Raw genomic sequence first — 230,118 nt, forward strand, 5'->3', positions numbered from 1 at the left:
CAGGTTCTGAGATTAAAGGACTATGATCTTGACAGAAAAGGGGATTCCCTGATGCTGATTGTTCATATCAATTTCCAGTTCCTCTGTAGTGTAAAGACACGATCAAAAGAAGTCAGAAATCCTCTGGAGTCCAGCATCTTGCCCGAAGCCATAACAAAACCAGAGTGTTGATATCCACTATTTGCTGAAGGCTTTGTTTTGTGGCTGATTGTGTTAGGTCAGCTGGGAAGAAATATCTGTATCAGTTAGGATGCTGTGGTCTGCAATCCACAGAAAAACCGCCTTAACAAGGTGTCCCAAAGGAAGCAATTCCAAAGCCCAGCTGTGTCAACAAAGACTCAGGCCTTTGTTCACACCTGTCAACTCTGTTTGTAATATCTACCCTCAAGGCCAGAAGAAGGCCAAAGCCAGTCCAAGTATCGGGCCCTCACACAAGTCCAAAAGCAAGGAGAAAGGGCAGCATGACAGGACCCTCTCCCTTCCTCATAGATCCTCAGCACTTCACAATAGCCCAATCCCTGGCAAAGAGGAAAGGGATGGCCCCTACGAGGGTTCTCCATTGACAGTGGTGGCATGGTTACGGAAGAGCTGTACAAAATTGAGGTTCCATGAGCATGGACAGAGAAGACATAAGTTGTAGGTAGACAACAAACATGTTCACCATAGCATGGCCGCAGTAGCAGTCCTTGGCAATTATCCAGGCCAATCCAAACCCAACTAAATAAATTACCTTTTAACTTTACATAATCAATTGCCACAGTAAAATTGGATCATAGGCGACCAGGCAACCAAGGGCTCTGTGTAAAAAACTGGCTTCTGGGACCAGGCACAGTGGTTCACATCTGAAATCTCAGCACTTTAGGAGGCTGAGGTGCGCAGATCACCTGAGGTTGGGAGTCAGAGATCAGCCGGGCTAACATGGTGAAACCCCGCCTCTACTAAAAATACAAAATTAGCCTGGCATGGTGACAGGCACCTGTAATCCCAGCTACTCAGGAGGCTGAGGCAGGAGAATCGCTTAAACCCAGGAGATAGAGGTTGCAGTGAGCCAGGATCGCACCACTGCACTCCAGCCTGGGCAACAGAGTGAGATTCCGTCTCCAAAAACAAATAAACAAACAAACAAACAAATAACTGGCTTCTGAAGGCCTTCGGCGACAATGTGGGCCTTCTTGCTCTGTTTGCCACAGATTCTCTGCAGCAAATGCAGAGACTTGGTAAATGTGCTTGGCCTCTTCCTGGGTAAAGGGCATGGCTTTAGGAGAAAGCAGTTCATTGTGCGGCCTTGCAGAACAGTCATCGTTTGTTCCTTCCTAGTGAAACTTTGCAGTCTGGGAAGAGAATCGACTACCCTTCAACTTCCCTTGCTAGCTCCACCTCGAGAGCACACCCACGTAAGCCTGGATAAATTGCACTGTGAGGAGTAGTGTGGGGGTGGGCAATGACCCTGGAAGGACCAGAGGTGATGGCAAAGGGTGATTTCCCAGGAAGTACCAAAAATGTCACCTAAGAGGTTCATATATTAACAATCGGTCTTTTATTTCCATCCTTTCTTTGTAGTTATAGAGGCAAGACCAAGGCTACCCCTGAATGCCATGACAGAGAGAGGGAGAGCGAAAGCATGATCAGGGTCTAAGTCTGAGTGTGGGGAAGTGGGCAAGGCCAGAGAGTGAATTATACCTGTAGTGATTAACCTACCCCTAGGGATTGCCCTGGGCCCACAGGGTGCCAGTCATTCCCCTCCCTCTCATGGTTGGGAGGAGCTCATGGGACCAATTGGTAAAAAAGAGATGTGTTTGGGATCATCATTGCTGTCATGTGCTCTCCTGGCCTCTTTTCCACCATCTTCCTTGTTCTGCTTCTACTTCCATCCTTTCTCTATGACTCCATTGGCTGCAGCAGCGGGAGCCATTTCCCCTAAGACCCCTAAGACCAGCGTATGTGTACCACAAGAGGCGCCCGAGATCACTGCAGTGGCACATAGACTTTTTATAATTTAATAGATATGCACTTATTTTACTTCTCCTTACCAAAAATTGCAAGTTGTGTGGTAGCTGCATATACTAGTCTGGTCTCATGCTGCTATAAAGAACTGCCCAATCTTAAAGGAAAGAGTTTTAATTGATTCACAGTTCCACAGGGCTGGAAAGGCCTCAGGAAACTTACAATTATGGTGAAAGGGGAAGCAAACATGGTCTTGTTCACATGGCAGCAGGAAGGAGGAGTGCAGAGCCAAGTGGGGGAAAAGCCCCTTATAAAACCATCAGATCTCGTGAGAACTCACTCACTATCGTGAGAACAGCATGGGGATAACCACCCCCATGATTCAATTACCTCCCACCAAGTCCCTCTCACAGCATGTGAGGATTATGGGAACTACAATTCAAGATGAGATTTGGGTGGGGACACAGAGCCAAACCATATCACCATAAGAATTCCACTGATTCTTGAGTTCTTCCTCCAGGAGGAGAATGCTGAACTCCCCATAAAGGCTGAGGAAAGCAAGACCCAGATGGAGGGGACTTGCCTGGCATTATGGAACATAAAAACAGTAATTTCAGGATTAAAAATCACATTTGGGGTTCCAGTACTTTTCTCTCCACACCACTCATCTGTTAAATACGTCTCTTTCATCTGATGCACTTTCTATTTTTACATTAACAAATTTTTTTCTTGTAAATTAATAGAAATGGCTGCTTTCTAGAGGACAATATAGGGAACTGGTAATTTCTGGATTCTAACGTGATTTCTAATGCCACTTTCATCTACAGTTTTAGCAACTCTCTAAATATCTTTCTCTTTCCTCATCCAGGAAATTACAGGACATTTCTGACATTTCAATGAGTTTTTAGTTAGGGACTTTAAAAGTAATGAGTATCTATTGCCTGGTTTCAAAGGAAGTGTAATCAAAATTAAAGTCTAATACACCAAATAAAAAGCTACATCACAGATAAGATTACACAGCTTACATTTCCGTGTCAATCTGTTTTGTAAATGCCTGCATTTCTCACTGCAGACTCAATGTAACTGAGACATCTAGTGTTCAGTCCTAAGAAAAACAAATTTCCATGAATCTAGGTTTAAATAATTCACAGAATCCCTTTTATGTTCCCTCTGAGTAAAACTGAAATCTTCCTCCACCCCCAATCCTGGGAAACCTTTTTATGGTTCTTCTTGGGCTTAGCCCTTTCCCAGATGAAAAATTCTTTCATATCACAGACGCTCATGGAACGTTTCCCACATTTAGTGTTCTTGTCATAACTGTGTTGTGAATCATGTGGATAAAACCCATCCCCCAAGTCCAACCTCACCCTCCTCCAACTTCTTTTAAAGCAATTGTCTCACATAGAAAATGCCTTTCCTGGGGAGGCTGAGGCAGGAGAATTGCTTGAACCTGGGAGACGGAGGTTGTGGTGAACCAAGATCACGCCATTGCACTCCAGCCTGGGTAACAAGAGTGAAACTCCGTCTCGAAAATTTAAAAAATTTAAAAAATTTTTAAAAAAGAAAGTGCCTTTCTTCTTCAATGGGGCAGCATGTAGGCCACACCTTGTTTTCTGGATTTCTAATAATTAAGAATGTAAACATAAATCCAAAGTATTTAATTTATTATGTGAATAACTGCATGAATGAATATGTAAATAACATATTCATTTCTATCACATAATGAATAATATTTGCATATCTGGATAACTTTTTAAAGTGAATTATATATTAAATATGACAGCAAAGCACAAGCAATAAAAAAAAACAGATGAACTGGACAGCATCGAAATGTAAAACTTTATGCTTCAAAGGGCACTATCAAGAACATGAAGACAATCCACAGAATAATAGAAAACATTCAAAAATCATGTATCTGATGAAAGACATATTTAAAATATGCAAAGTACCATTACAACTCAAAAAGACAACCCAATCTATAAAGGGGCAAGGAATCTAAACAGACATATCTGTCCAAATTTTCAGTTTGGGGTAATGAGTACACTAGAAGCCCACCCACAATAATGCAACATACTCATGTAGCAAACAGGCACATTTACATATCTTTTCGGGTATACAAATGGCTAATAAACACATGACGCTCAACATAATAAGCACAAGATGTCCAACATCATTAGCCATTAGGGAAATGCAAATCAAAACCACAATGAGGGCAGGCATGGTGGCTCACGCTTGTAATCCCAGCACTCAGGTGAGTGGATTCACCTGAGGTCAGGAGTTCGAGATCAGCCTGAGCAACATGGTGAAACCCTGTCTCTACAAAAAAATAATAATAATAATAATTAGCAGGGTGTGATGGCAGGCGCCTGTAGTCCCAGCTACTTGGAAGACTGAGACGGGAGAATTGCTTGAACTTGGGAGGTGGAGGTTGCAGTGAACCGAGATCCCACCAATACACTCCAGCCTGAGCAATGGAGCGAGACTCCATCTCAACACACACACACACACACACACACACACACACATACACACAATGAAATGCCACCTCACACCAACTAGAGTGGCTGTAATAAAAAAAGATAAAAGCAAGTGTCAGGGAAAATGTAGAGAAATTGGAACCCACATGCATTGCTGGTGGAAATGTAAAATGGTGCAGCTGCCTTAGAAACAATTTGGCAGTTCCTCAAAAGATTAAACAGAGTTACCACATGACCCAGCAATTTCACTCCTGACTGAAGTGAAATTCACTGAAAACAAATGAAAGCACTATACACACACTTGAAGACAAGCCTCCTTCATAATAGCCAAAAAGTGTAAACAACCCAAATGTCCATCAGCTGATGAAAGGTTAGAAAAAATGTGGCATATCCGCATAGTGAAATATCATTCAGCCATAAGAATAGGCAAATCTACAGAGACAGATAATTATCGGTTGCTTAGGGGTAGGGTGGGGATGGAGTGGGAGGGAGAATGAGTTGAAGGGAAATGGAAAGTGATTCCTAATGGGTATAGGGTTTCTTTGGCAGGGGTGAGGAAAATATAAAATTGATTGTGATGGTGGTTGTACAACTCTGTGAATATACTAAAAACATTTAAGGCCAGGTGTGGTGGCTCACACCTGTAATCCCAGCACTTTGGGAGGCCGAGGCAGGTGGATCACCTGAGGTCAGGATTTTGAGCCCAGCTGGCCAACATGATGAAACCCCATCTCTACTAAAAATACTAAAAATTAGCTGGGTGTGGGGGCAGGCACCTGTTATCCCAGGTATTTGGGAGACTGAGGCAGAAGAATGGCTCAAACTCAGGAGGTGAAGGTTGCAGTGAGCCGAGATCACACCACTGCACTCCAACCTGGGCAACAAGAGTGAAATGCCATCTCAAAAAAAAGTTTTTTAATAAAAATAAATTAAAAACATTTAATTATATACTTTAAATGGGTGAATTGTATGGTAGGTAAATTATATCTCAATAAAGCTGTTGTTTAAAAGTGGGTTATAAGTAGTAACGTTTTTCCATTAAAATTTCCATTTACATTTACATTGAACTGTAAATTAATATAAAAGAGTTAATTTCTTACTTAGTGGTTAGAAGTTCATGAGGTTTTCTTTTTTAAATTAATTTTTAAAATTTTAGATTCATAGGGCACATGCGCATGTTTGTGACATGGGCATATTGCATAATGGTGGGGTTTGGGCCTCTAGTGTACTAGTCACCCCAAATTGAACATTGTATCCAATAGGTAATCTTTCAACAGTCACACCTTCCTCCCTCCCGCTTTTTGGAGTCCTCATTGTCTGTTATTTCCATCTTTATGTCCATGGGTCTCCACTGTTTAGCCCCCACTTGTAAGTGAGAATAGGCAATAATTGATTTTCTGTTTCATTTGGGATAATGGCCTCCAGCTCCATTCATGTTGCTGCATAAAAGGAAATGATTTCATTTTTTATGGTTCCATAGTATTCGGGAAGCTTCTACTCAGCCTCCCAAGTAGCTGAGATTACAAGCACATGCCACCACGCCCAGCTAATTTTTGTATTTTTAGTAGAGATGGGGTTTCACCATGTTGGCCAGGCTGGTCTCAAACTTCTGACCTCAGGTTATCTGCCCGCCTCAGCCTCCCAAAGTGAAATTGTCCGTAGATAATTCCACATTTTCTGTATCCAATCAACCATTGATGGACACTATGTTGGTTCCATGACTTTGCTATCATAAATAATAGTGCTGCAATAAGCACACAAGTGCTGGTGGTTTTTTTCTTTTATATTATTTCTTTAGTTTGGGGTAGATTCCCTTAGTGGGATTGGTCTCTTTTTAGTTCCTTGAGATTTTTCCATAAAGGTTGAACCAATCTACATTTTCACCAATGGTGTACAAGAGTTCTCTTTTTTCACATCCATGCCTACGTTTGTTGTTTTTGATTTTTTATTAGTAGTTCTTCTGACTGGTGTAAGATGGTGTCTCAGTGTGGTTTTTAATTTACGTTTCCTTAATGACTGAGTGATGTTGAGCGTCTTTCATGTGTTTGTTGGCTGCTTATATTTCTTATTTTAAGAAATGTCTGTTCATGTTCTTTGCCCAGTTTTTAATTAAGTTATTTGTTTTTTTCTTATTCAATTGTTTGAGTTCCTTGTAGATTCTGGATATTAGTCCTTTGGTGGAGGAATAATTTGCCAATATTTTCTACCATTCTACAGGTTGTCTGTTTACTCTGTTGATTATTTCAGAAGCATTTTAGTTTAATTAAATCCCATTTGTCTGTTTTTGTTTTTATTGCATTTGCTTTTGAGGTTTTTGTCATAAATTATTTACCAAGGCTGATATTCAGAAGAGTTTTTCCTAGATTTTCTCCTAGGATTTTAACAGTTTCAGGCTTTATATTTACACTGTCATCAGTGACCTTTAATCCATCTTGAATTAATTTTTGTGTATGATGAGAGAAAGGGTTCCAGTTTCCTTCTTCTGCATGTGGCTAGCCAATTTTCCCAGAACCATTTATTGAATAAGGGTGTCCTTTCTTCATTGTTTATTTTTGTCAACTTTGTCAAAAATCAGTTGGTTGTAGGTATGTGGCTTTATTTCTGGGTCCTCTATTCTGAACTATTGATCAATGTGTCTATTGTGCCAGTACCATGCTGTTTTAGTTATAGCCATGTAATATAATTTGACATCAGGCAATGTGCCTCCAGCTTTATTCTTTTTGTTTAGGATTGCTTTGGATATTTGGGCTTTTATTTAAGTTCCATAAAAACTTTAAGATAGCTTTTTAAGATAGTAAGTAGTAACTTCCAAATTGATACATAATAATTGTACATATTTATGGAGTACATATGACACTTTGATACATGCATATAATGTGCAATGATCAAATCATGGTGAGTAGAATACCCATTACCTCAAACATTTATAATTTCTTTGCATTGGGAATATTTCAAATTTTCTCTTCTAGTTATTTTGAACTATATGATAAATTATTGTTAACTATAGTCATTCTCCTGTTCCATGAAACACTAGAATATATTCCTTCTATCTAACTGTATTTTTGCACTCATTAACCAACCTCTCTTCATCCCCCCACTTTCTCAGCCTCTGGCAACCATCTTTCTACTCTCTGCCTCCATGATATCAACTTTTTAAGCTCCCACGTGTGAGTGAGAGCATGCGGTATTTGTCTTCTTTAACTTTTCTCACTTGGTTATTTCACTTAACATAGCAAGTTTTCATCCATGTTGCCGCAAGTGACAGGATTTCATTCATTTTTATGGTTGGGTCGTATTTCATTGTGTATATGTATTGTATTTTCTTTATCCATGCATCCATTAATGGACACTTAGGTTGATCCCATATCTTAGCTACTGTAAAAAATGCTGCAATAAACATAGGCATGCTGATATCACTTCAATATACTGATTTCCTTTCCTTTGAATACACCTAGCAGTGGGATTGCTGGATACTATGATAGATCTATTTTTAGGTCTCAGTGTTTTGAGGCGTCTCCACGCTGTTTTCCATAGTGACTGTACTGATTTATATTTCCATCTGCAGTATACAAGCGTTCCCCTTTCTCCACATCCTCACCAGCATCTGTAAATTTTTGTTTTGATAATAGCCATTCTAACTGGGATGAGATGAGACCTCATTGTGGTTTGGATTTTCATTTTCCCAATAATTAGTAATCTTGAGTATTTTTATATGCCTGTTGGCCATTTGTATGTCTTCTTTTGAGAAATGTCTATTCAGATCATTTGCCCACTTTTAAATTCTATTATTTGTTTTTTTTCTATTGAGTTAAGTTGCCTATATATTCTGGCTATTAATCCCTTGTTGAATGGATAGTTTGAAAATATTTCTTCCCAATCTATAGGTTATCTCTTCACTTTGTCGACTGCTTCTTTTGCTGTGCAGAAGCTTTTTAGCGTTACATAATCTCCTTTGCCTATTCTTACTTCAGTTGTCTGTCCTTTTGAGGTTTTCCCCCCGGAAAATCTTTGCCCAGACCAATGTCATAAAGTACTTTCCCGATGTTTTCTTCTAGTAATTTTATAGTTTCAAGTCTTACGTTTAGGTTTAAATCCATTTTGATTTGATTTTTATGCATGGTGAGAGACAGGGGTTTCTTTTTTTTTTTTCCTCTGAACTTTTTATTGGCCTCCTGCTCCCCAAAGGGTACCGTAATTCTGCTGGCTTAATGACTTCGAACTTTGATGTCGTTGGTCTCACAAATCACTTTGCCATCCACTGTCCGACGAGTGGTAGTCTTTTGGATGGTTTGTGTGGAGTTGCTCCTGTACAAGGTATCACCAAGATTGAAGTCCTCGCCATCTTCCAGCAGGCTGCAGTAGGTGGCGCTCTCAGCCTCCAGCTCGACCTTGATGTTCAGCAGGACCTCATACTCCTGGGCTTGGTGCTGTCCCTCTGCCCAGGTCTGTGCCAGCCCCTACTCAAGGTGCAGCAGGATCCCAGTGAGCTGCTCCATCTGCAGGGCATAACGGGCCTCTACCTCCCTCAGGCTGTTCTCCAAGCTGGCCTTCAGATTTCTCATGGAGTCCAGGTCAATCTCCAAGGACTGGATTGTACATCGCAGCTCCGTGAGCATCATCTCAGCAACTCCAACCTCAGCGGACTGCGTTGGTAACCACTGTGGTGCTCTCCTCAGCCTGCTGAGACCACTACTTGTCTAGCTCCTCTCGGTTCTTCCAAGCCAGCTCCTCGTATTGACCCTGATGTCTGCCATGATCTTGGCAAGGTCCTGAGATTTAGGGGCGTCTGCCCACGTGGTCAACCCAGAGCTGACAATTGGGGTTGTAGGCCTTTTACTTCCTCTTAGTGGTTCTTCTTCCTAAAGATCAGCTCCTCCTTGAGAGCCTCGATCTCTGTCTCCAACTGCAGCTGAGTGACATTGGTGTCATCAGTGACCTTGCGGAGCTCATGGATGTCACTCTTCACAGATCGGCGCATGGCCAGCTGTCTCAAACTTGACTCTGAAGTCATCAGCAGCAAGACAGGCATTGTTGATCTGCAGAACAATGTGAGCACCATTCACAGAATTTGCCAAGATCTGAGCCCTCAGGTCCTCGATGGTTTTAAAGTAATGGCCCCAGTCTCTGACCTGGGGTCCCTTCTTCTCCAGGTGTGCCCAGATTTTGCTCTCCAGCTTCCGGTTTCTCTGTCTCAGTGCCTGCAGAGACGCTGGCCACGCTGCTGACAGGCCAGGTGCCATAGCTGGGTGCCTGGACAGAGCCCAGGGACCAGCAGCTGTGGAGAAGGTGGAGCAAGTGGTGAAGCTCATGCTGTTCTGGGAGGAAAGCGAGAGGACAGGACTCAGGCTTTGCTGATGATCAAGAAGATCATTCATCTTCTTGGTTAAATTTACTCCTACATTTTTTATAGCTGTTGTAAATGAGACTGATTTCTTGATTTCTTTTTCCACTAGTCTGTTGTTGGTGTATAGAAATACAACTTATTTTTGTACTCAACTTTATTGAATTTGCCTATCAGTTCTAAGAGTTTCTTGGTGGAACGCTTAGGGTTTTCTACATATAAAATCATGTCATCTGCAAATAGGGCAGTGTGACTTCCTCCTTTCTAATTTGAATGCCCTTTCTTTCTTTCTTTTGCTTAATTACTCTGGCTAGGAATTCCAGTACCATGCTGAATAAGAGTGGTAAGAGTGGTCATCCTTGTCTTGTTCCAGTTCTTGGAGAAGAAACTTTCAGCTTTTCCCCATTCAGTATAATATTAGCTGTGAGTTTGTCATATATGGCCTTTATTGTATTGAGGTACATTTTCTCTATACCTAATTTGTGGAGGGTTTTTTATCTTGAAGGGAAGTTGAATTTTATAAAATGCTTTCTCTGCATCTATCGAGATGATTTTTTGCACTTCATTCTTTTGATATGATGCATCACATTTATAGATTTGCATATGCTAAACCATCCTTGCATCCCTGGAATAAATCACACTAGATCATGATGAATGATCTTTTTAATGTGCTGTTGGACTCAGTTTACTAGTATTGTGTTGAGGATTTTTGCATCTATGTTCTTTCAGGACATTTACCTATGTTTTCTTATATTGTTGTTGTGTTCTTGACTGGTTTTGGTATCCAGATGAGCTGGCCTCAAAGATGCATTTGGAAGAATTCTCTCTTTTTCAACTTTCTGGAAAAGTTTAAAAATAATTGGTATAGTTCTTATTTAAATGTTTGGTAGAATTCAGCAGTGAAACCATCAGGTCCTGGACTTTTCTTTGATGAGAGACTTTTAATACTGATTCGATCATGTTGCTCATAATTGCTCTATTCAGGCTTTCTGTTTCTTCTTGGTTCAATCTTGGTAGGTTGCACATGCCTAGGGATTTATCCATTTCCATTACATTTCTCATTTCTTTGGTGTACGATTGTTCATAGTAGTCTCTAACAATCTTTTGCACTTCTGTAGTATCAGTGTAATGTCTCCTTTTTTTATTTCCGATTTTATTTATTTGGGTGTATTTTCTTTTTGTCTTGATTAATCTACCTAATGCTTTGGCAATTTTGTTATCTTTTCAGAAAACCACCTTCTTATTTCTTTTGTATTTTTTTGTCTCAATTCTGTTTATTTCTGCTCTTACCTTTGTTATTTCTTTTCTCCTACTAATTTTGGGGTTTGTTTGTTCTTGACTTTCTAGTTTCTTGAGATGCATCGTTAGGTTGTTTATTTGAAATATTTCTACTTTTCTATGTAGGCATTTATTGCTATAAACTTCTCTCTTAATACTGCTTTTGCTGTATGCCATAGGTTTGGGTATGGTGTTTCTTCTCAATGAATGTGTTGTTGCCATACCATCACTATAGAATGTACTTCTATCATGAATATCTGTGTCTTCCAGTGATCTATGCATGGCACATGAGGTACTTTATTAATGCAATATTTCCATTCCCTGACTACATTTGTGTATCAGAAATTTTACTAACAGTTTACTACATAAGACTTCTTTATCTGAAATGTGGAAAATGGGGTGAAATAAACCTACTATTTAATAGAGAAAGAGTGAGAAAACAGTAAGTTTAGCTGAGGAAATGAAGCCAAGTGTAAAAATTTGTTAATGTCAGAGGAGATGCCACAAAATTCAGATGGGACTACATGTTTCTTTGTAAAGGGAAAATGTGATTGTGCGAAAAGCCAAATTTTTTGTTTTATCCAACAGGGGGCACTACACTAGCACCATGCCTCGGCTGCCAAGAACCACCAAGACACTTCACATAACAGCAACTGTAGGATCCATTGTTTGTTTGTGTTTGATTGTGGCCTTTAAGAAGCTTACTTTGTTAAAACAAACAAACAAACATACCTCACACAGACACTCAGTAAAGTGTACTTGATGAGGAGATTCCATTAATCTTCCTAGCGGTACATTCATGTATTCATTCATTCATTGAGTGCCTTTTTTTATATGTAGGGCACATACTTGCTGCTGGATATACAATCATGAGTGAAATAAAGAGCCCTGTTCTTATGGACCTCATGGTTTAGTGGAGGAAACAGATAGTACTGAGATGCTCATGTTAATGAAATAATCCCAGCTGTGGTAAGTGAGCCAAAGGAAAAGGCAAGCCATATGATGATACTGACACCAAGGCGGAAAGCCTATGCAAATGTGGACTCATTTCTGTACAGAAGAGGCAGGAATTTTCTAAAATGTTCAAATCTGCCTTGCTCATATCTATTGTTTTTTTTTGAGAGTGTCTGTGGCTCTCTTAAAAATCACCCGGTCCCCCATGGCAACCAACAGACACAGTAACTGACACACACAGAAAAAGTGCCCCATTCATGTTGCACTAGACGTTACACTTCAGCCAAAGTCTGGGATGGGTTCCATGCTTTCTCTCCTAAATGGCCTTCCTTCCTCTCACCTCTCTCCCAAAAAATGCAGTAAATTCCACCAGAAGCCACACATAACCTACAACTTAAATTTCCTAAATATGATTTTCTCTGAGTCAATTCTCTCCCATGAAACAGCCAGAAGCTCTGACTTTCTCAAAGCTGACATTCTAGTCCTGACCGTTACTCCAGGATCTCCAGGACATCCTCCGGTGCCCTTTCAGTCCCACCTCCCACAGGCCCCCATGCAAATCCTGTGGGCAAAGAAGTATACCTACCAACCTTGGAATAGACCTTGTTTATCTCCCTTCTCTGCCTCTGTTCCATGCCTTTGCTCCATGCCATCCAGGCATCCGAAGTGGCTTTCTGGCTTGTCAGCAAATGACGCCTTCCTTAAAACAAAATCATCAACTTTTCAGGTATTAAAGGAAATACTGACAATACAAATAATGCTTTCACTTTTTTTTTTTTGACATGGAGTCTCACTCTGTCACCAGGCTGGAGTGCAGTGGCGCCGTCTCAGGTCACTGCAACGTCTGCCTCCAGGTTCAAGCGATTCTCCTGCCTCAGTCTCACAAGTAGCTGGGACTCTAGGAATGTGCCACCACGCCCAGCTAATTTTTATATTTTTAGTGGAGACAGGTTTTCACCATGTTGGCCAGGCTGGTCTCAAACTCCTGACCTCATGATCCGCCCACCTTGGCCTCCCAAAGTGCTGGGATTACAGGAGTGAGCCACCGCGCCCGGCCTGCTTTTACTTTTTTTTAAAAGAAGCATCGACAAAACAAATAATGCTTTGTTTTAAACATTCGTGCTTAGCAAAATAAAAAGTGATACTCATATGTTAGTCCTCTTACTAAAAAAAATTTATTTCGCTGATCTTTTGAACTGTAGATTCAGGAAAGCACAGCACTACAAAGAAGTCTCCCTTTGAAGACCCTAGCCTGACTCCATTTGGGAGAGATAATCGGCCCACATGTGGGAGGACTGTTCTGAGGCACCCGTGAGGCCAACCCAAGAAACCTTGAGATGGCCAAGAATGCTTTCTCCTGTCTGCTAACATTGCCCTCAGAGTTCTGGTTTCCTGTCTGAGGACCTACATCTTCTTTCGGCCATTGACTGAACAGATGTGGTCTTCCCACAGGGCTGTGGTCTCAGCCTTGCAGGCCTCTATGGAACAACCACATTAGAACATGATATGCGTAGGAAAAATTATCAGTGTATATAATGGTGATAATATCATTTTGAAATCCCTCAACACGCTGCCTTCTTTTACATTTTCTTATACTTACCTTCCCCCTAATCTTTAGTGCTTTCCAGTTGCCTCGGGGAGGTTTAGGATTGTTACAGAGGGAATCCAAAAAAAATAAAAGGAAGAAGAAAAGAAGAAGAAACAGTTAATTATCAACTTCTAAACAGAATTTGAGGACTTTTTGGCCAGGTAGTAGCTTAAAAGCTAGGCTTTGTAAGAGAGAGAAAAGATGTTCTAGATACCTTGATCTTGGAGTTTTTTGTTGTTGTTTTGTTTTGTTTTTGAAATGGAGTTTCACTCTTGTTGCCCAGGGTGGAGTGCAGTGGCGTGATCTCGCCTCACTGCAACCTCTGCCTCCTGGCTTCAAGCAATTCTCCTGCCTCAGCCTCCCGAGTAGCTGAGACTATAGGCACATGTCACCAAGCCCAGCTAATTTTTGTATTTTCAGTAAAGAATGGGTTTCACCATGTTAGCCAGGCTGGTCTCGAACTCCTGACCTCAGGTGATCTGCCTCTCAAAGTGCTGGGATTACAGGCGTGAGCCACTGTGCCCGGCTGATCTTGGAGTTGTACACAAGGAAAGACAAGAAGAGAAAGAGGAAACCCCCTCCTCGCTATTCATCCCAGGGGACTACCTATGAGAAAAGGAAGAGAGAGGTAAGGGAGGTCAAATTAATCTCCCTTTTCCTGATCCTGCCCAAAATGAAGAGGTTTGTCAAGCAGGTAGAGGAAAGGCTGAGGGCTTCTAAATATCGCATCTTTGGGGCCCTGGGAGGAGTTCACCTGATTGGTTGCCTGACACCACCATGGGAGTGTCTATATCAAAGTTGAACTCAATAGCACAGCATACTTTGCAGGGAAAGGGGTGGAATATAATTTCCTGAGCTGCCCCCAAGACCAGTATGGAATAGACTGGATCAAGGAGTTGCCACATACTGCAGAGAAGAGGCCTGGGAAGTCACTGAGCTGGTAGCCACCAGGCTTCCTGGCACTGGCCATCACAAGGGAAAGGTGAATCAGCATCGAGGCTGGAGAGAAGCATTCCAGTGCAGAGTCAGATGGAGGATGTAGGGTCTGAGAGGCAGCCAGAGTGTTGTCTGAGTCATCAGGGAAAATGAGCAGGCCCTGCCAAGCCAGGAGGACCCAAACCTCAGGTACTATAGATACAGCCTCAATAGCAGGCACTCACACAACTCCCAGGATTGAGCCCGTCTCACCCTCAAAAGAAGTATCCAGGAAATATCCAGACTACCCACCCACAGCAGAAATCTGCAAAGATGCAGAAGCTACTGCATGGATACCAGGACCCCACCTCCTCTCTGTCTCTATGGGGTCACTTAGCCACAACTCCATCAGAAACCCAGACACCATCTCAAAAAGACAGAAAAAGGAACACAGATATCTAAGTCACTAAGCATTATTTACCTAAAGGGATGGACCGTTTACATAACGTGTCTATTTAGGTCTCTGACACCTGTAATTCCAGTACTTTGGGAGGTCGAGGCAGAAGAATTTCTTGAGCCCAGGATTTTGAGACCAGCTTAGGCCACAAAGCAAGACCCGCATCTCAACAACAACAACAACAAAAATAGTGGCTTGCACCTATGGTCCCAGCTACTCAGGAGGCTGAAATGGGAGGATCCCTTGAGGCCAGGAATTCGAGGTTGCAGTGAGCTATGATCATCCACGGCACTCCAGCCTGTGTGACAGAGTGAGACCCTGTCTCTAAATAAATAAATAAGTGAGTAAGTAAATGGGTGCACCAGAGTATTTTCCCCTCTATTCAGTGATTGGAGGCTCATAAGGAAGAGAAGAGCAATTCTAGAGAAATGAAGATGCTACCTCTTCTGTGCACATCTGTGAGTAGGGTGAAAAAAATCTGCAACCCTTCACACATACTGGTGTTGCCAGTTTTTCCCGTCCTCTCCCATCCTCCTCCCCCCTGCTAAATTTGGTGCTGCTTGGGCTGCTCAGTTCCTCCTATCCACCCACACCCAACTGTGGAGAAGAGCGTGGAGGGTCCAGACCGGATCTCTGGGACTTTCGATGCAAAATTTTAAAAAATAAGAGAGGAATAGAAATGACATAAGCCACACGGGTACACTCTAGGGAGAAAAGAATAAAAGGAAGCTTTTCTTGCAAGAGGCAACTGAGAGTGGGGGCCACTGATGTGTTCAGAGGTGTCAAGTGGGTGGGAGAGCATGATACTCTGGGGAAAGAGAGCGAGGGATCTTGGTTTTGTTGGATGTTGGAGAAGATAAGAGGAAAAACATTTTGATAAGAACTGCTGCAGCCTGATGCTGTGACACACACCGATGGTCCCTTCGACTTTGGAGGCTGAAGCAAGAGAATCCCTTAAGCAGCAGTTTGAGACCCAACTAAGCAACATGGCAAAACCCCATCTAAAAAAAAGAACTGCTCTAGATTATATATATGGATCTCATTTTTTTCTTTTTTTTTTTTTTTTTTTGAGACGGAGTCTCACTTTATAGCCCAGGCTGGAGTGCAGTGGCGTGATCTCGGCTCACTGCAACCTCCGCCTCCTGGGTCCCAGTTCAAGCAATTCTCCTGCTTCAGCCTCCCAAGTAGCTGAGATTACAGGCATGCGCCACCATGCCCAGCTAATTTTTGTATTTTTAGCAGAGATGGGTTTTCACCATGTTGGCCAGGCTGGTCTTGAACTCCTGACCTTGTGATCCACCTGCTTTGGCCTCCCAAAGTGCTGAGATTACAGGCATAAGCCACTGCACCCGGCTGTTGGATCTCATTTTTTAACACTAGAATTCTTATCAGGACTTTGCTTCTTTGAGCTCTACCCACTCAGGCACTGAACAACACAGACCTCAGTGTTGACAGGTTTACAAACACAATGATCCTGTTAATACAAGAGATGTATTAACATATAGCAGAGATTCTAGGGAGGTGATTTGTCTCCCAGAGGATATGGCAGTGTCTGTAGACATTTTTGATAGTTACAACTGGAAGATGCTGGTGGCACCTAGTGGATAGAGTCTAGCGTGCTATCAAATGCCCTATGATGCACAGGGCAGCCCCCAACAAGAAAGACTCACCCATCCTAGCCAAAATGTTAATAGCGCCCCAGTCAGGAAACCCTGAAATAGAGAAATGGAGGAAGAGCAGTTGTTTCCTTACAGCTTCCTTTTCCAACGACAAAAGACAGCTTTTGAAACGGGTTTTCAAGTGTGTGATATTAATTCTTAATCAGCACTACATACTTATAATAATCTCAGCCAAACCATAGAAACCAATTTCCTAAAACCCTTTAAGGTAGAATAATTCCTATTGAAGAATTCCAGATCCTATGGAAAAAACAGAGTTGAAAAAAGAAGGTGCAAAAAATTTTGGAAAATCTCTATAAATATGTGTATTTTCAATATGAAAATATAATCAAACTAGCACACCAAAAATAGCTATCATATGTAAGACATGCTTATTATGGGTAATCAGGTTACTCTCCATCCTTTGCTCACGGCTAGAGAATCCTTAGCCTCTAGCTCTTCTCCCATCATGCCCCTCGAGACACTTTAGCTGAGGTGCTAATATGTTTGTTTTGCCTTATTACAGATAAGATATTCACTAAGAAAGATTATTTGGGGTAAGGGTGTCGGGGACAATGGTATATTTGGCCCTCCATCCAGACGCTCTGTAATGCCTCTGGATTTTTATTCCAATCTCCCTGGCCCCTGTCTCCAACAGCCCTTTCCAGTTCTGTCTCTGCACAGACAGCCCCAGAGTTCATTCCTAACGACCCACCTTACATGGCTTAAAGCAACAATATGCAAACTAGATGTTTTGCATTCTGATGGCCATTTCAAGTCAATTATTTGATAGGCCACCAGCTTTCTTTGTGGCTGTATAATCCAAGCCAGTTCTCCAAAATGCAGTTCAATGCTTATAAAATAAGTACCAATGTCTTTAGAACTAGATAAAATGCAATGTATTGAAGCATTTTATCTTTATACATGTGATAAGGAGTGAGGGGTTCACTCCCTCATTCCATCGCTGATTTCGCCCTCTTAGATGAAAGGCAGGAGGCAGCTGCCTAGGAGAGGGCAACCAATAGCACAGGCCTCGGCAGGTCAATGCAGGCCTCTCTCCTTCCCTTGGACCCTCAACTGTGAGGGCCAGGATTCCAGGCCGCGCTGTTCCTATAGACTCTGAGCCCAAGCAGTGCAGCTTTGGGCCTAGAAATGGGGAGGTAACCTGTCTTGCCAGCTTTGCTGAAAACGTGGAAGCCCTGTGGGTTCTGAAGGATGATCCTCTTGGCTTGGGCCTTGACACTCTCATAGCAGGCATCATAAAGTGGTGAAAGTCCCTCTTCATGACAGTGGCAGGGAAGGCGAGAGCAGGAGAGGAAGAATATAACAAATCCAGCAACCCAGTGGTAACCCCTTGGGCACTTCTGAAAATCAGTAATCGGGAAGGGGTTTAATTATTTGGGCAGGTGGAAAGTAGAGACAAGGTAGAGAACTGTGGATTATTTACGTTAACAGGATTTCATTTGAAGCCACAGACCGATATACTACCTGGATATTTGATCATAGTAACAAGTATGAAAACATCTTGCAACTTTGAAATCAGTTTTCCCAGCTTCTAAAACTACCCACAAAGAATGGAAGACATTTGTATCTAGCCTACATCTAGACACAGATTGTGATTGATCAGCTTCTGTTCTCTTTGGCTGTCTCTGTCAAAAATGAGCTGCTTGTGACAGACACAGCCCCAGCTCAGGGTGAGGATGGGAAACCTCAGGCCCTGACTCTTTCCCTTTCTCCTTCCTCATCTGACTCCTGAGCTATTGCCTTTTCTCTGCACCTAAGCTTTCAGCAAAGCCCAGACCCAGCCAGCTGGTTATGTGGTCTGCTCTGGTTTCCCTGGTAGATTTTAAATTCAGAATTCTGGGCTCATTTGTTAGCAGCTTTTCTGAACATATCATCTCATTTATTTGCTCATTCATTCATTTCTCAAACATTCAGTAAGTGCCTTCTATATTCTTCTATATTTTCTATGTGCTAGGGAGGCAAAGACAAATAAAATATTGTCTAGTCTTTGAGACTGTTTCAGACAGGTAAACAAATGGGAATAGAAAATGTGTTATGAGCACTACAATGATTATATGTATTCATATATACAGGGTACCATAATGACCTAAAGGAAAAAGAGGCCAGTTCCGTGGGACAAAGTCCAGAGGTGAAGGTTGGGCGTTAAATGTATTGAAACATTTTCAGTTGAATTTAGGCACTATTATTGGAAGATAGGTATGTTGATACGATGAACAGAATTGGCTGCCTACTCTGTGTCATACTGTCCCCCTTTCTTTGTCACAAGAGAACATTGGTTTGGTTCAGACTTCAGGTCTCAAGTAGCAATGTATTTTGGGATGGAAGGTTCATCCCCATACCAGGGGTATCAATGTTCCTTAGACTAAGAAAATTATACGTTACCTGTGCTGGTGAGTGAGCCTTAAGAAGATACCTCATGGTGGTGACTTACAGGAAAGCTATCTGGAAAAGCTTTCCTCCCTAATATTAGGTTGGTGCAAAAGTAATTGCAATCTTGCCATTGAAAGTAATGAAAAAGACATTTTAGGAAAAAAAAAACACCTCTGTGCCATTGGATGTTGAGATGTTTGGAGCTACAGCAGCTATCTTATGACCATGAGGCAAAAGCCAAAGGAACTACAAAGAAGCTAACCCAAAAAAGTCCTGTTTATGAATAAAATGGCTATTGTGAGAGTCGATGGCTCCTCCTCCAGGTCAGGTCTCTGCCCCTCTAGTCAGTTCTCCTCTTTCTGGAGTCCTACTTGGTCTCCAGGTGCAGCCTGTGCCCTTCTCTGCTCAAATAAGGTTCTCCCATATTTCTTTTATGGAGCTAGCTTTCTGCTTTTTGGGGCTACACCTAACCATCATTTTCATCCCCAAAACACCATGGAAGGTGCTCAGAAGTTGCCCTGTTAGGAGTGATCACTTCCCAGAACTGGGATCTCCCAAACCCTCACCACTGGAAAAACTGCTCAATGGGAGATGCATCCTCCTAAGATGGCAATGGAGTGGCGTGATTAGGAATGTGCAGCTGCGGCCAAAGCAGCTCTGTTTGGTCCTGCGTTCTTGAATCTCAATTCTCATTGATGTTTTCCCACCCTGAGCTTTGTTGCAATAGCGGGCTTTGAGCCAGCTCTTTTCTAGTTCCACCTGAGTCTCCTTGCTCCTTTCTGAGAGTTTGGAAGAACTCAAGGGCATCATCTACCCAACCACCACTCCATTATTCTCTGAGGGCACTGGGGAAGGAACAAGAAGGTGACATATTGATCTCCAACCCACCATGAGCACAGCCAGGTGAATCTCCCGCTCCGTACTCCTTTTCTGACCACAGGAATTGCAAACTTAAGTGTGTGCCAGCCAGGCTGAGTAACAGGGTTCTTGGCCTCAGGAGGTCTTAGCTGTGTCTTCAGAGAATGGAAATCAGCTGGGCCATGGCCTGAGGTCCTCTGGACTGGTTATTGCCAGCTGAATGGAGCATGTATCTAGGGCTCATGGCGAATGGACAGATCTGACCTAACAAAGAAACTTCCTGAGTACAGAGTAGAAGATGAAACAAGTGAATGGCTGCACAACATTTCCAGTTTTCTTTTTACACTCATTATTTTGTATGTTTTCATTTGGTTGGTTTTGAGTTTTGGTTTTGTTTTTTTATGGATTTGGGGTCTCACTATGTTGCCCAGGCTGGTCTTGAACTGCTGGGCTCAAGTGATCCACCCAACACAGCCTCCCACAGTTCTGGGGTTATAGGCATGAGCTACCGCGCCCAGCCTACACCCACTGTTTTGTTTTATCACTCTAAAAGAGCAAGAGTGCACTGGAGATGGGATGGATATGGCATAATAGTTCAAAAGGAGGGGGACTGAGAAATAAACTGAAGTCACACTGACTTTAGGGCATCAACTGTATCGTGTTCAGATAGTCAGGCCTTTAAAGTTCTCTTGCAAGAGCTGATCAAATTTGAAAAAAAAAAAAAAATTCTTTTTTTTAGAGACAAGTTCTCTGTCACCCAGGCTGGAGTGCACTGGCATGATCATAGCTCAATGCAGCCTCAAATTCCTGAGCTCAAACAATCCTCCCACCTCAGTCTCCCAATTAGCTAGGAGTATAGGCAGGCACATGCCACCATGCCCAGCAATTTATTTATTTATATTTGTAGAGACAGAGAATCATAGTGTTGCCCAGGCTGGTCTTAAACTTCTAGCCTCCGGTAATCCTCCTGTCTCAGTTAGTATTACAACCTAGTGTTGGGATTACAGGCGTGTGCCATCACATCTGGCCTTGAAAATATTGGTACTGAAGGAGCTGGAGGTTTTAGGATAAAAATTTGGACACAGCCTTGTCAATGGCCTTATTTGATCTTGAGATAAAATGTTGAAAGCAAGTTTTCTAACATTTAAAGTCTCTCCTCACCTTCCACCACTCCAGTTTTATTTTTAAAATTTTATTTTCATAAACGCCAGTTGGATTTAGAGATTTTTTATAATGTAACTCAGTGCATAATGCTTAACATACAAATGGTATGAGATAAATGGGGAAACCAAGTCATCAATGATCAAAGGAACTTGCTTTCCCACCACGCCACCAGAAACAGTTCTGCCTAATGAGTGTCCAGCCCTGTGAAAATTTGCTACATTTAGGCTGGGCACGATGACTCATGTCTGAAATCCCAGCACTTTGGGAGCCTGAGGCAGGCAGATCACCTGAGGTCAGGAGTTCGAGAGCAGCCTGACCAACATGGAGAAACCTCGTCTCTACTAAAAATACAGAAATTAGCCACCATTAGCGAGGCATGGTGGCACATGCCTGTAATCCCAGCTAGTCAGAAGGCTGAGGCAGGAGAATCACTTGAACCCGGGAGGCAGAGGTTGCGGTGAGCCGAGATTGCGCCATTGCACTCCAGCCTAAGCAACAAGAGCAAAACTCTGTCTCAAAAAAAAAAAAAAAGAAAAGAAAGAAAGGAAATGATCTACACTTAAATATTAAAAAGCAAGCACATTTCTCTTCCCCTGACTCACTAGAAAAAAATTGTAATAAATAACTCAAGGCCAAGAGATAACCCCTTATAATGCCATGTTATAGGTTCGTGGGTGCTGATTCAAAAATATGCCGTAACAGACAAGTTAAGGAATTAGTTTTTGGCTGCAGATTATAGTCTTCTTATTAAAAAACAACATAGTTTTCCTACGTCATCCACCATAAAGCAAGCCAATGTATGGGCTAAAATGACTGAATGCATTTAAAACTGGTGAAGAAATAGGAAAAGACACAGTAGTAAATGGTTGCTCATCAGAACAGAGAGTGGTAGGGATAGGAGTGATGTCCTTTAAACACATTCATTAATAATTTGAGGAAGGAAGTGAAGTTCAAGTTTGTGATGGTGCAATATTGTTCCAGTTACTAAACATCATGAAGAAAAGAGAGGAACTCTAGATGAATTAAAAACACAATGCAAGGGCAATACGGGGAGTAAGATGTAACAGAATCCTTGTAATTATACTGTAAGTCTTGTTAGTCTTTAGAAAATTTTATTTTCCAAATATTTTATATTAAGAAAACATTGACATTACTAAAGATCTCTTCAAGGTAGGCCAGTATCAGTAAAAACAGAGTAATTAGAAGTGGCTTCGGATGAAAAAGCATGAAGTTTGGGGATTTTAGTGAAACAGTATGTAAGTCTGAAATCTGCAACAGGAATACTGTCTGGAAGAACAAAAAAAGTGGAATGTCACTTTATGTAAAATTATTTTCCTGCCTTTAGTGACCATTTAGTAATAGAGTTATGTACTTGGGGTTCAGCTAGTGACAAAGAAGGGAAATTAGAAGACTTTGGCACAGATATTGATACTTTATCCATTTAGACAGGCATGATAATGAATAAGAAATACAAATCGGAATTTTCAAAAAAATGAAAATTTCAAGTCTGCAGAGTGAAGGCAGGAAGCTAGTATGATTCCACACATTCATTTGATTTGAGGGGAGTTCAAAAAGTGAATCTAGGATTATATGAACATGTCCAGGTATTATATGTAAAAGTGATCAAGGCTTCACAAAGGTTCAAATAATTTCTCTGTCTATTGGAGAAAGAAACAGATCGATGAGGCAGCACTTGACCAGGCAGGAGGAAGGCCAGAGAGTCAGGCTGATGAGAAAAGTGGTTCTGTGTGGCTGGAGATCAGAGGAGTCAGGTAGGCTGGGTCCAGTCCCCACCCTGAACACTTGGCTGAGGAATTTGAACTTTAGTCATTTCTAGCATTGTTTGTGACATGTAGTGGCTCTTGCTAACTGGCTGAAGGGATGAATGAAGCCATTGATGTTTTCTTGAGCAGGCAACTGACAAGCTCCAACTTTTTTTGTTAGGAAGGTTAATTTAAGTGGTATGTAGGAGGAATGAGAGGGATGGGGGACTTATTACAAGAGTTTCAGTCAAAAGCACGAGGTCAGTTACTGAGAATCCTAGTACGTGCTTAGTATTCCACTAGATGCTTCACATACCTGCTCCCAATAATTATTTCACCCTAATAACAACCCGTCAAAGAAGACAGTTTATCATTTCCACTTTACTGTTAAAGAAACAGGTTTATATGTCCTAAGTGCAAGCAAAAAAAAAAAAAAAAGAAAGAAAAAGAAAAAGAAAAAAAAGAAACAGGTTTAACCGGGTACAGTGCCTTACACCCAGCACTTTGGGAGGCTGATGCAGATGGATCACTTGAGCCCAGGAGTTCAAGACCAGCCTGGGCAACGTGGCGAAACCCCATCTCTACCCAAAATACAAAAATTAGCTGGACATTATGGTGCACACCTGTGGTCCCAGCTACTCAGGAGGTTGATGCGGGAGGATTGCTTGAGCCCAGGAAGTTGAGGCTGCAGTGAACCAAGATCGTGCCACTGCACTCCAGCCTGGGCAACAGAGCAAGACTGTCAAAAAAAAAAAAAGGAAAAAAGAAAAAGAAGAAAAGAAACAGGTTTAGAAAGGTTGAGTAACTTGCCCAAATGTAAAATCAGACAAAAAGCCTGATTCTAAAAAGGCACACCTTTAAAAATAGGGGGGGAAAAAGGCTCTATAACACGTTGATACTCTTTAAACGAGAATAATTTTAACCAGGGCAATGGCAGAGAATGGAAAGGAAGGAAGAGATTTCCGCAGAGTCGGAGGATGTGGCAACTGAAAACAGTATGGGGACAACGGATAAGAAAAAGTCAAAGTTTCTAGCCCGAATAACAGTATACAGGGGGACAACAGATAAGAAAAAGTCAAAGTTTCTAGCCCGAGTAACAGTATACAGGTGTGAACTCGGATTTGGAAAGGAAGACAAGAAATTAAGTTTTCAACTTATTGTATGAAATGACAGCAGAACAGTCGTATAAGAGGAGGTGGTTTACTTTATCCAACAGATGTAAAGATCATATGGGGGAATAGGGGTTACCCACAACACAGGCAGAGCTGGAAGCTTTGCTGGCCAGGCACATGTTAATCTCTGGCCATTCTCTGGGGCTGTCCAGCCTTGGCAAAGGCAGCGTATTTGTTTTCAGTTTTTAGGTTTCCCCATCCTGTTTCTTTTCTTTCTTTCTTTCTTTTTTTTTTTTTTTTTTTTGAGACAGAGTCTCGCTCTGTCTCCTAGACTGGAGGGCAGTGGCCCAATCTCGGCTCACTGCAACCTCTGCCTCCCGGATTCAAGCAATTCTCCTGCCTCAGCCTCGTGAGTAGCTGGGACTACAGGAGCCCGCCATCACGCCCGGCTAATTTTTGTCTTTTTAGTAGAGACGGGGTTTCACTATGTTGTCCAGGCTAGTCTCGAACTCCTAACCTCTTTCTTCATCCGCTTACCTCGGCCTCCCGGTGTGCTGGGATTACAGGCGTGACCCACCGCATCCGGCCACCCCACTCTATTTCTCATCTTCCAGTGCCTCTGCCCTTTTCTGTATCTCCCTCCAGACTGAGCTGGAGCTCTCTTCATCTTGACGTTGTGTATATCTCTGAATCTGAGGCCATCACTATGTCTGACCCTCAAAAAATATTTGTTGACTGACTGGCTTATTCCTGTTGTTGCCCTGGAAAAGAATTACCCTGCCCTATTAAGTCACAGTTTCTTCCTTCTTAGGGCAGCGTAGTTAATAACCTCAACACCAGGAAATTGTCTTTCTCATCACATACCAGGGTATTATTCATGCAGTTTACTCACTGTAAAGAGTTCCCTTGAAATAAAGCTAACAATTAGTCAAAGATTTACACATTTTCCAGGGTCAGTCAACTTTTTAACAAAGCCCACTTTTATAAGTGGGCTTTTAAAAGTGGTGGTGGGAACCCTTCTTTGCTTTTTCTGTTCCCGAAATACAAAAGTGATGGTAAATGCTTCAGAATTCCTCTGAGAGGGTCTCAGGCGTTGCACTCACGCTGGAGTTGGGGGGCTATGGTCCTTTTCTTGAACCAGCTTTTGCAGAGAATTGGTCTTAGTAAGAGTATTTGTGTGAGAGGAGTTTGGCTTGCCAGCGGGGAGTGTTTGGATAATACTGGAAGAGTCTCTCGAATGCATCTCTTGCCTCCTTTTGAATAAGATACTTTTGAGGTCCACCCACCTGCCAAATTCCACTCTATTTTCTTCCCACAGGGAGTTCCCCCGATTGGAAAGGGCCGTTATTTCCCCCTAGCGTTAGGGGATTGCTGGTCGTTGAGGGGAGCCCAATTCGCGGGAGGATTTAGGGATCACCAGAAGGCCGGAGCTTTCTCCCAGTGGGGATTTTAAGGCCGCTCAGAGCCACTACCCGGAGACACACTTAGCCAGCGCCCCAAGTCGGGAAGGCGGTTTCGCCTGGGCCCGGCTCACGGGAGGCGGGGGCGGCGAATGGAGACCCGGGTGGGGCGGGGGCGGGGCCCGGGCCGCGGCCGCGGCCGCGGCGGGAGGGGCGGGGCGAATCAGGCCGCGGCCCGGGGGCGGGGCCAGGCGCGCGGCTCGCCTGGACCTAGGCAGCTGCTGGGCTCCGCCTCGCCGGGCTACGCAGGCGGCGGGGCTGCGGCACGGGCCGGGCGGCACCATGGCGGCGGCGGCGCCTGCTGCTGCGGCGGCTTCTTCCGATGCGCCGGCGGCGAGTGCAACGGCAGAGCCCGAGGCCGGGGACGAGGACAGTCGCGAGGTTCGAGTGTTGCAGAGCCTGCGGGGCAAGATCTGTAAGCGGGGGCTGGGCTGAAGGGACGCCCCGGTGGCGCCGGGCGCGGGGCTGAGGGGGCGGTGGGCGTGCGGTGGTGGCGGCGCCGAGCCGCGCTGGGATCGCGGGCCCGGGAGGGGGCCTGGGCTGGGCGCGGGTGAGGCTGGAAGGGGGTGTGTTGGGGGCGGCGTCGCCTCGAAGGGGCGGCGTGGGCCGTGGCTGCTTCTCTAGGGAGGCAGTGGGAGCAGGGGATTGGCCTGGGGTTGGGGAGTCCCGGCTGCGCCGGCGTGAGGGGCCTCGGCTCGCGGGAGCGAGCGGTCGTCCGGAGCGGCCTGGACACTGGGACGCCAGAGCCCGGGGCGCGGCCGGGGGCGCGGTCCGGGGGCGTAAGGAGCTTCCGGCCGCCCTCAGACACAGGCCTCCGCGCGGCTGCGGGTGCTGGGGAGCGGCCTGGCGGTGCGAGACGAGTGGTAATTACGCGGAGGCGCGGCCAGAGGAGGAGTCGGGCGGGGAAGTGGGGCTGGCCCAAGGGGAGGGGGCTGCTCGTTTCCTGGGCTCGCGAGCCTGGGAGAGGTTGAAAAACGCGCCCTGAGCTGCAGGAAACAGGCCGCCCTGGGGCCGGAGTGGCTGTCGCGCGGGCTGTTCGCGGGTGAGCGCGCTGGGAGGGGCTCGGCCGGACACCTGTACTCGCCACACCTCGCTGCGGCGGGACTTGAATCGAGGGACGGCGTGACGGACGGGACTTCAGCCAGGATGTAGTGGCTTCCTGTGAGCAGGTCTCAAAACACAGTCACTTAACCCGCACTCAGCCCGCTTAATTCCCTTCCTTCTCATGCGTAAAATTGCTACTTTAGTGAGCGAGCCGTACCAGTTGACTAAATAGAAAATATTGCTCAGAGTTCTCCGAGCCTTACTGTGTGGACAGATCATTTGAGTTCTGTCATTTAAATATTTTATTTTTAAAAACTACCCTTTAGTGTCAGGTTGTTCTTTTCACAGTAGTTATTTAGATACATCGCTTTTTTTTTTTCTGTTTGTAAGAGATACCACTAAAACTTTTGCATTTGTCGAAAATTAACATTATTTTCCTTATGCAGTATTCTCAGATTGGAAACATGCTTCATGTTTCTTGTAAATAACCCTCAATTATGAGGGCGTACTTTAAAACTTTGAAGAAAATTGACTTGCATTGAAGTGGCTAACAATTCTTTCTTGGGCAGGATGTAAAATTTTCCTCTCCTAGAATAGCCATGTTATTAGTTGAGCTCACATTCTCCCACTTTTCCTCTTTTCAGGTTGTTCCCCCTTTCAGGTATTTGGGATTTTATGAAACCTCAGAAGCGAACATGTTACATTTTCTTATCTTTTACCTGAAGTAGTCCTAGGGCTCTTAAGAAGCTACAGTTTTTAACCCTAGAAAATGAAATAGATCTTAGTTCCCAAAATTAAAATTACTTTCTAGGCCATACAACCTTTTCGGAATTCAGAATAAATTTTTTTGTTTGTTTTTTCTGTATCCTCATATTTGAGGGGAAAGTTTTATTTTCAATTTTTGCATATATCTAATGTAATATTTGGGAAAACTGTAAATAGGCCAAAGTTTCTCTTTTTATATGATTTTCCAGACTTTTACCACTTTCTGTTTTCGTGCCACTTGATGCTAGGCATTGTCTTTTGGAGCCTCACTGATATATAACTGCAGGTTGTACCGTGGAACTGCATATACACACGTCTTGGAATTGAGGGTTAGGGTTTCCAGAAGGACTTAGTTGTCCTGTGCTTTTGTCTGCCCCATGACAAAGACCACTAAGAACAGTTCTGTAAGTGAAACTTGGGTCTACAAATTAAAAAAACAAAACGAAACAAAAAAACCGCTTCGTTTCTATGGTTTAAAGCAACCCAAGCTTAGAGATTGATCATCTAGTTGCTGAGGATAATAATTACTGTTCTAGCCATAGTTGAAGTATTATATCTGTTATCCTAGTCAGTTTCTTGCTTTTTAGGGTACTTACCTTGTAGCTCAGGTTATGGAGTGTCTGCTTTGTAGGGAAAAAAAAAAAGTATTTGTTTACTTGTATACAGAAGCTCCCTTCCCATTTCTTTGTCCTCCTTTTAACTGATGTAATCCACAGTTGGTTAACATTCAGAACCTTGTCAAGAGATGCTGTTTTCTGTTTCCCTGAAACTAACATGTGGGTTTTGTAGGGTGGGGGCTGAGGGGTTGGAAGAGTTATTAGCAGGTGCCAAGGTCACAGAAACGAGACGATGATAATTCTGACAAAATATTAAGCAACTTGGGGAGGGTGTAACCATGTCAGCTTTTCTCTTCACAACAGTGGGAAACCTTGGAAGAAAGCCTGATAGTGCCCACTAGGAGATTGCTGGCAGATTTTATACTACTGATTGGGAGCCTCTTTTCTAGAGAGCTAGAGATCTGTAGGGGCTGAAAATTAGCCTGAAAGGAAATTTTCTTATTTCTGGACTTGGATAGGACCTTTCAACTGCAGATCTCCCCAGTGAAAAGTGAGGATGGATTGGTTTATGTATTGTTTTTATTAATTCCCTTCCTTCTCATGCGTATAATTGTTACCTTAGTGAGCGAGCCATACCAGTTGACTAAATAGGAAATTTTGTCTGGGTCTGGGGGCATGAGTTTCACTCTTGTTGCACAGGCTGGAGTGCAATGGAATGCTCTTGCTCACCACAATCTCAGCTTCCACGGTTCAAGTGATTCTCCTGCCTCAGCCTCCTGAGTAGCTGGGTTTAAAAGCATGTTTCACAATGCCTGGCTAATTTTGTATTTTTAGTAGAGATGGGGTTTCTCCATGTTGGTTAGGCTGGTCTTGAACTCCCGACCTCAGGTGATCCTCCTGCCTCGGCCTCCCAAAGTGCTGGGATTATGGGCGTGAACCACTGTACCTGGCCAGATTGGTTTATGTATCTTGAACATAATAGTCCACAACCTTCTTTAGGGATTTCATTCCTGTAATTATTTCCCCATATGCTTCACAAGGTGAAATATCTGTCAGTTGGACAGATATTTGTCTATTGGACAAGAGGAAACTTAACAAAAACTGGTAACCAAAAAGGTGGAGGTCACAAAATAACAACGTGAAACCTGAATATATATAAAGGAGGAAGCCCCAATACCCCTTTTTTGCTTGAGTGTGTGGGGTTTTGTTGTTGTTTATTTTATTTTTTTTTTTTTGCGGGGGCCTGGTTTGGGGGAAGAAGGAGCATGCAAATGTGTTTCAGGTGTGCTAAAATGAACCCAGGGAATTCGGGATCCGCCTATGAGAGAAAATATTGTCAGCAACACTGGATTTGTTGCCGTTTGCTCTAGGAAATCATGACAGCTCTGAATTGTCTGCTTCCTTAAACTTATTCCAGGGGTGAGTCTGGTTACTTGATATCCTAAGGTTGTTATATGAACCCTTGTTAAAGGAAATCAGGGTGTACCCTACTCCATTCTTTGGTCTGAACTCCTGTGTGGTGAATAGCAGCTATGCTAGCACACCTGAAACACATTTGTATGCTTCCTTCCTCCCCTCGAAAAAACCCACACTCAAGCAAAAAAGAGGGATTGGGGCTTCCTCCTTTATATATCTCCAGGCTTCATGCTGTTATTTTGTGATTTCCTTTTTGATTAGCACTTGTTAAATTTCCTCTTGTCCAATTAAATTAGATTGTAAAAATGTTGCAGAAAGCACCCATGCCACCTTATGTGTGGGCTTTTCTACTCAAGGAATACCAGATTAATAAGAGAGCCAAATGTGAAATTTTGTGAGAATTTTCAGATGTGTGGTACAGTGCGAGATCTGTGGGACCATGTGTTCCAAAACCCACTTGGTTTTCTTTCTCTGATGTCTTCAGACCAAGAATGGCCTAGGGTTGTTTGGCAGAATAGGGAGGCTCTATAGGGTATGGTTAAGTGCTTGAGCTTAGAAGCCTGGTGAAGTTAGTCACCTGGGTTTGAATCTTCCCTTAATTTCCAACTTTTGTTAATGTCTTTGGCCCTCCATATTCTCATATATAAAATGGGAATAGTAAAAACACCTATCTCACAGGATTGCCAGGGGGTTTAAATAAGCCTCCCTCCCCACTCTGCCTCTCCTTATCTCTGCCCACTCTTTCTCACTCCCCAGGATCTGGGTCATGCACGGACCATCTCTTAGGAAGGAATAAATAGGAGATAAAAACTAATCTTTATCTGATGTTCTTGTCCAACGTGTACTGGCATTTCCAGGTATACAAAGCTGATTAAAATCTGAAGACCTATATTCTTTATACGTTGTTAAATTAATCTTCATGTGGCGTTAGGCAGCTCACTTACCTTGGAGCTTACCTTCCTCATCTTTTAAATGGGAATAGTGCTTTCCCACTATCCGCTGTATACTTGTTGTTCCCTCTGCCTGGGATTGTCTTTCTTCTTTACCCCACCCCATATTAATGTCAGGAAGCTCCTGCTTATCCTTCAAAAGCCTGCTCTATGTGATCTCCTTCCCAAAACCTAAGACACTTCCAGCCCCATCTCTGACCAGAGGGTGTTAGGCCTTTCTGCTGCTAGGGAATCACAATTCCTTGTTTATTTCCTTATTTATTATAGCGCATTTCATAGAAATCATTTGTTCATTTCTCTGTTAGATTGTGACCTCTTTCAAGATAAAATTCATTCTTGTTCATTTTTAAAAAATCATCCCAGTGTAAGTACAGTGCCTAGAACAGAATAGGCCTTTAGGAAATGTCCTACTTCACAATGTTATCCTGCAGATAATTACTAGATATGAAAATATTTTATAAATTATATACCTAAAAAAACTAGAAGATGTTAGTATTAAGAGAAACTGCATGGGTCTGTATCAGGAAGTTCATCCCTTTCAAAATCACAGTGCCCACTAAGCTTAGATTTGAATTGATGCCAAAGTTGCCTCATTAGGAAAAAGATTACATTTTTCTTAATGCTCTGATTGCTTATTATTAGGGCATTTCAATATCGTTACTAATTGGTCTTGGAGCTTGGAAAAGAAAATCTCGTAATCTCACTTTACACATTAAGTGTTTTAATTTGACATGACATGTTTGAATAAAACCATCTATTTAATTCTGTGAAGTATGAATCAAAACATTTTATTGACTATCCAGTAGAGTTGAGTGGAAGAGATTAAAAAGGGTGTATTCATGCTAAGAGTTCATTTTTATCAGATATTTGAAATGAGATGATGAGTTATTTAGGATGAAGGAAGAATCCATCTTTCAGATGGATAGAAACGGAGGAGAAAAGGTTCTTTGTAAAAGTTCACAGAGCAGTCTGCTAATCATTTGCTCTGCAGAAGACAGGAGGTAAACCTCAATGGGTTCATAGAGTTGTTTTTTTTAAACTTAGAACTCTGAATAGACCCTTAAGTGACTAATAGAGTCAGAATAAAACCATCGTTTTATCCTTTAATCGTAGCTGCTAATCCTATTTCCTTGTTAATGTGCTTTATGAAATTATTTGACAATAATATCAGATTACATGTTTTTGCTACTAGTAAAGTTCTATTCTCTTTTGAGAACTGCAAACAAAATTTTGTTGTGTAGTTACATATTCATGTAAGTTAAGCTTTTTATGTGTATTAAGACATTTTTATGGCATCTCTTTAGCTTCATGTGTCATTTTCGTCATCAAAAATCCCTCTCTAAAGTGATAAACATTAAAATGTTGTATCAATACACATACAGAGAACTATAAATGACAAATTTGTTTTTCTGTCATTAATGACAGAATGACTTTGGGCAAGTTCTTTCACCTTGCTAAGCCCCTGTTTCCTTACTTGTAAAATGAGATGTTTGGATGTGGTCTTTAACACCCCTTCTACTATTTTGATTATTGCTTTTTAACTTGAACCATTTGCTTTAAGACAGTACATCAGACTCTTTACTTTAATGTTTAAATGTATTTAGTACACTTGTTTTACATGATTCACTATTTTTAAAAAATTTTAAGATTTATTAGATAAGAATGTTTGCATTCTAAATTTTTTTTCTGTGACCATTAATTCATCAGTACATAATACATATCTGAGGGTCTGTTAAGAGACACTAACCCACTGGACTGAAATGGGCCTAAACTGTGAATTGGATGAAAAGATCCTATTTTTTCCTAAAATCTATACTAAGCAATAGTTGTTTTTAGACGTCTGGATTCTTAGACAATTATAGAAATGTAAAGCTGGAAGGTAGAGAACATGAAGGTAGAAAAAATAAAGGTTCCTTCTCTTCGTATTACAAATGAAGAATCTAGCATTCAGAGATACCGAGTGTTTCAGTTTATGGCCTGTTGGGCACTAGTCCACTCTTGTCAAAGTTCTTTCTAGAATGCTATATGATATTAACTTATTACTATGAATGTTGCAAGTGTACTACATTTAATACACAGAGATTATACTACCTATTTGGTCATATATTGAGAGGTGATAATAAGATTTTCACTGTGCCATCTACACACTCTTACCTGTTCCTTCTTAAGAACTTTGTGAAGTGGATAGGATTAGTGATGAAGCTATGGTTATGACCTAGGTGGAGGTTGAAGTTGAACCTGGATATTTACTTACTTATGCCATGGTCTACCTCAGCTATTTCCAGTCCTGACTCGCTGTCACCATCACCTGTGAACTAAAAAAATCCTGATGCCTAGGCTCTACCCCAGACCTAATTTCCGGATTTCAAAAGTTCCATAAGGGGTGATATTGGGCAGCTAGGATGGTGAATTTCTGCTTTTGTCACAAATAGATTAGCCACAAATCCTACCTAAATGATGTGCTACCATTTAAAAGGTACCGGTAGAAAGTTTTGTGTAGTTATAGTTAGGTTTTAGTCTGTTTGCATACACACACACACACACACACACACACACACACACGTTGTATTCTATTTGATTAGATAATACAGACACCTGGTACAAAATTCAAAAGGGTACAAAACAGCATATACATTGAAAAGTATTCCTTCCTTTCATTATCTTTTAGCTGTTGCCTCCCCAGAAGCAAGCATTACCAATTTGTTATATCCTTTTTGTTGTGTGTTCTTTGAGAAATTAAGCATTTATAAACATATGTGCACTACTACATTACTTCCACCAACATAAAAATTGTAGCAAAATACATACATTTTTCTGTATCTTGCTTTTTTATACTTAACAACATAGCTTGAAGATTTTTCACATTCAGATATAGAGAGAGCTGCCTTATTTTTTAAACTGCATAATATTTCATCATCTGACTGTACCACAGTTTGTTTAGCCAGTCCCCTATTAGTTGACACTTAGGTTTTTAACAGTCATTGCTATTGCAAACATTACTGCAGTGACTAACATTGTGAGCATGTCATTTTTAATATGAATGTCTATCTGTATGATACATTTCTCGATGTTAAATTGATGAATTGAAGGGTATGTGCATTTTTATTTTGGAAAGATAGTGCTAAACTAGCAATTTAAGCTCTCACCAGCAATGTATGAATGCCTATTTCTTTATACCCACATAGGGTGTATTTTAAAACTTCTTGATCTTTACTGGCCTGTGAAATAAAAAGGAACATCTAATTTGTAGTTTTAATTTGTACTTTTTTTTTTTGAGATGGTGTCTTGCTCCATCGTCCACACTGGAGGCTGGAGTGCAATGGCACGATCTCAGCTTACTGCAACCTCCACCTCCCAGGTTCAAGCAATTCTCCTGTCTCAGCCTCCTGAGTAGCTGGGATGACAGGCACCTTTTACCACGCCTGGCTAATTTTTGTATTTTTAATACAGACAGGGTTTCACCTTGTTGGTCGGGCTGGTCTTGAACTCCTGACCTTAGGTGATCCACCTGCCTCGGCCTCCCAAAGTGCTGGGATTATAGGTGTGAGCCACTGTACCTGGCCAATTTGCACTTTTAAATGAGAATGAGGATCTCTTTTTTTTAGAAGGAGTCTCGCTCTGTCACCAGGCAGGAGTGCAGTGGCACAATCTTGGCTCACTGTAGCGTCCTACTCCCTGGTTCAGGTGATTCTCCTGCTTCAGCCTCCCAAATAGCTGGGATTACAGGCACATGCCACCACACCCAGCTAATTTTTGTATTTTTAGTAGAGATGGGGTTTCACCATTTGGGCCAGGATGGTCTCAATCTCCTGACTTTGTGATCCTCTTGCCTTGGCCTCCCAAAGTGCTGGGATTACAGGTGTGAGCCACCATACCCGGCCTTAATTTTTAAATTTTAAATTTTTGTTAGGCTTGAAATCAAGCTGTAGGATCTCTTCATATTTTTAAGAGCCGGTTTTTTCCCATTGTTTTGGTGTGTTATGTGAACTTGTCTATTTCTTTTGTCCTTTTTTTCTGGTGAGTTATCAGTCTTGTTGGTTTGTAGGCATGCTTTATGCTGTAAGGAAGTAAGCTATCATTTTAAAATCTGTGCAAAGATTTAAAAAATCTATACACTTTGGCTGATGCCTGAAATTATTCTTAAGTTGATTGTGAGATCCAGTCAGGTCAGTCAGTTATTAGTTTCATCTACTTATAGAATGTCTGATGGTCGAGAAATTGAGAAAGAACTGCTTGAGGAAAGGTAAGCGAAGACTTACAAACAAAAGTTAAAAGACGGTAGTTTGGGAGAAAATATTTGCAGTGTATCCTTCAGACAAAGAAAACGTGTATAACACTTAATTCTTTGCCAGGCACTGTTTTAAAGCACTTTATGTATATTAACTAATTTAATCCTTACAGTAACTCTAAAAATACCATTATTATCCTCATTTTACACATGATGAGGAAACAGATACACAATAGCTAAGCTAAGTAAATTGATCAAGGTTAAATGGCTAGTGAATGGTGGAGCTGCCAATCAGACTGGGCAAATTGGCTCTAGAGTTCATCCTGTTAACTCTTAACCTACTATGCTATTATACCTCTCTATTTATTGTGTCCAGATTATGTAAATAATTCATACAGACTTAAAAGGCCATTAGAAAAATAGAGGATATGAACAGGCATTTCACAGGAAAGGAAATACAAATGTCCAGTAGCTATGAAAATATTGGTTAAGTAAAAATCAGAGAAATAAAATTTTAAAACATCAATTTACCAAAAAAAAAGAGGAAAGTTTATCTCAGTCTTTGGTGAGGGTTTAGGGAAATAAATATTTTTCTCACTGTTGCTGTGAGTTTAAATTGGTAAAGCAATGTTGGAGAGCATTTTGGCTATATCTATTAAAAATGTAAATGTCTATACTCCATGCATTTTTACTTCTATTTGCCCTACATCAACACTTACATATTTACAGAAGAGGTATATGCAAAGATGTTTGATGTTGCCTTGTTGGTAAAACAATAATTGGAGATGACTTAGATGTACATCAGTAGGAAAATAGATAATATGTTCATACACATACTCTGTAGCAACTAAAAAGAATGAGGTATATCTGTGTTATGAAAGGAAATAACTCCAGAATGTCTTGTTGGGTAAAAACAGCAAGTTGTTAGAGTAATATGTGTAGTATCATATGTGTTTTTTTTAATGGCAAAATATTTTACCTTTTCTGTATGTAGATGGATAAATGCATAAAAAGAGGTCTAAAGAGTTGTACAGACAACAGTGATTGCCTCAGTGGTGGATAAAGGGAGTTAGCCTTACCTGTAATGGTTTAATTTCCTGTAGGGAGTATATTACATTATCGAAAGTCTGTAAGTGAACTTGATACAGTATTAATCTTAAGCTTTGCCAGTCTCTCTTGTTCTACTTTGGAAGACTGTCCTTTCTGCAAAAACAAGAGCAACCAAATGTTAGGTTTTGTAACATTTTGAGTGCACATAAAAAGTCAACTTTTCTGTTAAGTTTTATTTTGTAACTTTTGATATAATTCAAACTTAAAAGTTGTAAGAATAGGCCGAGGTGGGTGGATCGCTTGAGCTCAGGAGTTTGCGACCAGCCTGTGCAACATGGCAAAACGCTGTTTCTTAAAAAAAAAAAAAAAAGAAGTAGCCAGGCATGGTGGTATGTGTCTTTAGCCCTAGCTATTAATATTTGGAATGCTCAGGCCAGAGGATCACTTGAGCCCAGGAGGGTGAGGCTGCAGTTAGCCAAGATCGCACCACTGCACTCTAGCCTGGGCAACAAAATGAGACCCTGTCTCAAAAATAGAAAAAAGAAAAAAAGAAGAAGAATACAGCAAATTCTTATATACTTTGCCTGTTTGAGTAATCGTTTATGTTAGAAAAACTTTTTAAAATTTTAATACATTGTTTCAGAGAAATGTAACAAAAAGGTTCTGAACAATTTTGATCCTTTAAAATATGACATTTACATGAGTGAGGCAGAACATTTTAGTTTTGAATTTGTACAGTTTTGTATAAAATATTCTTGGTAGATAGGGTGAACTAGTGTTTATTGAGTATTTACTGGTTTCCAGGTGCTGTGTTAAAATACCTAGCAAAGTATTTCATGTAATCCAATTTCATGAAGAAGATTGTTATTTCTATTTTAGAGAAGTGGCAGCAAACAGAGGTTATTTGCTCAGGACTGTAAGGGAGCAGAGCCAAGTTTTCATAAAGTCTTTATGTTACCAAAGCCCACATCCCTTTCTCTACCAAGCTGCCTGTCAGATGATATATTGGAAGGAGTTGATGAGTACATTTATATTGTCAAGAAGTTGATAATTATTCCTAAATTGGCTATGGTCTAATGCAGTACATATCCAATAAAATTATAATGTTTGAATGTTATAAGAATTTATCTTCGGGCTTGTTTTGGGGGTTCATGAATAAAATTCTTTCAGCTCTCTAACTGCTAATGTGGGTTTGTATGTACTTTTGAGTGGTTCTTGAATATGTGTACACACACCACACACACACAGGTATACACAACTTTATATGCTCATGCATGCAACTTCTTTATGTGTCTAGGTGCCTTTTTTTTTTTTTTTTTTTTTGTAGTGCAAGATTGATACGAGTCCCATTTTGGCTCCCTGGATGCTGTTACCAGAAATAACAGCCATATCCCATGTATAGCCTGTCCATGTAGCCCTGAGTTCTGCCAGCTCCTGGCTTTGTGCCTTCCTTTTGTTTGCCATACCAGGCTCTCTTGGTCACCTTAGTAGCCTTGCTAAGCTTCATGTAGCTATAGGTACCATTGGCTTAGCCCAGAAGAGATTCCTACAGTTTGGTTTGCCACTTGAGGAAGGGGGCTGTAGGGAGTTTAGAGATCAGCACACATTTCAAACTGAAACCGGAAGTGGGGAAGGCAAACCACAGGAAGATCCTGCCCGCAACTTGGTGACGTATCTATATAACCCATAGACGCTTCCTGGCAATACCTTGTGAAACTTGCCTTTTCATGTACAGTTGTTTCCTAACTTCTTGTTCTAGACTAAGCCTCAGTCAGAAGTGATTAATATGATAGCAGTATAGATAACTGTATGATAGTTATTGTGCATAGGACTTTTACGCAGCAACTGGCCCCTGATTATGTTCTGTAGTAGACTTTACCACTGAGGAGGTGCAGTGGAATTTATGCCTTTATTTTGACTTTGTCATGCCACTAGCCATTGTCTTATTTATGTGTAATTGTACTTATATATAGTTCAGGTTTTATAGCCACAAAACAAAACAAAAGCAGTTCTTTGCTTCACTGAGTCTAGGATAGCCACCCAAACTGTGTCAGATTCTTAGAGTCCTGTGCTCACTGAAGTGCTTGCTCACTGGTACTGCCTCATTTTATCATAGTGCCTTGTTCTTAGGCAGAACCAGATTTCTGGTAGGAATTATTTAATGTGTTGATTTTTCAAAGATTAACAAAGCAAGACCCTATCTCAACAACAAAAATCAAAAAAGATAAGAAAATAAATATTAGCAAAAGTTCTAATATTGTGTTCTTGAGCCCAGTGGATTGTAATACAACCCCCTAAGATGGATTCACCTTTTGTAGGTTCAGTGGGCCAAAGTGGCCAAACTAGTTTCGATCAAAAATGTCTAATATAAATTGTTTGCATTTCTGGTATAGGAAATGTCCCTGTATTCTCAGTATCTTCATTAAATCTCTCATATATACAAAAAAAAAAAAAAAAAGATTACCAATTGAGTGAGATTATACAATCTTGGATTATTTTACAGGTACAAATTATTTACCAGGAGTGAGGAAAATTGCTTGACAACTGAGTTATCTCACCATGTTAATTTATGCACTGGAAAACTCTACTGGTAGATATTCCAGCAGTCACTGTATGCCTATTGGTATCATTTCTTATTCTCTGTCTGAATAATATCACAAATGTATAATTTTCCAGTGGCGTTCTCAAGATGACAACTAAGGAGCCACTAAGGAGGGAAATAACAGCTACAAAACTCTCTTCTTTTCAGTAGTTCTTGACATTTCCCCCTCCTTTTTTATTTTTGTTTCTTCATACACCTGCAGCAATCTGATGTACACTGAAGGGGGGTAAATTTGAGATTCTTTGGAAGGTTATGTGTGATAAACTGTTAAAGATATATCAATGGGAGTGTTTTTTTCTTGCATAAGATTTATTATATACAAGATATTTTTTATTATAAGTGTATGAAAACTGATTGAATGATGACAGCTAAGGTAGCATGTTTAAAGCATAGTTTTTTGCTACTTTTCTAGTAATTACTTAACCTCGCTGAGCCTCAGCTTCCTTGTCTACAAATTGGGAATAGTAGTTTACTAATCACATAGCGTGGTTGTGAAAAGGTTGAATGACTTACGCCAAGTCATTTACTGCCTGGCACAATACTGACTGGCATATTGTGCTCAGTTAAGTGTTGGCTCTAACATAAGCAGTAGTGATACTCATAAAGTATCTTTTCATAGTTTTCTTAGATAATTTATATGATAGAAATCTACTGGAGTATTCTTACATGTATATCCAGTTCTTGTAATGTTCATTAGGTTAAACTGGCAATAAGTAGTAATATCTGCAAACATTAGAAATCAGTGTTACTCTGTGCTTTTTCAATTTCAAGTTTTGCCTCTCACATTTTAGAGCTATGGAGAACCTAGAAGATTAACTGGTTAAGGAGTTGCAAACTTGAATATATGCAGACCAAGTATAATGTAGTAAAGCCAGGCAGAGATTGTTATGATTTAGTAAGATACACCTGTCTGCAGTTTCCACTCAAAACAATTTTGCCAGATTTTGATTTTTAAAGTGAAACCAGAAATATAAATTTTTTTATTGTTTGCTCTCAGTTTCTAGATGGTCACAGATTATTTTTTAAATACAGTGCAGGCCAAGCAAATCTCTGGCTAGCCAACCCCAGATTTGTGTCCTCATTTTAGGCATGTGGAGCCTGAGATACAAAGGTCGGACATGTTTCCATGTATGTCCTATAATAGAAATGTATTAATTTTGTATTAAAGGACTCATATTTAAAAATGACCTCCTCTGTTATATCCAGTTGTTATATTATAGATTATCTTTGGTCAGTACCTAATGGCTTGGATGAAGGGAATTGTATATAGATGCTAATTTTTAAGACTCTCTAGCCAAGAAAGGCCACTAATAGTTACTGTCCATTGAATATTTACTCTGTCTTAGGCATCGTGTTGAGTGCTTTACCTTACCTAATGCTCACAACAATCTTGAAGCATTATAGTTACCTCTTTTTACGGAGGACGTTGAGAGTAAGAACATACAGATAGTTAAATGCAAAGCTCATGTTGAAATGCAGATGTCTTCCTCTGTAATGTATTCATTTAACTAACTATACTATACCAGTACTGTATATGTTTTTATAATTATGTGTACCTTTTATCATATTGCAAAAATTGAAATTAAACTTTAGGAGAAAATTTCAAAGACCTTATATTACTGTTCTATAGGATTGTCTTATTTATGTGTAATTAGATGGCAGAGCAGCATTTTAATTTTACTCTAGTCAGTACCAGAGACTATATCATATTTTTAAATGTACATTAGATTCATTGTTTCTCACTCTGTTTCTTTTTTGTTGTGAATGCAAATGACAAAATATGCATATTTTTTATCTTATCATCATCTAAAGTTCTACTCTTCTGTTTAGTTTGGTATTTCTGTTACTGGTTGAGCATTCCAAATCTGAAAGTCCAAAATCCCAAATGCTCCAGGATGCAAAACTGAGCACTAACATGATTCTCAAAGGAAATATTCATTGGAGCATTTCAGATTTTCAGATTTGGGATGTATAACTGGTAAGTATGTATAATGCAAAATTTCAAAATGTAAAAACATTTGAAATCTGAAATACTTCTGATCCTAAGGATTTCGGATAAGGGATATTCAATCTGTATTAGAACATAATATCCTGAGTCACTCAAGCCAGTTAACTCCAAATTCTGTGGATTCTGTCTCTATAGTATCTCTTTCATTTTTCCTTTCGTCCTATTGCCCTTTGTTACCTTAATGTAGGTTCTTACTTTTCCTGAAGTATAAACCACACAGAAATTTTTGGCGACCCTTATTGCCTACTGAATAAAGTAAAACCTTAGCTTGGAATTTTAGGATCTCAGTTTGATACTAGCCTTCTTTTATAATCTTTTTCCTTCTCATTCCCCTTCTCAGCTGATACTATTCACTGCCTCCTTGAAGGGCTCTTCTTGTTGCCCTCCTCCAGAACTTGTTCATGTTATGCCTTCCTCCTGGAATGTTTTCCTCTGATCCCCAATTCCTATATTTTGAAAATATATATCATTCAGAAGAGTTATTGTGAAGATTAAGTAAAGTAATATATATGAAGTCAATGAAAAATCTGTGTGTAGTACATGTATTAATTTATTCAGTAAGTGGTAGCTATTATTATGATTTGGCTTTCTTTCACCCCAAGTAATCCTTAACTTTGGATCATCTTGTCCAGGACCCTGGCCCTTTGCAGTTTCTTGAGGGGGTTAATCCCACTGGGACCCATGTTGGCTCCTACCCTTGTATTTAAGGTAACCTTTGAAGTAAACCTGGACCTACCACATCTCTTTCAGATGGGAATAGTATTCAGAAAGACCTTAAGAGTTGAATGGAAAGACTCCAGGCTTTGGAGTTTGATTTATGTCAGATAACCTTATTAGCTATGTAACTGAAATTTTTTTTCTTAATTTATCAAAGGAAGTAGTAATGCTCACCGCACAGGGTTGTTGTAATGATCAAATGAAACATTTGAGAAAATATTTAACACAGTCTTGGAACGTCTAGCTGCTTAATAAATCTTTATCTTCTTTTCTGTCTTATTCCAGTAGTGTCCTCCCCTAAGACATACAGAAACATACATGCAAACCTACAGGTATAAATGCATGCACATAATCCTCAAACATGCACATAGGCACATATGTACATAATCACATACATGTACAGAAGCATATACACCAGAATCTCTACCTTTGATAGTCATCTGATTTTGGAATTTTAGTCCTAGATATCATTTATATGATAGAATTTTGATTTACTGTCTGATGACCATTGCATAGAATCATTGATCTTGTACATAGAGAGTTGGCTGTTTTTTCATTTCTGTTAATCTTATCAGTTTTGATTTGATGGTGTTTATCTTCGTGCTTTAAGCTATTTACTTTTTAACAATGTCTAAAAGCTGCTGTTTTCTATAGTTACATGTCTCTCCTCTTTTTTCAGGTGTTTATGCAGACATTACTTTCTCAACGAAGCTTTACTTGAGTTACCTCACTTCTTGTGGTGCCTCTTACTGCTTAATACTTAGTAGTATTAGGCCATATATGTTTACTTATTTATCTTACTTGTTTTCGCTCTCTCCATATGTGTTAGCCTAATAAGGACACAGACTTTTATCTATTTTGTGCAGTTTAGTGGGCTCAAAATACTTGAATGTGTGAACTTCAGCACTGGTTTGTTTATTTTCAAAACATCTCTGTATTAATACTATAGAGATCCTTTAAGTGCTTTTGGTAACTGTATATAGGAGACTTTTTAAAAAAACCTTTGGAATAGTTGACATAGATCAACTTACATGAAATGGAAAAAAGAAGCTTACATACAATTTTATGATTTGTGATGTGGTATTGGAATCTCTTTTTTGCCCATGCCAAAGTTATATACACACACACTGATACTTATTCAGCAGCTGTTTCATTGTGTATTATATGCTAAGAATGGTGCTAAGAATTGGTCCCTTCCCTAAGGGAAGCTAAGAAGTTCAGTGAAGAGACAACCAAACTGCCTTTGCTTGATTGTGTCTCATCTTTACCACCTCAAAACATTAGAGAGCCCTGAGGCTCAGTCTTCAAATTTCTTTTCTATATTCACTTCCATTGTGATTTTGTATTGTCTCATGGTTTTGTAAATTTTATGTACTTACTGATGATTCCCAAATTTTATCTCTATCCAGGACCCTTTGTCCTTGGACAAATTTTCTGCACTTGGATGTATAAGGCATCTCAGATTTAATATTCAATACAGTCTCTTGAACTTGCTCCCCAACAAGAGGCTCTGTCTCTAGAAATAGCATCTCTATTCATCTAGCTGCTCAGACTAAAACTCTTAGAAGTCATTCTTGAGTCCTCTATTTCTCACATCCTACATGCAAAATATGAATAAATCCTGTTGGCTTCATCTTCAAAATACATGTCCAAATGACCCAGTCTCTCCAGACCCATGTCTGCTCTGCCCCTCCCCCAATCTGCAGGTTTTTGCTAATTGAGATTACTACAGTAGCCTCCTATCTAGTCACCTGCTTCTACCCTTTCCCTTCTGCACTGATTCTAAAACAAAAGTTAGATTATGCCATTTTTATGCTCAAAATCCTTCAAAAGCTTACCATCTCACACAAAAAAAGCGTAAGACTTTCCAGTGCATATAAGACCGTATTTAGCCTGCCTCCTCCCATACCCTTACTCTGTCTCTTACTATCTCCTTTCTCTCCCCACTTTGCTTATTGCTTGGTTGCCATACTGCCCTCCTTGCTATTCCTCCAGTGTGCCAAACTATCCTGTCTCAGGGCCTTTGCACATTTTATTCTTTCTGCCTGTCCATCTCCTTCCCCAGATACCTGTATGGCTTATACCCTCAATGACGTCCTTCAGGTATCTGCTTAAATATTTTACTTGAAAGGCCTTCCCTGCTTCCCTATATAAAATAACATTGATCTCCTCCCTGTCTCTACCCTCTGAGCCTCCCATTCCCTAACTCTCCTACCCTGCTTTGTTTTCTGGAATAGCAATAAATATTTCTTCCATGGCAGTAAATACTATGTGCTTATTTAAGAGTTTGTGGTATTTGTCATCCCTGTATAGATTGTACAACAGTTTCGTATGGGTAGAGACCTGTTTTTATTCACTCTTATATCCCCAGCACTTAGAACAGTGCCTCGTGTGTTTAGGCACTTGGCAAATATTTGTTGAATGAAATGCAACAAGTACAAAACAATATGATCACTGTAGTAGAAATACATACAAGGTACTATAGGAACCCATGGGAAAGAGTGACATGACTACCTAGAAATTGAGGGAAGACTTTACAAAGATGCCCTTAAGCAGAGCTCTTTGGAGAGAAAAACAGGTAGGGCATTTCATACAAAGAAAATAGTGCTGCAGATATACAGAGGCATGAGAGAACAGTGTGTTTAAGGAACCAAAAGTATAGTACTGCTACAGCGTAATTTGTGAGGGTAAAGATTAACTAGGTGAGGCTGAACACGTAGTAGCTAGCACCTGATCATGGAGGGATGGGAGGGTCTTTGTACCAGACTAAGGAATTTTAGATTTTGTCCTGCAAAGTGGGCAGTGGTAGATAGTGTGAGCCATTGAAGACTTCTGAGCAAGGGATGTTTTATTTATATTTGTTTATACATAGATATGTGTGTGTATGTGTGTGTGATGTTTATTAGGTAACTAGCAACAATGTGAAGGTTGAGTATCAAAGCTAAACATAGCATTTTATTTAAGATATGTGTGATATTATAGGATATGTATGATGTAGAAAAACAATTACTATCACCTGTGGGCAAGAGGATATTTCATTTTATGGTTGGACAAAATCATTGATGTTTAGTGTGAAGATGTTCTTGGCATACTTGCAGTACATTTGTGAAAGAGAAGAAATGCCCAGTAGAAGATTATTCTGTTTGTCTTTGAAAATCCACCCTTTAGGAAAAAAGACTTTGAAAAATTAGTTAACAGTCATGTTGTAAATCATAATTTATGCTAGAAAAGTGCTTAAGGAGTACTAGTTATGAATTCAACAAGAACAGATATTGTTACAGAATAAAATAAATTGTGCTTGAATGTCAACTTCCTTTCTTCATAGAGGAACAGTTGGTTGTCATTGATATACCTCCTGATCTTGATTCATTGTTGAAGGAAATAGTGACAGTAGTACATACAATCAAATCTATACTGTTTGCTGTAGGAACAATGTATCTGCCTTTGTAGAACGAATGTCTCCTTTTGCATATTGTAGTATCCTGCATGCACAGAATTTTTGAAATGAGGGATGAACTATAATAACGTTTCTTCCTCTCATCCAAGTGCAAGTAAAAACCATTTTTATTGTTTCACCAGACTTGCTTGTGTCATATCTTAGCAATATATTGAATGTCTTGAACACTTTATTCTTACTGATTTAAGGTCAAACTATAATTTGAGAATTTAAGGATAAAGTGGAGGCACCCAAAATAGTGCACATGATTTGAATGTTAAGAATTTGGCACTCCCAGCTGGGCATGGTAGCTCATGCCTATAATCCCAGCTCTTTGGAAGGCCAAGGCAGACAGATCTCTTGAACCCAGGAGTTCAAGACCAGCCTAGACAACATGGCAAAACCCTGTCTCTACATAAAATACAAAGCAAATTAGTCAGATGTGGTGTTTTGCATCTGTGGTCCCAGCTACTCGGGAGGCTGAGGTGAGAGAATCACGTGAGTCCGGGAAGGCGAGGCTGCAGTGAGCCATGATTGTGCCACTGCACTCCAGCCCGGGCGACAAAGCAAGTTTCTATTTCAAAAAGAAAAGAAAAGAATTTGGCACTCCAAATTCATGAAAACATGATACTGTATTATTGAATGTAATTTAAAAATTATATCCAAATGCTGTAGTAGAAGATGAAATATTTTGTGAAGGTAGATGCAACTATACATAGAGTTAAGATCCACTTCCCAAGGTAAAGGATTCCCCCTTTTAAGTGTACTGTTATCCAACTCACTATCTGATGGAACAATGAAAATAATTTTCAGTGAAAAATTGCTTCATAATTTCCGAGTTCATGTTTGATCCAGATAGCTACATGTAGCTAGCAGATTTACTCAATTCTGATGACCAGTAACTTGAGGTGGGATTTTCTAATTTGTTGGAAGCAAAGGTTAGAAAAGGAACTGAGATTAGGTTGTGGAATCAACTCTAGTTTAAGCAGAAAGATATTTAATAAAAGATTTTAAGTGGCTTATAAAATTGTTGGCAAGACTGAAGAAACAAACTCTAGATCTGTAAAAAGCCACGTTACACCTGGGCCACCAAGAGAGTTACTGCCTCTTTTAGGATCAGAAAGGCTTTTTCAGAATTGTGAAACTATAACTTTTAGATGCTGTTTTAGAACATTGCCATCTCTGCTATGATCAGGAGTCTACTCCTGTTAGGAAATAGCCGTTAGTAAGCAGCCATCTTCATCAGTAAGCTGTTGTCATTATTTCTGGCCCTAGAGCCAAGCCCTGCCTACCACAGCGTTTACTGCAGAATGGATGCCTTATGCCTTTCTTGATATTCTTGAAACCTGTAACTGAATACTAGGACTTCTGCAAATACTACTGTGAAACATGAACATCTCCATGACAGTGTTTGCTAGTAGAAGCAACCCAAATTCAACCTCCCTTTTCTTTTGTCCTTAAAATTTAGTGAGTGCATCTGATTGGTGGAACTTAAATCACATTTACAACTCTAGCTGCAAGAGAGGCTGGGAAATGTATTTTTTAGCTTACTCTTCTCTGCAGTACAGGAAGACATACACTAAAGGAGGTTGAAATGGATGTTGAACAGTAACCTACCATATTTACTGCAGGTTCAGAACCTGATTCTCCGTAAGGTTGGCTGTCATTAAATTGGCTATAGATAAGTTGAGAAAGTTTGCAAATAATGCCATCAAACAATGTTGAGAAACTCATTTGTTTCTTAGTATGTTTTTATTGTTTTATAATGACAACATTAAAAAAAAAAACGCTAGAATTTGTCCTTCATCTCTATGATGAATTAAGTGGTCTGTGGATACCAAAAGTTTCCTCACGTTTAAGATGTGGTTAGTGGCTAAAAAGCCTAAAATAGGGAGTATAAGAAAAACTGTCATAAAGGGTTACCTGAATTGAGGAAAGGTTAGTGTTGTCAAATAATGAAGAGGGATCAAATAAGGTGGGACTGGAAAGCAGTGGTATGATTTGGGTGCTTAATATTATTAGTGTTCTTTTTTTTTTTCTATTGAGACAGGGTCTTGCTCTTTTGCCTAGGCTGGTGTGCAGTGGCACAGTCTCAGCTTACTGCAACCTTTGCCCCCAGGTTCAAGCAATCCTCACACCTCAGCCTCCCAAGTAGCTGAAACCGCAGACATGCACCACCACACCTGGCTAATTTTTTGTATTTTTAGTAGAGATGGGGTTTCACCATGTTGCCAACGCTGGTTTTGAACTCCTGAGCTCAAGCAGTTTGCCCACCTTGGACAAACACTTGGCTTCCCAAAGTGTTGGGATTATAGGCGTGAGCTACTGCACCCAGCCTATTAGTGTTTTTCAAGGTTTTAAACAAAAAGTAGAAAAGTAGGATGAGAAGGCCAGTTGCAGGTTTAGGCTGTGAATTGAAGGGGACACTTGAAAGCAGAGATTATAGAATGAGTTTTCAAGAAACTTGGCAATAGATTTTTTTTTTTTTTTTTTTGGTCCAAGGCATGTGCTCAATTGTATACCAGAACTGGCCAGAGTTCATGAGCCCCTGAGGCCCTGAACAAATATCACACACCAGCAAGTACAATCTTCCAGACTTCTTCACTTTCGTCTTTTTGTGTAGCTTGTTACAAAGTGTGGCTCTTAACATATTCTCTTTGTGCTTAGAGATATAATACGTACAACATTATTCTTACTATATCTGTAACCGTTACTTCATTTTTTATTATGTTGTTTATAAAGGGCCAATTAATTACTATTATAGTTTGGAGTTACAGTAGCTGACTTAACGTATTTGTACAATTGATTATTGAGCTTGGCATTGATTAGGTGAATTACCTTTCATCAAAGTTTATTTGAATTTCAGTCTGTGGTATTTAAGAAATATGGATTATGATAACTGCTTTTATAGGAAATGATGCTCAGTACATTTATTCATATTACGTAGAACCTAACTTTTCTTTATTCTAAATAAATATCTGATAATGTCAGGTTCGTTGGATTCTTCAGATAAAATAACCTCATTGTCTTAAGAGGGAGAGGAAAGTAGAATATGTTTAAATTTATATGATTTTGTTTTCGCAAACTGCATTTATGCGAATGAAACAGAAACATGTTCAAGGGCAGTTATTTAGTGTTTCAAGTTCTCCCATTAGATATAGAGCATATTTATTGTGGAGCATATTTATTAAGTAGAGAAGTATGATGATCTAATTCCAAGTTTTTTATATTTGAGGTCCTATATGGTAACCTTTTGGTTAAAAAAAAAAAAAAAGTCTAAATTTATGCAGAAGGGAGATGTCAAAGAAAAAGGAGTGGCTGAAGGACAAGAAGCTTGAAAGTAATGAAAATACAATTTCTAGACAGTGTTCTGGAGGGAGTAAGAGGGAATGAAGTAGGGAGAGCGCAGTTAAGTGGATGAGCTTTGGATGAGGAGAGGAACAACTAGTCTTTGGAGGAGGAGGAAAGTGGATGAATACAGGTTCAGATTCATTTTTATTATTAGGAACTTGGTTTATTTGTAAGGACCAACCCGTTTTAGGCAATTTGGGAATCATTTAAAAGGTTAGATTCCTCAATTCTGACTTGAGATGAACATAAATTTGTTAATTCTGTTTAAGTGGTAACTTTATTTTTTAAAAACTCTTTCAGTGACAGATTTAATAAGTATCTTACCGGTACTATTCCATTGGTTTTCTTATTTTAATTTTTATAAATTATTTGTTTACTGAACTTTTTATAGGTGCTTCTTAGGTTTCTGATAGACTTCTCTAAAATATATTGGTTTAAATGGCCTTTGAAGTTGATAAGCAGAAAAAGACTTGAGTATCTAGTCCAGACTTTCATCAGGAAAGCTGTGATTCAGTGATTTGTCTGAAGTCATATAGCCACTTAGTAGCAGAATAAGACAGGAATATTGGTTTTATGGTTCTTGGGGTAATGCTCTTTCCCACATGCCAACTGATTGCATAAGGGAACTGGTGTACTGATTTCAGCACCCGTAATTGTGTATGTCCTTTGAGCTCTGAGTGTCAAAGAACTTCAAAACTAGACTTTTTGGGTTATTTAATATTCCTTCAACAAATATTTCTCAGCTGTCTACTGTATGACAGTCACTGTATAAGATCTTGAAGACCAATAAGTTCTCAGGCCTCAAGAATGGGGGAACCAAAAAATAAACACAGACGTAACAATGAACAGAAGTTTAGATAATTATCAATGCTGTCAAAGAAACAAAATGGAGAAATAGAATATGGTAGCAGAACTATGTGCTTTAGGTAGAATAGTCAAGGAAGATTTCTCTAAGTTAGTGATATTTAGGCTGAGCCTGAATGATAAGGCACTAGCCCTATCTGTCTCTAGGAACGTAGCATTCCAGACAGAAGCCCTAAACTTAAACATGATGTGGCAAAATTGATGCATGAAAAGAAGTAAACACTGTCCAGGGTTAGGGGAATGGAAGGAGAAGAGATCAGAGAGACCATTGAGTAGGGCTGTTTAGACTGTGGTTTGGAAAGATAATTTTATTCTAAGTGAAATGGTGTGATATTGAAGGAGGGGAGTGAGTGAGTAACCTAAAGAATATGTTTCAAATATCACACTGCCTGATGGAGAATGGATTGTAGGAGGGTCAAAAGTGGAAGCAGGGGAACCAGTTAGGCAACTCTCATGTTTGTCTAAATAAAAGATTATGGTGGCTTAGAATGGGTGATTCTAGTCAAGGCAAGAAGTGGTTGGATTTGAGATTTATTTTGGAGGTCTGCTGGATTTACTGAAGGACTGGATATGGGAGTTTGGAGGAAGTAGTGGAAGGGTGGTGAGAGTAAGAGGAAAATGGTAGACTGGGGAAAGGGCATGTTTTAGGGAAGGAAATCAAATGTTTTTTCTGGGACTTGTTAAATTTGAAATGCATACTGGATATCCAAGGAGACACTTGAATAGTCACATCTAGTGTTTGTTGAGGAGAGGTTAGACCTGGAGTTGCAGATCTGAGAGGCGTCAGTATTAACACCATATATGGCACAGTTGGCAAAGAGACGGAAGAGAGGGTGGTCTGGAATTGAGGCATTGTATGTTTAGAGGTGAGGAGGGGGAGAAGTCAGCAGAGAGCCAGTGATGTAGGAGAAAAGTCAGAAATACTGTGTTGTGGAAGCCAAAAGAAGAGAGCATTGTGAAGAGGAATATTAATGTTCACTTGTGTTAAATTTTTCTGCCTGCTCGGATATGATGAGAACAGAGAAGTGACCATTGGATTTGGCAATGTGGAAGGCATTAGTGTCCTCAGCTAGAGCAGTTTCAGTCTCATGGTGGGGTCAGAAACTGATTGGAGAAGGTTGAAGAATGAATGGAAGGTAAGAAAGAAGAGACAATGACTAGAGGTGATGCTTTTAAGTTTTTTTTTTTCTTTTTGTGTGCTTTTTTTAAGTTGAGAAATTCCCATCATTATTTGTATGCTGATGGGAATTATTCACTAGAGAGGAAAATTAATGCCAATTCAGTAAAGAAAGATTAATTGTGGAGTAAAGTCCTTGAGTAAGTATTGGTAGGTGGGATAGAGAGCACAGATAGATGGATTACCCTTACATAAGAGTGGGGATGCAATTACCTAATTAAAAAAGGGAACTCACAAGTCACTTTACACACAGCCCCTCCCTTCAGTCTTATGAGTTTCCTTTAGACCAACTTGACCTTTCTCTAATCACTAGTGTTTTTTTTTTTTTCTGTGCCACATTAATATGTTCTTTCAGATTGAAGTCATCCTACTTAGGCTTAGTATGAGGCAGTTGATGATATTTAATACCAATTTCAAATTTTGTGCCAACAGGTGAAGCAAAAAATTTATTGCCCTATCTTGGACCCCACAAAATGAGAGATTGTTTCTGTACTATAAATTTGGACCAGGAAGAAGTTTATCGTACCCAAGTTGTGGAAAAATCTTTAAGGTTGGTAAATAAATTGGTAAATTATCATTTTTATATTTTTACTACATATATTGATTGATAAATATTATGCATTTTTCAGATTATAATCATCAGGAAGACAAGATAGACACAGTGCCTGCTTTCTTGTGGCTTTTCACTGCTTCAAAATGTATCTTCCTCTTAATTGTTCCTAATTTTATCCCTTGGTTTTCTGGAGAAAAGTTTTTTTCACATGACAGGCTAAATATTGCCTATTTGTTTGAACTTTCCTCAAAGTACATCTTTATTTTATTTATCTAAAGAATAAGTTACTTAAAGTTCATACAAGTTGCTTAATTTAATAGTGCATTACCAGGGAATGCTCAGGTAAGTATCTCATCTTTGAAAATGTAATTGCCCTTTGAGAGTGTCATAGTAAATCCTAATTCATAAAATTGGAACATACCACCTCTGCACTGTACCAATGTGAACATAGTTCTGGTGCAAAGCAGTGCCAAGAATCTTGTTCAGAGAGAAAAGTCAAAACAAGGTATGGGGAACTATTGGAATGAGCATGTAGTGAAATATTGACTGCCATACCTTATCTGAATCATATTTTAGGTCAGTTGTATTTTAGGGATCTGTTTTTGATGCCTTTTTTTAATATCTTTTTTTTAATATTTATCTTTAAAGTTTCCCTTTGTGTCTTTATTTTCATTTTTATAATTTTAAATATCTATTGAGTTCTTCATAGGAAAGGTATGACATAGAACTGAAAATACTTTAGTAGCCCAAAAACATTTCAAGTGGTAAACTTGAAATCTTTAGTCGTAATTCTTACGTTGTTCTTATTTGGCTTTAGAAGGTACTTTCAACATAATATTTGAATGTAGATGTGATACATAAAGGAAATTCTGCATTTATAATTGTTTATAAAATAATGCAAAGAGGTAAATACCTGCACATATCTTTCATGTCGTATCTTTGACTACTAGTTCTTTTTGTGTTGATTTTTATGTTGAAGTTAATTAGAAGGCTCTAGTTACTTTGTGAGACCAACTTTTAAAAGTTTACTTTTATTACATTTGAAGGGAAAAATATAGTGACAAAAGTTTAGGCATTTTAAAAACTAAAAAGCTGAACCAACTGTTTTCTAGACAAGATCAGATATGACTTCTGTAAGAGTGTTTTACTTTATATTTCAGCTTCTCATTTAGTTATGACATCTTAAAGATACCACATTTCATAGTGACGTTTCTAGAGAATCTTTTTGTTCTTTAAACTTTCTCAGGAAAGAGGTATACTTGACAATAGAAACTATCATTTGAGAGATTCACGTCTTCATAGAAGAATTTAAATATATCAAATGGCATTCTTAAAATGAACTAATAAAAATAAGTTTTGCAACATGAGGATAGACAAAGAGTTCTTACTTTGAATGCAAGAAGCACTACTAATCATAAAAGGTGAAAATTGGTAAATTAGATTTTATCAAACTTAGAGGCTCCTTTTCTTTAAAAGACACTGTCAAGAAAATTAAATGGCAAGCCACACCTGGGAGAAAGTATTCTGACAGAAGACTTGTATCCAGAATTTATTTAAAAACAAAAACCCTAGTAACTGGGTTATCTGTTAAGTATCCTCCCCCTATTTTAAGTTTTGGATATCCTCCCCCTATTTTAAGTTACTAGGGTAACTTCAAAAGAAGACAGGCGGCCATTTAAAATAGGGGGAGGATTCTTAAACAGGTATTTCAGAAAAGATTCATGAATGGCCAAGAGCACATGAAAAGGTATTCAGCATTGTTAGTCATCAGGGAAATGCAATTTAAAACCTTTTCTGTCACTATAGATTCTAGAACATAATCAGCAGTGATAGAAATCATATCACTGGTTGCCTGTAAGATTATAGTAGGCGTGATTGTAGAGTCACAAGGGAACTGTCTAGGGAGATAAAAATGTTTTATATCTTGATTAAGGTAGAGATTACATAGGTGTGTAAATTTATTATGTTACAGTCACCAGAATAGCTAAAGTTAAAGACTGTCAGTACCAAGATGTGGAACAACAGGAGCATTGCTGTCAGGAGTGTAAAACAGTACAACTACTTTGAAAAACAGATTGACAGTTTCTTGTAAATTACACATTCACCTACCTTTTAACTCAGCAGTTGCACCGTCAGTAATCGAAAGCATGTGTCTAGAAAACGTTTTGTATAAGAATGTTCATAACAGCGTTACTTTTGATAGCCTAACTCAAATAACATCAATAGGAGAATGGATTTGGAATGCAGTGAAGTAACATGCAGCAATTAAAACAGTTAAACTATTATATACACAAAAACATCAAAAAAGTCTCACAGACATTAAGCTGAATGAACAAAGCTGGACATGAGTGCACACTATATTATTCTATTTATGTAGATTTTAGGATCTTTAGTAATAGAAAGCACATCACTGGTTGGGGCAGGTATGGTGGGGTAACTGAAGAGGGGTGTTAGGAGAACTTTCTGGGGAGATAGAAATGTCCTGTATTTTAATTGAGGTAGAAGCTACACAGTGTATACATTTATCAGAAGTCATCAACCTCTATACTTTAAATGGATTTTTATTGTTTGTAACTTATACTTCAATAAAATTGATTTTCAAATAGCTTATTTTAATTTAAAAAAAATATTTTGAAGTAACCCTTCACATAACATTAGCTGTTTTAGGTATTATATATTGTGAATAATACAGCTTTGCATATTTCTAAGACAAGGAAGGTATGAATGACACTATCCTCAGCTCTCATTTAGGTCCACGTTAGGTGAGCATGACCCCAGGCAATTACTGTATCTTCTATCCACAGGACTCCTGAAAAGCTATTTGTTCAGAACTCATCCTGGCAACTTAGATCTCCTCAGAGTTCAGCTTGGTTTGTCTAGAACTTAGTTGTAATTTAGCATTGAGAATTATTTTGGGGCTTTTCAAGTTAATTTCAATGGCATTTTAGTCTATAATTTCATTAACTTTATTGAAAGTGATATTAATTATTATTTAGTTATTCTATATTATTTGAAGTAATGAGCTTTCCTTCCTTTCTAGTCCATTTTTCAGTGAAGAATTTTACTTTGAGATTCCAAGAACTTTCCAGTATTTGTCTTTTTATGTTTATGATAAGAATGTTTTACAAAGAGATCTTCGTATAGGTACGTACTATTCATAATTATCTTTAATCACAATGTTAATGTTTATATTCATTCTTTCTCTTAGTATAAAGTGTTGAAAACTGCAGAATAACATATGCTCAACATCTCTAATCTTTTTCTCTAGACTGCGTGTTCATTTGTGAAATTTCATTTTTGATTTGTATGTTCAGCTTATATGACACTTTCTCAGGGAGGCCTTTGCAGTTCCCCTAGTAAACATGCCGTAATGTTTTTATACTGCATGATGATTCCCTTTCCATGATACTCATTATGCTTGTTTGTTAGTTGGTTGTTTCTTATCTAGATTCTCTAGTTAAATGTGATATTTAAAATGGCAGGGATTCTTTTTTTTTTTGAGAGAATCTCTCTCTGTCACCAGGCTGGAGTGCAGTGGTGCAATCTCGATTTACTGAAACCTCCGCCTTCTGGGTTCAGGTGATTCTCCTGTCTCACCCTCCTGAGTAGATGGGATTACAGGTGCATGCCACCATGCCCAGCTAATTTTTGTATTTTTAGTTGTGATGGGGTTTCACCGTGTTGGCCAGGCTTATCTTAAACTCCTGACCTCAGGTGATCTACCCGCCTTGGCCTCCCAAAGTGCTGGGATTACAGGCATGAGCCACCATGCCCCATCTGGCAGGGACTTTTTCTTACAGAGTACCTTACATTTAGTAAATGTTGGGTACTTGTTTAGTGGTTCAAATCTTGTTTTTATAAAAATACTGCAGTATTGATCCTTCCAAAGAACATCTGTTTTTGAGTTTTTTCTAATAGAAGTAATAATTCACTTTATTTATACATTATCTTCCTGTCTGTATTAGTGACTGCATTAGTCTGTTCTTACACTGCTATAAAGACATACCTGAGACTGGGTAATTTATAAAGAAAATAGGTTTAATTGGCTCACAATTGTTCAGGCTGTACAGGCTTCTGCTTCTGGGAGGCAAAGGTGGTAGAAGGTAAAGGGAAAGCAAGCACATCAGCACATGGTTAGCAGGAGAGAGGAGAGTGGGGAAGTGCTACGTACTTTTACAATAACCAGATCTCATGAGAACTCACTGTCATGAGAACAACAAGGGGGATGTCCGCCCACGTGATTCAGTCACCTTCCGCCAGGCCCCTCCTCCAACAGTGAGATTACAGTTTGACATGAGATTTGAGTGGGGACACAGTCAAACCATATGAGTGAACAGTAAATATATTTTTAAAATAATTGTCAGATTGGAGTGTGATCTGTGGGCATGAACTAGAACAAAGCTTACTGGCCACATATGTGTCACATTCCTGATCTTTGCACCACTATCTTTGTATTTTAATCACAGGCAGAGGTCTAATTTACATTCATTATCATCTCTCTTTTTGGAGTCCTAAATTTCATCATCTCCATTTCCTTTTTTACTTGAAACATGGTCAAGTCTCCTACAGCTTAAAAAATTAAGCGTTATTTGTCTTTGTCCTGTTAAATAACTCCTGATGTTTCTCTGCCTTTGATATTGAACTCTGTAACAAATGGTCTGTATCAGTCCTGTGCTTGCTACTTATTTCTTTTAAAGTCTCTGTAATCTGGCTTCTATGTTTTCTTTAATAAACCTTTTTCTGAAATTCGGCAACATCATTTTAATCAAACATCCTTTAAAACAGTATATTTTTCTTAATTATAAAACTATTATATGTTCTTAATGTCTTGAAGTGATTCTGTGCAGAAGTAACTACAGTTAATAATTCGGTGTATTTCTATTTCTTCCTTTCTTTATTTCATACATTTGTATTACTACATTGTATTATTCGGGTTTTTTTCTTTTTTGGTTAATATCACAATGATCCTTGCATCACATCATTAATATTTTTCAAAATATTTGTTATATAATATCCTTTGTAGAAAAGTGTTTTATTTTAACCACTTCCTTGTTGGTGAGCATTTACATTTCCAAATTTTTGACATCCTCAATCGTGTTGCTATGAACAAATGTCCTTTGGCATAAATTTTTGCGTGTCTCTTTTTCCCCCAGGATAAATTCTTACAAGTAAAAATACTGGGTTAAGGGGTATGAACGTTTTTATGATTTTTCTCTACATATTTCTATCCCCTCCCCCCCACCACCCCACACAGTATCATACTGATGTGGACTACAGAAATATTGTACTAATTTATATTTCCCCAAGGATGTCATGGGCATAACCATTTTACTACCCCTTGGCCATTCTTGCATATTATCATTGAAAAAAAATTTTCCAAAATGATTACATTACATGTAATCATAAATAATAATAATGTAATCATAATGTAAAATAATAATTACATTATTATTTTAATGTGTGTTTCTGATTGTGAAGGAATTTAAGGAATTTTTCATATGTTTATTGGTCTTTATAGTTTTCTTCTGTGAATTAATTGTTCATTTCTTTGCCTATTTTTCTTTTGGTTTGAGTTCTAATTTTTATTTATTCTTAAGCATTCTTATTTTTAGTTATGTTAACTTTTGTCAACTATATATACCAACTACTCTTTCACAAAAGGCATTTTCTTAGTTTTTATTCTTATCTGCCTCTGTGTCACATTTCCCTCTCGGTTGCTTATTCAGTTTGTTGAAAGTGAAAGAAAAGACATGTTCATGGTGATGTATTTTTTTTTAGGTATGTTTCTCCCTCCTGAGGCTTCTTATATACAGACTCTTCTGTTTCTAGCAAACTGTTAATTGTAGATCACCCTTGAAGCTGCATCCTCAATTCAGTTAAACATTTACAAACACCTCTCTGTGGCACACAAAGGATGGGACTTTTAAGATGAATAAGACTCAAGTTGCCCCCATGCTATCAGAGAGGCAGACTTTTAGTCTAATACTGGTATATTAGGGTCTGTGCTGGAGATATGAGCAGAGTACTTGGAGAGAATAATAGGGAGAACAGCTCATTTTATTTGGTAGGAGGTTAACAGAGACTACATAGGTAGAAAAAAAAGAACAGTTTCTTTTTTTTTTTTGAGACGGCGTCTTACTGTGTCACCAGGCTGGAATACAGTGGCGCGATCTCGGCTCGCTGCAACCTCCGCCTCCTGGGTTCAAGGGATTCTCTTGCCTCAGCCTCCCGGGTAGCTGGGATTACAGGCACACACCACCACACCCAGCTCATTCTTGTATTTTTAGTGGAGATGGGGTTTCACCATGTTGACCAGGCTGGTCTTGAACTCCTGACCTCATGATCCACCCGCCTTGGCCTCCCAAAGTACTGGGATTACAGGCATGAGCTACTGGACCCAGCCAGGAAGAACAGTTTCAAGGTGACAGGGATTGGCAGAAGCATAGGGGGAAAAATGAATTATGTTTGTGATGTATCTGCTGGTAGAAGGTGAAGCTGAGGATATAAATTGGGACCAAGCCGTGGTGAACCCTAGAAACCATTCTTAATTCCAAAAGCTAAAGAATTTGGACTTTATTCTGCAAACAGTGGTTTTGAACCTTTTGAGAATATGTAACTATATATAACTGGTGTGTGTGTGTGTTGTGTGTGTGTGTGTATTATATGCATTTGTGTTGCTAAAAACAAGAGTCTGCATACTGTATAATATACACACACAGTTATATATAGTTATATATGCACATGTATTTATATACATACAGTTATATATACACAGATATATGTACACATATACACAGTTACATATGCACACACATATTATATGCTCTACTTTAAATATGTAATCTATATACATTGAGTTTGCAGTTTGGAAGTTACTGTTGTAGGCTGTAAGAAGTTGTTGATTTAGAATAGGGAGAGATTCGAGGCAGGAAGTCTAACAAGTGTGCTATTATCAAATGAAATGAGTTAGATAGAACCGTTGCAGTGGAAATGCAGATGAGGGAATATACCTCAGGGGTTTCAAATAGAACTTAGGGACCAAGATGATAAAAGAAATGTAAAAGGAGAAGAGTTAAAAATGGTCTTGTTTGTATGGCTGTTATTAACTGAGATAAGGAACACAGCAAGAACATTCATTTTTGAATGAGAAGGGGAGAGGATGACTGGTTTAAACAAGTTAAACTTGTATTACCTGGGTTACGTCTTAGTGGACATTTTGGTTGACAGTTGGAAATATAGATCTGAAGCTTAGAGAAAAGATTTAGAGATGTGGATTTGAGAGTTATTAGCATTAAGTGATAGGTGAAGCCTGTGATGGAATAAATGAAATTACCTGGGAGTGGATAAGGAGGGTGTCATTTAGAGAAGAGACTTGAAGATATATAAAGGCATATCAGGAAGTAGAAAGAGAGATAGGAGAGATTAATATCACAGAAGATAAGGAAATCTTTTAATGTCAACAACTAGAGAAAGGTAGAGTCAGATAAGGATTGATAGAGGCAATTGATAATTATTAATAACCTTTGAAAGAATGTATAACTTTGATTGACCATCATGATATCTTGGGAAAACGTTTAATTTTCATCGTCCCTTTACATATGTTATTATCTTAATGTAATATTTCTTGAAAAGGCCTTTAAGGGCTTTTAAATAGCAACATAAAGTTGAGGTTTATGATTTTCAGAAGTTGCCTTTGTTTTTTGTTTATTTTTAAAGTAAAAATCAATTTTAAGTAAAATAATTTCTAGTAAAAATCTCTTCTTTAGGGAGTGGTGTCAGAAAGCCATAACTTGGTATGAGAACTTTTTCTTAAATGTTTATTCTTTCTAAGGGATATAATTTTTACATTTAACAGAAAATTCTTTTTTCCTTTCACATATAGAATTGTTATTAAAATAAAGACAGTACATACTCTTTAAGGTTGGAAGTGGTTGATGGTTTTACTAACAAATTTTTAACATTTTTGTAATTTAATAACATTTTCTTTTGTCATTAACACATAAAGTTGTTTTTTCTTTTAATTTTGAGCTATTGGAAGTAGAATTTTCTTAATTTATAATTTGGAGTCGCTCAATTGTAGATTAAACAATGCCATAGCATTTTCTGGAAGTGAAACAAGCTAGAATTGAGAGAATCATCTCTTAAACTTAAGATTTGAGATTCTGTACAAATTGGTTATAGATAGATAGCTTTTCGGGACTTTTTATTTTTAATTACGTGAGTAATGTATTTTTGTTGTTGTTGTTGTTACTCATTTATTTCACATTTATTCTCATTCCACCTGGTGAGGAGAGGAAGGAATCGTGCCCTAACACACACAGATTGTGCTATTTTTCATTCTTTCTGATAGAATTAGGATCCAGATTCTAATTGTCTTCAAGATCTGGATCAGTCAATAGAGATGGACCACTGCAGTGGAGGGCCTGGGGCTGCTGAGAGAAAGGCAGGATACATCTGTGGAACTGACCATGGTGGGTTCATGTTCCAGGGCTCTCATCCAGGTACCTGAGCATTTTCCTCATAGATCACAGGTGTTGGGGCCCACATTGACTCCTGAAAGGCTATGGAAACGCCATAGGCCTGAGGTTGGTGCTTGGGAGGTGCAAGGTCAGCCACATCTGCACAGGGAGGACCTGAGAAGATGCTGATACTCCATCTGTGTCCCAGAATCCTGTGCAGGGCCTCTCCATAAGGACATGGCAACGATTGATACCTTGGCCTCTGTTTGGCCTCATGAATAGTGAACTTTAAGTCCAGCAAGCTTATCAGCATTTGGAGACATTCCTGCTAGCTCTTCTTCATACCCCTCTGCTTCAGACTCTGGGCAATTGTTTTTAATACTATGTGATACTTCTTACCCTGTACACTTCACGCTTAAGAAATTCCCATTCTTGCAGAAAACTCAGGATTTCCTGGTCACTCCATGGTTTAATTAACTGGACTGAGGGCTTTCCTGGTCCTTGGGCTGCTTTTTTCTGCTTCGTTTTCTGGATGTTTCTGGTAGCTTCAGTCTGAAGTGTCACTTTCTCCATTTTTATTTCTGCATTTTCTCCTGGGATTCTTCTTACTGTGTCTGCAGAGCCTGTTCCTGAGTTGATGGAACACTGGCATGCACTCTGTTCTAATGGAACCTAGGAGAGTCAGGAGGAGACTGAGTGTGGAAATGTGTTTGCTTCTCTCTCCTTCTCATGTATGGATATTTTTGTTTTTGTGAAAAAAAATTAAAATTATGGCATAGATAATACTAAATTATTATTATTTTTTTGAGATGAAGACTTGTTCTGTTTCCCAGGCTGGAGTACAGTGGCACCATCTCAGCTCACTGCAACCTCTGCCTCTTGGGTTCAAGTAATTCTGCCTCAGCCTCCTGAGTAGCTGGGATTACAGGCACCTGCTGCCATGCCTGGCTAATTTTTATATTTTTAGTAGAGGTGAGGTTTCACCATTTGGCCAGGCTGGTCTCGAACTCTTGATCCACCTGCCTTGGCCTCCCAAAGTGCTGGGATTACAGATGTGAGCCACTGCACGTGGCTTAAATTACTTTTGACCACTGCCCCCTCCCAGTCTTCTTCCCAGAGGTAATAATTGTTATTAATTTGGGGCATAATTGCTTATATTAGGCAACTTTATATGCCAGGAACAGTTAGTACAAAAACTGAATTAAAAAACTTGAGAGCTAGATCCATGCTAAAAAAAAGATAGGAAATTGTAAAGTTAATGTTACTGTGTGATGTATTCTCCTAATGTATAGTTTCTTCTTAAAATGAGAGAAAAAGATAAAAACTTTAAGCATATATTTTTATTTCCAGTGAGGATTCTAATGATACTGAAACTAAAACATAAATGTTTTACCTCCTAATATGTATTTTTTAATTATTTTATTTTTCAAGAGCTCAAATAAGTAAACTATGACTATTTTTCTAGAGCTCAAACAAGTAAACTATGACTATCTTGCTAGATTCTGGCAGTTCCCTCCCACCCCTCACCATGCCATCTTGGTTCAGAACCACAGAGAGATGAAAGGATTTTACTAGAATGTCAGAGACCTGAATACTAACCATGACTATGTCACTGTCTATCTATGTGATCTTTATTGAGTCATTTTCTTAGGCTTGGTTCATCTGTAAAATAAGATTGTGTTTAAAATAGTTAAGGTATTTTCCAACACTTTGAATTGTAATTTCTGCTGACATTTAGCTTTTAAGCAGAATTTACTGTTTATAAATTGCCTGTGGCTACATTTTGGTGTCTGTTTGCACAGGGACTATATCAGTTATCTACTGCTATGTAACTACTCCAATACCTAGTGGCTTAATACAGCTACATACATTTACTCATGATCCTATTGTTTGTCAATTTGAGCTGATCCCAGCTAGGTGGTTCTATGGCTTGTCTTGCCTGGGGCTGATGTGCAGTTATTTGCGAGATTGACTGAGGCTGACTGGTCTGATTCATATGTCTGATGGTTGGTGCTATTAGCTGGACCTTCCTCACCACATGGTCTCATGGTTGGTTCTAAGAAGGCAAGCCCTAATGCACATGTGTGTCACATTTGCTGATGTCCCATTGGTAAAAGCAAGTCACATATCTAATCCCAGAGTCAGTGCTATAGGGGACCGCACAATGATGTAGATACTGGAAAGTATGGAGGCCATTAATATACCAGTCTACTACAAAGACCAAAATGTATCTATTGAAACCTCATACACTAAGGCTTCAAAGTGCTGCCATTGTCTCTAAATTGCTGCTGTTGACTGTCTGCCAGAATTTGTTCAGTCTTCTGGTCCTGTTTCATTTTTACATAGGCAGTAACACTTGTCACTGTTTTTAATCTCCTCTTTTAGCCATTTCTACTTGTGCTCAAGTAGGAACAGGACCATCAGGATTTTGCCAATTGGTTAACTGTGTCAGACTGAAATTTCTAATAATGTATCTGAAAGTGGGTCCCATGGGTAACACGGTATTTACCAATGACAAGAAAATGCTGCTGCAAAATATTAGAAAGCTTAAAATGCTTTTTTTACTTAAAGATCAACAAAGATGGTTTCTGTGCCCACAGTTCCTTCATTTCCTTTTTTATTTCCTTTGTCTGATTTTAAGGAACTAATACAGCATCTGGTGAGTATATGTTTGGTTTTAAGATCTTTCTGTGAGTTTGTCAAGACAGTGAGGAGATTAAGTACTGATTTTAAATGATTTATTGGGAAGTTTGTTTGTTTCTTTTTTTTTTTTTAAGAGACAGGTCTCTCACTGTGTTGCCCAGGCTGGACTTGAACTCCTGGGATCAAGCAATCCTCCTGCCTCAGCCTCCCAAGTACCTGGAACTGCAGGCATGCACCACTGCACCCAGCTGTGTTTGATATATTTTTTTTTTTTTGACGTTGGTAATTTCATAGCTAGTGAAATTATGAATTAACTTTGTTTAAAATAGTAATCACCGGCTTGGCACAGTGGCTCATATCTGTAATCCCAGCACTTTGGGAGGCCAAGGCAGGTGGACTGCTTAAGCTCAAAAGTTGAAGACCAGCCTGGGCAACATGGTGAAAACCCATCTCTACAAAAACTATAAAAATTAGCCAACTGGGACCAACTATAAAAATTAGTTCCAGCTACTTGGGAGGCCGAAGTAGGAGAATCACCTGAGCCCAGGAGGTCGAGGCTGCAGTGAGTTGTAATCATGCCACTGCACTCCATCCTGGGAAACAAAGCAAGACCCTGTCTGGGGAAAAAAAAATGATAAAAAATAACATAAACAAAAGGAAACAGTAAACAGTAAACTGAAACAATCTTTGGAAACATTAGAGGCACAAAAAAGGTTTTTAAGATCATTAAGCTAAAGTCGTTCTAATTCAGAGGAGGCACATTAGATGTAGAGTTTCTAATAAGTAATTTATTAGAGAATTTGACACTAGATTATGGAATTAGTGTTTGTGTTGGAAGGAACACAAACAGGCATACCTTGGTTTTGAAACCTGGCTTCTGCACCTGTTAGAGGCAAGTTTAAAAATATTGTTCACCTTTCCTCATCTGTAAGATGGAGATTATACCCTCTGTCTCCAAGATTGTTATGAAAATTAGACGAGAAAATATATAAGAATGTCTCCTACCTGGTAGACACTCAGTAAATTCTGGCTTTTCTTTCAGTTCAGTGCTCTTTCCACTATATCAGGCTGCTGACCTTTTACTGTTAATGTCTGCTCAGTGATAAAACAACAAAACAGAATCATGAGGCTTTTTTTTTTATTCTATTCATATTTCAGAAACTTGTTTCTTCCTTCCCCATCCCTTTTGTCTCCCTCTCCTATACTTCCTTCTCATTTATTCTCCCACCTTTTTTTCTCCTTCATTCTTTGTCTCTCTTTCCCTCTCCCACTTCTGTTTTATTCCCTTGAGCTGATGATGTGTATTTCTTTTTATATGTTATATTGCCTAATAAAGTGCTAGACACGCTGTAGGTATCCTGCTACCTAATGACTTCAAATATTTTTCTTATTTTCCTGTGCCATTCTTATATATCAGTTTCTCTAACTTTGTGGGATCATGTACTCTTTCTTCCCTGCTTCTTCAGGCCAGCTAACCTCATGCAACTAGATCTTTATATATCAGAAACTGACATCTTAAAAAGGAGCTTAATAAGAGGTGGCAATAAAATTGCACATTACTCCCAACTCTCAAATGGCTTATTTATGCAGCTAGTCAGAGAAGGGTTTCCCTCTCATAGGACAAGAAACATTCAACTCTTCAGTGACAGTGAATGTCATGATACTCAAGATGCGGAATAGGAGGAAGAGGCTCTCTTCCAGAATACATTACCTGTGAGACTAAGAGAAAATTCTCTTTTGGAAAGGCACCTGTGACAGTGGAGATGTATTTCCAGTGATCTGAGATTAGTGAGTCATAAGTGGGACAGGTAGAGTTCTACTTTAGTTTTTAGCAGCATTGTTACTTAAATAGAGTTTGGATAAATGGGAAGCCTACAAATCAAATCAGCATTTACAACACAGTGCCATTGTGATCGTTGAATGAGGGAATGAATTTGTCAAACCAATAAATTCCTAAATAAACTTTGTAAAAAACCCTCTTTTTGAGTTTGGGGCTTGTTTTAGTGATGTTTATATGTATTATATGTGTGTACATATGTACATCTACATACATATTCATAAATTGTGTATAAAACTAAAAATTATGGAAATTGTAAAGTAGAAATTTCACCAGAAGTCCACTGATTCATTTCTGGATGGTAAGTAAACGCTCTTAAAATTATGTGCCAGATATTATCTGTGCCTTTTTCGGGGGAGAGGACATGAAAGATACACAGTTACAAATACTCTTAAAGGGAGGGGAATGGTTCTCAAAAGGAAAGCGCTTCAGCTATAGGATGTATAGATTCGTTTCTGCATGTACATATATATATATATTTGAGTATCAAATGTTATGCATTGCCTTAACATTTTATTTACATCTGGTGTGGAATCAGTGGTAATTAAGACTACTTGATAGAATTATGACAATCATTTGTGGCATACAATATTGAATACTTTGTCATAACTTTATATCCTAAGCCATAACTAGTATATGGATTTGCCAGGAATTTGATACAGATAAGACATTCCAGAGATTTGTATGATTTGTCTCTTATCCTAAACTCTTCCTGTAGTTTAAGGAATATTTGAGTATTCCAGTTACCAGTGCCTCAATTTTATATTTGGCTTTATTTAGTACTATAAGAATTTCTGTTTTGCCATCATTTTTATCTTAAATTTAACCAAAAAAGAACTGAAATACATTATTTCCCTAGTGCCATTTTCTAAGTGATTTGAATGAACTATAAATGCTATATATTCATATAAAGATTTTGATCTTCAACTTACATTTTATCCAAAGTATTTGAGAGAAAGTTGGGAAGATACATATTTGTTATCAAGACCAATTTATTTTATGTATTTTAACTTCATGTATTAATAGACATACAAAGGTGAATTTTCAATAGGCCTCCTTTGATTTTTTTTTAATACACTTACCACTTTATAATAAAATATAGCTGTGTACTGTAGTGTTTTCTTTAAAATTAGATGTATCGGTTGTCTTCATAGTTTGAATTCCAAGACATGAATGAGAGAAGCTTATCAAAAACTGTAATGTGGTTACATTCTAAAAATAACAGTTTTATTGAGATGTGATTCATATACCATCAAATTAACTCTTTTAAAGTATACATCATATTTGCAACTTGTTTTTCAGTGATTCAGAAAAAGAATCATTATATACATTAGAGGAAGAGAAACATGATAAAAGTTAACAAAAGAGGAATCTGAGTAGAGAATATGGAGGTTTTTGGTGTATAGTTCTTGCAACTTTGTTTGAAATTATTTCAAAATATATCTTTTTTTCTTTTTCCCAGCACTGATGGCTTGGGTGAATTAGAGTATTTTTTAAATTACAAAAAGTGTATGGCATGGTGGGGGCCTTAATATATTCACAGAGTTGTGTAACCATCACCACTATCTAATTCCAGAATAAAATTTTAAGCATAGTTTTTGTTTGTTTTCCTGTTCTTTCCTTTTTCTTGATATACAAAAGTTAACATACCTTGACAGAAAAATTTCTGTACAATGTTCTTACAGTTTTAAAATGTTGAACTAAAAGACCAAGGTATGTCATAAGTACAAGGAAATAAAGTAGAATTAGGGCACATAAAATGAAAATTCTTATTTGTCAAAGAATTTGTTGAAACTTTTGTGTAGAACCCTGGAATAAATTGTCAGTCTTTTGCAAAACTGTGTCTACTTCTTAAAACTTGAATTGAGGAAGGAAATGCTTTGTACCAAGATGGCATCTACTTTATTATAAGACCATTTCTGTTTCTTCCTCTCATACTACTTTGTTCATTGTACTGTATCTTCCTCTGAGAGGGTTTAAACTGTAGAGAACTGCCTTAATTTTTGTATTCGTTGGAGCAACATAATCAGTGTTTGCAATGTTTTGATAAAAGTACATTTTTAATAAAATTGTTATAAACTCCCATAATTTTCAAGTCAGTTTTCACTTTTGTTAATGATGTATGATATTGTTCTTCCTTTTCTCTTAATTGGAATTTATAAACTCTTACTAAATGCAGATACATCTGCTCTAGAACATATCTTTTGTTCATAGTGTCAAAAAATTGGGAAGATTAGTTTGCGCTACCATTGTACCTTGCTTTTTATAATGAGTATACTCTGGGTAAAAACATGAATCTGAATAAGCACTAGAAAATGCAGTTGCATGTAAATACAATTGAGGTTCTATCTAATCCCCTGATTCAAAATGACCCAGACAGAGGTCTGCCAAAGGACAAGGAGAAATAAGACATTTTTTCATTCTTTAGAATATAGAAAAAGGCTTTATAAAAATGGATTTTTATGTCAATAGGTACAAATTATTTTAAAGTATTTTCTATAAAATATTATATAAAACAGTGCTAATGAGTCTTAGGATTATACAAAGCATGTTTTCTTATATTGTTTTACTTATTTTCTGTAGGAAAAGTAGCCATCAAAAAAGAAGACCTGTGTAATCACAGTGGCAAAGAAACCTGGTTTTCATTACAGCCTGTTGACTCCAATTCAGAGGTTCAGGTAAATATTAAGGCTTATATAATACAAGAGATTGTCACAGGAAATGAGTGAAAAATGAACTAATTAAACTAGTTCATGAAAATAGAGCATATTATACCTTATTTTAAATTCTGACATCAAATATTATAACCTTTGAGTAATATAGAACAGGAAGGTAATGGCTTTGTCACATTGTTTGAAGAATAATGTTCATGTGTATGTATATGTGTAGATTTGGGGAGATTAGGGCATTTCTTTCTTACCTTAGTTCTTCTGTTTGAGTCACAATAGCAAATTGTTTTTTTTCTTTAAGGGGAAAAGTTTTAGGGGAAAAGATGTATTTTATCAACTCTGATTTTGGGAAGAATCCCTGGAAGTCTGATTTCATCTGTCCTGATCAGGATTCTCTGTTTTCTCTCTTGTAAACTGAACTTGGGGAAATGTTATTCATTTAAACCCTGCCTAAGCCCACTGTGCACAGCCTTCACTCCCACACCCGCCCTTCCTGTTGTTCACCTCGCTTTTTATTTGAAAGGGTATCATTACTGTTTAATTTCTTTTTTCTTTTTACCAAAATAAGAGACCTTTTTCAGATTCTGTATGCGAGTAAAGATGTGTGTTTAGCCATGTAGCTGAAGTTTCTATTTGTTTTTAGAAAATCTGAGTTGCTCTGTCTTAGAAATTATTATTTCTGTCTAAAGGGAATCTTTCTGTTGTAACTTTATTTATTTATAAAATATGGTAAGGATTGTGAAACCATTTCCCGAGGGCATAATTGCAAGCAGGATTCTTCCTCTCTAAAAGAAGTTATAATTTGCCACTGTGACTCAAACAGAAGGTTAAGACAAGAAAAAAGTGCTACACCCACACCACAGATAATTTGCAACTAAATGCCTATGTCTCCATTTCATCATAATCTCTTAGACATTCTCTTTGATTATTAAATTCTCAAAAGATTATTTATGCACTAAAACCCCTTCTTAACTACAAAATATAACATACTTTTCCTATTTAACCTACTTTGCCATGTTTTAATGTTCTTGTCTTTCCATATGTCCATAACTATTACTCAGATCCCAGTTGTACAGTATTGTAAATGATCCATGTTAGAGGCAATGTGAAGAAGTGGAAAGGGTTTAAATTAAAAGGCAGAAAACTTAGGTCCTAGTTTTCATATGTAGTTACTTAAATGACATTGAATTTCATTTCTATAAAGTGAGAATAAAAGTTGCCATATTTAATTCATATGGTTGTGAGAATTAAGTGAAATATTGTAAGAATAGTTTAAAAGCTGTTAATGCTATATGAATGTAAAATATTACCAGCAGTCAGTCTGGTGGCTATTTTCCTAATATTCCTTTACCAAAAGGCAGATATGAAAGTTTTAAAGTACCAGTTTTTCTTCTAATAGTTTTCACAAAAGGCAATATAGGAAAAGGCTTTCAAAATTTAGTATAAACTGAAATTTTATGAATCATTAAATTTCATAAAACTCATAAATGTTACGAGGTTTATGTAAATTTGCTAAATGATTTAAGAGTTCCAGCTCTCAAAAGGTAGAAATCTATGTAGAATACTCTTCATAGAGTTTTTGGAGATGGTACTAGAGATTAGTACAGGGACACAAACCTTTAATGGTGTGTGTGTGTATATATGTATGTATGTATATATACATGCGTTACATATGCATGTGTATGCTTATTTATAGATATATATATGTATATGTGCATGTATATATATATATACACATTTGAGATATATATATCTCATCTATGAAATGAAAATTTGTGGAAGCAGCAGTTACCTATTAGATATAGTTATCTTAAAATCTGTGCAAGTTATTTTCATGAGTATGAATTATTAAACTTTACAACTCTTTTGTCTTAAATGACAATTAATAAGATTTACCCACTATTTAAAATAGATTTTAGAAGGAAAAGTACTTTAGGGGGTGGGAGAGATATATAACACTTTGGGGTTAATATGGTACCATTGAAAATGTTGTCTGGCCCCGGTACTGATATGGGAGTACTAAATTACCTTTGTGAATCTAGAAAAGATAGAAAATCATTCCATGGTTCATACAGTCTTACTTCATTAATAAATTTGTTCACTTCCATAAACTTTATAAAATTTTACAAAAATAGGAAACATAAGAGCAATGGGAAATAAGTGAAAGCTATTAAACAGATTGAGTTCAACAGGAACTTAGTCTGATAATTGCTATTAGTAATTATACCAGTATATTCTAAGCACAGTACTAAGTACTTAATGTCATTTAATTTTCAGAATAGATTATGAGGTAAATAGTATTACCTCCATTTTACAAATAAGGCAAATGAAATTCACAGAGGTTAAATGTGTTCTCCAAAGTTACAGAACTACTAAGTAGTGGAACCTTGATTCCAAAAGAGATCTGTCTGATTCTAATACTCCTAACCACAGTGCCTTTACTATCTTTCACTATTCTGTACTATTAGTCATAAAAGAAAATCAACAGATTAGGAGTATCACTTAAGTAACATCTGAGTGTAAGGAACAGAAGTCTGCTCAGATTTGCTCAATGGAAATGGGAGAGGGCATTAGAAAGCTCCCAAGAGTTTCTTGGAATGTCATTATGGGAACTTTACATGGCCAGTGTGAGCTAGAAAGTTGTCAGGCATTTGCAGAAGAGCTGCACCTTAAGCGGAGGTTAGATTCTTAGAACAACAGACATTAAAATTTACATAAGTTCATCTGTAAACTGAGTATATAAAATAAAAAGTTTTAAAAATTCGCATAAGTTACACTTATTTTTTAAAAGACTTTAGTTTCTTATAAAATACCTTAAGGTGTTGGGTGGTTTGTTTGTTTTTGGTTGACAATTACATAAAATAATTGGCTTTCATTCCGGACCATGGTAAATGAAAACTATATACTGTGTCTTTAAACTTAAAACCCCCGCACCCAGTACTGCAGGTGGCATATGGAAACAGATCCACCAATCATTTCTTCCTATTCATATATATATTCACTGTGCTCATTGAGTGTAAGTGCTCACTGTTTAAATATTGTTTTTTTCTCCCTTTCATGAAGTGAATAATGTTTTATTTCAGTCTTTTCCTCTCATTTTAATAACTATTCACTTTGCAAAATATAAAGGAAAGAAAAAACACCATTTAATTTTGAGATTCCATGGTATTCTTTTTGTATATCTGATAAGACATGTCTCTTCCCCTGCTTCTCTCTGTAAATCTACTCCCTTTCTTGTTGATATCTAAAAGAGGCCACACCAGTTTTTGAGTCTATGTTACCATACACCTTCCTAACCTCTAACATCTCACTTAGTTTTCTGCCACAATTTAGAGGGAAAATTTGGCTAGACTTGGGTCAGATGTCCACTGCAATCTTAATTTGATATGGTTGGAGGAAAAATCGCTGTAAGGCAGTCCATTTTGGGGCATTGAGTAGGCATGTTCCCAAAGGAAAGGGGTTTGGGTAGAGAAAATGATTGCATTGCTACCTCAGTGTGAGAGATACTTGTTTCCTGGTTCTACCACTAATTAACGTTTGTGCCCCAAATAATTGCTAGCCTATTGTTACCTGAGGATCTTATCTATGAAATGATAAAGTCAGCATAAAGGGTTCCCTTGGTTGTGAGGTTCTAGGGAAATAACGTGCAGAAATGTAATTTAGTTTTCAAGTGAAAAGATCCTAATAGTAGTAAGATTGGCTTTATGCCAAAACAGTTGAAAAATTGTTAGGAACTATAACCTCTTACCTTGAATTGTCTCCCAGAGCTAATTTTTTATTATTGCTGATACTGTTATACTTGTCAATAATGTTAATAATTTTTTTCAGTTTCATTTTCAGTAGTTCAAAATATTAATATTTCATGAGTGTATTTTTCTACCTTTTTTTTTCTTTTTTAAATTTAGGTTTTGGCTTGATTCTACCTTTTGTAATTTTTCCTTCTGGGCTGAACCATTTTTTTCCTCAACCAATTGTAATCTGCTTTCAGACTCTGCGGTGGGTCAGAGGGAGAACAAAAATGGTTCTTTTTACCAATGACATTGTATGAATAAGTCTAGTGGACATTTTTCAGTCCTCATCTTACTTGATCTTTGAGCAGCTTTTGATATGGTGACCACTCCCTTCATTTTGAAGCATTCTCTTCCTTAGTTTATGGTCCTAGTTATTATCTACTTCATTTGGTATTCTTTCTCGATATTCTTTGCCACGTATGTGAAGTTAATATGGGTTGTGCTGGTGCTTTCTATAAATCCTATTTTGGCTTCAGTGAACTGTAGCCGTGCTATTAGTTATTGGGTCCTGGAATGCACCAGAAAAATTTAAGTACTTATCCTTTCTTTATTTCTTAGGCACTATGATAAAAAGCATACTTTATATACGGTTGATTAAAACAGGCCAGGTGCTGTGGCTCCCGCCTGGAGTCCCAGCACTTTGGGAGGCTGAGGCAGACGGATTGCTTGAGCCTAGTAGTTCAAGACCAGCTTGGGCAGCATAGTGAGACCCCATCTCTATAGCAAAACAATAGAGTGATTAAACCAAATCTCCCATGTGGAGAATTTGCTGCTCTCATTAATTAAGGAGTTTGTCTCACACAACTTGCCCAAGCAGTAAATCCAGATGTGCTATCAACCATGTCCTATATGATGCAATTGCTTAATAGGTCTTTACCAACAAGCACATCTTGAATTTCTGGATCATGCCATGAATTATTGATTGTTTTATAGATTTTTTTTTTTTTAAAGGCCTCTGCCTTACCTGTTTAAAAAGACATTTAAAAAAATGCAATGATTATAGCTAATAATATATATACCAGATTTTTTAAAACATGCCCTATTTAAGACATAATAAATATAAAAACATAATTCATTATTGCAGGTTGATTTTTTTAAACTTCATTTTAAATTTTTATATGTGAATTAACAAAGGAATGAACCATTCTAGATTATATTAAATGCTTCTTTAAGGAGAAAACAACACCTTCATAAAGAACTGCCATTAATGTAAGAGATACTAAATAAAACTTGTATTTTACTTTTTCATTTGATGGGCAGTTGTGTCCAATATTATTTATAAAGGTAATTTCTATGTACTAAAACGTCCATTAGAAATCCAGAAGTTGGGATATTTTTCACCTCATGTTCTTCTTTCATTGTACTTCACTGTATTGTGCTTTACAGATACTGCATTTTTGACAAATTGCAGATTTGTGACAACCATGGATTCAAGTGAATCTGTCTGCCTCATTTTTCCAACATCATATGCTCGCTTCATGTCTCTATGACAGCATTTTTTAGCAATAACATATTTTAAAATCAAGATACGTATATTGGTATTTAAGACATATTGTACTCTTAGTAGACTGCAATATAGTGTAAATGTAACTTATATGCACTAGAAAACCAAAAAAATTTTGTCACCTTGTATTTAGATATTTTCTTTATTGAAGTAGCCTGGACCCTTAGACAGTATTTCCAAGGTATGCCTGTAAAAAATTTTTTTGCCAGTTGAAACATAATTGAGTTCTTTTATGTGAAAATTGTTGTTGAAATTTAGTATTTTGTTATAAAAACAAAATAAAGTTTAGACTTGAGAGGATTTTAAGTGCATATATTGTATTTTGCTCAGATACCTCTGTATTCGTCTATTTTTGTGTTGCTATAAAGGAACCTCTAAAGCTGAGTAATTTATAAAGGAAAGAGGTTTATTTTGACTTACAGTTCTTCTACAGGCTATACAGGAAGTATGGTGCTGCCATCTGCTTCTGGTGAGCACTTCAGGAAGCTTACAATCATGGTGGAAGGTGAAGGGGGAGCAGGCATATCACATGATGAGAGAGGGAGCGAGAGACAGAAGGCGGAGGTCCCAGACTCTTAAACAACTAGATCTCACATGAACTAACTAAGCAAGACTCACTTACCACCAAGGTGATGGCACTAAGCCATTCATGAGGGATCTGCCCCCATAATCTAATACCTCCCACTAGAGGCCCCACCTCCAACATTGGGGGGTCACATTTCAACCTGAGATTTGGAGGGACAAACATTCAAACCATATTCACCTCCATTCATCTTATTTTCCCAAACTATATGCAGAAATTTAAATGGTATCTTCTATATGGTACCAAGAATATATGTAATATACAATTGAAATAATCACAGATATTTTCATGTGAAATTTTTGTAAAATTAATTGAAATAAAGTTAGTATATAAAATACTAAATCTTCAGATAGTATCCGTATTACCCTGTTTTCACACTGCTGATAAAGATATGCCTGAGACTGGAAAGAAAAAGAGGTTTAATTGGACTTAGAGTTCCACATGGCGCGGAGGCCTCAGAATCATGACAGGAGATGAAACACACTTCTTACACGGTGACGGCAAGAGAAAATGACAGAGAAGCAAAAGCGGAAACCTCTGATAAACCCATCAGATCTTGTGAGACTTATTCACTATTACGAGACTAGCACAGGAAAGACTGGCCCCCATGATTCAATTACCTCCCTCTGGGTTCCTCCTACAACACATGGGAATTCTGGGAGATACAGTTCAAGTTGACACTTAGTGGGGACACAGCCAAACCATATCAATATCAGGGTAACATAAGTTCCTCAGAATGCTCCTTAATACAAGATAATCTCATGTTATAATTGCATATATCAGCCTAACATAATTAATGCTATGGAAGTCATATATAGCAATTCCAAGAATTTGGTTTATTTTTTGTTAAAGGTATATAATACAGTACTAGGTATCTGATCTTCCAACATTTTCTGCTATACATGAAAAGTATACTGTCTTTGAGCTTCCTTTAAGAAATTGAATAATAAGAATGCAGTTGTAGACCAAATCACATTACATGTTTATTATCAAACATAGTTCCTTGTTGGATTTTTTTTTTGAGACAGAGTTTTGCTCTTGTTGCCCAGGCTGGAGTGCAACCTCTGCCTCCTGAGTTCAAGTGATTTTCCTGCCTCAGCTTCCCAAGTAGCTGGGATTAACAGGCATGCACCATCATGCCCAGCTAATTTTGTATCTTTAGTAGAGATGGGGATTTTCCATGTTGGTCAGACTGGTCTCCGACTCCTGACCTCAGGTGATCCTCCCCCCTTGGCTTCCCAAAGTGATAGGATTACAGGCATGAGCTGATGCACCCAGCCTCCTTGTTGGATTCTTAATGTTGCTTCTTTGTAGGTACTGTCTCTGTTTTCTGTAGTTGCTTTTAGGATTTTCTTTTTATCTTCTGTTTTCAGCAGTTTTACTATCCTGTGCCTAGGTATGGTTTTCTTTATATTTATTTTTCTTATTTGTCCCTAGGAGTTCTTGAATCTGTGGCTTGTCTTCTATCAGGAAAATTCCAGGCAATTATCTCATCTCCTTTTTAATCTACCCTGTTCTTTTTTTCTCTTCTCTGCTGTGACTCCAGTTACATGGATAATAGGGCATTTCACTATGTCTCGTATGTCTTCTATGCTTTTTCCCTCTCTGTGCTTCATTGTGAATATTTTCTACTGACCTATCTCTCATTTCACCAATCCTCTTATCAGCTGCAGCTGCTCTACTACTAAATACATCTTCATTTTGGTTTATTACTTAGTTTTAACTTTTTTATTTCATTCATTTTATAGTTTCTAGGTAGCTGCTGGATTTTTGATATTGTTTTCCATCTTTTAAGAAAAAATAGCTATTTTAGGCTAGATGCAGTGACTCACACCTGTAATCCCAGCACTTTGGGAGGCTGAGGTGGGAAGATTACTTGAGCCTGGCCAACATGATGAAACCCTGTCTCTACCAAAAATACAAAAATTAGCCAGGTGTGGTGGCGCATGCCTGTATTCCCAGGTACTCGGGAGGCTGAGGCTGGTGAATTGCTTGGACCCAGGAGGCAGAGGTTGCAGTGAGACGAAATCACGCCACTGTACTGTGGCATGGGTGACAGAGCAAGACTCTGTCTCAAAAAAAAAAAAAAAGCTATTTTAAATTCTATCAGTTCCAATGTCTGCATCTCTTGTAAATCCATGCTTTTCTCATTTTTTTCCTCTTGATTTTTGATCTTCTGGCATATTCTGTAATTTTTGATGGAATGCTGGAGATTGAAATATAAAATATATTGGAGATAATTTGAGGGTCTGAATGATATTTTTCCCCCAGAGAAGATATATGATTCTCTACCAGCAACTTCTGTTTCTATCTTGTTGGACAGAACTATGTCATATGGCTATCTGTGGTCTCAAGGGAGGCTAGAAAATGTCAGTTTACTGGGCTTATAACTGCTCCATCAAAAAAACAAAACACACACACACATACACATACACACACACAGACAAATTTGTTTTGCTACAATCCAAATCTATAAAATGATTACAGATATAAGTAAAACTGCACTTTTGTGCAAAAAGAGACTAAAAAATGTTTCAAAATGTTCACAGATTTGAGTTTCTAAAACTGAAAAGCAATTTTAAATAAATTAAAACTTTGTTCATTTTTCTTTACTAAAAGCAACAAAGTAGTAGTAAAAACTTTGAAAATTAAATTGGTAATATAAACTCTTAAAATCTAGAGCAAAAAAGCAAAGAAAATCTGAAATTTCACCAACCAGAGGTAACTTCTATCAACATTTCAGTAGATGGTCTTGTAATTTTATACATATTAACATTATAGTATGCACCCTATTTTGTGACTTATTTCTTTCGCTAAGTATCATATACATATTTCCATGTTAAAGTATATGATGAGTTAGTGTTTTACAGTTTAGAAATTATAATTTCCTTAATTTAACTCATAATGCCTTTTGATCTAGTATTCCACTGTAGCAGTATGTATTTTGTGTCTGCCTGTTCTGTCCTCACACTTTTCTTGACCAGGTTAATATATAATTATGTTGTTGTTGATTAATAGCTAAGGAATGTTTTATTTACTGGTCAGTGGGAGTAATGAACATATTAGGTAGGCTCTGACTCAGTAATAATGATTCCTGGTAGAATCTCATTAAAATCCTTTTTGACTTGATATAGTACTATGATTTTAGTTGTAAACAAAATGATTATTTTTCTACTCTATTTTAATAGTTTTTATTATCTTAAAACTAGAATAGATCCTAGACATTTCCTGAGAGAGAGTTGTGTTAGCATAAGATTTCTGCCATAAAATGTATACATATTAGAATAGTAAAACTGCTTTGAGATGCAAATTTTTATAGTTGGCTTGCCTCCCTTGCTAGCCAAGTAATACATACATAACACACAACAGAAAATATGATTTCAAAATTCTGATTGAGTAATATTACAAATTACAGAACATGGACCTTCAAGGTCACCGTTGAAGAGTAGAGATTATAAATATTAAATGCAGGAATAATGAAAAATCTAGTTTATAAATTATATATGATTTTATAAATATTTATTCGTGCCTACATTTTTAGTGGAAGATTTCCTTAATTTAGTGCCAGCTCCACATAATTGCTATTAATTTTGCTACCACAGATGTGTTTGCTGCTTTAGACTTTAGCTTTCTTAGGCAGACTTTTGTTTTAAGATCCATTAGTATGTATTGCTCATCACTTACTGTTCATCTCACCTTAAGCTTTGTAGCTGGTGGACCTCAGATTCATTCTTGTATAAGTCCCCTTAAAATAGTGAGGGTGTTCCAGGTTAGGTTTCTGTGGAGGAATGTCTGAAGGGGATTGTTCTAAAGAAGAACAGTGACTACTAGATAATGAACTTTCCTACCTCTAATGAAATCACTCACATCTTCAGTCCCTAGACATCACTCCCCGAAATCTCCACATGGCAGTGTGGGAATTTGTCTTGTCAGCTGGGTAGAGGTAATCCAGTACTGATTCTTAACTAGCTTAGAATTGCTCATGATTAGTGCAGAATTGCTCATCACCAGTGGCAATGTAGAAATATCAAGCTCTGGATTATATTGTTCCTAAGCCTTTGTTTCTTGAGAAATTGATAGTTTGAATTCTTTTAAGCTTATACTACTTAATTTTTAAAAATTCATCTATTAATGTCTCTTAAGAAAATACTCCTTTGTTTTTAGTGTCTCATCTTTCCATCAAGACTTTTGGCCATATGTTATCTTTTGTTTATTGTCTTCCCAACTAGATTGTACGCTGCTTGTAAGCAGTGACTTACATCTTTGACATCTGTGGATTCCTACCCACTCCCACAGTGCCTTCTGAAACATAGTAGACATTCCATAAATCTTTATTGTTTGATCAAAGTAAGTAGAGACAAACTGAGTTTTATTGTATATAACTTAGTTTTTAGTTATTTTAGAATTATATGATTTCTCTGTCTTTTAATGATACTGCTTCTGTCCTTAATGCTGGTTCATCTTTCCTGGAAAAAGCATCCTACATTTTGTAATTTGGTTTTATCTCAGAATTTCCTTAAATTTAGGTATTATCTTTCTTTTTAGTCTATGATAATTAGACACATAAATATTTTTTGAACTGGGCATAAAATTCTTAAATTTGAATACCATGTTAGACATAGCATTTGTTTCATGTCTTTCAGAACTTTGATCTATCATTTTGGTTATTAGTCATTTAACAAACAGTATAGGCAAAGCCATGTGCTAGTGGTCAGTGGATAATTCATTATTATGACTATTTTAAAAGGCATATACCTGTAATATTTTGTCAGTAAAATAGACTACTCAGTTTGTAATTTTTTTTGTCATTATAGGGTAAAGTTCACCTTGAATTAAAACTGAATGAACTGATAACGGAGAATGGAACTGTATGCCAGCAGCTTGTTGTACAGTAAGCATATTTCTTTTACCAGAATCAACTAGAAATAATTCTCCATTTTGTAGTCTTTTGATCTTAAATCAACTCCTTATTTTAAGTTCAGACACTTTTTTCAGAAATGAAATTCTGCTATGTCATTTATTTTGTGAAGTTGATTTTCAATTCAATTTTCTCATATTTAGTCTCAGGTTATGATGAGTCATTAATTTATTCAACTAATATTTATTGAATATGGGTTAAATGATATATATGGGCATTAAGGATAAGAGTGTCTAACTCTTTGGCAGTGGAGAGTTGAGAAGGCTTCCCCGAGAAGGTCCACTAGAAATTGTCATACCACAGAGCAGAGCTTTAGAGACCTTGGAGCTAAAATACCCACCCAGAGAATACCACTATTGATTTCCACCTACTTTGAACTCCTTTTTACCTCTTCTACCCTCAAGTCATTTTTTACCACCCAGACTCTAATCTCCTGACTGTTCTGGAAATCTGTTCTAGCACAATTCCCTACTCTTTTCCTCCCCTCCAAGCCCTTACTTCTTGTTATCAACAGACTGCCAGATATTCTTCACTTCTTATGGGTATTTTCTCTGTTTTTGCATTAGTTGACATCTGAATATCCCATGAAGTACTGCAGTTCTGTCACAGCCTTCTCAGTCAGAGGCTTTGTTTTTCTGTCATGTCCACATATCGTAAGGCCAGGGAGTAGAGTAGCTGTTACTCTCTTGTTGCTGCTCCAGACTGTAACTTGTTCTAGTCAGTTGTGAACCCCAGCCCCTTTGAAGTATTCTATTTACTACTATATATAATATTTTGTTAATTTTTTTCTGACCTCTTTGAAAGAAGATTGCATACTTATGACTCTTTATCTCTTAATATATCAGTATGTATTTTCTAAGAATAATGATATTGTCTTAAATAACTCCAGTAGTTACCAAATTCAGGAATCTTAACATTGTTACAATACTTTTTAAAAATCTCTAGTTGTCTTCTAATATTTTAATCTGCAGTTATTACATTCCACTTTTGTTAACTGTCCCAGTGATGTCTGGTAAGGCGTTTTTTTTCCTCTAAGAAAGGATCCGCTCTAAGATTGTTTTATGTTTAGTTGACATGTCTCTTTAATCTCCTTTACCATAGAATGATTTTTCACTTTTCTTTGATTGTGTTAACATTTTAAAAGAATATAAGCCAGTTATTTTTTTTAATGTTTCTCAATTTGGGTTTACCTCCTAAAAACAGTTCAAGATCTGTTTACAACTTTTTCCCCACAGACTGACTCTGTAGACCACCTGAGAGCATATGGTGAAAGTGTCTGGATTAGGTCTTCCACTACTCCCTCCCCTGCTTCAGTTTAATTATAATAGTCATTTGAAATACAGTTAGTTGGGTTGGTTCGGTTTGTTTGCATTCACTGTAAGGGTTTTTTTGGTGCCCTTTCCCCCAAATTTAAGTTTTTTCCCCCTTTCCTTGTAGGCTTAATTTTAATTTTGAAGAGAATATTTGCATGATTACAAAAGGCATTACTCAGAGATGTAGTTCAGTTCCCTCTCCGCACACCAAGCTCCAAGTAACCGTGATCTGATTTCTTTCCCTATGGTTTTTGCCTTTTCCAAAGTGTTATTTGAACAAAAGTAAATGATATGTCTTTTTTGTGTCTCCCGTCTTTTCACTTAGCATAATGCTTTTGAGATTCATCCACATTTTACATATATAATTTCCTTTTTGGTGTATTATTTTGTTTCTTGTCATAATTTGGTAGATACTGTTATCCTCATTTTGCAGATGACAAAACTGATACCCAGACTGGTTAAATAAGCCTAAGTTCACACAAGAAGTGGTGGAGCCTGAATTTGAACTCTGGCAGTTTGATTTTTTTCCCCCCAACTTTTAAATTTGGAAAAAATTACAGATTTACAGAAAGTTGTAAGGATAGTACAGAGAGGTCCTGTGTACCCTTCACTCTTTTTCCCTCAGTGGGTACATCTTGCGTGACCATAGCATAATACCAAAACCAGGAAATTTCCATTGGCAGAATGTATGTATATAGTTATATATCATTTTTTCATGTGTGTAGATTTGTGTAACTACCGCCACCAAGATACGAAACTCTTCTGTCACCATAAAGATATCCTTCATATTATTGCTTTATAGTCATAACCACTCCTCTCTTCTAACCCTTGGCAACCTCTAATCTGTCTTTATAATTTTGTCATTTCAAGAATGTTATATGAATGGAATCTTATTATGTGACCGTTTGAGATTGGCTTTTTTTTTTTTTTTTTACTCAGATCTATCTGAATGACTGTAGTTTTCTGTAGATGGAATATAGTTGAATCACTTTTTTAAAAAAATTATTTTTGCCAATCTCTGTCTTGTCTTTGGTGAGTTTTTTCCATTTATTTTTAATGTAATTATTGATATATTAGGCTTAAATCTGCTGTTTTTTGTTTGTTTCCTGTTTTCTATTTTCTTTTTCCTTTGGGTTACTTGAACACTTTTTAGAATTCCATTTTGATTTATTTAAAATTGTGTTTTTAGAAAATCTGTGGTCTGTCTCCTTGTATAGTTTTTTTTAGTGGTTGCTCTAGGTATTACATTATACATGCAGAGCTATCATAATGTACTAACATCAACGTTTTAACAGAATAAAGTGTATATACTTTTACTTTCCTTTAAATCCCTTTACCCTCCCCATTTGTAATATATTTTATCTTAAATATTTCATCTACATATATTTAGAACCACATCAAATATTGTTATAATTTTTGCTTCAACCATCTAACACAATTGAAAAGAGTTAAGAGGAGAAGGAAAGTGTAAGTCTGTTGTCTTTACCCACATTTTTGCCCTTTCCAAGTTTTTTTTTTCCCCTTTCTGATGTTTCAAGATTCCTTCTGTGATCGTTTAGAGGGTTTTCTCTTAGCATTCTTTTAGAGAAAGTCTCTTGGTGATACATTCTCTTGGTTTTTCTGCATCTCAGAAGGTCTTGATTTCCTCTTCATTCATAAAAGATAATTATACTAGATACAGAATTCTGAGTGGACAGTTCTTTTCTTTCCACACTTGAAAAATGTACCACTTCTTTGTGTCCTTCATGGTTTCTGAGTGGCTGCTTTTAAGGTTGTTCCTTTGCCTTTAGATTTCTTTACTTTCTTTTTTTTTGAGATGGAGTCTACCTCTGTCGCTGAGGGGCTGGAGTGCAGTGGTATGATCTCAGCTTACTACAACCTCCGCCTCCTGGGTTCAAGTGATTATCATGCCTCAGCCTCCTAAGTAGCTGGAATTACAGGCATGCGCCACCACGCCTGGGTATTTTTTATATTTTTAGTAGAGACAAGGTTTCACCATATTGGCCAGTCTGTTCTCGAACTCCTGGCCTGAAATGATCCTCCTGCCTTGGCCTCCCAAAGTCCTGGGATTATAGGTATGAGCCGCTGTGCCCAGCCTGCTTTTAGATTACTATGTGTTTTAGTTTGACTATGATGTATCCTGGAATAGATTTCTTTTGGTTTATCTGGTTTGGGGTTTGCTCAGCTTCTTGACTATGTACATTTATATATTTTGCCAGATTTGGGGCGTTTTTCAGCCATTATTTCTTCTATTAATTCTTTATCACTTCTGCTATCTTTTTCTTCTCCTTTTGGAACTCCAGTGGCACAAATATTAGATCTTTTTTTTTTTTTTACAGTCTCACAGGTCCCCGTGAGGCTCTGTCCTTTGCTTTTCCTCACAGTCTATTTTCCCTCTGTTGTTCAGATTGGGTGATTTCTATTGTTACTACTTCAGGTTCACTGATTCATTCCCCTCTACATGTCCACGTGTTCTCATCATTTAGCTCCCACTGTAAGTGAGCACATGCAGTATTTGGTTTGGTTTTCTGTTCCTGCAATAGTCTGCTAAGGATAATGGCCTCCAGCTCCACCTATGTTCCTGCAAAGGATATGATCTCATTCTTTTGTATGGCTGCATAGTATTCCATGGCATATATATATACTGCATTTTCTTATCCAGTCTGCCATTGATGGTCATTTAAGTTGATTCCATGTCTTTGCTATTTTGAATAATGCAATGAGCAATTATAAGTATGTTAGAAACAAAACAACAAACAAGAAAGTCTTGGCAAAAATAAAGCCTCACCAAAGGAAAAAAGTTATAAAGAAGAATCAAATATAAATTTTAGAATTAAAAAATGGAAAAACAAACAAACTCAACAGATAGGCTAAACAGAAGAATGAAGAAGACGGAGGAACGAATCAGTGAACTTGAAGAAGTAACAATAGAAGTAGACACTGGGACCTACCGGAGGGTGGAGGGTACGAGGAGGGAGAGGATCAGGAAAAATAACTAATGGGTATTAGGCTTAATACCTTAGTGATGAAATAATCTGTACAAGAAACCCTTGTGACACAAGTTTACCTATATAACAGACCTGCACATGTACCCCTGAACTTTAAAAAAAAAAAAATAAATTGCTTAAGGAATTATTTTTGTGATGGCTACTTTCAGATCCATGTCACATAATCACAACAATTATGTCAACATGGTGTTCGTGTCTTGTATTAGTTCATTCTCACATTGCTATAAAGAAATACCTGAGACTAGGGAACTTGTAAAGAAAAGAGGTTTAATTTGTTCACGGTTCTGCAGGCTGTACAGGAAGCATGGCAGCATCTGCTTCTGGGGAGGCCTCAGGAAGCTTCCAATCATAGCAAAGGCAAAGGGGGAACAGGCGCCCTACATGGCAGAAGCAGGAACAGGAGAGAGAGTGGGGAAGTGCTACACACTTTTAAACAACCAGATCTCATGAGAACTCACTCACTGTCAGGAGGACAGTACAAGCGGTATGGTGCTAAACAATTCATGAGAAACCTACTCCTGTGATAAATTACCTCCCACCAGGCCCTCCTTCCAACATTGAGGATTACAGTTTGACATGAGATTGGTACAGAGACATATATTCAAACTATATAACATCTGTTGATTATCTTTTCTCATTTAGATTGGGGTTTTTCTGGTTCTTGGTATTACGAGTGATTTTTCAATTATATCCTGGACATTTTGGGTATTTTGTTATGAGACTCTGGATCTTATTTAAATCTTCTGTTGCAACCACCCTCCTCTTACTTGTGCTGGTGGGAGAAGGGAAATGCATGTTCATTTGTTGTCAGGTGTGGGTAGAAGTTTACTTCCCTGACTCAGCCTCTCTTGAAAAGGATTCCTTTTCACTCACTGCTGATTGGGAGTTTAGTGTCCCAGCTGATCTACTGAGACCACTCTAGCTGGGATGGGGAGGGGCACCTCATTACTGCCTCCTAAGTGGCCTCCACTGAATCGTGGTTGGGAAGGGTTAGTCACCCCTGCAAAGTGGTAAAATTCTTGGCAGTAGGACTGCCTCGTTGTTGCTGGGGGTCGGAGGGTGGTAGAAACTCAGCCTCCCCAGCCTCCCCTTGGCCTTTTTTGATGGGGTTGGGGGTAGAGCCATAGGTTTATTCATGATGTTTTTTTTGGAGTAGGTGGATACTGTTGAAAAAAGGTTTCTGTTTTGCTAGGCTGCCTATTTTCTGGTTCTTTTGTTAAATAGAACTGGCTTTTCTTAGGGCATTCTTTGTCTATGCTCACTGGTGATTCCAGGTTGTTGACTTTACTAACATCCAGTCTGCAATATGTGAAGTACAAAAGAAAACCCAGGCAATTCCCTGCCATGTTTTTTCTTGGATCCCTAGGTCTTGAATTGGTTCTCTGCCCTCTATTCACCTTTGGGTTTTCCTTTGTTTATTTTCTGTATAACGTCCAGGGTTTTTTTAGCTGTTATCTACTCAAAGGAATAAGGAGGCATGCATCTATTTCATCTTGTCCTAAAACTGGAAACCAATCTTTTCATTTATGTGTAGTGTTTTATAGTATAGAATTTGTTCATCCATTTATAAGTTGATAGATACTGGAATTGTTTTCATTTTGGGGCATTATAAAGAAAGTAACTGTAAATGTTCATGAACAGGTCTTTATATGAACACATACTGGGCTATATATTCTTCTTTCTCTTATAAGTGTTAATTTTTGTGGGTACAAAAAGATGTATATATTTACGAGATATGTGAGATCTTTTAATACAGGCAAACAGTGCATAATAATCATATCAGGATAAACATTGAATCACTTCAAGTATTTATCCTTTCTCTGTGTTAACAGTCCAGTTATACTCTTTTAGTTACTTTTTATTTTATTTTATTCTATTTTTTGAGATAGAGTCTCGCTCTGTCACCCAGGCTAGAGTGCATTGGCACAGTCGCGGCTCCCTGCAACCTCCACCTCCCAGATTCAAGTGATTCTCCTGCCTCAGCCTCCCAAGTAGCTGGGATTACAGGTGCCTGCCATCACGCCCAGCTGATTTTTGTATTTTTAGTAGAGACAGTATTCACAGGTTGGCCAGGCTGGTCTTGAACTCCTGACCTCAGATGATCCACCCACCTCAGCCTCCCAAAGTGCTGGGATTACAGGCATGAGCCACCATGCCGGGCCTTCTTTTAGTTATGTTTAAATGTGTAATAAAGTATTGTTGACTGTAGTCACCTTCTTATGCTTGTAAAATATGAGATCTAATCCATTCTATCTGACTATATTTTTGTACCCCCACTCCCCATCCCGGCCTCTGGAAAACACTGTTCTACTCTCTTGTATCATGAGTTCAGTTTTTTGAATTTTTAACTCCCACAAGTGAGACCATACAAAGTTTGTTTTTCTGTGCCTGGCTTATTTCACTTTACATAATGATCTCCAGTTCCATCCATCTTATTGCAAATGACAGGATTCTTTTTTATGACTGAAAAGTACTCCATTGTGTATGTATACTACATTTTCTTTGTCAATTTGTCTGTTGATGGGCACTTAGATTGCTTCCAATTCTTGACTATTGTGAATAGTGCTGCAGTAAACAGAGTGCAGATATCTCTTCAGTATACTGATTCCCTTTCTTTTGAGTATATATCTAGCAGTAGGATTGTTGGATCATATGGTAGCTCTATTTTTAGTTTTTTGAGGAACCTCTAAACGTTCTCCATAGTGGTTTTATTAATTTACATTCCCACCAACAATGTACAGGGTTCCTTTTTCTCCATATTCTCACCAATATTTGTTATGTATGTCTTTTGGATAAAAGCCATTTTAACTGGAGAAAAATCGTAATTTTATTGTAGTTTTGATTTACACTTCTCTGATGATCAATGATGTTGAGCACCTTTTCATAAACTTGTTTGCTGTTTGTATGTCTTCTTTTGAGAAATATCTATTTAGATCTTTTGCTAATTTTTTTAACCAGATAACTAGATTTTTTTCCTGTGGAGTTTTTTGAGCTCCTTAACATATTCTGATTATTAATCCCTTTTCAGGTGGATAGTTAGCAAATATTTTCTCCGATTCAGTGGGTTGTTTCTTCACTTTGTTGATTGTTTCCTTTGCTGTGCAGAAGCTTTTTAACTTGGTGTGATCCCATTTGTCTGTTTTTGCCTTGGTTGCCTGTGCTTATGTGCTTGTGGCAACCATTATGCAAGAAATCTTTGTGTAGTCCAATGTTCTGGAGAGTTTCCCAATGTTTTCTTATAGTAATTTAATAGTTTTCGGTCTTAGATTTAAGTCTTTAATCCATTTTATTTGATTTTTTTTATATGGCAAGAGATATGAGTCTAGTTTTATTCTTCTGCATATGGATATCTATTTTTCCTAGCACCATTTATTGAAGAAACTGTTCTTTTCCCAATGTGTGTTCTTGGCACCTTTATTAAAAATGAGTTCACTGTAGATGTATGGATTTGTTTCTAGGTTGTCTATAATGTTCCAGTGGTCTATGTGTCTTTTTTTATGCTGGTACAAAACATATTTTGGTTACTATAGCTCTGTAGTATAATTTGAAATTGGATAATGTGATTCCTCCAGTTTTGTTATTTTCGCTCAGAATAGCTTTGGTTGTTCTGGGTCTTTTGTGGTTTCATATGAATTTGGGGATTTTTTTTTCTATTTCTGTGAAGAATGTCATTGGTATTTTGATAGGGATCACATTGAATCTGTAGATTGCTTTAGGTAGTGTGGACATTTTAATAACATTGCTTCTTTCAGTCCATGAACTTGGAATATATCTTTCCGTTTTTGGGTGTCCTCTTCAATTTCCTGCATCAGTGTTTTACAGGTTTCATTGTCGATAACTTTCACTTCTTTGGTTAATTCTTAGCTGTTTTGTTTTCTTTGTAACCATTGCATAAGCAGTATTACTTTCTTGATTTCTTTTTCAAATTGTTCACTGTTGGCATATAGAAATCCTACTGATTTTTTGTTGTGTTAATTTTGTATCCTGCAACCTTACTAGATTTGTTGATCAGTTCTAATAGTTTTTTAGTGGAGTCTTTAGGTTTTTCCAAATATAAGATTATATCATCTGCAAATAAGGATAATTTTACTTCTTTCTCTCCAGTTTGGATGCCCTTATTTCTATCTCTTGTCTAATTACTCTAACTAGGACTTGAATAACAATGGTGAAAGTGGGCATCTTTGTCATGTTCCAGATCTTAGAGAAAAGACTTTCAGTATTTTGCCGTTCAGTATGATACTAGCTCTGGATCTGTAGTATACGGCTTTTATTGTGTTGAGGTATGATCTTTCTGTATCTGTTTTTTGAGTTTTTGTTTTTTGTGTGGAGGACTGTTGAATTTTATCATTTTTTAGCATCAGTTGAGATGATCACATGGTTTTTGTTCTTCATTCTGTTGATATGATGTGTCCCATTGATTAATTTGCATATGTTGAACCATCCTTGCATCCCTGAGACAAATTCCACTTGGTCATGATGAATGATCTTCTTAATGTGTTGTTGAATTGGATTTGCTAATATTTTGAGGATTTTTGTATCAGTGTTCATCAGGGATATTGACCCATAGTTTTCTTTTTTTGGTGTGTCTTTCTCTGATTTGGTATCAGGGTAATACTGACCTCATAGGATGAATTTGGAAGTATTCCCTTCTCTACTTTTCAGACTAGCTGCTTAGATTGGTATTAGTTATTCTTGAAATGTTTGGTAGAATTCAGCATTGAAGCTATCGGCTTTTGTTTGCTGGAGAACTTTTTATTGTGGCTTCAATCTCATTACTTGTTATTGGTCTGTTCAGGTTTTTAATTTTTTCGTGGTTTAATCTTGATAAGTTATGTGTGTCTAGGAATTTATCCATTTCTTTTAGGTTTTCCCATTTCTTCTTTTTTTTTTCTTTTCTTTTTTTTTTTTAAGAAAAAGGAAGAAAGAAAGAAAGAAAAAAGAAAAAAAAAGAATGAAGAAGAGGAAGAAAAAGGAAGAGAAAGAGGGAGAGAGAACGGGAATATTGCTTTATTGCCCAGGCTAGAATGCAGTCTAAAAATGGGAATTGAGAGGGGGAGGGAGGCAGCAAATCATACTGCCAGGTGTGCACCTGTGCAACAACCTTGCATGTTATTCACATGTACCCCAAAACCTAAAATGCAATAAAAAAAAAAATAAATAAAAAAAAATAAAAATGGGAATTGAAAACCTCTTTTATGCCAATAATTGTGCTTAACAATGGAGACAGGAAGGAATAAGGGAAGAAAATAACAAACAAGCAGCCAACCAATATTTCATTTAAACCTATGAAATGCTATGCAATTATTGAGGAGTGATTTACTTGCAATTATGTAGTCACTTTTGGAATAGGTGTGATATGGTACTGATAAGAATGTATGTTTTGTGTATTTGAAGTGGAGAGTTCTATAAATGTTTATTAAGTTTACTTGTTCCGGGTCTGAATTCAAGTCCTGGATATCCTTGTTAATTTTCTATCTCGTTGATCAGTCTAATATTGACAATGCGATGTTACAGTCTCCCACTATTATTGTGTGGGAGGCTAAGTCTCTTTATAAGTCATTAAGAACTTGTCTTATGTATCTGGGTGCTCCTGTATTGGGTGCGTGTATATATAGGATCGTTAGCTCTTCTTGTTGCATTGATCCTTTTACCATTATGTAATGTCCTTCTTTGCCTCCTTTGATCTTTGTTGCTTTAAGGTCTATTTTATCAGAGGTGAGTATTGCAACTCCTGCTTTTTATTTATTTATTTATGTTTGCTCTCCATTTGGTTGGTAAATCTTCCTCTGTCCCATTGAGTCTTTGTGTATCGTTGCTTGTGAGATGGGTCTGGATACAGCGTACCGATGGGTTTTGGCTTTTTATCCAGTTAATAATATATATGAGTTTAATACTGCCATTTGATGCTAGCTGGATATATTTTTGGAAAGGCTGATACTGGTTGTTCGTTTATATGTGTAGTGCTTCTTTCAGAAGCTTCTGCAAAGCAGGCCTGGTGATGGTAAAATCTCTAAGTACTTGCTTGTTTGCAAAAGATTTTATTTTTCCTTCGCTTTTGAAACTGAGTTTGGCTGGATATGAAATTCTGGGTTGAAAGTTCTTTTCTTTAAGGATGTTGAATATTGGCCCCCACTCTTTTCTGGCTTGTAGGGTTTCTGCTGAGAGATCTGCTGTAAGTCTGATAGGCTTCCCTTTGTGGGTAACCTGACCTTTCTCTCTAGCTGCTCTTAGTATTTTCTCCTTCATTTCAACCCTAGTGAATCTGACGATTATGTGCCTTGGGGTTGGTCTTCTTGAGGAATATCTTTGTGGTGTTCTCTGTATTACCTGGAGTTGAATATTGTCCTGTCTTACTAGGTTGGGAAAGTTTTCCTGAATAATCTCCTGAAGAGTATTTTCCAACTTGGATTCATTCTCTTTGTCACATTCAGGTACACTTATCAAACGTAGATTAGGTCTTTTCACATAGTCCCGTATTTCTTGGAGACTTTGCTCATTCTTTTTTATCCTTTTTTCTCTAATCTTGACTTCTCGTTTTATTTTGTTAAGTTGGTCTTCGAACTCTGATATCCTTTTTTCTGCTTGATCAATTTGACTGTTAAAACTTGTGCATTCTTCGCGAAGTTCTCGTGTTGTGTTTTTCAGCTCCATTAATTCACCTATATTCCTCTCCAAATTGTCTATTCTCGTTAGCATTTCGTCAAACCTTTTTTCAAAGTTCTTAGTTTCTTTGCATTGGGTTAGAACAAGTTCTTTTAATTCACAGAAGTTTCTTATCATCCACCTTCTGAAGCCTACTTCTGTTAATGGAATGCACTCGTTCTCCATCAGGGCTTGTTCCGTTGCTGATGAGGAACTGTGATCACCTGTAGAGGGAGAGGCATTCTGATTTTGGGTAGTTACTGTTGTCTTCCAGACCTAGAAAGTCCCCACTGCAACATTTTTTCAAATGTTAGTGAGACCCCTATCCATTGATCTTCACTGTGTTACTGTTTTCACTTCTTTCTACATCTTTTTCCATGATCTATCACTGTAGTCATATTTTTGCAGGTTCCGTAAACTCCCTCGTTCTCATCATTCTTATTTGTCTGGAAAAACTCTACCATGATTGAACATGACTTCTTCCTCTGTGTTCAGTCTGCATGTGAATATTGCAGGAGAAAATCACCTAGGCTGATTTCACTTTAAATTCATCATCACAGGCCTCACGTGGGCACTTATATCTGCCGTGGAACTTACTGTGCTTCTCTAATACAGCTATAAGATGCACTGTCACCACAGCCTGGAAATTGATTACATCTTCCTGAATCCAAATCTGCAAACCTAATTTGCATCCATAATTTTGTCCTTATAGAAGAGGAGGTACTCCTTTTCTTGACATTGAATTCTTCTATCTGAGCTCTGGATTCTATTTATTTCCTCCACGTAAGAGGTTTGCTCCCTCAGTTATGCCTTCTTTTTCTTGTTTTGTCAGCTTAACTTCTCCCCTAGATGGTTCTCACCACACATAAATATGTTCAAGTATCTCTCATCCTGAAAGGCATGCTTCCCCAGTCCTCATCTCTGCCCACCCATACCCCAGTCTTTTTATCATTCCCATCTCTCTGCTCTCCTTTGAAGGCAGGCTTCTCTAGGGAAAAATAATGGTAGGAGTGTGTATGAGTGTGTGTGTGTGAGTGAGTGTGTGTGTGCAATTCTCCAATCAGCACTCTTTCTGTGATATGGAAAATGCTTTGTATCTTCACTGTTCAGTAGCCACTAGCCATGTGTGGATATTGAAAACTTGAAATACAGCTAATGTAAAGAGCTGAAGTTTTAATTTTGTATTACATGTAAATAACCACATGTGGCTAATGACTACAGCATTAGTACAACTTCAGTAAAAGAACCTGGACTCCTTTTTAGCAGTAGCTTATTTTAGGATTTGGGCAGGAAAAATAGGAGTCTGGAGTATCAAGTGGGCTCAAGTAAGAAAGTGCTCAAAAATAATGGGAATATGTAAAAAGGACATTGAAGCCAACATAAAGGGACTTCAGATGACCAAATCTGGAAAAATTTGAGTTTCAGAATAAATAATAATAGTGGGTTAAAACTTGTAGAATAAAATAAATATTCACATGCCAATACTGATACAAATAAACAATCAAAAACTGAAATACTTGGTAGGGAGAAAGGACTGCTTTTTTCTAAAGTAGAATTCTAATTAATCAATGTAGGAGGAATAATGGAAATGAAAATCAACATTGGCAAAATCACTGTAATAAGTGGGTGAGAGCACAATTCAACAAATCATCTATGGATGCTAAGTAAGTGAACATAAGTATGATGACAAACAGCATTTTTACATAGTCTCAAAGAATCTCCCCACAAGATATCTGATAGATGGCAACTTAATTGAGTGATCGAAGTTAATATCAACAATAATGAGACATCCAGTACCTCCCGATAGGATGCACTGAGGAGGACACTAAGATACATAACCTCAACCTAATCATGACTAAACATCATACAAACTCAGATTAAGAAGTACACTGTAAAATAACTGGCCAGTACTGGCAAGATCATGGGGCAAAGAAGGAAAACTTAATGAAACGTCTCAGGATGGAGAGGAATAAGAAGGCATGACAACTGAGTACAGTATGGGATCCCATATTGTGTCCTAGATCAAGAAAGGTCATTGGTGAAATTTGAGTAAGGGCTACAGATTTCAGTAATTCTGCTATGGTAATACAAAACGTTAACACTGGGTGATGAGTATACCGAAACTCTATTTTAACAGCTTTTTTTAAATACCTGAAATTATTTCAAAATAACAGTTTTTTTTTAATTGCCTATACCTTGTGCATTCAACCCAGGTCTGTTTTCTGAGTTTCAAATTAATATGTCTATTTTAATGTATCACATTGCAAACTTAACACATTTAAAACTGAAGTATTGATTCTCATTTGATTCTCATGTCTATCCAACTTCTCCCCCAAAGTCTTAGCAAATGTTTAATTCCACTCAGTATGTTTTTCATTTCTAGACTTTTCCATTTTTATTGTCTTCTGTGTCTGTATGGAACATAGGGACTTTTAAATGTCTTTGTCTACTAATTCTATCTATTTGGTCATTTGTGATTCTGTTTCTATTGATTTTTCTTTTCATTATAGATCATAATTTCTTGGTTCCTTGCACTCCTGGTTATTTTTTGTTGCATGCCAGACATTGTGAAGTTGCTGGATATTTTTTATATTTCTATGAATATACTTGAGCTTTGTTCAGGACTTGGTTAAGTTACTTACAGTTTGATCCTTTCGTGGTTTGCTTTTAACTTTTGTTAAACAGACAAGCACAGCCTTTACTGGAGGGTTTATATTTTCCTACTATTAAGGCGATACCCATGAATTACCAGGATTTCTACTGTGACTGATGGTACCTCTTGCTAGCCATGTGTGGACTTTAGGAACTATTCCCTCTATTCTTTTCAAATGGTTCTTTCCCTAGCCTCAGATAATTTCCTCATATATATCCATATACACACACACACACACGCGCACACACACACACACACACACACACACACATACACGTATCAGTACTCAGCTGAAAACTCGGTGGGGATTCTTGTAGCTCTCTGGAGGTTTTTCTTTGTCTGTGCAACTTTCTTCCCTTCAGTACTCTGCCCTGGGAACTCTAGTCACTTTGACCTCCCCCTGCTGACAGCTTTGTCTCCTTGGAGACAACGTTTAGCTGTACGCTGCGGCAGTTTGGAGGGCTCACCTGTTCTTCACTGCTGATTTTGTCCAATTTTTTAGTCATTTTGGGTGGAGAGTAAATCTAGTTCCTGTTACTCCATCTTACCTGAATGTAGATTTTCTTTTAGTTTTAAAATTTTAGTTTAAAAAAAAAAAATCCAAGGAAAATAATCAGATCAGTCTTATTATAAACTATTTATATTTATTTACCTTTGTAATTTTTAGATACTGTATTAATATATGTGCTTTAAATGTCACATATAAATAAAATATAAAATTATGTATATTGAGGTTATTTTCAACATTTGTTTTCTGCCCATCCATGATTTATGATATGAAATTGCTTGACTTAGAGATTAGAAGAACAGTGCTATCCTAGGTAATTAGAAAAATAATATTTCCAAATATAGTGATGAATAAAATAACCTATATTTATTAATATTAAGTTTGGCAGAAAACCCAATTTTTAACTGTTTTATACTTAAAAATTAAGAGTGCTGATGATTTCTGTAGGGTGACACTTTTGGTTCATGGGCATCCTTGTTTTGGTTTGTGGGTATTCTAATCCTTTCATAAATTTTTATATACTTACAGGTCAGTACTGTATTTTTTTTGTTTTTTAATACCTCATAAAATAGAAAATTGGATTTCTGTAATTAAGGTTTTTCATAATTGGTGTTTATATGAGACAAATGTGGTATTACAAGAAGAGTAATATTGTATTTGGGGGCACAGTGGAAAGTAGAAGGGCACTGGACTTTAGTAACGGAATGAAAAGGTAGGAGTTGAGTCTTGGCCAGCTTCTTACAAGTTGTACTACTCTTTGAGCCTTACATTGTAACTTTATCACATAACCTCCTTGATCCTTACTTACTTCTTTTAAAGGACATTAATATTCTTCTCAAAGGCAGTTGTGAGAATTAGGTGCATTTTGTGAAAGTGCATAGTAAATTGCAAATCCTTTATAAAAATCAGATAACATTTTGAGGTTTAGCCTGAGAAGTATAAGTTTTAAACAGTATTCTACAATGGGAACATCTGACTATATCTGAGCCCTATATTAAAAACCAGAATTATTATCTTGGCTTGTATTTTCTTTGGTTAGTTTCAAAAATTTTTTAATTTATTTTTTCATGCCCAGCTTAGTAGAAGTGAGTCATATTATCATTTCTGTCTTTACTCGGCAGTATACCAACAGCACTTCACCCACATATGTGACCTGTGGGTTGTGGAGAGAAATAAGGATGTTACTCAATAGCTTGCATCTTTCAACAAAAAATACTTTTCAACAACACTCATGAGTTTCTCTTAGTCATTAGACAATGCAGACCCTTAAACATTAAGCTAAACTCATAAACTCAGTAATATTTAGTGAGAAAATTGGAGGAGCAAATTGTTAAAGTTAAATTCTGTGTTCTCCGTAAATACCAACAACTGTGAGCCATGGAGTACATTAGATGACCTTGGTTTTTATGGTCTAAAACATTTTCTACAGAATGGTGGAGAAGCTGGTACTGGAATTGGAATAAAAGGCTACAGAATTGTGTGAGGCTTGCCGTATATTTATGAATCAGATTTTTAAAAGTGGAAGCCACAGTTGTTTCCTTGTTTGTCATTCATACTTTAGCAGAGGATATGATGCCATAGAGCTGGCTTGGTTTGTAGCTTCTCATTTAGGGTTTGCACCGCTTTCTTTTCCTTTTTAGAGGCCACAGCAGTTTTGATGTCTTATCAAACCACAAAATGTACTTTGTTGGGTGTTTAGCAGAGGAAATGTGTTGACTGTTACACATCCCTTATCTACAATGCTTGAGACTAGAAATGTTTTGAAGTTCCTACTTTTCTTTTTTGCTGGTCTGGATTTTGAAATATTTGATTTTGCATTATGTATACTTGCCCATTAAGCATCCCAAATCCCAAAACCCCAAATTTGAAATGCTCTAGTGAGCATTTTCTTTGAGCATCATGTTGGTACTCAGAAAGTTTTGAATTTTGGAGGAGTTTGGATTTTTGAATTTGGAATGCTCAGCGTGTATTTGATAGTTTGAGTAATGATTGTGACATTCCTGTTTAGTTCAATTTTGAAAATATAGTGTAAATTTTAAAATGCATACCTACATATGTATGGGGTAGCCAATATATAGACATGCAACTGCAGACACGTGGAAAACAGTTCTTAACCCTTTGAATTTATTAGTTTGTGTTTAAAGATAATGTTTTATCTTGTTTAACTAGAATCTAATATGTTAAATCTCTTTTATTCTACTTTAGCATCAAGGCATGCCATGGGTTGCCTCTCATAAATGGCCAAAGCTGTGACCCTTATGCAACAGTTTCTCTGGTGGGCCCTTCTAGGTAATGTTTATTGAATTATTATTAGGTTTTCAAGTTTTAAAGTTTGATTTAAAATTTTAAAAAGTAAGATTCTATGAGCAAATGATAGCTCTTTATAACACAAAGAAATAAATACTTTTAAAGAAAAATTTTTAGTGAGTTCTGTTATACACTAATCAATAACAAAGGCTTCTTTTTACAGACAAAAATTGGTACTGTTTCAAATCTGCCATACTCTTAAACTATAGGGAACAACCTTAGTTTTATACTATTACAGTGTAGTACTTTAAAACATAAACTTGACTTTTCATGCATCAGCATCCCTACTTTTAAGTCTCCTGAATTTTATGATGTAAAATCCCATTTTAATGAATGCCAGTTCACATTAACAAGACAGTTTCTATATTTTTATCTGGAAGGCAGCTCCAGATTGCCTTTTCTACTCATGAGATCTGTCCTCTACAGAGAGAATTCCAACTGTAGAAAAACTGCTGAAGTGCTAGAGCATGATAAAGTATACCATATCATTGATTTAAATGATTTATGATAATTTGTGAAAAAACCTTTAGCATTTTGTAATTCTGTGTGTTCCTTCATTATGGTTTCTTTAAGGAACAGACAAATCTGAAATATGTCTACAACTTGAAGGTTTAGAATCAGGAAACAAGAGGCACAGTATTCCCTCTATACGCACATACATGCATACAGATGCACCCTTTTCCCCATCTCCAGAATCTCTAGTTATTCTTAATTTGTACAAAATCACTACTAAATCACTTTGAAAAATGTATTTATGTATGTATGTAAAGTACCTAGTACCATGCCTGGTATTTATTAGGTGCTCAAACAATGGTATGCTGTTTAGCAGATATTCAATCTTATGACATTAAGTGCTATTAGAGAGATTTATTTTTGCATGTTAAACATGTTCAATCTAGTAGAGCTATTTTTTGTTTTTTGTTTTTTTAATAATCTGTACCTGACAAATTCTTTAGTTTGTTTGGTAACATACAGTTAGAAACAATTTGGCATATGAATTTATGTTTTAAAAAGTTATTGTTGGTTTTGCTATTGTACTGTAGTTGTGTAAGATGCTAACACTGGGGGAGGCTGGGTAAAGACACAAGATTTCCTTGTACATTTTTTATAATCTCTGAATCTAAAATTAAAATTAAAAGGTTTTTTAAAAAGTCTCTATTATACCTGAAGCCCAAGAAGTAAGCTGAGTTAAGAATATTTTTCAAGTTCCTCAGGTATTTTTCAACATAGATGAAGGTACTCTAAATCTTATTGTTTTCCTTCTATTTATTCTGAGTTGCTTACAGAATAGAATGTGTTTTTAAAACTCCTCAAAAAGGTTGGCAATCTTGAATGTCCGTAAGATGCATAAAGCTTATATATTCTTTGATTTGAGTTTATAAGGACACTTAATTTTTTCCAAGTAATATTTAGAACTGAATCTTCCCTGAGTCACTTTAACTTTTAAATGGAGGTCAGACTCCCTGGTTGGAAATAGCATGTTTTATAATTGTGTACTGTTAAGTTCTACAAGGTAAAACTCTACCACATTGGAACAGGAATGACCAAAAGAAGACAAAAGTAAAGAAGAAAACAAGCAATCCACAGTTTAATGAAATCTTTTATTTTGAGGTAATTTTTTGTTTTATGTAAATATTAACATTAAATATGTAATATTTAATGCTAGTTGATTTCTTTTTTCAAACTCTGGTCATAGTAATCATTTTCTCAATTAACACAGATAAGCATTTCTCTCCTGAAAGCAGTAGAACCATGGTGTGATGCAGTGGAGGCCCAATATATAAAATGAATAAAGGCAAAGCTCTAATTTGGGACAGGAAGGACCAGGGCCATACCCACTCCCCAGTCATCCTCACTATCATGCTGTCCTTTGCACTCTCCCTTACCCTATCCAGTCCCCTCCCTGACACATAGTGGCCACAGGACTCTTCTGCAGGGTACCCTTTGAAAATCACTAGTGATGTAAGTATAATTATTACTCAATAAATCTCAGTTCCAGTCCAGTTGACACTGAAAGAATCACTAAATGTGACTCAAGTTTCTTATCTTTAAAAGAATAATTGGAAGGGAAAGCAGCAGCACTACCTAACTCATAGCGTTCTTGTAAGACCCAAAGCACATGAGAATCCTTTGAGACTATAAAATACTAGATGAGTAAAGCCTTATTATTACTTTTTTTTTTTTTTTAGCCTAATTCATTCTATGGACACCTGCTTATCTTCAGAAAGCTTCAGCTGCTTTGAAATTGCCCTGTATACAGTGCTTTGGAGTGCTTTGCTTTGGAGCATTTGTTAAATCCTTGTTCATATTATTTGCAAACTATAGAAAAAAATGAAAGTCTCTAAAAGATCATATTCTAATAAAGCGTGTTGCAGTTTATATCATTGTGTAGGGAAGGTTTGAAAAAAGGAGTTACGTTTTGTGCTTTTTCTTCTGTATGTGTATTTTCCTTGGTGTTTCAAAGTGGAGAGAGTGAGGGTACCTCTAGTCATGCCTGATTACTGTACTTTATTAAAGGAACACAGACTGAAGAAAATGCCAACAGTGAAGTAGGAAGAATTGTGGAGGTGGAAGCAAGGGAGAAAAATAAAGAAAAAATACCAATGTGAGACTTTTCCATTTCCTGGCTAAGGACTTGGTGCAGTTGTTCTACATTTATTAATGGTGGTTGCATCTAACCTGGAGAAAACAAATAAGGCAGCAACGTAAAGGGCTGCTGACTAAAGGCACTCACACTCCACACTCCACATTAGCCCATATATTTTAAACCTCAGCTGGGTGGAATCTACTCTGTTTCATGGATCCTTACAGTCAGCTGATGGCCCTTTGAAAGTAAAAGGCCTGACCTGCCTCCTGTAGCAGGAGTACTTGTTAGGCCTTGTAGCATTGGTTATAAAAATAGATAAGTTTCTATTTTGTTTTCTTGGTTATAAAAATAGATATGTTTCCATCTCCTTTATCTAAAGCAAGAAACACAAAGCAGACACGTGTATGCATATACACGACAGTAAAATGGAGTAGATATTGGGGAGGTCAGATGTACTCTGCTCCATTAAAGGCTTGAAGGAAGATTGGATTTTCTAAGTTTGAGGAAAGAGTATTAGAGATGATGAGCATTTTGAGCAGAGGCACAGAGACAGAAAAGCAGAAAATTATGTCCAGAGTACAATGAGTACTGATTTTATTGGGCTTGTGTAAGGAAATAATGGAAACTAAGATTAGAAAGGTAGAGCAGAACCAGCTGATGAAAGGCCTTGAGTGCCTAGCTGTGGTGCTGAAGTGAATGATTTTGAGCCTAGAAGTTACAAGAAAGAACAAAGATGGGGGAGACTGTTGTACTTTAGGTGTAAGAAAAAAGGGAAGGGGGATAGGGTGTTTTTCAAAAGAGCACTGTGGAAATAGAGAGCAAGGGGCAGATGAAAAAGATAGTGCAAAGGGCAAGAAAACAAGTTGATTACAGAAAAAAAGAGGAAGGAGTTGAATGCTGCCCCCAAGGTCCCAAATCTGGAAAAATAGAAAAGTTAAGAGGGAAGAAAAATAAAAGTGGTTTAGTTTGGGGCATAATTAGCTTGAGGGCTGACATTTTAAATCCTCCAGTTGGGAGTTCATGACTGAAACTTCAGATGAGTGATAAGTTACTGACCAACACTCAAGGTTTGTTTATAAACAGTCAAGAAAGCTGAGAGAATAGAGATACACAATAAAGGAGAAAAGTGAAGAAACTAATTTCTGCTACTTAAGTATTCAACTTTGAGCATGTCATTTAATTTCTGTACTTCAGCTTCCTCATTTTGAAGATGAGGATAATAAATCTAGCCCTGCCTGCCTCTCAGCAGCGTTCTGATGAACAAAGGAGATAATGGATGTGAAAGCACTTTGTAGACTACAGCACTATGCAGCTCCAACTTGTTTTTAGAGTAAAATAAAACATAAAATTTGAAGAATAGTGTATTTGTAGATTCTGAGAAAGAAACAGAGCAGCAGAAGGTTGCCAAGGTAGTGCTCAGGTAAACTCTAAAGTGTGTTTCTTGGAAAAGACATACAGTTGTATGATCACTGAATTAAATGGAAGATCAAGGGAGGTGAGAACTAAGAATTTATCATCAGATTTGATAATGAAGAGAGCGATTTTAGGAGAGTGATCTGTGAGGAAGCCAAGATTATAAGGAGTTACTATAGTGGTGGGTGGTGAGGAAGTACAAGCTGTAAGGGTGGATTACAGTTTTCAGATATTTGTCTGAGAAAGGAAAGAGATAGGAAGACCATAATTTAAGGGGAGAATTTTTCTTAGACTTGAGTGAGATGAACAAGCTGGTATAGAAAGCCGTAATTAAAATAGATCAAATAATGCTTACTGAATGCTTATTGCATACTCTGTGTGGGTGTCTAGTCTTAGAGGAAAATCAACTCATTCTCTTGTTGAGAAGAGGATGAGAAAAACTCCTCAAGTAGAGAACTCTGTGGGAGTAGACAAGTTCAGGTGAACGGTCACTGGGGAAGTTCCTGCCAATGGCCTTGATACTTTCAGCAAAAATGTGAGAAGGAAGTGCAAGGTAGGATTGGTGTCTTGAGAAATGTGGGAAAGTCTTTAAAAACTCCTAAGTCACCAGCGGACTACCTATGAGCCAGAGAATATAATGTTGCATTGATATATTGGTTTTATTTTATTGTATTGTTGTTAAAATAGAGAGTCTCACTTTGTTGCCTAAGCTGGTCTTGAACTCCTGGCTTAAAGCAGTCCTCCTCTTTGGGAGGCCTTGGCCTCCCAAAGTGCTGGGATTACAGGCATGAGCCACTGTACCCAGCCATTGCCATATATTGAGTTGATAGGAATGGCATGGAGACAAAGATTCTTGATTTTTTTTACACCACCTTATTCTTACTTTTCTGCTACTTCCATAGTTGCTTTTATATTCAGCTACTGAGTCAAATATTACTTGGGCATTTTCCTCTGCTTTTATTCACAATTGAATATTTTGGAGCTTATCATTTTTAAGTTGTAGGAAAAATGTATTTAAAAATTTTTTTTTTACTAAAATACTTTGTTTATAGGTAACCAGGTCCAGTAGTTACACCAGAAAGTCCCAGTTCCAGGTAGAAGAGGAGGACATTGAAAAGCTAGAAATCAGGTATGTGCCTTGGGGTTTTACAGAATTGCTTTTTTGTGTACCAAAAGAAAATCCTAAATTCAACTGAAAAAGGTAAACCAGCTTTAATAGGATTCTCTATACCAAGTTGGTTGATGAAACTTACAGGAATGTGCATCTAATTTAAATCCAGATTATCTTTCCAAAATCTGATTTGTTTGCAGAAATATTCAAGTTGTGTTTATTTTATAAACAAAGATGATCTAATTTTCATCTGTTTCATTGTATTTTTAATTTTTCCCAAAATTTAATTGTTCCTTAAATTTCTGGATTACAGTGTAATGGATGGAAAGGAAGTTATATCTCAGCCAATTTAGAAATAATTTTTTATTCTTCTTAACGTATCTGCTGTCTAACAGAAATTTCAGTGAGGTAAGAAGGTTATTCAACAGGTGCATGTGTTTGAAGTTTGTGCTATTTCGTAGGTCTTAAATATGCCCTTTGGGAAGGAAAAATCTTATAAATGCATGTGTAGGTGTGATGTTAACAGTGTGTTCATCTAGATGATATATTAATCATGTGTTTGGAGTGATCAGGTAATGTATTTTTCTGATTTTTCTCTCTATATATAAATTGGTTGTAATCTAGAGAGAAACCGTAGTCTTGGATTGGTTTCTTTTCTCAAATTCAACGAAGTAGCTCTGTAGTCCTTTTGCTATAGGTTAAAATAAAGCCTCAACTTTCAAACTAAGACACTTTTAAGCCCTTCTTTTAGACTATCCAAAATTACTTTTTGTGCTTTTTAAATAAAAGCTACTGTAGTATTTTGCTTCTCTAGTCTGGATAGTAAAGTATGTCTATGGTGTTGCTAACATCTTTTACTTTTAAGCATGTAAAATTAATGCTGTAATACAAATCAAAGTAATTTGAAGCTGTTTTGTGGTGTGCACTCTCTTAAACATTGTTTGCAAAACATAAAGTCACTTTTCAATTTTTAGGATCGACTTGTGGAACAATGGAAACCTGGTCCAAGATGTTTTCCTAGGTGAGATCAAGGTTCCTGTGAATGTATTAAGAACTGATTCCTCTCATCAAGCCTGGTAAGAGTTGAGCATTTTAGTGAACTCCATAGTTTAATTCTCTTTAATATATTGTATATGCAAATAAATGCTTACTCTGAACATGCTTTAAATTAGCTATGGAATAGCCAAATGTCATTAATATTGATAGGTTCATTAATTCATTGTTGAAGAAATATAAGTATATTGTAAGTTGTATGACTTGGCCTGTGGTACTAAGATAAAAGAACTGAGTCATCTAGGAATATTTTTCTGCTTAAAAAGTGAAGACTTAACTCTTAAGGAGAAAATGGGAAATGTTTAAAACATTACATAAGAGTTGTTCATGTAAGAAAATGCTTTGTCACAAATCAGTATCTGCATTTCAGAAGTTTTATTAGTGGTCATTAGAACTGTGGATGTTTGAAAGCAAAGGATATTATTTAGAGGACTCAAGTTATTTATGGGAACTAACCACTGTTTTTCCTTCACCACACCCCATTGAAATGCACTGTAGATGGCCCTGATGTTACTTTTTGAATGTCTAAGGTCTAATTTTGTTGAGCTGGCACTTTTTATGGCTCTTGGTGTTCAGTAATGACTACGATATTATTTTACTCTTTAATGACTAATAAAACATTAAACTGATGGTAAATTAGTGTTCAGACATTAAATTGAGCTAGTCTCCTTAGCAGAATCACTGTGAAACTATTGTTTTTTTCTGTCTATAGTGCCTAAAAGTGTGTGTATCCTTTCAGTAGGTTGTCCAGTATCTCTGTTGGTAGATTTGGGTTTCAACTGGATATAAATGAACATGCCTTTCTCATTTGCCTTTTAAGGAGCACTTTCTGGAACTCAGTTTCTGCTGCCTGAAGAGGAGTGTTTAGGTGTTTCTTACGGGTATCAGTTTCATTCATCCCTAAAAGAGCCTGCCTCTTCTGATTGGCCATCAGACATCTTCATTTTGGAGTCTTGTCCTGGAGCAGTTATCACTTGTAGACTGATTTGGAGACTTAATATTTATTTTATTTTTGCCTCTCCCTAAGGCAGATCTAAGATTTATGGTCTTTATGTTGGTATTTTGTATATTATAGTTTGTAAAATGCATCCACAGAGGGGGGAAAAAAATCAAACATAGTCACTATGAACCATTGGCGAAAATTTGGGACCTGTCATCCTTCCCCTACACCATATCTTCCACCTTCTGTAAAATAGCCTACATTTTAAAATCAAAATTTCTGAGCTCAGTTTTTCAAGTTTTTAAAATTATGTGCCAGACCACTCAGAACAGAAAAGAAAAATGAGTTGTTGTGCCTCCAGGCCCCTCAAAATGATCTTGAAATGTGCCACATAATCTGTTTTTTAAATAAGACTGTCTCCAAAGCATTTTAAGAAATGCTTTCCAAATTTGGCAAAACTTCATGTAGCTTCCTTGGCAGTATGTAAGAACGTTAACAAACTAATTGTATTTCTATAGATATTTTTGGCCCATGATATTTTAAAGTAACCTGCCAGAAGTATAAGTGCTAAAATTTATATAGCATGAACTAGAAACATCTGGTAATTCATATATACTTCCATAGTTGTAAGGAAACATAAAAATGTGAATGCCATTTCTTTTAAGCTGGAAATAAAACGCTTAACCTCCTCCATCAATTGTAGAACCATAGCATCCCCTTGTGGGATTGTTGGCAACTGCATGAAAACTCAAGATTTATTTACCCTCAGGATTTCAGGCAAATTCTTTCTGATCTTGATGTTAAAGAAAGAGTTAGAGTAATCATCAGTAGTTTAATTCTGTTGTTTAAAAAGTCTCAAAATAGATATAAATGTCTTTTCAGTTGTAATTTTTACATTTGAAGGTAAGATTCAAATAATAGATAAAATTACTGGGTTTTCTTTTTTATACATGATTTTAAACTAGATTAATATTTGATATGATTTGACTTTCTAGTTTGTTAATTTTGACACCTTTTGTTATCAAACTTTTTTTTGGTCTTATGTTTTTAACGTATCTTCTTAATTTTTGAATTTAGAAAGTATGACAAGTCTCCTATCTTCAGAAAAAAAATCCATTGATAATGGTTTTCTTGGTGGAACCAGAAAAACATTCAAATATTAATAGAACTGCCTCTTTAGTCTCTCGCTTATGTAGCATTATGTACAAATAATTGTGCTTCGGGTTTGTCTACCTCAGTTTTAATTACACTGACCTTATCGTTAGCATTTTTTAAATGCTGATTTTTTTCTGTTAAGGGACTGTCAAAAGAGCTTACTCTTGAGAGCATAAGGATTGCTTTTATGCCTAACTGTGAATGAAAAATTCATGTGTAGAGCAACTGAGTGCTACTTTCCATTAATAATTTCCATTTATATCCTGTTTCTTATTCTTTCAAACTGAAATATTTCATTCCAAAACTGACAGACATATATATATATATTTGAGTTTTTGGTCTTGTTTTTGCTTAGAAATGCCAAATGTTCCTGAACTATTTAACAAATCTTGAGCCTTTTCTCTTTAGCTCTAATTCATACAGGATTATTTAATTCACAAGGATCCTTCAGGTAGTTTATTAAATTGAGCCTTTCTAATAATACTTTAATCACATTTATATAGTTATGCAAATAACTATCGATAGTTATTATGCATATATTTAAGTGGTAATAGTTATATACCATATATATAAATGTTACATGTGTGACATTTACATGGCGTTTACTGTGTGCCAGGCACTATTCTAAGTGCTTTACTTACAAAACCTCTTTAGGGTTGTTATAGCGTTTTAATATGCTAAGATACTATTAATACTCCTTATTTGACAAATGAGGGAACAAGCGCAGAGAAATTGAGCAACTTGTCCAAGATCAGACAGCTGAGATTTGAACCAAACTGTCTGACCCCAAAGTTTGTGCTCTTAACCAATGTACTATAAGTTTGAACTTCAGCATATTTTTTTATATATTTAAAACTCAAAAACATTCTCTGTTTTAAGCCATTAGCAAAGGTTTGAATGCCCCTTGCTTATACAATATTATTTAAAAGAGAATCGGAGAGGTCCCTCCTCATTTAAAAAATGATCTTTTCAGGGGATGGGCAAAACAACATGTTGTGAAATTTTGTATTTTTTTTTTTTTTCAAGTAGATTTAGATGAGATACTTTGTCTGTGGGGATTTCTTATCCTGCAAAGAAAATCCAAGGAAACAAGTTTAAAAAGTATGGCAGGAGTGAACCCTTCTGGAGTTCTTAAGCATCCAAAAACAATGTATGCATAAAAATGAGTAATTGGCAATAGCACTGCCCTAATTCCTCTACATAGAACAATGCTATGTTAAGACTGTAGGCCCAGTATTTTTTAGTTTTATGAGAGAGTAAAGAGGGATGTTATATCCCTTCCCCAGTTATTTGGAACTAAAGGAAATAAAAATTATGCCCTAAGAAAAATTTCTATAGAACAAACCAAAACAGAGTTTGTTTTGACTGTGAAGTATGGAGACCTGTTTAAGATGGATAGAGATGGTCCCAGAGAGGCAGAACCAGTTGTAACTGAATAAGCAGTAACACAAGTAATGTTACTCTACTGTGCATGGAAAACACTAGTTCAATAGAAGGAAAAGATTCATCTAGAGTAATAAAAAAGGATTCCAAAGAGATAGGCATGGTACTGCCTATTAAAGCACAATTGAGGGGGAAGGGGATCCTGGTCTAGAAGAATTACTATTTCCTTGGCAAAACTATTGTCTTAGCTAAGAGATTCTTAAGGCTGCATAAAACTGCTTGTCATGCCTCTGTACTCGCCACAACACATTTTGATAATTTACCTTTCCAAATAATCTACCACCAGGTGAAAAAATACAGCAAAAGATATAGATTAAAACATGATGGTAAATGGTGATAATTGTTGTAACCAAGTGATGAGCACATGGGAGTGGTAGTAAGAAAGGGTGTTCATTATTATTATTATCACTCTTCTCCCTACTTTTGTAAGTGAGCATTTCCATAATAAAATGCATTGGTCACTTAAAACTGCAGATACTTATACCACTTGACTATATTTCTTTTCATAAATTTAATAATTAGCCTGCTTTTCAGTATATCAGACTCTGCACTCAGTCATTGCATTCAGGTGCACCTTATTTTTTTGGGTCACCCAAGCTGGAGTGCAGTGGCGCTATCTTGGCTCAGTGCAACCTCCACCTCCTGGGTTCAGGCAGTTCTCCTGCCTCAGCCTCCCTTGTACTGGGATTACAGGTACCCGTCATTGTGACCGGCTAGTTGTTGTATTTTTGTAGAGACAGGGTTTCACCCTGTTGGCCAGGCTGTCTCGAACTCCTGACCTCAGGTGATCCGCCGGCCTTGACCTCCCAAAATGCTGGGATTACAGGTATGAGTTACTGCACTTGACCTTCAGGTTCACTTTAGATGTGCTGATAAAATGTAGTCTCTGAATTTGCAAGGTTACAGAACATGCCCTGGATTGTGAAAAATTGACCAAAGTATCAATTGTCAGGATGCTTAGTCATCAACAAGCTAAACTTCCTGATATGGTTTGGCTGTGTCCCCACACAAATCTCATCTTGAATTGCAATCATCCCCAGGTGTCAAGGGCAGGGCCAGGTGAAGACAAGTGAATCATGGGGTGGTTTCAAACCCCAATACTTTCCCTGTGGTAGTGAATAAGTCTCACAAGATCTGATGGTTTTATAAATGGGTGTTCCCTTGCATGAGCTCTCTTGCCTGCAGCATGTAAGATGTCCCTTTGCTCTTCTTTGTCTTCTGCCATGATTGCGAGGCCTCCCCAGCCGTATGGAACTATGAGTCAATTAAACCTCTTTCCTTTATAAATTATCCAGCCTTGGGTATGTCTTTATTAGCAGAATGAGAACAGAGTGGTACACTTCCCTTAGAGGTACTTCTGAGTCACCTTTGCTAACAGACTTTTATCTAGTTATTTCATTGGCCTTATCTTTACATCACTGTTTCTTAAATCAGACAGTGGATATTCTGAAGGTTGAGCTTCCAAGACAGGAATTCGTTTTTTGTGGGGTAGTGATGTAATTTCTTCTTACATTAACCATCCCTTCATCCTTTAAGTTTGACTTGGTTAATTCACTGGTTGTCTTTTCTGTCTTTATCTTATCTTTCTCAGAGCTAATAAATATTCCATTAACGCCTTCTTCCTTCTATTTTTAAATAAATTAAGTCTGTTAGAGGAGGTCATAGCTGATAAATACATAAATTAAGTATTAAAACTACTGTTTCTTTTATAAAAATTATCTCAGCATTCCAGCTAACTGAAAGAGGAGTGATATAATTATAAAATTATCATTTTGATGATTAATGACTCTAAGCTGTGATCATCAGTGGCTGCTAATATTGTAAAAGGAGAAGCAGTCAAACATTTGTGCCTCTTGGTAGAACTACACAACATTATCAATGAAATGTCCTTGCCAGAACGTCAAATCTGAAAACTAACCAAGCCTCTAGATCTAACTACCAAGATACAGGAAATACCGAGAGGACAAAGGAACATGATAAATGACATTACGGAGGTAGAGAGAAGAGTTAACACAATTCCCAAGGTGGAAAACTATAGGACCAACAGTGAGGAACCTATAAATTAAAAGAGACTTAAGAATGCTGTTAAGCAGTTCTAATCTATGGACCTTATTTGGATTTGAGCAAACTATAGGAAACCATTTATGATAAGTTTGGGGAAATTTGAATAAGTGAATAGTGATGACTTTTTAAAAATATATATGAAATTATACCTGGAAATTGCTTTAAAATAATAATGCAGGAACAGGACGGGAGAGTAAGTGAAGGTATGACTGAAACAAGAATAGTCTTTTTTAAAAAATTCAGTGTATATATTTTTTAATTTTGTTTGTCATTGCCTTTAGATAGAGAATAGAGAAGATGGCAGCTTTTTTCACATGTTAATTAGAAACTTCTTTCTAATTGCTTTTAAAAAAGCGACCCAAGGCTTCAAAACCCAAAGCATTTATTCACTCACTCCTTAGTCAACATCCATGGAATGTCTACTACTATGCCCGTATGCCCTATGCTGATCTAACTACTGAAAATAAAATTGTGGGTTTAAACAGCAATGCTTAAAATGATTTAAACTGCTTGAAAATATTGCACCTGTGAATCCCTTTTAGTATTTTTAGGGAATTTCTTTACTACTGGGCTTTGAAATTTCAAACTTTAGAAAGGCCCCAGCTCAGGATTTATAAAACTTGAAAACTATGAGTATAGATAAATAATTCCAGGCTGAGCATGGTGGCTCATGCCTATAATCTCAGCGCTTTGGGAGGCCGAGTCAGGTGGATCACGAGGTAAGGGGTTTGAAACCAGCCTGGCCAACATAGTGAAACCCTGTCTCTACTGAAAATATGAAAATTAGCCAGGTATGGTGGCATGCGCCTGTAGTCTCAACTACTCGGGAGGCTGAGGCGGGAGAACCACTTGAACCCAGGAGGCCAAGGTTGTAGTGAGCCAAGACCATGCCATTGCACTCCAGCCTGAGTGACAGAGTGAAACTCCATCTCAAAAAAATAAACAGTCCTAAGAGTCTACATTCCTAGATAAAATATATAACATTTCTCAAACAGTATGGGAGAAAAGTTGACAGTATTTAAAATGCATTTTAATGTATTTTAAAACTTTTTAAATGTATTTTTCAAACTAAAATGCATTCTTAATATATTTTATGTGTATTCACAAAATAGAAGAAAATGAAATTTGTGTCACAATTGTGACATGATACCAAAGGAGAGAGTCTCTCCCTTTACTGTAGCAAGTATATACCATATAGGCAGGGAGTAAGAGAGAAACAGAATAGAGCAGTAGCAAGATGAAAATGGAAAGACAAACTCTTCTTCAGTATAAGTAACCAGTGCTATAAAATTTGCTGTTTGTAGTACAAATGTTGAACAATTGTATAAACAGTAGTTGAGGATTTTCTACAAATCATTAAAGAAGTATCAGTGCAGATTATTCTGAGAGAAGAATGACAAAGAAAATCTACAAAAGCATTTTAGCAGAACTTGGGTAACAGAGGACTGAGAGAGAGAATTTCCTAGAAGCAAATAAATAATTTTCCCCAGTCTCTTAGTAAGGAGTGTTAAAATTAAATTCAAAATTTTAATGTTTGTTGTTTATCGTTTTCTGAACACAATTATTTTTAAGTTACTTAAGGCCTATTAAGCCACTTCACAAAACAGTACAATTATGTAGTCTCAAAGAGTGAACTAGAAAGTGCTTGCAGGTGGGCCGGGCACGGTGGCTCACGCCTGTAATCTCATCACTTTGGGAGGCAGATCACAATGTCAGGAATTCAAGACCAGCCTGACCAATATGGTGAAACCTCATCTCTACTAAAAATACAAAAAAAAGTTAGCCGGGCATGGTGGCGCATGCTTGTAATCCCAGCTACTCGAGAGGCTGAGGCAGGAGAATTGCTTGAACTCAGAAAGTGGAGGTTGCAGTGAGCCAAGATCACGCCACTGCACTCCAGCTCGGGTGACAGAGTAAGATTCTGTCTCAAAAAAAAAAAATGCTTAAGTGCTTACAGGTAAAAAAAAGAAGATGCAGGAAAGTAGAATATAACATTTTTGTAAACTGACTAATAGGCTCAGAACTCATTTATAAATGTGTATATATGCACACATTTATAAAAATCTGTATAAAATTATATAAGCCTGAAGAAAATAGAGAAGGGTCCATAGTAGGTAGTTAACAGGTTCCTAAGAGAAGCGGAGGTGCAGAATGATAATGTTTTGAAGATAAGAAAAAAGATAAGAGAAAACCAAAGTTAAAAATGAAGAAAACTAAAAAGTTCCTTAAAAAAACAAAAGCACTGATTTGATGACATGTTTATATATGTATGCATTATTACCTATTTGTCTATATGTAACAAGAATTTTAAAATTTTAAATAAAGAAGATACTGGTTCAAAGAGTAATGAAAATAATAAGTGGTAGTCTACACAGGTTCTTTCTTGGTTCTTGAAGTTTGAGCTTTGCTACAAAAATAATCTCCATTTAGTTGCTTTTGTCTACCCTACAGTGTTTGTTAATGGCAAGTCCAATTTTGTAAATTTAATTTGGGGTTATTTCTGAAAATACATTTGGTGGGCAATATGATGATACGCCACAGGAAAAAAATATATGCAGGTAAATATTTATAAATAAATTACCTTAATATATTCTAATTGTGATAGTTTCTGCAGCGTAATTTAAAATTATGCTACTTTCAGTGTCCAAATAAGGATGTTATCAGTATTACTATTGAGTATCTGGCTGCACATAGTAACTTTTCAAATAATTTTGTTTTAGAATGTACTCATAAAAGACATATATAGTAGTTTTTCTGCAGTTTAGTTTCTGGTTATAGTTAAGTGAAGCAAAGATTCACTATTTTATATACAGTGCAAGAACATACCTTTTTAAAACAATGAATTATTGAAGAATAAGAATACAGTTAGGTTTTTTCCTAGAGGTTTTTAGATATTTTGCTTTAATGGAATAAAGGGGATGAATTATTTGTAATTGGCATATTATTTTAGAGAAATAATTTTTTAAGAGTTTAAACAATATTTTAAATCCTGTAACTCCCATGATATCTTGAATGAGTAGCAAACTTTTTTTTTCCAGTCCTAGAAAGATATATTTTGGCTAAGGCGCAGCAATTCTGAATTTTTAATGTCCAAATTAATTGAGTTCAATTGTGTTTGCAAACTTAGGCTACTATAAGAGTAAAAATTGCCTTTCTCTAAACCTGATAGAGTCTAGAAAAAAAAAGATATTTACACTAACAACAAATCGTAAATTTCAAATTTAGGCAAGCATACTGCTGAGTACCCTCCAAAAAAAGGAAATAAGAATTCTTGATTGTCATTGGTACTTAACAATTTTTATCAGCCTTCATCCAGTTTTGTTTTGTTTTTTAATTTTAGATTCAGGGGTACATGTGCAGGTTTGTTACATGGGTATATTGTATAATGCTGAGGTTTAGGCTTATAATCGTTTCACCCAAGTAGTGAACAAAGTATCCGATAATTTTTCAACTCCATTCTCCTGTCTCCCTCCCCACGTTTGGAACCCCCAGTGTCTATTGTTCCCATCTTTGTGTTCATGCATACCCAGTGTTTCGCTCTCACTTACAAGTGAGAACATATAGTATTTAGTTTTCTTTTTCTGCATTAATTCACATAGGGTAATAGCCTCCAGCTGCATCCATGTTGGCACAAAGGACACGATTTTGTTTTTTTATTTTATTTTTTTGAGACTGAGTCTTGCTCTGTCACCAGGCAAGAGCACAGTAGTGCAATCTCGGCTTACTGTAACCTCTGCCTCCCAGGTTCAAGCGATTGATTCTCTTGCCTCAGCCTCCCGAGTAGCTGGGACTGCAGGTGCATGCCACCATGCACAGCTAATTTTTGTATTTTTAGTAGAGACAGGGTTTCACCATGTTGGCCATCATGGTCTCAATCTCTTGTCCTCGTGATCCGCCCACCTCGGCCTCCCAAAGTGCTGGGATTATAGGCGTGAGCCACCACGCCCAGCTGATTTTGTTCTTTTTGTGACTGTGAACAAGATTAGTCTTCAGTTGATAATTGTTTACGCTAGATAATGGGTATGTGAGAGCTCAATATTCTCTTCTCTTTTGTTTGTGTTTTTAAATTCCCATGATAAAAAGGTTTTTTTTTGTTTGTTTGTTTTTTTAACTCTTAGATTTCTGGTTTTGGTCCTGCAAACTTCTCTTAAGTTTAAATTTTTGGATAAAGAATTTACTTTAAAACAAGATTACTTATGCATTTTGAGAGATCTTACCTTTTTTTTTTTTTTTTTTTTTTTTAATTCTTTTTGAGACAGTCTCACTCTGTCACACAGACTGGCCCAGATTGGAGTACAGTGGCAGGATCTCGGCTCACCACAACCTCTGCCTCCTGGATTCAAGTGATTCTCCTGCCTCAGCCTCCCAAGTAGCTGGTTTACAGGCACCTGTCACCATGCCTGGCTAATTTTTGTTTTTTTGGTAGAGACAGGGTTTCACCATGTTGGCCAGGCTGGTCTCAAACTCCTGACCCCAAGTGATCAGCCTGCCTCAGCCTCCTAAAGTGCTGAGATTACAGGCATGAGCCACTGAATCTGGACTGTCTTTTCTATTTTCAACTAAATGCTTCTTTCTTAAATTTAGTTGGTAAAAATGTATTTTTGATAATACATTGGATTTTAAATGTTTTACCTTTTATTATCATTTTTTTCTAAACCTGCAAGCTAATGAAACTCTTACTCAAATTTGAGATTTTAATTTCTGCATTATGTATGCTTTTTGTTTCCTGGATAAAAATGTACTGATAGCTTTCTAATCCAATATATAACCAATATGAGGCCTCTGAAGATTAGTAGCCTGCTACTTACGAAATTTCCTAACCGTAAATACTAAATTGACTTTTTTTGTTTAGTTTTTTTTATAGCTTAACTCAACTTGCCTCATTGGCTTGAATGTATTTCCATCACATGGAATCACTTATATTTTTACTTCAGGTACTTGCTACAACCAAGAGACAATGGAAACAAGTCATCCAAAACTGATGACCTGGGGTCTCTTCGATTAAATATATGTTATACAGAAGACTGCGTGCTTCCTTCAGAGTACTATGGTCCTTTGAAAACTTTGCTGCTAAAATCACCAGATGTTCAAGTATGTTAAGAATCTTAAGGATATGATTTAACACAAAATGGCTAAAATAATTCAATAAATGATAAGGAAAAGATTTCAGAATATCAAGTTTTATTAAAACAGTAAAAATTATATGTATACATATATATACACACACACACACACACATACACACGCACATTTCTATTTATCTGAACCAGAGTACTGTGATTCCAACGTATGCTCCAACAGTCATCTCTGATAAAAAATTTAGAAAATTACCCTGTACAACAGCTTTAGTCTCATTATTTCAGATATTTTTACAGGCTAGTGATTGAATAGTTAATAATGTTTCTTTGATTTTTGTACTTGTTTTCTGCCTTCCTATATTTAGCCAATATCTGCCTCAGCTGCTTACATTTTGAGTGAAATATGTCGAGATAAAAATGATGCTGTTTTGCCCCTTGTACGACTGCTGCTGCACCATGATAAACTTGTTCCTTTTGCCACTGCTGTGGCTGAATTAGACTTGAAGGATACACAGTAAGAGTTATATTTTATTAAATGTTAATTACATGTTCTTGAAATTGGACCTTAGTTTGACAGATTGTTTTGGTAGTCTGAGTTTTTTTGTATTGATCAGCCTTACTGTAGAGTAAGCTGAAAAGAAGTACTTAGCAAATAAAAGGCAGTTAAGCTATTAAACGATACTCACCTACCTAAGGACAATTAATGAAGGATGTTTTTCTTTAACTCGGGAGGAAATTTTATATGTTACTAATCTGCTTCTTAGTGTAATGATTCTTGTGTCACAAGTAAAAACACCAGAGCAGAAGTGTTTTTTTTCTTTATTCGTTATGTATCACCCTTATATGCATATATATGACATTCTAAAAAGCGATCAGGTGACTTCTTGTTCATATCAGAGTCTAACGTGGTTGTTTTTTTTACACACACAGACATACATGTACTCCACATTTTTGGTTCACAAATATGATTTACCTTTTTTTAAAAATACCTGTGTGTGTGTGTGTGTGCGTGCGTGTGTGTGTGTTGGGTTTTTTGTTTGTTTTTAAGATGGAGTCTCGCTCTTTCGCCCAGGCTGGAGTACAGTAGTGTGATCTTGGCTCACTTCAGCCTCTGCCTCCTGGGTTCAAGAGATTCTCCTGCCTCAGCCTCCTGAGTGGTTGGGATTACAGGCACTCGCCACCACGCCCAGCTCATTTTTGTATTTTTAGTAGAGATGGGGTTTTAGCGTGTTGGCCAGGCTAGTCTCAAACTCCTGACTTCCCCAAGTGATCCACTTGATTCACACCCCCAAAGTGCTGGATTACAGGCATGAGCCAGCACACCTGACCATTATTTTAATATATTTTTGTTAACTTTGAAAAACCTAATGGCAGCAAGCTTTTAGATAAATGGTAAAAATTATTAAAATTATGCCTTCTAGTATGTCTTACCTGTTTCAACTAAATGCTTCTTTCTTAAATTGGTCAAGTATGTTATATTATTGGTTTCACAACCTTTGTTTACTACACTTGGTTTCATCTCTTTCTATTTCAGAGATGCAAACACAATTTTTAGAGGAAATTCCTTGGCTACCCGATGTCTGGATGAGATGATGAAAATAGTGGGAGGGCACTACCTGAAAGTAACATTAAAACCTATTCTAGATGAGGTACAGAATTTATTTCCAACAATGACTTTGTGGCTTATGATAGTGGCTGTTTTATCAAGTGATGTATTCATGCGAAGGATTCATTCATTCATGTGTTACTGAAAAAAATAAGACTGAACACTTTAGAAGCACATTATTTACTTCTCTGTCAATGGATTTTTACCTAAAGGGTACAGTATAGTGTAAAAACATTATTTCTTTGTTATGGGATTTCTATTTTAGCTAGAGTTTCAAATATATGACAAATACTTTTTGATATAGCATTTTAGAAAATTGTATATGTTATCCCTGGATGGGGGTTTTACACTTTGTTACAACTTAAATTTCTGTAATTAACTTTTATTATCAGAAAAATAATAGTTCTTTTCATTTTGTCAGATTACTTAGAAAAGAGAATTAACTGAAAAAATTATTTTTCAGATATGTGACTCCTCAAAATCCTGTGAAATCGATCCTATTAAATTGAAAGAGGGAGATAATGTAGAAAATAATAAGGTGAGTCCTTGCTATGTTCATATTTATATTGCATTAAAATTGGTCTTAATGGTGTACACTTCTCCCACTTATGTTAAAATAAAGCCGTATGGGGGGAAGCAATGCTGTTTATTCTTTACATAAGCCTTTACTATTAGCAGCATTTCCTAGGATTAGTTTTTAGAATGTTATTTCCTCAGTAGTTTCACTTTATTTTTGTTCTTGTCTCTTTAGTAACAATAGTGAATGGAAGCTATAGCTACAGTTGCAGCCCCTATTCTGGCCATTCCTTTGGGCTCAAACTGATCAGCCTAAGTGACACAGTGACTTGATCAGTCAGTAGTTTCAGTGGCCTCTGAAAAAACAGTGACTATGTTAGGGTCACAGATTTTTATTGCAGTGGATAATAGTGTCAACAGTGTCCTTGTGCTTGTGTATCTGAGGTTTTTTGTTTTTTTTTTTTTTCCTTTTGGATCATTTTATTCCCTGTTGCTTCTTGTGAGGTTTATTCATAGATTCACCTCTTATGCCTAGCAAATCTAAATTTAATTTATTAAGTCAGTATACACGTTTGTTCTTTAACTGAATGAGTTTGGAAAAGGGAAACAATGCTTTAAAAAGTATTAGGTAGTAACTATCTAATAAATCTCATCTTCATTACATTTTTCTTTCATGAAGGCTATTAAAGATGTGTGAACATCAAAATCTTAATGTTTACCTTTTTAAATCCTGCAGGAAAATCTGCGCTACTACGTAGACAAGTTATTCAATACAATTGTAAAATCAAGTATGAGCTGCCCCACTCTAATGTGTGATATCTTTTATTCTCTGAGGCAGATGGCTACTCAGAGATTTCCTAGTAAGTGCCTTGTTTTACTAAAACATGCCATTTCTTTTTCTTTGACTTTTGTTTAGATATTAATTACATATTTGGTTTGTGTGAGATATTTCAGGTTTTTAAGTACAATCTTCAGTTTTTCAAAATGGTTCTAGCTTTCTCATAAGAAATCGGATTTATTTTTCTTGAAATCTCAAAAATACATATTTCATTTTATTTCAGTATAATACAACTTTATACAAAGAGCAAATCAAAATCACCATTAGATTTAAGAAAGACAAAAATTTAGAACTGTGACATTATATAAATAAGCATTTATATCCGATGCTTATGAGAGTTAAAAATAAAAATACCTTTAGTATTTATGGCAACTGTCTTTTCCAGCTGCATGCATTCAGATAGTGAGACTATTTTGATCCATAAAATTAACTAGATTTGACAGTTTGAGAATGCTAATAAGGTTTTGGTGGTGAGAGATTTTTACAGAAATGATCTTAGATATTAGAAACCTTTCTGTTGCAACATATGTAGCGTTTTGAGGTACCATTTATTAGTAACTGGCATTTTTAATTTTGAAAAAGTAGCTATGTCAAGATTTTGCTTAGAAACATTTCATAAAATTAAGAGTTACTGTCCCTGTTAATACTTAGAATTATTCACATTTTAATGTATCTCGGAAAAGTAAATAAACTTGCTATAGCTAGCTTTCCAGATCTATCTATAATGGGGGAGGTAGTGGGTAGGAGGGTAAGATTAGGCAGGTACTTAAATTATTAGTTTTAACCAGCTGTGCAAAACTGTGAGTTTATTTCTGTAACCATCTGAAGAGATTTTGTAGCTTTATCATGTTCTTTTAAGCTTGTGCTCACCCTGTGCACGCATATGTACAGTTAACTGCCTTTTTGCTAAATTGACCCATTACCAAATTAGTGGAGCTATCTGACTAACATCTAGATAAATTCAAATCTAAATGTCTTTGCTAATTATAGTTTCAAATAAGAAGACTATATCTAATCTTCATAACAAAAATAAGGGGAACTAGAGACACACAGAAAGGTGAAATCCTCATTGAAATTATATTTTTGAATAGTTAGGTCATGATAACCATATTGACTACTTAGTAACACACACAGTATTAGCCTGCATTATCTCCTATTCTCATTTTCACAAAACCACATGAGATAGGTACTACTTCCACTAGGTGTGAAACTAAGGTTTAGAGAAGCTGAGTAACTTTACCAAGGTCTATGACATGGTCACAGGCAAGCAGGGCCTCAAACCTGGGCCTGGTCTACTCCAAAGCACATGCTGCCATTCACTGTACTCTACACTAACTGGTGATCTTGGCCTTAAATCTGCTTTAGCTGTTTAATTCTTGTTTGTATAAATGATCTTAAACACTTTATGTTATTAGATACATGCAGATGTATCTCCTTAGTTATGTTTTTGTGAACTTAACATGGTCTTCATATCCTCACTAGACTATAGTAGTGACAGTTTTGTTGCCATAAGTGTTTCATATTCTCTTGTTTTTGTCGTTCTTACTACCCTAGAAGACTGGGGAATGGAGGGGTGGGAGGGCAGGGCAGACAGCACGTAGAAAACAGATATTATTAAACAATGACAAATTAAACAACTTGTTGATGGTCATCTACTGAATGAATTAGAAGAGTTAAAACTCGAAACAAACCCAAAGATTCCCTCACCACCTGCTTCACCACCATCTGTCTGATTGTTGGGTAAAGTTGACTCCAGTCCAAAACGAAAATTGTAGGTGAATGATCAAAGCCACAAGTAGTCTTCAGTTCATCTGCATTTTTATTTATGGACTATTGATAGCTTTTTTAAAGTAAATATTTCTGCCTAATTATTTTTGTTGCATAACCTTTGAAATTAAGATTTAGGGGGGAGGAGGTGGGAATTGAAACAAGAACCTAAGACTGAAAGCAGCCTTGTATCCTACTCTTAAGGGATGATTCATTGTTACCACTAGGTAGTGCTAGATACTACTTTTATTTTTGTTGTAATTTCAGCAGTGTCTTCTTGCAGATAAGGAAAGAGGTATTTTTCAAATTAAATTATTTCTGAAAAACTAGCAGCTTTGCCTTTTTTCATATTATTCCTTATTTCTTTTGGATTTTTTTAATCATAGTATTTTTTCTTTTAATTTAGTCATAAACATCACGATCATTTCATCACCTCAGTACTTACTAGACAAATTATGTTGCTCTGCTAGTTTGCACGTCTTTTCTATATTTTTTTATCATCTTTGTTTTTTAATTAAGTGTTTTTGTGCATGACATTTCACCATTTTTTTCCTGCAGATGACCCTCATGTTCAGTATTCTGCAGTGAGCAGCTTTGTATTTCTTCGTTTCTTTGCTGTAGCCGTAGTATCACCTCATACTTTTCATTTGCGACCTCATCATCCAGTAAGTGTTTGTTCTTCTGAAAGCTTTATTCCATTTTTTAAATTTTTGTTAAAATGAAGAAAAGATAAAATAAACCAATTTCACTGGGCTGTATTTTCTTATAACTGATACTTAAATTTACTCAGCATTTTTCTTGGCCATTTCAGTCTTTCAAGAGAGGCTAATCTATTTTTTGTTGTTAAAAGATGTTATACAAGAGTGATAAAAGGTTAATTACTGAAGCTTTGATGAGTACAAAGGGGATTTATTATATTTTTCCATCTGTGACTGTGTGTGTTTGTAAATTTCCATAAGATTTTTTTTTTCATTAGTTACAGGTTTCATTTTGATAGGTTTTTTATTCAAATAAAATCTGCTTTCCTGATTTATTAAAATAGTTTAATTTTGCAGATATTTTTAAATTTCACAGAAATTTGAAGAGGCTCTTTTCTCTGAGAAAGACATCTACAAGAGAAATTTCATTTAATTTAGAAACAGCATCTAAGATAGAATAGTGGCAATGAAACTGACAGCGTATAACTAGAAAAATATTAAATGGCAGGTGCACTGGATAAGCATTAACAGTAAAAACAGAAAAAGAAACCAAGAATGCAGTATAGTGAAAGGTGTAGGAACTTTTATTGGAACATAACTTGTTAAATATATTGGTATTTTTACTTTTTATTCACCCGAGGTAATACTGTAAACATAGGAGATTTAAAACTTTTTTAAGCATATAATCTTTGTTCTGCAGTCCTATTTAATTATTAAAAATGTAAATCTCCACTGCATAGATTTACATGTTTACTTCTTTTTAAAATTCTTTATTATTTTTGCTATACTTCTGATTCCTTCTTATATGGTTTATTTTGGCTTATATGATTCTTTAAGCTTTTATGTTCCAAATACTTTATAATCATATCTAATTGCTCTTAGTTGCTGATTGGTAAAATAAATAATAATAATAGCCCACATTTATTTAGTGCTTTGTATTAGGCTTTGTTCTAACTACTTTATGTTTTAACTTATTTGGTCTCCTAGCAATCCTATGAGGTAAATTCTGTTATCATCCACATTTGCAGATAAGGAAATCACAATACAGTAACTTTTCCAAGCTCACACAATGGACAAATTATGATTTGATCTTACTCAGTTTGAGCTGGATTAAACTGGAATTCAAATTCAGTCAGTCTTTATCAGCTGTGAGCTTAATCCTATCCCTTCCAACCTCTTAGGCCAACATATGTTCAAGTACCTATAATGTATCATCTCATGCTCAGTACTGGAGATGCAGTGATGAATAAGATACTCTTTTCCCTTAGGAAACTCACAGTCAAGAGGAATTGTTCATTAAATAGTGTAGGGAAAACACATGAGTTTTAGAGTTAAACCAGGTTCTGAGTACCCATTTCTCCTCTCAATGACTACATGACATTGATGCTCACTTAACTTTGTGAGAACTGAATAGAACCATATTGCAGGGGCAGCACCACGCCCTTTCTTGCCAAAGAATAAATGGCCTGTGAGTAGCCCCAGCAGAGAGTGGGCCAGTGTCCTTTTGTTCACAGGGCCGTCCATTCTGTGGCTTTGTTACTAAAGCTGCATAGAACTCTGAGGCAATGAAAGTGTGGTAGCAACATTCTGGACATAAACAGAACTCCTACTTCTGAACTTGTGAGTCTGCCTTGTATTCATACTTGAATATGTATATTCCTGTAACAGATGTTGGTGGATACTTAGGTTGGTTCCATGGCTTTGTTATTTTAAATAATGCTGCAAGAAACATGAGTGCAGGTGCCAGGACATCTTTAAGAATATTATTTTCTTCAAAGGCAGAGAATTGTAGGGACCTTTTATAGATATAATGAAATCCCAGATGTTACAGCTAAGATATTTTCTGAATAACCTTAATTGAGGTGTGTATCTGTTTCATAAGTATATCATAATGATCATATCCCAAACATCCCTTCTTTTCCAGATTGCCTTATATTCTGGTCATCTCTTCCCCTTCACATTCATTGCCTGTTTTCAATGGAGGGGGCGAGATACTAAAATATTAAGGAATGTGAGCCAAAAATTAAACTAAAGCTTTTCTGAATCTAAATTTTTCTGGATATATCTTTAGAAGCAAGATATTGTTTACTTGAATCCTTAAAACATAAAAATGGACTGTGTTTTGATAGAAACTTCACACAAATGTATGGATTGGTGAAAATTCAGCAGGGTATTTAAGCATTTAAGATATGTTCATTTTGTCTATGTAAATTATATCTCAATTTAAAAAAAAATGGAACAAAGATTACTGAGGGAACACCATTTAGTCAATTTTATATGCTCCTATATATTACTTCTTTCAGATAGATAGGCCTGAAAAACATCTTGGATAATAGACCCAAATAGTCACCCTCTGGTAAGATCCAAAACGAACTAGGTGACTTCACATTTCCTAAGCTGAATTTAGGTCTTTGTGTCCCTGGTGAAAAGAGTTAATTGCAGAAGCCATTTAAAGTATTGAATATGTTAAGTGGTGAGCTGAGCACAGAAAATTTGGAACACCTAAAACTGCCATTTTAAGTTATAAGGTAGTAAAGTAGATGCCTTTGACATTCCAGAAGTGAATATAATTTGTCAGGTAATTTAAGGTGCATACTGTACAAAACAACTTATATATAATATTGATAAAATTATGGGTTTTGGCCAGGTGCAGTAGCTCGTGTCTGTAATCTCAGCACTTTGGGAGGCTGAGGCGGGCTGATCACCTGAAGTCAGGAGTTCAAGACCAGCCTGGCCAACATGGCAAAACCCTGTCTCTACTAAAAATACCAAAATTAGCCAGGCGTGGTGGCAGGCACTTATAATCCCAGCTACTCAGGGGGCTGAGACAGGAGAATTGCTTGAATCCAGGACATGGAGGTTGCAGTGAGCCGAGATCACACCACTGCCCTCCAGCCTGGGCAACAAAGCGAGACTCTGTCTCACAAAAGAAACAAAAAAATTATGGCTTTTAAAAGCACTACATCTTCATTAATTACTTTGGGAAGAATTGTCTAGTATATGTGGCTTCTTTAGTCTCTTAATTCCTTAGTCCAGTGAGTTGTACCCAGCCTTAGCTAGATTTTAACTGTGTGTGGTTTGAATGTTTTTGAGTCATTGTTTTACAGCAATGTAGTCCATTTATTCTACTTTTTTATAGAAATTATTTTCTTGAAAACTTAGTAGTTTTGGTCTTTTTTTACATTCTTTAGGATGCACAGACAATTAGAACATTAACTCTCATTTCAAAAACTATTCAAACTTTGGGAACCTGGGGGAGTCTATCCAAAAGCAAGGTAAGTCTTTACATCTTTTATTTTTTCACATTTCTAAATGTTGTTACATCCTGTGATCCTTTCTCCTTGACTTACCTTCTTCCAAATTAAAAACAAAGCAAAACAAAATAAATACGCACACACACACATACAGACACAATAGCTGTCTTTGAAGTAGATGCTCTTTTAGTCACCTGTTAAAGAGGACAGTTTCAGAGGCTGGGCATGGTGACTTGTGTCTTTAATCCCAAGAAGCTGAAGCAGGAAGATCACTTGAGGCCAGGAGTTCAAGGCTGTAGTGCATGATGATGGCACCTGAGAATAGCCACTGCACTCTAGTCCCAGCAACATAGCAAGACTCTATCTCTAGAAAATTTTTAAAAAATCGGTTTAATGAGAACATTAAAAAAAAAGAAAAACCGGATAGTTACATGTAAACTGCTAAATCTGAGGTAGGGAGAGCCTAGTGAGGAGGTGCAGGATGATCTGTCTGCCTGCCTGTGCCATAATCGCATGACAGCTTTGAAAGAAGTCTTCCACTCCAAGCCCTGTATTTCTCTGGAAATATATAATTGAGTCCTTTTAGGCCTTAATCCTCAGCTTAAAAATGCAGTTCATTCTTTTCTTAATTCTCTATTTAACACATGTAAACCCTGTGTTTGTTTTTTCTTAGTCAAGTTTCAAAGAGACATTCATGTGTGAATTTTTCAAAATGTTTCAAGAAGAAGGATATATTATAGCAGTTAAAAAGGTATGATTGTTTTATTCTGGAATTGTTAATATTTCTTTCATATAGCATAGGGGAAATAATATTTTATATATATTATTCTTATGACTCAATCCCCAGTTTAAATAATACTGTTTAAACTGTTTGTCAAAAAGACTTCCTTTTTCTTTTTCCTTCTTATACAAAGCTGTGTTTTTCAGCTTTGAAAATACCAGACTTGTATAAAAAGAAGTTTTAAAAACAGCTACTTTTGCCAGTACCTTAGAAACACAAGTTACAGAAGTCTACGGTTTGGATTTCTCAAAGTGACGTTATAGGCTTTGGGGGCCAGATAGTTGTTGATTGTGAGGGGCTGGCTTATGCGTTACAGGATATTTAGCAGCATCCCTGGCCTCTACCCCTTAGATCTAAGAAGTATGCATCCTGCTTTGACAGCCAAACATGCCTCCAGGTATTGCCAAATGTTCTTTGAGGGACAGAATTGCCTCTGGTTGAGAACCACTGGTCTCTAGGGGTAAAGGTTTTGTGTGGTGTCTGATGTATAGTGGACACTTAATTGCCATAGTAAAAAAATACATATATTATTGAACATTTAATAAACAATACAAATTTATGGTAGTAACCTGAGGAAAGTTACTATAAATTTACAAAAGCCTGTAGTATATGATATCCTAACACGAGGCCTGCAGCATACAAAAATCACTGTACTTAGAAGTTGAGAATGTTTTGAAAGGATCTTTAATTCCTTGGGTCTTTAGTCCTGAATCATCTAAACAAAATATAGCATTATTGTAAAACCCCGAAAACTTAAAAAGAAAAGTTACCTTTGAAGTACTCTACCCTATATAGTCTAGAAGGTAAGAATTTTTTTTTAAAAAAAGGAAAGAGATGAATTATATCTAAACTGGGCCTGAAGAAGGTACTATCACAATCTTAACTTAATGAATCCAAATTAACAAAGCCAAATGTTAAATACTTCATTCAATTTCTGTACTATGATTAGCAGTTGGTCGCTATAGTATTTTGTTGAGGTATATGCTTGGGTCTTTTTTTATACTTAGGATTCTTACAGAGACTTAGTAAGTGAAAATGTTGATTTAAAAAAATAAAATCCATTGGAATATTTTTCATCTAGAATAGTGCCTGTTTAACCAGAATTTTTTTTAAGCAGCCATTAAAGGCTTTTGAGGAGAAAGTCTTTCAAAAGAATAGGCAAAGAAAAAGCTGCCCTTTTATTTTTAGGACATTGTTGAAACACTTGTGGGATACTGTAGGCAGACTTTTATTGGCAAGATTATGATGTACTGTCTTTTGTTTGGGGGTTGTTTTTCCATGTTTTGTGACCTAGACTATGGTAGCATCTGATTTTTTTCCCCGATATAATCAGAATGTGTAGAGTTGATAATGTCAGTGGAGAAAGTATTTAAGGGTTCCAGGAGTTTAATCTGTTCCAGATCTGCCCTGAGTCACCCACTCACATTCTAATTGACTGTCGCCATAGGATGCCTCTCAGACTTGGTTCTAGGTTCCTAAGCTGGCATAGGATATTTTGCCTTAATATCCTAGTTTCCTTTATTATTTAGTAGTTGCAACTGGATATGTGCAGTGCTATAAATTGCAAAAGCTTGTGAAGCTCAATTTATCATTTTATATTGGCCCTCTGACCAGTGACATTTACTATTGATGCAGAAGAAAACAGAGTAGAACTCTGAATTTTACCCTATTTCCTGCAGATTTTAGAAAGGATAACCTGGATAGTTTTATAAACAAGGTGACCATATAATTTGATGTCTAAATCAGAACACTTCTAAGAGTGAAAAATACTATTAGTGATTATTCTGGGATAAGAAGAAGAGTCCTGTTAGGGATGATCCTGAGCAAACTATAGGTTACCTTGCCTATAGTCCATCTTAATTACTGGGTTTTTTTTTTTTTTTCCACTTTATATCTCTGTATTTACCCCATGGATTTTTAAGAATTATTATAAATAAATTAATGGCTGGACAAAGTGGCTCATGCCTTTAATCCCAGAACTTTGGGAGGCTGAGGTGGGCGAATCACCTACTGATGTTGTGGTAGGGTATTTCTTCAGTTGGACACTTGTACCTGCATCACCCACATATAATGCAAAAGGAACTCTGTTCTTATTCTTTCACTTACCAGTATTTCCTCCCAGCAAACTAGAAATAAACATTCTATTTGAAAACCTCTAACTCTGGGCTCTGGCGGGCAATTATCAGCCAGTCTTAGGAGAAAATGGCTGTGCCTACAAATTGCACTTCAGAATAAGCACTGGAGCCTCAATATCATCCTTATAGGAATGTGTTTTGTTTTTGTTTAAGTCCTAAGTAGAACAACGTACGAAAGTATAAAGGAAAAAGCAAAGAAATTCAGACTGTCTCTGAGTTTCTGAGTTTGTAATATCCACCTAATGAACTAAACCAATGGATAGCTCATTTAGGGGGCAAAATAGGATAGTATTTAAGAACAAGAATTTTTCCTCAAGATCAAGGTAATGGTAGATAAAAAAAAAGAAAGAAAATAATTGTTTCTTGAACTGCTAATTTCCCTTTCCCATGAAGAGACAGCCAAATACTAAAAAGTCCTTGGCCAAAGTAGCATATTTATGAAGCTAAATGTCCTTCACTGGCTGACTTGTCATTGCTAAAGATGGATACTGCAAATTTCCTTGAGTCACCACATTTCCACATTCTCCATGGAAAGTTTATAAATGGTGATTAGATTTCCAGGTTATCCCAGAGAATCTCTTTACACTTCAGTCATGACTGTGAAATACCATCTCTCAGAGCTAAAGTCACTTATATGTAATAGAAGTTGGCAAACTCTTTTCTGTAAATGGATAGTGAGAAATTATTTTAGGCTTTGCTGATCACATAAGGTCTCTGCCATATAGTCTTTGATTTCACAACCCTTTAAAAATGTAACAGTTAGAGGTTGAATATCCTTTATCAAAAATGCTTGAGACCAGAATTGTTTTGGATTTTGGATTTTTTCAAATTTTGGAATACTTTCTGTCTCTCTCTCTCTCTCTCTCCCCCCTCTTATTTTTTTTAACTGGTTGAGCATGCCTAATCTGGAAATCCAAAATTTGAAATCCAGAATGCTCCAGCAAGCATTTCCTTTAAATATCCTGTTGGCACTCAAAAGTTTTGAGTTTTGGAGCATTTGGGATTTTCAGATTAGAGATGTTCAACCTGTATTCTTTTGGGCCTTACCAAAAACAGACTACAGGTCAAACTTGGCCCTCTGGGCCATACTTTGGTGATCCTTAACCTATAATAAAAGTTCACAATCTTATATGTAAAATCATTGGGACCAAAAGTATTTCAGAATTCAGTTTTTCAGAGTTTCAAAAGGGAATCAGTATATACTATACGTAACACTCCCCAGCAGAGCCTAGGGTAGCACACCGCAATCAAATACCTTAATTCTTATAGCACAATGCATGAATACTTACAGTAAGATAAGTACAGACTATAAATAGCCTTATACTAGTTCAGGTTAAGTTATACCCCTAAATGAGGACTTAAAATCAAAGACAAGATTTAAAAACTTTGTATTAGAGCTTTATATGTTTCAGTATTTCAGTTAAGGAATTGTGGATTGAATTATTTCTACAAGAAAATATGTTCTTGGTTTTAAGTAACTTAAGAACAAAGTTTTAGGCCGGGCACAGTGGCTCACACCTGTAATCCCAGCACTTTGGGAAGCTGAGGCAGGTAGATCACTTGAGGCCAGGATTTCGAGACTAGCCTGGCCAACATGGTGTAATCCTGTCTCTACTAAAAATACAAAAAATTAGATGGACGTGGTGACACACACCTATAATCCCAGCTACTTGGGAAGCTGAGGCATGAGAATCACTTGAACCTGGAAGGGAGAGGTTGCAGTGAGCCAAGATTGTGCCACTGCACCTCCAGCCTGGGCAACAGAATGAGACTCTGTCCCAAAAATAATTAATTAATTAATTAATTAAAACTTTTATAATACTTGTCATTTATAAATTAGGGATTTCCTTTGTAATTAAATATGTGTTTTGTTTTCTAAATTATTGTTATGTATATTCCTTAACAATGAAGAATTTCCTGTTATAATCAATGACATGGAAGATAAACTGAATGTTTTGTAATGTATGTTATCACACAGTGTAATATTTGCCCATTTCCCCATTTAGTTCTTGGATGAAATTTCATCTACTGAAACTAAAGAGTCCAGTGGTACGAGCGAGCCTGTGCATCTGAAAGAAGGGTAATTTAATGAAATTAGAATGAAAATCATTTATCAGTATATATATTAAGTAAGTACAAAGAATATGGGTCTAAGAGTGAGGAGATCTGCGTTCGTGTTCTGTGTTAGAACTGCCAAAATTATCAGTCAGGTAAGTCACCCTTACTGTCTTACAAACTTGATGGCAGAGAAGTATGATTTCCTGTGTATACAGTCCTAGAGTTGTTTTGCGATTATAGTGAGATGATAGGTATTTGGAGTACTTTAAAAAAGTAATAGCACTATTCAGTCTTAATGTAAAGTGTTTATTATTAGAAGTTAATGGGGGGCAGGGATCACTCATTTGGCCCTTTTTTATTCTGTATAGCACAGTTAAAAATATTAAATTAAAACAAAAAAAGAAAAATATTAAATTAATTAAAGACTTTATTCCTTTAGTATGGCCAAAATAAATACAACAGTCATGGATGGCAAAAACATTTTTACATTTTTAATATAACTTTACACAACTGTTCATGTCATTTAAAATTAAAGGATACTTCTTTGTTTTGGATTAACTTTTAATTTTTATAGCTAAATGTTTACATCTGTTATTTTGGCAGTGAGATGTATAAAAGAGCTCAGGGAAGAACTCGAATTGGAAAAAAGAATTTTAAGAAACGATGGTTCTGCTTAACAAGTAGAGAGCTCACCTACCACAAACAGCCAGGTAGTTGTGTTTATGCTTTATTGTGGGGTTTTTCCTGGTTCTTGGTGAAGGTTTCTTTGTTGCTTAATGTGACTCTAGTGAATCCTTTCAGTAATATTACTATAATTTATGATGTCTTACACTGATACATACATACTAAGAATGAAAAACATATTTGACAGTAACCCCACGTTTATTATGTTTTTCTCACATTAAATTTCTTGAGTTTCTGAAAATGGTGTTCCTTCAGTGTGCTTTGTATTCTAAAAATCCATAGTTATCTGTACTGTTATTTATCAAAGAGCAACAGCCAAACCTTTTAGAACATGGAAGTTTATTTAACTCTCAGAGGCAAAATTAGCAAGTTTCAATAGCTAATAAATGAGAATTTTTCTATGGTTTGCTGGAAAATATCAGCCGAAAATTCCCACAGTTATACCATAGATTGTGATCCATATACAGTTGTCAAATTCATCCTAGGGTCTTAGCCAGGCTAACCCCAAGGTGGAAGACTTTAATAATTTGCCTCCTGAGAAGACTCTGTTACCTTTAAAAGTGTGCTATTTGTGTCAAGGAAGCCATCTTCCTACAGTGTGATTTGAAAGCTCCAGAAAGGCAAAGCTTATCCCTCCGTAGACTGACACAGCGCTTAAAATAAACTACTTTTACATTTATTCCTTTGGGGTAATTTTCCACAGAAGGCCAGGTGTGGTGGCTCACGCCTGTAATCCCAGCACTTTGGGAGAACAAGGCAGGCCGATCATTTGAGGTCAGGAGTTTGAGACCAACCTGGCCAACATGGTGAAACCCTGTCTCTACTAAAAATACAAAAAAATTTCAGGCATGGTGGCTCACACCTGTAATTCTAGCACTTTGGGAGGCTGAGGCAGGCAGATCATCTGAGGCTGGAAGAACACCCATCTCTACTAAAAATACAAAATTAGCCAGGCCTAGTGGTGCATGCCTATAATCCCAGCTACTTGGGAGGCTGAGGCAGGAGAATCGCTTGAACCCAGTAGGCAGAGGTTGTGGTGAGCCAAGATCATGCCATTGCACTCCACCCTGGGCAACAGGAGTGAAACTCGATCTCAAAAAAAAAAAAAAATTAGCCAGGCATAGTGGCACATGCCTGTAGTCCCAGCTACTCAGGAGGCTGAGGCAGGAGAATCACTTCAACCCAGGAGGCAGAGGCTGCAGTAAGCCAAGATCGTGCCACTGCACTCTAGCCTGGGCAACAGAGCAAGACTCCATCTCAAAAAGAAAAAGAAAAAAATGAATTATCCATAGAAGGCCATTAGTTTCTGATATTAAGAAGAATTCAGTATCTACATTACAGATCACATAAAATAGAAGCCCTTCTGTTCAAAGTGATCAAGATTCAGAGATGTTCACTTAACCAAACCAAAAGGTTAAAGCAAGAATCATTTAAAAATAAGCAAAAAGATGCATACAGATCTTAAATATTTATGTATTTGCTTACCAGTATTTTGGAGGAGAACCAAGATTATTTCTTTGGCTATGGACCTATAGATCAGATTTCCCGTCTTTCTTATGTAAATATACCCATAATGTGTCAGTTTTCAGGTTGATTTCTCCAAAGTAAATCTAGAACTTAGATACTTGAAAAGTAATCCACGTACAAAGTCCTCTTAGATTTTCAGGATAGTTACCCTAGTCTTTTACAACTGTCTTACCCCCACATAAATTAGTTTCATTTGTGGGGGTATGCATCTTGTTTTTAGAGGCTTTTCAAAGCATTTACCTGATTTTCAAATAAGTAATAAACCTCTTGGTAGTAGGCACTTATTTTGTCTCTTTACATAAAGTAAATTATAAGTACAACATAGAAAACCAGCATAAGTAGGGTTAGCAACAATCCCAAAGGACTTGGTAAGCAAAACAGTCTAATCAGTGGAAGTAGAAGGGTGCAGGCTTAATTGAATAGCTAAGCACCACAAGCATTTAGCATCCCATGAGCGACATTCAGTATGTTTTATAGAGGAAATGGAGAGTCTGTTAATCCATTAAATCTGTTAGGAAAGGATCTGTTAAGAGAGCTTCTGCTGTAAATTCTGGAATAATACATCATCCATAGGGTGCTTTAAAGAGAATATAAACACAGTTAAGTAGAGTACTTCAATGGAGCTTCTTGAATAGTAGAGCAATAAGAAAAAAGTTTTATTTCATAATTCTTCCTTAGGAATGGCTTAGTCAGAATGACTGTATGTGTCCCAATGTATTAGAAAGATATAGGAAACCAAATGCATTATACCTTTAGGTGTATTACCCAGATAATTTGTTATAACATTTACACATTCAAATAAGCAAAAGTCAATAGGTTACATACATGCCCTTCCAGATAGCATTTTTTAAGTTAGCATATTTTGAATGTTTTAGAAATTAATAACTTACTGAATACTATATAAATGTTCTCACTTATGCATAGCACTGATGCTAATTATGTTTACATTAATAGTACATTTAAATAAAATATAAGGTAAATTAGTCATTCTCTATGAATAAATGAGTTCTTTTTTCCTCATTTAAAGCATTTTCTAGTCTAAACCAATATTCTGAAGTATTTTTTTGGTTTATAATCTTCTTTAAGAATTAGATAGCTATGGACCCCTTTCTCTAGAAAACTATACATGCAAATATAGACACAAAATTTTGCATATAACTTCAGGGAGTTTATAGACACAAAGTTCATCTGTGACTCTCTAGTTAAGAACCTCTGTTCTAGCCGGACGCAGAGGCTCATGCCTGTAATCCCAGCATTTTGGGAGGCCGAGGTGGGCTGATCCACAAGGTTAGGAGGTCAAGACCATCCTGGCCAACATGGTGAAACCCCATCTCTACTAAAAATACAAAAATTAGCTGGGCATGGCAGCATGTACCTGTAGTCCCAGCTACTCAGGAGACTGAGGCAGAAGAATTGCTTGAACCCAGGAGGCAGAGGCTGCAGTAAGCCGAGATCACACCACTGCACTCTAGCCTGGGTGACAGAGTGAAACTCCACCTCAAAAAACAAAAGAACCTCTGTTCCCCTGTTCTGTCCACTGATTTTAAGAGGATAGAATTCCTTAGAATGATTAGGATACTAGAGGTATAAAAAAGACACATTAGAAACTATGTTGTTTCTAAGCCTTAAGAAATTTAAAATGTTGGCATGACATTGGAGGAATGAGATATGAAGTTTCAAGCTTACTTACCAAAGCCTACATTTTAAGCTTCAATGCTTTTTGTTTTAACTATTTTGATGGATTTTTCCAAAATATATTACATGCTTCCCTGCCTTCTAAAAAAGAGTTCATTGAACGTAAGTTAACATTTTCTAGATGACTTGGGGATACCGTTGATAATATTAATTGTTATATGGATTCTGATTTAGTGATATTTTCAGGGCTGCTTAAGGGTGTGTGCAGCTGTTTACTCCAGCTAAATGCATTTACTCCCCAGCTAAATGCCTTGGACTGCTGTGCTTTCTGTGTCCTATGTTTGCTTTATACAGTTTTTCTCTATCCTTTGTGGTAAGGCTGTGACCTTAAATTTCTTCTGATGTCTGTGAACCATATAACATCTTACTCCCATCCCATCACCCACCTCTATTTTTTACAGCAATGTACTATGAGTGAGGATGCAGGTACTGTGTTTATTTAAATTATGCCTAAGATTAAAAGACTTTGAATGAAAATGTCAGGACTTTCTCCTGTGAATAAAATAGCTGGACTTTGTGTTCTCTGTTTGGTTCTTGAGCAAATGTTTTGCTTACTTCCAATTTCCTGCTGTTTTCTAGATAGCGAAGACTGCTAGTTAAGTAGTCTTTTGCTACACTTACTATGTGACTTTGGTGTGAGAAAGATTGCCTCCCAGATGTTCTGTAACATAGACCTAAATTATTGAGTCTTTCACTCTGTCTTCCTATTATACAGTAGTATTCTGAATCAAGGTACTTCTACTATTTAGTATCAAATAATATGATCCATTCCCAATTTACTGGAAAATGAGTTAGTAGCATTTTCTCTGTTTTAAGCCTTTTTCTTCAATAAGTTGTTAAATTTTTGTGGCCCACTTAGGTATGTGCTAACAGGCAATAGTAAGCAACTAATCAGTAGAGTTAAATTAATATGTAGCAAATGAATATTATCATTCAGCCATCAGTCATGATTACCTTGAGAGATTTTTATGGACTTGTGTACTTATGATTACAATTTTATATTGCTATACTGTAACTTAGTCATCTTCTACAAGTAAAAGTTCTCTTAGTTATGTGCGGAGATCAAACTAGTTATTGATATTCCAGCCTCATTATGTCTCATTCAGCATCATCTTTTGCAATATCCATATGTAGTTTCACCAGACTACTTTACACAGTTCCTTACATCTTTTATATGCTCCTTTACATTCATGCTTTTGCATGTGTACCTAAAAATAGCTACCTAAAAATTCCTTTCTTTTCTTCTTTACCTGTGTAATCTGTTGTCCTTTAAATCTTAGATCAAGTGTCACTCTTTATGGAAGCCATTGTAGACCTCTGGCCACTTGAATGTAGCTATTCCTTTACTGTGTATCTTTAGCCACCTGACATACTGTGTGGTCATTACTTTTGTCCATCCCTTCCCCTAGTCTTTAAGATCCTCAGTGGTAAGGACCATATTATTACTAGTGGCATAAAGGCATTTAGTAAGTATTCTTCAAAGAACACCATGTCTTCTATATATGCTGTCATCTGAATTACATTAAGAACCATTTATCTTTCTAAAATTTCTGCCAGGCATACTAATTCATCTTTGAAATTCTATACTATAGAATTTGATTAGATATTGCCCACTTTGGGGATGTCTATTAAACACATATACATACACACAATTTTCATGTGACATTAAATGCCCTAGCTTATATAACCAGCCCAACCCTAGCTCACATAGCCAATATGCATTGTTAAAGAAATGTCCATGATGTTTTAAACATAAATCCTCAGTATACTGAGGTTGACATGGTTTCCACCTACCTATATTTTCACATAGAGGGCTCTGCAGCTTTTTTTTGTCCTAATAGCTAAAGAACAAAATACATCATTGATTCAATCAGGCATTTATTTAACAGCTATTTTATTGAGTGCCTACTATGTACTAGACACTGTTCAAGGCTCTGGAAAGAAAAGTAGTGAACAAAACGTACCCAAATCCCTGCCCTTATAGATCTTTGCTAAGAGACAATAAACAATAAAAAAGAAAATTGTATGTTCGATTATTATAAATGAGATTAACAAAACGAAGCAAGGGCAAGGAACAGAAAATGATGGGTTCAGTGAGGTGAGTTAAAATATTAAAAGGTCTAGCCAGAGAAGTGCCTACTATGTACCAGACACTGTTCAAGGCTCTGGAAAGAAAAGTAGTGACAAAACGTACGTACCCAAATCCCTGCCCTTATAGATCTTTGCTAAGAGACAATAAACAATAAAAAAGAAAATTATATGTTGGATTATTATAAATGAGATTAACAAAACGAAGCAAGGGCAAGAACAGAAAATGATGGGTTCAGTGAGGTGAGTTAAAATATTAAAAGGTCTAGCCAGGGAAGGCTTCACTGAGAAAGTGACATTTGAGCAAAGACCTAAACCTAAAGGTGGTCGGGGAGTGAACCATGTGGATATTTAGGATAAAAGTGTCACAGAAATAGCTAGCAGCACCCAGAACAAAGGCCTTGAAATAGAAGCATGCCAAGAGTGTTAAAGAGATAAGAGAAAGCTCTTGTGGCTGGAAAAAAATGAAGAAGAAGATATGTCATAGGAACTAAAATCAAAAAGATCATAGAAATGCTAGATATTATAGGACCTTGTGGGCTTTTACTTTGAGTAAAATGGAAAGACATTGTTTAACTTATGTCTTAATAGGATAACTTAGGTCTATGGAGTGTTATAGAATGAAGGATGGGGGCAAGGAGACCAATTAAGAGACTATTAAAATATTCTAGAGGAAAGAAGAGAATGGCTTGGTCTGTTGGTAGCAGTAGAAATGATAAAAGTGGATCACATTCTGGATCTATTTTAAAGATAGTACTCAGAGGATTAGACACTGGGAGTGAGAGAAAAAGGCAAGTTAAGGATAATTCCAAGGATTTGAGCTTGAAGTTGCCCTTTTAAAAATAGATACAGAACTTTGAAAAATAAAAAAAAAAGCAGCAGCAACAAAGAAGGGGAATAAAAAATAATGGGGTCAATATAAAACTGAACTCTTAAAGAGACTCTTGGTAATGGTGGAGAAGCTTGTATTAGACTAAATCTCATAGATGGCAATTATAAACTTTGGGCAGAATATATAAAACAGTTTTCTAAAGAATTTGACCCTTGAAAGAAAGGAAACATGCTGGCCAAGATTTATTTATTTTTGTTTGTCTTTTTTAGAGACAGAGTTTTGCTCTTGTTGCCCAGGCTGGAGTGCAATGGTGCAATCTCTGCTCACCACAGCCTCCACCTCCTGGGTTCAAGCAATTCTCCTGCCTCAGCCTCCTGAGTAGCTGGGATTACAGGCATGTGCCACTATGCCCACCCAGCTAATTTTGTATTTTTAGTAGAGACAGGGTTTCTCTATGTTGGTCAGGCTGGTCTCAAACTCCCAACCTCAGGTGATCCCCCGCCTCGGCCTCCACGTGCTGGAATTACAGGCATGAGCCACTGCACCTGGTGTGTTTCAGAATTTTTATGGTTAGATTTACTTTTATACAGCTTTTCCTCTCGAAAGCACTCCCAGTCTAGTCAGTATGAGGTGTCACTAAAATGCAAGCAGAAACTTACAGCTTTATTGACTTGAGATATCAAAGGATGGAGTTTAGGGCTACCAGAGAGGCTGGAGTTTAGGGCTACCAGAGAGGCTGGAAATTGAGGCATAAAGAGTAGTCCTTCAGTCTGCATGTGAACTCCTCTGAAATCTTTAGCTGACTCTTAAATACTCATGTAAGAGAGACCTCCAGAGGGGCTAGTGAAAAGTAATAACTGAAAACATTAGAAAGATGAGCAGAGACTTCAGTTTCTGTCTCCCTCAAAGGAGACAGAATTTGGAATTTTACTTAGACGGCTTAGCAAATACTTCAGAATTTTCATCAAAATCTCAAAAGGGTGTTGGCTCAGGAGTAAAGACTGTGTTCTGGGATTAAGAATAAAGTATAAACAAATCGCTATAGTTTTTGTTTATAGCGATTTTTTTCACTGTTTAGGTATAGGTATAGTATAAAACCAGTCCTCATGATAATCAGCTAATGATGTAACTTCAAGAGAAGATAACTGAATCCATAGTTTCTACAATGTTTTATTTATAATGCCCAGTATGTAATGGAACATTAACTCAAGAAGAAATAAAGAACTGTAATGCATAATCTGGAGAAAAAGCAATCAGTAGAAGTAGGCCTTAGATGATCTACATGTTGGAATTAGCAGACATGAACTTTAGTCCTTCTATTATAAATATTTCAAGGACTTAGTGGTAAAGTGATCATCATGAGTAAAGAAATGGGGAATCTCGGCCAAAAAAGAAAAAGAAACTCTAGAAAGGAATCTAGAGTTGGATCCAACTCTAGAAATGGAAATTCTAGAATTGAAAGCACAATACCTGAAATGAAAAATCTGATGGGCTTAACAACAGATTGGTTCACTGAACTTGAAGATAGATCAGTAAAAATGAACCAATCTAGAACACAGAAAAGACTGGGAGGAAATGAACAAAACCTCAGTGACCTTTAGTACAATATCAGGTAGTCTAACATATGCATGGTTGGTGTCCTGGAAGGACAGTAGAGAAAGAATTGGACAAAAAATATATATATTTGAAGAAATAATGGCCTTAAATTCTCCAAATTTGATGAAATAGTATCTTATAGATCTGAGCAGCTCAGTGAACTGCAAGAATGATAAATGCAAAGGAAACCACACTTAGACATACAGTAGTCAAACCAGAGATAAACTCTTGCAAGCAGAGAAACAGAAGACAAGATACTTACAGGGGAGCAAAAGTACAGTTGACAGCCAACTCCTCATAAAAAGCAACTAAAACCAAGGACAGTGGAAAGACCTCTTTAAAATGCTGAAGGAACAAAAGTCTCAACCTAAGATTCTAGAGAAAATTTCCTTCAAAAATGAAAATATCTTTTGAGTAAATGAAAGCTGAGAGAGACTCCATCGTGAGCAAGTCTGCACTATAGGAAATGCTAAAGGAAATTCTTCAGGCTGAAAGGAAATAATACCAGATGGAAACTTATATCTACGAAAGGAATAAAGAGCACTGGAAATGGTAAATGTGTGGGTAAACATAAGAATCTGTTTTTTTCTTTTCGTCGTTTCTTTAAAAAGCAACTGTTTGATGCAAAATTTATAATATTTAATTCTAGGAATTATAACATATCTGGATGTGAAATATATGACAGTAACAGCACAAAGGAAGGGGGTGGAGTAAATTATTCCAAGTGTCTTATATTTTATATGAAGTGATGCAAGAATAATTTTAAGTAGACTGTGATGAGTTAAGGCTGTATATTACAATATCTAGGCCAAAAATTTAGGAAAAACAATATAACTAATCCATCCCCTTTCCTCCCAAACAATAAATAAAATATGAGGAAAGGAAGAACAGAGAAGCAAAAATCAGATGAGACAAATAGAAGATGAATAGCAAAATGATAGTTTAAACCCAGCCATCTTCGAAACCATGATATACTAGGATTTCTTGAAGAGACTGTTAAAAGCACTGAACATTTTTCTCAAATAAATGAACTGAACTTCATTGAAAAGAAAGATGTATTTTCTCATTCCCCATTGTCATTCCTTTTTCTTTTGTTAATATCATGGGCATAAAATGTATTACTTGGTGGTTGAAATTTTTCAAGAGCTTATTGGAGTTCGTTGACTTTTTTGAACCATAAGCTAATGTTTTTCACCAAATTTGGGACTTTTTTTACTTCTTCAAATTTTTCCACCCCTTTTCTAGGACTTCTCCAATTTATGCTGATAAATTGTCTCATAGACAGTTCATTTTTCTTCTTTTATTCTCTTTGGTCTTCAAATTAGATCATTTTTACTTAAGTTTGCAGTATTTTATCATCTCTAATCTGCTCTTTAGCCTATGTGAATTTTTTTTTTTTTTGAGACTGAGTTTCGCTCTTGTTGCCCAGGCTGGAGTGCAATGGCGCGATCTCGGCTCACCGCAACCTCTGCCTCCTGGGTTCAGGCAATTCTCCTGCCTCAGCCTCCTGAGTAGCTGGGATTACAGGCACGCGCCACCGTGCCCAGCTAATTTTTTGTATTTTTAGTAGAGACGGGGTTTCACCATGTTGACCAGGATGGTCTCGATCTCTTGACCTCGTGATCCACCCACCTCGGCCTCCCAAAGTGCTGGGATTACAGGCGTGAGCCACCGCGCCCGGCCTGAATTTTTCATTCATCTACTCTACTTTTCAGCTCCAGAATTTCCATTTAGTTCTCTTTGTACATTCCATTTTTCTTTTGAGAGCCTATATATGTTCAGTTGTTATGTTTTTATTGCATTATTTTGACATACTTAGGGTAACTACTTTGAAGTCTTTGCCTGCCAAATTCAGTATCTGGACCCATTCAGAATCAGTTTCATTTGGCTGCTTTCTTTCCTGTGTTTCTTTTATGTGTTATACTTTGCTGTTTTTTATATGTCTTATTTTCTTATTAAAAACTAGACATTTTTAAGATTAGTAGTCCCAGCCTTTAGGGTTCGGTTTCATGGAAGACAATTTTTCCACAGACTGGTTGGGGAGTGGTTTTGGGATAAAACTGTTTTACCTCAGATCATCAGGCATTAATTTCTCATAAGGAGTACATAACCTAGATCCCTTGCATGTGCAGTTCACAATAGAGTTTACACTCTTGAGAGAATCTCTTGCCACCGCTGATCTGACAGGAGGCGGAACTCAGGTGGTAATGCTTGTTTGCTCACCCACTGCTCCTCCTGCTGGGTGGCCCAGTTCATAACAGGCCACTGACCAGTACCAGTCTGTGGTCCAGGATTTGAGGATCCCTGTTGTAGATTATACATTGTAGTGTGTCTGCTTTGGTTTGTTCTGAGTGCTTGCCTAGTCTAAAACTTCAGTCTCTCTCTCTCTCAGTTACAGTGTGTAACTACTGTTCTCTCTGTTCAGATGTTTCCCTCTAACCCTACCTAGCCAATTGATGTCTCCCCAGGCTTTCAGTTTTTGTCAGACTCTGGGATATTCCACATACATGCCTACTTTAGCAGTCAGGCAGGGATCTGGCAAGTTTATTACCAGGCTTTCATAGCCCTCTTTCTTCCAGATTTCATCCTTAACCAGAATCTGTAACCTCCAGCCAGTAAACTCTTGCATTTTTACTGCCTAAGTTGGGGATAATGGAAACCCCCCAAGTAGGAAGACCATAAACCCACAATTCTTATCCTACGCAGTTTTTTATGAGTGAACTTATCACCACCGTTGTTTTCCAGTGCCGTGAAGTGGTTGTTTTTAATAATTTGCCAAGTTTTATACACCCATCTTTCTTAACACTATTATCAAAAATACAGTCATGATACATTATTTTAGCTGTGTCCCTTGGAGCCAGTATGTAGCTGGACATTCATTTTTATTGTGGTGGTAGTGGTGTTTTTTTTAAATTTAGAATGGGTGCAGTGGCTCAGGCCTGTAATCCCAGCACTTTGAGAGGCTGAGGCAGGCAGATCACCTGAGGTCAAGAGTTCGAGACCAGCCTGGCCAACATGATGAAACCCAGTCTCTACTAAAAATACAAAAATTATCTAGGCATGGTATGGATGCCTGTAATCCCTGCTACTCAGGAGGCTGAGGCAGGAGAATTGCTTGAACCCGGGAGGCAGAGGTTGCAGTGAGCACTCCAGCTTGGGTGACAAAAGCTAAACTCCTTCTCAAAAAATAAAAATGAAATAAAACAATAAAATTTAGGTATAATTCACATACCATAAAATTCACCCTTTTAAGGTATACAATTACTGGTTTTCAGGATATTCATAGTGTTGCGCAATCACCACTAATTCCAAAGCATTTTCACCACCCAAATAATTATCTGGGCATGGTGGCGTGTGCCTGTAATCCCAGCTACTCAGGAGGCTGAGGCAGGAGAATTGCCTGAACCCAGGAGGCGGAGGTTGCGGTGAGCCGAGATCGCGCCATTGCACTCCAGCCTGAGTAACAAAGAGCGAAACTCCGTCTCAAAAAAAAAAAAAAGAAACCCTAGGCCCATTAACAGTCATTCCCCATTCCTTCCTTCTCCCAGCCTCTGAAAACCACTAATATACTTTCTGTCTGTACAGATTTGCCTATTCTAGACATTTCATATACATGGAATCATACAGTATGTAGCCTTTTGTGACTAACATCTTTCACTCAGCATAATGTTTTGGAGGTTCATTCATGTTGTAGCATGAATCAGTACTTTATTCTTTTCGTACTGAATCATACTGTGTTTTACAGATAATACCACATTTTGTTTATTCATTCATCAGTTGATGGACATTTAGGTTTCTTTTGGTTTTTGACTGTTATGAACAACGCAGTTGTGAACATTCATTTACAATGTATGTTTTTGTGTAGATGTATGTCAACAGTTCTCATGGGTATATACATAGGAGTGGAATCAGTTAATAGGAGTTAATAGGATATTTCTGTTTTCTGTCTATCTCATGGGTATATACATAGGAGTGGAATCAGTACATAGGAGTTAATAGGATATTTCTGTTTAATTAGGAGGTAATGACAACTTTAAAACCTGATTGCAGCCATTTAATAGGAAATTTAATGTACTCACATTTATTGTGATTATGATTACTACTTTGTTTTGTGTTTTCTGTTTACTAGGCTTTTCTTTTTCTTGGGTTTATTTCTCCCTTCCTTTTTATTGGAGTAGTTGAGTATCTGTATGTGCCTGCACTCTGTCTTTCTGTCTGTCTCTATTTAGTGAGGAAACTTGACTATCCTATTTTCACTTTTTAAATCCTTAACAAATTTAAACTTAAATGTTTATATTAATGTCTACAGTTGATCCAAGTCTCCATTCAAGCTGGGAAAGAACATTATCACACTTTCAATCATTCTTTTCCTAGCATCTCCCTAAAGAAGTCATCTGGAATTTTAATACTTGTTTATCTTGTTTCTTTTACCTTTTTACATTATGCTTTATTGATTTTACATCCTTGCCTATCAATTTTCTTGATTTCTTTGGCTCAGCACTATCTTTTATATAACACATCTGTTAGAATACTCCATTGTTTACTAGCTTCCATTGCACTGATGAGAATTTTGATATCACTCTGATTCTCAATCTTCTTCTGATTCTTCTATCTAGAAACTCCTAGGACTCTGTAGCCTTCAAGTTCTAATGTTTTTCTGCTTAGTATTTAGGTAGTTGTCTTTTTTCTTCTATCCTGCTTAGTACTTGGTGAATAACTTTGCATTTTTGAAGATTTCTGACTTTATCTCCGGGACGTTTTTATCTGTAATTTTCTCCTGAATACTTTTATTTATCAGATGTTGAAACTTCTAAATCCATCCACCATGGTACTTAACTCTTCTATTTTTGTTTCTTTTTACTGTATTTTTGGAGAGTCCTCAGTAAAATCTTCCATTTTTACTAAGTCACATTGCAGTTTATTCAACGCTGTTAACTGTGAAATTAACCCTAATGATATCATGACAGTATATGTGCCTTGGAGCAATGCCATTTCTCTACATATGCTGTGTTATAATTTGCCCATAAATAAATAAATATAGCAATTTTAGGGTATGTGCATTCTTTGTGTATTCAACAAATCTAAAGCTAGAAACTCCTTGCAAAATTTAAAAATTCTCTGACTGTCATGCTCCCTGTAGATTAGTACCCAAAGACATAGGTCTCTGTCCCCAATTTCTTAAACTCCTGATTTCCTCAGATGTTATCCTACTTTGCTGCATGTATGTCTCGCCTTCAGAGTGCTGGTTTTCCTTAACTGTTTGGTGATTTTTTTTTTTTTTGATGTTTTACTCATCTGTGTGTTTTGCAATCCATTTACCTACTTGAGTGTTGAGTAGCTTACTGCCGATGATTATGAGGGAGAGACAGGACAAGCTGCTGAGGGGCAGGACTGCTGTTGCTTGTCTTCTGGTGTGGGTACTCTCCCCTTCTGAGAGTCAGCAGCTACCTGTGACTTTGCACTGCTCGGCAGCCCATTATGCATCCTTGCTGCTTTAGCCTGTGAATATATGCCTATGTTGACTGCTGCTTAGCACAAACCAGGGAATGGGAAAGGCCTGATGGACCCAGCTGTTCCAGATGCAACTCACTGATTAATCATCCTGATGTATGTCCCCCCAGCCTTCAGCTGTCTATGTTCACTGGCTCTGGCTTGAAAGTCTTCCTTAACCACTCCTGTTTTTGCAGATGTCTTATCATACATCTGGCTTAGACTTCCTTCAGTTATGCCTCCCTGCCCTACCATTCAACCTTCCACCCTCATAAATATAATCTCATCTGACTGTAGGAGATTACTGATACTTTCCTTATTATCTCATGCATTCATGATTTATATTTGTTAACTGTAAATGTCATTTCCTCAGAAAGTTTTTTTCTAACCATCCAGTTTAAAGTAACTTCTCACTTTCTATCACATCACCCCAGTTTATTTTCATTGTAACATTCATCTCCATTTAATATTTATGGTCTTTTGTCTTTCCAGACCTAAATGCATGCTCCTTTAGGAGCCTTATATGGTCTATTTACAGCTATATCATAAGTGGTTAGAACAGTGCCTGGTATATAGTTGATATTCAGTATATGATAGTTGAATTAAGTGACTTTATCTTTAAAAAAAATTATGTATCACATTTGCTTGAATTACTGAATTTTAGATTTTATACCAGAAACCAGGCTTTTCAAATATTCTATCTTAACATCTCTGTTCAAGACAAAAAAAAAAAAAAACACCTTTATTAACCAAATAGTTTTCTTTTAAAAAAAAAAAGCTGTACAATTAATTGGTTAAATAATACAAAATGCAAAGTTTCTTAAGCTCCAGCACTTCAATCTATATGTCATTTAAGCAAAGCTTGGGGGTAAAATAAAAGCAAAGCTTTGATTTTTCTAAGAACAACATTAAAAAATGACGAGAAATCAGAAGTACGTTTGCTTATAGTTTCTATGACTATATGAGATATAATTTATTCTCAGGTAAATCGTAAGTTGAAATGCATCATATTCTTATGCCATATTATTATGGAGCTCCTTTAGCAAACTCAAATTTCCTTAATGTGAAATTTCCAAAGTCTTAGGTTAAGGATTCACTCTGCCAGATAAGATTTTTACTTTTGTTCTCTGCATCTCTTAAGTTGTGTAGCTTCAGGTGGCTGATCAACTGATATGGGATAATAATGAACAGTTTTTCAGTTTAGAGGGTTAATCCCTTAACTAAATATAGGTCAGAAAAATATAAAAATTCACATAGGTGGTCATAGTTACTGCTTGCATAGAAACTCCATGAAAGAAACGTTCATGTCTTGGCAAGTTTTGAGTAGGCTTCTTTTGCTGAGTTTGTTATTTTTTCAGTCCCCATATAATTAATATTACAAAATTTTGTAACATTCTTTCTACACAGAGATCAAATTTAGTCCCACATTTTTCCTTGAAAATGTTTCAATATTATATGGCAAAGTAAAGCAGTAGTCACCTTATAGAAGACAATCAAAATTCATCTGTCCCAGGAAACAAATATATTATATACCATTTGTAAGTCTTCTGTAGGTTATTTATACTCCTGCCATCAAAAAGATGAGCTTAAACCCTACAGAATTAACCTCTCATCTTTATAATTCTGATGGAAATTACTCTAATTTTTTTCTACTTTTTTAATTATTTAGGCAAAGATGCAATCTATACAATTCCAGTAAAAAACATTCTTGCTGTGGAAAAACTGGAAGAGAGCTCTTTCAACAAGAAAAATGTAAGTTATATAAATACTTAAAGCTTTCTGAACTGCATATATTACTTAAGTATTTGTATTTCAGGGTATTTGGTAATACCTTGTAATTCTGTCACCTATTACTTAGGTATTTGTATTCAAATTTTCAAGAGGTTGTTTATTGGATTAATAGTTCATAAATAGCTAGCTCAAAGTCTGTCTTAAAATTGTCCTTTATTGTTGATGCCTCATATAGCTTGCCTAGTTTGTTAAGTTACTTGTCTCAAGACTTCCCTGTTATACTGCTCTACATGATATTGAAGTGTCTAAGTAATACAGTCCCAAGCTATCTGTACAGCTTTGTCTTCTGTTCCCACTCAGTACATACCATACACTCAAGCTAACCAGGTTGATTTCTTTGTTCCTAAATATTTTTCTACTGCTTTTTCTTTATACTTTTTCTTCTACTGACAGTTCCCCTCCCTTTATTCATATCTATATGATAGTCTATTCCTTTGGATATGTGTGGCTTCTAAAACTTAAATTCTTTTGTCCTGCTTAGTACCATGTGACTCAGATTATGCTTGGGACTAACTTGCTTGAAACATAATAATTTCTAAGACATCTTAGCAGCAGTTATCTAGCCAAGCAAACCAGATTGCTATTAGGTACTTTCTTCTGTTTTGTACTGTGTGTTGGTTTTGGAATTCTTGTCACTAACTTTTTATCTTAATTGCCTATGAAGATGTTCCAAGTAATACATACGGAGAAACCACTCTATGTCCAGGCAAATAATTGTGTAGAAGCTAATGAATGGATAGACGTACTCTGCAGGGTGAGCCGATGCAATCAAAACAGGCTCAGTTTTTATCATCCCTCTGCATATATAAACGGAAACTGGCTCTGCTGTCAGGAGACCAGTGAAAACACTCTCGGCTGCAAGCCATGTACTGCGTAAGTTTCTTTCTGATTATAAAAGCAATGTTTCAAAATTTGATATTCCATACAATGTTAATATTATTTGTCCATGAAAAGGAATGAGGTATTGATCCATGCAAAACAAGGATGGGACCTTGAAAAATTATGCTAAGTGAAAGAAGTCAAACATAAAGGCCACATATTATCTGATAACATTTATGTAAAGTGTTCAGAATAGGTAAATTCATAGAGACACAAAGTAGATTAGTGGTTACAAGTGGTTACAAGGGACAAGAGGGAAGGAGGAATGGGGAGTGCTAATGGATGCAGAGATTCTTTTAGGAGTGAAGAAGATGTTCTAAAATTAATAGTGGTTGCACAAGTTAAAAAAAATTTTAAGGCAGTGTTTAAATACAACATGAGCTTGAACCAAGATATCAAGGAAGAAGGGCCCTTAGCGTTCTCTTTCTTATTTATGGAACAACCACGGTAGTCCTATAGACTTAAGTAATAATGTATTGCTTTTGTGATGAAGCATAGGTTGTGGAAATGATTTTACTCTAAAATTACCAAACCTCTCCTTGGCCCCACTTTATTTAACCGTCATGAAACTAAATTTCCAGACTTCCTTCTGCAAAAGTCTGTGCTTCTGTTTTTAGTCTCAAACCATCAGAAGTCTTTGGCATCTTAAAGTAAAATTTGTCCAATATCTTTATTTTTTATTTTTACCATAGTGGTGTCCCTGCAGACATCCAAATAGATATTGATGAAGACAGAGAAACAGAAAGAATTTATTCCCTTTTTACCCTCAGTTTACTTAAGCTGCAGAAGATGGAAGGTAAATACACAATCTATTTTTATATAACTATAATCTTTCTTTACCAATTCCTAAAACATTGCTTTTAGCATTATAGAAAAGTTGAAAATACTCATAGATTTACCAAAATATTATTTATTTGAATGTTGACAAACCCACAGAGGGGCATTTTTCATTGACATTCATGAAGTAAAAATACTGTTTTTGCATGAATATGATGATCCTACTAAACAAAATGTATATATTTTAGTTATCTCTGCTATACCAAAGGAAATCCCCTCAGCATAAGACATTTGAAAAATTCTTATTTGTACTACAGATTGCATTTATAGAATATGGTTGTCTGATCAGAGATTTATTTTCCTGCTCCTTGTAGAGGCTTGTGGAACTATAGCAGTCTATCAAGGACCACAGAAGGAGCCGGATGATTATTCTAACTTTGTAATCGAGGATTCTGTAACAACCTTTAAGACAATTCAGCAAATAAAAAGCATAATTGAGAAGCTGGATGAACCTCATGAAAAATATAGGAAGAAAAGATCCAGTAGTGCAAAATATGGGAGCAAGTGAGTAATTTTTAGGCTATTGTAAACATATTTTTAAGCAGAGTTTGAGATTGCCTCTCCTGCCCTGTCCTCACACCTCTTGCAAGACCCAGCTCAGGGCCTTTCTCTGGTGCAAGCTTCCCTGGCCACTCAACAACTTTGTGTTCAGTTTAGCTATCATTGTTTCATTGTGTTGGTGCTATACTTTATTGACTTAATTTTTTTTTTTTTTTCTTTGAGACGGAGTCTGACTCTGTCGCCCAGGCTGGAGTGCAGTGTCACGATCTCAGCTCACTGCAACCTCCACCTCCCGGGTTCAAGCAATTCTCCTGCCTCAGCCTCCCGAGTAGCTGGGACTACAGGCGCATGCATGCTGCCAAGCCTAGCTAATTTTTTGTATTTTAGTAGAGATGGGGTTTCACTGTGTTGCCCAGGATGGTCGCAAACTCCTGAACTCAGGCAGTCTGCCTACCTCTGCCTCGCAAAGTGCTGGGATTACAGACGTGAGCCACTGTGTCTGGCCTTAATTTTGGCTCATGTGTATATATATATAGAGAGAGAGAGAAAGAGAGAAAGAGCCAAAGTGTGTGTGTGTGTGTGTGATTGTGTGTGTGTGTGTGTGTTAGTTTTTGTAGAGACAGAGTCTCATCCTGTTGCACAGGCTGGAGTGCAGTGCTGTGATGATAACTCAGTGTAACCTCCAACTCCTGGGCTCAGGTGATCCTCCCACCTCAGTGTCTGGAGTAACTAGGGCTACAAGAATGCACCACCATGCCCAGCTATTTGTTTTATATTTTGTAGAGACAGGGTCTCGCTGTGTTGCCCAGGCTGGTTTCAAATTCCTGACCTCTAGCAATCCTCCTGCCTCAGCCTCCCAAAGCGCTGGGGTTACAGACATGAGCCACCACTTTCAGCCTGTCACCACTTTTACTGTTAGGTGCAATTGTAATTCATGTCTTGAATACTTAGTAGCTCTTTGTTTTGTTTTTGTTTTTACTGATCCTCCTTCTACAGTACATAATAAGTCCTCAAAAATAATGAGCTATGAAAGTGCTAGAAGTATTTTATAGTTGACTTTTTCTGACCACCTCAGGTGTAGATGCATACTACAATGGATAACAACTGCAACAACTCCCATTTGTTGGGCGCTTACTCTACCGAGGGGCACTGTGCTTAGTACTTTACAGTTTATTTAGATTGCTTTTGGCAGCAAGTTTTAAAGTCCCAATTGAAGTGGCTTAAAGAATAAAACATTTTACTCTTGCAAATTAAGTAGTTAACTTCTACAGTTGGTTGATTCAGCAACTCAGCACTGTCATCAAGAAACACCTGCCACTCAGCCAACCTCAACAAGGTGATTTCTATCTTCCTTAGGCTTGTTCCCTCATGGTCACATATGAGCTGCAGTAGTTCAGAGCCCCACATTTTTATATAATAGTATCCTGAGGCAGAAAAGGCTGTTTTTTCCCTACTTGGAGAAAGGAACCTTCTCTAGAGTTACCCCCAGACTTTGAAACACAAGGCTGCCCAATGTTAGAGCAGAATCAGGATCTGTTTACAAAGAAGTGGCTAGGGAAGGGGTGGTTCTTAGGCCAGCAAATAACAGTGTTTGCCACAGTAAACACTCATTGATCCTCAGATCAGCCCAACTTGGTTTTATCCTCATTTTACAGCTAGAGAAATGGAGGCTTAGTGAAGTTAAATGTCTTGCCCAAGGTCACACAGCTGACCTAGTGATGGGGCTTTGAATCCTGGCCCCACCACCTTAAATATTCTTTGAAAAGTGTGTGTATTAATAATTATATTTTTTATTGATGTATAATAGATGTCAATTTGACAGGTATAAATATTTATGTTCTTCCTAGATAGATGCCTCAATTGGAAAGGTTTTTATAAGCATCCTAATCCTGTCTTTTCTATATTAATGTAATTGATTCTCTTCCAACAGTAATAATCTAGTTTCCTTGGAGCCCTGGGAAGTTTCCATATGAGATCCCAGACAATCTTAAATAATACTGCTGATGGGTTTTGGGGTGTAGGAGAGCACTCAGTTTGCCTCCTGGTAGGCTCCAGGCTCTGGGTCTCTCACTCTCTCAAGAACGGGAGAGGGGACCATGGCGGGTGTGCTCGTAAAGTAAATACCAGACCCAAAAAGTTTTTGTAGAAAAGTGATTTATTTAGGTAGAGAAAGAGAAAAAGGAGAAGAAGAGAGAAAGCTTTCACCAAGAGTGTGTGGAAGGGGACCCAAGTATGGAATCCAAAGGGGTGTGGAAGAAAGGGACTTATAGCCTGGGAGAAATTCCCACCTTCTCCAAGCCCCATGGCCAGTGAAAAGAATTTCTTTAAACTTCCACTGGAGTGATTGACTTTTGACCCTTTCCCGCGCCTGCCAAAATTAAAACAGAAATCGTCAAATCTCCCAGATGTAGAGGCATGGGAGGAAGGCATGGCGCTGGGAAGTTTTTGCCCTTAAAACTACATCCCCTTGTGGACCTGGAAAGAGAACACATTCCACTAATACCCATACACACCATACCACTTCCCGCTTTATTTTTCTCTATTAAAAAATATCCACCTCTACTGTACTAAGTATCTTATTGATTTTATTTACCCTATACCAGAGTGTAAGTTCCATGATGGCAAGGATTTTCTTTATCTGTTTTGTTTACTACTTTATCCTTAACTTCTACACTAGTGTCTAAGATTTAATAGATGGTCAGTAAGTATTCATTGAATTAATGAAACGAGATTTGGCATGAGAGATTATCAAGGGAAAATACTAAATACTTAATGGATTTGTATTTATATAATATATATTTGTCACCCTTTAAATTTTTATATTTTTTAAATTTTGAAAAGCGACTTTTTTCTTTTCTAGGGAAAATCCAATTGTTGGGAAAGCATCTTAGAGTTTAACAGATTGGTTCAGAAGAACTGGAAAATACTATTTTTCTTGGAGCTTTTCAAGTCATCATATATTTCGTTCATAGTATTTAAGAATGAAAATTCACTTCAATGTCATCTGCCTCCACATCGTATTTATATTTAATAATTGAAATTAATTGTTTGGGAATCCTGGTAGTGATGTATAACTAGAGAATTTAAAGCCCAAGATTCCCTTCATACCTGTGTGACCCAATCCATGTTTCTGCAACTTATTTTTAATCAAAAGAATCTTCCTAGAAAAGCTTTTTAACAAAGGGAGAACTCCTCCGTAGCAAGAAACCATCTCTTTTTGTAACACTCTGTTCTGTGGACTTGTTTTCACTACCATCAGTGCCTGCTCTATACTGCCAACATTGTGTTTTACTAGAAGATTTCAATTCATGACAGTTCAGAGCTTTTCATTTAGTTCATGTTTTTTTTTTCTTTAAAAAAGAAAAAAAAGAAATGTTTCTCCTTTGGTCCATCAGTCATTACAGGTTCCAATCAAGGCAGTGATAGAAACTTTAGAAAACTGGCAGAGCATCCTTGAAAGCTGGTAGATCCTTTTGCCTATTTAAAGATGTAAACAAAACTCAAGATGGGAGGAATCAGGGAATATGTGCTATTGTGTGCATCTTGTTTACATTTGGGATCAATGATGGCAAATGAAGTAATGAGACCACTAAAATTGTTTTTATTGTTTTGAATACCAGGTACTCATTTTCTTGATTTAAAAGTTTAACCTGACTTCTAAGGACATCTCTTCTGAAAAAGAAAGTAAACAGGGAACGAAAGTGGTGGGAAAATCACTTGACTTCACCTGCTATTTCATGTTGTAATAAGGGCCGCCATAAGGATGCCCTCCTCATAGTGTTAGGTTCTGATCTTTCTCGAGAACAGTCACTCAGCGCACTTTAATAATCTGGACTGCTCCAGATTATACTTTAGATACTCCATGGTGTCTAATCTTTATGATCAGTTGAATGATCAGTGTTTAAGTCTAGAAATAATGCTTTCCTGAAAAATGTTTATATTTCATTGCTGTTTCCTTATTGCCTGCTAGCCAAATGGAATTTGGCCATGCAACTGTTTGAAGACTTTTTTCCCCTAGAAATGTACTTTTGTCCTAAAAACCCTAACTGTAAATAAACAGTCGAAGCAAGTTTCCACCTTGAAGTTGAAGGATACACTTTGCTTCATCAGTATTAAAAACCATGGTACTCTTTATTTTTGTCTTTTTTAATTCAAAATATTTTCTAAATGTGGTACTTTGAACCTTGGAGTATTTACATGTTTCTGTTCAAAACTGTGACTTATTATTGTAAGTCTACTAGTAGTGCTTTTTTTAGTTTCCCTGAGCATAAGCTATATTTCAAAATACACTTTGCCAATTATCTTATTGGTGGGTAATCGTTTTTAAATTATATTGTTATTAGGTAATTATTTTTAAAGACTACTGGAGTACAATCAAAGTCGTTCCATAAAATAATATAACTGAGCAATGTATTTCTCTAAATGACTTGTAAAAATCAATGAGTTATGTTTAAGTCTGCATTATGGTAGATTATTACTCCTGGCTCCTTTTAAAGACAAGTTTGAAAGAGTCCTTTAAATTTTATAAACTTGTAGATTCCATAAACTATACTGATTTATAAATGTGAAAGATTTTAGCCATTTAATAAATTTCTCATTCTCAAATAACATTTAGATTAAAATTCCTTTTACGAGTCTCTGAAATGTCTACCTGTGAAGAACATGTAAACATTGCCAGGTACCAATCATTATTCTTTAGTGGCTTTTTAGTCCTCTGCTACTTTTTTTAAGGCAAAAGAAATATTCATCTAACATTTCTAATATCAAATTCCCAATTGTGATTGTTTTTAAAGATCATGGCGTGATCAGAGAGACCAAGGCTGTGTGCATACATAACTCTGGCTTTGAAAGGGGTAGAGTTCAGTCATCTAGTTCTTTTCTTCACATGACATTTTTAAACAGCCAGTTTAACTGGAATTAACTTGGCACAGCCTAAAAAGAAGTAATGTGAAATTAAATTAATTTTCTTTGAAAGTCTTTTGAAATAAGAGGCCATGTCAGTAGGACCCTAAGATAACCAAGAAATTTGCTTCCGGAGCCCTTATTCCTCTGCCGTTACTTAGAAATTTTTTTAATTTTTACTACCTGATATGCTTTCTCTACCTTTTCCACATTTGAAAACTTACAAGGCAGCTCACTTCATCCTAAAAACCTAAAAACTCCAGGAAGGAAAGAAAAGGATGATATGGGGAAACTTGCCATAAATGCTGGTTCTGGTTCTTAGTATAGCCATTTCCATCAGTTGAAATTGTGGTGTGATCTGTTGCTTGTTTTGTTGTTTTATTTTTGTTTAGCTTTGTTTTTTAATATTCATTTAATAAGATGATGGGCAATAGCAAAGGTTTTTACTCCCAGGAATATAATTTATCAAACTGAACTATTTTATTTGCCAAAGAAACTTGTTTTTAATAGCACGGGTAATGGTTAAGTGTCAAAACTAGACTTTTTTTATTAAACAAAAAAAGGTGACGAATGATATGGCTTTTATTTCTGTTTCTGAAGCCTGATTTCATTCATGCCAGGTTTTGAAAAACAGATCTTTTTATTAGTGAAAGCACCTTTAATTTGCTCTAACGGTACATCCTGTAAAGACAGAATTCTGCATAGCCTTTTAGGTGTCCTTACAGTATGTGAAAAATACAAGACTCATTCTAGAGTTTAATTACCCATCTTGGTTGATATTATCTGCTTCCATTTTTATTAATTTGGAAATTAATATGTTGCTAGTAAATATCAGTTTTTACAGTGTCCAGTTTGAAAATGTAAGTTATCAAAACTTAATGTAGTGAATTTGTGTAACCATGTTGTACTGTTGAGAATGTATTTTTATTTAAATTTTATTTTCTTATCAAGAGTATTATAAAAATTAACTTTTGTAACTGTCGCTTGGAAATAACTGAAATAAATTACAGGAAGCCTGTCTGTTCTTTGTGAGACTGTATTTTCTTACTGATTTAGTATTTTCTTCTTGTTTAAAATTATTATACCTTGCCTATGAGTAGGGGAACAGTGGAAGTGAGAAGACTCCTGTAAGAATGATGCAATCTGAAAAGCGTTCAGTATTCTTTTCTTGCACTTAAACTAGGCTGATTTTTAATGGGCTGTGTTCTTATATGTACATTCATTCAACAGACTTGTTTTTAGGGCCCACGGTGTTCAAAGCACCTTGCAGGCCCCTGTCATTCCCTAGAGCCATGTATATCTGTGGTGGAGAAATATATTCCACTTGTGTCTACATAAAGTTTTGAGTTTTCCAGACTATGTTTGACTTTTTTCAAGAAGAGTAGAAAGAAGAATTCTTTCAGAGCCTCTTGTTCCTCAGGCCCTGCACTGACCCCTGAAGATGAACCTACCCTATAGATTGACCTTCAGTGTGTTAGAATTTGACTGTGTTGTGCCATTTTGGTGAGATACCTGGAGAATATAAAGTGACAGCACCAGAGACCAGGTTAGTGGATGTAACTTGTGCCCTCAACAAGAGAAGCCAGGATCCTCCCTGATTCTTGCCTGAACCCTTTTATAATAGCATCCCTAAAAAATCCTTCTATAAAACATAGCCAGAGCTCCAGAGGAATTAAAGTTTAATAAAGAGGAAAGGATAGGGTTTGAATCTCTATATTTACTGAAACATTAGAATTCCTCTCATACTAGCCCCTAGGCATTTAAGAGAGAGGGGACTGTATTTCCTTTTCAAATTGTATGATTCCAAAATGAGAGAAACCCAGGGCCAAGCAGAGGCCCTTTATATTACACAAGAGTAAGATACAAAACATACTTTGGCACTCCTGATACACATTTTTCTACTCCAGTGGCAAGTACTGAACTCCTCTGGAAACATTTCAGAGAATAACCTTTCTTGAGTACGGACCATATTCAGAGAACTTTGGTCTTAATTCCTCATACATATCTTCACCTGAGGTTAGCTCTTTTGTGGCTAAAAAGTTCATTCCTTGGCTTATCATTTTGCCATTTGACTTCATAGTTTGGGGACACCATTTGCATCATATTTTGAGCTTATGCCTTTATTTTATATTGACAGCAGAGAAAGTATGACTTGTTTAATTAAAGTACTATTAAGATGATCAGTTTTCTGCCTTATATTCCAAATCCTTTTTGTTTCATACTATCAAGCAAAGCCTTTGTGCTTTTTATTGATCTGCGTTTTGAGATGGAGTTCAGTCTTAGATATGTAAGTTTTACTCATTGAAAAAGAATTCTGTTGTCTGGAGCAGATAACATTGTTTTCCAAACATTTTTCTCAACTCCATCCAGAACCAAAAAAACCACACTGCCTGCAGAGTTAAAGGAGCAACCATTATTTTAATGGTTCCCAATGCACAATGGGGTAAATGATCCCTAAAGAGACACCTCAGAATCCACATGAGAATGTAGATGTGTTTTGTTTTGTTTTTGGTTCTTGAGACAGAGTCTCACTCTGTCACCCAGGCTGGAGTGCAGTGGCACGATCTCAGCACACTGCAACCTCTACCTCCCAGGTTCAAGCAATTCTTCCACCTCAGCCTCCCAAATAGCTGGGATTACAGGCGCCTGACACCACAGCTGGCTAATTTTTGTATTTTTAGTAGAGACAGGTTTCACCATGTTGGCCATGCTGGTCTTGAACTCCTGACCTCAGGTGATCCTCTCACCTTGGCCTCCCAAAGTGCTGAGATTACAGGTGTGAGCCACTGCACCGAGCCAGAATGTAGTTTGAAAAGGCACTGTCAATATTATTTTACGTTTGGAAATGCAAAATGTCATCTATTTTTATAATACTACCAAAAATAAAGGTCGACAAAATCGTCACTGAGAGAGAGTCATAGATGAGGCCATAATTCTCACCTGAGACTTTTGGAACTTGAGATTTTGGTGTTAATTTGGTACACATTTGTTTTTAAAGCTTGGGAAACAGGAATATAGGCTAAAGTAAACTCCAAATCTTGACCTAAAGTCAGTACTAAACTGCCATCAAAATTATGTGTCAGGAGTAAGAATACAGCAAAAATCACTGGTCTCTTAGAGCTTATACTCTGGGAGATTGAAGAAAAGTAAAATATATCAGATGGTGGCATTATGGATCAAAGTAATGTGCAGGAAGGAGACAGGGAGTGCCAGATAGGATGGGGGGTCAAGGAAGGAGATACTTTTCAACAAATACCTGAAGAAGGTGAGGAAGGGAGTGATGTGGATATGTAGGGGAAGATCCTCGCAGGAAGAGGAAATAAAATGCACGTTGTGCTCAAGAACAGCAGGGGGATTGGTGTGGCTGAAGCAGAATGAGTGAGAGGGAATAGGAGACAGGAGACCTGGGTGATGGAGGGGTCAAGTGGCTCAGTAACGTGATTCACTTACCTTTTTTGGATTGCTCTGCTGTGTTGAGAAGAGTCTCAAGGAGACTATAGGAGGAAGAGGGGACGGGGTAGGCCAGTACACCCATCAGGTGAGGGGTGATAGTGCCATTGGTGGTTGGGGTGGTCAGGTGTTGGTTATGTTTGATTGTAGAGCCAACAGGATTTATTGACAGGCAGAATGTGGGAGAAAGGAGTCTGGGAGGATCTGGTAGCAACTGGAAGAAAGGGGGTCATCCAGTGAGATGGGAAAGACCGTAGGAGGAGCAGGATGTTATATGTTTTATCTATGTCCATCTTAATGATTCCTGGAAGCCAGGTCCACTTGAATCACTTAGTAACAGCACATATTTTATCCAGTTGTAGACGTTTATCATAACTTCCTCACCAGATTGTAAATGACTCCAAGGATAGGGAAGGACTTTGATTATACCCTACAGCCCTTGCTGTTAGTGGTGAAAAGGCTTAATAAACATTCCGTGAAGGAGTAACTTAACTGCGGCTAATGGTGGGACAGCAAGGGATGGGCTGACAGTCATGACTCAACCCCACCCATCCCTTGCTGTCCCACCATTAGCTGCGTAAGTGGAGTCATAAGAAACTCCACTTATGATCTTGGTTAAATAACCTCTTTGGGTTTGTGTGTCTTTACATATGCAAGACTTTAAAGATCATATTGTCGAGAAAAAGTATTGGGCCCCTGCTAAGCACGCCACACTCTGCTAACCCAGGGGCTCTAAGATGCTGCCCTCAAGATGCTCAGGGTCAAGCTACGGACTGGACCAGAGGGCCCTGAGGATTTTTCATAAGTTCAATGCCCAGACAACCCCTAAGGCCCGTTTCATCCCCCAATTATTTGTGTAGATCATTCGATTCCTCCAGTGGACTCTTCCTGAGAGGATGTTCCCAGCCTTCCCCAAAAACTCCATGACAGTGGACCAGTTTAGCAGCATCTTAGACCCTGTAGAATGTATTGTCAGGCTTCCCCTATCTTCCTGTGAGGGATTCATAGAAGAGTCTTGGTCATTTCTGAGATTTTTGGCTTAATCAATGAAAGAGCCTGGTATGGGAAATGAGCCCAGCACCCATTCTGTCAAGGTGCATGGACAAAAAGCAGCCTTTACTGGGTGATGAGGTGTAATCCCAGCATTTTGGGAGGCCAAGGCAGGTGGATCACTTGAGGTCAGAAGTTCGAGACCATCCTGGCCAACATGGTAAAACCCCATCGGTACCAAAAGATACAAAAATTAGCTGAGTGTGGTGGTGCGCACCTATAGTCCCAGCTACTCAGGAGGCTGAGGCGGGAGGATCGCTTGAACCCAGGTGGTGGAGGCTACAGTGAGCCGAGATTTTGCCGCTGCACTCCAGCCTGAGTGACAGAATGAGACCTTGTCTCCAAAAAACAGAAAGCTCCTTAAGGAGCGGAAGGGACTGACAGTTGCATTCTGTTGGTGCAGAACACATCTTGGATGATAATGGGCCCTTCCAGTGTAAGGCGTAGATCGGGCATTCTCTCCTCCAGCTGGCCAGCCACTTGACCACCCTTCCCACTGTTTATAGGGAACATGGAAGAAATTAAAACTTGTGGCCAATAAGAATGTAACCATCATTTGGGGACTCAACTGGGCCTGTGTGTGTGTGAGAGAGATGGTGGTGGTGGTGGTGGTTTAAAAGAAAACAAAAATGCTACATTTCAAAAACATTTGCAGCAAAAAATGAAGTAGATCATCTTACGCTAATTTTTATAAGTAAATGCCCTATTTGCTTGTATCTTGGAAAGTTTCAATGCATTTTATTTTATTGAAATGCTTAAGGGAATGTAGAGATTTGCCCAGTTATAAGATTGAAATACTTAATCACTCTATTTGAAACATTTTGTCCACATATTGAGAAATATATGAAAACCTTTACCAACAGACCACCAAAACATAGTAAAGAAGCCACTCGTATCACCTGCAGGCCCTAAATTCCTAAAGTCTATAGAGCAGTCAGTGAAAGTGCCAACATTTAGTGAACCATTGTTTTTCAGCCATCCTAACAAGGGGGTGGGGGAAGGGAGCGGGGGCAGGGAGGGGAATGGGATTCAAGTTTCCAGTCATAGTTCAAGAGGTGTTTTTTCAAACCAGACCCAGTTTTCCTACAATTTCCTGCAATTCCAGTACAACCAGCCCCCCAGGGTGGGCGGTGGGAGGAAGAGCTTGTCCTTTGGCCTCCTCTCCACTGGAACCCTTCACTTGTCATCTTAAGAAGACAAAATGGCCTGGAGGTGGCAGCTGGGGGGTCCATGGGGGCCCTGAGGCACCAGGAGCCACTTACAGATTCCGGGAAGGCCTGGGCTGCACCAGCCTTAGACCCCACAACCCTCCCTCAGGGCCTCCAGGGCCCCTCTCAGGGCCACATAGGTAGGCTTAGAGGGTCAGTGCTATCATGCCCTCTGCTGAACTAGTGCACATAATAAATTCTGAATAAATGTTATTCTTAAGAGGTCTGAGATAGACGCCCAATCTCAGATGCCCAAAACACTTAGCCCTCCTTCAAACCTTTGATGCTAACTCAACCTGTGGGGGTTTTGACTGGGGACCACACTTTGAGAGCCATTGGCTGCTCCATCTCTTCATAAGACTGCCTCTACTTGTGACAAAGCAATACCGGGACCACCTTAGAACAGTGATTCTCAACGAGGGATGATTTTTGGCCCCAAGGAACATTTGGCAATGTCTCAAAAAAGTTTTTTTTAATTTTGAGACAGAGTCTCGCTCTGCTGCCCAGTCTGGAATGCAGTGGCACAATCTCAGCTCATTGCAACCTCCGCCTACCAGGTTCCAGTGATTCTCATGCCTCAGCCTCCCAAGTAGCTGCAACCACAGGCATGCGCCACCATGCCTGGCTAATTTTGTGTGTGTGTGCTAATTTTAGTAGAGATGGGATTTCACTGTGTTGGCCAGGTTGGTCTTGACTTCCTGACCCCATATGATCCTCCCATCTTGGCCTCCCAAAGTACTGGGATTACAGGCATGAGCCACCATGCCTGGCCTCAAAATAATTGTGTTGGTCACAACTAGGAAATTGCTGTTGATATCTAGTGGGTAGAGGCCAGAGATGCTGCTAAGCATCCTGCAAGGTACAGAACAGACCCCCACCACGGAAAAGTGTCAGATCCGAAATGTCTTTAGTGCCAAGTGTATCCAACAGTTAAGAGCACAGGCCTAAGGGGCAGACCTGGTGCCACTGGCCAACCGAGCAGCTTTGGCCACGTTCCCTAAGCTCTGCAAACCCCAGTCTCCAAGCATCAAATGGGAATGATAACGATATCTGACCTCAGAGTTTTGTGTGGAACAGAAACAGAGTCACACAGCTCGGGTCCTCCAGCATACAAGCAGGTGTCCAGTTAGTTCCAGGCTTTATTTTCGGGTAATCCAAAGCTCTCTGCAAGGGGAACACCACTTTGTTCTGTCTGAGCTATGGAGACCTTGTTTTCACAGATCAGGGTATCATGACCCCAGGTTCTCCATTTGGCCATGCCCCTGACTTCTCCTCTCTAGTACCTTTGGTCAGTGCTAGGGATGCTAATACAAGGGCACAGGTGGAAGCTGATCGGGGGAAGGAAGCACATGCAGAAATCTGCACCCTGCTGAGCAAAGCAGCTTTATCACCAGGTGAGAGCTCCAGAGAAACCTCTTTTCTAAGAGCTGCTGGCTCAGTGGAGCAAAGGTGACTTTGTGGGACTCTGTACGGGTTGGACCAACCCTAACTGGGATATTAGGAGCTGTGCTGGTCCCTTAGTAGGAGGGCCAAGTAGGTCCCATGCAGTACTAAAGACATTTCGGATCTGACACTTTTCCGTGGTGGGGGTCTGTTCTGTACCTTGCAGGATGCTTAGCAGCATCTCTGGCCTCTACCCACTAGATATCAACAGCAATTTCCTAGTTGTGACCAACACAATTATTTTGAGGCCAGAATAACTGGCCACAGTGTGGCCTCCACACCTCACCTGAGAGGAGGGAGCTGGGGGAGCTGCTGGGCCTAGGGGATGGACAACTAAAGGGGTCCCTGAAGAAGTGGGATCAGAGCCCTGCTGAAAGCCCTGACGGCTAGAAGGGCACAGAATGGGAGGCACACCATGATGGTGGCCCCATGCCAGGAGGAAATTTTTTTTTTTTTGAGATCGAGTCTTGTTCTGTCACCCAGGCTGGAGTGCAGTGGCACAATCTCGGCTCACTGCAACCTCTACCTCCCAGGTTCAAACAATTCTCCTGCCTCAGCTGAGTAGCTGGGATTACAGGCATGCACCACCATTCCAGGCTAATTTTTGTATTTTTAATAGAGACAGGATCTCACTGATACAGATAGGAGACAGGGAAATACTGGGTAGAAGAGGGTAGTTCCCTGGCAAAGGCCCCACCCTCAAGCCTGGAAACACGCAGCCCTAAATGAGGACAGGCATTCCTGTTTTTGCATCCAAAAGTTGCCTTTTGACCCACCATGGTCCCCTATCCTGTACCCATATAAACCCCAAACCCTAGACTCCACAAGCAGATGAGGAGATGAACAGAAGAGCAGAAGAATGGCAGAACAGCCTGGCAGAGGGAGGAGAAGCAGCATCTGAACACCGAGAGGACTTTGGCAGGGAACACTTAGAGAGGAGATTGGCCACTGGATGGCCAAACTCCAGAAGAAGATCATCTTCCCGCTCCATCCCCCTTCCAGCTCCCCATCCATCCCACTGAGAGCCACCTCCACCACTCAACAAAACCCCTGCATTCACCATCCTTTAAGTCCATGTGTGACCTGATTCTTCCTGGATGCTGAACAAGGACCTGGATACCAAGAGGGCAATGAAGTCTGATAACACTTGAGCCGTCCATGGACAGCAAGGCTAAAAGAGTGCACTGTAACATGCACCCACTTGGACTTTGGGGTCGCACACACCCACCCCTGGATGCTGCCCTGGGGCCAGAGCCCAGGGGTGTTCACCCCAGCTCCTGCACCTGCCCCTCTGTGTGTTCCCCCTCCTGTAGGGGGTTTGAGTGCTCACGGCAGACAAACAGACGAGCCACACCCCTGTTGAATGTCCTGCGTGTAGGGTCAGGGAACTCTCCCGTTTTCATCACCACATTGCCCAGGCTGGTGTCAAACTACTGGGCTCAAGCAATCTATCCACCTCGCTGGGCTCAAGCAATCCACCCACCCAAAGCGCTAGGATTACAGGCATGAGCCACTGGCCTTGGCCTCCAGGAGGAAATTTTTTACTGTGCTGAACCTAAAACTGCCTGCTGCGGGCCCTGTCCTTTCCCCAGCCCTCTGCCCCTGGAGCCTGCCTCTTTAAGTCAGTCCCACCCAGTTCTGGAACAGTTCTGGGGGCAGAAAGGGCTTCAGAAGCTCCCACCGCAGCAGCACGTGGGTTTTACCTGGGCTAAGGGTAATAGATTTAGGAAATAAAATATAGGAGCCAAGATTGCACCACTGCACTCCAGCCAGGGCGACAGAGTGAGACTCCATCTCACAAAAACAAAACAAACAAACACACAAAAATATAGGACACTCAGTTAAGTTTGAATTTCAGGGAAACAACAAATAATTTATTAGTCCAAGTAGGTCCCATGCAGTACTTAGGTATTTCACCTGGCAGCTCTCCTTCCTCCACACACACAGAACAATCCCTCAGGAAGAGGCGCACTGGGAGAGGTGCTCTGCCCTCAGCCCTGCCCGTGGCTGCTGGTTCTGAGGGGCAGAAGGTGCCTGCAGGGGGTGCGCCCCTGAGCTGTAAGCAGCATGCAGTCAGCTTATGAAGGACCATCTCCAAGTCTCCAGAAAGTCCTAAGTTCAAGGAAGGGACAAAACTCCAAGCAGACCCAAGGTAGGCCCAACCTCCCTTTCCCGGCCCTCCCCTGTCCTATGGGCCCCTCCTTCCTCTCTTCAGCAGGGCCCCCTCCCCCAGCCTCAGTGACGACTTGGTCCCAAGAGGCTTCTCTCAGGAGACTCACTCAGCACCAGCCTTTGCTCCACCAGTGGAATCGCGCGTCTCAGAGGCTGGAAGCTGGAGTCAGGGCCCTGGGCTCCTTTCCTCGCCGTCATGTTCCCTTAGGCGAGTCCCTTGCTCACCTCAGTCTCATTCCTTTCTCTGTAGAGTGGAGACAGAGGCCCCTGCCTCCCTCAGGCAGTGTGTGGTCAGTGGTAAAGGAGGACACTGCGTTCGGGGCAGTCATTATTCTCTGGGGCCCTAAATCTAAGTCCGTGCAAGGGGTCAACACTCTTGCCATCAGCTCTTTCCCTTCTGAAAACGTAATGGAGTGAAAAGTGGCTTCGGGACAGGCCCCGGGGACACTTTAAACTCTTCTAATAGGAAAGATGCTCTGCCCGGGTAGCAGGATTAGTCGCACCTCAGAGTAGAAGAGCCCTGCCATTCCTTGCAGTTCAAAAACCCTCAGTTTGATTCAGTTTTTTCACATTCCAAGAATCATATTTGCGAAGCATCTTTGACTCTTTTTCAAATGCCCACATCATCTAAACTCTCATGACCTGGGGGAGAGAGCCGAGTCCACTCTTCTAGCCCCACCCGGCTCTGCCTCAGTGCACAAATTCTGCCATCACACAGCCCATGGTCCAGATCACCAGCTGCAGGCAAGGTTCCGGGACAGACACTGGGGTCAAAGTGGACCAGAGTTCTAGAAGCAGAGGTGTGGGCTAATGCAGTGGGCATTAATCTGTATTTCATGAGCACTCGCTTACATAATCCTCACAACAGTTCTGACACCGAGGGAGATTCTGCTGCCCAGAGAAGGTAAGTGGCTGTCCCAACGCGGAAGGTATGGCCCAGAACAGTCCAACTCCTCCGGCCAGCAGGTGGAAGCCTGAGTCCAAGGCTTAGAAAACTTAAAGCAGATCAGCGCACGCCTCAGTGCCTCTGTGGGAGGCTCAGCTACTACTGAGGAGCAAGGGCAGAGTCACAGGATGTGACAGGGCCACTGACCAGCCTCCGAATGCAGGGGCCCAAAAGGGAACCTGGAGGACGAGGAATGGGGGCGGCTGGATGAGGAAACGGGAAGTGTCGCGGCCAGCCTCTGCAACGTCTGACCTGCAGCCCACCTCAAAGATGCCACTTCTGACACTAGACAGCCCAGGAGTGCGCCCCTCTCAGGTTTGGATGGGCCCAGCAGGAGGTGTAGAGGACAGTCACGTGAGATGTCAGTGGGAGCCCAGCCAGAGCCCAGCGGGACAAGTGCATCACTGGCCCTGGAGCCCTGAGGTCCACCCTGCACATGCCCTGATGAAATGCACCGGTTCTAAGCTGGGCCCAGCCACTGGGCACTGTGCCAGGATGGGCCCTGCGTCACCCCTGCCCACCCAAGCTCGGAAGCCATCTCCACCCTCATTTCCCCACACTCTGCTCTGCTCCTTCCTCAGTGTAGACTCCTGACGAGCCCACTGTCCCTGCACCTCCAGGCCCAGGCCTCAGGCTCACTGGACACTTGTTTCTAACCCTCGTTCACTGACAGTTTTCTGCCCAGTCTTGTGGATCTGCCCACCCTGGACAAGCTAGGGGCCAAGATCAGGCCTCAGACTCTCTCCTCTCTGTGGCTCAGTCCCAAAAACTGACTGGGGCTCAGATACTTACAACTTTAAGGACTTTCTCCCAATATCCTGGATGCTCTGTCCCAAGTTCAGACAGTCACAGAGAATCCAGGATAATCCTCTCCCAGCACAGTCATCCCAGGGAGAGACCACATCTGAGCACCTTCCAGGAAATTGTCAGGTACCAGGCAGATTCTTGACCCTTGAAACAACCCCCTTCACCCAGAGCCTGGGAACCAGCCAGGGGGGCCTTTCTCACCCACCCGCCTTAAACTCCCTATTTCAGTGCAGTCCCTGGGAAATGGAGGGTCTCTTCTCAGGCTTCTGCAAATCAGTTTCCCATCTGAGAGTTAACATTTTAGGGAGCTTTGGAAAGAAAGAGAAACATCAGACCAGTGGTTCTCCAAGTGTGGTCCCAAGACCAGCAGCATCAGCATTACCTGGGCACCTGCTAGAAATGCATCTTTCCGGGCCCCAGCACAGATTACTGAATCAGCCACTGTGGGGGGTTGGGGGCGGCTGGGCCATCTGTTTCACAAGCCCTCCAGGTGATTCTGATGGTGACTCCGGTGGGAGGACTCCTGCTTTTAGCTCCCTCCGAGCTCATCTGGAAAGGTGCTATAGACCTCCCTGACACCTGCTGCCAAAGGGAAACCAACCTCCAGCCTCTAGGGGGCACAGAAAATTCCTGGAAGCACCGGGTCGTCCTCCAAGCCTCCTCTGACTTACTGTAGGTGTTAACACTGGGGGGGCGCCCCGAGCTGAATCCAAGTGGCATGGAGCCACCCAAGATAAAAAATTAAAGTTCCCAAAATATTATTGTTGGGAGTACTTGGGAAGGCTCTAGTGTGGTGTCTTTTGCACAAATATTGTGAATCACAATAACGGTGTTTATCTTCTTTTTCCTTCAGCAAATAAGGAAACATCTGTGGGGGTGCTGATATTTATTTATTTTTGAATGAGCATCGTAATAGTGGAAATATTTTGTATGTGATTATAGAACCCTGGGGCTAAAGCACTGCCCCTGAGGAGGAGCGAGGAGTTAATTGGTAAATAATGTAGACATTCCCTTCTAATTAAGAAGACTTCAATGACAAATCCTTGTTTTTTAGGTGACATCGCTTGGGCATCTCTATAAAATGCAAGGTCAGCCCAGTGGGGAGTGAAACAGTCCTAGTAGAGGGTGCCTGGCCTGACAATCTCAAATTCTACTGCCTTTTCTGGGCCTCAGGTTTCCCTTGTTTCTCTGCCTCCTGGAGGAGCTGAGAAACCAGGTGTGTCTCTCTGAACTCAAGCCTCTGATCTTGTCTGGAGCCAGCCCCTCGGGAAGAATCCATCAGTGTGGATCCCCACCGTGGTCACCGTAAACCTCCTGCCTAAGAGTCACATTGACCTACGTGACTCATGCACTCAGTGCAAGAGAAAAGAAGGTGCTCTGTGTCCTGGGGTGAGAGGGCAGAAAAGAAGAACAGCTCGTTAAACACCCACTTAAGAGCTTGATCCTGAGGCTGATGTGTGTCTCGACTCTGCAAGATAAAGAAATGCGTAACAGGTACATGTAACAGGAGGGGTGAATCTCAGCACCGTTATTCTGAGCAAAATAAGCTGGACAAAAGAGTACCTGCTGTGTGACTTACTTGTATAAAATTCTATAAAGTGAAGACTATAGTGACCGATAGCAGTGATTGTCTTGGGGGAGAGATTACAAAGCGTGCAAGAAATTTAGGAGGGGAAGGAGAAGCTCACTGTTTTAACTGTGGTGATGGTTTTCAGGACAAACTACTCCCAAAATACGGCACTGGAACCACCCAGCAGGCTCCCCTTGCCCACTGCCTAGACGGAGCCAATTTATCAAAACAGGGGAATTGCAATACAGAAAGAGTAACTCAGGCAGAGCCAGCTGTGCGAGAGGCCAGAGTTTTATTATTACTCAAATCAGTCTCCCCGAGCATTTGGGGATAGGAGTTTTTAAGGATTACTTGGTGGGTAGGGGGCAGCCAGTGAGTCAGGAGTGCTGATTGGTCGGTTCAGACAGAAAATCACTGGGAATCTAAGCTGTCTTCTTGTGCTGGGTCAGTTCCTGGGTGTGGGCTACAAGATTAGATGAGCCAGTTTATCGGTCTGAGTGGTGCCAGCTGATCCATCAAGTGCAGAGACTGCAAAATACCTTAAACACTGATCTTAGGTTTTACAATAATGATGTTATCTCCAGGTGCAATTTGGGAAGGCTCAAAATCTCGTAGCATCCAGCTGCATGACTCCTAAACATAATTTCTAATCTTTTGGCTAATCTGTTAGTCCTAAAAAAAATCAGTCTAGTCTGCAGGCCCTCTTATTATCTTTGTTTTAAACTATAAGGTAAGTTCCTCCCAAAGTTAGTTCAGCCTACGCCCAGGAAGGAACAAGACACGTTGGAGGTTAGAAACGAGATGGAGTTGGTTAGGCCAGATCTCTTTCACTGCCTCAGTTACTATTTTGCAATGGCAGTTTCAGCACATGGGCATATTGAATTATTTTGAGATTTAAGAATTTCAGAAAACAGTCCTGTTCCCCTTTCTCCACTCTTCTCCTCTGAAGCAGGTCATAAAACCTAGGAGGGATTTTCTGACCTTCTACCAAAGCAGGTCACAAGAAGCTCACTTGAGAGGTGCCCTCCTATACATGGAGGAAAGGAACATCCTTATCTCTGAAATCATGGGGTCACAGAGAAGAATCTGAGCGGACAGGCCTTGCTAAGTACCTCCCCCAAGTTCATCACCAGTAGATCGCACGTTTGTTCTATTATATTCCTCCATGACTGTCCACTCTTTATCAAAGTTAGCAAACTGTTTCTTCCAGTCTTCATTTCTTTATGAAGACTCTTGTGTCGTGTAAAACTTAAGTGAAATAAGTTGAAGGCCAGGTGCAGTGGCTCATGCCTGTAATTCCAGCACTTCAGGAGGCCCAGGCATGAATTACTCTTTCTCTATTGCAATTCCCTGTCTTGATAAATTGGGTCTGACTAGGCAGTGGGCAAGGGGAATCTGTTGGGCAGTTATAGTGCCATATTTTGGGAGTAGTTTGTCCTGAATCCCATCACCTGAGGTCAGGAGTTCGAGACCAGCCTAGCCAACATGGTGAAACCCTGTCTCTACTAAAAATATAAAAATTAGCTGGGCATGGTGGTGTGTTCCTGTAATCCCAGCTACTCGGGAGGCTGAGGCAGGAGAAACGCTTGAACCCAGGAGGTGGAGGTTGCAGTGAGCCGAGATCGCACTACTGCACTCCAGCCTGGACAACAATAGCGAAACTCCGTCTCAAAAAAAACCAAAAAATAAATTGATACACTTTTTTCTAGTCCGTCTTTTATTATTGGGCCTCTGCTGTCAACCTAGAATGGGTAAAGAAAAGATACTTTGCCTCCCTTACATTTTCATGAGTGGTCCCTATGTCAAAACTTATCGAATTGTACACTTAAATATGAACAGTTTATTATATGTCAATAGTGCCTTAACAAAGTTTAACAATATATGGGTTGGCAATTCTGTTTCTTTGAGAAACTGGTCATATATCTGCTAGGGTTCCTCTTCTTCTTCACTGAGTTTGAATCATACGGATTTTTGTGGTGAGCTGTTAACATCAAAAGAGAGATAAAGTATATTCCGGGATGAATGGTGCAGGTGTTTGTACGAGCGGGAGAGAATTGATGTATCTTCTCTGTGTCAGCATTAATATTAGTAATCAACAATTGAAGCATTTGTTATCTGCCAGGCTGAGCATTTTACAAACATCATATTATTTAGGGCTCACACAACCTCTTGAGTAGATATTACTGGACCCATTTTCCAGAGGAGGAACCTTAGTCTCAGGGACACTAAGTAACTTTCTAAGGGGCAGCAGGCAGGCCCAGGGCTTGAACCAGATTCACAGATCTGTGTACTCTAAGATGTTAAACGGTGGCCATTTCTGGATAGCATGATTACAAGTAAAATATTTTTTATATTTTTCATTTTTATGTATTGCTAAAACTTTCTACAATGAACATGTACTATTATTATTATTATTTTTGAGACAGAGTTTCAATCTTGTTGCCCAGGCTGGAGTTCAATGGTGCGATCTCAGCTCACTGCAACCTCTGCCTCCCAGGTTCAAGCAATTCTCCTGTCTCAACCTCCCGAGTAGCTGGGCTTACCGACACATGCCACCACACCCACCTAATTTTTGTATTTTTAGTAGAGGCAGGGTTTCATCATATTGGTCAGGCTAGTCTTGAACTTCTGACCTCAGGTTATCTGCCTGCCCTGGCCTCCCAAAGTGCTGGGATTACAGACATGAGCCACCGCGCCTGGCCTAACATGTACTACTATTAACAGAAGTGTTTTTAAGCCTTTAAGTTATTATAACTACTTTGTAACAATACTTAAAAATTCTTCTCCAGTAAAGATAATCCATACCGCTTACTGAGCCTAGTAAATGCCACACGCTTAATCTGTCGTTTTAATCTACAAAGTAAGAATGGGAAGCTGAGGCTCTGAGTAGATGAGTTGTGTTCCCAAAATGACAAGCGTGGGAGGCAGGGTTTGAACTCAGAGCACTCTGGCCCTGGAACCACTTATCCTTGGCCTGGCACGGAATCCCACCACATATGACCAAACGCTCCACAGCCATTTTAACTTCTCTGAAGTCCCTTCCCAGTGTTGGTCATGTGTGCACATGTTTAGCATAGCTGAAGTCACTGTATCCATCTGTCATTGTTCTAGTTTTCCCCACATCAGACCATTTGAGAAATATTTTCCACGTTACTTTTGAACTTTTTCCACTTCTCATTGGTTTTTAGAGGGCCATGCAATACTTCATGCTGTCAATGTATTATAATCACTGCTCAGCTGTTCTTAAAGAGTGATCTGCTATGAGCTTTCCAAGGAGCCAGAAAACTACCTAGTAACTTACATTCCTCTTCAAAAGGAATGGAGAGAGAAGAAGGGGCAAAAATTCCCTTATGATTAGAGGCAGGTCAGTCACATTCCAAAACAGGGAATAACTCAGAGAAATTAACTCTTTCATCCTCAAGAAGGAAGGTTTAGGGGAAAACTCAAAATATTTCTCCATGTTGATGCTTGTGGAATGTCAGTCAAAGTATTTCTACTTTTCCATACAATAACACATTTTTCTATGAAACAGATTATCCACCCAGCCTCTTCCTTGGGGACTACATGGACTCATTATCTCACCACACGCCAACCCTGGAGCTTCCCATGACCATGGGTCAACTTGGCCTGACACTTGGAAGCCACAGACTAACACTCCAATGGCCACACAGCTATGAAATCTGGCCAATCTATGTGCCTCCTCCCTGCCCTCCTGGGCCATCAGCTGCTCACTCAATGAAGACAGCTGTCATCTCATCTTGGCCATGCCCGGCACCTTATCTTGGTCTCCCTGACACACAGGCTGTGGTCCAGCATGCCCTTGTTCCTTCCACAATGCTCACACCTCCATCACCTCCAGTCTCAGGTGAATCACTCACATCAGGATCTGAGATCTGCTTCCGCAGTGGCTGTGCCAAGAGCCAGGTCTGGAACTGCAGGTGCAGAGGGCTTGAAATTGACCAATTGACCAATGAGAGATAGGAGGCAGGAGGGAGCTGGCAGATAAATTATTTTCTCTTCGTCCTGACTATTCTGAGGTACAGTGGTTGCATTTAGCTTGGCCATAAACCCAGCTCTGACTGTGATCAGACCAGGAGCGCACCACTTTCCCTTTCTGAGCCTTTTCCCTCACACTGGCTGCCCCGGGCTTGTAGTTCCGACTTGCTTTTAAGGAACACAAGCTATGACACCCATCAAGTCCATTGTTTGAGATAGTAATTTCCCCAATGATTCACAAACTTTTCCTGTTACACAGCCTCAAAAGCATGGCTCTATGCATAAGAAACAAGTATTTTATGAAATACCCCGGAATGGTGGCTATAACTCTTGCTTCGTTTTGGTTTTCCTACAAGGTATCACATCATTCACTTCATAGGTAAAAACAACAAACATATGGCACATGTTAATATTTGATGACAATCACTATAGCAAAAATTATTTTTAAATATTAATTTAGTGCATTCGCTACAATGTCTAAAACATTTAAATTGATTTAGACACATTTTGGGAGTAGCTGGTATATGTCAAGGCTTTTGCCAATTACTCATGGTATAAATATCCTATCTCTAATATATAATGAACTTCTAGAAATCAGTATGAAAACCAAATAGAAAAAAAAGTAAAGAAAAATAAGCAAAGAATATGCACAGTAGGTTTAGAGAAAGGAAACTATGGCTTCTTTACATATGGGGAAATGTTTGATTTCACATATAATTTTTAAAATACAAATTAAAACTACAAAATATCATTTTTCACCTGTTAGTTTTACAAAAATAAAAAGTCTTACACAGCGTGAGCTAGGGTGTGAAGGAATAGTTACTTTTAGGTTTTATGTTAGAAATGTTTGCCTCCATGATGAGATCTTGTCACATGAAAAAATAAAAAATATTTGCTTACAGAGGGCAATGGAGCCATATTGACCAAATTATAAATGTACACCTCTACTGACTATGCAGTTCCATTTAGACACTTATCCTGTGGATATCCAGATAGGTGTGTACAAAAAATGATCAGTATAAAGTTATTCTCTGCAGCCTTATTGGACATGGCAGAAGATTGTAAACATCCTAAATCTCCAATAGGATTGATTAAAGAAATGTTGTTACATCTTTTACAAGTATAAAAGAATGAGTATACAAGAATGAGAGACTTTTATGTACTAATAACAAACAAACTCTGAGATTTAATGTTAAGTTAAAAACCCAGAAAACTGAAGAACAGCGGGTTGAATGTGCTATCATTTGTGTGATCCTGTGTGTATTCCCAGCTACTCCGGAGGCTAAGGCAGGAGATTCACTTGAACCTGGGAGGTGGAGGTTGCAGTGAACCAAGATCGCACCACTGCACTTCAGCCTGGGCAACAGAGCAAGACTCTGTCTTAAAAAAAAAAAAAATCTCTTTAATCTTTTATTTTAAAAAATTATCTTCCATTATTGTTAGAAAGTCATATAACTATCATCCAAATTCTCCAAACACTGCTTTTTTTTGATCAGGCTTTTTCATATACCCTGAGTTTGGTTGAGGGGCTTAGGTGCTTTGATAACATTATTACAATTGACCCAGTAAAGCAGGCAGAAACCATGGAAACTTAAACTGGCTTTAACTTTCAGCTGTTCTGGTCTCGCAGCAGGAATCGGGCAAAGAATCTCAGAAGAGTCTGCTAACCTCTCAAAAGTGACGGCTGGGATAAGAATGTTAGAAACCCCTCAACTACCCTGGTTCTCAGAGAATGGGATATTGTGGTACATTGACTGCTTTTTATTAAGTAATCTACATCTTGGAAGGCTTTCTGTTGCTTTTTCTTCTATGGTGCTTAGTGATTTTGTTAAATCCAAAGAAGTAGTAGCAATTAAGAATGTGGGTTTGGAGTCTGACCAACCTGGTTGGAAGCCAGAGTCTATCCCTTTTAGTTTTAGTAGTTTCCCTATCCAAATAAATGGACTATAATTTCTTTTTTCTTTCTTACTTTTTTTTCTAGAGACAGAGTTTCGCTATGTTGCCCAGGCTGGACTCGAACTCCTGGGTTCAAATGATCCTCCCACCACAGCCTTAAATGTACCATAATTTCTTAACCACACAGTGTCTATTTCTTTTTATTTATGAATAACACTATATCAAATATCTTTGTATGAAAATGTTGGTTCCCTGTGGCAGGCACCATTGGCCACTTACCCAGAAGCAATTTAGCCTCCTTCCTTTGGAATGCTACCCCACCGGTGTTCAGGCAGCCATGTGCCTGCTGGGCCTTGGATGGCCGAGCCCACCACGGAGCTCTCACTCCCCTTTGTTAATAATTCACATCCAGAAGGTGAAGGGAAGTGTTTAGAAGCTTCTGGGAGAGGTGTTTTTGGAGAAGACCTTTTGCCCCACTCTCTTCTTTTGTATTTGGCCCTTGTCATATGAGGACAGGATGCTGTGAGTGCCACCGTGAGGGGAGACAATATGTCCCTTCAACTCTGGATGGCAGAGTGGGAAAAAAAAGACCCCAGGTTCTTCGTTATACCAAGGGGACACAAAACCACTCCAGGATTTCTTACTACCAAACTTATTTTTATTTATTTATTTTGGAGATGAAGTCTCACTGTGTCACCGGCTGGAGTGCAGTGGCACAATCTCGGCTCACTGCAACCTCCACCTCCCGGGTTCAAGCAATTCTCCTGCCTTAGACTCCTGAGTAGCTGGGACAACAGGTGGGTGCCACCACATCCAGCTAATTTTTTTATATGTTTATAGTAGAGACGGGGTTTCACCATGTTAGCCAGGATGGTCTTGATCTCTTGACCTCATGATCTACCCGCCTCGGCCTCCCAAAGTGCTGGTATTACAGGCGTGAGCCACCACACCCAGCCCTCTTACTACCAAACTTATATGAGCGAGAAAGGTCTGAATGCTGCAGTCACATTTGTTGAGTTTTCTATCACTGACATCTGAAGGCATTTGAGCTCTTACACCTAAATTTAATTTATTTCCTAGAGTAGGATCTCACTTGTGGAACTTCTAGACCTCATCTATACAGACAAATCTCACTTGAGAAAAGCCTCCATTTATCCCCCCATCAGCATATAGGAGACTTCCTTCTCACCACAGTCTCTTCAATATTGAGTCACTGACTATTACAGATTATCATTCTTTAAAAGACACTGCTAATTTGGTAGGCAAATTTTACTATTTCAAAATCAGTGTTTGCTCATCTGGAGTTGGTGGAGCACAGTGTGATTGGACTTGGCCTAAAAGAGCCTCCTGGCAGCCCGCCCAGGCACTGCAGCGAGAGGTGCGGTCGGTCTCAGGTTTCCAGAAGCAGTGACAGTGATGGACAAGGGTCAACAGTGAACTCACGTGGGAAGGATCAAGAGCTCTTCCAGGTGGGGCCAGAAATGTGAAGGCAAGGTGTAAAGCTGGCCTGAGCCAGGAGGAGGTGACCGTGGATCACAGGCAAGGGCAGGCCCCAGGCAGGAGTGGCCCTCTGGAATGCCCTTCTTAGCCAGACTGTGTGCCTCTGCTCTGTGTGTTCCACCCAGAGATGATCTTAAAGATGCTCTTTAACCCCTGAGGGTCTTTCTTTCTCTCTCTCTCTCTCTTTTTTTTTTGAGACAGGGTCTCACTCTGTTGTCCAGGCTGGAGTGCAATGGCACAATTTCGGCTCACTGCAACCTCAACCCCCCAGGCTCAAACCATCCTCCCACCTCAGCCTCTCGAGTAGCTGGGACTGCAGGTGCACACTACCATACCCGGCTAATTCGTGTATTTTTTCTGTAGAGACAAGGTGTCACTATATTGCCCAGGCTGGTCTTGAACTCCTGAGCTCAAGCCATACACCCACCTGGGCCTCTCCAAGTACTGGGATTACAGGCGTGAGCCAACACAGCCAGCCAGAATCTTTCTTGATAAAACTCAACAGTGGCTGGGCATAGTGGCTCACACCTATAATCCCAGCACTTGAGGAGGCCCAGGCAGGCAGATAACCTGTGGTCAAGAGTTCGAGACCAGCCTGACCAACATGGTAAAACCCTGTCTCCACTAAAAATACAAAAAACTAGCCAGGTTTGGTGGCTGGTGCCTGTAATCCCAGCTACTCGGGAGGCTGAAGCAGGAGAATTGCTTGAACCTGGGAGGTGGAGGTTGCAGTGAGCTGAGATCTCACCACTGCACTCCAGCCTGGTGACATAGTGAGACTCTGTCCCAAACGAACAAAACAAAACCCATTTGCCTGTTTGTAGTCATGTCTTCTCCAACTGGATATAAAATTGAGTGAAAGCATTACTGACTCATAGACGTTTTGTCTGGGAAGGCAGCTCATTAAGTTAACCAAGGAAAGATAAAACGATCTGGGGGAATGCAAAGCATTAACAACTACAGAATCTGAAAGTTGCAAAAAGTTCACTCATTTCCAAATATGTGAACTCATATAATAGGAAATGCCTTCTGATGCTTGCAACCACAAGACTAATGAATGAATCTGTTCAAACATAAATTGTACGTAACTAGCTGCTCTTCTATGTCAAGAAATTATATATTGTATTTGAGAATATACCCATTTTCAGCATATAGCACTTAACTATTTGTGGAAATGACTATGTTTTAAAAATAAAACAATTTCATGAATTAACAATACCATAAAGAATTATGTAGAGTGAGGACTGAATGACACAAAGAGAGCTCAGAATGAGAATGTCAGCTGGGGGAGGTGGCGGCTCACGCCTATAATCCCAGCACTTTAGGAGGCCAAGGCGAGTGGATCACCTGAGGTCAGGAGTTCTAGACTAGACTGGCCAACATGGTGAAACCCCATCTCTACTAATAATACAAAAAAATTAGCTGGGCGCAGTGGTGCACACCTGTAATCTCAGCTACTCGGGAGGCTGAGGCAGGAGAATCACTTGAATCCGGGAGGTGGAGGTTGCAGTGAGCTGAGATTGTGCCATTGCACTCCAGCCTGGGCAACAAGAGTGAAACCCCATCTCAAAAAAAAATAAGAATGAGAATGTCATATTTTCCATTGTGGTGTCTTAGGCTTGTGAGAAAGAAAGCTGTGGGAGTTAAATAAAATGTCTAAAACTGACTTTTTAATTCAGTAATTTTTGTCTGGATCCTAACCTGAATTTTGACTCAGCAAAAGCAGGAGCTATTTGTCTCTGCCGTCCCACACAAAGCCCACAAGGAACATGCCTTTCTTCTTAGGCTTAGCAAATCTTCTTGTGCACTTAGATTTCTGAGTCTGCAGCGCTTTGCGTGGCTGCCACAAAGATACTTGCAACATGAGAACCTCAGTGTACAAAAATGGTGATTGCATATCTACAGTGAAATTCTATTCTTGAATTCCACAAGAATAAAAAAGTGTTTTCTCCTTTTCTGTACCCAGGAAAGGGAACCTAGGAGGACCCAGGAAAGGGAGCGAGGACAATTATGGAACCATGCAACTGGACTTCCAAATTCCACGAACTGCAGGCCTGCAAGCTTTCTCCACGGTGTGTGTCTCACCTTCACCTCACAGGATAGGGAGAGATAAAACACTCTGGCTTTCTTAACGCAATGTTGGTGTTTAACAAAGTATAGCCTAGACCTTTATCACAAGCCAAAGTCAAGGCACCCAAAGTCCAAACACTTCTTTACTTCATGGGGACATCCAATCTTTCAGCCTAGAGTCCACAGTGGTTTGGGAGTGGCTCCTCTCTGTCTTGAACTCATCCCACCTATATTTTCCAAGCACACGGTCTTCATAGGGAGGCCCCTGGGGCTCCACACTGTGCTAAGAGCTCTCCAGTTCCTTGGCCCTTTCTCCCCTCCTTGCCCAGGGTCCTCTTTGCCGCTTCTCCTCTATGTGGACAGTCATTCAATTTTCTTCCTGATGGTGTGGGAGGAGGGCTGTAGTCCTTGATATGAGGCATCTACAAGGCAAGTGGGCCTTCATGTTGTAAAAAATGGCCCCCTCTTAGCATTTACTTGTGTGTTAAGATTAAAATATGTTATTATACTGAAAAAGGGAGGGGGGTGCTGAGTTGCATTCCCAAGGCCCTATCTGTTAACTCAACTTCATTATGGAGCAGGAGAGCAAAATTGCTGGAAGTTGGGGGTGATGAAGGAAAGTAAAAAGTTCTGTCCTATGGCCAAATATAAAACTGAATACTCAAATTAATTTGAATAAAATTTCATTGAGTTAATTAATTTGAATAAGAAAAAAGCTGTCAACTTTAGCAATAAGACTTCGACATCATATTTTTTTCCCTGTTCATCAACAGCTACAAAAAGAGGTGCCTGATATTTTGCAGCAGATAGAAAAATACAGTAAGATCTTACCTGAAGAAAAGGCAACCAATTTTATTCTGCCTGGCTCTTCTGGTATGCTACTCCTGCTCTGTGATCTTTTAAGGTGACCAATTTATTAGGTTTCTGGATATTATTTCCTTGCAAATACTTGACACAGAGAACTTGGCCATGAGAACAGAAAAGATGGGGAGATAATATTTTAAAAGAAGGCACATTGGATTTGAGGAGCAAAAAGGATCTCCAAATCAGTTAGTGTGCTTGGCCAACAGGATGTGTGTATAGATAGATGTATCATAAGGAATTGGCTTACATGATTGTGGAGGCTTGGCCAAGTTCAAAGTCTGATGGGGCAGGCTGGAGACTCAGAGAGGACTGGGAATTTGAATCCAATGGCAGTCTGCTGGGAGAATTCCTTCTTTCTGCGAGGAGGTCAGTCTTTGTTCTACTAAGGGCTTTAACTGATGGGAGGAGGTCCTCCCATATCATGGAAGGCAATCCGCTTTACTCAGAATCTACTGACTTAAATGTCGATCTCATCTAAAAACATCCACAGAGAAACATCTCATGTTTGACCAACTATCTGGCCACCATGGTCCAGCCAGATTGACACATAAAATTAACCATCATGCTAGGGAAGTAGTGATAGGTCCAAGTTCCCAGAAGGAATGGCTCCCCATGGAACAAAATCCTGGACAATTCTGGGAAGGCACGCAGTAGTGGCCCCCAGGATCACCTCTGGTGCTGATAGAGTTTCAGTTGGAGTACTGAGGAAGAGCAATGGTTTCTGCAGCAATCAGAAAGACCAGGTACCAGAGAATCTCAGAACCAGAAGAGATTTTGGAATTTACAGGGCAGAGGTCCTCAGACTTGAGCATGCTTCTGAATCACCTAGAAACTTTGTTATAACAGATGGCTAGATCTTGTCATACTCAGAGTATCAGAGTAACAGTCCAAAATTTTACATTTCTAACAATTTGCCAGGTGTAAGGACAATGGCTGCACTGCAGTCAAATACAGGCTGAGTACGAATTGGCACAGCATGACACAGCGGGATTGGAGTGCAGGTGCACAATCCCATGTATTATATCATCACAGCTATGTAGCCATAACATGGGAGGGCTCAACACTTGGCTCTGAGCCACTATTGTCTGTGAGGTGCATAAATGCAGCACCAACTCTGCCAAATAAAGCCATGTGAGAGACCACCTACCTGTGGCCTCTCAAGTATTCTTTCAGCTGCCCACCCCTCACCCACCAGCTCCCCTTGGTCTTCAGCATGGGCTGGAACCTGACACCAGGTGATGCTGAGGCTGCTAGTCTGGGGATCACATTTTGAGAACCATGGACCTAGGACCTTGCTATTCCAATTACAGCCCATAGACCAGCAGCATCAGCAGTTTCCATGAGCTTCTTAGAAATGCAGTTCTCAGGCCCCACTCTTGATCTGCTATACCAGACTCTCATGTTGACAAGATCCCTGTGCAACTTGTGTGCACATTAAAATGTCAGAAACACTGATATTGCAAATGAGAACAATTAGAGTGGTAGAGTACCTCGCTTGACAAAGGAGAGGGCTGATTGCTGATTCATGGTCTCAGCATTCTTTCACACCCCTGTGCCTTCCCATGGCTGCATGTTAGAACCACCTGAGAACAAATACTGTTGCCCCACCCCAAAGATGATGACATATTGATCTGGGGTAGGGTCTCAGGCATGGACATTACTTTAAAACTCCCGGCTGGTTATAATGTAGCACTGGGGCCAAGAAGCACCGATATAGGCCCACATTTAAAACTTAGTTTTGTATCATTACCCCATTCACCTTGTTAAAAAAAAATTTGAGATTTGTTTTCAATTGTCTTTCTCCATTGAGTTTTTTATTGGAAAACATTCCTGGCCTTTTAGTTAAGATGTTTATTTGAGGTATTTTTTTCTGGTGGATCACGTTTCAGAAACACCTACAAATGGTTTGCAAGGCCAGTCCTCACCGAGCCCACAGCACTTACTGCCTATGACTTTCAGATATACCCAACTCCAGGAAAACCTCTTCCTTCTAAGCACACCCTAGAAGAAAACTCTTCCTTATCTGCCTGATGTAAGGGTCTCACCATTTCCTCACTGAAGATTTTGCTTCTTTTTGGCATAGGAACCCTATCAGGACTGAATGATAACTACAGAAAGAGCAGAAAAGAGAGAGCTTCCTTCCCCAGAACTCTGCTGGGGGAAGTGGGCTGGGAAGATGGTGGCTGCCTGTCTAAGGGTCCAAGTCCTCTCCTTTCTCCTCCTGTTGGTGCCAGAGGAAACAGACACATAGATGGAGAACAAGTTATCTGAAGCGAAGCTTGAGTGAGCTCCCATAAGTTCCAACTCCTGCCAGGGCTGTGCTCTGTTGGAAGCTCCTCCCACCAATTCCTGACCCTGCTGGAGCCAGTAAACATGGAAGAGGCTTAAAGCTCCGGCATTGGGGTTCTGTTAAAGATCGTTGACCAAAGATTACCAGGACTTCTTTTTTTTCTCTCTGTTTTTGCAGATGGAGTTTCACTCTTGTTGCTCAGGCTGGAGTGCAATGGTGTGATCTTGGCACATCTTAACTTCCACCTCCCAGATTCAAGCAATTCTCCTGCCTCAGCCTCCTGAGTAGCTGGGATTACAGGCATGTGCCACCATGCCTGGCTAATTATTTTGTATTATTAGTAGAGATGGGGTTTTACCATGTTGGCCAGGCTGGTCTTGAACTCCTGACCTCAGGTGATCCACCAAGGATCACCTGAAGAACAAGAAGGATGTCACGATGCCTTTCTGACCTCATCACACACTATCACTTCCACCATGTTTTATTCACTGGAAGCCAGTCACTAAGCTTAGCCCACACCCAAGGAAAGCAGAATGAAGCTCCATCTTTTGAAGGGAGGAATGGATATATTTGTGGATACATTTTAAATTCCCCCCCCCAAAAAAAGGCAGGGCATGGTGGCTCACATCTGTAATACCAGCACTTTGGGAGGCCGAGGAGGATGGATCATGAGGTCAGAAGTTTGAGACCAGTCCAGCCAACATAGTGAAACCCCATCTCTACTAAAAATACAAAAAAAATTAGCTGGGTGTGGTGGTGGGCACCTGTAATCCCAGCTACTCAGGAGGCTGAGGCAGGAGAATTGTGTGAACACGGGAATCAGAGGTTGCAGTAAGCAGAGATCGTGCCATTGCACATTAGCCTGGGCGACAGCGTGAGACTCCATCTCAAAAAAACAATAAATAAATAAAATAAATAAATAAATAAATAAAAATAAAAAGCCCACATCAGGAGTGGGCCACCCCTGAACTGGTCTGTCCCTTTGACGCCACCTTCCTCCTTTGCCTCTTCTCCCTCCTATTCTCATTTTCTCTCTTTCTTCCTCTTTCTCCTTTCTTTTTCTTCTCTCAGGATTTCTTCCCTCTGGCATGTAATCTCCTCTGTATTTAATAGTACAACAGCCCCTCTCCACCAAAAGCAAAATTCATCTCAAAGACCTTTTAAGAGTTCCAGTGTTGGATTAGCAGGGAGCAAAGGTACCCGGTGGGGTGGGCTGATATTGATTCTGAGTACCTGATCTTGGTTTTAAGAACCAAAGAGATTGTGGCACATCCGTCTCCCTCATCTATGCAAATCAAAAACCAAAACAGCACTGCACTGCCAAATCTAAATAATGAAGCCCAACAAAGTTCTGATTTTTCCCAAAACTATTTTGCAAGCTTTTTGTTTGTGTGTTTGTTTGCTTGCAATGTGAAATAGCTGGTTCTTCCCTTCTCATTGCTATTGTTTCCTAGCTTTGCTGGAGCCCTGCACACATGCTTAGTTAGCCTCTTGAGTAATTCAGCCCTGGTGAGTCACATCCAAAATTACAACCATTAAATGAGTTCCAGGCTGCCCCTGATATACAAATGCTCAACGTGTGAGAAAGTCATGTAGTACCGATAGTGACAGGAGTTAGCAAAATGCCTGGGCAGACGGGGCGGGTTCCCAGGGAAACGCCACCTCCAAGCCAAAGACAATGTAAAGCCTGAAAGCCAGGCTACACATCAAATCCATGGACCAGATTGAGAACCTGTCTTTCCATTTGGCGTGCTTTCCTCTGATTGATCCCCACATTTCACCTATTTTACATATACCTACACTTCCTTAAGGGTTTTCTACACCGTTGTGCCCATCTTTGAGTGACATCTTCACTTTAACTTTTTTTTTTTGCATATTCACAAACCAATCAGCACACACGTGCCATTCTGAGTCTGCAAAAGCCCTGACCCAGCCATACTGGGAGAGAAGCTCACTCGACTGCTATGAGGGACCCCTCCCGTATCCCTTCTCTGCTGAGAGCTTTTCTGTCACTCAATACAATTCTTCTCCACCCTCCTCACCCTTCGAATTGTCAGTGTATCCTCATTCTTTTTGGATGCGGGACAAGAGCTTGGAAACCACTGAACATGGGTACAAGCTATAACACAGGCGGGTTAAGTGGGCAGGGTGCCTCCAGCAGCAGGCTGGTGACCAAGTGAGACCTGGGAGGCAGGTGGGGCCATCACTGGCTAAGGAGGTCCCCTGTTGGCAAAGTGGCCAAGAAAAATTCTGTGTCAGTACTGATAAACTGGCAACTATCTCACCACTGCACCCACCATCACTGTGGCCCTGGCAGCTACCAGCTACCATGGCTCAGGTGCTAGTTATCTCCCAATATCTGTCTTTTCCTTTTATTGTAAGTAACAGAAGCTCCCATTTTCAGGTGGGCACATGGCTGCCTATAATAAAGACTACATTTCCCAGCCTCCTCTGCTGCTAGGTATGATCATGAATGGTCATATCCCTAATCTAGTGGGATGTAAGCACAAGTATCATGTGCAGTTCAGTATCCTTAAAGGAAGAGAATGGCCCTTCTTTGTCCAGTTCTCTTTCCTGAATTTGGGACAAAATGGCTGGAGTTCAGCAACCATTCTGGGCCGTGAGGTAGAAGTCATATACCAAGGATGGAGGAGTAACAAAGTAAGAGTTGCTTGGGTTCTTTATAACCCTGGAGCTTCTGCAGCAGCTCTGGACTGCTCACTCCTGAATTTCATTTGCATGAAAAGGAGGTGACCTTTTGTATTGCTTCAACTGTGAAACTGGGTTTCTGTCACTAGCAGCTGAACCAAATCCTAGTGACACAGTTCCTTTAAGAACCTGTCCACAGTGCATACGAAGGACCCCTCAGCTCAGCTCGGTTGGGCTGTCTAGCTTCTGCCCCTCACTGCCCCTGTCCTCAGGCTCTGGCCTTCCTGACCATTCCTCCGCTCCCTAAGCATCTGCCCTGAGTCCCAGTGAGTGCCCTCCAGGTGCCCTCTTGCCCACTCTGGAACTCTCCTCCCTCACTGCCCTCCTCTGCTTTTTGTCTTAGGAAGGCTGAAATAGCCATGCACAAAATAGGACCCTTTGAGAAAAGCTATAAGTTCCAGCAGAGAGAAGAAAAGAAGAGGCAAAAATAACAGAGGGGCACAGACTCCTGAGGGTACACCCACCGGAAGTCATGTTGGACCAAATTCAGAATCGCTTCTTGTCCTCCTTGACCGCCCTCACTTCACCGTGAGCCCAGACTTCCTCCCATTAGAGCCAGTTGGGTTTAAAACACACGTTTAGAAAACTACAGCCAGCCCTACAGAAATGAAGGGGTTACTTTCCATTTGCAATTTATTGTGAATTTGTTTAATCCAACTGTTTTTTTAATTCACTTTTTTTCATTAAACAAATATTCATTAAGCACCTATTTTATATCCTAAGATATCGGTAACGTATGTGCCAGATGTAGAGGGCAGAAGTCCCACGCAGCTCTCACTGGACGGAAATCAAGGAGTTGGCAGGGCTGTGCTTCCTTAGAGAAGCTTTGGGGAGAACCCTTTCTCTATTTTTCCAGCTTCTAGAAGCCGCCCACCTTCCTTTGCCTAAGTCTCCCTACCTCCCCGACTAAAGGCTGCAACAGCAGGCAGAATCCTTCTCATTGCATCTCTCTCTGACCCAACCTAAAAGGTTCTCAATGTCACGTTCTCAGACTGCTGTGATTCCATTGGGCCCACCTGGGTAACCAAGGCTAACCGTTCTCCCAACCTGCACCCCGCGTCGTGGTCCCTAACTTGAAGCCTCTGCAAACTCTCTTCTGTCATGTAAGGTAATATATCCACAAGTTCCCAGGATTAGGGCACACATATCTTTGGGAGACTCTATTCTGCCTATTACATCCTCCCAATCCTTCATTTCTACACCCCCAAACTACTGCTTGCAGCAAGGTTTTTTGTTTTGTTTTGTTTTGTTTTGTTTTGAGAAGGAGTCTCGCTCTGTCACCAGGCTGGAGTGCCCTGGTGCAATCTCGGCTCACTACAATCTCTACCTCACAGGTTCAAATGATTCTCCCGCCTCAGCTTTCCCAGTAGCTGGGATTACAGGCGCCCGCCACCACGCCCAGCTAATTTCATATTTTTAGTGGAGCCAGGGTTTCACTATGTTGGCCAGGTTGGTCTCCAACTCCTGACCTCGCGACCGGCCCACCTCGGCCTCCCAAAGTGCAGGGATTACAAGTGTGAACCACCGCGTCCGGCCAGCAAAGCTTCTTAAAATCTTTTTCCTCTCCATCCAGTCCTGAAAGCTTCAGCTGTTTTGCATCTTTCTCCTCAACATTCCCCAGAAAAAAGCCATTACAGGCCTAGCCCCTGAGCCTCTGCCTTTATCCCTGCGCCCTCTTTCTCCTGGGATTGGGACGGGGAAGCAGTCGCTCCATGAAGCCCCTCTAGCAGAAAGGAGAGGACTTGTGGCGGGGCCGGGGGGGACGCTCCCTGGGAAATCGCGTCAGGGGCTCCAGGGCTGGTCCAAGGCGGCCTTGGGCGTGGCGGCAGCAGGCTGGAGCGCCCAAGCTTCGGAGGCCTCTGTCTCCCCCAGATTCCCCACTGATGAAAGGGGACGCCGGTCCGCCTTCCCCCACTTCTCCTGTTCCCTGCCAGGCCGCATCCCTCTAAGCGACGTTTTAGCTGCGGCAAGCTTGACCTGCAGCGAGGACACCAGGATTTCTCAATTTCTCCAAATCCAAGCCCTAGCCCGAGCTCTAATGAGCCCTGGAACTGCTTCCCGCCACCTGCCTTCTCCTCCAGCTCGCGCCCTGAGTGGCCACGGCCCCAACCTCCGCCCCTCGCCGCCGTCTCCAGGGCGCGGGACGCCAGGCGGGCAGCCGGCCCGGGACGCGGAGAGTGAGCGCGGGTGAGTGCGGGCGCCGGGCGGGCGGGCAGGGGCCGGAGGAGGTTGTCCAGCCTCGTGAACTGTGAGACCCGGGGAGAAATGCTCCATCAATCCCGGGAGCGAGGCTCCATGGAGACCTTGGTGTACGCACCTCCCCACTCTCTCCCGAGGCGCACCTCCCCTACCCACCCGCGCAGCAGCAGGGCGGGGGCGGGGACAGTGCACGCAGCGGGTCTTTTCCTGGCCTCGGGGTGGGCAGCTGGGATTCTTTAGTGAAACGTATTAAATGCACAGGAGCCTCAGAGAGGGAGCGCGAAGCCGCCCCTCCTTGCGGGTCCTCTCCGTGTCGCCTGGGACTCCGAGGTGGGACCAGGAACTGTCCAAGCTGCGGGGGCAAGGGGCCCAGAGCAGGGCCCTCTGCATCCCCCTCGGGACAGAGGGCAGGGTCCAGCCGCCCCCACTCTCAGCCTATCCTCCGGCACCCACACTATTCCATCTCCAGGACACTGGGGAGGGAGAGGCACTTTCAGAAGAGAGAAGTAAAACCTAGACAGGGTGGGACACATACACCTTAGACCTTCAATAAATATTCATTAATGATTCAATCAATATTGGCTTTGATAAATATGATAAAACATTAAGTGAAAAACTCAAGACTCAAAAGCGTTTTCTTAGAGCATTTGCAGAATCTATGTAGGTAGTTTGTGCATCTTGTAAATACTTTAAATGTTGGTGAGGAATAATCCATAATGTGAGCAGTATACTGTATACTACCTGTCTTAGCTTGGGCTACCATGATGAAATACCATAGACTGGGTGGTTCAAACCACAGAATTTTCTCACAGTTCTGGCGGCTGGAAGTCTAAGATCAGGGTGCCATTGAGGTGGGTTTCATTACGAGGCCACTCCTCTTGGCCTGAGGGAGAGGGGTGTCACCATTTCTTTGAGTGCTCGTTTTTTGTGTTTTTTTTGTTGTTTTTTTGGTTTTTTTTTTAAGTCAATCTTGCTCTGGTGCCCAGGCTGGAGTCCATTGGTGCGATCTTGGCTTACTGCACCCTCTGCCTCCCGTGTTCAAGCAATTATCCTGCCTCAGGCTTCCAAGTAGCTGGGATTACAGACGCGTGCCACCACGCCCAGTTAATTTTTTGTATTTTTAGTAGAGACTGGGTTTCATCATGTTGGCCAGGCTGGTCTCCAACTCCTGACCTCGTGATCCGCTCTCCTGGGGCTTTCAAAGTGCTGGGATTACAGGCGTGAGTCACCGTGCCCAGCCATTCTCTGCATGCTCTTATGGCCCATATCTTTGTGCCTGAAACAGTCCTGGGGATCAGGAGACCCAGTTCTGTTTTCAGCTGAAGTAAGTCCCTTCTTTTCTTTCCTTGAGCCCAGAAGATCAAGGTTACAGTGAGCTGTGATTGTACCACTGCACTCTAGCCTGGGCAGCAGAGTGAGATCCTGCCTCTACAGAAAAAAAAAAAAGATTGAACTCGCCCAAGAAACGGTTTTCTGTAGCTGCCAAGTCTGGTTGCTCTTTGGCAGCAGCCTGGAACACAGCTTTGTGAGGGGACACGGGGATGATGGCCGTGACTGCTAGAGTTAACAGTGATCCTGGTTTGCCTCATGGTTTTCTGGTTTTAGCACCCAGTGTCCTGAATTAGATAATCTGTAAAGTCCCAACCAGAACTATGATACTGTGATTTCCCTTACCCCAGTATCTGAATGTCTCTACATTCTACTGGTTCATTCCCCTTTCTAGAATGCTTTTCACCCATGATGGGGTCATTTTCTATGTAAAAATAGGATACTAATACAAGTGTGATCTAATTTGAAATTGTAAAACCAAACACTGCATGTTATCACTCATAGGCGGGTGTTGAACAATGAGAACACGTGGACACAGGGAGGGGAGCATCACACACTGTTGGGGGTGCTAAGGGAGGGACAGCGGGGGGTACGGAGGGTGGGGAGGGATAACGAGGGGAGAAATAACAGATATAGGTGATGGGGGGATGAAGGCAGCAAACCACCTTGCCATGTATGTACCTATGCAACAATCCTGCATGATCTGCACATGTACCCCAGAACCTAAAGTACAAAAAAAAAAAAAAAAGAAAAGAAACTAAAATACTTCCAGCTCATAATTCACATGGCATCTATCCAATGTTGCTGGCTTTCTCTTGAAATTTTAAATTATCCTATGGTGCCCTGTAAATCTGTGGCAGTGCCCCGAAGCACCTCAGGGCAGTTTGGGAACTGTGGCTTGAAAGCGCAAAGCGTTACTAGAGATAAACAGAAATATTAAATAATAACAAAACAGTAGACTCCCCAGGAAGATTTATCAGTTCTAAATGTATAGGCACCTAATAACACTGCTTCAAAATATATAAAACAAAAGTTGGAAGAATTAGTAGCAGAGATAGACAAATTCACATTCACATACCTCTCTCAATAACTGGTGGAATAAGCATATAATAAATTCAATAAACATAAGTGTAGTGGGAAGCCATTGGAGAGTTTTAAGCAGAAGAGTCATATGACCTGATTTACATTTCAAAAATATCACTCCAGCCCATAATCCATTTTACAGATGGAAAAATGGACACTTGAAGAGGCTTCATAATTTATCAAGGCTACCCAGGGGGTCAAGAAATAGAGAAAACACTGAAGTCCAGACCATTCAATTCCAAAGTCCACGTTCTTAACCACTGTGATATATGACTATCTGGCAAGAATTGTGTCTGTAAAGGGAACTATGCTATTTAAAAGTCAGTATTTTCTTGGTAATTTTTAGTAACCAGTATTGTTAATTGCATTCCTTTATAACTGAGTTCCAGTGGGTACTGCCTCAATTTTGAAGAAAAAGAAGGACATAGACCCATGAATAGGGAAATCGAACAGTTCCTTTCAGTGGTCGCCATTTTGACCCCTTAGTCCCATTTTAAGATAAATGAAGCACTTCAAGATTCTCAGAGCAGGATATGCAGCAATATTTGTCCTGATGTTTTTAGTGGAGGAAGTATGTTCTGCTCCTTAAAAAGACACCTATATGTTCAGTTTCAGGGCAAGTTACTGTTTTCAGAATCCAAGTGAAATCTAACACTATAAAACAATGCCAAGAGCAAACGAAGGAAAGCAAAGATCTGAAGGGGCACCGCTGCCCATCGTTTTGATTCTTCAAGTTTCTGAAAACGTATGAGAAGCACCGTGCGCAGTCTCAGACGTCCATGTGTCCAGCCATCAAAAGGGACCTGTAAAGCAGCATTGACAGTGACCAGGTGCTCAGGAAGGTGAGTGTATGGTCTTCTTTTCTTATTCTTCTCTAAAATGAACTGGCTGGGGTTTACTCCCAAGGCACATGGGTCCTCAGTCCTTGTGTCACCTTCCAAGGGGTTATTTCTGCCTGCCGCACAAATAACACCACAGCATTGTAGTAAAGAAAGAGTTTGAGGGCCGGGCGCGGTGGCTCACGCCTGTAATCCCAACACTTTGGGAGGCCGAGGCAGGTGGATCACAAGATCAGGAGTTTGAGACCAGCCTGGCCAACATGGTGAAATCCCTTCTTTACTAAAAATACAAAAAAAAATTACCTGGGCATGATGGCAGGTGCCTGTAATCCCAGTTACTCCAGAGTCTGAAGCAGGAGAATCGCTTGAACCTGGGAGGCAGAGGTTGCGGCGAGCCAAGATCACGGTACTGCACTCCAGCTTGGGCCGCGGAGCAAAACTTTGTCTCAAAAAAAAAAAAAAGCGTTTGATTGACACCAGACCAGCCACGCCATGCAAAAGACAAGTTATTTCTCAAATCAGACTCTCTGAAAATTCGGGATTGAGGTTTTTAAGGGTAATTTGGTGAGTAGGGGGGTCACAAAGTGGAGAATGCTGATTTGTCGGGTTGAAGATGAAATCATAGGGAGTTGAAGCTGTCTTCCTGCACTGAGTCAGTTCCTGGGTAGGGTCCACAAGACCAGATGAGCCAGCTTATCCATCTAAGTGGGCCAGCTGGTGCTTTGGAACAAAGGGTCTGCAAACTGTCTCAAGCACTGATCTCAGGTTTTACCACAGTGACTCCTAAACCATAATTTCTAATCTTGTGGCTGATTTTCCTGCAAAGACAGTGTAGTCCCCAGCCAAGAAGGGGATTTGTTTTGGGAAAAGGTTGTTGTTATCTTTATTTCAAAGTTAATCTATTAATATAAACTAAGTTCCTCCCCAAGTTCATTTGGTCTGTGCCCAGGAATGAGCAAGGACAGTTTGAATGTTAAAAGCAAAAAGGAGTTGGTTAAGTCAGATTTCTTTCACTGTCATAATTTTCTCGGTTATGATTTTTGCAAAGGTAGTTTCACTTGCAAGCCCAGAGCTAGCTGTGTCACCCGCTCTGCATTCCTGACTGAGTGGAGTGCAAAGCCTGGCTTGCTTTTTTCTTGTAAATCTTTTTTAGTTCATTGTAAATTCTGGATATCAGCCCTTTGTCAGACGGGTAGGCTGCAAAAATTTTTTCCCATTCTGTTGGTTGCCGATTCACTCTATTGACTGTTTCTTTTGCCGTGCAAAAGCTGTGGAGTTTGATTAGGTCCCATTTGTCTATTTTGGCTTTTGTTGCCAATGCTTTTGGTGTTTTGGTCATAAAGTCCTTGCCTACGCCTATGTCCTGAATGGTTTTGCCTAGGTTTCCTTCTAGTGTTTTTATGGTGTTTCGTCTGGACACATGCACACGAATGTTCATTGCAGCACAGTTTACAATAGCAAAGACCTGGAACCAGCCCAAATGCCCATCGATGATAGACTGGACAGGAAAAATGTGGCACATATACACCATGGAATATTATGCAGCCATTAAAAAGGAGGAGTTCACATCCTTCGTAGGGACATGGATGAACCTGGAAAACATCATTCTCTGCAAACTGACACAAGAACACAAAATCAAACACCACATGTTCTCACTCATAGGCGGGTGTTGAACAAGGAGAACACATGGACACAGGGAGGGGAGCACTATACACGGGGGTCTGTTGGGGGGAGGGGGGATAGTGGGGGGGGAGGGGAGTTGGGGAGGGATAGCATGGGGAGAAATGCCAGATATAGGTGAAGGGGAGGGAGGCAGCAAATCATACTGCCAGGTGTGCACCTGTGCAACAACCTTGCATGTTCTTCACATGTACCCCAAAACCTAAAATGCAATAAAAAAAAAAAAAAAAAAAAAAAAATTAAAATATTAGCTGGAAAAAAAAAAAAAAAAAAAAAGCCTGGCTTGCCACCGAGGGCCTGTTCCGCCCTTCTCCTCCCTTCCCACTTTGACCTCCACAGCTGCCCCTCCCATCCCTTCCAAGGGGCCTGATCTCACACCACTTCCCTGGAAAGGTCACCGGCCCCTCCTCCACATCTGGATGATCCAGCTTAAAAGTCAGCACTTCAGTCACCACTGCAGGACCTCTGTTCCTGGGACTCCAGCCACCCCCGCTGACCCCTCCAAGTGAGGGCCTCCTTCTCTTGGCTGCTGACGTGTCCCTGCCATGAGGCCAGAACTGCACTCGCCCGCGCCTCCCTTCCTAAGCCGGCTCACTTGGAGTGAGACCAGCAGTCAGAATTCTGACTCCAAAAGCACCAGTTTTCAGAAAATATTCTGATGTCAGATCTTTTCTGAGATTAAATCTAGGGTTTGGATGTGAGGGGGAAAGAGGAGATGAGAGGTCAGCACCAAGATGAAATGGGTAACTTGGGAAACGGACACCTGACAGACCAGAAGGGGGAGCCTGGCACCCCAAAGACAACTGGCCAGACCCCAACTCTCCCTCTGTACTCTGAACTTCCAACTCCCCAGCTGCTGCTCCCTCTCTCCTTTCCTTCTTCCAAGCCTCCCTCTACCTAGCACCGCGTCCACTCTGCCCTCCCTCATCTGCCTCCAATGTCTCTCTGATCCTTCCTGTCACAGTGCCTTTGCTGGGGTCCCTGCCATGTCTCCCTGCTCATCCCAATGGAAGATCTTCCCAGAACCAGCCCTTTTGTGATAAAATTGTTCCTAAGTCATTTTTTTAAATCTACAGTTCTTATAATCAGCTTCCACTACTTAATTATAAGGGCTAATCATAACTTGTTCAAACCAGTCCCTTCAGCAACATTCAATTATTTTTTTCATTGCAATCACCATCAGAAATGCAATTAACATCATGACCCCATATATGGTATCGGCATGCATCAGTACCACCATAAGGGCTGTTTTTATGTTGGGTGGGTTGCTTGGGTGGGGTCTCCATTATGATTTTGAAAATCATTAAAATAAAAGTCTCATGAGATAATCATTATCCTTAATAAGAGATAATAAGGATAACCTTATTATCTCTTATTAAGGATAATCATCTCATTAAGGATAACATTATTATCCTTATCATCTCTTATTAAGGATAATTATTATTAATAAGAGATAAGGATTATCTTATCCTTATTAATAATTTAGAAAATTTCAGAAAATAATTTAGAAAATTCAGAAAATTTCCCTTCTTTTCTATTTCGTTAAAGAAGAAAAAAGAGGCTGGGTATGGTGGCTTGCACCTATAACCCCAGAACTTTGGGAGGCTGAGTTGGGAGGGTTGCTTGAGACCAGGAGTTTGAGACCAGCCTGGCCAACATGGTGAGATGCATCTCTACAAAAAATTAAAGAGTTATCCAAGTGCAATGTCACCCACCTGTAGTCCCAGGTGCGACTCCCTACTTGGGAGGTTGAGGTAGGAAGATTGCTTGAGCCTGGCAGTTTGAGGCTGCAGTGAGCTGTGATCACCCCACTGTACTCCAGCCCGGGTGACAGAGTGACACTCGGAAGGAAGGGAGGGAGGGAGGAAGGGTTGTAACTGACCAGATTGATTTTCTGACCCAATAACACTGGGTAACCTGCTGGAAAAATCTCTGCCCTATAGGACTTTTCATGGAGCTTTGTACATGGCTGAAACTTTATAAGTTTGTCTTGCACACTTGATCCAAAGTTTATAATACTTTTTCTTTTTCTTTTTCTTTTTCTTTTTTTTTTTTTTTTTTTGAGACAGAGTCTTGCTCCATCACCCAGGCTGGAATGCATTCGCATGTCTCAGCTCACTGCAACCTCCTCCTCCCGGGATCAAGCAATTCTCCTGCGTCAGCCTCCTGAGTAGTGAGTCTACAGGCATGCACCACCACACCAGGCTAATTTTTGTATTTTTCGTAGAGATGGGGTTTTACCATGTTGGTCAGGCTGGTCTTGAACTCTTGACCTCAAGTAATCTGCCCGTCTCGGTCTCCCAAAATGCTGGGATTACAGGCTTAAGCCACTGTGCCCAGCTCAAAGTCAATACTATTTTAAATGTTCTTCTGATGTTGTTGTGTAATAACAGTATTCCTTTTCTACATATTCAGATGCATAGACTTCTCCTTATGACATCCACTGTCATGCTGTTTTTTCTTACACTCCAGTTTATGCTTGTAAGACCTGATGACTCCCCACCAAGAGTCCTACCAGTTTCCTTGGAACCTTTGCTCATGACAATTCAAGATGAATGTTACACACTGGAGAAAGAGATCTGCATCTGTGGCCTTCAACTGAGCAACTCAGAGATTGCCAGACTTGTGAGTTATGGTTTTAAAAATATTTCTTCAAATCTTAATATAAGCATAGTATATCATGTGTTCCAGCTGTAGTTCATGTGATTACTGATTGATATACTGCAAGGTTTTCTCTAAAACCAAAACAAAACCAACACTATATTTTAAGTTAATATTAAGTTAAATATTTCAAACATAAAAATGGAGAAAATATTAGAACTGACCATGACCCAAATGTAGTATACTATTTTTAAAGGTGTAACATTTGCAGATATTGACAAATATATTATTATATATACATGCATGTGTTTATTTGCAAAATGGAATTATACAGTGTATATGATTTTGTGACTCTTTTACTCACATTATATTGTGAAGATTTCTCCACATTTATAAAGTTTGACTTCCATAATATCACACATAACCTTCATTCTTGAAAGACAGCTTTGCTGGATATACAATTATAGATTAACTTTTTTTTTTTTTTTTGAGACAGAGTCTCACTCTGTTGCCCAGGCTGAAGTGCAGTGGCATGATCTCAACTCATTGCAGCCCCCATCTCCCAGGTTCAAGCAATTCTCCTGCCTCAGCCTCCCCAGTAGCTGAGACCACAGGCATGTGCCACCACACCTGCCTAATTTTTGTATTTTTAGTAGAAACAGGGTTTCACCATGTTGGTCAGACTGGTCTTGAACTCCTGACCTCAGGTGATCCACCCACCTCGGCCTCCCAAAGTGCTGGGATTACAGACATGAGCCACTGCACCCAGTCCTAAAATCTTAATAAATGGGTTTAATGGCATTTTTGATAGATTTAGAGAGATAATTAGTAAAATGAGGACAGATCATAAGAAAATATCCAGAAAGAATGAAGCATGAAATAACAAAAGAAAGAAAAGTCAAAAGAAAAGGTGAGAGACATAAGTAGATAGGCTGGTTGCTGTGGCTTGAGCCTGTAATCCCAGCACTTTGGGAGGCCAAGGTGGGAGTAACACTTGAGCCCATGAGTTTGAGACCAGCCTGAGCAACATAGCAGGACCTCGTCTCTTAAAAAAAAAAAAAACTTAATGAGCCAGATGTGGTGGCACATGCCTGTAGTCCCAGCTACTCAGGAAGCTGAGACAGGAGGATCACTTGAGCCTGGGAGGTGGAGGCTATAGTGAGCCATGACCACATCATTGTACTCCAACCTGGACAACAAAGCAAGGCCCTGTCTCAAAAAAAAAAAAGAGAGAGAGAGACTTAGTAGATAAGTGAGATAATCAACACATATGTAATTGAAGTCCCAGAAGGAGAAGAGAATGAGAATGAGACAAAAGCAATACTTGAAAAGATAATAGCTAAAAACTTAAACTGTTGAAAGGCGTAAAACACAGATTCAAATTGAGTTGTTAATCCCAAGAAGGTTAAACACAATGAAAATTTAGAAACATCATAATAGCACTATTAAAGACCAAAGACAAAGAGAAAATATTAAAATTAGTCAATAAATAACACATTACCTTCAAAGGAACTACAATAAAACTGGTATCTGACTTTTCAAAACTGGTATCTGACAATGGAAGTCAGTTACCAATAGAATATCTTCAAAATCCTGAAGGGAAAATGCCAACTAAGAATTCTATACCCAACAAAAATATTTTTCAAAAATGGAAGTGAAGCAAAGACATTGTCAGACCAACAGAAACTGGAAGAATTTGTCACAAGCAGATCTTCCCTAAAAGAAATACTAATGCACATTCTTTAAAGAAAAATGATCCCAGATGGAAGGTTGGAGGTACAGGAAGAATCAAAGAGCCATGAAAATGGCTTTCTTATATAACTTAAAAGATCTGACTGTTAATTTTATATGGAGATATAAGTGGCAAAAAATAAGCAGGACAATCTTGAGCACAAAGAACAGAGCAGGAGAATTTTCTCTAACAGATATTAACACTTCTTATAGAGCTACAGAAATTAAGGTAGTGTAATATTGCTGCAAGCATAGATAAGTATACCAATGGAAAAGAATAGGAAGCCTGGAAACAGAGTCTTAGCTTTATGGACATTTAATTATTGACAAAGATGACAATGCATGGCATCGAGGAAAAGATGGCCTTTTCAATCAATGATGATAAGACCACTGGAGATAAGCATGGGGTATAAAGAAGCTTGATCCCTACTTCACATCATACCCCCAAATCAATGCTGGTGGATTGCAGAGTTGAAAGGCAAAGCAATAAAGTTTCTAGAAGATAATACAAGAAAATATCATCGTGACTTTGGAGTGGAGAAACGCTTTTTTAGAAGTATACAAAAAACACTAACCATAAAAGAAAAGATTGATTAAGTTAGACTCCATTAAAACTAACAACTTTTGTTCATCAAGAATTACCATTAAGGTTGCGGAGCGGGGGCTGGGTGGCGGCCGAGGGCCTGAGTGGGGCCCTGCGGGGGTCGCAGGGGCTAGGCGGCGGAATGATGGAGGAGGAGGAGCTGGAGTTCCTGGAGGAGCTGGAAGCGATGCTGCAGCTCATGCCCGAGGTGCAGCTGGCCATCGAGCAGGTATTTCCAAGCCAGGACCCTCTAGATCGAGCAGATTTCAATGCTCTTGAGTATATCAATACCCTGTTCCCAACAGAGAAATCTCTGGCAAACAGATGAAGTCGTGAACAAAATTAGGCTGAAAATAAGGAGATTGGATGACAATATTCAAACTGTTGTAAGAGGTCAGACGAACATGGGGCAGGATGGACGGCAAGCACTTGAAGAGGCTCAGAAAGCTATCCAGCAACTCTTTGGCAAAATCGAAGATATCAAAGACAAAGCTGAAAAATCAGAGCAAATGGTGAAAGAAATCACCCATGATATTAAGCAGTTAGATCATGCTAAACGCCACCTGACCACCTCGATCACAACACTGAACCACCTGCACATGTTAGCAGGAGGCGTCGATTCCCTGGAAGCCATGACCAGGTGAAGACAATATGGAGAAGTTGCTAATCTCCTTCAGGGTGTAATGAATGTCCTGGAGCACTTCCACAAGTACATGGGGATTCCACAGATCCGGCAGCTTTCTGAAAGAGTGAAGCCTGCGCAGACTGAGTTAGGACAGCAAATCCTGGCCGACTTTGAAGAAGCATTTCCTTCCCAGGGCACTAAGAGACCGGGAGGACCCAGCAATGTTCTACAAGATGCGTGTCTGGTTGCTAATATTCTGGAAGCCAGAATCAAGCAGGAGATCATGAAAAAGTTTATTAAACAGCATCTGTCAGAGTATCTAGTACTTTTTCAGGAAAACCAAGATGTTGCCTGGCTGGACAAAATCGACAGACACTACGCCTGGATAAAACGCCAACTCGTGGACTATGAGGAGAAATACGGCCGCATGCTTCCACGTGAGTGGTACACGGCTGAGAGGATTGCAGTAGAATCTTGCCATGTGACAAGGATAGAACTTGCCAAGATTATGCGGACCAGAGCAAAAGACATTGAAGTGAAGTTGCTTCTTTTTGCTATTCAGAGAACAACTAACTTTGAGGGGGTTCTTGCAAAACGCTTCTCCGGCTGCACCCTGACAGAAGGGACCCTGAAAAAGCTTGAGTCTCCACCCACTTCTACCAATCCCTTCCTGGAAGATGAGCCAACACCAGAGATGGAGGAACTTGCAACGGAGAAAGGAGATTGAGATCAACCAAAGAAGCCCAAAGCCCCAGACAATCCATTTCATGGCATTGTTTCCAAGTGCTTTGAGCCTCATCTCTATGTGTACATCGAATCCCAGGACAAGAACCTCGGAGAGCTGATAGATCGGTTTCTGGCTGATTTCAAAGCCCAGGGGCCCCCTAAGCCCAACACTGATGAAGCGGGTGCTGTGCTCCCCAGCTGTGCCGACCTCTTTGTCTACTACAAGAAGTGCATGGTGCAGTGCTCCCAGCTCAGCACTGGGGAGCCGATGATCGCCCTGACCACCATTTTCCAGAAGTGCCTCCGAGAATATGCCTAGAAAATCCTCTCTGGCAACCTGTCTAAGTGAGTCCTGTTCATCATAGTGTGAGTGGTGACGTGAGATGCAAATATACCTAAATATGGGAATCTTTAAGGAAATCCACTCCAAAGTTGTTTCCCGAACCAGTGAGAGTGTCAAGGAAGAAAGCACTCTTACTGAGTTCCCAAGGGTCTGAAGTGATTTCCTCTCTGACATTCCATAGCTGATGAAGACCGTGAGAGGGAATGTGCACACTGGCTGCCCATGTGGGCCAATCTTGCCCCGGTGGACGAAGGGGAACCAGTCCCATTGTACATGTATTTAATTTCCGTGGATTCAACTATAGATACTTGGCACACACAGAAAAAGTGAGGTTGTGGTGCAAATAACTGTCAAAAAGCATAAGTGGTTTCACTGAAGCCTCCTTCGGTGAGATTATGCCCCGGAGTGAGGGTGAGGGGAATGAACCTGCTCTTTCCTCCTTCCAAGTAGGCTCCAAGTCCCTCTTGTGGTATGCACTTCTTGCCATGCTGGACAGAGCCTAGTGTTTCAAGATGGGGTAGGATCGTGGGGCGGCTGGTGTGTAGCTTCCGGTTATGGTGACTGTTGTGTCATCCTGGGACTTAGAATATTGTCGTATTGCTTACTATTTAAATAAGTGGATCATTCAACTAGGATTTTAGAGATGTTTTGATTATATGGTAGGTTTTGCTGTAATAGAATATGACCTAAAGTGATGCTTCTGAATTTAGTATTTGCAAATCACCCCCATGGCTAAATTTAACAATTCTGGAATTAGTTTCTGTCATGATCACTAAAATGTGTCACATATGGGAGTTTCATGTTACTTGGAAGAAAGAGAATAAAATCCCGTGCTCTACAGGAAAAAAAAAAAAAAAAAAAAAAGAATTACCATTAAGAGAGTGAAAAGGCAAGCCACTAAACTGGAAAAGATATTTGCTATGCATATAATCAAAAAGGATTCTTAGGCAGGATATACATACAACTCCCACACATCATTAAGAAAAAGAAATTATCCAATAGAAACATGGTCAAGAAACTTGAATAGGCACTTACCAAAAAAGCTATCAAATAGCCAATAAAAACATTAGGTGCTCAACCTCATTAGGAATGAATGGAATTCAAATTAAAAACGTGAAGGGTTACTACTACACAGCCACTGAAATAGTGAAAATAAAAGTACATCATCAAGGGTTGGTGAGGAATTGGAGCAAATGGAATTTTCCTACACTGTGGTGGGAGTGTATATTCGCACAGTCACTTGGAAAACTGTACTGCAGCATCTACTGATTCCAGAGTCTGTGATCAGCAGCCCCACTCTAGGTAAATACCCAACATGAATGTATGTACATGGGCACCAGGAGACTTACGCAAAAATGTTCATGGAAATCAGTAACTGGAAACAACCCAAATTTCCATCAACAATAGAATAAATAAAGAAATTGTAGTATATTAATATAGTGGAATGCTATGTGGCAATGAAAATGAGCTAACTGTGGCTATACAAAAATAAAATATGATGACTCTCACAAGCATAATGTTGTACAAATGAAGGGAGGCACGAAAGAACGAATACTGGCTGGGCGCGGTGGCTCACGCCTATAATCCCAGCACTTTGGGAGGCCGAGGCAGGTGGATCATGAGGTCAGGGTATCCTGGCCAACGTGATGAAACCCCATCTCTACTAAAAAATCCAAAAAATTAGCCAGGCATGGTGGCGCATGCCTGTAGTCCTGGCTACTTGGGAGGCTGAGGCAGGGGAATCACTTGAACCTGGGAGGCAGAGGCTGAAGTGAGCTGAGATCACGCCACTGCACTCCGGCCTGCTGGCAGAGCAAGACTCTGTCTCAAAAAAAAAACAAGAATGAATACTGTATGCTTTAATTTATGTAAATTTCAAAAAAACAGGTACAACTGTAATGTTTTATTATCACAAAATTATGTTTAGGGAAGAAAGAGGAAGTAGAGAATAGGTAAGGAAACTAGCAGTCATTTTCTAGGCTGTTTTTAAAAAAAATCCCTTATTTTTTTTCTTTGAATGTGTTCAAGTCATCTTCTATTCTGTCTAATTGTTTCAATAATCTGAATTATTTGGGGGTCTGATATTGTGATCTCTTGCTTCTACTGGCTTTTACTCATGGTGACACCAATTTGTGTGTTTTGTGATTTCTTTTTTACTGTTAACTCATATTTCCAAGGAAAATGGTTGTGGCAATTTCTTGAGCTGAAGTTTGAAAGACCTTCCTCTTCAGGACTTGAATTTGTGTCTGCCATTCACTCTGGGTGCTACCATCCCAGGGTTACATTCAATTAAATTCTTGACTTGCGATTTCTTTGAACCATCCAGATGGTTAATTAATGCAGGGTACAAAACTGTATTCGAGCTAGTCTGTGAGTTCTCAGGGGACACATTTTTCCTTGTATTTATCAGTCTGAGATAGGCAGTTTTCCCCAGGGACCTTTGGGAAAAGGGAGAATTGGGTTTTTATTCTAGCCATCCTTACTCTAAGAGAATAAAACTATTGACCCATTTTGTATTTTGGGCCGTAACTTCACGCAGCATTTTCTACATGACTCCTTGTCTCCAGTGGCTGTGACTTTATCTCCTATTCCCTGGGCTCCATGATCCATGAAAACCACCTACTGTTTGAATGATGCTCTCAAAGGAAAAGCTGGCATCAGTGCTCTGCATACCCCACTGGGCTCCCACTTTCTCTCATTCGTTGACCTTTGGGTATTCCTCATTAAACTGCCAGCCAATGGGCACATTTTGAAAAGAGATTTTTTTTTTTAATTCTAAGAAGAAAACATAGAAGAAAAGCTTTATGACCTTGGATTTGGCAATTATTTCTTGGAAATGACACCAAAGGCACAGGCAGAAAAAAAGAAAAAGTAGATAAATTGGACTACATCAAAATGTAAAACTTCTATGCACCAAAGGATGTGATCAACAAAGTGAAGAGGCAAACTTATGAACTGGGGGAAAATAATTGCAAGTTATGTATCTGATAAGGGGTTAACATCTAGAATATATTTTTAAAAACTGCTACAACTCGGCTGGGCATGGTGGCTCTTGTCTGTAATCCTAGCACTTCCGGAGGCTGAGTCAGGCAGATTGTTTGAGTCTAAGAGTTCGAGACCAGCCTAGCACCATGGTGAAACCCTAACTCTACAAAGAATTAGCCTGGCATGCTGGCATGCACCTGTAGTCCCAGCTGCTCAGGAGGCTAAGGCGGGAGGATTGCCTGAGCCCGGGAGGTGGAGGCTGCAGTGAGCTGGGATCACACCACTGCACTCCGGCCTGGGTGACAGAGTGAAACCTTGTCAACAAAATAAAACAACTGCTGCAACTCAACAACAAAACAGCAAGCAACCTGATTTCCTTCCTTCCTTCTCTCCTTCCTTCCCTCCTTCCTTCCTTCTTCCCTCCCTCCCTCCCTCCCTTCCTCCCTCCCTTCCTGACTCCCTCCCTCCCTCCCTTCCTCCCTCCCTTCCTGACTCCCTCCCTCCCTGACTCCCTCCCTCCCTCCCTTCCTCCCTCCCTTCCTTCCTCCCTCCCTCCCTTCCTTCCTCCCTCCCTTCCTGACTCCCTCCCTCCCTCCCTTCCTTCCTCCCTCCCTTTCTCTCTTTCTTTCTTGGTGTCTCACTGTGTCACCCCGGCTGGAGTGCAGTGGTGCAATCAATCTCACCTGACTGCAACCTCCGCCTCTCAGGTTCAAGTGATTCTCATGCATCAGTCTCCCAAGTAGCTGAGACTACAGGTGCACACCACCATGCCCAGCTAGTTTCTTTTGTTTTGTTTTTATAGTAGAGACAGGGTTTTATCATGTTGGCCAGGCTGGTCTCAAACGCCTGTCCTCTGGCAATCCACCCACCTTGGCCTCCCAAAGGGCCGGGATTATAGGCATAAGCCACCATGCCTGGCCACAACCTGATTTAAAACAGGCAAGGAATTTAACTAGACATTCATCAAAGAAGATGTACAAATGGCCAATACATGCATGAAAAAATGTTCAACATCACTAATCACTAAGGAAATGCAAATCAAAACCACAATGACATGGCAATCTCGCTATCAAAAAAACAGAAAGTAACAAATGTTGACAGGGATGTGGAAAAGTTGTAACCTTGCGCACTGTTGGTGACAACGTGAAATGGTGCAGCCAGTATGGAAAACAGTATGACGGTTCCTCAAAAACATAAAAATAGAATCACCATATAATTCAGCAACATCACTTGTGAATATGTGCCCCAAATAATTAAAAGCAGGATCTCAGAGAGAGATTTCTATACCCATGCTGACAGCAGCGTTATTCATGATAGCCAAAAGGTGGAAGCAACCCAAGTGTCCATTAACAGCTGAATGAATAAGCAGAATGTGGTGTATACAGACAATGGAATATTATTCAGCCTTAAAAAGGAAGGAAATTCCGATACACGCTGCTGCAGCATAAGATGAATCTTGAGGACATGGTGCTAAGTGAATAAGCCAGTCACAAAATGACAAATACTGTATAATTCCACTTACACCATGGAGCTAGGGTAGTCAGATTTATATAGAGAGAAAATAGAATGGTGGTTACCAGGGTCTGCGAAAAGAGGAGAATAGGAAGTTATTGTTTAATAAGTAGAGTTTCAATTTTGCAAGATGAAAAGAGTTCTGGAGATGGATGTGGTTAGGGTTGCACAACAATGCAAATGCTTGATGCCACTGAACTGGATACTTCAAAATGGCTAAGGTGGGAAATGTTATGTGCATTTTGCCACAGTCTTAAATTTATTTTAAATATGTAGCCTGCAATTTTAGTTGCTTTTATTCAGAGCATCAGTCAGGGTACCCAGTCTGCTCAAGCTGGAAATAAGATGTTGTCCATGCAAGTTAAAAGTGATTCTTGGCTGGGCAAGGTGGCTCATGCCTAATCCCAACATTTTGGGAGGCCGAGGCAGGTGGATCATGAGGTCAGGAGTTCAATACCAGCCTGGCCAACATGGTGAAACAGGAGAATTGCTTGAACCCAGGAGGCGGAGGTTGCAGTGAGCCGAGATTGTGCCATTGCTCTCCAGCCTGGGCAACAGGGTGAGACTCTGTCTAAAAACAAAACAAAACAAAAATCCTTAGCAGTTCCTTAAAGGTAGCCCTCTTGCTAATCTGGAGACTGCTGAGGAATTCTATCTTGGGTAGCATGGTCCTTGCCATGGCAGTACTGGTGCCAAAGGAGTGACGGTGCAAACCTCTGATTAGGAGCTTTAGAACCCAATCAAGAGCCTGTTTAGCACAGACTGATGTTAACATAGGCACTGACGTGCCACATTGGCTCCTCTGTCCGAAACATGCTTGCGGAATCCAATCCAGCACTCAAACCAGGCACCTCTCATTAAAGAGGCCTTGGGCACCAGCTCTGTAGTTAAGATTGCAAGTGCCTTTTTAATCTCTGCCGAACTATAATTTGAAATCCTATATCTGACCATGTCATTACCTCAAAAAACCTGGAATTCTCCAAACTGCACCAAAGCCTCTTCTAGGCTTAAATTCTGAACTGAAGGGATCCTCAGGTTGTGGTGGCTCTAATTGCTAAAAGGTGGCCTGTTCACGACATTCTCATGATTTACATTTTAAAATACTCTCTCCTTTCATTAGGTGGGGATTTAACTGTCATTGGTATCCATTGTTACCACAGGAAGTGACCTTGCTGTGGGCCCTCTGCACAGGAAACTGTGGGCTGGCCCCAGGGCTCATGTGTTGACTCCAATCCAGATGCTTCCATATGAGGAGCTCCTAGCTGCTGAATCTGCACAGTCCAGTTCTCAGTGGACCTCCAACTCCTAATCATATTTAGGGCTATGGCCGGGTGAGGTGGCTCACACCTGTAATCCCAGCACTTTGGGAGTCTGAGGTGGGTGAATCACCTGAGTTTAGGAGTTTGAGACCATCCTGGCCAACATGGTGAAACCCATCTCTACTAAAATTACAAAAATTAGCTGGTCATGGTGGCAGGCACCTATAATCCCAGCTACTCAGGAGGCTGAGGCAGGAGAATCACTTGAACCCAGGAGGCGGAGGTTGCAGTGAGCCAAGATCATACCATTGCACTCCGGCCTGGTGGACAAGAGTGAGACTGAGTCTTAAAAAAAAAATTAGGACTATGAATGACAGATAATTTAACTATTATAATTTGCATTTAGTTATTAGAAGATTGGCATAGGTACACCTCTCTACTAAAAATAACACAATCAGACCAGGCGCAGTGGCTCATGCCTGTCATCTGAGCTGACGTGGCCTATTATTAATTAATTATTCTGATTATTTCTTTATTATTTTATGACTAGGTATATTATTTCATCAGATGAAAACCTTAAAGCCAAGTCTGAGGAGGTAGAGCTAACTGAACAATGTGCTCTCTTCCCTTCCCCAGCGAGCTGTACCTTGATGGCAACTACTTGGAATGTTCCAGAGCATTGGCTCTTCTCAGGCCCATAGCAGACTACGCGGAGATGCAGGGGAAAGACCAGCCGGCCCCAGCCTCACCAGACGCTGGAAATCCCCCTCCGCAGCTCCAAGGTAAGTGCTGGGGAACTTGACACTACAATCCTGTTGGGGCCACCTAAAAGGAGGACGCTTTGCTCTCTGATTAAAAGTGACCTTCTCAGTGGTCAAGTCTGATTCTTCTTCTTGAATATGTGTGGGACACAAAATAATGGCTCCCAAAGATTCTTTGCCCTAATCTTCAGAACCTGTGAATATGTCACCTCACATGGCAAAAGCGACTCTGCCCGTAAGTTAAGGATGAAATAGGAAGATCACCTTGGATCATCCTCATGGGACCAGCGTAATCACGAGGATCTTTCTAGGAGGGAGGTAGGACAGTCTGAGGAGATGTGACCATGGAAGCAGAGGTTGGAGTGACGTGAGGTAGGGGCCAGGAGCCAGGGAATGTAGGCAGCCTCTACAAGGTGGAAAAGGCAAGCAAAGTAATTTTCCTCGAGGCCTTTAAAGGAATACAGCTCTGTTGACACCTTGACTTTCACCTTTAAGACCTATTTCAGAGTTCAGACCTCCAGCACTATAAGATCTGAAACTTGTATTGTTTTAAGGCACTAAGTGTGTGGTCATTTGCAACAGCCGCAAGAAAAAGCTACTAGTGTGTTAATCAGATTCTTTAGGTTAAAAGTGAAAGCAACCCAAACAGAATTAAAGATGAGTATGGGTTTATTGGCTCACATAACTGGGACATCCATGGGTACAGCTGTCTTCAGAGATGACCGAATTCAGGGGCTCAAACCACCTCATTAGGATACTCAGAATTTGCTGCTCTTGACTCTACTTCCCTTCCAAGGGTTGGCCTTCCTTCCTCCAGCTGCAGCCAGGCTTTCTCCAAGCAGGAAAAGACAGCCGATGTGCCTGCCGACAGTCCCAGGGCTGTATCATCATGACTATCATCAACCAGAAAGTAAAGGCTTCTTTCCTCCAATGACTATGTGTCAGATCCCAGAGGAAGATTCTGATTGGCCCTCTTTGGGTCACATACCTACCTCTTGGCCCAATCTCAGGTCAGGGTGAGCTGTGATTGGCCAGGATGCATCCCTGGAGGGTAGAGCACTGTGCCCAGCAGCCCTGCCAGCACCACCGGATTTGTGAGTGGTTTTGCCAGCACCACTGGATTTGCAGCGGGGAATTGGCAGTCCCCCAAAGAGTAGACAGATGGGAGGACAAATGCAGGACAGACCAGAACAACAGCGGCTTACTCCCTTGTAAATGATTTTTCATAGCTGACATTTAACTTCAGCTGACAGCCACATATTGGGCAGTGGGGTTGGGAGTAGATGGGAGGAGAGAGGCTAAATCTGGCAACCCTATTCCATTCCCATCACTTGTGAACAAGATTTCTCAGCACTTCAACTATAACAATGAAAAATGGAAATAGAATTGATGCTAAACTCTGCCTCATGCTAGCAGTAATATTCAATGGATACATGAATTAATTATAAAAACAAATAGGGGCCGGGCGCGGTGGCTCAAGCCTGTAATCCCAGCACTTTGGGAGGCCGAGACGGGTGGATCACGAGGTCAAGAGATCGAGACCGTCCTGGTCAACATGGTGAAACCCCGTCTCTACTAATACAAAAAATTAGCTGGGCATGGTGGCGCGTGCCTGTAATCCCAGCTACTCAGGAGGCTGAGGCAGGAGAATTGCCTGAACCCAGGAGGCGGAGGTTGCGGTGAGCCGAGATCGCGCCATTGCACTCCAGCCTGGGTAACGAGCGAAACTCCGCCTCAAAAAAAAAAAAAAAAAAAACAAAAACAAAAAAAAAACAAATAGGCCAGGTATGGTGGCTCACACTTGTAATCCCAGCACTTTGGGAGGCTAAGGTGGGCAGAACACGAGGTCAGGAGATCAAGACCATCGTGGCCAACATGGTGAAACCCCCTCTCTACTAAAAATACAAAATCTAGCTGGGCGTTGTGGCGCACCGGTAATCTCAGCTACTTGGGAGGCTGAGGTGTGAGAAATTGCTTGAACCCCGGGAGGCGGAGGTTGCAGTGAGCCAAGATTGCGCCACTGCACTCAGCCTGGGTGACAGAGTGAGACTCTATTTCAAAATAAAATAAAATGTAAATAAAACAGCACCATCCATCTCACAGAGCAATGTATTCAGAATTTATTTTTGTATGTAATTAGGATCAATTACATACTTCTAAAAATTGATGAATAACTGGAGAAGAAACTTTTAGTACTTTAGAGTCTTATAATTCTAATTTTTTTTTGGTTTTTTGAGACAGGGTCTCACTCTGTCACCCAGGCTGGCGTGCAGTGGTGTGATCTTTGCTCACCACAACCTCCGCCTCCCAGGTTTGAGCAATTCTCCTACCTCAGCCTTCCAAGTAGCCAAGGCACAGGTCACTACCATGCCTGGCTAATTTTTGTATTTTTAGTAGAGATAGGGTTTGCTGGCTGGGCTGGTCTCGAACTCCTGGACTGGCAGCAATCCCCCTCAGCTTCCCAAAATGCTGGGATTACAGGTATGAGCCACTGCACCCAGCCTGATCCCAAGACATTTTTAAATTTGAGTATTTGTACATGTAGCATTTTTATTACAGAGAAGTATTACAGGATTAGCTATAAAATAGGTTTTAATACCAGATTTTACAGAATAAATAGAATGAAAATAAAGGTAAAACACAAGGAAAGGGAATAATAATGTCAATTGCTCAAGAAGAGTTTGCTCATGTTTTCTGTTGTTGCAGTGTTCTGGTGAGTGAGGGCGAGTATCAGATGGTTTGGTTTAGATTCCATTTGATCCACTAAAGGGAATGATATAACAGATTTTATGTTTAAATGTTACTATTTGCCATATTCTAAAAATCTCTTTTGAAAATTCAAAAGTGATAATGAAAAACTCAAGATACCAACCTAAAAATGTGCAAGATGGTACATAAACTTTTTAATACTCCTCTTGGATGTTATACGAGCAAAAATGTTTGAGACCACTGCTCTGTGAGGCTAAATGTTTGATCTCCTATTCTGTGAGCTACTCCCAGGCCTCTTGGTAACTCTTCCTTCTGGTCAGAGTCAGGCACAGTGGCTTTCAGTTGATGACAACCAAGGGGCCCAAATGCCTTAGGACCCAGTGACAAGTTTGTTTTCTTCATCTTAATTACTTGTTATAGTGTATAAATACAATTTTATTTGTTTTTTTTTTCTTTATTTGTTTGTTTGAGACAGAGTCTCATTTTGTCACCCAAGCTGGAGTGCAGTGGGGCAATCTCAGCTTACTGCAACCTCCACCTCCCAGGTTCAAGTGATTCTCCTGCCTCAGCCTCCCAAGTAGCTGGGATTATAGGCATGCGCCATCACGCCTGGCTAATTGTTATGTTTTTTAGTGGAGACAGACTTTTGCCCTATTGGGCTGGCTGGTCTTGAACTCGTGACCTCAAGTGATCCACCCATCTCAGCCTCCCAAAGTGCTGGGATTACAGGCTTAAGCCACCGTGCTCAGCCTAAAATACTTTTTAATACAAGATTTAGCAGAATAAGTAGAATTGAAATCTAAGCACAATGTCCATTTTTACATTATTCCCTTTTCTTCTTGTGGGCAGGAAAGGGTGAGGGTGGGCAGGAAAGGGTGAGGGTGGGCAGGAAAGGGTGAGGGTGGGCAGGGAGGCCTGTTGGGTGACCATTGTCCTCTAGGAGAGAGCTGTCTACCCAGGTGAGATGAAGGCATTAGCAGGGAAGGCAGTGAGAAGCAGTCAGACTCTGCATTATCCCGCTTCCTAATGGATTGGATGTAGGTACAAGGGAAAGGAAGAGTCTAGAATGACTCCAGAGTGATATATTATAATATGTTGCTTTAAACATGCCAACAAAGTGTTCCTCCCTGCTACATTCTTACTAATTCCAGGGCTTTGGAGTCACTTTTAAAGATGGCAGCTTTGGAATGTAAAGAAGAAGTAATGCAAGGCTGGCAGGATGGTTCCTGGGCTCTAACGGGTTGCATGTTCACCCTGAGACTTTAAGGAAAGAGACACAAAAGCCACAGGACCGAGCTGGCTGTGGTGGCTCACACCTGTAATCCTGGCACTTTGGGAGGCCAAGGCAGGCAGATCGCTTGAGGTCAGGAGTTTAAGACCAGCCTGGCCAACATGGCGAAAGCCCGTCTCTACTAAAAATACAAAAACTTACCCAGGTGGAGTAGTGCACACCTGTAATCCCAGCTACTCGGGAGGCTGAGGTGAGATCACTTGAAACCGGAAGGCAGAGGTTGCAGTGAGCAGAGATGGCGCCATTGCACTCCGGCCTGGGCGATGAGCGAGACTTCATCTCAAAAAAAACAAAACCACGGGACTGAACTGAAGTGAATGCGATCTTGACAAGAGGTCAGATCATTCTCTTTAGTGAGAAATATCTCTGGGTAAAGTGAACATAAAATAAAGTCCACAACCAGTATCAAGATGTGTCAGAAACCCATTCATTTGACTTTGAACAGGCTGCTTTTTTAAAAAATCTTTTTTTTTTCCCAACCAGCCAAACAGAGAGGAAGTTCAACTATGAACCAGATTACAAAATCGTCTGAAGCTGTAACAGTGAAAACTCCTTCAGGGAAGAAAAAGAATAACAAAGGTATTTTTGTTGTCGTTTCAACTATTCCTTCCACTTCCCTCATCTTCTAAGTCACTTCCTCCTTTCAGGAGCTGTGTGTTCCACTACTAAGTAGTTGCACCAAACAGAGAAAAATGCAAGTGGAGAAAAAAGGACACTCAGTGTCTTGTGACTTTCATGTAAACCAAACACGAAATGGCTTTGCCACAGCCATTAGAGGAATTCATCCTTGACATGTTCAACATTCCCAAAAAAAGAAATAGTAATGGGGCCTCGGCTGGCTTGGGAGTAATCTCTGCAATGAACAGCCTGTGGGATCTGATCAGTTCAGCTCACAGACTTCCATCCTGACTGTTACTTAGAATCAGTAACTGTGTAATCCAGAAGGACTTTTAAGAAATCAACAACTCTATAACCTCTGAACTGGGTTAGACTAAATAAGAAGCTAAGTATTAAAGATGGCAGCTACGTGGTAGGGACCCAGATTCTATTCCTGACACTTCCACTCACGCCTGGCTCTCAGAATCCTCTTCTGCAAAATGAGAACTTTTCACTCACAGGATCCTAAATTCCACCCCAGCTTTACCATTTTGAAATTCTAAAGAGACGATGTAAAATTTTCACCACGTGGTCGTGAACACAGTCTTTGGGAAACTGCTTGTGGAGGCTAATATAAATTTGTGTTGTTCTATTTTAGTCCATTTCATGTTTTTCTCTACCATGAGTTTGGGGGAGGGCAACTGGCCCTTGTAATGAAGCTTGTCACCCTTTGGCTTTCTCTTCTTCAATATTAATCTTTTTTTCTGTGGTCTTTTTCTGTCCTGGAAATTATCCTTATAACTCCTCCGTGAAATCCCATTGAATTAGCAAATTACAAATTCTTATGATCTAGAATGTCAAGTGAAACTATAAAGTAATAAAATTGATCAGACTGTCTCTGTTATCTGATATTAATATAGCCTTTCCACTGGGCAGAGCTAGATCTTTGGAAAGTCTACTAAAAGGAAAAAAAAGAACCAGGCGAGGTTATCATTTGTTTTTGACAGTGTCTTAGTCAGCTTGGGCTGCTAGAATAGAATACAGCAAAGTGAGTGTCTTAAATAGCAAACATTTATTCCCCACCGTTCTGGAGGCTGAGAAGTCCAAGATCAAGGCACTGGAAGATTCGGTGTCTGGGGAGGGCTGCTTCATAGAGGGCCCTTCTTTTTCAGTGGGAAGAAGACTAGATAGCTTCCTGCGGTCTCTTTTCTAAAACTACTGTGAACCCAGGAAATCTGAGACAGATTTCAGTTAATTTAGAAAGTTTATTTTGCCAAGGTTGAGGACGCACCCGAGGCACAGCCTCAGGACGTCGTGGCGACATGTGCCCACGGAGGTCGGGCACAGCTTGGTTTTATACATTTAGGTAGACGTGAGACATCAATTAATATATTCAGTCTGGAAAGGCGGGACAGCTTAAAGCAAAGACTGGAAGACTCAAAGCAGGGAGGGACCTTCCAGGTCACAGATAGGGAATACACAAACTGTTACATTCTTTTGGGTTTCTGCTTAACCTTTCCAAAGGAGGCAAATCAGATAAGCATCTATTTCAGTGAGCACAGAAGTGACTTTGGATAGAATGAGAGGCATGTTTGCGCTAATCAGTTTCCAGTTTGAGTTTTCCTTAGTGATTTTGGGGGCCAAGATATTTTCCTTTCAGAATACAAATCGCATTCATGGGAGTTCCACACTTATGACTAATTATCTCCCAAAGGCCTACACTTCCTGATTCCATCACATTGGGGTTTAGGGTTTCAGCATATTAATTTTAGGGTGACACAAACATCCAGTCCATAACATAGTTACCGTTTGGGAATATTTTCAGCCAAAAATTCTTCCACGGGAGTGAGTTGGGATTCCTGTGAAGATAAGAATAATCAGCATCTCAGGACAGGTGGCCCTGTGCTGGGCTAGATGACCTTAGAGGGGAGAGGAACGCTGGGTCGCCAATCCTAACTTGGCATCTCAGCATCTTTTACCATAAAGTGGTAAAAGAACAAAGGAGCGTCCAACTGCATCTCACAGTGCAGCTAACTCAGCATTGCAGAAAACCACTGGGTCAAGATCTGTTTGGGAGTTTCAGACCCTCTGAAGGCTGAGGACAGGCCCTGACCACTCTTATTTCTTGAGCCTTCCTAATTTTAAAAACAAAAATTAATCAATGGCAAAGAAGGTTAAAATAGACTGCATACTATTTGGAGACTTTACATTTAATGAGACAACTCTCCTAACACACAAACAAATCCCAGCGAATGCCTGCATAACATCATTAGGCAACAGTACCAGAAGCTGACTATGGGGACCTTTGTAAATGTGACTCTTCCTGTGTGCCACACCCCCAGTGTAGCCCTGGCAGGTGTTACCACCTCCTTCATCCCTATGTAGCCCTTGCCGATGTTAAACCCCCTTAGAAGGTGGATAGTTTGAGAGAAAAGTTTTTTTTAAAAAAAAAAAAAGAGCAATACAACTACTCATCATTCAGCTTTTTTTTTTTTTTTTTTTTTTTTTGGAGACGGAGTTTCGCTCTTGTTACCCAGGCTGGAGTGCAATGGTGCGATCTCGGCTCACCACAGTCTCCGCCTCCTGGGTTCAAGCAATTCTCCTGCCTCAGCCTCCTGAGTAGGTGGGATTACAGGCACACACAACCATGCCCAGCTAATTTTTTTTTTTTGTATTTTTAGTAGAGACGGGATTTCACCGTGTTGACCAGAATGGTCTCGATCTGTTGACCTCGTGATCCACCCGCCTCGGCCTCCCAAAGTGCTGGGATTACAGGCATGAGCCACCGCGCCCGGCCCCTTCAGCTTTATAAATAACATCGTTGTTGAGACCCAAGTTATAATCCCGTTCAGCTACTAAAACTTGGTACAAAGCTTCCAGGCTTGCTTCTTTTGATCTTCGTGAGCCATGTGAACTCTCCCACCAACCCCTCGGGGAGTCAGGTGTCTTACAGTTTTCCAGGAAAGAGGTTAGGGGCCTTGGAGAACTGCAGGTCACCTGTGATCATTCTTTCAGTACACATTGTTGGAATAAAATTTCCTCGGAGCCCATTCTAGGCTGGTGTGTGAAGAAGGATATAGTGATGAATATCCCTAGTTCCTGCCCCAAGGACGTACCTTCTGGTCACTGCAGCTGCCTCAACAGAGAATGGTTCTCAAGTGGGGCACAAACACCTTGGAACCACTCCTTGAAGGCAAGAAGGACTTACTTCTGTTTGGGTTCCCAAAATAAAGTACCACACACTGGGTGCCAAACACAACAGAAACCCACTATCTCAACCAAGTGCAGTGGCTCACACCTGTAATCTCAACACTTTGGGAGGCCAAGGCAGGCTGATCACTTGAGGTCAGGAGTTCGAGACCAGCCTGGCCAACATGGTGAAACCCTGTCTCTACTAAAAATACAAAAAATTAGCTGGGCATGGTGGCACACACCTGTAGTCCCAGTTACTCGGGAGGCTGAGGTAGGAGAATTGCTTGAACTCAGGAGGCGGAGGTTGCGGTGAGCCGAGATCACGCCATTGCGCTCCAGCCTGGGTAACAAGAGCAAAATTCGGTCTCAAAAAAAAAAAAAAAAAAAAAAAAAAAAAACTACCAGCAAAGTCCACATACAAGGGACATGTCTTAATATAATAAAAGCCATCTATGACAAACCCACAGCCAACATAATACTGAATGGGGAAAAGTTGAAAGCATTCTCTCTGAGAACTGGCACAGTTCTCACCATTCCTCTTCAATATAGTACTGGAAGTCCTAGCCAGAGCAATCAGACAAGAGAAAGAAATAAAGGTCATCCAAATTGGTAAAGAGGAAGTCAAACAAACTGTCCATGTTGCTGATGATATGATTGTTTACCTAGAAACCCTAAAGACTCCTCCAGAAATCGCCTACAACTGATGAAAGAATTCAGCAAAGTTTCCAGATACAAGATTAATGTACACAAATCAGTAGTTCTTCTATACAACAGTGACCAAGCTGAGAATCAAATCAAGAACTCAGCCCCCTTTACAATGGCTTCAAAAAATAAAATATTTAGGAATATACCTAACCAAGGAGGCAAAAGACATCTACAAGGAAAGCTACAAAACACTGTTAAAGAAAGCACAGATGACACGAACAAATGGAAACACAGCCCATATTCATGGATGGGTAGAATCAACATTGTGAAAATGACTACTGCCAAAAGCAATCTACAAATTCAATGCAATTCCCATCAAAATACCACCATCATTCTTCATAGAATTAGAAAAAACAATTATAAAATTCATATGGAACCAAAAAAGAGTCTGCATAGCCAAAGCAAGACTAAGCAAAAAGAACAAATCTGGAGGCATCACATTACCTGATTTCTTTTCTGTTTTCTTTTCTTTTTTTTTTTTTTAAGATGGAGTCTGGCTCTGTCACCCAGGCTGGAGTACAGTAGCGTGATCTCAGCTCACTGCAACCTCCACCTCCTGGGTTCAAGCAATTCTCCTGCCTTGGCTTCCCAGGTAGCTGGAACTACAGGTCTCCACCACCATGCCTGGCTAATGTTTGTATTTTAGTGGAGACAGCGTTTCTCCATGTTGGCCAGGCTAGTCTCAAATTCCTGATCTCAGGTGATCCGCTCGCCTCGACCTCCCAAAGTGCTGGGATTACAGGTGTAAGCCACAGTGCCCAGACTGATTTCAAACTATACTATAAGGCCGTAGTTACCAAAACAGCATTATACTGGTAGAAAAATAGACACATAGACCAATGGAACAGAATAGAGAATCCAGAAATAAACCCAAATACTTAGAGCCAACTGATCTTCAACAAAGCAAACAAAAATGTAAAAGTGAGGAAAGGACACCCTTTTCAACAAATGATGCTGGGATCATTGGCTAGTCACATGTAGAAGAATGAAACTGGATCCTTATCTCTCACCTTATACAAAAATCAACTCAAGATGGATTAAGGACTCAAATCGAAGACCTGAAACTGTAACAATTCTAGAAGATAACATTGGGAAAACCCTTCTAGACATTGGCTTAGGGAAGGACTTCATGACCAAGAACCCAAAAATAAAGAGAAATAGCTGGGACTTAATTAAACTAAAGAGCTTTTGCATGGCAAAAGGAATAGTCAGCAGAGTAAGCAGACAACCCACAGAGTGGGAGAAAATTTTCACAGTCTAGACATCTGACAAAGGACTAATATCCAGAATCTACAGCGAATTCAAAGAAATCAACAAGAACAAAACAAATAATCCCATCAAAAAGTAGGCTAAGGACATGAATGGACAATTCTCAAAAGAAGATATACAAATGGCCAACAAACATATGAAAAAATGCTCAACATCAGTAATGATCAGGGAAATGCAAAGCAAAACCACAATGCGGTACCAACTTACTCCTGCAAGAATGGCCATAATCAAAAAATCAAAATACAGTAGATGTTGGCACGGATGCAGTGAACAGGGAACACTTCTACACTGCTGGTGGAAATGGAAACTAGTACAATCACTATGGAAAACAGCGTGGAGGTTCCTTAAATAACTAAAAGTAGAACTACCATTTGATCCAGCAATCCCACTACTGGATATCTACTCAGAGGAAAGTAAGTCATTATACGAAAAAGATGCTTGCACGTGCATGTTTATGGCAGCAAAATTCGCAATTGCAAAAACATAGAACCAACCCAAATGCTCATCAATCAATGGGCAGATAAAGAAACCGTGGTGCGTATATACGATGAGATACTACTCAGCTATAAAAAAGGATGAATTAACGGCATTCACAGCAACCTGGATGAGACTGGAGACTATTATTCTAAGCGAAGTAACTCAGGAATGGAAAACCAAACGTCGTATGTTCTCACTCATAAGTGGCAGCTAAGCTATAAGGATGCAAAGGCATACAAATGGCACAATGGGCCAGGTGTGGTGGTTCAAGCCTGTAATCCCAACACTTTGGGAGGCCAAGGCGGGTGGATCACCTGAGGTCGGGAGTTTGAGAGCAGCCTGACCAACATGGAGAAATCCCATCTCTACTAAAAATACAAAAAATTAGCTGGGCATTGTGGCACATGCCTGTAATCCCAGCTACTCGGAAGGCTGAGGCAGGAAAATCGCTTGAACACAGGAGGTGGAGGCTGCGGTGAGCCGAGATCCCGCCATTGCACTCCAGCCTGGGCAACAAGAGTGAAACTCCATCTCAAAAAAAAAAAAAAAGACTACAAATAGGGTTCAATGTATACAGATCAGGTGATGGGTACAGCAAAATTTCACAAATCACCACTAAAGAACTTATTCATGTAACCAAATACCACCTATCCCAAATAACCTATGGAAATAAAAAAAGGAAAGACTTAGGTGGGGAAGGACTTAAATGAGGAAGAAGGGCCTTAATGCAAGCCAGGAGCCTGCAGGTTTAGGTAGAACCAGAGGACGTGGGTAGGGCGGCCCTTAGCAAGAGGGGAGGGTCATAGTAAGGAAGAATTTGCATGTCAGGTGGAGAGTTTGTACTTGACCCAGTAGACACTGGGAGCCATTGAAGTCTTTTGTTTCCCAAGGAACTCTTTGCCTCAAATCCTTTTGTTCTAATATTATACTTATTTTATAGCTTCCTTTCAGGGCAGACTAGTGTCATGCTTTCCAGAGTTTACAAAGCAAATTAAAAAATAGCTTCCCACATTGGACAGTTGTTTTTGCCATCATAGAGTGTTTGAAGGGTGAGTTTGGTCTTTGGAAGAAGAGTTCTATGTGTTTCAAAGTAAAGGTTCAGATCGAGCTGATCTACATCAGCCTCCTGGGTGACAAGGCCAGATGGTTTCCATTTGGCTCTAATTGGAAACAGTCAAACGATTTCCATGCCAGCCTCTTTGTGAACAAGAGGCTTTTGGCCTGCAGCTTGGAAAGTTGTCCCCATGATGCCATTGAGGCAAAATCCCCATTTGGAAATCTGATGCCCATTATTATTCCTCTCATTTGGAGTGATAAGAACATTTGGAGCAATCATTACAAGAACTTGACAGTTTTACATTGAGCAACCATTCATAAGTTGATGAAGGAAGCAAAATATCTTCTTTCTATGCTTGCAGGAGTTAAAGATTTTTGTCCAAATCAGTCTGGACTCAGTGCATCCCTGACGATGAAGAGTTATTAGAACAGGGGTTCTCAAATTTGAGCAGCCTCAGAGATACCCAGCCGGCTTGTTAAAACACAGATTGCTGGGCGCCACCCCCCAGATTCCTGAGTGACTAGGTCTGAGTAAGGCTGGAGAGTGTGCATTTCTATCCAGTTCCTGGGGTGCTGATGCTGCTGGTCCAAGGGTCACACTTTGAGAACCACTGTTTTGGGCTTGAAAAAATCAGATTGTCTGCTCTTGATTTATTTTGCACAATGAAGAAAATCAGAGAGCAGATTGAGGCTCCTAGATGGCTCTTCTCTGCTCTGAAAACCACAGAACAGAGAAAACCCAGTCCCATTTCTGTTCTGGTTTCTCTGTCTTCTTCTCTACTCAGTGGGGCTACCTCTGAGCCCCATGGCTCTCTGTACTGCGGGGATACAGGAACTAGGAATCGTGGGCCTGGAAGTTGATTGGTGTTCAAGTGGGTGATGTCTGGCTCGGTCTATGCCTAGTCACAAACCTGTGAGGTCCATGAATAGACAGAAGATAGCTGACGACTGGAAGTCACTGTAATGTCGCCAGGAATAGCCAACCTCAGTTTAGATGGTTTCTCTGAGCCCCATTCAGCCAGTGCTGCCTTGTTGCCTCAGGTCCCAAAAGTTTTTGAAAGACCCAGTGAGGACTTGGGGGTATCCTGTCACCTGTGCCTGTTCTACTCCCAGCCCAAGCCCCACAGACAGCCTCCAGGGCTGTTTCAATTTTGGAGGATTTAGGACAGGGAGAGCTGGTGAGTGACTTAGGCATGTACACGGGGCAAAAGTCCAACCATACAGTGGCATGTCCACAAACTTGCGACTGATCAGAACTTTGCTACAGTATCATGCCATCCAAGTGGCAAATGCACTTCCCCAAATAGGGTATTGTTGCTTATATCATAGCCACAGTCCTCAGAAGTATCAGTGGCATTAAGGAATGCAAAGACCAAGTTCAAAAGTCAAGATGTAATCTTCAACACAGCTTTATTAGTTCCAAAACAGGAAATTGCCGGTTATAATCCTGAAATTATTTTATCTGGGGCTTCATCCTGGGGTGACAGCTAAACAATGGAAACCTTTATAGAAAGGTCCCAAGGCCCAAGGTGTGAATCATCAAGCTCTAGTTACATTTTGCCTTTTTAAGACCTATAATCACGCAAACAGGGTTTATGTTCTGGTTTCTAAAACTAGGACTTATACAGGAAATTACACACGTTCCTTATCGATGGAAAGAAGCTATTTTTAACAAGTTAAACAAAATAATTCAACCACAAGGAGAAGGTCCTACCAGGGCCTGGCATCCACAGATGAACATTTGAGTAGTCGTTAAGCAGAACAATCTGATGCCCCCAGAATGTAGGATGCTCACCTGTTCTGTGGTCCCAGAAGAGGCCAGCGAGTGAAGGATATAGAGAGCCTCTTTGGGGGATGCTGGTTCCATGAAAATTTACACTTGACCTTTGGGTACTGGCCCATTTAGAAAACAAAGCTCTTGTTGGAAGGAATGAGAAGAGGTTTGTCAGCTGTGTAAGAGAGAAGGTTCCAGGCAGAGGGACTGCATGAGAAAAGGCTCAGAAGAGGAAGGTGCATGGCGTCACATCTGGAGGTGTGACGTTTGCCACAGAGCGGTCACTGGGAAAGTGGCTGGAAATGTGACTAAAAAGGCCAATAGACCCACATGACGGAAGGCCATGAATGCTGAGTTTAGGAGTTAGATTTTCTCCTGTGTGCAAAGGGGGAGCCGTGTTGGTTTTGAAGCAGGATGGTAGCATCGTGAGAGCTGGGTTTTTGAAAAGTATCTTGGGCAGTTTTGCAGAATATGCTTTAGAGAGAGTACTAGCTAGAGGATGGGAGACTAGTTACAAGGCTTTTGTTTTAGTTTAAATGCATTTTATTTTTAGACAACCTACATGACACATTTTTTTCTTTAAAAAAAAAAAAAACAAAAAACGAGGCCTCCACTCCTCCTAAATCACAGTCGAAATAAATGAAGGGCCCATTTATCTTAAGACCTGGTGTTTTGTGGATGCCAAGCAGCAGCCATTTATGATGATAGGTGATAGATTCAAAGTAATTGCCAAATCTGTTAATATTTTCCCATTTCTAAACCATAGTTAAAGAAAATCACATACATCCTCGTGGTAGTTGAGTTGAGCAACCATGCCATCTGGATTCATGTTTTCATCAAAAAATAACTGGTAGTTTTTTAAATTAGCAGGGATTTTTAAATTGCTTGATTTGCTCTGCAGCCCTGACATAAAAAGTTTTACTCTTTCTGATCTCTCTTCTTCATATTCACCTTTCACTGATTTCATGTCATCTTTAAAGTACTTCTTTTTTTGTTTGTTTTCTTCTCGAGATAGGGTCTCACTCTGTGGACCAGGCTGGAGTGCAGTGATGTGATCATGGCTCACTGCAACCTTGACCTCCCGGGCTCAAGGAATCCACCCACCTCAGCCTCTCAAGTAGCTGGGACCACAGGTGTGATCACCATAGCCAGCTTTTTTTTTTTTTTTTTACAGACTGGGTCTCTTTATGTTGCTCATGCTGGTCTCAAACTCATAGGCTTAAGCGATCCTCTCACCTCAGCCTCCCAAAGTGCTGGGGTGACAGGCATGAACCACTGCACCCTGCTGAGGTACTTGTAGGCTTCCTTTGCAAAGCTGGTTTCCTGAAAGTGATGGCTCATGACAATATCAACACCAGTGATGACCATGCTTTGGGTACCTTTGCCCTCCGGGCCTTCAGAGAAGGCATTTCCACCAATGAGGCTGTTCCTCTCTGTCCTGTTGTTTATCTTCCCTTCCACCATCAGGCACAGTCTGTCCACGATCTCCCAGATCTCATCAACGTCAGAGGGCTTCTCATCGTGTCTGACGAGGTCCACTGAAGGCGTGGTGCTGGGAGTCAAGGATGAGAGGGGAGCAGTAGGAAAAGCGGGAAGGTTTTACACTGGTTCAGGCAAGAGAAGATAAAGTGAGGCTACAGTGATAGAAAGACGGAGTCTCAGTACGTTTAGAAGGGAGAGAATTGACAGGGCCTAGTAGCCAGTTCAAAGAGGTGGTGAGAAAGATTCCGAAGTCCAGGACAACTGGGGAAGCTTGGCAATTGGCCAAAGAGAAAATGAGAGGAAGCAGAAGGCTGGGTGGGTCCATCCTGGATCTGTGGAGTGGCTTCCAGGGAAGGCATGCCATTGTCCTCCTGACCCAGGGAGACAGTGATAGAAGGGAGGACACCTTGCACATGAACATTCTTCACCAGGTGGCTCCCAGTCCAGTGTTTCGGTGACTTATGAAATCCAGAGATGATGCTGGTAAGCGAGGTAGTAAAACTGTGTACCACATGTCTCAACCACCGCTATTTCACAATGCTTCCCAGCCATCCTCACAGTTCTTCTAAGAGATGGGTATTATAATCTCTATTTTGCCAGAGGAAACTAGGGTTCAGGGAAGTCAAGGGATTTTCCAAGGAGTCTCATAGCGTTTTCCAGAGGGAGGTTTTAAACCTGGAGATTCCATGTCTCACTACACCACCCTGCCTCTTGGGCACAACCAGGCATAGCTGTGCCACTGCTGAGTTCTCCCAGACAGAGGGGGTAAATTAAAATGGTCATTGTTGGTGAGCTTGTTTTTGTTTCAAAGTAAAGAAATGTAAGATTAGGTAAAAATGGGTTGCAGGTGAATACAGCTTGAGTGTATCAAGTGTTACCAGGGCCTGAGCACATACCCACCCTTACTCCAAGGAATTTGTTTTTAACCTAGAGGAAAGAATTCAGTTTTGCTGGCACTTGGTGAAAGTCCTGGAGCACGCACTTCCTGTCATGAGCAGTGCCGGCCTTCCTGTTGTCCAACAGGGCCTCCGTAACTCATTCGAGGTCTAGATTCTGGAGAGTGGTTTAGACTAGCATTTTCCAAACTGGTTATTTTCATGAGCAGAGATGACATTGTGACCTGTCTTAACAGCTGGAGGAAGATTTTGATTGTTTTTTTTTTTTTCGTAGGAGTGCAATTATACCAGGCCAATCACAGGCCTGGAACTCCCTTCCTCTACAAGGACACACGTTTGTGCCACGCTGGCTAAGTTAGGGATGTAGATGGCTAAGACCGTGTCTTTCCTTGCAAAGCTGAGCAGCTTTTGGCCTTTGGCCTTGGCTCCATTGGCCACCGCTGCTTTCTGTCATGCCAGAAGGGGACAAAAAGAAATGGATGTCACATGTGATCAGTATCCACACCGTTCATCATTCCAGGCCGTCAACTTACGTTTTCAAAGGCGTTTTTATTTGTGAAGAGATTTTACAAATAGAAAAAGCGTATTTCATTCTGTTCACAAGTGGTCTCAAGGCATTATTAGCAACACTGTACTTGGAAAAGCACTGAACAGTGAGATAAAGTTTCCATAACACGACTGCACTTTATACTCTATTAGTCATTGATTCATTGATTCATTCAACAAACATTTATGAAATACCTACCGTGTGCTAGATACTGTTCCAGTGTGAATAATGTAGCACTGTTATTCATGACAGCTGTTGTCTGCTCTCATTCCCATGCCTAGGATATAAGGACAAATAAGATTTAGGCGAGTTAGGCTTCCCCCTAATAAAACCAAAGGATGGGCCGGTGTTCATCCTCCAACTGTGTTCTGAAGAAAAATAAATCCTGCCTATTTCTTTCCCTTTTTTTTTTGAGACAGAGTCTTGCTCTGTCACCTAGACTGTGCACTGGCGTGATTGCACCATTTGCCTCTGGGTTCAAGCTATTCTCCTGCCTCAGTCTCCCAAGTAGCTGGGACTACAGACTCCCAAGTAGCCATAACACCCAGATAATTTTTGTATTTTTAGTAGAAGTGGGTTTTACCATGTTGGCCAGGCTGGTCTCGAACTCCTGACCTCAAGTCATCTGCTCACTTCGGCCTCCCAAAGTGCTGGGATTACAGGTGTGAGCCACCACACCCGGCCAACCCTGTCTATTTCATCCAACAATCCGGCAGATTAGATTCATGTCTAAAGAAACCAACCAAATCCTTTTTTTAAAAGCATACTTTCTACTCTTTTTCCCCAACTGGCAACCTCGGAAGGCCTGATGTCCACATTTATCTCCTTTTCCTGAAAAGTAAGTTTTCCCTCCAGGCTTGAAAACTTAACGCTTGATTCTCCTTGACGCTGCTCTCTTCCTTGCTCTAACCATGCTAGTTAACATTCACTTAATGTCAGCTTTATAAGGCCAAGGATTTTTGTCTCTTTTGTTCTCTGCTGGACCTCTGGCACCTACACCACTGCCTGACACATAACAGGAGCTTGAAAATATTTGGTAAATGCTGAAGGAATTCAAGTCTTGTCTAGCCCCAGGGTTAGGCTCTCAAGTCAGCATGGTGGACAAAATTAGTGTAGAGTTAAATGATTCTTTAAAATTCCACAAACTACCCACACATTATAATATCTAGGCATATTATCTCTATGTCCCCACACAGTTTCTTCCCCAGTTTTGGAACAGATCACTTGGTCTTTCTTCAGCTGGGTCCAGATGAAGCAGTTGGTTAGTGTTTAGGGGGTGCATATAACTTTAAACACTTGTAGGCCCCCAGAAAAGATTTGAATTTGGGACTGCAGATTCCGACTTCCCATCTCATACTTACTGAGCGGATGAGCCCGCATTATGCCCATGATTATCTCTCTTCCATCCATCCCCTCTGTATTTTTCTTTGCCAACCTCCTAAACTTGAACTGACATAAATTAAATGTGGACCTGATGCTGTTCCCCAGGATTGACAATAGACTCTTTACAACAGCTGTGTAGACTGACAAGCGTGAACCAACCCCAGAATCTGACCCCAGTCATGAATTCTACAAAGGCAGGATGGTCCTTTCTCCTTCAGATTTTCTCTTTTAGAGCTCAAAAAGGTAACAGCTTTTCAGGCTCCTTTAAAGGGCTGAATTCCTTCATAAAAACTATCATTTCCCCTAGATCAGTGGGCAGCTCATTCATCTTCCTTCAGGAAATTTCTAGAGACATCAGTTTTCCTCTTCAAAGTAAAGGCAACAATCTAAATCCTAGATGGAATTTCCTTTCATGCAGAGTAATTTTGGGCTTCTTGTTCTAAAGAAGGAAGGATGTACTGAGTATAAAACAAGAACTTAAAAAAAGTATATATACAGTATTTCCTTGACTATATTGCAAAATGCATCTACTCACAGAAGTCCAGTAAAGTACAATCTAAAAGAATAAAGTCAGCTTAGCTGGTGATAAACAGGGGAACTATTGCCTAAAAATAATAAAATGCTCTGATTTTCTTATAGGAATCAAGAAGAAAATTGAAGGTCTGATGGAAGCTGGTCCTTGGTTAGTGAAGTTGCATTTGGCAGATAATGGCATAGGTGGAAAAGGAAAGGAAGGAGAAAATGGTTTGTTGGAATTCATTCAAACTTTAACACGGTAAGTAGCAAGTTAAGAGGCTTTATTTGTTCACCTTCCAAAACTAAGTGCTTGAATTAAATCGTGGGAATAATTATTTAACTGTAGCTTTTAAGCAGTTTCCAGTGAGGTTTTTCAGCTCTGAGAGTCAGGCAGTGACCCAACTTGGTCTTGGTACCTGACGTGGCAAGTACTTGGTACTTGGTACCCAAGTTCAAGCAATTCCACTGCATCAGCCTCCCAAGTAGCTGGGATTACAGGCATAAGCCACCACGCCCAGCTAATTTCTTTTCTTTTCTTTTCTTTTTTAATGGCAGAGACTTGTTCTGTTGCCCAGGCTGGAGTGCAGAGGCATCACCTTGGCTCACTGCATCTCTGCCTTCTGGGTTCAAGTGATTCTCCTGTCTCAGCCTCCTGAGTACCTGGGATTATAGGTGCCCACCACCATGCCCAGGTTAAATCACTTATCTTTACCTAAATTTCCTCATTTGTAAAAATGGGGATAATAATAGTGTCTAACACAAGAGACTGTTGCAGGGTTAAATGAGATCATGTATGTAGGGTGCTAAGCACCTGCCTACAAATTAGAAAAAGAGTCCCTCTGCACAGATGAATTAAGAAGGCACCACCTCTGGCCAGTGAATCAGAGGAAGTTCCCCTTCCAGATCCATGCTTTGGGGCCCAGCATTTGGCAAGCAGAAGAACTCTGCTAGATTTCAGCCCCACTTATCCTCTTGGAAGGCCCCTTTGTGCAGGGCACAAGCACTTAACCATGTGGGTGGCCCTGGCCACAGCTGGCGTGTAATGAATGCTGCATCAGACCTTAGCTCACGTGAGGCTGCAGGGTGTAGTGGTGAACTCCGCGGCCTCTGGAGTCGACCTAGATGTAGATTGTTGAGTTATGAAGTTTGTCCTCCTCACTTCCTGCCCTCCTTCTGTGGACCCTCTGTTCTGCCATGAAGCCTCCCTGTTGTCCACTCATTTTGTTTGAAGACACTGCACACAACCAGGTACTTCAGGAAGCCAAGGCTTGTCAAATCCTGACTAGGCAGACTGTTTCCTCAAGAGCAAGACCTTTGAGAGAGAGAGTCTGACAGCACCATTCAGCTCCGGCCTTGCATTCCAGCTGCTGAATCGGTGGAAAATATATACAATGAGCAAGAAAGTAGCCTCCTATTCAGTGTGGACCCTAACTGAAATTTCATACCTGCAGCCCCTGGTAAGGGCTTGAAATCGTTTTCTTGATAGTCAAATAACTTCTTTCAGAGCTGAGGCCGTGTGTTAAATTTCTCTTAATCCCTGCAGTGCTAGGTACATTACATGCTTGTAATAAGTATGCACTAAATATACCGTCGTCGGCATTGCATTTGCAAAATGCTTTTACAGAAACTGCTTCATTCTGTTTTCACTACAACCTTATGAAAGGCAGAACAGCCTTTTTCAGGCCAGTTTTGCAGATGAGGGAGGTAAGGGCACGTAGCCTGCTATGATCACATGACTTGACGCATGATTTGGCAAGGGGTTGAAGCTGACCAGGAGTCCAGGCCTTTGCCCAGATTTCTTATCCACTCATGATGCCAGAGAGTCCCAAAGACCAGTCGGCAGTCCAGTGCAAGGCCTGCACTTGAAGAAATTTCCTGTGTGGCATATGCCTTAATTCCAGTTACTTGGGAGGCTGAGACAAAAGAATTGCTTGAACCTGGGAGATGGAGGTTGCAGTGAGCCAGGATTATGCCACTGCACTCCAGCCTGCATGACACAGCGAGACCGTGTCTCAAAAAAAAAAAAAAAACAAAACTTCAATAGTCCTCAAAGAAATTACAGCATAACAACAGTACAGTTTACTTTTCATAAAACTGAAGTTATTTAATTTAAAGAGCTATCTTCTATTTTCAGACTATGCCCTTCCTGATTTGATGTAAAAATATTTGTTTATAGTGTTGACAGTTGTCATTTCTTGACATACTAAAATTTGCCAAACTTTTGTCTGTCCCTCTAAACTTCTGGACATTCGCTGGTATATGTGAAATCTAAACTAGGAAGTCGTGCATCACATCATACCATATCTTTTGAATAAATAAACGAATGAAGGATGTAAAGCAACCAAAAATCCTTATTCTATCAACTTACCTAGAAGAAGTATCCAAATTGGAGAAATTCAATTGGTAAAAAATTGGTTTCAGCATGTCTTTGGCCTCACACTGGGCGGGTTCGGGGTTGGGGGAGGGGTTTAGAAAGAGCTCATTCTCCAAAGTAACTGGATTGAGGTTCTTTAAATAATGCTTAACATGATGCGTGTGTGTGTGTGTGTGTGTGTGTGTGTATGTTTATATGTGTGTGTGTGTGTGTGTGTGTGTATGTTTATATGTGTGTGTGTGTGTGTGTATGTTTATATGTGTGTGTGTGTGTGTGTGATTTTCTTTCAACAGCCTGATCAAATACTCTGCCCACTTGAGGGAAATTGACCTTGGAAACAATGTCTTAGGAGAAATGGCTGCTGCTGACATACTTGAAGCGCTGAGCGCCAGAAAGACAGGTAGAGTGTTTTCAGGTTATGTGTTTCCCCTCCGCCTGCCCATAGCTACTCACTCCTAAACGCTGTACTACTCACAACTTGCCCCGCTTTTTTCATTTAAGTAACTGGCCCAAACTATGTAATGACTAGGAACACTGTGACAGGCCAGCCATCATTCTGTCAATTTTCCCAATGATTTGCACAGAGTTCAAGAATTTCTAGGATGTCATATGTAGCCTTCGATCTAAGTAATGCATGTTTTTAAAGTGAAATTTTCTCTATTGCATTTTTTCTCTCTTGCTCCTCTCATCCTTGCCTGTTCTCCAAGAAATGCTTCTCCCACTCTCCACTCTCCCCTCAGCCCAACCTGCCGAGAGGTCTCCAGATATCAATTGCAAAACTCAAGTCACAGCCCCCGTAAGATTATGATGTGCTTTCTGGATCATCGAAGGATGATTAATTGTGATTGGCATAGGGAGAGCAGTAAGTCTTTTATGATTCTGCAATCCTTTGAAAAGGAGAGCATCACATGTGGAAGGAGTTGGTTCCTGTGGCCACTCCTGCCCTCTCCATCGCCAGCATGCATGACAAGAATTAATGATGGCTGCTCACCCTGCTGATGCAGAGGAGGCAAAGAAATGTCATTTTAGATGAAGCTCCATGGAAGATTTCATAAACAGATTTGAAAATGCAAATTCAACCTTAAGAAAAGTAGAAAGAACTCGGGCCGGGTGCGGTGGCTCACGCCTGTAATCCCAGCGCTTTGGGAGGCCAAGGCAGGCGGAGCACAAGTTCAGGAGTTTGAGACCAGCCTGGCCAATATGGTGAAACCCCATCTCTACTTAAAAAATACAAAAAAACTTAGCCATGCTTGGTGGCGCATGCCTGTAATCCCAGCTATTCGAGAGGCTGAGGCAGGAAAATTGCTTGAACCTGGGAGGCGGACATTGCAGTGAGCTGAGGTCCCACTACTACACTCCAGCCTGGGCAACAGAACAAGACTCAGTCTCAAAAAAAAAAAAAAACAAAGAAAAAGAAAAAGAACTCTTGGTGTGTTACTGGGCAGGTCAAGTGGAAAGAATTAAGTAGTTCAAGCCTTGGTCTTTACCATTTCCTCAGAATGGTCTTAGAGACATGGCAAAATCATAGATCGCATTTTTCTTTTAATGCTCTAGAGTTTTAGAGAGAAGAATTATAATGACATTACTGTCCATTGTATTGACATGTTTAAAACTTAAACAGCTACATTTTTAAACAGCCAATCAAGTGGTTCCATGATGTTTAAATTATCCCTTTATTTTAGAGAAACAGAACATGGAATACTTTGTATTCCATTAACGTTGAATTCAAATTCAGTAGAGTTACTCTGTTAAATTTAGTTCAAATATAACTTTAAGCTTGATAAACTGAAGGCAGGTTAATGCTTTCATTTTGTTTTTTCCGGCACCACAGTAACTTTTTCATTATACACTGAGGGAGAAGATGTTACAACACCGCAGGCGGTCTCGTGACCATGACCATAGTGAGTGCTAATGACAATCAGTCTCAGATGACTGGAGGGATGATTATTATCTCTCAGTACGTATTGGAGCTGGAAAACATCATGCTTTGCTTAGTAAATGTTTTAATTTGCATAAATGAGAAGATAATTATGAAATACCCACCTGAAAGTACAAATACTCATTTAGAAGGCATTAAAAAGTAATTTTCAAGTATAGTAATATATATTATGAGTAGCCTTAATGCATCCTCTCTTGAGCTGAAATAATTATGGGTGTTTCTGATGGAACACTTCAATTGGATTGTTAGTTTGAACACCAAGAAGATTCCTTGAAACAGGATTAACTGGTTGGGTTCTATAGGAAAAATGTCTTCCCATTTAGCCCTAATGGCATCATTTTAAACATTAAAAGCAATTAGTGATATTAGTGATTATAGAACTAATGTTCTTCAGTTTATTGTTTCTCAACGTTTGCAAGTTAACAAGCTAATTTCTAAATCTAATTCTAATTCGTTCATGAAATCCAAATTAACAGCCTGAGGTCACTTATTTGCCTAGCAAGGAGATCTTAATAACCTGCCTTTAATGATGGAATAGGCCCAATGAAATCTTCCTCAGAAGTATTAGCAACCTCATTTCATTTAAAAAAAAAAAAAAAAAAAAAAAAAAAAAGCACAATAACAAGCTGTTATCCTGTCTTACTTCTTTTTCACTAATAAGAAAACAGAGTACTTAAGGAACATTTCATTTATTCATTCTTTACTTAGTTTTTTCAATATATGTTTGTTAAATGTCTACCATGTACCAGGCCCTGTTCTAAACTCTGCTGAGGGGAGTCATGAATTCCTGCCTTCATGAGGTGTATATATGATTGTATATCCAATGGGGATCATCCTTAGAGGAAAACTAAGGCAAATCAGGGAGGGGGGTGGTGGTAAAGTGTGTGTCAGGGCGTGGGGGTTGCCATCTTAGGGTAGCTAGGAAAGGCATTGCTGAGAAGGGACACTTGAGTAAGGATCTGAAGGAGTAGGGGGAGCAGGCTGTGTGAATATCTGCCATGAGCATTCTGGCTAGAAGGAAGAGCGAGTGCCAAGTCCCTGAGGTAGGAGCCTCCGGATGTGTCCAGTGAAGCAGCCAGCATGGCTGAATGGAGTGAGCTAGAATGGGAGAGTCAGAGGACAAGCAATCTGAGGTGCGAGCATGCCGGGCAGAAGGCCTTCTAGACCCTCGGGATGACTTTCCGGTATAACTCTGTTGAGATGCAAAAGCTTTTGAGAATGATAAGCCTAGGTGTGACCTGATGTAACGCACATTTTAACAGGATTGCTCCAGCTCTATGCTAAAAATCGACTATAGGGGAGGCAAGGGCAGAACGAGGGTTCTAGTTAGGCAGTTTTCTCTGGAAAAACTAGACAGGGCCTTTCAGCAGACCCCGAACACCCGGCAAGGTGGAAAATGGGGGCAAGGGGAGAAGCTGCAAAGAGGAAAATTTAGGAAAATTGTAGACACTGAGCAGTTGAAACTCAGTCCTTACCACCACCCCAGCCTTGCCTGCCCTGCTTCCAGAAGGCTGACAGTTATGTAGAGGATCGGGGTCTTCCTTGAGAAATTGAATAGCCCGAGAAAAAGAAACTCTAGATGCTGACAGTTGGCCATCCGCTCACCATTCGAAGAAGCCTCGCAGGTCAGCAAGCCCTGAGCATGCACGAGCGCCGCCCATCAGCCTTTGAATGTCTTATGCTTCATTGGGAACAGATACCTGAGAACCTCCAGACACTTGAGGCAAGTCTCCAACATGAGAGACCAATCCTGAAACAGAGGGAATAAAGGAACCCTAAAGATACAGAAACAATGCAGAAAACTGAAGAAAAACGAAAAAAGCTATAACATTCTCAATGGAAGAGAAGATAAAGCATCCATAAAAAAGGAATGAGGTACTATGAAAAAAATTAGAAAATAAGAAAAAGTTCTTGGAAAGTGAAAATGATAGCCAAAATAAAATTTTCTGAAAAAAAAAAAAAAAGGTCGATAGTTAAAATCAGGAAAGTCAGCCCTCTGCCCCTCTGGTTCGACAGACAGCTGCATCTTCTCATGCAGCACCGGCTGTGTCCCTCAGACAGCAGGGTGAAGGCGAAGACCAGAATAAACAGATGGGGCCATAGTGGGGCCCTGGTTACCAGGGCTCCTTTTAACTCTGGCAAAGTGGATGTTGTCACCATCAATGACCTCTTCATTGACCACAACTACATGGCCTGCATGTTCCACTATGAGCATGTTCCAGTATGAACAAGGTCAAGTTCCACACGGCCTCCAAGGAGTAAGACCCCTGCATCACCAGTCAGAGCGGAGAAGACGGGAGAGGCCCTCAGCTGCTGGGGAGACCCTGCTGCACTCCGTCCCCCATCACACTGAGAATCCCCCCTCCTTCTTTCCACACAGACCCCTGGAGAGGGAAGGGCTGGGGAGGCCCTGCTGCACTCCGTCCCCCATCACACTGAGAATCCCCCCCCCTCAGTTTCCACACAGACCCCTGGAGAGGGAAGGGCTGGGGAGCCCTGCTTTGTGGTGTACCATCAACAAAGTCCCCTATACTCAGCCCAAAAAAGAAAGAAAGTCTTTGGAAGTAAAACAAAAGATAAGGAGATGAAAAAATGGTGAGAAAATATAAGAGACAGAGGATCAACCCACGAACATCGGTGTCTGAGAGTTTTCAGAAAGAGAAAACAGAGAAAAGTTAAGACAGGGAATTATCAAAGGAATAAATCAAGAACTTTCTTAGAACCAAGAAACATAAATCTGCACACTGAAAGAGCTCATTGGGTGTCCAGCACAGAGAATTATAAAAGGTATATCATTATGGCATTCAAACACTAGGAATAAAAACGGGATCCTAACAACTTACTAAAAGAAAAAATTTTATTGGACTGTGAATTAGAATGGCCTCAGATTTCCTAACTAGAAGCTTGGGGCAATGAAGTGCTACTGTGACAATTCCATGAGAAGTCTATACAGTCCCAACTTCTAACCACATATGAGGCCAAAATAAAGATGTTTTCAACATGGAAGCGATCCAAACATGTACCTCCTCTGAGTCCATTCTTATGAAATTTCCAAAGAACATGCTTGAGCAAAATGAGAAAATAAATCACAGACAGGCTGAGCACAGTGGCTCATGCTTGTATTCCCAGCACTTTGAGAGGCTGAGGCAGGTGGATCACCTGAGGTCAAGAGTTCGAGACCAGCCTGGCAACTTGGTGAAATCCCCTCTCTACTAAAAATATAAAATTAGCCAGGTACACACCTGTAAGCCCAGCTACTCAGGAGGCTGAGGCACAAGAATTACTTGAACCCAGGAGGCAGAGATTGCAGTGAGCCAAGATCACGCCAGTGTACTCCAGACTGGGCGACTCTGTCTCAAAAAAATAAATAAATAAAAATAAAATAAACCACAAAGACAAAGAACGCTGAGTTCAGAAATCAGAAGGCCCAATACAGGACAGTAAAAATGGGAGTCCCAGATGATGGCTGAGGTAAGTCCAAACTGGAGCAGAAAAGTAGAAGACTTTGGAAAGGAGAAAGACTTGGTTAAAAACTGAACTAATAGAGCATGTGAAGTACTTAAGTATTTTGAAAGAAATACTGATAAGTATATGATAAATGATAGAAACCTGTGGGGAAATATTTAGAATAGGTACACAGAAAACTCTGCAAATGAAAAACCAGACAATTATTAACTTAGGCAAAAGATAGATACATAACAAAATATGTACAAAAAATATACCAATGAATACACCAGTGTTGATGTAATTAAAAATTGTGATATATCTTTATTGAGAGGCTTGGTGAGACGAAGTTTCAAAAGTCAGTATGTAAAATTTTAAATGGAAATATCAAGAAATAATATAATAAGCATTTGCTTAAAATCAGGCAGTAAATATCATGAAAAACTGCTGAATGAGTTGAAAGTGGTTGCCTCTGCAGAAGAGGACTCAGGGCCAGGCGCAGTGACCCACACCTGTCATCCCAGCACTTTGGGAGGCCAACGTGGAGGATCACTTGAGCCCAGGAGTTTGAGACCAGCCTGGGCAACCTAGGGAGACCCCATTTCTAAAGAAGAAGAAGAAAGAAGAAAGAAGGAGGAGGGGGAGGAAGAGGAGAGGGAGAAGAAGAAGAAGGAGGAAGAGGAGGAGGAGGAGGAGGAGGAGGAGGAAGACAAAAGAAGAAAGAAAATCGGTAAGTTGCTCAGGCTGGAGCCCAGTGGCTTGATTTTAGCTCAGTGTATCCTTGAACTTCTGGGCTCAAGTGATCCTCCTACCTCAGCCTCCCAAGTAGCTAGGAATATAGGCATGTGCCACCCCATGCCTGGCTATTTTTAAATTTTTTGTAGAGATTAGATCTTGCTGTGTTTCCCAGGCTGGTCTTGAACTCCTAAAACCCAAAGTGCTAGGATTATAGGCATGAGCCACTGCACCCAGCCAAAAATCTTTTTAAGGAGAGAATTGAAAAGTGCCTAGCTATCTCATCATGTAATTTGTTGTTATATTACTCCAGGTCAATACCTAATGCTAGCTTAAATCATCTTAGTTTCCACAAAAGAACAGGAAGTCTCATACACTTGGGATATGCTTCATTAAAGAATGAGTAGAATTATGGGCTGGGCGTGGTGGCTCACTCCAGTAATCCCAGCACTTTGTGAGGCCGAGACAGGTGAATCACGAGGTCAGGAGATCGAGACCAACCTGGCTAACACTGTGAAACCCCATCTCTATAATAATAATAATAGTAAAAGAATGAGTAGAATTTTATAAGTGTAAAATAAGTAGAAAAGACGACCAAAAGTGTGGCATCCAGGAAACAGAACAGTCTATTGTGAGCTTAAGTGACACATGAATCCTCTGAGGCCTCAGCTGGCCTCCATTCCACACTGCTGGCCCCATTTCAAATGGTCCGCAGCATATGAAACACCTCACAGCCTGCACCATGCATCCCACACTCCCTCCTTGCCTCAGTGGTCAAGACTTTGAACTTTGTTTTCCTACTGAAGGCTTTGCCTTCCCCTGCTTTGGACCTGTCCTCTTCCTGTTTCTCACTCCAAGTTTGCTTTTTCTCCTTGAGCATGATTTATGTCTGTTTCCTATTAAATACTGTGCCACACAGAGATAGTGTTTGGCTACGGGTAACAGAACCAGCTGCAGTGCACAGGTGGAAGAGGACTGGGCAGGCGCAGCTACTGCACCACATCATCGACGTTCTAGATTCCTTCTCTCCTTCTCCACCATCGGTCGCCTCAGCAAGTGGCCCTTATCCTCATGGTTGCAAGGTGGCTGCGTCTACCTGTAGCCTCGCATCTCGATTCCAGACCAGAAGGAAGGGACAAGGAAGAAGTGCTAGTATCTGATTTCTGGCCCTTTCCAAGTTGTGACATTCTAAACCACATTGTCTTACGCCTCCAGGTCCCTTGTCCGTATTCATCCACTTTGCCCTCCACTCCTCTTTCCTGTGCCCAGCTTGATTTGATCTCATGCTTCTACAGCCATTTTCATGCTTCAGCCTCAATTCACCCTCTGGAGCTGAAATTCATACTGTTTTCTAAAGTTCTTGTTTTTCCTCTCAACTATATTTCTTGTTTTTCCTTCTGCTTTTGGCCTCTCCCTGGAGGAGCCCAGCCTCCAGAAACTGTAGCATTAGGCACCTCCAGCCTGTGAGCAAGACCTTGCCTTACGGCTAAATGAGAAGCAGGAAGGAGAAGAAGGGAGGGAGCCATGGGAAAGAATATGGAGGAGGGGCTGACAGGTTCTCTGAATAACCCATTAGTGATTTGGGTCTTTATTTTATAGGAAAATCAGTGAAAACTCTGGGTTTCAAGTGATACAAAGCCAACTCAAGCTGATTTAAGTACAAAAGTAAATCTGATGACTCCTATAAGTCTGGGGGGGTTCTAGCTAAAAGTCCAGCTGGAATCAAGGGTTCAAATAATGCCACCCACTTCCATCTCCTGGGAGTTCTGCTGCTGTGTTGACTTGACTCTCAGGCAGGCTCTTTCCCATGTGGTGGCAAGTTGAGCAGCATTAGCCAGAGGGTTACATTCAGCCTGGTTAATAATTTCAAGAAGGAGCTCTTCTCTGGACTCTCACTGGACGACCATGAGTCACATGCACATGTTACTCATGTGTTAACCAATCACTGTGCCAGGGATATGAAATACACGAGACATCCCTGGGCTATGTGCACACCCTTGAGGGCAGGGGAGTGGAACCCTAAAAGAAACTCAAGAGGCTATTTTAGAAAGAAGTGAAAATGGAAGCTGGGTAGGCGAAAACAGATGTCTACCAAAGATAGAGGGCCAGTGATGATATTAGAGCTGGTAATGACAAGATCAGAATGTTGCTTTCAGATGATTAATCTGGAAGCAGGGTCCAGGATGGGCTTAGGGTTGGGGAAGTTTGGTACCAGTTAGGAGGCTACTCTGTCATCCAGGTAAAAGATATGACAGTGAGAATGAGAGACAGGACACGTGTAAGAAGTTACTTCTGAGGTAAATTAATTGTCAGGATCACTCACACCAAGAGGATATAAGGAAGAGGGATGAGGTGAGAGGAAAGTTGCTCAGCTAATAAGAACGTGGGAGAGGTGGCCGGGCACAGTGGCTCACGCCTGTGATCCCAGCACTTTGGGAGGCCAAGGCGAGTGGATCACCTGAGGGCAGTTCGAGACCAGCCTGGTCAACATGATGAAACCCCATCTCTACTAAAAATACAAAAAATAGCCGGGCATGGTGGTGCATGCCTGTAATCCCAACAACTCAGGAGGCTAAGGCAGGAGAATTGCTTGAGCAAGGGTTACAGAGGTTGCAGTGAGATGAGATCGTGCCATTGCACTTCAGCCTGGGCAACAAGAGCAAAACCCCATCTCAAAAAAAAAAAAAAAAAAAAGAATGTGGGAGAACGCCTCTCTCAGAAGCCTAAGCCCCACTCCCTCTAATGTAGTTGTGAGATACCCTACCTATTTATGAAGACGTTCTTTCCCCATGCAGGTAAACTACCCATCTTAAAAATTATAGTCACTCCCCAGATCTCTTCAGATACCTTCAGATCAATTTGGAAAAATAGCCAGAGGTCTAATACTATCTGTAAAAAGAAGAAAAAGTTAAGTTCTTGGACATCTGTGTCAGTGAGTATTAGCCACCAGGGGGTGCTGTATGGAGCCTGGGCACTTGAGCCGGACGGCACCATTAGTGGCAGGTTTTGCATTTGATTCTATGAGAATTTAGGTTCTAGGTCATGCTCCTCTAAACTATCATTCCAATTGATGGATGATGACTGAACCAAGAGACAAGTAGTAAGGGACCAACATTGTTTCCTCAAAGATTGGTGCAGGCTAGGCCTCCCGTCTTCAATTTCCACCCCTACCCAAATCCTAGTTGCTACTAGCCTATTGTGGATCTGAAAAGATAAATTCACCTTTAAATTTACCTAAAGTCTTTATGAAGGCTGTTCTACCTCTTAGAAGGTAATACTTTATGTACGTTTATTCTCTACTGTAAGAAGTTGAACTTCCTTTTTTATATAATTTATGATGTCCTGTTTATTAATTCACAGACTAAAAACTGACTATGGATGCTCTGTTTCCATATGGATGTCATCTACATGCTATGCCAAGCAGACATGCCTAGATAGATATCGCTAATTCTATAGTAATGTTTTTCACTGTAACCAAATCCCTTTCGAGTTCTAAAAGTTGATGATTATTGTATGAAAGTTTAAAGTCATGTGATAATCCTATCTTGTGATGATCCCATCACACTTGTCATTTTCTAAAATTCGGGTTTTGCACGTAGGACTTAGTGAAAAGAGATGCAAGTCACTGAGGCTTCATCTCTCCTGCATATGAAATTTAAAAGTTGAAGGAAGTTATACTTTTATCTAAGAAAGAATCTTCTTTCATAAATATACCTATAGTTGGGAGCAATGAGAATGCTTGGAAATAATAACCACTTCCTAAAAGACACCATCCCTAAAAGTGAGGATCGTCCTGAAATATGGAAACTGCTTTTTTTTTTTTTTAAGATGGAGTCTTGCTCTGTTGCCCAGGCTGGAGTGCAATGGTGTGATCTTGGCTCACTGCAACCTCCGCCTCCTGGGTTCAAGCAATTCTCCTGCCTTGGCCTCCTGAATAGCTGGGATTACAGGCACGTGCCACCATACCCAGCTAATTTTTTATATTTTTAGTAGGGATGGGGTTTCACCATGTTGGCCAGGCTGGTCTTGAACTCCTGACCTCAGGTAATCCACCTGCCTCAGCCTCCCAAGGTGTTGAGATTACAGGTGTGAGCACCGTGCCTGGCCAAATGAAGAAACTTTTAATCCCTCTGCCCCACCATGAAGATGCCACATAGCCCCATGAGAAATGGAAGAGGTATGGTTGATCGATGTATGCATGACAGTGGGTGAGATGAGTTTTATATGCCATGACAATATGGTGCAGGATGAAGAGCGTGGCCTGGGCAGTTAGATGAACCAGAAGTCTCTGTGGAGGACCTGCCGCTTTCCAGGTGACTGAGCCTGTGCAAATCAGTTTACCTCATGCTCCTCAATTTCCTCTTATGTAAGATATAGTTAAAAGTAGCAGGGCTGGGTGCCGTGGCTCATGCCTGTAATCCTAGCAATTTGGGAGGCTGAGACAGAAGAATCTTCCTGGCTTGAGGCCAGGAGTTCAAAACCAGCCTAGACAATATAGCGAGACCCCCCATCTCTACAAAAAATTTAAAAATTAGCCAGCTGTAGTGGCATATGCCCATAGTCCTCACTATTGGAGAGGCTGAGGCAGGAGGGAAGGCAATGCTTCAGTGAGCTATGATTGTATCACTACATCCAGCCTGAGTGAGGATGTGAGACCCTATTCAAGAAAAAACAAAAATAGAGTAGAACCTATCTCGTTTGGTGAGCACTGAATGAGACCACACATGTCAAGCGTTTTAGAACAGTACCTTGTTCATATTACACACTCAAAAACAAATACAAGTGGCTCTCATTATTGCTGTGCTCTTGTGGATGTTAGAACTGAGTGGTTCCAGTTATTTCACCTGTGACAACGACACAAGAAACACAGAGAAGTGCAAAAAAGACTTAAGACCTCTTCACTTTGAAATAAAAAACAAAAACTTCATTCATTCTGTGTACAAATTTAACAAGTACTAGCAAGTTAGTGGAATCAAATTAACTGTGGGATAGGTATGGGTATAGTAAATTAGTTCCACTCTCCAGGGTCTTAGGGTCTAGCTAAGAAGACAAGACCTTTGACCAAGCACGGTGGCTCACGCCGGTAATCCCAGCACTTCGGGAGGCTGAGGTGGGTGGATCACCTGAAGTCAGGAGTTCCACACCAGCCTGGTCAACATGGTGAAAACCCATCTCTACTAATAATAAAAATTGGCTGGGCATGGTGGTACATGCTTGTAATACTAGCTACTTGGGAGGCTGAGGCAGGAGAATCACTTGAACCTGGGAGAGGGAGGTTGCAGTGAGCCAAGATCACACCATGACACTCCAAACTGGGCGACAAAAACGAAACTCCGTCTCAAAAAAAAATTGAGATGATATTTTGTATTTTTTAGTATAGATGGGGTTTCACCATGTTGGCTAGGCTGGTCTCGAAGTCTTGACCTCAAATGATCTGCCCGCCTCAGCCTCCCAAAGTACTGGGATTACAGTCGTGAGCCACCACACTTGGCCAGCAACGTTTATTAAGATAAAAAATACATAGCTTTCGACCCAGCCATTCTACTTTTAGAAATTTGTTTACTGTCACCTGTGCACCAGGAAATATGTATGAGGATGTTCACTGCAGCACTCTTTATTTTACATGGGAAATAACTAAATTTTTCTCAGAGTTCTCAGGGGAATAAATCACAGTAAATGTATGTGGTAGAATACTATGCAGTCGTTGAAAGAATAATGTGGATACATAAGTCCTTATATAGAAAGATATTCAAATAACACCATTTTTAAAAACAGGTGAGTGAATAGTATATGTGAAAAATTCATACAAAAATGAATTGACAAGTGTAATCCGGCAATTTCACTTCTGCATATACATCTAAAAGAACTGAATGCAACATAGAGACATTTGAACACCATGTTCATAGCAGCATTATTTACAATAAATCAAAGGTGGAAGTAGCCCAGATGTCCATCGAGAGATGGCTGGATAAATAAAATGTGATGTATGCATAAAATGGAATATTATTCAGCCTTAAAAAGGAAGGAAATTCAGACACATGCTACAACATGGATAAACCTTTGAGGATATTATGTAAGTGAATAAGCCAGTCACAGAAAGACAAATACTGCATGCCTCCACTTATATGAGATACTTACAATAGTCAAAATCAGAGACACAAAGTAAAATGGTGGTTGCGACTAATGATTTCCAGCCATAGCAACTTCATCTAAGACCAAGAGAGGCAAATGAATTGAAGGGTTCCATCTGACCAGAGAAGACCAGCAAATGCTCAGGGACCTATGGACGTGAACACAATCATTTCCAAGAAAAAAGATGAGCCATGGCTCTTGTCTGACAAGTGTAATGGAGAACAGAGTTGCTTAGAAGGACATTCCCAGGAGGAGGTAGCAGTTTCATTTTGGCCTAGCTTTGATCTCTAACCTCTAGGAACAATTTTCTTGCTTTGTCATTATAGTTCCAAACGTTGGTCCCTTTGGGGAAACTACTTCAGCTCAACAAGCAAATGTCATCATGTTTGTTGTTTGTTTTTCTTTCTTTCCCTGGTACAGGAAAGAAGTCCAGAATATCCCACTGTAGCGTAAGGATTATTTTGAGCTAAAGGCATTTGAGAATCAAGGGATTCAGGAAGAGTTGTTTGGTTTTAATTTTTTTTTCCTGAACTTCCCTGCCTAAAAGCGATGCCTCTCAAAAGAATTCAACTGTCTTAAATTCCTTCCCAGGAATTTCCAAACCAGGGAAGATTGACTCCTGTCATCAGAAACAAGAAGTTGGTACTGGGATAATAAATCACCTAATAGACCTTGTGCAACACTATCATATCTCCCATCTATTCTCCCAAAGGCCTGTTTATGTTTTCTAAAAGTTATTTCCCAGAAGTGCCCTTTCTCCTTCTCCCTTTCCCTTATTTAGATAGTATATAAGCCCCAAATTCTTTTTTTTTTTTTTTTTTGAGACAGAGTCTTGCTCTGTCGCCCAGGCTGGAGTGCAGTGGCACAATCTCAGCTCACTGCAGCCTCTCCTCCCCAGATTCCAGTGATTCTCCTACTTCAGCCTCCCAGGTAGCTGGGATTACAGGTGTATGCCACCACACCCAGCTAATTTTTTGTATTATTAGTAGAAACAGGGTTTTGCCATGTTGGCCAGGCTGGTCTCGAACTCCTCAGGTGATCCTCCTGCCTCAGCCTCCCAAAGTGTTGGGATTACAGGTGTGAGCCATTGCACCCGGCCATAAGCCCCAAATTCTAATTGCTCCTTGAGTGATATTTTTCTGTGAACTCTGACTACTTGAGTGAATAAAAATCTACCTTTTCAGGCCAGGCCCAGTGGCTCACGCCTGTAATCCCAGCACTTTGGAAGACCAAGGTGGCGGGGATCATCTGAGGTGGGGAGTTCGAGACCAGCCTGACCAACATGGAGAAACCCCATCTCCATTAAAAATACAAAAAATTAGCCGGGCATGGTGGTGCATGCCTGTAATTCCAGCTACTTGGGAGGCTGAGGCAGGAGAATCACTTGAACCTGGGAGGCGGAGGTTGCAGTGAGCCAAGATCATGCCATTGCACTCCAGCCTGGGCAACAAGAGTGAGACTCCCTCTCAAAAAAAAGAAAAAATGTACCTTTTCTCCTGCTAATCTGTGTTTTGTTGGTTTAACTTGCAATCCCTCAAATACTGAGCCGAAGAGGGTAGAGGAAAAGTTGTACCTCCCTGACAACAGGAAAACTTCTTCTATTAAAGATGAATGGCACGGACGGGGGAAGGGATGGTTGGAGTGAGGACAAGCAAGTAACAAAATGCCCACTTGCACTGAGACAAGTTGTTCCTAAATATTTATTAGTCCTTAAATATTTTGCTTAAGAGAAGTCCTCGAAATGAAAGCAACTACGTCTTCAACATACTGAGCGGAGGAATGGAGGCTGCAGCTGAGGAAGCAGGGCCTGAAAAATAAGTGTGGGTTGTGTGACACACACAGGGGACTGGTGAGAGAAACAACGCACAGAGGCGGAGCGGACACTGAGCAGGCAGTGAGGAGCTCGGATTTGTTTGGCTGCATTCAAGGCTGCCCATAGTTCCTGCCTTTTGGGTGCTTATGGTGGCAGACAAGCCCTCATGAAGGTGAACCAAAGGAGGGAAGTGACAGGGGACCCTCCCGTCGGCCCCACCATGCCTGGACAGCCGCTGCAGCCTGAACTTTCTGCCTCACTCCTGCTTTCCCTGTTGCACTGAACTCTGGTGCATCACCAGAGTTTCTGTTCTTTTCTTAGGAGAAAAAGTTCTCCTGCCATGCAGTGTGTCAAAACCATTCTCATCTCCCCGACTCGCCTTCCCACCTCCCGCCCCTCTGCTCCCTCCTGGCTTCTATTCTCAAATTTCACTGCAGCAGACATCTCTCTCCAGATTTCTTGCCTCAGCAAAGGCCCGTGCCATTCCTCAAGCGAAACCATCCTTCTCCCTTTCAGCCTTTCATCTGCATTTACCTTCTTATGTCTTTCAAACTTCTCACCCGCTGGGTTTATTTTATCCTCCTCTGGCGCCAGCCTTCCTTCTTTGTTAGATACTTCGAATTTACAGCCATCTCTAGGCAGATGTGGGGGTCATTCAGTAAGAAGAGAACACATGTTTTGTGTGCTCACTCCGATGGGTGTCTGGCTTATAAAGTTGGTGTGGTCCAATTCCTCTCTGCCGCCACCATTGTGCTCTGCAGAGAGGTTTACTCTCCCCACTCTGTTCCTGGCCCTGAAGGCCTCCCATGTTCCCCCAGTTCAAACTTCACCTCTCCCATGAGGATTTCCCTCGCTGCATCCTATACCCTCACAGCCCGTAACACACCACTCAACAAATACACAGTTGCATCTAACCAAATGTGACCCTGCACCCATATTTATGTTTCTGTATATTAACGCATTCTTGTTTCCCCTGCCAGGCTCCATTAGTCTGGTTAGCTTTCGCCCAGGCACAAGGCATGGTATCAGGAGACAAGAGGATGGTGAGAGGCTCAGAATCCTAGATGTCCACCACTAGGTGATGGTGGGGTCAGGCATCTCCTTAAGCTGTCGGTGCTCTGTCCCCAGGTGGGGGTGCGTGGCACGATCTCGGTTCACTGCAGCCTCTGCCTCCTGGCTTCAAGCGATTCTCCTATCTCCGCCTCCTGAGTAGCTGGGACTACAGGCATGCACCACCACACCCAGCTAGTTTTTGCATTTTTAGTAGAGATGGGATTTCACCATGTTGGCTGGGATGGACTCAATCTCTTCACTTTGTGATCTGC

At 39.7% G+C, this 230,118-nt stretch overlaps 2 protein-coding genes and 3 pseudogenes across 3 annotated transcripts; 3 read left to right on the forward strand and 2 right to left on the reverse strand.

The window, feature by feature from the left end:
* Positions 1-25,588: 25,588 nt before the first annotated feature.
* Positions 25,589-147,255, forward strand: RASA2 (RAS p21 protein activator 2). Of its 2 annotated transcripts, none has more exons than XM_064378751.1 (24): positions 25,589-25,778; positions 49,961-50,078; positions 53,122-53,225; positions 65,604-65,698; positions 76,382-76,458; positions 92,815-92,898; positions 94,455-94,527; positions 97,969-98,045; positions 99,002-99,103; positions 109,617-109,773; positions 110,126-110,274; positions 111,295-111,409; positions 111,830-111,904; positions 112,619-112,742; positions 115,046-115,152; positions 118,377-118,460; positions 119,113-119,190; positions 123,362-123,435; positions 124,017-124,126; positions 138,995-139,077; positions 139,781-139,989; positions 140,688-140,791; positions 141,147-141,336; positions 144,194-147,255. In XM_064378751.1, the coding sequence occupies exons 1-24, from the start codon at positions 25,646-25,648 to the stop codon at positions 144,222-144,224; spliced, it is 2,553 nt and encodes an 850-aa protein (XP_064234821.1). In that variant the 5' UTR covers positions 25,589-25,645; the 3' UTR covers positions 144,225-147,255. The 2 variants fall into 2 exon arrangements, with proteins under 2 accessions (XP_064234821.1, XP_064234822.1); XM_064378752.1 differs by having other exon boundaries at positions 124,017-124,123.
* LOC135275856 (putative uncharacterized protein MSANTD5) lies at positions 58,470-59,113 on the reverse strand (annotated as a pseudogene).
* Positions 147,256-179,438: 32,183 nt separating the features above from the next.
* LOC110568017 (uncharacterized) lies at positions 179,439-218,195 on the forward strand. The gene is made up of 8 exons (XM_064378497.1): positions 179,439-179,659; positions 183,809-183,961; positions 194,338-194,483; positions 198,946-199,041; positions 212,480-212,615; positions 215,024-215,130; positions 215,471-215,526; positions 217,932-218,195. Exons 3-8 carry the CDS (start codon positions 194,417-194,419, stop codon positions 218,193-218,195), a joined length of 726 nt encoding a protein of 241 aa, XP_064234567.1. The 5' UTR covers positions 179,439-179,659; positions 183,809-183,961; positions 194,338-194,416.
* On the forward strand, positions 186,394-187,951 carry LOC105704534 (vacuolar protein sorting-associated protein 53 homolog; annotated as a pseudogene).
* Positions 208,271-211,837, reverse strand: LOC135275906 (translationally-controlled tumor protein-like; annotated as a pseudogene).
* Positions 218,196-230,118: the final 11,923 nt, after the last annotated feature.

The sequence above is a fragment of the Aotus nancymaae genome, unplaced genomic scaffold (genome assembly GCF_030222135.1).
Source record: "Aotus nancymaae isolate 86718 unplaced genomic scaffold, 86718_ANA_hifiasm-v0.15.2.pri h1tg000019l, whole genome shotgun sequence".
NCBI classification, from domain to species: domain Eukaryota; kingdom Metazoa; phylum Chordata; class Mammalia; order Primates; family Aotidae; genus Aotus; species Aotus nancymaae.

Bases quoted from the DNA above. Each gene is read 5' to 3' on its own strand.
- RASA2 (XM_064378751.1), top strand. From the start codon at position 25,646: ATGGCGGCGGCGGCGCCTGCTGCTGCGGCGGCTTCTTCCGATGCGCCG. The intron at 65,699-76,381 runs GTAAATATTAAG...TTGTCATTATAG, and splicing joins ACTCCAATTCAGAGGTTCAG to GGTAAAGTTCACCTTGAATT. The intron at 119,191-123,361 runs GTATGATTGTTT...TTCCCCATTTAG, and splicing joins ATATTATAGCAGTTAAAAAG to TTCTTGGATGAAATTTCATC.
- LOC110568017 (XM_064378497.1), top strand. From the start codon at position 194,417: ATGCAGGGGAAAGACCAGCCGGCCCCAGCCTCACCAGACGCTGGAAAT. The intron at 199,042-212,479 runs GTATTTTTGTTG...ATTTTCTTATAG, and splicing joins GAAGAAAAAGAATAACAAAG to GAATCAAGAAGAAAATTGAA. The intron at 212,616-215,023 runs GTAAGTAGCAAG...TTCTTTCAACAG, and splicing joins TTCATTCAAACTTTAACACG to CCTGATCAAATACTCTGCCC.